The 249,966-nt window shown below is 46.2% G+C and overlaps 1 protein-coding gene across 1 annotated transcript; it reads left to right on the forward strand.

The window, feature by feature from the left end:
• Positions 1–1,234: 1,234 nt before the first annotated feature.
• LOC144773706 (uncharacterized) lies at positions 1,235–190,979 on the forward strand. The gene is made up of 12 exons (XM_078658851.1): positions 1,235–1,455; positions 16,287–16,413; positions 35,293–35,403; positions 36,442–36,606; positions 51,570–51,665; positions 51,752–51,859; positions 70,079–70,162; positions 70,250–70,357; positions 89,144–89,239; positions 173,819–174,603; positions 189,902–190,025; positions 190,103–190,979. Exons 1-12 carry the CDS (start codon positions 1,432–1,434, stop codon positions 190,873–190,875), a joined length of 2,601 nt encoding a protein of 866 aa, XP_078514977.1. The 5' UTR covers positions 1,235–1,431; the 3' UTR covers positions 190,876–190,979.
• The last annotated feature ends 58,987 nt before the right edge of the window (positions 190,980–249,966 follow it).

A 249,966-nucleotide genomic window follows, 5' to 3' on the forward strand; every position in this document is an offset into this window, starting at 1 on the left:
ATATAGTCTTGTATGAGTTAGCAATGAGGATCCCTTCTGGCTACCGATGGACTCCGTAGAACTGTGACGTAGGTTTTGGAGCGTAGGGAAGTAAATACACGCAGATGAATAAATAGGTGTAATACCAAGCTCTGTGTGTGGCTTTGTCATTGGTGGGTACCCAAGCTGGGAATGAGGCTACACAAGGAAATTCTGGACAGTTGGAAAAAGGGTCTGCCACAACTGTTGGTACTTTTTCAATATGGTCTACCTCTAACTCCAGTGAGGACTCCCTGGCATGCACCAAAATCAGTCCAGATTGCTTATGGAATTGAATAGTATGGAGTATTGTGATCTACAAATATGTGATACATTTAGCTAGTGCTGTGCAGTCTAACGTTTCATAGCTGCACATAAGCGGTACAACTGCCAAATTAACATAACCGCAACAAAATGCAAAAATAAAATTTAGGGGTAAGGGAATTACCTGAGAAAAAAAACAAGAAACAACGGACCTTATAGAGGCAGGCCCTCTTAGGTATACATCCCTACTATGCCTGCCAGTTCTTTTGACAACCATAAACTCTGTAGGGTGCTTGTTCACTCCAAAATCCAAATATGCTTTGGCAAAGCCTACAGCTCTGGTGCTTTAAATGTGCTAAAACATGCACACACAGGTGTGCACAAATGCACATTCACTTCTTGTGATGTTTTTGTGACTGATGTCTTTTATGATGTTTGTGAGATGCCAGATGTATAAAACTTATAAAACCACGAGGACACATAGGACAGTCATTTTAGCTAAGGAATGCATATGGCGCTCGGATTAAGCGCTCTCGTGCCTCCGGGCATACATGCCAACATTTAAGGACCAGGAAGTGGGAGATTTAAAAGAAAAAATCGGGAGAATGAAAATTCCCCATTGACTTCTGTTGTAGAAAATGCAATTTCAGGCGGGAGACTGCTAAAATAAAGCCATTTCTGGCTCTTAAAATCGGTAGTCTCCCGCCTGAATCGGGTCTGTTGGCATGTATGCCTCCGGGGCAAGTAATCGCTTCAAAAGCCTCCAAAAACAGCATTTGTTTACATAGCTCTCTCCCAGCCATGATGGTCAGACAATGGAGAGCAGTGTTTCTCCAGTGCGCATGTCTGAGACCAATAGTGTGCACTGAGCATGCGCCGTAGAGTGGTGTTTCTCTACTGCGCATGCTCTTTACTACATAACTGCCTCGCGCATGCGCATCATCGGATGTCATTTGTGTACACAGGCAGGTTTCCATCGAAGTCCTGTTAACGTCTTAAAAAGAACACATTGGCGCCGGGTTTAGAGTCTAAATTTCATTTATTTAATCTCGGGCTCTGGACATCCGTGTTATTCGTCTCCTGCATACCCATTTGCCCTTCAAAATCCATTTTTAACCTGTGAAGTTGCAAACCAGAGTTGGAAGGAAAATGTCCTACCGGGGAGCTGAAAACGTGAGTAATATTTATACAGAATATGTGCATGTGTGAGGGAGACGGTGGCTGGGTGATATCTAGAGTTGTATTGTAATATTTCCTGTATCTAAGGGGCGCCCCCTGCTGTGCCCTGTGGCACACTCCATGTTGTAAGTGTGGCTGCTTTACCTCGCTCTCACAGCATCCAGTCTGTTATATTCTATGTATTAGTACTAGCATGTTACATCTGTGGTTTGGTCAATCTGCCTGTGCAGCCACTATGGCTGCACAGGCAGATTGACCAAACCACAGATGTAACATGCTAGTACTAATACCTTGAATATAACACAGTGCCACACTCTTGCAAAGACTCTGCCTTCAGCAGCTGCTGTCACTGAGGGCAAGGGCACTCACTCTACCTACCCTCGAAGGATGGAAGGCTGATACATCTAGGAGTCCCCCTCAACAGTGACATGTCACTGAATACTCAGGTTGGTTCCGTCATTTATAAATGCTTCTTCCAACTGCGGAAGTTTAAGAAGATACACCCTTTTTCACACAGGAAGCTTTGATCCAAGTTGTAGTAGCCACCGTCCTGTCGCACTTGGACTGTGCTAATTCTGTGTACTTGGGCATGCAACTCCACTTGCTCAAACGGCTGCAGATGGCCCAACATCAGTCAGCCAGAATGATTCTTCGTCAACCTAGATGGCAGCCAGCAACCCCTCTGCTGTGGAAATTGCATTGGCTCCCTATTCCTCAACGCTGCGCTTTTAAGGTGGGCTGCCTTATCTTCGAATCCCTGCATGACAATAATCCCAATTTAATTAACAGCCTGATACTCATTGCCACTCCCTCTCGTAACCTACACTCTGCTCACCTCTCACTCCTCACCATCCCTGCATTCAAACGGGTACGTCAGGGAGGCCGCAGATTGGTCTCAGAATGCCTTCCCGTTGGAGATCCGGTCCTGTACTGACCTTTTGCAATTCAGGTAGTCCCTTAAAACGTGGGTATTTGCACAAACCTATAATTAATGTTTCCACTGGTAGCTTACAGAGCCTTTCACATCGCCATGAAACCACCCGCTGTACGTGCGTTTTACAAGTCATTATTAACATTAACATCTTTGTGGTGGCTACAGCTCCAGGCCGGCTTTACCGACATGACCAGTATTTTATTGCCCCAGCCAGTACAAAATGAGAAAAAAATCACTCAAATATGGTATTTGACCCGTTATCAGTGATCCAGCGGAAAACAAGGAATAGATATTTCACAAACATTCAATCGGGCCCATACACATTTAGCAAAATGTTCATCCACACTCTCTGGCAAAACCACTGGGGGTCACGTTTTATAATTCACTTACATTTTAATTAGTTAGCTTTCTGTAATCTCAAACAAATTTTGAAAAATATTTAATGCCCAACTAATCTTTCACAGATCAACACTCTTTCCTCTGGTCGATGGCAATTAGTTGAGTTAGTTGATGGTGATATTAAGAGTTACTTAACCAATTTGTAGATATCAGTGAAATAACCACAGACTTTGGGTAAGATTCATAAGTTTTATCTAAGATTTCAGTCGTAATTTGAACGCTCATTAATTCAGATTCACAGTGCAAACGCCATCATTCTTCACATGGGAGAAAAAAAAATTAATTCGGCAAATACAACCAGTGACGCAAACTGATTCAACAAAACCAACGCATAAGAGTGGATAGATGAAGAGACAAAATATACAAATCAAAGTTGCGTTTGCAAAAATATGCAAATTATTTTGGGAAAGAATAATATTTACCTATTAGAAATACTGAAAACCACCCCTCTGCTAAAGGACTAGGGGTGGTCCACTGAATTAGAACTAGGAGACAAAGGCTATAGGACAGGATCAGGACAGGGCCGATACTTACCAGACTTCTCTACAAAACCTGACGTACCACGGCGTATCCCTCTCTTACACTCTGTCCCTCCATGATGTTCTTCCGCAATCTTCAAATCCAATCAGGCTGTCATTTGGATCTGAATCTTCCCAGACTGCTCTCTCCTCTTGCTCTCTTGACCCAGCAGCAGCAGCTCTCGCCTCTCTCTCTCTCTCTCTCTCGATGATGATATTGATGCTCTCTCGATGCTGCTTCTTTCCAACCTCTAAGTCACTCTAGTTATAGTCTTTATTTCTACATGTCCCATCCTCAATAGTTGCAAATATTAGTAAAATACAGAATATGATTGGGCAGGGCTATGCTGACCTATTCATTTTTATTAAGGTACTATTGTCTCACAAACCCTTCCCCTTTAGCTTATTTATAATTTTCATTCCTATACACATATTGTTGCCATTTTTATAATACAATACAGGCTTCACAGACGAGGGATACACATCTTCACTTTCCCAAGTCTTCTGTCCTTGGTATCAGGCAGCTGTTCAGCTATCCGGTCATCAGGTCACATTATGAATCCACTGAACATACGCGACTCATTGTCACCCAGCACCATTTTCTCCTTTTGTCATAGACGTAACAGGCCCAAATACACACTATTAATAAAAAAAATCATAAACAGATGTTATTTTATTTAATCATGTAATTCTCACTGTTCACCCCCCACTTTTACTCTATCCCATGTTATTATTATTTTTCTGGGCAAAAGCGTTAACAGCAGCTTTCTTTTAAATTCAAGCAAGCAGATGCCGGGCATGTGGTTCCTCAAGACCACATGTTAGTCCTTCTTGCGCATGCGTGAGATTTTTCCCTCTCAAAGCGAGTTAGTCATGTTATCTCTACGTAATTCTGGTTCAGACATGCGCAAAGCGTTTTTACAAATTAAAGCGGGATTAAGTCGCGTTGCATTTTACTGTTCATTAATTAAGCATGCGTAAATCTTCCTCCCCATGTATCGGTGTCTGGTGTATATTAGTTTAGTCTCATCTACAGTTTTAACGGTTAATAAAAAGTTAATGTAGGATTGCTCCGAGCAAGTTTCTTTTTCTTGAACCCATGTTCCATCATCAGTACCTGCTTAAAACAGTAAACCTAAATAACTCTTGACTGATAATGAAAGCACACAAGGATAGAAAGTTTGTGTTATAAATGTAAATAGAATTTTATTTTGAGTTCTGGCTGCATATCATGCATATCAGCATTTGCAGAGACTTAAAACATGTATACATTAAATCATTATTTACCGGTGTTCTTCAGAAACAAGTAAATATTCACTTAAGGGTGCAAAAATGGGAGGGATTCGAACTGGGGCCAGGAGGACTATGATTCAGGGTAATGAAAATTATTGGTAAGTAATTATGTAATTAGCCATCCTCCTCGTCCTTACCATATTGAGGATGTACCAAGCATAACATTTGGACAGACAAATAATGTAATGCAGAAAAAAGTGTATTTAAGAACAGTTACTTCATTGCTGAATCAATAATGACAGAACCAAACTTTTTATCTGAGATTGACCCAAGTCAAGCCTGTAAGGCATGGGTACTGACACATTTTCTCAGAGGCCAAAAAGTACAGTTTGGGGTGCCCCGTGAGCTGTATCTGTGCTGTGGCACTGCACACTGCCAACTCGCACCCCTGTTTGTTTAAAGGCACATTAGTGCTATATCAAAAAAATTGCATTAGCGCTATATAAAGTAAGTGTATTTGGCACAACTTTTATTTATTATTCCAGGCCTTGAACAATGTTACCCGACCTGCAGGTCTAGTGACTTGAGCAATCTCCTTGACCTAATTGTAATGCGCTTGACCCCTAAACTCAGCTCGTCTTGTGTTCATGTGCAAATATTTTACTTCATTACCACATACAAGACCACCTTCAAATTAGAAAGTACAGCATGTCAGCTGTACAAAAAACTTGTTTTATAGGCTAAAATTTTGCTCCGTTTATAACAAAAATATAGCCCACATATACGGTACAAATAACCCGACTTGCATCTTAGTTCACTTTAAGAAATGTCATCAGGGCGGGGGAGGGGGAAGGGCAGGAGTGTTTTTCAGTTCGTACTTAAAAACTTTCTTTCAATATGTATGTCACTGAAGCATGATGTGGTAGCACACTATCATTTACAGACAAACATTTTCAATTGAAATGGCCACAAACCTTTCCACAGACATGCATTATTACTTATAAAAGTATATAGTTACAAACAATAATGTGCCAAAATCAGGTTTCAGCAAATATTTATCCATTGCACATTACTAAGTAAAGTATTCTGATTGGTTTTGATCAAATTTAAATCTTTTCTTGCGTCTCACTTGAGAGTTACAAACAAGTGCTCTCCAAACTACTGAAATCTATTTTGAAATGTTTGTTCTGTTCATTTACAAGCTATTTAAATGTTGTTTGCTCAGCACTCTTGTCAGAAAGTTTGCTTTGCAAAGTCCTCTAACTTTCCAATCAGAGAAAGAAAGGTAAACCCTAATCTCCAGGATGAAAATAAGCAGCGATTTTCCAGAAGAAATAGCTTGACATTTGACCTCTGACTTTAGACCCATAGCAAATGTGACTAGATGCAAAGAAGATATAAAGTTTTCTTTATTGCTAATTCACTTTCCGAATGAACAGAACACCTGTTCTTTACCACCTTGCCAGACGGGGCCAGTAGGTCCTAGAAATAGCTGGATCGGATCAACTCTGACTCGCCATTGTGAGTTGGCAAGTAGATTTCTTGAGGCCTGTATTCCATCAGGGTTTGATAAATGAAAAGGAAAAAAATGCTTACCTTATTTGTGGGCACAAGCATCCATGTTTGTGTCTGTCTGCAAAATGACACGAGGGCTACGTCATAGCACCTTTTTTTAAAAAAACATTATTTTCAGATATGCTGCTATAAACCTTGGCTAACAATCCATGCCAACACCAATATGTCTCCTAAATGCTGCAGTAGATCTTGCTTTCCTCCTTCTTTTGGTAGAAGTGTACTTGGAACCATTGTGTTGGAAGAAACTATTTGAACTTCTTTAATGATGAAAAGTACCTATACATACTGGACTATAGTAGAATAAATAAATCTCTTTAACCTTCCCCCATCTTTCATACTGTCTATCATTTTTGACCTTAGTCTTGAGAAGGGTAGAGCTGGGATTTGTGAACAAACGTAGAACCCCCTGTCCTCCCCCAAATCACAGCCACCCATGTGGCCCGAGCCCACTCGCGGAAGGGACTCCCTACCCTACTGTTGATTGTGCACTTGACAAGGGCGGCAAGTCCTGACAATTAACCGGCAATTATTATAAAACAAACCCCGACTGGTGGCTAGTTTTTTTTTCAAGGGTGTTTATTTCAACAACTGAAACAGGAATTTTTCAGGATAGTTGGAAAGGTGTTATAATAAAGCCTATCCTTAAGAAAAATGATCCATCTAATATGAGCTAGCATCTCTTGTAGAGAAATATCCTGCACATATTTTGTTCTTGGGAGCTGAGTCCTGTTCATCATCAGAGTCCATCCCCTGTCTCTTTGTTTGAGGCTCATTAAGGGCAGAATACACAGCTTGTTTAATAAATGCAGCCAACTTATTCCTGGAGACTTGGATCACCTATTTATCTTCTGGAGGCTCCAAAAGGTGGCATTTTTCTGGAACATTTTTAGCTTCCATTATGCAAGAACTGACACCCTACTCAAGCAGGGGTTCTTTCTGATTGTATACTGTTGCTTAGAGACCAAATCTAATCTTGCGAGATCTGATCTCTAAACAAGAAGCGCAACCTTCCTCCATCATGCACTGCTGTATCATGATGGAGTGTGACACCATCCCCTGCTGTATTGTGACGCACCACATCCCACCCCTTCCTGTTGGAATTCCCTGTCACCCCATCCCCACATTTCACACCTGACAGTTACTTATGTGTGTTAAGGCAGTTACTGTTGAGCCAGCACCTCACTATGACATGCCTGGGGCTTTACTAATAAGTTACTTTTTCTTGCAACTACTCCTACGTCTTATTACTACAAAGTCCCCAGTCACCTTACGAAGTAACCGACCCACGTCAGGTGCAAAATCTTACCTAGAACACAGTCTGAGTGAAGAAGAAAACTTAAATAAAAGAAGACAGGAACTTCACCACTAAGCCCTGCAGTGTAGCACTGCTGACAAGCGATTTGAGCCGGCTCACATAGCGAAGGTTCATCAAGCGGCACTCGGGAGCACGAGTAATGTTGCCAGTTGGAAGGACGGAAGATTGTGATGCTGTTTGCTAATGTACGTCATTGAGAAGACGCATCTGTACGCTGAGTATCGTGCCCAACAAGCTGTTGAAAGAAAAGACGTGCCATACGTATGGCAGCCATCTATGATGTGGAAACTTCATCGGATGTTTGAGGAGATCGCGCCCGTGTGAAGAACGGAACGTGCGCGAGGAACAGAACGTGGATGCACGCACATGCACTACCTAAGGATACTGACTGTGCGGACATTCTTCACTTTGTTAGTTCCAGAGTCTGATCGGGACAACAGCAGCGGGCAGCAAACACCTTAACTGTAAGGAGAAAGACTTTCGTAGAATAGCCTAAAATCCTGATATTTACAGAGAATTCATGCAGTGACTTTATTTTATTTTTAAATCTGGTGGTTCTACTACAGTTAATCATTCATTACATAGCTACCTTACTTTAATCTTTTCTTCACCTCCTTTCTTCTTTTTCAAATTCTCCAACAACGACCAAAAAAAAAGGAAATGGATTTCGAGAGCATTTATTCTTTGTGCTAACTTTAGTGAAATACTCTGCCTAAATATTCTGAGGATATATTGTACTTATATTGGTGTTTTGTTTTACAGAGGTATACGAAACATAGACAATTTACAGCCATTGTAACCACAGAGTGGTTTATAGTAAAACACTAATTGCGAAGTTAGCTGACGCCAGGTGTATAAGCATGTGTGCTTTGAATCTGATGAACTTAACAAACCCACAGCCATTTTTGGCAGGCAAGGGCTAACCATGCTTGCCTTGGAAAGAGTGGAAAGAATATTTTTATAATTATTTAGAAACATTTGATGAAGATGATTTCACGCCAGACAAGAAAAAAAGGTTTTGTTGTATTGCTTAGGTCCTGGTGGTCTCAAAACTTATAATCAGATAGAGAAGAAACCTAGAGAATGAGATGATGTGTTTTCCCACGCATTGGAAGACCTGGATGCACATTTTAATCCTATTGTATGTGTCGCTGTGGATAGATATAAATTCTTCCAATGTAAACGGGGCAAAAATGAATGTGTAGATGAGTATTTCTCTGCACTAAGAGGGCTAGCTTTAACATGCAAATTTGGGGTTTTACAAGAAGAATTTACGCGAGAAAAAATAATTATGCACACTAGCAATCCAAACATACAGGACAAATTGTGGGTTAATGGTGAATCCCCGTTGAAGGAAGTGGTAACTTTGGTCAAAAAAGCCAAGCTTATAGGGAGATGTGCTAAGGCAGTTCTTGATGAACCAAATGAAGCAAAACTACTTAGTAAGTCTTGGGATAACAGAAACGAGAAAGCTGAATGTAAGGTTAAACATAACTCAGAATGTAACCAGGAGAAAAAAAATATATATGAAAAAAAGAACACTTGGGAACATCAGGCAGTAAACAGGGTTCAAGAAAATTGTAGGTGACCCTTTCCGCCGCCATATACATATCCATCCCCCTCCTCCATTCCCCCAATTGGGGAGGTGACGGTGCTCCCCACGCTCGTGCCACGTCTCTTTTCGCCACCAACCAGGGCTAGCATCGCAAAGATCAGGTGCGGGCGGCTCAAATCTACATCAGTAGTTATCACTAGTAAAACAAATTTTGGTTCCAAAGAAAGCGTTGCCTCTAACACATTACTCCACTCTCCCAGTATTTGTGCCCAATAAGTGTGGATAATGGGGCAGTCCCAGATAATATAATAGAAGGCCCCCTGCGGGTGTCCACATCGGAGACAACAGGAGTCACTGGCTCGACCCATGTGATGTAGCCTAACCCTATCATAATATACCCTGTGTAGTATCTTATATTGAATGAGTCGTAGTCTGGATTTAATTGCGACTTCTCTGTGGTGCATCAGGGCTGCTTCCCAGTGTATTGTGTCCATCTCGCCCACGTCCTGTTCCCAGGTTGCTCTCAGTTTCCCCAATCTAGCTGGTGTGTTATTATTCAGGGTCTTATATGTCAGGGTGTCTGTTCTTGCAGCAGGTGACCCTCCAACGGGGCATATTCTGGCAAGGGAGAGGAGAGCGCCGCCTTAGCCCTCCAGGCATGGCGCAGTTGCACATATTTGAGGAACTGAGCGGGACGTAGTCCATACTCGGCCGCCAGTGTCCCATAGGGTTTAAGCTCCCCTTTTGCCACCAGGTCCCCCAACGTGGAGATCCCGATATCATCCCATCCTCTAAAATCCCTGAGTTTGTGGAGCTCCCTCAGCCATGGGCAGGTCCATATCGGTGTCTGTGTTGTTGGTTTATGTGTACCCCATCATCTTCGTTGCCCTTTCCCAGACCTCTATGGTTATCTGCGTGGCCGGGAGGAACCGCCTCTTTCCGGCACCCCATACAAATAGTGTAAACGGGTGCGGTGTGCCATGGTATCCCTTTCCAGCCTATACGTCGGGTGATCCGCCTACGCGTGGAGCCATTCATTTATCAGCGCCAGGTGTTCAGCCCAATAATATGCCTCCACATCTGGTAAGGAGATCCCTCCATTATACTGATTTCTCTGGAGCGTGTCCAGGTCTATTCTCTGTTGTTTCCCCAACCACAGCAGAGAGCGCATTTCCGCAATTATCACCTTGAACCTCTGTCTGGGGAGGGGGAAGTATTCATTTTGTAGGGCATACAAAAAATGAGGCAACGTAATCAACGTACACATTGCGGCTCGGCGTAATATCGTGAGGGGAAGGGTCTTCCATCTAAGGGCATCGTCCGCAAAATTCACAATCACTTGTTTTTTTGATAGGATATGTGTCTGTCTGTAGTCAGGTAGATCCCCAGGTATGTGAACCCCGCCTGGGCGCCAGGCAGAGGGGGCCCCTCTTCTTCCTGTCGTGTTTATCGTGTACCCCGAGTAGGAGCCATACCTACCCAGGAGCTTGAACAGTGTGGGGTCTGTAGTGGCTGGTTGCGCTACATATATCAGAATATCATCTGCGTATAGCGAGATTTTTTCTTCCTGCGTGTCGGTGTGCAATATCTGAAACCCCGTATCTCCTCTGCCTGCCGGACCTCACAGGCTACTATTTCAGTGATGAGGGTGAATAGCAGTGGAGACAGGGGGCATCCCTGCCGGGTCCCCTTCCTAATAGGAAAGTCTTCAGATAGGATCCCGTTCACCTTAACCCGGGCTCTGGGGGTCTGCATATAGAAGTACCACCCATTTCCTAAAGTTAGGGCCAATGTCGAACTTGATCAGAGCCGCCTCCAGAAAGGGCCAGTGCACAGCATCGAACGCTTTTTCAGTGTCAAGAGAGAGGAACATATGTGTATCCTCCCACCCCTTCACCTCCATAAGCCAGTTATGGGTCCTTATTACATTTTGCCTTCCGGTCCTGGTGTATCAGGCCTGAAATCACCTGGCGCAGGCGGAGGGCCAAAATCATCGCCAATAGCTTAGCCTCCACATTCAGGAGGGAGATTGGTCTATCAGATGCGCAGTCCTCGGGGGGCCTGCCTTGTTTTATATATCGGTACGATCATGGCCATCCGTAGGTCAAGTGGGAGGATTCCCTCTTGGACTGTGTCCTTAAAGAGCGCTAATAGGCGGGGCGTCAACAAATCAGCACCTTTTTTAAAAAATTGAGCTGGACCTGGGGACTTCCCTGGTCGAACTCTGGTTACTGCCTCTCTAATTTCAGTGGTTGTTATGTCGGTTTCAAGGGTCTCCTTGTCCTCCTCCGTTAAGATCGAGGTTTGAATAGTAGACAAGTAAGCCATGATCTCTTCTGACTCACCTAAGTCCCTGGCTTTATAGAATTCCCAAAAGTAGGAAGCAAATGTCTGAATAATCTGGGCATCCCCCCTCTGTAGCTGTCCCTGTCCATCGACCACACCTTCTATCCACCTGGCGTCCCTTTCCTTATGGCTTAGCCATGCCAATAGCCTTCGGGACTTGTCCCCAACGTCATATAATCTGCGTAGGGTTGCTAGTGCCTGTGCTTTGGCTTCGTCAGTTGCTAAGGCTTTATACTGCTGTTGGATATCAGTCAGGCGCCGAAGCACCTGTGGGTCCCTTCCCGACAGATACTGCCGTTCTAGGTCTAGTATTTGGGTTTCCAGGGTATTAAGTTCCTCTTGCGCTTTCTGCTTCCCCCAGGATATCCGATTTTGGGCCCGGTCTCGGAGCACTGTTTTGTATGCCTCCCACACGATAACACCCGACTGCACTGAGCTTACATTTTCTGCAAAGTACACTTTCGTGTCAGCCCTAAGGCCCTGCATTATCTCACTATTCTGCAGATCCCATGCCGTCAGTCTCCAACCTCCACTACTGGCTCGAGGCTTCAAACCCAACCGAACCAAAAGGCCAAAAGGGGCGAGTGGTCCGAAATTCCCCTTGCTAGACACTCGGCTTCATCATCAGCCCCAAGTGCATGTCAGGGGAGGAAGACATAGTCCAGCCTTGAATGTACTCTATGGGCCCCTGAGTAATATGAATAGCTTCTGGTATCCGGGTGCAGCCGTCGCCACACGTCTGTCAGGCCCAGTGTAGTCATAACCCTGGCCATGGGAGCTGTCAACGCGGGTCCCTGATCGGTCCATCGGGATGGACATAACGTCATTGAAGTCACCACCTATGATATGTAACATGTCTGGTGTGTCTAACAGGATATCAGCCAATCCGGAGAGGGTCCTGGCCTGGAGTTTCGGGGGAGCGTAGATCGAGGCTATTGTGACCCTCTGTCGCCCCCATTTTCCTGATACCCCTACATAAGTCCCCTGGGGTCCGTCCAGGTCCGGGTCACTGTAAAGGGAGGGGATTTTTAAATCAAAATAGCTACCCCCCCGGAAGCCCGCTGTGTACCCCGCATGTGCCAATACTTTGTAGGCTCCTCTTGCAAGAAACCCACACTTCGTTCTTTTAAGGTGGGTCTCCTGGAGGAGGACTATATCAGGGTGCAACCGTTTAATATGTGCCATCAACAGTCCTCTTTAAATTTTTTCCCCTAGACCATTCACGTTCTACGTGAAAACCTTGTTGGGGTCAGTCACCAGTCCACCCTCGGGGTTCTATGATCAGTCAGGGAGGCCATGGAGTGGTGTGTTTCGAGTTTATCCCTAGCAGGGGCGGAGTGTATGCATGCCTGCCAGTGTGGTCCTGAGATCAGTGTGCCAATCAAACGTGAAATAAAACAAACAAAACCTTCCCAACCATAAAACAAATGCAACCCCCTCTCCCACCCTACCTCCCCCTTCCTCTTGACTCATCCCCGGCGATATGTCGGGGAGTGGACTTTGGGGCAGGCGGAGGTCTATTGCCCTCCCTTACCCAGCTTACACCACAAGTTCAAACTCCTGCGGCTGTCCCAGAACCATCGAGACAAAGTCAGGAAAATATGAAGTTAGAGATCGAGAGCGCAAACCAGAGGGACCACAGGGAACACAGTCACCAGGTTATCTCCAGTCCTCCGCAAATGTCAATGTAGGAAGAAAAAGAGAAAATAATAGGGAAAGAGTCGAACTAAGCAGGAAAGAATGAAAAGAAGAGGGAGTGTGTGTCCAGCTTGCCTGCTCCAGCACAGTAGTCCAAACCACGGTCAACACTGCAGGCCCGGTGTTCATTCTGGGATGCCCCGGCCTCTGCCAACGTTGCTTGTTTCATCGCCAGTATTTCAGCCACCAAGGGGTGCACTGAGGGGCCCACTACCACCTCCTCCCTGGAGGAAGAGTGTCCGCTTTCAGTTCCAGCTTCATTTTCAATGTCGTTGTCTGTCTGAGGCCGTCCGAGGTTGACGGAGCGTGTGGGTGCTCACTGAGAGCTGGTAGTCAAGTGATCCACTGGTGCGTCGTCTGCGTCTGCCTGTGCCCTTCGGGGCATACAGGGTGGCCTCCAGGGTGCGACTCTTTCGCAGTTGACGTGGTCTAAGTGAGCGTTGCGAGTCCAAGGGCCGGTTGCAAACTCCATGTGCCACGTGTCTGTGTTTCCAATTGCCCGGGTGGGTGGGGGGGAATTTGCCAGGCCTCCTCCGGTGTCTGGAAGAAGTGGGATCTGCCCAAAAACAGGACCTTCAGTTTTGCGGGCAAAAGCAACATATATTGTATCTTGCGTTCTCTCAATTTGGCTTTTACGGAGTCAAAAGTGCGTCTTTGTTTTTGTACTTCCCTACTGTAGTCTGGGAAAATCATTATGCGGGTGTTTTCATGTTGAATTTCCCCTAGCTTCCTGGCCTCCTTAAGTATCATGTCCCTATCCAGGAAGTTCAGAAAGCGCGCTATCACGGGCCTAGGTTGTGCCCCTACAGGTGGTCGGGCCATCAGCGCCCGGTGAGCTCTTTCTATGACGAAACAAGAGGAGAACTTTTCTGTCGGGAAGGTGCTCCGTAGCCAAGTGTGTAGAAATTCCGGCATGTTTGTACCTTCAATTCCTCTCTAAAGCCCACGATGCGGGGATTGTTGCGTCTTGCTCTGTTTTCCGCATCGCCCACCCTCTACAGCAGGTCTTTATGAGAGGATCTAGACAAGTGGAATGGTCACCTGAATCTGTTAGGAAGAAAATTACCTCAACTCAATAATGTTACAAAGAATGGTATGACAGGAAACTTGGTACTAAAAGTTTGCTCTACAAATGTGGGGAGTATGTTATGGTACGGTTGGAAAAGAAAACCAGGAATGGTGAGATCCAATTTACAAGCCCTTTACAAATATGTGAAATCTACCGAAATTGTGTCAAACTCGGTGATGGAAAGGTCTGGCACATGAATAGGTTAGCTAGATGCACAGGCAGAACAAATCCTACAAGACTTCTTGATTATTGTGATACTAATAAGGATGTGTGGTTAGACCTTGGCGAGAGTGAACCTGGCACCATTTTGGATGAGACAGAAAATGTAAATAATGTTAGCAATGCTGATGTACAAGAAAACACTTCCTCAAATCACTTAGCGTCAAATCTCAGGTCTGTCCACAGGAGTTATTCCTCGTCTAACAGGCTGTCAAGAAAATCTGTGGGCCGGTCTGTTATCACAGGCAGGTTTGGTAGACCTATTGTCAAACCAAAAAAATATAATGCCTTTGTACCATCTATTCTCATTCCTTTTCCTATGTTCTTCACTCAGAAGTAAAGGAGGAAGATGTGTTGTAACTAAGGCACCATCTCCTACTATATTGTGACGCACCATATTCCACCCCTTCCAATAGGCATTCCCTGTCACCCCATCCCTCACCTGACATTTACTTAAGTGTGTTAAGGCAGTTATTGTTGAGCCAGCTCCTCACTGGGAAGTGCCTGGGACTTTACCTAATAAATTACTTTTTCTTGCAACTACGCCTACGTCTTATTACTACATACACGCACTTAATGCACCTGGCTTGAAGTAGTAGTGCCAACACTGCCTGGCCGCCCCTCATCCCATTTGAGCCCTTCCCACTCCAGCCAAGCACACAATGAGGGAGCACGCTGCAAACCGGTGCACACAATCCGCCTGCCCAGCAAAATCAATGTACCTTTCTTTATCTGGCACAAGTAAGTCAGAATATAAATCCATAGTTAACCATCCCTCTTTCATGAGAGACAACAAACGAATCCAAGGGGGAGAGTGGATGAGCGACATTTCATGTCAACATTGGACATATCTGAATAGAAAAAGAACTAATGCGAGTTGGAGTTCTGTAGGGGAGGCCGGGCTCCTCAATTTGCTATATAATGCAGCGAGGATGATAGATGATGGGGAATGGCTGGTATTTCTACCTGATCGCAACCCTACTCAAGGCCAGAAGCACACGGGAGTTGTCAGCAGTGAGTGTTTAACTCACTCAGCCATCTTTGTAGATTCAAACTCACCCTCTATTTTCCAGGCTGCTTCCAAAAGACATTCCTGAGATCATAGTTCTCTTTCAGAAATTCGGAATGGCAGGAGTAGTGGCAGGTTTATTGATGCTGCAGTTAAAATAGCATTTTGCAGTTGGAGAGCTCCCTTTCGCCGTATGAAAAAAAAAATACTGACTTTTCTTTTAATTTTCTAATGGAACTCATGCATTAAAGGCCCGCCCTGAGGTCAGTAGGCGGAACCTTTATTGCATTGAATCCTGGTATAATACATGTTGAGAGTCAGTGTTGGGTAATGCTGCTTTTTCTTCGAGTTTCTGTGATTTATACTTCTGTGCAGTACATTTTTAGCTTGTTCAATTATTTAGTCAGCCTCTTAAAAGAACTTTCATCACATCCTGTCCGGCACCAGCATTGATCAGACTATTTTGGGATGTTTTCCAGCAAAGAATCATTACACGTTTATCAGTACGATGTCCTGCTTATGGGATCTAGCACTTTGCATACTTGTAAGTCTCAAATGCATGGTAGGAAGCCCTCGGAAGAAAGGGAAATATGCAAATGCTTCAAAGCAGATAGCCCAGACTTATTCCAGTATTGACAAACTGACATGCAGTAAAAAACATAGCTTATCAAATTGGGCCTGCATGCCCCTCAGTGGCTGCTCATGTAACCCAGAATAACATTCAATCCGCCTATCAAGCACAGAAAGCAAATTGGGGAGCTTACAGTACTCCTTCCTCAAGCTCTTACAGTAACCCATCGAGGAGTCAAATTCACCGCTTGTGAATTGTGTAACCCCCCCATCGAGAGAAATAAAAGCATTAATTACATGAGCGCATTTTGTTCTATATCATGCCTGGCTGCATTCAGATTTTAATGTGATATAAACATTAATTATTTTTCTATTTTTCTTGTAGATGCTGCTTACATTCCAGGATATGGTTGCCTGTTTCTCACAAACGGAGTGGGAGCTTTTACACAAATGGCAGAATGATCTTTATGAAAATCTGATGAAGGAAATTTATCAAGTCTTAATGTCGCTAGGTAAAGTTACATTGAATGTATTTTCCAATGTTTGCATGTTCTGTATGTGGCTGGTTTATGGTTCTCATAATACTGTTATGTATGATTTTGTTTGCTATATGTATGGTCATTGCACATTCATTTTTAGGTCTCGCCTAGGCGGGGCGCATGCACTGTTCTAGGAGGGCCTTTAGCCATTGGTCTGCTCCTTTTCAAGCACACTCGTGCTGGCATCCACCTTGCGGGAGCGAGCAGCGGCGCGCATTCTAATTGAAAACATATGGCTTTGGCGCCCCCGCTGTTCGCTCCCCGCAAGGCCAGCACAAGCACGTGTGTGCTTCAAAAAAGCTGCTGCTTGTTTGTGTTCTCCCCGTGCCTAACAAAACACCTCCTGCGCGCGATTGTTAAGTAGCGCGTTCGCCGCACTCGGGGTGCTGGGAGCGGTGTGTGACCAGTGCTTGCTGTGTTTCCTGTTGCTCAATAGTCACTGCTTACTTTACAAACACAGCAGGGTGCTTCGGGTGTCAAGTTCTTCGAAGCCGTCTTAATAGGTTTTCATTTGAAGTTAAACTGAGGGGGCGTGCGAGTTCTCGGCACGTTCTTTAACCTTTGCAATCTCGTAGTTTGAGCGCGAGACACGGTTGTATATCATTGCGCCAGCTAGGAGCATATTTAGATGCCAGCAGTTGCGTTCTCTACAATTGGGCCTTTTACTCTGACAGCAATGGCCGCCCTGTGGTACCAATGTTCTTACTAGCCAGAAAACCACAAGCACTTTGAACCTGAATCTCCCTGTGCCTAACAAAAAAAAACATGATTGTGTCCATCTGTAACGCAACGGATGTTCATGTAAAGCACTCTGATACCTGCAATTCTAGTTAGCGTCATATAAAACACCCCCCCCCCCTCCAAAACAGCAAAAAAAATGCATTCTACTCTAACATTGCATGGAACGCTTGTTTCATTACACTTTAAAGTTGGTGAATTAGACTGGGAAGAAATAAATTTTAATGGCTTTTCAGAACACGAGTTTCCATGTTTTTTCCACCTTCGCTACCTGTCGTAGAAGCTATAAATATGCCTTTCCCCGGCAGGTGGAGGCGGCTCCTGGCAGCTCAGTAGCATGGGCAACGACCTCAAGCTCCGAGCAGCCTGTGGCGGCACTGTTGCGCATTATTGATAGTCGCAGAGATATTGACAGCCTGTGCTCCGGAGGAAAATAGGAGTTTATTATGACATATTGTGTGTCACAGCAAGACAAGTTTTTGTATGCATGGGAAAGTCCTTGATTCAGCCTCCCATAAAGATAAACTTCTATTATGGAATGTATTTGTCAAGTACCTGCGTGATTGATGGTGCTGCGTTTACCCCTTGGCAGTTCGATGAGTTTTAGATGCACAGCTTACCAGAGAGGATTTACGGGCAGTAGAGAAATAATTATTCCTGTCGAAATGCATAATTTCTGTACCTGCGTTTTCATTTTTTTCCCCATCATCGTTTGTTTCGGTTTCCTCTTCTGGACTCGAAGTCACCAGCCTTACTAGTTTCCCCCAGCACGATAGCTTTTGTGTTCTTGTTCACGCCTAAAACCTGTGCCTTTTGACTGTGTCAGTACGCTTTCAACATATTACATGAACGTCTTTTAGGTAAAAGCTATGCCTTGTAAGTGATTTTCAATCAGCAGTTAATCTTACATGTACATGATGGACAGACATGAAGAAAATAAATGTGCAGTTTTTCCTGTTTATTACATCTGAAGGTTCTTTTCACTCCCTTATGTACATTTGTATTGTCCTCCCTATCGAGGATAATAAAGCGGGCTAGACACACATTTTTTTTGTTGTTGCTAAGGAGGCTTGTTTTATCTTGTGATATTTTAGGGAAGGGACTTCCAGTTCTGTTTGATCATCACATGTGTCCTTTGTAGTTTTGTTGGCACTACTTTTTAGCAGTTGTTCTTTCATTTTTATGTTACATTTTCAAGGAAGTGAATTATGTTTAGTTAAGACATCTAAAGGTTTTTAAAACACTCAGATATCACATTAAAATTAAATATCAAACCAATTGTGATTTAATGCCATATTGCAAATACAACTAGGCCAAATATTTGTTTTTTGAGAATTTAATTTTGAACAAATGAACACTAAGGGACCAAGAGGACCAGAAACATTCAAGAAATCTTTTTTTGTTTTCTTCGTGCTCCCAAATGTCATGTTTGTATATATTCAAACGATGCAACGTAAGCACCGGTCAGACCATTAATAACTATACATGACTTTCCAGCAATGTCACATTAAATAGTGAAAACCTGACACTTCCAATGTGCTAGTTTTACTCAATTTCAGAGAGTTTTTGCCAATGTACACAAGATCATGAAACATAGAAACAAACCGAGAAACATAGAAACAATCAGAGATTACCCTAAATTGGGGCTTGTAAAATAAAAATGTTGTGTAGTTCCAAAATACCTGCTCTCTTGTATTCTAACCAGGTCTAACATACTCCTTTATTTCGACATAGACAACTCATTTTCACTGTTGCATACAGCTTGAAAATACATTTTATACTAGTAAATAACACTTTGAGATATCTATAGTCCAAGACCACCGCTAGTCTGATATTTCCAAAGATTCAATTAAAAGTCCATTTCTTTTCCATAAATATCATAATTTGAATTCTTGTCCAAGTAATAGTTGAAGGATTTTCGTCACAGTACACCTGTAGAACGTTTAATTGCCTTTGGTGTCCAATTGCGACTAGTCAAGAAAGACAGATTGTCTTTTTGACTACTGCAATCCAGGGATCCCCATTGAATCCTTATTGGAATTTGGTCACCCCCATTGAGTCATTACTGGAATCCAAGGACCCTGTCTTAAGCAGGTTCAATGATATTTTTTTTAATTCACAAACAAATACAAAAAAAGTCTACAGTTTCATTCCAATTGGAAGGTTGCAGTGTTTCAGTTGAACTGAGGCCACCAGTCACCCATACTATATTCTGTTAATGAATTAATCTGAGGACACCAAATTAATTTATATCCTGTTATTTCAAATTCCTTTGTGTTTATGGAACATTTTACAGTTTTCAAGTTTGCTTATTTATTAATGCACACTTTATTAATTAGTTAATATTTCGTAATACATGAACTGCACAAGAGGCCTGCTCTTTGGGATACTGTTGAGAGGTGTGTATTACAACAGGAACAAGTGTTTAAGGACGTAAGCATATAGAAGTAGCAGCTTTGTCAATAGAGCCCAAGCAACTGTATAATATATATATTCTAGCCTGAAACGACACTCACCAAGTGCATTACATTCCTGCCTCATACTCAGGCAACCACACACCTTCTCACTTCCCTCATACACACTGACACAACTAAACCTATGCCTCAAAATGCTACTCTAAGCTAAGCCAGCTCAAATCTCTAAACCTCAAAGGAACATAGCGCTATTAGACTATACACACACCATCATTCCCCATGGAGCCATCTCATCTCGACGGTCACAATGCCAGCCACACTTTACACACAGCATTCTGTGCTCCAGCTGTTGGGTAATCAATCGACGTCTGTTATTCAGCGCCAATATGCCCCTTTGCTGGTGAAAGTGCGCTTACAAATACACGTTATGCTATGGTACTATGATGAACTGCCCCCATCTAACAATACAACAAAAAGCATTAGAACAGGCAGGGAAAAATTAACAGCATTGCATAAACAAAAAAACTAGAACACATTTTTGGTGTTAATTCTGGTTTTTATTAGGGTACTTCAGTTATATATAATGTTTTCTAGGTCATATATAAGGTGACAAATAGTTATAACAATTTTTTATTATAACTTATAACTTGTAAACATGCTGCACAACATTCACAATGCTCTACAACACATATTAAAAACGTTAACAAAGACAATAGCTCTGTCTAAACACATATAAGGCTCCAAAGGCGAGACCTATTGCCTATGCCAATGCTTGTTATATATATATATATATATTTATTCATTTTTTTGTAACTCTTTTTTATTAACTTCACTCACATCAATAGACATTACAGAACACTGTTCAAACAGCATGTGATAGGTTGACAGTTTACAATGTAATGTGAGGCCAGCATTAACCTCAGTTTCAAAAGAACAAGGGAACCCTCAAGGTAATCAAGGACCAAGGGTAACAGTTTTAGCAAGTAACACGGGTCCTTGACTTAACAGGATAAAAAGAACCAGTTAATACATTATAGACAAGAATCTGTACTACAATGGAGAAAGTGTCCAGCCGGACACTGATTTAATCAATTAAGGCAATTGTAAACAAATAAAAAGGAAAACATTTATATAGTGGGATACAACCCTGTATCCAGTACATATGACACAACTGGACAAACCAAGAAATAATAAAAAGGAAGGGTTATTGACAGGCAATTGAGAAGCGAGCCACTAGTGAGAATAATACATTAACCTAGCTAGACTCATGTAGAAAACAGTTGGGCAACACAATGGAAGAGCTTAGTGTGTAACTACATAAACTGGACTGATAGGAGCTATTGAGCCATACGGTGGACCTAGATGTTCGATCCTGAACACTGAGGTCTATTCATCCCCGGAAACTCTCGTGACGGGTCCCCCGCCGAGAACGATCCAATTCCTTCCGAGGTTCACTCCAGCACTCGATCCGCATGACCACCCTCGTCCGAGCTGATCCCTGCACGGACCCCTGGCTCCTCACACGCCAACCATTACCTAAGGCACAGCTTTCCAAACTTTCCACATCGGTGACACACCTTTTCGACAATCTTCATCTTGTGACACGGTAATGCGAGCGAGCGCAGCGAGCGAGCCAAACCTCCTACAGGGGATTCTCTCTCCTCTTCATCTCCCTCTCACTCCTCTCCCTCTCCCTCTCCCTCTCTCTCTCTCTCCTCTCCATCTCCCTCTCACTCCTCTCCCTCTCCCTCATCTCCCTCTCTCGCTCCTCTCCCTCTCTCCCTCCTCTTCCTCTCCCTCTCTCACTCCTCTCCCTCCTCTCCTTCTCCGTCTCCCTCTTACTCCTCTTCCTCTCCCTCCTCTCCCTCTACCACTGCCTCTCCCTCCCTCCTCTCCCTCCCTCCTCTCCCTCCTCTCCCTCCTCTCCCTCTCCCTCCCTCTCCCTCTCCCTCCTCTCCCTCCTCTCCCTCTCTCTCTCCCTCTCTCCCTCCTCTCCGTCTCCCTCTGTATTTCCTCCAAGGCCCCCCAGATCTTTTTCAATTTTTTAGTGCATCCTCTACTTTTATTGATGGTCTCCTCCACTCTTTGGCACCAATCAAGATCTTGCACCCACTGATCCCACTGCGGAGGAGCCTGCGCCCCCCAGGCACTGGCGATATTTCTTTTCGCAACGCCGGCTGCCAATGCCACCCAGATCTCCTTATGTCTGGTCCAGTCAGTGACCCCCTTAATCATTAGTAGTCACCACCTGGGTTCCCTTGGTACTGGAGAGCCCACCACCACTGCCATCGTACCCGTGACCTTGGTCCAGAAGGGTACTATCTCAGGGCACTCCCACAATATGTGATAGAAGGAACCAACCCCCTTACATCCCCGCGTGCAGAAGGCTGACTGACTCCCACCCCATGTGTACAAGTGGGTGCGAGGGTAATACACGTGGTGCAGTATTTGGAGCTGCACTAACCGGAACTGGACGCAAATTGCAATTTCCTGTGGGCTCTGCAGGGCGTCCTGCCAGTCGTCATCCTCCAATGCACCTATGTCTCATTCCTATTTCTCCCGCAACAACACTAAAGGGTCAGGCATGTTGTTCATAAGCTTATGATAAATAGTGGAAGTAGGCTTTTCCGGGATGGGATCGAGGAGCAGCCGATCCTCCATGGGGGAATATTCCAGAATGGAGGTACCTCCCTGAATGTGTGAGCGCAGGGCATGCGTGAGGCGCAGGTATTGGTAGCGCTGTGAGTCGTGCAGGTCATATTCTTTTTTCAGGTATTCAAATGAGCGGGGGCGTCCCCCCTCCACACATCCCCCAGATATTCTATGCCTATGAGTTTACAACCCCGAAAGTCATCCAGTCTAGACACTTCCGCCAACTGCTCACTGGGCCATAAGGGGGTTCTGCCCGTCAGGGAGCCCGTCCACCGCAGAAATTTGTTCGCCTCCCTCCAGCACTGAACCACCACACCTGTGTGCGAGGGCCAGTCCCCTCGTGGTCTGCGGGCATATAACAGTGGCTCGGAACTCCCAACCGGCCTCACCAGCCAGTCCACCCTGTATGCTGATTCCGACCTATTGGCATACACCCAGTCGTTGACCACCTGCAGCTGGGAGGCCCAATAGTCTAGCTGCACATCGAGGAGGGCCAGCCCCCGTCCTACACACCCCTCGTAAGTTTACGCAACGCACTCCGGGGGTTGCCACCATCCCAGAGTAGCGTCCGCAACGCCTGTGATATCCGTTTAAAGACACCTGGTGAAATCAGATACGGTGTGTTTTGCAGGATATAGAGGAGTCTAGGCAGTGCCAGCGTCTTGAACATTGCGGCTCGTCCCATGAGGAAGAGAGGCAGCGTCCGCCAGGGGCCCACATCCGTTGACAGGCGCAGCAGCTGGGGCTCTAGGTTCTTGGTTTGGAACTCCACTCTGTCTCTGGTGATAAACACCCCCAAATACTTGAATCCGTCAACCACATGGCACCTGGATGGTATCCGGGGAGGGGGACCGGAGAGCGGGAAGATAACTGACTTCGCCCGAGTAGCTACCGAAGAGTTCAAAGAGATGCACATCGACTGGTACAGTCTGGCCATATATAACACGATGTCCTCTGCATAGAGACTGATGCGCTCTTCCCAGTCGTCGTTCAGTGCCAGACCCCAGAACGACCTGTGCCTCCTGATCCAGTGAGCCAGCGGCTCCAGGGCTTTGGCGAACAGGAGTGGGGACAGGGGACATCCCTGCCTCTTGCTCTTTCGGAGTGAGAAGGCTCTGGACACCGTCCCATTCACTCAAAAAGTCGGACCAAAACCCAGGCATTGTAGGACCTTGAATAGGTACGGCCATTCGAATACTATCGAATGCCATTGAGGCGTCCAGTGCCATCAACGCATTCTCCGTGTCCCCTACGCCTTCCGTCATGTATAACACGCCATAAAGGCAACGCAGGTTATGTCGGATGCTCCTGCGTGGCATGAATCCGGACTGGTTGACATGCACGAGATCCGGCAGGACTGGGAGTAGTTTGTCTGCCAGGACCTTAGCCAACACCTTCGCTTCGACGTTAATGAGCGAGATAGGTCGATATGAGGAGCATTGATCGGCAGGTCTGCCTTCTTTGTGGATCTCTACGATCGTGGCCTCCCTCTGATCAGGCGGTAGCGATCCCAATTGCCGCACTTCTAGATACATCTGAAGGAGGGGGCCCGTGATAACGTTCGCCTGACGCTTGAAAATCTCTATCGGTAGCCTGTTTGGTCCCTGCGCCTTCCTGGACTGAAGGGAGTTGAGGGCCTCTCCTATTTCCTCTCCAGTCAAATCCTCCTCTAAACTATCTCTCTGCGCCTGAGACAGTGTGGGCAGCGCAAAATCGCGAAGGAACTCCGCACAGTCCTGCTCTGTCCTAGTACAGACTGGGGTGTAGACCCCTTCAAAGTACAACGCAAACACCTCTGCTATGTCCATGCTAGTGGACACCTGGGAGCCTGTCTTGTCACGCACCGCAGTCACCCAAGAGCGCTCCTTGTCTCTACGTTCAAGCCATGCCAGGAGCTTCAGGGCTTTATCCTCCACATTGTAGATCCAGTGTTGCGTGGCCACAGAGTAGGCACGCGCCTCGCCCTCCGCCAGGGCCCTCAGCTCCCTCTGTTTAAGTGCCAGTGTGTGGCGATGATCATTTGTGGACACAGCGTCGGTGCTACGCTCAAGTTCTTCTATCTCTTGTTCTAACTGCCTAATCTGTAGGGACTCCTCCTTCTTTTTGGCCCAAATCAAGGCCTGGGCCTGCCCTCTTAAGACGGTCTTGTACACCTCCCAGAGTGTGATATGGGATGCAACTGACCCCTGATTCTCTTCGAAGTAAAGCTGAGAGCCCTCCCAGAGTTTATCCCCGACTGTGTCATCCCGAAGGTGCCATGGGTCAATTCTCGGGAATGCCGCCTTGTTAATGATCGGACCCTTCAGAATGACGCTCACTGGGGAGTGGTACAAGAGTCCCCGGGCCATTATATGGAGTTCCAAGTAGTCTCCCAACTGGTCGGTGCTTGCAGCAGGTGATCCAATCTAGAGAAGGACCCATGTCTGGCCGAGTAAAGCGTATACTGTCTTGTCTATGTGAAGGATGGTGCACACGCCACAAGTCTCCCAGTCCCAAGGCCTCTATAAATCCCTGTAACCCCTGCCAGAATGGAGCCCAGCCGTGCGAAGGTCGTACAATGGAGGCCAGGCGGGACATAACATGAGCTCAGCACCACTGTTCGCCCCTCCCACCTACCCGCCACCATGCATCCAGAGTCGTCAGTCCACACGCCAGAGATCACCATAGGTAGGGCCTTAAGAATCAGAATACCCACGCCCCTAGATCCGGACATAAACCCAGGGTGGGCAACCATTTTATACCTAAAGCGGTCGAGTGCTTGACATCTGTTGCCTCGCAGGTGTGTCTCCTGCAGGAGAACCACATCGGGGGAGTGCCGCTTCAGGTGTTGCAACACTAAATTACGTTTAATTTTGTTGCCCAAGCCATTGACGTTCCACGTCCATACTTTAACCTGCGTCTGAGTACCCATTCTGGATTAGGGACCCCCAACTCCTCGAATGAACCACGCTGCCGTGTGGTTTGTCACAACCAACTTTACATGCAAAAGAACTGACATAAAGATGAGCAAGATAGAACTTTCCCCAGAAACCAACCCCCCTCCCAAAATCCCCCCCCCCCCCCCCCCCAACATCCCATGCCCCCAACTCCCCCCTCCCTGCCGGGTGAGCCTCCAACCTCCCACCGAAAAAACTTGCAGAGTGATTGTCGCTCAGATACCACAACCAAAACCATTCAAGAGGAAACATGGGTCTGCAGACCTAAGGAAGATGCATACAACTAGTGGCGCATCATATACCCCCTTGCTCTACAACCCCAAGTATCCCGCATACTATGGCATACCCCCCCTCCCGGCCCACCGTCCAACACAGAACCAGGTCTATGTGTGCCCCGAACAATGTCTCTAACTAGGGGCTGGCAAAAAGTCACAGCCTTGTTCTCCCAGCCTCCGGGGAGCCAAACCAACTAGCCACCCACCCCTACAGCCCAGAGTCAAAGTTTAAGCAGGGCCTTTAATCTGGCACAGCAGTACCATCTTCATACCAGAGTCACTCCGCCATCTGCCGTTCGTCGTCACTGGTAACCCGCTCGGCCTCCGGAGCCACCTCCCGGTCGCCTCGGTGAATCTGCGTATCTTGCCGCCTCCCCTGCCTACCAACAGTGCGCCAGCCTTCCAACCAGTTACGGCATCCACCGGCGTGTCGAAGAAGTAGGCCTTTTCTCTATTCAGGACTTTGAGTCGTGTCGAGTCATGTACTTCACACCTTTGTCCCGAAGTGCCGTCATCACTCCGTAGAAGGAGCGCCGCTGCACCGGTAACATAAAGACCGGGAAAAAGCGGTTGATGGCGTTGTCTCGATGAAGGTCCCCATGGGTGCGTGCCACTTGCAATATGGCATCCCGATCTTTGAAATTGAGGATACGGGGGATGATCGTGGGTGGGGGAGCCCCTGGCTTGGGCTTACCTCCCAGGGCTCTGTGTGCCCGCTCAACAGAGATTTTGATTTAAAGACCTTTAGGTTTCAGGTGGTTCAGAATTAGGTCTTCCACAAACCAGTCCGTCGAGGGCCCCTCCAGGCCCTCCAGTACCCCCACTATGTGAATATTATTCCGTCGGGCCCCGCCTTCCTGGTCCTCCAGGCTGGCGTGTATGTCAGCCTGGTTCTTTGTGAGAACGGCTACCTGTTCCTCCAGTCTCTTCGTCTTCACCTGGAGCCCACCAATTCCAGTTTCCGCCACAGCAACATTTTCCAACATTTTCCGGAATTCCGCCCGCAGGAGGTTCACTTCTTCTGTCACGGAGTCCAATTTTGGCTCTACAGTACCTCGAAAGTCTCTGATGGTCCTCATTATATCTTTCAGTGAGGGATCTGGGCCCCTGTCTTCTTGGTCATCGTCATGACCGCCCCCGTCGCACCTCTCTCTCGGGTCATTGCTATCGTGTATTTTTCAATCTGGTTGGTTTGGCCCGGGTCCCTATTCCGACCCATGTTGGGCCGGGCGCCAGGATAGGGAGAAGCACCAGCAGACCAGGGATCCTCACCTGCACACTGCAGGCGGCTCTGTGTCATTCGGCCTTCGAATTTTCCATCGGCCTCCGGAAAAAGTTGTGCCAGCCGCACCCCCCTGGTCGCCTAGTCTCTGACCCCTGTCACTCGCGGGGGCTTCTGTTGCCTCAGCCAATTCCTAATTGCCTTGTCCACTCCCATACTGCACCAGAGCTCATGTCAGGTCCGAAGGGGCAGCTCAGGAGCTGCGAGCAAGGGCCCCCGCGAAACGCTGAGTCTTTCGGTATGCGGTGGGTCCCCGACCTGATATGGAATGCACAGTCACTGTCCGAGCACAGTCGAGGCCGTGCTCCAGCAAATACCACTACCGCTAGGCAGGAGGGGGCGCCCTCCGATCACTCCGTCGTTGATGGGCTTCTGGGCCCCTGACGCTGGAAAGGTCCCCGATATCCGCAGGCTCCACCTCGCCCCGGTGGCAGATTGCTGCTCCCGAAGCGGCAGTCTCTGCTTACCGCTCCCGTCACTTGCCTTCCGCTCCTCTCCGGGGCTCTTGAGGTGATGAAATCAATTGCGGACGCTCAGCAGGGGCTGAGTCCGCACTCCGATGGGCCGGAATAGCCGCGGGGCCGCGTGCATTGCCCTTAGATTTCGCGGGTGGCGCCATTTTCGTTAATTCAGGCTGGGATCCGCTCTCCTCAGGACTGTCCCTGTGGGCGCTTAAGGCTGCTTGCAGTCACCATCGCGGATCACCGCCGCACTCCCACGGCCGTGGGTGTCCCCGTGTCCGCCCCGGTGTATGGATTATGCCGGATTTCAGGGGAATTTCTTAGGCTGCTAGCTCACACGGTACACCGGCATCTTCCCCGGTTGCAGGCCACGCCCCTGCTTGTTATATATTTGAATTCCATTTTAGATCTATACAAGATGTGAAAATGTTATGATCCTCATGGTAGGACAGGAACACATGAACACACAATCATTTTGTGGAGTAATTTCTGAATTTCTATTCTGGACAAGTGCATCAAGGTCAGCACAGGTGGAGGGGTGGCTAGAACTGATGTTGGTGGGGAAATCGTATCAATAGGTGAGAAGGGAATCATCTCCTAGGGTGGAGGCCTTAAACTGGCCAAGATTAGGAACAGATCTGCTTCAGAAAACGATTACGTGACTGGTTACAGCATTGTTATTTGGGTTTAGATGGATTGTAATGTGGTGCAATTGTAACTTTGCCATTGTGCAATCTTTCCAACTGTATCCCATTTCATGGTTACAGTTCCTGATGGTTGTAGTTTTTGGGTGTATTTTTTGGGCTGTACTGGTGTAGGGTTACAGAGTTCGAATAAGTACATTGGTATAGAGAAAGGGGTGCCAGAATAAGGTGTGGCAGTTTGGCTCTCTTGGTCTGAAAAGAAATGTGCTTTGAGTGCTTTCCTAGAAGAGATCAGTAAGCAAAGGCCTTTGATGTGGGTTCTGCTTTCATGTTGTAATTAGTTTCCAGAGGGACAGAGAGAAGTAATTGGCTGTATTTTCTGGCTTTATTTTCTTCTTAAGAAATAATAAAGTTGAATTTAAGAAGAACACACACCCGCATTTGGATATTTTTTCATCGCTGGTTTTGGACTATGATTCAATGGCAAAGATTTGTTGTTTAAATCTTCTTGACACTTGAGATACTCCTTTGTTTAAATTTTCTGTTCTTTGTTCAGCAGCATTTGCGGTGGGCTGCTCAAAGTTGACTATCTGCCTATTTTGAATGGATGGACAATAATAATAGCTCTCAATAAATTATTGTCCATTCTTTGCGTTTCCCTAGAAAAGTAAAAGTGCATTCATTACACACCCACTACTCAATACTATGCATGGATTTACAAATATACATAAGGCTGGTGGAAACATTACATTTGACCCCAAAAGGGTCATGTTCCCAAAATTCACACTAATCCTCCACTCGTATACAATATAACTCAAAACCATATATGGGGGCGTCATTTGCATTGGGTCAATGTTGTCACAGTTCAAGTCTATAATCACATTACTTCTTTGTTTTGCTAACCAAAATCCCCCTGCACTTATTGTGACTAATCAAACATTTGCAAAAAGGTGCTCAACATCAATAAATAATAAAACACTGCAACCTCTTGGACATATGAATTACTGTCAGCGTTAATAATTCTTTAAATAAAGCATTGTCAACTAACCTCTTAAATAGCACTTTAAAAAAATCAAAAGTAGGACCGCTACCTGTTCTTAAAAAAATATTTTTTTTAATTCTCAATGGAGAATGTGCCCCGTGGGGACCCCTCTCATTTGCAAATAGATACCACTACCGTTCAGTAGTCAGTAAAAAATTAATGTTTTTTTTACAAAGTTTTATATATTGCGAACTTGACCCGAATCGGGTATCCGAGCGCTTTACACGAGCTCCAGTTGCATTACATGAGGGCACATTTCATTTTTGTTAGGCATGGGGAGATTAAGTGATTTGCCTTGAATCACAAGATGTTCAGCGTCATTGCCGAGACTCAAACCCAGTTCCCCAGAATCAAGGTTGACTGCCCTAGCCGTTAGCCAACTCTTCTCCCCACATATGCCAAAAGTTCTTTACTACGACAACAAAACATTATCACTCTACATAATCAAAAAGCATTCCTAACCCTCTATCAGGAGCTGAGTGCGGCAGTGCAGGCCAATGGCCACAGCATTCCTACTGGAAAGAGGGACTCAACGGGTCCTCGCTCACCTCTCTCTTGATTCCCCTAGGTATAGAACTGTTGACGAGTTGGGTTAGATCAAATAAAAGGCTGGTTACTTTGAGGACGGATTGGGCCTAAATCAGGATAGAATATCTCTATATGCGGGCACATTTTTACTGTATGTGGCTAATCCTTTTGAAAAACTGACACCCATCCTAACTTCAATAAAGGACTTTTGGGTATACTCAGGTAATAGGGTAAAATTGGGTAAGTCAAAACTCTATGGAGTTGGCAAATAGGTCCCAGAGAACAAAATACTCTGCTCATTCGGACAGTAGAAGACAGATTTAAATTCTTTGGGATATACATCACGCTGCAACCTAACTGATTCCTGTGGAAGAACCTTGAGATGCTACTTACAGACTTTTCAAGGAGATGTTATTAAATGGCTTTGAGTACCGCAAACCCTCTTTGGGTGAGCAACCTCCTTCAAGATGATAACTCCCCTCCCCATTTCCATTACCCGAAACCATGTGTAGAACGGGAGATAAACCTGCTTTGGAATGGGGCACCACCAAGAGTGGCACTTAAAACGCTTTGCAGATCCACATACAATGGGAGGCTGGCTTTGTCACATTGGGGGTATACTATTTGGTATCCCAGCTGCAGGCAGAGAACAATTGGATTAATGCCTTGCCTGATCTAGCGGTGCGGCTGGACAGGCATAGTATAATCACACTCACCTCAGTGAACGGTGGGAAAGAGGAAAAGAATATCGCTACACAAGCTGCCCTAGCAGCCTGGAATAGAGCAATGACCCACAAAGGATGGAAGTACAGGATCACACAGAGACGACCCCAAGGAAAGGAAACATGTTGAGGGAGGTGAGCAAACTACAGGGTGTTGCACCCGGTGGGCTTGATCACCTTATCTAAAATGGGGGACATAACAGAGATGGGACCAACAAACCCTTGAACAACTTCAGACAGAACACGAGATCTGATACACACAGGTCTACCAATATATTCAACGTGCCCATGCCATGCATGACTGACTATTGACTGGGTGGACATATCCGTTTATGCCCCACTTGAATGTTATGTTTTGAAGGATGTGTTAGCAAAAGGGGCCATATCCTCCGTATATAGGACAATAATTAACAACATTCTAGCCAACCTTAAAGTTGTGTGGCAAAGATGGGAGGGAGATGTAGAAGTTCTTGAAGACATAGACGGGGAAGCTGCACTGATGCATCCAAGGGAAGTGTCCATTGGGGCAAGGGACCGCCTTATTCTATTTAAGGTCCTGCACAGAATATATTTTGAGCCAAACTGTATAAAATGGGGAAGTCCCAAATACCCACTTGTCTGAGATGCAGTGATGCAGAAGGCTTCTGTCATGCAATATGGGACTGTCCCAAGATTCAAAGTTATTCGAACACAGTTATGAGGGAGCAGAGCAATATTTTAGAAAGCGAGATCCTTCTAAGCCTAGAATTTGTGCCTCTGGGTGTCCCTGGTGACATTGACCTCCTAAAGAAATAACTACTCTTCTGTATGCTGGGTTTGGTGGTGGCAAAGCGAGATATTGCACAATTGTGCAATACTAACAAAAGAGAGATTGCTCACATGGATTGACGTATGCATGGGTGCTGAGAAGTGGTTTATGCTAGCAGAGATTGTCCCAACAAGCATGAGAAAGTTTGGTGGCAATTGAATGAATCTTATGGACTAGGACCTTTTGATTAAAGTAACTCTATGCATTGAACACTGGACTGGTGATAGCAATGTATGCAGTATCCAGACCCATGTTTGCCTACTAGTGCCATTAGACTGCCCGTGCACTGCTATCGTAATCCTGAGTGGTAAATAAGGAACAACTAATTTGAAAGATGTGCCCACTGCCCTTTTAACTTAAATGTCATGTAGTGTACTGCTTCACTTAAATGCTTGAATGTGATCCATGGTTGTGTACTGCCTCCTGTAACATGCCCATTGCTTGATGTAATTTAAAAAAAAATGAAAACAGTTATTTAAAAAAATGCATTCATAAGTGCTACTAATAGAAAACAGTACTCACAGAAATCCAGGGGATAGACTTAGCTGGAATGTACATTGGCACTTTGCTGAGGAGCACATCTGTGGGGTTGTGTGTGGCAGGCCCTGCAAATCAGTTTATTCAAACATCAACTTTTCTGTCCCCACTGCGATGGTGTTTTTACTTTCTGTCTGAGATTGCCATGTCATAGACCCTTTCTGTCCTGAATGTCAGTTTGTGCAGTGTGGGCATCAGCTCTGTTGGCCGGTGGCCCAGCTACATCCGATGGTGCACGTTGCACCTAGACCTCTGGGTGGGAATTGTCTGCTCTTCTCCTTTGCTGAGCCAGCTTCAGTTGTGATTCCTGGCAGGGGCATCCCTTTACTCTGTCTGAAGAAGAGCGGAAGGAGTTGCACTATTCGAAGTCAGTTGTGTATTGTTATTGGCATTCTTCCTTGGGCCCAGACATAATGATTGATAATATCATACATTGAGGTTACATACATTATGGTAGCCAGGTATGAGTCCGTGTCGGCTGTGGCAGCATCGTGATATTTAACATAACCTGTCCATTTGTTGGTAACTGTGTCTGAGTATCAAACCCCATTTAATCAACTGAACTGTGAATACAATCTCTCATTCCGCCAACAGATAGGTGTATCGATCATTATTGGGTAGAAGGTGGCCCGTTCGAACATCATTTACCAATTTCAGGCATTGTGTGTAGTTACCCATTTTGTCACAGTATGGGGAGCCTTCATACAGTAAGATTTGCAAGTGAGCTATCCTAGTCTTGAGTGTACATGTAATAGGGTATTGGTTTAGGTACTTGTAGTGTAGGAACTCATGGTAAGTCCCATCCTCGTCTGCCGTGGCCTTAGCCCTCCGAGGGGTAGTAGCAATGATTATGAGGCTGAAAACATATCTAAAGCTTTGAAGGATTCCTTGAGGAGATCCCAGCTCATAGCTATAGGCTTTTTCCGTAGCCCGTGATATTCTTGCCTGCGTAGTGTTCTGCTATCTGCCAACCCTCATCGTTCGACCTCCTCTTTCCGGGTGAGTAAAGCAGGTGGAGTTGCTGATTTCCACCTTCTGGTTAGAATTTGTTTCACCAGGATGAGCGCCAAGTCTGCGAACCTTGCTTGAACTTTATAACCTTTCGGCCAAGGGTAGAGACCTAGATGTCTGCTTTCAGCCATATGTCATGTGTTTCCCCCAACCACTTCCCTCTGTGCCGTGGTAATCTGCACCAAGTGTAAAGAGGAGGACAGACCCATAGCATGCCCAACAAACCAGCTTCCTGTTCAGGACATCTTGGACATGCAGCCGCAACTGCAGGGAATATTTAGTGTAGCCTATGTGGTGTAAGATAAGCTTGCTGTACTATCATGTATTGTATTAATTTGAATCATGAGTTACGTAAAATCTGTTTAGGGTATTCAAAGATAAAGCTCCATTCTTTATCAAGGAAAGCCCTGCCCACGTCCCTTTCCCATTTTGCACGTAGAGGCAACAGGGCAGAGAATAGGTGTGTACGTATGCCTCGATATAAGTGGAGTAGCTTGTGCGTTGTGGGGTCAGTCCTGTCCAGACCCCAGTGCCGTTTGACATATCTTACAAAGCTTGCAGGGTGTTTCTGTAAGTCCTTGTTCGTTTATGAAATCGGCATGGTTGAGTAATGTCCCATCCTCAAACAGTGCGCTCACAGTGGACATGCCTGCCTGTTCCCATGCAGACCGACTACGTTGTGTTAGTGTGCCTGTGGGAATGGGAAGGCCTAGAAGGGGTATATTGGTGGTGTACTTTAAGGCTGATACTCAATATGTAAGTGCCTCCTCAAGCAGCAGCTGAGCCAATGCTGGAATACACACCTCAGGGCACAGTAATTTATGTAATGCCCTTGGGCTATCATACGGTGCATGTAGGCTATTTCCTGCAGATTGCGGCTAGAACACCAGTAAGAGAGCCACTGCAGTTGGCCAGCAAAGCAGTAAACCCTAAAGTCTGGCGCCCCCATACCACCGCTGTCTGACAGTAGTTGCAGCCCTATTAGGCTGATACGTCAATGTCCTTTATCCCATATCAAGTCTACTAAGATGGTGTTCAGTGTTTTAAAAAAGACGTAAAGGATGCGCTGAAGCAATACCATTTTAGATATTGCAAGTCGCCCGCCACTGAAAGTGGAAGTGAGGTCCAGATGATGACTCTGGATCGCATAGAGGTGATTGCTATATGGAGGTATCCTTCCAATAGATCTTGTAATCCCTGTATACCTGGATCCCCTAGTATTTCAATGTGTCTGGAGCTACATCGATCTACACTTCTCCAAATGGGATGGGTTGCATTTGAGGGTTACCCTTAAAGGAAAATGCACATGATTTTCCAATATTTATTGCTCGCCCAGTAATGGACTCAAGTGCCAAAAGGTGTGGGCATTCGTTAGCACGTTTTCTTGGAGATCTTGGGTGTTTATTACTATGTCGTCTGCATATAGCAACAGTGCTTGGATCGTATGTCCAATGGGGATACCCCACTTCTGAGCGCTATGACGTAGTCTGCTTGCTAGTGGCTCCAATGCAAGCACAAATAGCACAGGGGAAAGTTGGCACCCCTGTCTTGCGCCTCGTTGTATGGTACAGGCTTTTGAGGTCTGAGCACCAGTGCGTGCCCTGGCTGTCGGAGAAGTATACAGTAGTGTAATCCATTAGAGGCCTTTGTGGTGGATGCCAAACCACCTGAGGGCGCTCCTCTAATCCTTTTTTAAATCGCGTATGTCTTGTGCTATGGCACCTCTCATGCCTCTCCTCAGCAGTCTAGGGAGCTTCTCCTAGAAGGCTGTTGAGCTACTCCAGGTTCTGATCATGAACCAGGCAAGGGGAATTGGCAGTAGGTCCCGGAAGCACAAAAGAGCCTTGTGTTACCAGTGATGTACAACCCCAGCTCCTGGTAGGGAAATCTTGGCACACTGGCTTTACGTTTATGCTCCATCTTTATAATAAAGCTGCTGACATTAATCGTATATTCCAACTGTTTGCTCTGAAACCCGTTCTGGGCAGTTCTGCCCTTTTGCTTATTCCAATCTGACTAAGTCTTTGTTATAAATTGTAAGCAGAACCATGGGATGAGCTGGAAATCTCCTTGCAGAAGAAACCCACAACAGGGGCACAAAGGCAAGAGAGACTGTCCCACTTAAGTATCTGTAAACCTGTGCTGATAGCACTTCTAGAGAACAACATGCCAGGAAAGGATATGGGGAAAGTCTAAGACAGTGCATAGGAGCCCTAGATTTTACTTCGGGCGCCTTACATTCCACATCTGCTGTGTGGACTCTCGTTCTGGGCCCTCGACCTTTTGTACTGCTACAAGGCGGAAAATGCAGACTAGATCCCAGCGTGACTATAGCCGCCCGTGTCACAGTCTCCATGCATGCATCTTCTACAGATAGTAAACACACATGTAACATCCATGTCCCACTTGGATGGATGGAATGTCAGACCAATTAAAGACTCATACGAGACTGGTAGGCCACTCTCCCTAACCTGTAAAGAAGGCCTGTTCTGCCACTAGAATTATATCGCTAACAGCACTGACGGTGCTATAGAGCATATAAGCTGCCAGAATTTACCTTTATCCGAAGATGTGTGTTTATGATGAACCCTTTTAAGCAGAGACCCTTGTTCTGTGTCTCAATTCTTGTTACAAAAGCTACCTCCACTGTAGATACATGATTATTTTGTATGCTGAGGCACGGGTCTAAAAGCGGCAGCTTGCTATGGTGAATTTGAGGCCAGGGTGCATCATCTCCTGGGCCATGCAAAGGACCTTTGTCCATCCCAACACTTACATTTCCCTTTTATGTTTTTTAAACAGGTCCTCTGATTGCAGCCTCTGTCTTTTCATTAAGAGGAAGACAAAAGGATGGTTTGTGCCTGGTGGAAGATGAGAACTCCAACAGAAGACCGAGTGACAACCATTCCCCAAGTGAGTCAAAGGGTTCAGATTTCTCGTCAGTAATCAGAAAATACTTTGTATCAGCTCTGCCTTCACTACATGATTTAATATTTTCTGAGCCTTCTAATCTAGGCTAAATTGAATGATAGCATGAGATTATGTGGGATATGTGGGAAATTAGACCATGTTGACATGTTAATGAAGGCTTCTGGATTGGTTTTAGACTGCATTTGTATTGTATTTTTAAGGTGTGTTACAAGCACTCAGGAATGAATTACAGAGATCCAGTAAATCTCTAGTGTGGATGAAATCAGGTTCTGATTGCCTATGAGCTGCTTGTTTACGCATGAACTCGAGAGGAGCATAGATTTATTTTCAGCTTTTCGCATTGTTGGCCACAGGAACATGAGTAACCAGCATCACACACCTTACTGAGCAGCTTGCATTAGAAAAGTGTTCATATGTGGGGGCACACCCCTACGCAAATAATGGGCAACCTCACTGAGAGTGCACAATGCTAAAATAGTGCCAACACCTTGCTTATTACACTACCAACAAACACATCCTTATAGTGGAAACAACACTGTGTCACTGGATAGACATCCTACTGCAGCATGGTCCTGGTGCTGCTGTCCAGTCGCGTCTGAATGGTTACGACGCTGACAATTAAAATAATAATGGTGTCCATCTCTTCCACTTACAATTGGAACAGGCTGAGGTACCAGGAGTGATGTTAATCCGACCCCAGCAGAGTTATGCTGCAATCAGTTTAGAGTTTTTGTTATTGGAAGGTATCGCCTTGAGTGAATTGTGCCTTTTTTTTGTCCCCTTAAATGAAGGGGAAAAATATTTAATAGTACACACCTTGGTTTATAACTCTAGATTTGCACTTCTATATTTACAAAATGTCTGAAAATATGTACTTGGAGTCTTGTAACCAGCCTGAACATATATTTCCTATGAATATTTCCTTCTCAAAAGGAATATACAAGCTTTCCATAGGAACGATGTCTTGTTGAATATGTATGGTGTCTTATTTTGATTAAGATGTTTTTCATTTTTTTGCAGGTGTAACAATGCCTGGTTTAGACATGTTCAACATGAACAGGAATAACATGAAGTGTCTGGAAGATCCTCAGGACACAGACCGAAGAAAGAGCCCTGCTCCGCTTACCGCACACAGAAGGGAGAGCCCGGATAATCTCAGTTTACGTCACAAGAACTATTCTCAAGGTTGAGATTTTCAGATTAATACTGTAAAAATAAACCTCAAACCTTCAACTATAGAAAATGACATATATGTTTTATATAATGAAGCTGAAAGTTCTGAAATCTACCCAACAAAGAGCAGGGATAATGTTGAGTGGCCTGTGTCAGTATAGTGCAACATTTACAAATTCCTTGGTGTCGGACCCTGTTCTGGTGGCGACCATGCACACCGGGGGCATTGGGCCACACCCGTGGAGGTGGACGTTGTTTGCTATTGGTTTCATGCAGTCCATGGCACTCTTGCTCTGTTCTGCACTTGACTCTTAGAGTAGGAAGAGCAATCATCCGGTTCGAGGCATGTGGGCTGCTCAATTCATATCTATAGCATAGATCGCCGCCTAGTGTTGGGTCCGGATGATTGCACATTGTTGTCCTGGAAGAGTCTTCGAAGTATCACAAGATAGGTGGCTCCTCCCCTGGACTACAGTGCGCATGGGCATCGACTCCATCCCCAGATTGTTTTTTTCCGCCATTGGGTTCGGATATACTTTCGTTCTCTCAGTTCGGAAACGACATAATTCTCGAGGCCAACAGGCCTTTTTCTCTCTTTATCGTCGGTATTGTTTGCGTTCAGTGCCCGGTTCTGTTCGGACTCGCCTTCAGAGTTCAACATCCAGGGAGTCGCGTAACTCTGTGGAGCTCGAGGCCCAGTCGACGCAGCAAGACCCTCGACGACGCGACATGGAACGGAGCCCGTTCAAGAAGTGTCCCGTGTGCGGATCGAAGTACCCACACATCGACGTCCACCCGGTGTGCAACAAGTGACTGTCGCCAGACCACGATGAAGCCAACTGTATGGCTTGTTCCAGGTTTCGTTTGAAGAAAACGATTCGGCGCGTGGCGCGCATGGAGGCCCGGCAGTCGGCCCCAGCACCTGTGGACATCTTCGACAGCGACGAAGCAGACGAACACGACGTTCAGCTGCAGATTTCGCCTCCAGCGGAAGAAGTCGACTACGACCCTCAAGTGGATGTCGAAGACCTACCCGTAGAAGAAGTCGTCGACGAGGTAGGAGACGACGATGAGGCCTATGGGGCCATGGAAGATAACTCAGAGGACGAGCTATGCCCCGTTCGAACACTTACAAAGGCTCAGGTCGAGGGATCGCCTATCGGCCTTACCCAAGACCTTCCACCAAAATCCACGGCCCCGCCTCCCGGCCCGGCTACGGACACTTCGACGGAGCCGCCATTAAAGAAATCGAAACCGAAAGTGAAACCTTCGGTGTCCGAACACTAAAGTGGTTCAGGCGAAATCGAAACCGAAACATTCTGATCCACCGTCGACACCCTCGTCCTCCGAGGTGTCGGGACAGCCCAAGCTGAAGAAGCCTGTCGATCCGGCAAAGTCGGTGAAATCCGTCCAGCCGAAGCAGACTAAAGGCGTCGAGCTGAAGCCCAAAAAGGCCGTCCAGACTCCGTCAAGCAAGGGCGTCGAGCCGAAGTCCGGGTCGAGCCGAAGCCGAGCAAGGGCGCGGCGCCAAAGGCCGCAAAGGGCGTCGGGCCGAAGACCAGCAAGGGCATCGAGCCACAGGTTGGAGCCCCTAAAGCGGTTGCCCAGGACACCAACACGGGCACGCCTCGGACCGACCAGCCAAAGTCATCGACGATCGAGTCTTCCCACGTTGCCGGACCGAGGTCGTCTGTCGTATCGGCGAAACCGTCTGCTTCATTCACGAAGCAGGTCTCGGACTCCCTCAAGCGTAGCAGGGACAAGGCCTTGGCGGAAGACCCCAAAACGCCTTCCGCGCCGAAACAGTCGGTCCCCACCTCCAAGTCATCGACGCCACTCCTCTTCACGTTGCCGCCGAAGGTGGCACCGAAGGCCTTCGCACCACGGGCGGCGCCCGTAGCGAAAACGCACAGTGCTGGGGGGTCCACGCCTACTCTCCTGGCTGGGGGCTTGACGCATCGACCACCATTACTGGAGGTACAGTCGGAACGTTTCATCGAGGCTGACACTGGGAAGCTTACGCTTTACAAGCGAAAAATTACGGCGACGACGCCTTTGGAGTCGTATACTATTCCTTTGAAGCGCAAAAGGCCTGCTTCTGATGCACCAGTCTTGGTCGAACCATTGACTCCTCGGACTCAAAGAATTGCCACGCCCTCGCCAACTTATTCCGATGCCGAGGATGCTGGGGATCAAGATGAGGAATACAGCTTCCCGACGCTGATCCTGTTGCACAACAGGACGCATGGGTGGACACAGGTGACCAGGGGGATCAGCAATCCACTCTCGACCATCAGATATACAATATCAAAACGTTTCCCACTGAGGATTCTGCGGCATTCAATGCCTTGATTGAAAGGGCGGCTAAGAACCACGATGTTGAACTCCATGCTGACCCTGTGGAGGTGGACTTCCTCTTTGACACTTTTTCAGCAGCTGAAAAGACTGTGAAAACCCTCCCAATGCTGAAAGGGGTCCTCAAACATGCTGCGGACATTTTCAAGGAGCCCACACGGGCAAGGGTGGTCAACCCTAGAATTGAAAAGAAATACCGACCGGCACCTGGCGATCCCACTTACATCAAGGGCCAGTTGCCATTGGACTCTCTGGTCGTTTCTGATGCCCACAAGAGGGCGAATTCGCAAACCACTGGTGAAGCTCCTCCCCCGGACAAAGAGTCCAAAGTGCTAGAAGCATCGGGAAAGAGGGTAGCACCTCAGGTGGCCAATATATGGCGTATCTCTAACACGCAGGCACTCTTGGCGCGCTACGACAGGGCACACTACGATACACTAGAGACCCTGTTGCAACATCTCCCAGACCAATATAAGGAGGCTGCGGAGATGCTTATCCAGGAAGGGAAGCTCATCTCCAACGCTTCCATAAAGTGTGCACTGGATGTTGCCGATACTGCAGCCAGGGCAATTAACACCAGTGTGATGTTAAGACGACAGGCATGGCTCAGAATCTCTGGATTTAAGCCTGAGATCCAAACTACCATCCTCAACCAGCCAGTTAACCCTGGCAGATTATTTGGTCCTGAGGTGGATACCACCTTGGAAAAAATAAAAAAGGACACCGAGACTGCCAAGTCCATGGGAGCTCTCCAATCCCAACAGTTTCGAGGGAGCACTTTTCGTCGCTCAGGCAATAGGGGTGTTTCCAGAGGCCAGATGTCCCAGCAAACACAATTCAATAAAGGTGGGGCGCAATCCTCTTACCCCAAACAGAATAGAGGAGGTTATCCAGGCAACAACGCCAAGGGCAGAGGCAAGGGCAACAACAACTCCCGTTCCTCTGCCTCCAACAAACAGTGACGCCCTGTCACTGCCCCCCGACCATTCCACGCCTGTCGGGGGGGGGCTCCAACGGTTCCTGCCAGTCTGGAAAACCATCACCACAGACAGGTGGGTCAGGAAACTTATCCAGTACGGCTATTGTTTGGAGCTCACATCCACTCCACCCAACATACCACCAAAACACCGTCCTATGTCCACAGAGCATTTGCACTTATTGCAGCAGGAGGTTCTCGTCATGCTGCAAAAGGGCGCTATAGAGCTCGTGCCAGTGGAGGAGGAAGGCACAGGGGTGTACTCCCTGTACTTCTTAATCTCAAAAAAAGGACGGGTCCCTCAGGCCTATTCTAGACCTCAGGCCCCTAAACCAGTACATTCTCTCAGAACACTTCCACATGCTGACGCTGCAACAGGTTCTTCCGCTCCTCAATCAGGGAGACTTCCTCGCAACCTTAGACCTCAAGGATGCTTACTTCCACATTCCACTCCATCCATCACACAAAAAATACCTCAGATTCACTATTCAAAATCGGCATTATCAATTCAAGGTCCTTCCTTTCGGAGTGACCACAGCCCCCAGAGTGTTCACCAAATGTCTAGCGACCGTGGCGGCGCACCTCAGGAGACAACACATCCATGTCTACCCTTATGTGGACGACTGGCTGGTTCAGGCAAAGTCGGCCCAGCAGTGCGCTGCCGACATGTCCCACACCATTCACCTTCTTCACAGTCTGGGGTTCTCCCTGAACTATCCAAAGTCGCACCTTCAGCCAGCCCATGTGCGGCAATATCTAGGTGCAACGATCAATACTCTGGCAGCCACGGCTCAGCCACCTTCAGCGCGGATCAACAACATCCAGTCGCTAATCCAACAGTTCCAACCGCAACACTCGCTTCCTGCAAGAGTGTTCATGCAGTTGATAGGCATGATGGCCTCCTGCATTTTCATAGTCCTGCACGCGAGGTTACATATGCGTCCGCTCCAGTAATGCTTAGCGCATCAGTGGAATCAGGCTCAGGGACAGTTGAAAGACCTAGTGTTGGTCACTGGTCGGGCATACAACTCTCTGCATTGGTGGAATCCACACAACCTTTGCAAGGGCCGACCGTTCCAGGAGCCTGTCCCACAGATCATCCTGACGGCGGATGGGGAGCTCATGTACTCTACTACACAGTGCAGGGACTATGGGCCATACAGCAAAAGAAGATGCACATCAACTACCTAGAACTGATGGCAATCTTCATGGCACTGAAAGCATTCAAAGTACATCTATGCAACAAGGTCGTGTTGATCCGGACGGACAACATGACAGCCATGTACTACATCCGGAAGCAGGGAGGTACACACTCTCCACAGTTGTCTCATCTGGCTCAGAGCATGTGGAAGTGGGCCATTCAAAGGAACATCTTCCTCATGGCGGAACACCTCCCAGGCACGGACAATCAGATTGGCAGACCTGCTTAGCAGGTACAGCCACCAGATGCACGAGTGGGAGATACATCCATCAGTACTCCGCCCGTACTTCCAGAAGTGGGGTCATCCACAGATAGACCTCTTCGCCACAAGGGAAAACGAAAAATGCCAAAGCTTTGCCGCCAGGTTCCCTCACCCACAGTCGCAAGGCAATGCGATATGGATGAACTGGTCAGGCAGATTTGCGTACGCTTTTCCCCCAGCACCTCTCATACCGCTGGTGGCAAGAAAGCTAAAGCAACACTCGATGACTCTCATCCTGGTTGCTCCAACGTGGGCATGCCAGCCATGGTACACCACGTTTCTGGAACTCTCCGTGGTACCGCATCAAAGGCTACACCTCACGCCCAAGCTTTTGACGCAGAGCCATGGCGACATTCAGCATCCAGATCCGCAACAGCTCAACCTGGCGATCTGGCTCCTGAAGTCTTAGAGTTTGGCTACCTTGACTTGCCTCCTGAATGCATGGATATCATACGGGAGGCAAGGAAGCCCACCACCAGAGCCTGCTATGCAGCGAAATGGAAGCGGTTTGTCATTTACTGTGCTACACACGACATCAATCCGCTAGATGCATCCACTCCCAACATCATCTGCTATTTGTTACATCTTTACAAATGCAATCTAGCATACGCTTCCATCAGGATACACTTATCCGCCATTGCTGCTTATCTCCAGAACAGGCAGCATCTCTCCGTCTTCAGGGTGCCTGCCATTAAAGCCTTCCTCGAAGGCCTGAAGCGGGTCATCCCTCCCAGGAACACACCGGCTCCTGTATGGAACCTCAATGTGGTCCTCACCAGGTTGATGGGCCCACCTTTTGAGCCTCTGCATTCATGTGAGATTCAGTTCTTGACATGGAAAGTGGCTTTTCTCATTGCCATTACGTCTCTGCGACGTGTTAGTGAGCTACAAGCGCTCACGGTACAAGAGCCATTCATTCAAATTCACTCCAACAGGGTGGTGCTGCGCACTAACCCTAAATTTCTTCCTAAAGTGGTTTCGCAGTTCCATGTCAATCAAACCATTGAACTGCCCGCATTCTTTCAAAACCCAGAAACAGTTGCCGAAAGAATGCTCCACACTCTTGATGTCAAACGAGCCTTGATGTACTACATCGATAGGACCAAAGACTTTAGGAAAACACAACAACTCTTTGTTGCCTTCTCAGCCCAGCACAAAGGCAACCCCATTTCCGAAGCAGGTATAGCCAGGTGGATCGTTAAGTGCATTCAGATTTGCTATCACAAGGCTAAGCGCACTTTAACGGTCCCTCCAAGAGCCCACTCCACCCGAACGTTGGGGGCCTCTATGGCTTTCCTTGGTAATATCCCTTTGGAAGATATTTGTAGAGCAGCCACATGGTCTACACCACACACATTTACTAAACATTACTGTGTTGATGTGCACTCCAAGCAGCAAGCAGCTGTAGGGCAGGCTGTTCTTAAAACGCTTTTTCAGACTTCTGCAGCTGGCACAGGCGGCCGCCGTTAATGGAGGGACTGCTATGTATTCTATGCTATAGATATGAATTCAGCAGCCCACATGCCTCGAACTGAATATGCTACTTACCAGTATGCATCTGTTCTTGGCATGTAGGGCTGCTGACATTCATATCGCCCGCCCTCCTCCCCAGCGCCTGTAGCGGCTGCAGACTTTTTAACACTTACTCTTAGCATGGCCATCGCTTACACTATTACACTCCATCTTTGCCACAATGGCTAAAAACAATCTGGGGATGGAGTCGATGCCCATGCGCACTGTAGTCCAGGGGAGGAGCCACCTATCTCGTGATACTTCGAAGACTCTTCCAGGACAACAATGTGCAATCATCCGGACCCAACACTAGGCGGCGATCTATGCTATAGATATGAATGTCAGCAGCCCTACATGCCAAGAACAGATGCATACTGGTAAGTAGCATATTCATTCAGCAGCTTCTCAGGGTGGTATTGTGGAGGACAATAGCTTGGAACTCAACCGTAATGCAATAACATATTGTTCACACCAGCGCTTATCCTTTGAATGAAAGAAAGTACTATAGAACTCAATTGAGAGGAAAATGCACATGGCTGTAATCATGTTTGTGGTCTTCCTTGAGGGGCTACATCCTTTGTTGCCCTCTGACTGCTAATGAAGCTCTCCAGCGTCTATAATTTCTCAGGACAATGTACTAACCACTAGGTGCTGTTGACTTAGAATGACTCCTTGGGCATAGATGCCTCCAAGAGTTCATTTTGTTTTCACATATTCTTTGTTACTTGGTAAAAGTCTTAAGTTCATTCTACAGTCTCCCTTCCCTCTCGGTTTTATGCTCAGCAGTTACCTGGATTCTATTGTTTCTGTGTGAATGGTACAGGATGGCTGCTCTTGAGCTAGAGGTGCAGCCTCTGTCAGAAGTTAATGGCTGCGATGTTTTGCCGTGGCAGCTCATGTCTTCAGCAGTTGTTGCGTCCATAGTCCTATTGCAGTTTGGGCCTGCAGGTCTTGACCGTGTAGATGTCTTCAGCAATTGCAGCATCCTAGCCCATCAGGGCACCCACCTCGGTTCCTAATCTTACTCTCTTGTAGTCACTTCCTTATTCTGGCAGTGCCCCAAGCCAACATTGGTCCTTTCCTCTCACAGCAGGCAGGCTTTGAGGCTCTAGCAGACCCTCAACCACTCCAGCAGAAACTCCTGACTTAGGGTGATGTCCCCTCACCTCTGAGAGACTGGCTATCATGCTAGCTCAAGCCCTGGTTACACATCAGTTCTTGGAGGGCTCTGCGAGCATTCCCTGCCTTGGTCATCAAGAACGTAGAACTGGAACCAAGTCTGGTGTTTTAGCTCCCTCTTTCATACGCATTTTCAGCCAGATGATATGAATCCACAGACCAATATTTGACGCAGTTTGCGCTTTCATAAGTCATTTGTGGCTGTTCCTCAGACACAGCTGTTGTGCAAAATGATGGCTCTCACAGTAGGTAGCAGTGATGGTGGATTCAAACAGTAGTAACCCCAACAATGGCACGAAAAAGTGTAAGATCTCTCCACCTGCCTGTCATCAGACTTCATGAAGCAATAATCAGGGATCGACGAAAGGACAAGGCCTGCCTCACCAGGAAATGAAAAATAAAGGGTTATAGATGCTACATTTTTGTGTTCCTTGACTTCTCAAAACCAAAGTTGGGCCCTCCAAAAATAACCCTGCTATGGTCTCTGACAGATTTGTTGTGTTCATACTGACCTGTTCCTTGCTGGGAGGTGTGAATTTATTTGTCTCCACTATTTGTTTTATATAGCCTTTTTTCCGTTTTTTTTAAAGCAGCGCAGGGAGGTCACGCTGCCGGTTTGTGGCCTCGCCACTTTAAATTATTTTTTTTTGGGGGGGGGGGGGTCCACAGTCCCACCCTGGGGACCCATCAACATTTCTTTTTACAATATTCACAGTGTGGGGAGCCCACTCCTGCTTTGCAGAGCTGATTCACTGTCTACCAACATAAACCTTGCTTGTGGCGGGAACCAGCACTTCTCCTTGCGAGCAGGGTGCTGCAGTGTGCATCCCACTCCCCTGGTGACAGGGAACAGCACACCTCAGTGTGGGAGGGAATCATGACGGCACCCCCTCTCCTCTTCACTGCGGCATTACTGGCCCCACTATGGATGTTCCCTATCCCCCTGGAAAAGGAGGGCCGCCAGGGGCTTAAAGTTACTGAGGGCCCCTTAGTCCACATGCTTAAGTATTGCGCCAGCGAGATAGGTCCTGATGCTTCTCCCACCTTGGGGAGGAGTCTGTACGAATGCCCCCCAAATATTTCTTAAAATTTGAGAGAGCGTCCACCCCTGGGACATGGCCCACCTCTGAGGGATTATATTTGAAAAGGGCAAGAGCGCACCTGTTTTTTTTCTTCAGTTGTTGCTGCGGCTCCCCTCTTGACTCCCACCTCTAACCTAAGTTTAAGGGTTAGGGTATCCGTTCCCTGCTCCCTACATGAGTCCCCATGCCATACAAAGGCAGCCAAACAACTTTGTTGGTATTTTCATCTGCTGGTCATGCAGTACTACTGTGGTGTGATATATGTGTACATTTTGAACCTTAATTTCTCAAAAAGCACTGGACAGATTTACACCAAATAACAAAAAGCACACTCTTCTGGGGAAAGTTCTAGATTCCTGCCAAATTTGAAAAACTGACATTCACGTCCTCTTCACAAGCAAACTGGACTACGGGAACACCCTCTACGCCGGTATCAAAAATCATCCAAAGGCAGCAGACCGTTCAGAATTCATCGTCCAGAATCACTCTCAACCTCCTACACCGCACTCACATCACACCACACCTGAAGAAGCTCTGCTGGCTCACCATCCACAAACTAGCATTATTCAAACTACTCACTCACACTTTAAAGGCACTATGTAACACTAGCCCAGCGTACCTAATCTTTTATGCTTTCACAAACATTCCGGGCACTGCCACTCGTCCGGACTCCTGGTTGCACTCATTCCACATATACGAAATACCAGGTCTCGCAGTTGAGCCCTCTCCTACATCACTCCAAAAGCGTGGAACGACCTAGCCCTATATATAAGAGCCTCCTCCTCACTTCTTGAATTCTGCAAGAAGCTGGTGGTCTGGCTTTTCGAGTAGACCCACTAGACATAGGGTTGGCTAGACTCTCACCTTACCAGCGCAAACATACCCTTCCGGGCGATAGTGAAAACCTGCATAACATAAATCAATCAATCATCCATTAGGGTATCAAGGCGCTAAAGGGTGAGCGGTGGGTCTGCCTTTCAATCAAAGTCACTTTCCTCCTCTATGTGGACATATACAAACAACAACAACATACATTTTGAATACTTAATCTTAGATGCGTGTTCTTTTACTCAAAACACCCACCCTATGTTTATGTGCCTTTTCCTTTCCATATTTCAGCCCCTCATTATAATGGATATTAATATGTGATAGAGCTCTGCAGGGCTTTTTGGCGCATCTTTACAAAGTTTTCATTGTGGAGTGTGCATGAATGTTATGTTGCTGTCATTTCTGTGTTCTGTAGTTCAGTGAATGAGGTCATAGTATTCCCTTGCATCTTTTGTTCCAGTAAGAACAAAAATATGGGCGTCCATGTCCTAACCAGCACCGTACCAATGTTTCCGATCATCAATATTAGTCTTGTAAGTTTAGGCAGTGCACCCACATTTCTAAGGGCCCGCAATTATTCGGTGGCCATATAAATATATTGCCTAATGCAAAAGAGTTATTCTATTATGTACTGTGGCTTGAAGATTCAAGGTTTGGGATATTTCATGAGGCCTCAGAATGCCAGCCTGCCATCAGCATTGCTCAGCATTGTTTATTAAGTATTTTTCAGTGAAGAGAGAACTACCCTATTCCTTTTGATAATGATTATTGGAACAGTCATGTTCATGAAAAAGGTGGCTTCCTCCATGCCTCCGTGGCTCGGTCTAATCCTGTCTAGGTCTCACTCTTGTTGTGTAAAACTGTTTTCACATGTGTGGGATTGCTGTGATTTTTCAAGCCTGTTGATCCATGGATCTCTGATATAACACTCAGACAATCACTGTCAATTTGAGATTGTTGTTTTTGTGACAGACACATTCATCTGGCAAAGGGAGCTAATACTTTAAAGTAATTTTACTCCATACTGATGATCACTGTTGTGTATAATTGGAATTAAACTTCTCGTCATGAACAAGAAAGAAATAGATGAGTCAGAGAAGAAAGACTCTTAACATCCGTGTTCGTTCTAGTCTGTATGTTAATTAAAAGTGTGATATGATGTTTCATGCACACATTTATGTAAAGGTTCTAAATCTAAATGAACTTGCCCCCTGACTGCCACCCGTATGTTGCTGTCCTTATAAATGTACCCACACTGAATGCTGGTCACAATGAATCCCCCCAAGCTTTATTAAACAAAACTATGCACTGGCTTGAGTCCAACAGACCCCTTGCAAGGGGCCTTGATGGACACATTTGAGGAGCCAGAAGGGTAAATTGGGTGAGTTACGGACACAAGCTAGCGGAAGGAGACTGCGTGGTGGTCAATTTTAGGGACAGAAGAGTAGCACAAAATATTTGCGACTACAAACCCAATTCTGGGGGGCAGGGAATCGGCATAGTGGATTTAACGTTTTTTTATGCTAGACAAGTCCCAACCCCGACTGGTCGAGATTTCGGCACGGGACGGAGTAATAGCTCCAACTGTTTTGATTTCCCTGTTAAACCACTACTTTATCCTCAGGCAGTCTGGTCATCACCTGGGTGGAGACCTCCGGGATATTGAAACAAACCTAATCTTGGGGAGGCCTCCGGAGTTGGCAAATCTGTTGGTGACTCTGATTCGAATGGGCTGTCAGCGGATCTTGTCACACCCTCCCCGAGCAGAGTAATCCCACTCCCACGCATGAGAGAAATAAGGTTCCAGATGGGCAAGGAGGGGTCAGCAGCCTAGTGCTTCTGGACTCTCTGGCAGGGGGGAATGGTCTCGACTCCGGCGGTGTTGCAGCTGTGACGGATCCAGTTCTCAGGATTTTCAGCTAGAACATCGCGGGAATCGACAGGAAGCTGGAGTTGTCTGACTTGAATGCCCTTGTGGAGGGATACTCCATCTGCATATTCCAGGAGACATGGGCCATGGAGCCCTGCCATAAGGTGGGCTACTCGTCCCACTTTGTTCCTGCTGTCATGTCCCAGGCAGGGAGGGGGCGCCCCTCGGGGGGACTCCTCATTTGGGTTGCTGTCTCCCTGGATTGTAGGGTGGAGGAACATCCCACAAATTCTCCTGATATCCTCAACATTACGTTGAAGGATTCCCGGGGTCGCCTGCTCTTAGACATTTTTAATGTCTATGCTAGAGGTACTAGGGGAGGAGTGCAATCGGCCACCATTGCACTTCTGGAAGATCTCCTAAGGCAACGGCCAAGGAACTCGTGCACCTTGGTGGCGGGTGATCTAAATTGCACGTTCGAGCCCCTGGGCCTCGATGACATGTTAGGCATAGAAGAGGAGGATGCGAGAAAGGGGATTCCGGCCCTGGCTCTGCCCCCCATTAAGAAGTGGACGCAAGTGGTGTTGCAGATCAACGCATTCAATTTGGAATTCGATCTGAGGGCGGTAAATGGGAGGTCCAAATCTGACCTGAAGGGTGCACACACATACAATAGGCCCAATCATACATCGAGAATTGATTATATTCTTCTCGACGTATGTTTATGGAACACTCTGAGCGACATGGAGATTATTGAGAGTATCGAAAGCGATCATAATCTTCTATCTCTTATTCTGTCTCCGGAGTGGCTAAGGGGTAAGGTCGGGTCTCAACAACCTTTGATGGCACCCAAAACCCAGTTCAGTGTAGCTAACTGCGGGAGGCGGTTAAAATGGCCTAAGATCGCCCTGTCCAGTGAGAAACTATCTGCCATAGGGGCCCTGCTGGTTGTAGCCCAGAGCAATTTGGGCCCATTGCTTAGTGCACCTAAGGAGGCTACGCAGGTTTTCTGTGCCCTAATTGGGGCTCTGAGCAAATTCTTCGTCTCGTCCAGCAGTGCCCCGGGTATGTCCAACAGGAATGAATCCTGGTCAAGACAGAGCTGAAATGCAGGTCCCAGAAAAAGGCCTTGATAGGGGCTGTTAAATCCAAGTCCCCACTAGCAGTTAGAACAGCAAGGAAGGACTATTCTCTCACCATAAAGGCAGCGAAAAGGGAGTGGGAGGAGAAGTTTTGGGAAGATCTTTTGGTTGCAAGCAAGGGAAAGGACGCAAGGGGCTTCTGGAGTTTGATTAGGGATAAGAATAGGCCAGATGTTTCGCTGGTTACATGCAACATCCCTGCCCAGCTCTGGTACACTCACTTCGAGGCCCTGTATTCTCATCCCGAAGGGGTTATCAGCGAGTCCTTTGTCTTGGAGGACGACTCAACGGTTAGTGACATGGATGATTTTACTGAGAGGGAGGTGGAGGCTGTAATCAAGTCCCTGGTCCCACTAAAGGCTGCGGGGCCGGATGGGATACCCGGTGACTTGCTTCGTGCCAATTCCAAGGAATGGGGACAATTGGTCGCTGCGTTAATAAATGCAATCATGAAGGGCGCACTGGTACCTGATTCCTGGAAGGGGGGCGGAGGTTGTCCCGATATTCAAAAAGGGGTGGCGGGACAACCCCGCTAACTACAGGCCCATCAGCCTAATTGACTCTTCCCAAAAGGTGGCAGGGAAGGTGATTTTGGGGAGGGTCCTCCAATGGGCAGATGAGCACAAAATACTGTCGGACTACCAGGCGGGTTTCGCTCAGGTACGGGGACGATAGAACAAGCATTCAGGTTGATGCTCCTGTACTGGAAGGTGGTGGTGCTGGGCAAGGGCAGTCTTTATCTGGCCTTTATTGACCTGAAGACTGCCTTTGACCTAGTACCGAGGGATGAGCTATGGAGGGTTTTGCAGGGGCTGGGTCTGCCCGCCTACATCCTGTCGCTTCTGATTAAACTTCATTCAGACAACTATGCACAGGTGCGGTGGGGCAAGAACCGGGAGAAAACCAACAGAATTCCAGTGCGTTGGGGTGTCCGCCAGGGATGTGTGCTGGCTCACACACTATTCTCATTGTATGTGAATGGTGTGGTTGAGCACTTGCTTAAGGAACCTGCAGATGCTCCGTCCCTGGCGGGAACCCGGATCCCCACCCTGCTCTTTGCTGACGATACCCTGCTTATTGCAAAGACTCCTCAGGGTCTCCAAAAGCTCCTCACCCGCTTCCAGGAGTTCTGCTCCCTTAGGGGCCTGATAATTAACGTAGACAAGACCAAATTCCTGACTATGAACCCTCCCAAAAAGCTAGGGCCCCCTCCGATACTAAATACCGTTCCCTGGAGAGGGTCCGTGAGTTTGATTATTTGGGGATTCGCCTCAGTAACTCCATGAGCTGGACCCCACATATTCAAAAGATGTTGCTTAACCACAAAAGGATGACGGGTGCCCTACTTAGGGAACATCGTTCATCCCCCAAATATTGTATCTCCCCAGCTATAGATATTTATAAAGCAAGAGGGGTTGCATGGGGCGGAGTTGTGGGGTTCCACAAACCTGGAGGTATTAGCCAAGGCAGAAAGTAAATTCCTGAAAGATCTCTTGGTACTCCCATCAAGCACACCGACAGTCCCAGTGCTCCTTGACTTGGGCTGCAAATCAATCGCGGACCAGGCGCGATTACGGCCTCTGCTTTTGTGGGCCCGCCTGTAGAGGGTCCCGGAGCTAGCCTCCTATGCAGCAGGTCTGTCCGAGGTAATTGCTATGGAGGGATGGCATCGAATCAAATGGCTAAGGGACATCAAGAGCCTACTGGTGGAGCTGGGTTTGGAAGATTCCTGGGTTACTCGCTCTGCCCCTCCGAAAGCCACCCTAAAGAAGCTGTATTGGGACTGGATAACCACTAAACTCATTCGCAATCCTCGTCACTGCAATACGACCGCAGCATTCTTGAGAATTAAAGACGTGGCTGCTTATGAGCATTACTTGGACCTAATCTCCATTCCCCTGGACAGAGCTCTCTATTTCAAACTCAGAGTGGGCACCTTACCTTTGGCCAACTTGGTGTCCAGGTGGAGATCTTCATCTTCCCAGTCCTCACCCTTCCGTGCCGTGTGCTCGTCACGGGTGGAGACGGTGGCAGATTTTTTCTTCGAATGTCCTGACTATCGTGCCCCAAGGAGGTGCTGGCTAATACCATTGTGCAGGCTCTTAGGTACACGACCGCATCTGGTGGCCCTTCGCATTTTATTGACTGATACATCCCCTCCATTGTTTGTGGTGTTTCAAAGTTTTTAAAATGGGCTTGGGTGATCCGAGCTAAAAGGCTTTCTATTTCAATTTAATTCTCTTTTTAACTATTTATTGCATTTTACTCGATTATTTTAGTAATTACAACTGTATGTTACTGTAAGCCTTGAAAATGTATTTTTGTATGTACCGCTTTTAAGATATTTACGTATCGAATTAAAGCTTTTACAACAACGTAAAGGTTCTACTAAAGGGGCACATGGGAGATAAATAACTTTAAAAACATCCTGATTAAATTTGTTTGTTGACAATTTCACTGAAAGATGGCATTGAAGAACTGTCTGAATTCAAGGTTTCATCTATCTCTTGATGGTGCTCTGCTGAGATTTCATAGAATTGATCCTATTATTTTTTTCCTTTCTTCTAGGCGATCCAGTTTCTGCTCCTCGACCGACACAGACTTTTACAGATGACAGCAAAAGACTTTTCCATCCTGAGACGGAGGATGTACAAGTAAATACAGGTGAATCATGTGAGATCCTTACTTGCAAGAGGCATTTCTTTCCCGTCTCCTTTTTTGCTAAAGATTTATTGACATGTCTTTTAAAGGAATGGCAGTCATCACATCTCCTAGATTACCAAACGTCAAAGAGGAGGCCCAGGCTATTTTCTTGGATCAATTCAAGTCTAAGATAGAAGGAAACATCAATGATCTAGGTGAGTAAATAGCACCTGCCTTAAAAAGACATGCATGAGCACCCCTCTAACCCTACTTGTATGATTGCATTTTTCTTCCATTCATTATTATTATTTTTGTTTGATTGGATTCTTTTTTTTTGTAAACATTTTATTGAAGATTTTGACATAACTCCCACATACCTGGGAATCTTAAACGAAAAACCTCAGACACAGTGGTTTTCATTGCTAATACAATAGATGCTGCCACTTCCATGAGTACAGTTTCTGGCAGTCAATCAACTTAAATGTCAAACATGTAGATCTTGTGCATCAATTCGACCCCACTCCTGGTGTCACCCCTCGCCAGCTGCCCTCAGTTGTCCTCAGCTATACGCCACTGCTCTCCAGAGGCCCACACTTTGTCAAATTTCCTGGTACAACCCTTAGACTGATACACCAGTAAGAGGTAAAAGTAGATAGCACCTTACTCTCTATTTGTGGTCGTGTGGGCGAGCAGTAAGGCTTGATCAGAGGTAATGTTAAGCATTTGTTGTACACAATCAGCAAATGATGTCACACACTCAAAGACTGAACTCAGACCAATTTGTTTTGTATAAACATATTGTTTAGTTATTTTATTTCTAGAACTAAGCCAAGCCTGGCACAGGTAAGTGAAATAATCACTTTACAAAATCTTATGCAGTGTTTTACAATTGAATGTAGTTTCAAATGAAGTTGATTGAAATACAGGTAAGTCAAAATGTTGAAATTACTTTTTAGTTACTTTACAGATTGCTTGGCACGTTACTTTTCAGAGTACTTTTTAAGTAACTTTTTCTACTCAGTGTGATGTGAATAGATATCACACTAGGACATTTCCTAGAGAAAAGGTAAGTAAATCAGTTTTTGTACAGTTGCAGTTTTTCAGGTTTTCATGCAAATCAACTCCACACACAGAAAATTTTTCAAGGCAAACAGTCAATGTATTCCTATAAAGAGAAAGGTAGGTACTTTGTTTTGGGAGTTGGTATTCTGGGGTTTGGAACCAGAGTTCCCCCAGGGTCAAGGATGCACCCTTGAAAAACCCTCAGCGGCACTTGAGCAGCCGGGTGCAGAGTGCTGAGGCCCAATGTTATCCAATGGGTGACAGGGGGCCTCCGGTTGGTGGCTGCTCCCAAGCAGGCCTCAAGTTAGTAGGAGCAAAGCTCCTGGTGTTCGGCTCAGGGCAAAAGGAATCCGAGGTAGAACACAAGGTGCACCCGCAGTGGCGGCTGGGTGCATGATGCTGTTTTGGCTTCGGGGCCCTGTTTTCAATGGGGATTGCCAGTCTTGGAAGACTTTTGGGAGGAACCAACGGCTGGGTAGACAAATTGGAGGGATCGGGGAGGTAGGTACACATCGGGAATCTCTTCTCCAGGGTGCAGGGCGGCTGGATGCAGGGGTGTCTTGAGGTCGGATTTCACCTTACTGGGCGACTCATTTGAGGGTTCCCCACGCAGGGGTTGCAGGTGATGTCCTGGAGGGGTCAACTCACAGTGTACTCAGACTCTGGAGTGTTGGGGGTCCTCGCGGGGATTGATGGGCCACTTCAACTTCGGCCATAGGCGACGGTTGCAAGGGTGCAATGGTGGTTCCAGGCATCAAGTTTCTTTCTCCTCCGCAGGCTGAGAGTCTGTCTTGGGATTTTCTTTTGAACAGCGCTGTTATTCACAGGATATCTGCTCTTTCTTGAAGGCAGTCAGTCCTCCCAGGGTTCTCGAGGTCGCAGGCTGCAGGACAAGGTGACTTTTGGTGCAGGATCTCTGGAAACTGCAGATGGACCGGTAGGGCTGGGGCCAAGTCATTTGTTCTTTGCAGTCTCCTCTGCTGGGCGTCTTCTTTCATCCTTCCTTGCGGGAATCTGCCTTCTTGGTTCAGGGCTTCCCCCTAAATACTGTATTTAGGGGGCGTTTTAGGGGTCTCAAGGTCAGTAGCCAATAGGCAACTGACCTTAGAGTGACTACACCCTTGGTGTGCTCACCCCACGTGGGAGAGTGTGCACAATCCCTAACCCTGATTGGGGAGTGCCTGCCGTCTGCAAGATGGCGGGCACTAAAGAGTGGGCTTCACCTCGCCTCTCCCGCCTGAGGGGTGGTTTAAAAAAAAAAAAATTGGGGTTTGCAGAGTTTTATATAGCGCGAACTTGACCCGAATCGGGTATCAGTGCGCTTTACATAGCACCAGTTACGTTACATGAGGACACACATTCATTTTTGTTTAGGCACTGGGAGATTAAGTGATTTGCCCAGAATCACAGGATGTTTAGCGTCGTTACCGAGAATCGAACCCAGATCCCCAGGTCCAAGGTCGAGCGCCCTAGCCTTTGGGCACCCCTTTTGGGCTGGCTAATTTTTCCCACCTGTCTTCTGGCCAACAAATAGGGGAGACAGGAAGAGGGCCTGCTCCCATTAGCAGGAGAGGCTGGGGGTCGCATTACACAGGCGGCAAGGCCTTTGAAGCTCCCATGCCACATATGGCTCTTCCTGGGCTGGGGGAGGTGCGACCATCACTGCCCAGGAAAAGCTTTGTTCCTGGGCTTAGGGAGCGAAGGCTTCCACCCCAGGGGTCCAGAAACATGTCTTGTGGTGGTAGGTTGGTCTGTACCAGTCAGGGAACCCACCAGAGGCTGGTCGTTTTTCAGGGCACAGCATTAAGATGCCCTCTGAGTGCATTTCTCATTAAATCCCACACTGGAATCCGTGTGGGTTTAATGTGCTGAGAAGTTTGATACCAAACTTCTCAGTAAAGCCATTATGGTGTTGTGGAGTTTGTAATGACAAACTCCCAGCACCATATACTCTTAATGGCATTACTGCACTTGCAATGTCTAAGAATTGGTGTAGACACTGTAGGGGTACAGGGCTTATGCACCTGTACCCTCACCACTGGTATAGTGCACCCAGCTAGGGGGTGGCTTACCTATGCCAGGGCAGTGGGTTGTAGGCATGGCACACAGGGATGTCTGCCAAGTCGACTCTTCACTTTGTTCTGCACCAGACCACGCAGCATGCAATGGCAGTGTGTGTGTGTAAAGGTACAGGGCCTCTAAGGGTGGCACAATAAGGGCTGCAGCCCTTACAGGCCTTCCCTGGCCATGGTGCCCTTGGTACCCATGGTACCTTTTACCAGGGACTGACATGTGGCCAGACAGTGGCCAATTGGGGGTACAAGGTACAGTTTTGGGAAAGAACACAGGCCCTGGGAACCTGATTGGCAGGGACACAGGGCAAATCAAGTCAAAGTGTCTCAGTAGTCTGGCAAAAAGTGGGGGGGGGGGGGTTACTGCAACAGAAACCAAACTTCCTACTCTGGCCCATTGACTAGTGATTCCTCCCCTCCCAAAAACACAAATATGGTATAAAAATGGCACCCCTGGCACACAGTCCACAGATCACTACTTGATTGGAAAGAAGACAGAAGAAGGACTGGCTTGCTGCTCTCTGGACCCAGCAATGAGAGTCTGCACCATAGACTGTACTGCACCTGTTGAACCCTCATAGAAGACTGTGCCTTCTGTACCAACTTGTGGAAAAGAGCTCACCTTGTGCCATAACAGAAGAAAGATGGGTGTTGAAAGGTCTCATGGTGTTGACGTGGATGGTTGATGAGTATCCTTTAGATGGTTCCCTCTTTCGTCTAGAAAGGTTTGTAGATCACTGTATTTGTTGAAGATGTGGTGTTTGCCATCAGCAAGGACCTTGCATTTTGCAGGGCTCCTGAAACTGAAGATTTGCATTCCTAAGACTTGGCCTGCGGGCAAGGAACGCTTTCATAGTTTCCGTGGTGGATTTGGAATAGCCTTGCGAAATGAATATTTTGTGGCTGTTCAATGAGATGTGATTGTTTTTACACATGTAGGAGAGTATTAACTCTGTATGCTGATATCTCAGCTGGTGGCAGACAATTTAACATGTAATATTCTTGTTAGGGGGCTTGAATGATGGGACCTGGGGGGTCCTTTTTAGTTCAAAATCTTTTTGGAAGTATAGGCCAGTCACTTAAGGTATCTAATCCTTCAAGAAATTCAAACAAGAGATCGAGGAATCCTTTGCATTTTCAAGATTGAACAACAGTGATTTATTTGACCTTTACAGAGAGGTTATCCTGATCAATTGTACAAACGATCAACTGTCCACAAGTAGGCCGTTGTAGATGAGCTCTCCTCTTTATTTTCAATCTTGCAGCACATCCAAGGTGATATTGTAGTCAGTCTTATTCCCGACCCATGAGGAGTACCCTCCTTGGAGCATTACGAAACGACGGGTATGTATATTTCATATGGAATACTGGATTGATATACATGGCGGCCACAGGTGCTAGGAGATGCAAGGATAATTGGTCTCCTTAACATATGGAGCAACTACACTTTTTTTTTAGAAAACACTGAATTTGCCTGTGAGAAAGTAAGTGATACACATCACAGACAAAACACATGTTGGCTGACTACATTATCTGTGTTTGGATGTTTACAAGACTGAGAAGAAGAATGAATATGATATCACCTTGGATGTGTTGCAAGATTGAAAATAAAGAGAAGAGCATATACACAACAGCCTATTTGTGGACATTTGTATACTGGAAAATTGCTCAGGATAACCTTTCTGTATCTATTTGAGGCTTTGCCTACGCTTTGGAAACGTTGAGTGGCTATTTTCCTATTTTTTGAGCAAATTTGAAACCTAATAACTTACAAATACAATTTTTGCAGACGTCAACCAAGCCACCTTTCTATTGCATTATTTATTTGAACTTTGAACAAACATCTTGACTTTCCCTCAATAGATTCTTGTTGTTTTTGTGTCTATCTTAAGATAAAACTATAATCTATTTTTATAAATTGGTGTCTGATTTGTACTGAGTTGCATTTCTTACTTACTGACTGTTTTGGTATGTCTAAATGCTTTACACTTGTTTCTTTGATGAAGCCAGACTGCTCTGTGTCACAGCTACCCAGGACTGAGCTAAAGGTTTTATCAAAGAACCTCACTGGACCTGACACATTCTTATGTGGGGAGGTCACCCAACCACACTACATAATCCACTTTCCTACAAAAAATAAAATACTAATGACCCCCAAACCATGGGAGTTTTTTCACATGTTGTGAGGATCATTTTGTTGATTATTTTTTTTTTACTGCCCCTTACAGCTGCTAGGATTTACCAGGCAGTGACAAACAGTAAAAAACAAGAAAAAAAGCCATCCAATCGCCCATTCTAAATAGAGGGGACAGCCAGGTGGCTTACCGCAAGCAGCCCCAACTCCCTCTGGCTGTCGGAGAAAGGTTTACATTGACGGAGTAAATTTTACTTTGACGGAGTAAACCTGGTAACCCACCCACCTGTAAATCGGTGGGCGGGCCAAGAGTTTGTCAGAGATGGTACTTTGTTGCTGTTGCAACAGAGTACCCTCTCAGCCACATTCTAAATCAACCCTAAAGTATTGTTGATTGTGGAAGTAGTTGATCTGGTGGGAGAATTTGTCTTTGATTGAAATTATTTTATCTGTGAAGAAGGCGAGAAATATAATTGCAGCTGATGAACATGACAAGGCTTTGGCGAAGTAAACAATGTTTAAGTGTCCAGTGAAAAAGTAATTTAGCAAAGAATAAATCAGCCTAAAGCACTGGGTTATTAGGGGTGTACAGGCCTCGAAAAACCATAACAATTACTTAATAATCTACTCAACCTTACTATAATGGTCTTGATCCATAAACTGGTTTCACATTATGTGATCCTGGGCAAATATTTTAAGTCACTGGCTGGCATTTTCTTCTTTATTACATATGAGATCACCTTCAGATGCGTGAGTTCAGCATGTCTGTTGTATACAAACGAACACTTTTGTTTGATTTATTAGACTATACTTTTGCCCCATATATGATACAGGTCTTGCAACATGTAGGATACATATGAAATCTGCTCAGTTCATTAACAGCAGTCATCAGGGCACGGGCAGGAATGTTTCTAAAATCATTTTTTTAAACTACCGCTTTTAATAAATTTATATTTGAAGCATGACGTTGCAGTACACTTATTTGCAGTCAGCAGATTTTCCATTGAAATGGCCACAGCATTTCCGACTGACGTGGTTTTACTGATAAAACTATGTAGGGTATAATGTTTAGAAATAGTTTCAGCAAATATTTGTCATTTGCACATTGCCAAGTAGTGTTCTGATTTGTTTTGCTCCTCTTTAAATCTTCTTTTGCATCACACTTCTGAATTTCAAAAAGCATTCTTTTGTAATTCCTGGTATATTTAGAAATGTTGAGTTCACAAGCTGTTTGAATACTGTGTTAGAAAAAAACTTGACATCTTACAGCCTTTTATATCACAATGATTGTCAGTCAGCTGACTTGACAAAAACCTTTAACTGTAATAAGAGAAAGAAAAGTAAACATTATGTTCGAGGCATGTGGGCTGCTGAATTCATATCTATAGCATAGATCGCCGCCTAGTGTTGGGTCCGGATGATTGCACATTGTTGTCCTGGAAGAGTCTTCGAAGTATCACGAGATAGGTGGCTCCTCCCCTGGACTACAGTGCGCATGGGCATCGACTCCATCCTCAGATTGTTTTTTTCCCGCCATTGAGTTCGGATGTAATTTCGTTATCTCCAGTTCGGAATCAACATAAACTTTTTCGAGGCCAGAAGGCCTTTTTTCTACCGTCGGTATTGTTTGCGTTCGGTGCCTGGTTCTTTCCGACTCAGTTAAAGTCGGATATCCAGGGAGTCGAGTGACTCTTCGGTGATCGAGGCCCAGTCGACGCAGCAAGACTTCGACGGCACGACATGGAACGTAGCCCGTTCAAGAATTGTCCCGTGTGTGGATCGAAGTATCCCCACATTGACGTCCACCCGGTGTGCAACAAGTGCCTGTCGCCGGACCACGATGAAGCCAGCTGTATGGCTTGTTCCAGATTTCGTTTGAAGAAGACGATTCGGCTTCGGCGCGCCTGGAGGCCCGGCAGTCGGCCCCGGCACCGGTGGACATCTTCGACAACGAAGAAGCAGACGAACACGAGGTTCGGATGCAGATTTCACCTCCAACGGTGGACATCGAATACGGCGCGGATGTCGAAGGCCAAGATGTAGAAGAAGTCGTCGACGAGGTAGGAGACGACAATGAGGCCTATGGGGCCATGGAAGATAGCTCAGAGGAAGAGCTATGCCCCGTTCGAACAATTATTATTTATTTATTTATTTTAAGGTTTTGTAGAGCGCGTAGTAACCCTCGAGCATCCCAGCGCTAGAACCAGAACTCAGGAGTGGACAGAGTCGGAAGGGGTTAGGGCTTTAAGGGAAGAGAAAGGTCTTCAGTGCCTTCCTGAATTGGAGGAGATTAGGTTCAGTTCTCAGTCTCCGGGGAAGGTTGTTCCAGTGTTTGGCCGTGTGGACAGAGAAGAGGCGTCCTCCGGACCGGGCTTTTTTGACTCTGGGGACAGTAATGAAATTCTCTCCGCTTGAACGGAGGGCCCTACTCGCATTGTAAGGGATGATGAGATCCTTGAGGAGGGGTGGGCCTTTATCATGAAGAGTCTTATGGGCCAGACAAAGGGCCTTGAAAAAAAACCTTTCTCTGACTGGGAGCCAATGCAGGAGCTTCAAGGCTGGCTTTGCCGAGGATCTGGCGGGGGTATCGGTGAGTAGGCGGGCTGCGGAGTTTTGAATTTTCTGCAGGGTATTGAGTGTGGCTTCGGGGGCACCCAGGTAGATTGCGTTGCAGTAGTCAAGCCTCGCCAGAATGAGGCCCTGAATCAGCAGTTTCTTGGATGTGGCGGGAAGCAGGGGGAAGACCTTTCTGCAGGCCCTGAGGAGTCCGAAGCAGATTCCTGCCGTTTTTTTGGCCTGTGACCTGAAGCTCAGGTCCTTTTCGAGCCATATGCCCAGGCTCTTGACCTCCTCCTTCGGTGTAGGGGGGTCACCTAGACAGACGGGCCAGATGTCAGGTGGCAGGGAGGGCCCTTTATGTCCAAGCAGCAGAATCTCGGTCTTGGACCCATTCAGTTTCAGTGCTGAGGAGTTCAACCAGTTGTGGATTTCCGTGATACAGCTGCGAAGGTCAGAGGGAGATTGGTGCGGGTGTGAGAGGGTTACCACCAGCTGGGTATCGTCGGCGTAGTTGATAATCGAGACGCCGAACGGGTTGACCAGTTTCTCCAGCGGGGACATATACACGTTGAATAACGTTGGGCTAAGTGATGAGCCCTGCGGTACTCCACAACGGAGGGGGATTGCGGGGGAGTGGCTGTCATTCTCCCAGACTTGAAAGGAGCGTCCATCTAGGAAAGATTTTAGCCACTTCAAGGCCGTGCCCCTTACTCCGATGTCTCCCAGTCGTTGGATTAGGGTATGGTGGCTCACAGTGTCGAAGGCCGCACTGAGGTCCAGGAGGATCACTGCCACTGATCCTCCCGTGTCCAGAATGCTTCTGGCCTTCTCCACTGATGCCAGGAGGGCGGTGTCCGTGCCCTGGCCTGGACGAAACCCTGTCTGGGAGGTCCCGAGTAAGTTGTTGCTCTCAAGGAATAGTGATAGTTTTTTATTCACTAGCTTCTCCGTGATCTTACTATTTCCTGGGAGGAGGGAGATAGGTCTGTAGTTGGTTAGGTCCAGGGGGTCTAGAGAGGGTTTCTTTAAAAGGCCTTTGACCACTGCTGCTTTCCAGCTAGGAGGGACTAGACCCTGCGAAAGGGAGGAATTGATGAGGGACGTGAAGGGGGGGATGATGGTGCTGGACACCTTTTTCAGAAAACGGAGCGGGGCGGGATCGCGAGGAGAGCCACTTTTAATTGTAGCCAACGTCGCGACTACCTCTTCCGTAGACACTGGGCCGAAGGTGTCAAGAAAGGGTGGGGTGCCATCAGGGGAGTGAGAGCAGTGAAGGGGAGATTTAGAAGGCTCCCCGCACAGGTTGTCAGCCGCGTATGGGGGAAGGGCCGTGAGAATTTTTTGAATTTTCTCGTCGAAGAAGGTGGCAAGTTTAATACATTTGCTTTCCACTGCTTTGGGATCCAAAGGTTTTGCTGGGGGGTCTGGGGCCTGGAGGAGTTCTTTAAGAACGGCAAAGGTTTCATGTGCCGAGCAGGAGGCATTTTTGATTCTATCTTCGTAGAAAGCGCTTTTGGTATTGAGGAGTTCCGTTTTATAGGATTTTAGGGAGGCCCGGAATATGTCTTTCTTGTCTGCCGTTTTGTCTTTCCTCCATAAGCGTTCGTTCCTCTTGCATTCCTTTCGTAATATATTTAATTTGGGGTGTACCAAGGGGAAGGGTTGACTCTCTTGGTACGTTTGAGGGTGCTGGATTTCGGGAGGATGTCATCCAGAGATTGGGAGATCCATGTATTAAATCTGGTGTCAGCCGTGATAGTGTCTTGTGAGGTGGAAGGGGTATCTTCACTTAGTTTAGCTGCCCATTCCTCTGGGACCAATTTGTGCCAGCGTCTGATAAGGGTTCTGAATTTGGGAGGTTGAGGTGGAGGGATGTTGATGTGCCGTTCGAAGGGGACCAGGAAATGGTCGGTCCAAGGGAGGGGGACGTGAGGGCGAGTGTGCAGATCTTGGATGTTTGTAAATATGGGATCGAGTAGCTGTCCTCTATCGTGGGTAGCCTGTGGGTTTTTTAGGCCGAGGCCCGTAGAGGCGATGTCTTGTAGGAGTTCTACAGTTCTCAGGTCGAGGGATCGCCACACGGCCTTACCCAAGACCGTATACCAGCATCCACAGCCCCTCCTTCTGGCCCGGCTACGGCCACTTCGGCGGAGCCACCATTGTCGAAAACGAAACCGAAAGTGAAACCATCGGTGTCGACAAAAACAAAAGTGGTTGAGGCGCCATAGAAACCGAAGACGTCTGCTCCCCCATCGACACCATCGTCTTCACAGGTGTCGGGGAAACCAAAGCCGAAGAAAGCCATCGACCCGGTCAAGTAGGGCGAAGGCGTCGTGCCGAAAATGGTCAAGGTCGTCGAACCGAAGTCCAAGAAGGGCGTCGAGTCGGAGTCGAGCAAGGACGTCGAGCCGAAGTCCAAAAAGGGCGTCGAGCCGAAGTCCAGCAAGGGCGTCGAGCCGAAGTCTGGGGTCCCGAAGCCAGTAGTCCAGGCCGTCAACCCGAAACCGCCGTCGTCGACGGCTGCTGCCACGGACAGAGAGCGTAGCGCCCCGAAGAAGGATGCTCCTACGCCTCGGACGGAGAAGCCCAAGTCCGCGACGCTCGAGGCTTCACCTGCTGGTGGACCGAGGTCAGCTGTCGGGTCGACGAAACCGTCCGCTTCCTTTACGAAGCAGGTCTCGGACTCCCTCAAACGCATCAGGGACAAGGCTTCGGCGGCGGAACCGAAAACACCTTCCACCCCGAAGCAATCTGTTCCGACGCCAATGTCTTCGACGCCAATCCTCTTCACGTTGCCGCCGAAGGTGGCGCCGAAGGCCTTCGCACCTCGGTCGGTGCCCAAGGAATCTGCAGTATCGAAGCCTACTCACTCGGCTGGGAGCTTGAAGCATCGACCACCCTTGCTGGAGGAGCAGTCGGAGCATTTCATCGATGCCGACACCAGAAAGCTTACACTTTACAAAAGGAAAATCACGGCGTCGCAGCCTTTGGAGTCATACACCATTCCTCTAAAGCGCAAAAGGCCTGCTTCTGATTCCTCAGTCTTGGTCGAACCAATAGTTCCTCAGACTCCAAGAATTGCAACACCCTCACCCAATTATTCAGATGGAGAGGATGCTGGGGTACAGGACGAGGAATACAACTTTCCTGCCAACACAGAGCCTGATGAGCAGCAGGACTCATGGGTGGAGGCAGGTGACCAAGGGGATCAGCACACCGCCCTTGACCCTCAGGTGTACAACATCAAGACCTCTCCCACTGAGGATTCTGCGGCATTTAATGCCTTAAATGAGAGGGCGGCTAAGAACCACGACGTTGAAATGCATGCTGACCCTGTTGAGGTGGACTTCCTCTTTGACACCTTCTCAACCGCTGAAAAGACTGTAAAGACTCTTCCCATGCTAAAGGGGGTCCTTAAGCATGCTGCGGACATTTTCAAGGAACCCACACGGTCAAGGGTAGTCAACCTTAGAATTGAGAAAAAATACAGACCGGCACCTGGCGATCCTACCTACATCAAGGGCCAGTTGCCGTTGGACTCTCTGGTAGTTTCTAATGCCCGCAAGAGGGCGAACTCGCAGACCACTGGTGAAGCTCCTCCCCCAGACAAAGAGTCAAAAGTGCTGGAGGCATCAGGAAAGAGAGTTGCAGCTCAGGCGGCCAATATCTGGCGTATCTCTAACACGCAGGCACTCTTGGTTAGATACGACAGGGCACACTACGACACACTAGAGACCCTGTTGCAGCATCTTCCCGACCAATATAAAGAGGCTGGGGAGATGCTTATCCAGGAAGGGAAGCTCATCTCCAACGCTTCCATTAAGTGTGCACTGGACGTCACGGACACTGCGGCCAGGGCAATCAATACCAGTGTGAGGCTGAGACGTCAGGCATGGCTCAGAATCTCCGGCTTTAAGCCGGAAATACAAACTACCATCCTTAACCAGCCGGTAAACCCTGACAGATTATTTGGTCCTGAGGTGGACACCACCCTGGAAAAAATAAAGAATGATACCGAGACTGCTAAGTCCATGGGGGCTCTACAGTCCCAACAGTTTCGAGGGAGCACTTTTCGTCGCTCAGGCAATAGGGGTGTTAACAAGGGCCAGATGTCCCAGCAAACCCAATTTAATAACGGTGGGGCGCAATCCTCTTACACCAAGCAGTGTAGAGGAGGTTACCGGGGCAACAGCACCAAGGGCAGAGGCAGGGGCAACAACAACTCCCGTTCCTCCGCCTCCAACAAACAGTGGCGCCCTGTCACTGCCCCCCGACCATTCTACACCCGTCGGGGGAGACTCCAGCAGTTCCTGCCAGTCTGGAAATCCATCACCACAGACAGGTGGGTCAGGAAACTTATCCAGTTCGGTTATTGTTTGGAGCTAACATCCACTCCACCCAACATACCACCAAGACACCGTCCTATGTCCACAGAGCATTTGCACTTATTGCAGCAGGAGGTTCTTGTCATGCTGCAAAAGGGCGCAATAGAGCTCGTGCCAGTGGAGGAAGAAGGCACAGGGGTGTATTCCCTGTACTTCTTAATCCCAAAGAAGAACGGGTCCCTCAGACCTATTCTGGACCTCAGGCCCCTAAACCAGTACATTCTCTCAGAACACTTCCACATGCTAACACTGCAGCAGGTTCTTCCGTTGCTCAATCAGGGAGACTTCCTCGCAACCTTGGATCTCAAGGATGCTTACTTTCACATTCCACTCCATCCATCACACAGGAAATACCTCAGATTCACCATTCAGAATCGGCATTATCAATTCAGGGTCCTTCCTTTTGGAGTGACCACAGCCCCCTAGAGTGTTCACGAAATGTCTGGCGACAGTGGCTGCGCACCTCAGGAGACAGAACGTCCATGTCTACCCGTATCTGGACGACTGGCTGGTTCAGGCAAAGTCAGCCCAGCAGTGCGCCGATGACATGTCCCACACCATTCACCTTCTTCACGGTCTGGGCTTCTCACTGAACTATCCGAAGTCGCACCTTCAGTCAGCCCATGTGCGGCAGTATCTAGGCGCGACGATAGATACTCTGGCGGCCACGGCTCAGCCAAATTCAGTGAGGATCGACAACATCCAGTCGCTAATCCAGAAGTTCAGACCGCAACACTCACTCCCAGCGAGAGTGTTAATGCAGTTGATAGGCATGATGGCCTCCTGCATCTTCATAGTCCCGCACGCAAGGCTACGTATGCGTCCGCTCCAAGAATGCTTGGCACATCGGTGGACTCAGGCTCAAGGACAGTTGAACGACCTAGTGTTGGTGACCGGTCGGGCATACAACTCTCTGCATTGGTGGAATCCACACAACCTTTGCAAGGGCCGACCGTTCCAAGAGCCTGTGCCACAGATTATCCTGACGACGGACGCATCTCTCCAGGGATGGGGAGCTCATGTGCTCCACTAAACGGTGCAGGGCCTATGGACGACGCAGCAAAAGAAGATGCACATCAACTATCTAGAACTGATGGCAATCTTCATGGCACTGAAGTCCTTCAAAGTACATCTGTGCAACAAGGTCGTGTTGATCCGGACGGACAACATGACGGCCATGTACTACATCCAAAAGCAGGGAGGTACACACTCTCCACAGTTGTCTCATCTGGCTCAGAGCATGTGGAAGTGGGCCATTCAGAGGAGCATCTTCCTCATGGCGGAACACCTCCCGGGCAAGGACAATCAGATGGCGGATCTGCTCAGCAGGTACATCCACCAGATGCACGAGTGGGAGTTACATCCATCAGTACTCCGCCCGTACTTCCAGCAGTGTGGTCATCCAGAGATAGACCTGTTTGCCACAAGGGAAAACGCAAAATGCCAAAGCTTTGCCGCCAGGTTCCCGCACCCACAGTCGCAAGGCAATGCGATATGGATGAACTGGTCAGGCAGATTTGCGTACGCTTTTCCCCCAGCACCTCTCATACCGCTGGTGGCACGAAAGCTAAAGCAACACTCGATGACACTCATCCTGGTTGCTCCAACGTGGGCACGCCAACCCTGGTACACCACGTTTCTAGAACTCTCTGTGGTACCGCATCAACGGCTGCGCCTCACACCCAGGCTCTTGACGCAGAACCATGGCGACATTCAGCATCCAGATCCGCAACAGCTCAATCTGGCGATCTGGCTCCTGAGGTCTTAGAGTTTGGCTACCTTGATTTGCCTCCTGAATGCATGGACATCATCCGGGAGGCAAGAAAGCCCACCACTAGAGCCTGCTATGCAGCAAAATGGAAGCGGTTTGTCATTTACTGTACAGAACATCACATCAACCCGCTAGATGCATCCATTCCTAACATCATCTGTTATTTGTTACATCTTTACAAATGCAATCTAGCATATGCTTCCATTCGGATACACTTATCCGCCATAGCAGCTTATCTCCAAAACAGGCAGCATCTCTCTGTTTTCAGGGTGCCTGCCATTAAAGCCTTCCTAGAAGGGCTGAAGCGGGTCATCCCTCCCAGGACCCCGCCAGCTCCTGTATGGAACCTCAATGTGGTCCTCACCAGGTTGGTGGGCCCACCTTTTGAGCCTCTACATTCATGTGAGATTCAGTTCTTAACATGGAAAGTGGCTTTTCTCATTGCCATTACGTCTCTACGACGTGTTGGTGAGCTACAGGCGCTCACTGTACAAGAGCCATTCATTCAAATTCACTCCAACAGGGTGGTGCTGCGCACTAACCCTAAATTTCTTCCTAAAGTGGTTTCGCAGTTTCATGTCAATCAGACCATTGAACTGCCCGCGTTCTTTCAGAACCCTGAGACGGTAGCCGAAAGAATGCCCCAAACTCTTGATGTCAAACGAGCTTTGATGTACTACATCGATAGGACCAAATACTTTAGAAAAACACAACAGCTTTTTGTTGCCTTTTCAGCCCAGCACAAAGGCAACCCCATTTCCAAAGCAGAGATAGCCAGGTGGATCGTTAAGTGTATTCAGATTTGCTATCACAAGGCTAAGCGCACTTTAACGGTCCCCCCCAGAGCCCACTCCACCCGTAAGTTGGGGGCCTCCATGGCGTTCCTGGGTAATATTCCTTTGGAAGATATTTGTAGAGCAGCCACATGGTCTACACCACATACATTTACTAAACATTACTGTGTAGATGTGCACTCAAAACAGCAGGCAGCTGTAGGACAGGCTGTTCTTAAAACACTTTTTCAGACTTCTGCTGCTGGCACAGGCGGCCGCCGTTAATGGAGGGACTGCTATGTATTCTATGCTATAGATATGAATTCAGCTGCCCACATGCCTCGAACTGAATATGCTACTTACCAGTATGCATCTGTTCTTGGCATGTAGGGCTGCTGACATTCATATCGCCCGCCCTCCTCCCCGGCGCCTGTAGCGGCTGCAGACTTTATTACATTTACTCTTAGCATGGCCATCGCTTACACTGTTACACTCCATCTTTGCCACAATTGCTAAAAACAATCTGAGGATGCAGTCGATGCCCATGCGCACTGTAGTCCAGGGGAGGAGCCACCTATCTCGTGATACTTCGAAGACTCTTCCAGGACAACAATGTGCAATCATCCGGACCCAACACTAGGCTATAGCTATGAATGTCAGCAGCCCTACATGCCAAGAACAGATGCATACTGGTAAGTAGCATATTCATTACCAGGGTAAGAAATGAAACAATTAATTAGTAAACAAGCATTAGAAATGCAATAGGTCTCGCATTTGTTTGAGTTAGAGCTATTGGCATAGCTACCGGACAGAAATTGCCACTTTGCGGGTGCCGAACAACGCCGTGCTCCATGAAACGCCTTGCTCCATGAAACTGGCTGAAAGCCTTAAACGGTGTTGATAGCCTACAAAATTAAAAGGCAGATCAGGTTGACCATGAGGTACCACAGAGGTATTGGGATGAACAACGCAAGCAAACAATGAGTGAAATCGCCTGACCCAAGCACGCAAAGACGAGAGAATCAGATCCAATGCACCAATAAAAACCCCTTATTTCTAAATGGTACATCAACGAACAAATGGCAATTCATGGGCATGCCAAAAGCTGATAGAGGGGATAACAACAGGTCTTGCAGACAACGCATGCGCGGTGCTTAGGCTCAACTTAAAAAGACAAACTGACATTTGACCTGTGACCTTTAACAGACCGCAAATGTGTCGAGATAAGGCGTCTTTATTGCTCATTCATTTTCTGAATTAACAGAACACCTGTTCCTTCTAGCTTGGGTTCACTCACCAGAACAGGCCAGACAGTAGGTTCTAAAAATAGTTCTACCTGATAAAATCTGACTCGCCAATGCAAGTGGGCGTGTAGATTTTTCGATGCCTGGTGTGCCGAACACCAGACCTCGAAACACCTCTCTTCTTTTCTCAAAGTTATGCCAACTTACCAACAACTGAGAAAATTATGTTTTAATCCTTTAGCAGACTGCTGATATCTGCAGTTTATGGTTACATTAATAGTCCTGTTGTAATTTTACCCAGTGTGTATTATCTTTTTTTAAATGAGTTTCCTGTTTTGCAGTGAGTGGATTTTGAATAATGCAGTGGTTGTAATGGGATTTTATTATCAAGTTTAACAGATTGGGTAAATAAAAAGCAAATACTGCCCCCAAATCAAACCGGATTTATCAAAGGTCTAGGAACTTCCACAAACATCCTACTACTATCAATATTAATGGATAAGGCAAGTTTAGCAAAGCAGCCTTTGTATTTTTGTTTTGTTGATTTTAAATCGGCTTTTGATTGTGGGAATAGACAACTGTTGTGGAAAAAATAAAGGATCACGAAATTCCAGACTAATTATTGAAACTGATCCAATTTTTGAATACTGATACCTGGGTCAGGGTGAGGATTGGTGATGGTCAGACGCTAACAAAAGAAATAACCACGACTGGAGGACTAAAACAAGGGTGCGTTCTGGCCCCTCTGCTTTTTAATTTATACTTAGCAGATCTCTCTACTGTACTGAATTAAGTAAATGCTAACCTGCCTAGGCTAGCAGACAAGCAAATATCCAATTTGTTGTAAGAAGATGATGTCATACTTTTAAGTCAAACTAAAGTGGGGTTGCAACGGTTGATTGATCGTATATCAACGTATGCAAAAGAAAATGATATGGTAATAAATGAAGCAAAGACCAAAGTAATGGTTGTTACAAAAACACACGACTTAAATACAAATGGTTATTGGAAGAAACTCAATTAGAACAAGTTGTATCCTATAAATATCTTGGTGTTATATTTAATGATAGTGTAAATTTTCTTCCTAAAAAAAAAAAGATATCGCCAGAAAAGCAAATACTTTGATCGCAGCATTTAGAATCTTACAGAAAGCTATAAGTGACTTGTCTTATCATCCTTTTTTAAAGGTTATTTCTGCAAAATTATTACCTACTCTGACATACGGAAGTGAAGTATTAAATGGAAAAGATGCGGAGATCATTAATAGCGCAGTTGCTAAAACTTATAAAATACTATTTTCCCTGCCGAACAATGCCTCGCAGCGCAAGTGAGGCTGGAATTCAGGTTAAATAACCAGCTATACGCAAGGAAAGTGCAATCTCTTAAAGTTTGGAACCGAAAAAAAATCGACCAAGGAAATCAAATATCTCAGCTGCTATGGCAAGAAGTAAAAGACAATAGGAAACTGCAGGTCTGGTCCTACTTAAATACAGCGGCAGAAGAATTTGGCGTAACACTGATTTCGGTGAATACAATTACCCAGGAAAGCTTCAAAAAAACAATCAATAAAATTACTAATGCTTTTTCCCTGACAAAAGATAAAGATATTTTTTGTAAAAAGAAAACATGCATGGCCAATCATAAATGGGTTCAGGAAAAAAAAGGTCCAAGAATATCATGACACACCGTAGTCGCAGAAAAACAAACATATCTTTATCAAAGCACGATTTGGTCTATTGCCTGGATTAGGTCATTTACCTCTGTGGGAAAAAACAAAAGAGAAAACCCAATGTAGGTTATGTAAATACAGTCAAGAGAACATTACACATTTATTGTGTCTTTGTCCCGAAATAGAAAATGAAAGGAAAATTACTCTTAAGAAACTATTTAATGAACGTGGAGTAAGGACATGTAGACAAGCACTCATAGCATGCCTAAACCCTGAAGATATATTTATGAATTCTGCATTTGTAAAATGTTTATGTACTGTTTGAAAAAAATTAGAGGAATATAATTTGAACTGCCAATCGATTGTTTCTTAAAATGTACTGTGTATTTTAACTTATTAAATTTAAGATATGATAACAATCTTATATCTTTTTATTTCATTAAAAAATGTTATATTTTATGACGTTTTTAGTCATTTTGGGAAGATTTTAATTAATCAAACAAATAAATAAACTTGAAACTTGATGTTAATGGTAAATTGATTTTATAGGCGAGTAGGTATCTCCTGCCTCAAAACGATGCAAGTAAAATAGGTTAGTCTCTCTCCTATAGCCTTCAGTTGTGGTAGTCTGCTCATCCACCATGAGTTCACTTTGTCTGAACACAGGTTTAGTCACTAAGGCATGAATTGCTGGTTTCATCCACTTATTGACAGTGCTCTGCTGAGATTTCATAAAATAAATCCTGTCCATTTTCTTTCTTTCAGTTGATCCAGTTGCTAAGCAGAGTTTTACAGATGACAACAAATCACTTTACCAACCTGAGACGGAGGACGTAGAAGAAAATACAGGTTAAGTATACGAGACCTTTTACATCAAGTGACATTTCTTTCCAGGCGCCTTGATTGCTAAAGATTTTTTTGTCATGTCTTTTAAAGGAATGACTATCATCGAATGTATCATTCCATCAGACATCAAAGAGGAAGCAGAGACTAGCTTTGTGGACCAACTGAACTCTAAGATTGAAGGAGGCATCACTCATCTAGGTGAGTAAATAGCACCCGCCTAATAAAGATATGCAAGAAGCCTCCTGTAACCCTACTGTATAGTAGTATATGTTCTATATTCATTAGCAATCTACTCTTCCATTGTCACTGCACCTTGTCTGGCCACTTGTTAATAGTTGTTTTGTTTGTTTTATTTTGCCTCATTGCGCTATCCTGTTTGTCTCGTTGGCTTATTAAGGAGATCCACTTTGACAGTTGCATCCGCCTCTGTTGCCAATTATCCTGATTTCCATTGCGTTTATTAATCAATAATCAATATTGTTTGTTTCTGTATTTAAATTTGAACAAGTTAAATGAATTATTGAGATTCAGATGAGAAAAAATGCAGCCCTGCAGCTCATGTTTATTTTTTACTTATTTATGGGATTTATAAAGCAGGTTGCATCAATTTGTTAATTTTACCTTTTCTACTTATCGTTCCTGCATTAACAATGTTTTTAGGGCTCTTTTTGTAAGAACGAAACCTCCACATTGTTCCATAAAAATGGAGAGCTAGAGCTCAAAAGGTTGCACGATTGAAAAGAACACACCCTTCAAGAGAACATAACAGGTGGGCTTTTAATGTCATCTGAAGGATAGAAGAGAAATCCGGAGTTTAATTGCAGCTCATGTAAAAAATGCATCTTGAGCCTACACAGCCTAAATTGTGCTTCTTCTATGTACAGCAGGTTTCTGCTTCTAAACATCACTATGGTGAGTAGCTTAGACAGTTAAGTAGGCTTAGACTGAATTGCAGCTTTATATAGGATCTCTGATGGCTGGTGAGGTGTTAAAGTGGTTGAGCGTAAATTAAATACTTTTATTCTAAGCCAATGAACACAATTTTTTCAGATTAAGGAAATGTTAAGAATGTTTTTCTTTGAGAAGCACTGTTCTCAAGGCTGCATTCTGTACATGCATCTTTAGCATTTTCCCAAGCTTTACCATTTTAACACTTTACCAGCCACTGCTGCATAGTAGGCATCCAATTTTAAATTGGATGTTTTTTTCCTATGGGTAGCCAAAGTAGGCTTCTTAGGATTGGTGTGATGTAGTCAGATGTTTTCTATGAAGTAATTCTGGCTGTGGATTGTAATATGGCCTGAAGATTGATGACTGGATTGAGGTAAGGTTGACACTGTTAGTATCCTTAAGGGTAAAGACTGTCTACAAGGGATTTTGTTTATAGAAAGAATTATCTTGATTATTGAATTCTATTTGGTGAGTACGTCACACACGTCCAAACTCCAAGGTGTTAAAAGACAACCACAGTAAATTTCAATTGATAATACAAAACACACGGGGAACCCTACTTATACAAGAAATACTTTATCTTTTTATGTATCAAAATTGAAAGGAGTACACAAAGAACACATCAGCAAAAATGTAATGAAAAGATGTAGAACCAAATTAATCATAACATACATCAGCTTCCAACATAATCAAAAAGCAGCTGTTCTCCAATAGAGAGAAAACGTTACTCAGAAGTCACTAAATTTCTTTGGAGTTGATGAAAATTCGACGTTTCGGTCTGGTTGGCGTCAATCTGTTAGAACATCTTCAGACAAATTTTTGTTTGCAAAGAAAAGACCCTTATGTATTGAATCAAACTTGGATAGGGCAATCACATTGAATGTGGCCCCAACTTAGAGTAACAATCAGGACCGTATTGCAGTCACTGACAGACAATCCGTATAGAGACCCAGCGTGAATGGCGGTGTACTCTTGTGAACGTTGTTATTCAATATTATTTTATGGACGATGTCGTGTAGAACAGCATCTATCACAACTGGATCCAAGTTGCAATATAAATAAAGGACAGATACATGCAGAAGTGCCATTCGGCACAGATAAAATATATTTTAAAAAAGAGTTTTCTACTCTTTGGATGGGTAACAGGTCAACTGGTCCCCAAACCCTAGTCCCATAAACTGCCACTGAGGCACATTGTGCTTTATATATCTTGATAAGCTCCTGAGATGGTCTTTTACCTAGTTTTTTGGCAAAAGCGCTAAGGGCGGATGTAGTACATACCGCCACACACTGTAATAAATTCAGAATTCATTTTGGAAGGTGGTCAAAACAACATTATGCTTTCTTCCTCTCAATTTCAACCTTTAAACATATGTGGACCAGCATAAACATCCTTCCTACAGAACATCCAGTGGTGAACAGTAGACAAAAACCTCAACAGCTACTGTTACAAAAACACTGAAAAAAAGACAGCCGTGGTAGCCTCATCACATCACAACCAGTGTGGCAGGATCGTCTAGCGGTGCAGGCTTGTAGCGAATCTAGTCCCAAACTCTCTCCTCCCTTCTGTTCTTGGCATGTGTTCTTAGATATAACACTTGCCGTGTAGCAGTTCTCTATCAGATTTAAAGGCAATGTTGCCACGGGCGTGACCTACAAACCCCAAAAAGGTTTCAGATACCACACAAATTGGACTGGGCATGAGAATGGGTTGTGTGTGTATAATGAAAACGCAACCAGAAAGGTATCCCACACTATTCACAAGAGTTCTTCTTTCTCATCTGAATATGTAAGCTATCTGTAGAGTGCACACAACCATATGGCCGGGTGACTTAGTTCTGATGATCTCCATTTCATGGGAATTTATTTCTAAAGCAAACTCCAAACAAAGAATGACTACAAAAGGCATGCACCTCATCAGATACGTCCAAAGAACTCTGGACAAAAACGGACACTTGTCGAAACAATGAATTTCAAGGTACATGAAGGGCACAAGAACCATATAAATGTTTATTAAAAACATATCAGCAAAAACCTCAGACATGGTCTTATGTCTGGAAGAGGGTAACATTGTGCATAAAATACAGACGGTACTTGACGCAAGAAATAACGCAGGTAGCTGTAAAGCTTCCAAAAGCAGCTTGAGACACATAAGATCCACTCTGTGTCACACTGTCAGGGTACACAGAACACTGAAGTTCAAAGTACATTCAGGATGATAAATTCACTGAATAGGAGAGGGATCTAGGAATACATTGTGCATTGAGACTAAAGCCTTGCTTTGTGACATACTACCTCAGCACATTGACCCCACAGCAAAGCAATCACCATCAGAAAAGAAAAACAAACAAGCATTGGCATAGCCACTAGGTCTCTCTTTTGGGAACTTGTAAGTATTTAGCTATGCAGCACAACATCCTTGGTGCAACAACATCAACTGTTGCATGGCTAAAAACCAAAGACTGCGCCTCTCACCACAACTGCTAATGCAGAACCATGGAGAAATCAGGCGCCCAGATCCCAATCAGATGAACCTAGCGACCTGGCTCCTGAAGTCTTAGAGTTTGGATATCTTAAATTGCCTCCAGATTGTATGAACATTATTAAAGAAGCAAGGCGTCCCACTACCAGAGCATGTTACGCAGCAGCTAAATGGAAAAGATTTGTCATTTATTGTAATAATAATCAAATCAATCCACTGGATGCCTCCATCCAAAATTTAATCCGTTACTTACTACATCTTCAGAGATGTAACCTAGCATACTCATCCATAAGGCTACACCTCGCTGCTATAGCAGCATATCTTCAGAACAGACAACACGTGTCCCTATTCAGAATCCCACCTATCAAAGCTTTTATGGAAGGACTTAAAAGAATTATCCCTCCAAAGCATCCACCTTCTCCAGTCTGGAACTTAAACATAGTACTTACCAGACTCATGCGACCTCCCTTCGAACCACTTCATTCATGTGAACTACAATTCTTAACATGGAAGGTGGCGTTTTTAATTGCTATTACCTCCCTCAGGCGAGTGAGTGAGCTACAGGCACTAACCATTCAGGAACCTTTCATGCAAATTCACCACAATAAAGTAGTGCTTCGTACAAACCCTAAATGTATGCCAAAAGTTATATCCACTTTCCACATCAATCAGTCCATAGAATTGTCAGTTTTCTTTCAAAACCCGCAATCTGTGGCTGAAAGAGTCCTACACACACTAGACGTTAGAAGAGCTCTCTTATATTATGTTGACAGAACAAAATCATTCAGGAAGACAAAGCAACTATTTGTCGCTTTTTCACCACAACATAAGGGTAATCCCATTTCCAAAGCAGGAAGTGCCAGATGGATAGTTAAATGCATTCAAATATGCTATCAAAAAGCAAAGCGCACTTTAACAGTTCCCCCTAAAGCACACTCAACACGTAAAATGGGGGCATCCATGACTTTCCGAGGAAATATTCCCTTAGAAGACATATGTAGCTACATGGTCTACCATACACACTTTCACAAACCACTACTGTGTTGACGTGCAAGCCAAACAATAAGCTGCTGTAGGCAAGGCTGTCCTTAAAACTCTTTTTCAAACCACTGAGGCTGGTGCAGGCGACCACCGCTAGAGGAGAAACTGCTATACAGTCTATGCTAAGATATGAATTCAGCAGCCCACATGCCTCGAACGGCGAATGCTACTTACCAGTATGCATCTGTTCTTGGCATGTAGGGCTGCTGACATTCATATACCCACCCTCCTCTCCGGTGCCTGTCACAGCTGCATGGTTACCTACATTACCTACATTTACATGGTCATCTCTTACTTTCCTATACTCCATCTTTGCCACAATGGCGAAAAACAATCTGAAGATGGAGAAGATGCCCATGCGCCTTGTAGTCCAGGGGAGGAGTCACCTATGTCGTGATACTTCGAAGACTCTTCCAAGACAACAAGGTGCAAACATCCAGACCCAACACTAGGCGGCGATCTATGCTAAGATATGAATGTCACCAGCCCTACATGCCAAGAACAGATGCATACTGGTAAGTAGCATTTGCCTTCCAGGTCTGGGGGAGCCACTTAAATACTAAATTTAGGGGTGGTTTAGGGGAGTAGCAAGTAGGTCCAATTGGTACTTTACCTGGGGCACTATTATGCCACTAGACCTAGCCCTGATTGGAGGGGTCTCCCCATCTTCAAGATGTCAGGGACGGCTATGTACTTCACCTCGCCTCCTCAACCTTAGGGGTGGAGTTGGCAGAGGTGGGCACCCCTTCTATTCTCCTATGTTTTCCCACCGGTGTAAACCGGGTGCTGCTATCTGCTGCTAGTAGCAGATGCTGGGGGTCACATTACAAAGGTGGCAGGCCTTTGAAGCTTTTCCTTTGAGAACTGGGCCCATCCTGGGGGAGGAGGTGTGGCCCCTCTTCCCCGGATGTCAATTGTTTCTGGTCCTAGAGAGCAGAGACTCCACCCAGGGTTCCAGAAACATGTCTGTGTGTGGCAGGCTGCCTAAAGCCAGTCAGTGACCACACCAGGGTCAGTACGTTTTTGGGGAGCACCTCTTAGGTGCCCTCTGAGTACATGGGTTAATAAATCCCACACTGGCATCAGTGGGGATTTCTTACAAGGAGCTGTTTGGTACCAAACACTCCTGGTTTCAGTGATGCAAACATGGTGCTGGGGAACTCAGTTGTCGAGTTTCTTGCCAATGTATTCCTTATGGCTTCTCTGGCACTTACAATATTTAAGAATTGACTCAAGTATTGCAGGGATATATCTGCTCATGCAGATATGCCCTTATGTGGTATAGTGCACTCTGTCTTGCGGCTATAAGGCCTGCTAGAGGGGTGACTTACCTGTACCTTCAGGCAGTGCTGGTTGGCATGGCACCCAGGCAGGGTGCCATGTTGACATTGTCGTTTTTCACTTCACAGGTGCATGCAGGCTGCAAGGGCAGTGGAATGGTCCTAGTTAGGGGGTCCCAGCGGACCCTCTTCAGCTTCCAGGCCCTAGGTACTCAGGATCCCACTTACTAGGGACTTGCAGGTGGCAGAAGAACCAGTTGTGGATCTGTTTTTAGGGAAAAAGCATTAGCACAGGGGACCTGGTTGGCAGGGACCCTGTGCACTAGAAACAAAACCCCATCAATTTCCTGGCAAAAAGTAGGGGCTAACCATGTCCAAAGTGCACTTTCTCACAAGACCCCTTCCCCAAACAAAAGAGGATGAACCTAACCTTCCCCTGGAGAGTCTTCATCTTCTAAGTGGAAGAACCTGAAAAGACGATCCACATTGGCATGGGAAGTCCAGGTTTGTGTTCCACTGTAATTCCCAGTAGGGAGATCAACTACCTTAGCAGCTTGGGGTTTCCACCTTTCATGTGTTGTAACACCTGAGAGTCCTGTGGTCTGTTTGAACTAGGAAGTGAACTCCAAACAGGTATGGCCTCAACTTCATCAGGGCCCAGACCACAGCAAAGGCTTCCTTCTCTATGGCACTCCAATGCTTCTCTCTGGGGAGTATTATCCTGCTTATGAAAGCAACTGTTGGTCATGTCCCTCATCATTTGTTGGGGCTAGGACTGCACCTATCTCGTGCACAGAGATATCTGTATGTAGAAGGAATTGCTTGGAGTAATATGGAGCTTTCAGGGCTGGGGCAGGGCACATTGCGCCCTTCAGAGTGTCAAAAACCTTTTGACAGCTCACTGTCCAGGTCACTGTCTTTGACATCTTCTTAGCGGTGAATCCTGTGAGGGGGTCACTAAGGACCCATAATACTTCACAAACTTCCTGTAATACCCATTCAAGCCAAGGAATGCTGTCCCAGTCCAGAATTGTCTGGATCTTGGGTAGGAGTGGTTGAACGTGACCCCCACCTACCAGGTGGCCGAAGTATACAACCTTTCCTTGCCCTATCTGCCACTTGCTTGCCTTGATAGATAGGCCTGTACTTCTCAGAGTCTCATGGACCTTTCCAAGATGGATCAAGTGATCTTGCGAAGTGGAGCTATAGATAGCAATATCATCTAGATACGCTGCACTATAGGATTCCAGTCCAGCAAGGACTTTGTTCAGCATCCTCTGGAAGGTGGCAGGCAGCCTTCTTTAATCCAAAGGGCATCAAAGTGAACTGGAAGTGCCAATTTGGAGTGGAGAATGTAGATTTTTCTTTTGTTCCAGGGGTCAGACCTATCTGCCTAATGTGAGATCAAATGAACTCCTATACATGGCTGCCCCTAACCTCATCTGCTCTAGGAATTGGAGGGGCATCAGTCTTTGTCAAAGTGTTGCGGCCCCTATAGTCCACACAATCTGATGTCTTTCTTTTCACCCTTGTGAGTGAGGTTTGGGGACTGGGGCAACTGGGCTGGCCTAGGGGCTCTCTGAGGGTTCAATGACACCCGCTTCCAGCATCTTGCTTACTTCAGCTTGGATACTGTCTTTGACATGATCAGACTGCCTGTAAATATTGTTTTTCTCCAGGTAGGCTGTTTCGGGTGTTCACATCAGGGGTCTGACCAGGGAGCAGACAGAAGAGCTCAACATACAGACTTAGGACTTGCCTACAGTTAGCTTGCTGTTCGTCATTGAGAGTGGCTGATAAGACCACTCCATCAACAGACCCATCATTGGGATGCTGGAGAGGAGATCGGGGAGAGGTTCACTCTCAGCTTAACCATGAGCATGGTCACATCAGCTCTATCATAATAGGGCTTCAGGCCGTTGACATGTATCACCCTTTTGGGCAACTACCACGGCCCACCAGATAGGTGACCTCCCTTTTGCTTTCAAGAAGAGGCTATGGCCCACTCCACTTATCCTGGAGGGCCCTATGGGCCAAAGGCTCCAATACCCATACCTTCCTCCCTAGTTTCAACTTCACCATGGCAGCCTTCCGGTCATACCACTGCTTTTGAAGTTCTTGGCTGGCCTAAAGGTGTTGGCTTGCTTTTACTATGTACTCAGCCGTCCTGGACCGTAGGCCAAGCTCATAGGACCTCTAACAGGGTTAAACAGAAGTTTAAAGGGTGAGAACCCCACTTCCTGCTGTAGCACGTCCCTGTAGGCAAAAAGCAAGCATGGAATTAGGATATCCAATCTCCTTCTGAGTTTTTCAGGGAGTCCACCAATCACGCCTTTCAATGTCTGGTTGAATCTCTCCACCAGGCCATTGGTTTGTAGGTGGTATGGTGTAGTGAACCTATAAGTCACTGCACGCCTCCCACGTATGGTTTAAGTATGCAGACATGAAGTTTGTACCTATATCTGATACTACCTCCTTAGGAAAACTACCCTGGTAAAGATACCAAGGAGGGACTTTACTACTACTGGAGCAGTAGTGATCCTTAGGGGAATAGCTTCAGGGTACCTTGTGGCATGATCCACTACCACCAGAATAGGTCTGTTCCCTGAGGCTGTTTGACGGTCAAGGCATATCAACAATGTCGACCTCTACCCTTTCAAAGGGTATCCCAACCACTGGAAGTGGAATAAAGGGGACCTTCATGTGGCCTCCTTCCTTGCCACTGGCTTAGTAGGTGACACAGGACTGACAGAAGTCCTTCATTTTATGGACCATCCCTGGCCAGTAGAAGTGATTGACCAATCTACTCCATGTTTTATCATGACCAAGGTGCCCAGCTAAAGGGATATCATGGGCCAAAGTAAGGAGAAACTCTCTAAAACTCTGAGGCACTACCACCCTTCTGATTGCACCATGTTTGGGGTCTCAAGGCTCAGTGTGTAGGAGCCCATCCTCCCAGTAGACGCTGTGGGTGCCATTGATATCACCCTTTTCCTGTGCAGCAGCTTGCTGCCTCAGACTTTCAAGAGTGGGACAGGTTTATTGTCACTGGCACAGATGCATCCCAGAGGGTCCCCCTGGGCCCAAGATATCTGTCTGGTAAGGCCCAACTTCTTCAGGCTTAGTACCCTCTGTGGATAACAAGTCCACTTCCTGACAAGAGGGATTCTGACTTGGGATCTGTTTAGAAGCTGGTCCCCCATGTCTTCTTGCTCTTTCTCTTGGAGGACGGATCCACTCTTTCAGGATCCAGCATCTCTTTTTCACTTTGATCGCTGTTCTGTGCTCTGGTTGTTACAAAACCCAATTCTGAGAGTCCTAGCATGGTTGCATGGGTTCTCAGTTCGACTACAGCCCAAGGGCAAGTCTCCAGGTCTTTTCCAAGCAGACAAGCGACAGGGATGGCTGGAGACACGACCACTTCCGTCTTTCTATCTACTCTGCCCCAGTCTAAAGATACAATAGCCATGGAATGGACTGTGGTTACAACATCAGCATTGGTGACTGGATAGGTCCTTCCAATCGGGTACTGATTTGAGTGATCCAGTTGCTGGGTCACCATGGTGACACTAGCCCCAGTAGCTCTCTCAAGGCCTCTATTCTAGATCTGTTAATCAAGGGGACTGACTGTATTTTTTCATATTAGTCTGCCAGGTTGCACAGGAAAAGTCTACCACTCTCTCAAAGACTAATGTTGCCTCAGTGAGGTCACAGACATGGTATCCCATCTGAACATTAGCAATTGCAGGTTGACGAGAGGCATTTTTCTTATTTTCGCAGCCAGGGTCTCCAGTTCGGTGTTCTAGTGCCTGATACTTGTGACACCAAACCTTGTTGGGATTCCAGTAATTTCCTTTTTACTCATCTTTGAACTGTGAAGAGACTCTGGTCCCACCCTCCTGAGCAGGGTTTTGGGTGCCTGAGAAGACACTTTAATATTTTTAAGGTTACCCTCTTTACCTTATGGGGGTGGGGTGCTTTTTGGCCTCTTTTTTGGTCTCCCCCCACCAGTGGTAGTTTTGGTCACCCTTGTGTTGACCCAGTGGTCTGCCTTCTTCCCAAATTCTTGAGGAAAAAGTGGACCTAGGTCTACGAGTAATTGATGTAGTTTCTCTTAGTGTCAATTACTCAAAAGGTGCTCCTTATTATCAAATTATACAACCCTTCAAAATCATGTACATTGTTACCATCTAACCAACCTCCCAGTGTTTTCACTTAGAAATCTACGAAATCCACCCAGGTTCGGCTTTGGGTTTTCTTAGCCTCCCTGAATCTGATCCTATACTCCTCAGTGCAGAATCCAAAGCCCTCAATCAGGGTACCCTTCATGAGGTCATAGGATGTAGCATCTTTCTCATTGAGGGTTAGGAGTCTATCCCTGCACTTCCATGAACACATTTGCCATAGCATAGCACTCCACAGCTTCCTGTAGACCTATCTCCAAAGACAGGCCATCTCAAAAGCAATGAACCACTTAGTGATATCATCAACTTCAAAAGAATTTAGGGACAATCCCTTTGGGGATTTTAGAGTCGAAAGATTCTACCTGTTCCCTCTTTATTATTGTGCTGCCGTCAGAGATGGGTAGTAGGTTCATCTCAGCTCTCTCTTTTTCTATGGCCGAGAGTTTAGCCTCTAAGGTTATCCTCTTCTCCAGTTTCTGAAGATCTGCATCTTCGGTTCCTTACTCATCTAGGATACTACTGCTGTTACTCCCAATGATTTTAGTATCTGAGGGGGTAATGCTGGAGTCTGTGTCCTCCTCCTCCTCCACTACCTGGCAATCATCATCCTCTTCCCCAGTGGGAGACATTTGACTTGCCATGGCCTTGTCATTTTCTGCCAGCAACTCCTGGAGATGAACTTTTGTGGGTTTAGGGCCTATGGCCCATGGCAGTTTTCCATGCTGTGCACAAATCTTTAAGTTGAGAAACTTCCAGGTGTGCATAGGGGGCCAGGTTGAGATCCTGGCTGGTACCTGGAGTATCAGACATGTTTTTTTTTTAAGTAATTGAGATCTTATTAAAATATATATATATATATTTTAAGTGTAAAAGGACTACTAAGGACCAAACTACTTAACAGAATTTTAATTCATAAACAGTGGGGGACGTAACAAGGCCCTAACACTAGTTTAATTAATTTGGAAAAAATCAAAAAATTTAAAAATATTTTAGCTAAAGACCATTTTGGATTTCCTCTTGTGAAACTACTTATTGGTGTTGTGGTACAGTAGAGATCAAAGTCTTGTACCCCACCACTGCACCAGCAATGTAGGAAGCTGGCTCTGTATGTGGTATGCCACTAGGTGGTTATACTGTGCACAGAGTCCAGAGACTCCTCAAAAGTGTACAGGGATCAATGTGAAACCTAAAGTGCTTTATTAGTGGTACTGTGGACGAGCAGTCTTATGTCTAACACAGAGGAGTGTAAGATCTTTGTTAAACAACATTAACCAATAAAGGACACCGGACTCAAAAAGGAGATCCACACCAATTTTATGAAAAATAAGCTTTGTTTGTGCTTTATTTTAATACCAAGATCTTTGCAATAAGGTAAGTATGTTTAAAATAAAAATGATTTTCAGTTTCAAAAGTCGACAGTGCAATTTTCAAAGAATTAGTTGTTATATATGGAGGAAAACCATGTGGTTATTCAGGTAAGTACCCAACTTACAAAGCAGCACCAAACACACAACACCAGCGGCACTGGGGCGGCTGGGTGCAGGGTGCAAATTCAGAGTTGTGTCCCCAATGCTTTTTAATTGAGAACTTAATTTGGACAAACATGCTGCAGGCGTCGCACCAGAGGTTGTAGGAGGAAGACTAATGACAGCAGACGTAAGTAGCGACACTGTGGGTCATAGGAACACAGTCGATTCAGCTCACCAAGGCTCAGGGGCTTTGGGTTCAGAGGTGCCCTTAGACATCTGAGTCTTTTTACCAGAGCCTGTATGGGGAGACTCTGGATTCAGGCTGCAGGTGTCATCGTGGAGTCCAGGAGGGGTTAGCCAACTATGTACTTGAGATCAGAATCACTGTGGAACCTGTTCTGGGTCGGTGGGCCACCTGGACACTAACTGTGGGTGTCTGGTGCAGAGTGGTCAGGACTCGCGGTTCCAGCTGGCACCGGGGTCCTTTGGGTTGGATTCTTGAAGACGTAATCTCTGTCTTTGGGAGTTCTGGTCTTTGACAAAGTTTAGGCAGTCTTCCTCGTGTTTCTGGACGTCACTGTTGCAGGACAGGCGCTGTCTTCCCGCAGGGTCTTTGAAGCTGGAGATTGGCCATTAGGACTGGGGCCAAGTCAGTAGACGTCATCAAGCTTCGCTGCATGGCGTTTTCTTCGTCCTTCTTACGTCGCATATACCTAGTTTCAAGGTCTGGCGGAGCCTTCTAAATACTAGCTAAAGGTGGAGGTGTGTACCTCCTAGTCTTTCTAAGTTTTCCCACTGATTTTCCTAGCAGCAGAGGCTGGGGTCACATTACAAAGGGGGCTGGCCTTTGAAGCTCCCCCTTCGAGCACTGGGCCTATCCTGGGGGAGGAGGTGTGACACCTCCCCCCAGGATGTGCATTGTGACTGGTCCGAGAGATCAGAGGATCTCCACCCAGTGGTCCAGAAAAATGTCTGTGTGTGGCAGGCTGCCTAAAACCAGTCAGTGACCACACCTGGGTCGGTTGGTTTTCAGGGAGCATCTCTTGGGTGCCCTCTAAGTACATGTTTTTATAAATCTCACTCTGGTATCAGTGGGGATTTTTTTTTTTACAAGGAGTTGTTTGATACCAAACACTCTGGTTTCAGTTAAGCCATCATGGTGCTGGAGAACTTGAGTTGTCGCGCTTCCAGCCCATGTACTCCTTATGGCTTTCCTGGGTACCAATTACTATGGACTTCCAGGGGGCAGAAGTACCATTGTGGATACGTTTTTAGGGAAGAAGCGTTGGCACAGGGGACCTGGTTGGCAGGGACCCTGTGCACTACAATCGAAACTACACCAATTTCCAGGCACAAAATGGGGGCTAACCATGTAAAAAAAGTGTGGGTGAGTTTTGCTAAGCCATAGTTTTCAAAACCTTGGGGTGACCAAGGGTCTAACACAGTCATTCAGACTATATTGTCACATTGTGTGTGATATGATGTCCACTTACATTGCCTGCACTCCACAACCCTGTATATTACGCCTCTGTTATGCCTAGCAGTTGCCACTCCCCTTTCTCAGCTGGTCTCACCCATGATGTCTTGATCCCACTTATACTGTCCTTTCATTCCAACTCCCACCCCTTCGCTGTGGCCTGCTAGGGATTTTTAGGTCTCGCCTGTCGATGCGCATGCGCATCGAGCAAGCGAGACTATAGGGGCTCATCCACTCTTTATCCAACTTGCAAGGAATCGTGGCGATTCCTTGCAGTGCCCGTGACTTTTAAGCTCAATGCGCATGCGCATTGAGCTTAAAAGCGCGTGCACATGCCCCCAGCCGCCTGCCTTGCCTACTCTCCCGCCCCCTCACTTCTTGATTGCACGGCCGCTAGGCCGTGCCTCCCCTACTCTCCTCCTCCTACTCTGTCTGTTCCCGCACTCCTCCCACACCCCCGCTCCGCCCCCTCCCCTGCCTGCCATGTCGCGTCGCATTTCTCCTCCCCCCTCCCCCCAGCCGCCTGCCTTGCCTACTCTCCCGCCCCCTCACTTCTTGATTGCACGGCCGCTAGGCCGTGCCTCCCCTACTCTCCTCCTCCTACTCTCCTCCCCTCGCCGTCTGTTCGATAGCCATTGTTTTGTATTTCCGCCGCCAGGATATCGCTGCCTGGGTCAGCACATCGCCTGCAACGCGCTATATAAAGCCAGATTCCATTGCGAAGGCAAGGTCTGCAGGGCCTGCACCCGTCCCGGCAGCCCAGATGTCTGCCGTCGACCTCCCAGTCACACAGCTGTGGCCTCGTCACCAAAGCAGCGTCCGGACTGAAATAGAACCACTTGAGTCCCGCCCCCTCCCATCTCCAGGCAGAGCCAAAATTGAAGACGCCCTGTTGCTCTGGGTCAAAACCGCAAAGGAATCTAAAACGTGTGCACCGTCCTGATCTGCCAGTCAGTCACATTCTAAGCACCACCTCTTGCAGTCTCTAGGCGCCGCCATTTCCACCTAGCATCATAGCCATTGCCTCCCCTACTCTCCTCCTCCTACTCTGTCTGTTCCCGCACTCCTCCCACACCCCCGCTCCGCCCCCTCCCCTGCCTGCCATGTCGCGTCGCATTTCTCCTCCCCCCTCCCCCCAGCCGCCTGCCTTGCCTACTCTCCCGCCCCCTCACTTCTTGATTGCACGGCCGCTAGGCCGTGCCTCCCCTACTCTCCTCCTCCTACTCTCCTCCCCTCGCCGTCTGTTCGATAGCCATTGTTTTGTATTTCCGCCGCCAGGATATCGCTGCCTGGGTCAGCACATCGCCTGCAACGCGCTATATAAAGCCAGATTCCATTGCGAAGGCAAGGTCTGCAGGGCCTGCCCCCGTCCCGGCAGCCCAGATGTCTGCCGTCGACCTCCCAGTCACACAGCTGTGGCCTCGTCACCAAAGCAGCGTCCGGACTGAAATAGAACCACTTGAGTCCCGCCCCCTCCCATCTCCAGGCAGAGCCAAAATTGAAGACGCCCTGTTGCTCTGGGTCAAAACCGCAAAGGAATCTAAAACGTGTGCACCGTCCTGATCTGCCAGTCAGTCACATTCTAAGCACCACCTCTTGCAGTCTCTAGGCGCCGCCATTTCCACCTAGCATCATAGCTGCGCACTGTGCTGCGCTACTACAGCCCGTCTCGCATATTGCTCCACGCTGAGATCACGTGACACCTATACATCCTCACCTCCCAGGTCTGAATTCTCCCTCTACCTGCTACTAGACGAACAGTCTTAATCAGCATATCCGCCTAGCTAACCCCAGGCATTCCTCTAATCTGCACTTTCTTAAAACCCTCTCGCAGCGCTATGATGCATCAATCATTCTGCCACACGATTGTGCAGGTCTGTAGTACCCATGCAAGTCACCCAATTGGGAGAGAGGGGCGCAGAACATAACACCAACCACTTTGTTGTGTGACAATGGCTGCTATATTGAAACCTGTGCACATCGCAAACTTTACCTGGCGTACCACCTTACAAAACGAAAACCTAGCTATACATCACCCCTACCGACCCCCCACATGTCCAACCCGCAACTATCTAACTGTAGTGCAACTTAACATTTTCAACTTTAGATTTACCCTATAGCCTATGACTGCATGTATGAACCTCTAAGCAACGAATGTCCTAAAATTAAGCCTACCCTCCGTTTGCATATGGTTTATCAACTGAAAACGTAAACCAAAGTGTAAACTCAGGCAAAACTTTCCAGGCCCCCTCCAAGCACCTGTTCCAAGCAGCAACATTCACAAAGTAACCCCTGCGCACCATTCTCAACGAAGGAGCCCAAAAGATCACCCAAATGATGAAAGCCCAGGCCATACACTAGCTATGGGGACAAGCGGGTGGGCGAAAAACGCAACAACATTATCTCCCTGCCACCAGGTAACCGGAACCCAAAATGGTGGCAGGGAGCCCAACGGAAACCACTATATACACTTGGGCTATTTTGGGCTACACGTGTGGCACAAAACAAAATGGCAGTTCTGGACTGCGCCACTCTTCCAAACTGCCTGGGGGTAGACCTCCCTGTGGTAGGCTGCCTCCCAGACCCCCCGCATATACATATGACCTAAAGAGCACCCTCGCATCTAAGAGCACACAATCGTGCATTCTTTGAGATAGTGAGGTATAAGCGTTGAGGTCACACAAGGGACAGATAGAGGTATAGTACAAATGATATTGCATTACAATGCAAGCTGTTGATGCATAAAAGGAGCAAAAGTTCCAGTGCTTTTAATGGGCCGATATTAAGCCCGTCTGCCAAAGGCAAGCCAGTCTGCGCCCGTCCGTGCCGGTACCGGGCCAAGGGCCATGACCCCTGGTCAATTACCAAAACGAATCTCTCATGCATGCAAAAGCAACGCTATTACAATACTGCGCCACTCTGCCCAATACATGCCCTTTGCTTGACCCGGAGTCTCTGCCGTTATTAAATCACAGTACCTGCCCTCATTGCTCTGCTCCAATACCTTCTATCACTAGTATAGTTACCCCTAATAAACAGATCTCACCCTCACACACCCCCTCACCCCACCCTCTCACCCTCACACAACCTCACACCCCCTCACCCTCACACACCCTCACCCTCACACCCCCTCACCCTCACACCCTCACACACCCTCACACCCCCTCACCCTCACACACCCTCACACCCCCTCACCCTCACACCCCCTCACCCTCACCCACCCACACTCACTCACACTCAGTCACTCTCACTCACACTCAGTCACCCTCACTCACCCTCACTCACCCTCACTCACCCTCACTCACCCTCAACCCCTCACTCACCCTCACTCATCCTCACTCACCCTCAACACCTCACCCTCACCCTCACCCACCCTCAACCCCTCACCCTAACTCACAATAACCCTCCCTCACCCTCACCCTCACTCACTCTCACTCTCACTCACCCTCAACACCTCACTCACCCTCAACACCTCACTCACACTCAACTCCTCACTCACCCCCACCCTCACTCACCCTCAACACCTCACCCTCACACAGTGCAATAGGTCTCACAGGATTTTTAGTTAAAGCTTTTACAAATGTTTATTGCTTTTTTGATTTGTAATTCTTTAGCATTGGCTACAAAAAATAAAAATGCAAAAGATTTACAACAAAAAACCCATAAACAATTCTAAATGCACTAACTCTAATGCTGCGAGACCTATTGCATTTCCAATGCTTGTTTTTAATTTGAGGGAGACTCAGACTTAGCATAAACAGCTGAGATGAGCGACACGGTATGCTTGGGCCACTCTGTAGTCTGACCTGTGGTTCCAGCTCGTCAATGTGGAGGAACACACTGTTGATCAGTCACCCAGCCATCTTTTAATGCCACCTGTAGTTCCAGAAGAGCATTTGCTACCTCTTTATCTTTGTGAAGGAACACACTGTTGATCAGTCTCCCAGTCGTCCTGTAATGCCACCAGTGGTTCCAGAGAGGCACTTGTGTGCTGCTCGTCAGTGTGAAGGAACGCACTGTTGATCAGTCTCCCAGGCGCCCTGTAATGCCACCTGTTGTTCTAGAGGAGCACTTGCGAGCTCTTCATCTATGTGAAGGAACACACTGTTGATCAGTCTCCCAGTCGTCCTGTAATGCCACCAGTGGTTCCAGAGAGGCACTTGTGTGCTGCTCGTCAGTGTGAAGGAACGCACTGTTGATCAGTCTCCCAGGCGCTCTGTAATGCCACCTGTTGTTCTAGAGGAGCACTTGCGAGCTCTTCATCTATGTGAAGGAACACACTGTTGTTCAGTCTCCCAGGCGCCCTGTAATGCCACCTGTTGTTCTAGAGGAGCACTTGCGAGCTCTTCATCTATGTGAAGGAACGCACTGTTGATCAGTCTCCCAGTCATCCTGTAATGCCACCTGTGGTTATAGAAGAGCATTTGTGAGCTTTTCACCAATGTGGAGAAACACACTATTGATCAGTCACCTAGTCGTCCTGTAATGCCACCAGTGGTTCCAGAGAGGCACTTGTGTGCTGCTCGTCAGTGTGAAGGAACGCACTGTTGATCAGTCTCCCAGTCGTCTTGTAACGCCACCTGTGGTTCCAGAGGAGCACTTGCAAGCTCTTTTCTATGTGAAGGAACACACTGTTGATCAGTCTCCCAGTCGTCCTGTAATGCCACCAGTGGTTCCAGAGAGGCACTTGTGTGCTGCTCGTCAGTGTGAAGGAACGCACTGTTGATCAGTCTCCCAGTCGTCTTGTAACGCCACCTGTTGTTCTAGAGGAGCACTTGCATGCTCTTCATCTATGTGAAGGAACACACTGTTGATCAGTCTCCCAGTCGTCCTGTAATGCCACCAGTGGTTCCAGAGGAGCACTTGCGAGCTCTTTATTTATGTGGAGGAACGCACTGTTGATCAGTCTCCTAATCGTCGTGTAATGCTACCTGTGGTTCCAGAAGAGCATGTAGGCTCTTCATCAATGCGGAGGAACGCAGTGTTGAAACCTGGATGGCTGCGTTCAAACACAGGAGTACCTTCCTTGCCTCTGTTACAGCATCCACGGTTAGAGCTGCCTGCACTGGTCACCATTGGGCTTCCTCCCTGCTTGACCCCAGTGAAGGGAACCATTAACCTGCAGCTTAATCCTACTCTGGGATCCCTGGGATTTCTTATGGCCATTCTCTACATGTTGCTGGCCATGTTTCTCTCGTTCTGTTTTGGTCGGTTGCTGCAAAGTATGTACCTCTCCCTCCCAGTTTGCTCCCCATTTGTCAGCAGCTATTATGAGCAGCCTGGGAACTGCAGTATAGTGAGAGCCTTCGTCCAGGAAGTAGTTGTGTCAACAAAGGGATGGTAATGCCTCAGAAGTCTTCTTCCCTAACATGTTTAAATTACCATTGAACCCTGTGCCTTCAAGTAGCCCAAGAGAATCCCTGGCTGTTTGTTACTTTTAATGCTCCTGTAGTATCAGAATGTAGCCTCCTTCATGCAGCCAAGACAAACGTCTCATTAATGACTGATGACTCATTAATGACTGATGACTCATTAATGACTGATGACTCATTCATGGCTCAGGGGAACTGCTGCCTTAACTTCAGCATCCAACTTATGCGCATTACATGCTAAATCAAACATTAACAGCCAAGCTCCATGCCAACATGACTGCTCCAATGGTGTAGTTCTCTAAAAGGCCAAACCCTGGCGTGGGTCCACTGTGCCGTTGGGCTGTGGACTTGAGAATTCTGTGGCTTCCTTCAATGGCTTTAGCACTCTCACAGTTCCACTGAATTAGCCAAATGTTACTACCATATCAGCCTAGAGCGTTCATGATTGGCCAGGTCTGCGCCAAATTATATCTTCTTAAACCTCATTTGCCTGGTGCTCCTCATGCTACTTTGTAGGTTCTTGATAAATGAACAAAGAGTAAACAATGAGACATAATAACACAAAAGAGAACAAAGCAGGTCAGGGCCTATATTGTGTTAGTTGTTCTAGAATTTGCTGATGGACAATGTTTTATCATAGTTAGTAGTCAATGTTTCATCCACTTCTGAGCGACAATACTCTTCAAAGACTTGATACAATTCTTCCGTTTGTTCTGTGTTTCAATCAGGTGATCCAGTTGCTATCTCTGGGACTTTAAGGACCTTTACTGATGACAGTAAAGAATTTGTTCAGCAGGCAACGGAGGATGAACAGGGAAACACCGGTGAGTGCGACGCGCAGGTCATTGGCTGGGAGGTGGAGTTGATAATTTGTAAATTAGAGAAAGTTTGCTTTCTGTCATTGAGGACATGGAAAAAGCTGTACCCTGATTGGATCTTAAGAGCCTTCAGTAATTCTGATCATCTTGCTTTGCTTGTGAATAAATACAAAGACAAAGATCTTCAAAACCTGACCTGTGCTTTTGGATTAGCTAGTAAGAAGCCATATATGGAAGACAAATCCCTAAATTTTTTACTTATTTTTATTATGTTACTGCATTGTTAACCACATAAATTATTACATTGTAATATGCCCATGGTGCCTCAACAAGGATTACATTGCAAAATGTGTGGTGCACCAAGGTTTACTCACCCACTCATCCTTTATGCCTACAGTCCTCTTGCAGTAATTACAATAATAAGAATCATACAGTATGAAAGAAAAAAAAACGATAATGTTGCGCAGCAGTGACTGGTTACAGAATTCACTTTAAATATTGAGGTTAGCAATCCGTCAATTGTCCATTTCGCAGGACCGGGTGACCGCCCATCATTTTGGGGTTATTTGACCGTTGTGCTTAGCAGTATCTGACTCTCCTGCACACGGGTGTCCGGAGTATTCCTTATTCCTTGTATGTGTTAAAGAAGTGTTTGGTTGTGTTCTTTGTGTATTATCCGCTTCCGACTCCTGTTGTGAGTCCGGAATTCGTAACCCTTCCAGCATGTGTCCCCAGTAATCTAAATCTCGCTCCGCATGTTCATCTGTGCGCACTGTTTTAAGATGATTTTCTTCCGCCACCCCCCACTCCCACATGTCTGACAGCCATGCATCAAGGATTTTAAGGGAGTGTTTCAGTCCAGTGTATCGCAATGCGACATTTAGCCAATACTAGGCCAATGAGGGCAAATTTGTGTCTGGTGCGTGTTCCCTGTTTTGGTGTCGGTAGTACCCCCAGTAGGCAGTGTTTTTCCGTCTGTTCTTTGTGAACTGCTGTGGGGGCCTCAGTTTCTGAATAACTTGATGCCACTACCTTTGTAACCTGATACATGTCCAAGTCATATGCAGGAATGTGGCAGGGTCAGAGTCGCACCTGGAGCAGAGGGTAGGGCACCCTTAAAGCGAGCTAATCTCTGAGGGGTCAAATAAGTATGATGTATACAGTGGAACTGGGTAAGTTTAAACCTAGCATTACTAGCCACCTTCCGTACTTGAGCAAACGCCCTTTTCAATTCCCCTTCCGTAAGGGGGACTGTCCGGTAAGCTGACCACCTGTCTTTTATCTGTGACGTCTCAGTGATGCGGTCTTCTTTAAGGGCCTTATATATGCGGGAGATTAGGCCATCTAGTTGACCCCAGGTTTGACAGGAGGGCCAGTGTGTGGCTCTGTCGACTCATCCGGAAAGGAGGGCCACATTCCCCTAACAGTATGTGCAATCTTGGTGTATTGTAAGAAGTGTCCTTCTGGTATTTGGTACCATTCCTTCGCTTCCTCATACATTAGGAAGGAACTATTAGCGAATAGATCCCCGGCCGTCGAGCATCTACCTTTTTGCCATAAAGATATGTCCTTACCTGACTGAATTTGAAAATTAAACCTGCAACCAGGGTAGGGGGAGTGAGGTCGTGTAAGGTGCCTTACGGACCACCCGGGTGACCGCCTGTTCCCAGATCGCTCCTACATGCCGGATTATAAATGGGCATGAGTTGGGGGCCCAAGTGCCCATCATCAGATTTTTGGGTTAATCGGAACCGTTATTGCGGCTTGCTAGTAATGCTTTCTCCATATTGTGTCTTTCCATACACCACTGTGCTGCATATTGAAGCAAAATTATATAGTCTAAAGTCCGGGAGGCCTAGTCCACCCAAGTCCGTGTCCAGTTTGAGTATGTATAATTTTACCCTACTGCGCCCTCCAGCCCATACCAGCGAAATCAATAACTTATTCAAGGTAACAAACATGGTATCATGGATATCGCAGAGTGTATTTTGTAGGGCGTAGAGACCCTAGGCAACATGACCCTTCTAGCCAATGCAACACGCACCATAATGGAGAGGGGAAGCTTGTTCCAGAACCAGATTAACTCTGTCAGATTAATGATTACTGTCCCTATATTTAGGGCATATTGATCCTCAGGCCTATTTTTCACTTGTATGCCAAGATACCTAAAATGATCAATTTCCCAGCTGAACTCTACCGGCAGGAGGTATTGTTTAGCTGCTTGTCTTAAGATGATTTATACAGAGGCCTGATGACTGCCCGAATGAGTGTTGTACGTCCAATAGAACGGGTATCGCCTCCTACGGGTGCCGGACATAGAGTAATGTGTCATTCGCATATAAGGATACTACGTGAGTGTGGCCATCGACTGTGATTCCCCATTCGTCCATATCTCTCCTCAACTGGATCGCCAATGGCTCCATTGCCAGGGCGAAGAGCAACGGGGACAGAGAGGACAACCTTGCCAGGTGCCTCTTTCAATAGTGATGCACTCCGATATTTGATCCCCTGTACCCACGTAAGCCTGTGGCCCTCCGTATAACAGCTGCACCCAAGTGATGAACTCATCAGTAGGTCCCATTATTTTGAGTGCCTCCCACAAATAGTTCCACCGCAGTGTCAAACGCCTTCTCTATGTCGAGGGCGACCACTACCGTCCTGCTCTGCCTGACTCTGAATGCAGCATGTGCAAGAGGCGCTGTATGTTCATGTGCGTCCCCTTTCCTGGAATAAATCCACACTGGGCCTCATGGACTAGATGGGATACCACACGGCTAAGGCGAGTGGCTAGGATCTTAGCCAGTATTTTGACATCTACTCCCAGCATGGACTGGGGCCTATATGATCTCGGATCTCGCTTGTCCCTACCTGGTTTCGGAAGCATAACTAAGCAGGCATCTCTCATAGATTGTGGTAGGATTCCATTTACCTTATCTTCTTGCAGGATTTCCAATAATCTAGAAAGTAATAAGTCGCTGTACGCCTGGGGCTTTGCACAGAGTCATCATTTGCACAGCCTCACGTAATTCATCTATCTGAATTGCAGCCTGTGCCTTTTCTCCCATAATGCAAGGGAGAGGTATCCTCCTAAGGAACTTGTGATTGGTGGGCTCTGTAGTTTCTGGGGGTGCAAGGTATACTGCGGCTAAGTGTTCGTATATGTGACTATTAATTCCTGTCTGTTTGTTTATAATGCTCCCGTCCGGGTGCATTAACGTGAGGATTAGTGGGGGTAGGCGTTCCCTTGTCAGTAACCATGCTAGGAGTCTTCCCAATTTGTCACCCTGTTTGTGCAAAAGCTGGCGATAATCCCGTCTGGTGAGACAGTCAAGTCTGTCCCATGTTTCACTCACCTGGCAATGGGCCTGCAGCAGGGAGGCATTGTATGATGGCGTTAGTTGCAGTCCATTTTGCAGTCGGGAAAGCTTATCTTCCGCTTCTTTTAGTTCCCTTTCTAGCTTGCGTCCCACCAACTTTAGAGAGACGCTCCCTACAGAACACCACTTTAAGTGTGTCCCATTCTATTCCTCTAGAGCTAGCGGTGGACCAGTTCGAGTTAATGAATCCAGAAATCGACTCTAAGTTCCGTACTGACCATAGGGTCCCTAAGCACATCAGGTCTTAGTCGCCAAATAAGCAGCTTCTGCCTAGCATGGATTGGGCCCCATTCAAGCAGGACCGGGGCATGCTCGGAAAGGAATCGTGTTTAGGATGAATATCTGTACGGTAGCTGGTGAGGCTTCGCTGGAGAGGAGGAATCTATCCAGTCTACTGTGGACCTCTGGTGTAAAGCAGGTGTATCCCTGCACCTCTGGATGCGTCTCTCCCCAGATATCCACACACAGCAGGTGTCGCATCACATCTCGCAGTGTAGCAGTCATGTTAGGCTTGGTGTGCATTTTTAGAGGGTGTCTATCTATTCTGCCATCAGTTATGCAGTTGAAGTCTCTGGCCCAGATGATGGGTATTGCTGCATATGTAATGAGGAGATTGTCTAGCTCCAGGAAGAAGCCACTATTGTCTACGTTGGGGGCGTATATGTTGTTGAGGCATACCTCCTTTCCATCTAGCGTGCTATGTGTTATTATGTTTCTGCCCTCAATGTCCGCTGAGTAATTGTGCATCTGAAAGGGAATTTGGGGTGCGACCCACACTAATACCCCCTTGCATATGTGGACATGTGAAAGCATATACATGCCCCCTCAATTTCTTATGTGGTTTCTGAATTTCGGGAACTAATATTTGGGTATCTTGCAACATTGCTATTTGTGCCCCTTGCCTGCACAGGTAGGTCTGTACCCGGTGTCACTTCGTGTACATATTAAGCCCCCTCACATTCCATGGTATCTTAAATTGGCCCATATAACTGCCTATCTGGCCCCGGCATTACCCCTCTTTGGTCTTCCACCGTCACTGCTTCTAAATACTTGAGATTCACCCTCTGTAATGTTTTAACAATTCCCTCCCCCTGGGTAGACACTGTCCCAACAATTCGTGCATTCCCAATTGCTGTAACCCCAGAGATCCCACCCCTCTTCCCAGACCCCAACTAACATACAATAGCATTAAATCCACAGCAACATCTGTAGCGCGTATGCTAGAACACATAACATCCAATTGCTGTTATGTTCTGAGAATGTTATTAGCAATTTTAGCTCTATTCAGTTCTCCCAACTATCACACATACACTTATACTTTCAGTCATCCAATTTCGAAATTACAGGCAGATTGGTTTTAAGTGCGTCAGGCCACAGCTGTAGATCACTCAGCACATCACCTCGTCTCTTGGCCTCCAGGCATACCGCCAGACTCATCACTCAACTTACAATCATATCATCCACACATTTATACCGCAGCCACACCACACATCCCGTTAACATCAAGGAAAGATATATAACACTGTAGAGGAGATAGTAAATAGTGAGAACGGGGTAGGTAAGGTAAGGTGGAAGGTAGATAGAGGGCGTGTCCCATAGCAGTCATTACAGTAGTCTTGCAAGTTCACACAGCCATCTCCTCAGTCTCCGTCGCATGACACACATTCTGACTATCATTACATTGAAAGTTCCCATTCGAGATTATACTTCTATTGTCCAGATTGTGGCCAGTTCAATGTTCGTTGGTTGTGGCATGTCTTCCACCATGTCGCCTGTGCTGGCATCGGAACTGGATGCTGTGACAAACTCCACCAGGGCCCTCGCCTCCTCTCGGTCCGCCTGCTGCTCGAACGGATCCACACCGGGTGGCCTCTGGCCACAGCTGCTGGCGTCTGTAGACTCCATGTCCAGGGAGCCATTTTGGGAGACCACCACTCTCTGAGATAACCTCCATGATTTTCTGGATCAAGCCCGCCCCCCCACCCCCTAACAGTTCTATTAGGACCTGGTATGTTCTTTCTTTCTGTTGCTCTGTAGATTGCCCTGGCCTCTCCTCACACTTATAGCCAGTCCCACGCGGCCTCAGGTGTGGTAAAGAAATTAGCTCGATCATTGTGCATCACCTTTAGTTTGGTTGGATAGAGCAGCACATATTGCTGGCCCATCACCCTGAGTTTCTGCTTTACCCCACCGAAGGATGCCCTTTGTTGTTGTGTTGATCTCGTATAATCCGGGAAGATGCAGATGACCTGGATCTCATATGTGGGGTCACCTTCTTGACGGGCTGCTCTTAGTATGCAGTCTCTGTCCCGAGATGTATTTATTTATTTAGAAAGTTTTATAAAGCGCGATCATGACCCTTGCGGGTATCAGAGTGCTGTACAAAATGCGAACGCATGAATAAACTCCGTATAATAGAGGTCAACACAGTGAAACAACAAGGAGTACACAATCCAGATCAGGGACCTGGTAGAGTGCTACACTAGAACAAATTCTCCTAGGGTGTAAAATATTTCCTGTGACATTCAGCAAAAAAAACCAAAAGTGAGCTCAATACCATATTTACAATATAATAAAATAGGTGACAAAACTGTAGGGTGAGGGCCCTAGGGTAAAATGACAATTAGCAACCAAAAATAAAAATGAATGAAGAACGATATGTTGGGATAAATGTCAAGTCTGTCAACATGGGGACATGTAAAAAAGAACATGATGATGCAGTTAGTGATCATGCAGGAAAATCTATTTGGCCTGTTTCTTGAAGTAGGCAGTAGAAGAATTGGCTCTAATCTCAGTAGGAAGAGCGTTCCAAATTCTAGGCACAAGGTCGGAGAAAGTACGTTTGTACGTACTTTTCTTCTTGAATTTGGGAGGTTTCAAGAGAAGTTTGGACGTACTTCTTAAGTTCAGAGCCAGAAAGAACAAGCTTGTTCGCCAGGTAGGCCGGAGTGTTGTGATGCAAGGCTTTATGCGTGAGGCAAGCTATTTTAAAACAAATCCTCTTTAATAGACAGGAAGTTAAGCTGCACAAGGTCAGGGATAATGTGATCGTGTTTTTGGGAGCCTCTGATGAGCCTGGTGATACGTTGAGAGTGGCTCTGAGAGGGGCCATTCTCGCTTTAGGCAACCCCACAAGGGTCACCAGACTATATTCAAGACGAGAGATCACCAGGGATTGTACTGCTGGCTGTATGTCTTCGGTTGGAAGGAAAGGTTTGATTTTCTTGAGGGTGTTAAGATGAGAGTTGGCAAATTGAATCGTGGCATTGATGTGAGCTTGCATATTAAGGTATTTGTCCAAAGAAATGCCTAACGATTTACCGGAATCATCCACGTGAGGGGTGCAGTTCAGGGCTGTGATTTGCTTAAGCCAGTCCAGGGTAGGTGCAGAGTGATTGTGTGGGGAATCAACAGGAATTCAGTTTTGAGGGTATTCAGTAAAAGATGGTTCTGTGCTAACCATTGTTGCGCTCGGTAAAGAGCCTCATTTAAAGACTTAATGTCATCTAGAGAGGAGACCTTCAAGTAAAGTCGTGTGTTATCCACATACATCTGGTAGTGAATGTTAGATTAGTTCAGAATGACAGTGAGAAGTTCCATGAAAAGTTTGAAGACGTGGGCTTTTCAACCTTGCGGAACTCCAATCCTGACCTGGGTAGGGGAAGCATGGGACTGGTTGAGTGTAACCCTTTGTGTGCGGTTATGTAAGAACGAGGTAAACCACTTTAGGACTGGTCCCGCTAGACCCATCCTACGTTGAAGAAGATTAATCAAGGTTTCATGTTTGATGGTGTTGAATGCAGATGACAGGTCCAGAAAGATCCGAAGACAAGGGACATTTTGATCCAGGGCTTTCAGGGCGTCATCCCAAATGTGCGCTAGTGCAGTTTCAGTTTATGCCTTGCTCTGAGACTGGATTGATAGAGGTCCCGTAGTTGAAATCTCTCTATATGATTGCAGAGCTGCTTTTGGGCGCATTTCTCGAGCAGTTTGGCTTACGTCATGATGTTAGTGATAGGTCTGAAGTTGTTGGGATCAGATAAATCCGAGTTGGGCTTCTTAAGGATGGAAGTGACTTGCCAAATTTTGAGGCAATCAGGGATGCTCCCTTGCATGAGAGATTCATGAATAACCCCCGACCAAAGAGGCAGAATGGCCAAGTTGAGGGCTTTAAAAATGTTTGCAGTAAGAGGATCATTGAAGTGATTGCCCGGTTTTAGAGTTGCCATATTGTGGAGTAATTCTGCGCAATCTGGCAGGATAAAGGAATTCCAAGAGGCGTCATTTTTTGGAGAACAACCGAGAAAAGAAGAGACTGCCGAGGGAACCCCCTGCTCATCTGGAGATGTTGTGAGGATTAGGGTCGGCACCATGGAAGTGACAGGTTGGACCTCCAGTTCAATTTTCCTAGTTTTTTCAGAGAAGTGCACTGTGTAATCCTCCCCGCTAGGAAGCGGAGTCACGGAAGGCAGGTTTGGGCTGGAGGTGTGGTTCGCTTGCTGTTTGATGATTTCAAATAGCATCTTGGGTCTGTTTTTAGCGCCGTCCAGCTGCGCCCTGAAATGGTCACTTTTAGCAATGCAGATTTTTTATTGTTAGCGCTTCTCATTTTCCTTAGCTGATAGAGGCTGATGGTGAAAGGCTCGTTTCTCCAGGTCCTCTCTAAAACCCTAAGTTTACGGCATTCGTCATTTAGGGAACCATTAAACCATGGTTTGGATTGTTTGGGAGGAATCCTTTTAAGTTGTTTCGTCGCAATGGTGTCAAAGATATTAGCCACAGTGCTAATGTAATAATCCGAAAGATCATCCAGGTCAGGCGTGTTAGGGGGAGGCTGAAGTCTATTCATAGTGATGGAAGTAAGAGCATTAATGTTGACGTCTCTCAAGTTGCGAGACCATTGTTTTGCTTTAAGAGGTTGTCCCTTTCTGCTAGTGGTCTTTTCCAGTATGTGGAAGGCATTTTGATGATGATCTGCCCAGTCGCAAGGTAGGATGTCACTCATTTAAATGAGATTGTCTCTAGTAATAGTGAGGTTGAGGGTGGCGCCTTTGCTGCGTGTGGGTACTTTACAGAACTGAGAGAAGTTGAGATCTGAGAGGAAAGTCTTAAAAGAGTTGACTAAAAGATCATTAGTGTCATTCCAATGGAGGTTAAAGTCTCCAAGGAAGCTAGAGTATAGTTGATCCGAGCATGAGCTCCATGATTTGCTCAATGAAGATCAAGTTGTCACCCGGAGGATGGTAAATTGTGTGAAGCACGCAGACAATCTTGCCCTTATTCCAAATTTCAGTCATAAGTATCTCACAGGAAGATAGCAGAGCCGTCTGAGATTGCTTTATGGTGAGGCTGGAGGGATGAATGCAGGCAATGACCCTCCCAATAGCCCCCTCCCTCCCATTTTCTCAGGCATACCACTTTGGATAATGGCATAGTCCGGCGGTGCTAAAATGTCGAGAACAGAGGAGGAGACATCGTTGAGCCATGTTTCCGTGAGAATCAATAAGTCCAAATCTTGCGCTAGGATTAGTGCAGAAATGTCAGCAGCATGTTTCACAGTCTATCTGCAATTGAGCAGCATCGATTTTAATGTGAGGGTAGGTGTTAATCTCCTCAATATGAGCAGTAGTTATTTGGAGTAGGTTTTCCTTAATAACCGATCTGGAGTTGGCCCTTGGTTCCCTGTCAGGGTCAGGGGAAATAGCGGGATGTTAATAGCGGAGTTAGAGGAGGCGAAAGACCGCGTACTAGAACTTTGGCGATGAGTGTCCTGGGAGGCGCGCCTACAGGACGCTGTGGCATGAGTGCCCAGTGGGCCCGCTTGACCACGAAGAAGGCCGACAATCGAGACGTGGAAGGGCATCCTTGACCCATTGTTCCAAGAAGAGTTCCATAGTCCTGCCCTCGGGACCCCCACAAATCTGAGGTTGCCTCTTCTTAATCTCCCTTCCACGTCTTCAGTTCTGCATTCCAGCATGGCAGTGTTTGAAGCTAACTCTGCAGGGGTTTTTTTTCAGTGTGGAGACTTCTTTTTCTAGCTTAGATACATTCTGTGGCCAGGGATCTTGTGCATAGGTCGACTATCAGTAACCCGATGTCCAGCGACATCGCCTCAATTTTGGCCTTTACAGCTGTGCTCGAGGCCTCTACGGCTGCAGAGGTGGCTAGAAGGAGCGGACTGGCATTGGTGTCCTACGCTGACGACACCCAGCTGGTGGTGGCTCTTAATGACAACAGTGGTTTGGAGGCTCATCACTTCAAACAGACACTTACTGACATCACCAACTGGATGATGGCGAATTTCCTCCAACTTAACGCGGGGAAAACAGAGATACTGCTCCTGGGGAAAAACACCGCGTCCTGGGGAGTTAGCTGGTGGCCTGACACCCTGGGCCAACCTCCTAAGCCAAAGGAATGCGTTAAAAATCTGGGAGTCTGGGTGGACTCGGCATTGAAGTTTACTCACCACACTAAAAAGGTGGCTGCTACCTGCTTCGGCATCCTTCACAACCTCAGACCTATTTTGAGGTTCTTCGATTGCCGCACCCGCCAGGTAATTGTCCAGGCGACCATCCTTTCAAGACTGGACTATGCCAGCTCTCTTTTATTGGGGGCTAACCTTGCCGAAACCACCAGATTACAGAGAGTCCAGAATGCGGCTGCCAGGGCACTGGTAGGCCTCCCCCGCCACTCTTCGGTGGCCGGAGCCTTGAAAAAACTGCACTGGCTCCCGGTGGGCAAAAGGATCCAGTTCAAGGCACTTTGTTTAGCCTTTAAAATTCTTAAAACCGCCTCTCCCCCAATGCTGTGCCCCCTCCTGTTGGAGTATATTCCTAGGAGGTCGCTTCGCTCAGAGGGACAACATCTCGTGATCATCCCTCGTACCAAACTGGCCAGAATAGGCGGTCGATCCTTTAGCTTCCTAGCTGCCAAGCTATGGAACAATCTACCGGAAACAATCCGTGGCATGCAGGACCTTTTGGCTTTCAGAAAGGCCATCAAAACTCACCTCTTTCAGTAATGCTTCTTCTTCTCTCTGTGCTTCTAATTTTCTGTAATTAGTCTTCTTGCAGCGCCGGGACGCCCCTTGGCTGGGGCAGCCGCGTGCTATACAAATCACTATAACATAACATAACATAACATTTGAGCTCCCTAGGGTGCCGACTGCAATGTTTCAGTGTCTGATGCGGAGGGTCAGGCTGGTGGTCCGGTTTTGACGCCCCCCCCCCCCCGTGCAATGTATTGGTCCATTTTTTTCTGTTGCACCCCTCTTTGTAGCCTGTCCTTGCCCATATTGTGGTGTTCCGTGGTACCTCAATCTGGGGGCTGGGAGGCACTAGGTAATGTTGAGTTAGGCCTCTCACTCCAGTGGCCAGAGTACTCGCTCTGGGTCTGCGAGCAAATAGTAGGTTTGGGTGGTCCTCAGATGCAGGAAACAGACAAGCTAGGTATTTTCCGTTCCTCATAAAGAGTGTACAGTTGAAGGGCGATGTGTCACTCACTTCTTTCGCCACCTCCTAATCGGGACAATAAACCCGGTGTCCTCAGATTAATAATATTTGGGCCATGGGACCCTAATCAGGCGATCCTGCCAGCCTTAGGTTGGGCCTAAAAAGGTGGTGGTGGGCGTCTTGTGGCCCAGTACATATGGGTGCTAGTCACCCCTGCGATCTCTCCAGTTTTTCTCAGCAACTCCCTCAGGGGGTTCCAGCTGAGCCTCGCCATGGTGTGGGTCACGCTCTCTCACTGACTGTGTGCCTCGCTCTCTCGCTGACTGTGTGCCAGCTCCTACGCCGCTGCAGGCGCACAACTCTCCCACTCTGTTGCTTCACTTATGATTCGTTCTTGTGGGCCACAGTAACCACCGCAGCACTGTCTCTGTGTTTGCGGGGCAGTGGGTGGCAACAATGAAGCAAGCATACCACCAGCAGCCGCGGAGGCAGTCCTCCCTCCCGCCCAGGCAGTGGGCCGTGAGTCAGACACAGGCCCTCCTGTACTAGTAGGCTGCCTCCCGGGGCCAGCCACGTGGTCAGCCTCCCAAGGTAGGTGTGATCACTACCCTCTCTGCGGTACTTTCCTGCTTGACCCATCGCACTACCACCAGTCTTTCAGGGAGGGGGAGGGGCTGCACCGATTGCCTGCCTATGTACACTTGGGATTCTGGATAGCACCCGCGTCCGCTGTCAGCCCCCTCTCGCCGCAGGCCGATTCCACCATCCTCCAGAAGAGTCTCAGTATCAGGCTCAGTACCAGCGTTCCAGGCACAGTGTTCACCAGTGGCCTATAACTGAGCGTCCGCGCAGGCCTCATCTTCCGGCCCTGGCCACGGCCTCCCGGTCACCCCTGAGTAGCTGTGGTAGATAGTGTTGGGACAAAGCCCACCTCCGGCGGCTCCTGCCGATGACGCCCCTGATACTTTTGGGCAGTCAGCGGCTGTCTCTTCCACCGATCCCCCACATGAGTAGGGCGACCGGCTGCATGCAGTGACGGGCCCGAACTCTGTCAATCGGCAGAGCTGGCCCGCTCATCCACCCCACACGTCTCCCGGGCCTTCTGTCTCACCGGGGAGGGGGGCAGAGCCGCCACGGATAACAGGGCCGCCACATCTGCGGTTACGGCCGTCCCCAACTCTGGCCAGCTGTCTTGATGTATCAGAGAGCACCGTCTGGATCTTCGCTCAGGGCCCCTGCGCAGGCCCCTGCTCCGACAGTAGGCCGCACCCAATGGCGCAGTCAATCTAGTCTCAATCCAGCTTCTTGGCGTCGCCGCTACTCCTGTTTACCCACGTGTTGTGGAGTCAGGGGAGCCGCTCTGGGATGTGTCGGCTTGGCAGGGAGGACATTATGAAAGGATTAATTGACGGGCAAGACATGGAGCTCCCTAGGTTGCGACTGCTCCGGTCGCCATCGTGGCCACGCTCCTCTTGACGACGTATTGATCCTGGATATATAGTCGCAAATTGCAGCACAACTCCAGGATCGAATCCATATGAGAAGTGCCCTGGTGTTCTTGGACTCATTCTCCTTATCTATACGAAATGCCTTGTACAGGTCTCTGCATGACCACTACATTTTTATATGGTCACAGAGGAGTCACCACTGAAAATGGTGGCACCTACTGCACTAAATTGGAAATAAGGTTTTCATGTTTAAGTAATGAGCAACTAATGCAACCACTAGGACCATTGCTTTAATAGGATGTAAAGCTGATGCTTCACTGTGCCACTACTAGTGAGGGTGACACACTACAAGAAAAGGCCTGATCCATTGCAAAATGCTCTTATGTGCTGAAATTACTCTTTTGTGTGATATACAGATGCTATCAAATGTAAAGTCTAGTATAGTTACCCATTTTATATCTTGAAGTGCGACAGAGCACACACAAATATACACAAAGACCAATCTGGTACTCAGGTATATGGTACACACCACCCTTTCATACATTCTATAGATAGGGCTTTACAGCACTTGCCTTCTCTAGTCCCTTCCGTGTTCCATACTTGAAGGCAGTTGTGCAGTAGTTTCGAATGGGCATACTGGCCTTCGCAAGGTGGGTATAATAAATAATAACACAGGAACATTTATTCTTTGTTCTTTGAGCGCATGACTGCCGCAACATGCCACGCTCATGCAATTTTATTACCCTGCGCGCGTAACGCAGGACTCCACCAAAACCAGCATGTGTGCAGGTGACATACACCAAGACCACCCCACAATGTTTGGCGAGATGGTACAGTACATTCCTTCCTAACTTTAATACCACACACAACAACATTTTGCAAAACATAACATTTCATGCAGATAACTTGTACCATTACCACTCCCCAGGTCACAGTCTTCTGCATGTATAGTCAGCTCATAATTTCATAGAGTCCTCAGACTAGGAAGTTTTGTAGTTGTGTGGAGGGCACCGGATTGCCTGGCAAATGATACCTCGAGGGGGGGCGTCACTTCGTCCTGAGGATCTTGGGGTACAGGACTCATGCCCTGAGCTGCTGCTTGGAGAACCCTCTGATGGTATGGGGTTGGCCATGTCTCGTCTGGATCCTGAGATGCCTCAGTCTGGATCATGGGGGAAGGTGATGATGGCATCCACGCATCTGCCTCAGACAGCAGATCAGGGTCAGTGGATGAGTGAATAGTTGAATTTCTTGAAGAAAGACGTTGCGAGTGATCTCTTCACCACCTCTGTGTGCCATGATCTTTGTGCCCTTGTGTTTCACCAACTAGTTAATTCTATGGTTATTTGGTGTAGGCATCTATCAGAATTACACACAACTGTGACGATATGCACACCATAGTTTATCCTGTTTGATGAAAATCACTTTTTCTTTTTCCTAGAATTTTCTCTCTCTTTGCGTGCAGCCCGAGAATTATGGTTTTGCCTTCCAACCACTATTGATTAAATCTCTCAAGAATGGAGCGTATTTAACACTCCGTCGCGGACGCACAGCGGGTTGCTTTTTAAACAAACGATGACTCTTTTAAATCCTTTTAAAATCTGTATATTTATTGATTAATTCCTCCAATGTTTAGAGAATTTCGAACGTGAATCGACAATCACATACACGACACTTGAATGCCTTTCCCATTTTTTCCAAGTGCTGCAGTTTGCCAAGCAGGCCTTTTCTTCCTGCAGCACGGTGGATACATTCAAATAAACATCCTTCATCCAATGCATTTCGGGCTCTATCTCAGCCCTTCGTCAGGGATTAACTGCAAATATTTAAAGCAACATCATTACCTCGTGAAACTCAAGGTTGAAATTCACTGTACATAAAAACGTTTCCCATGTCTGTTACGCCCCAGTCCTTATTAAACGGTTTCCCTCTATTAGTGCAATACTTTGTTTGACATTTAAACAAAAAGATATTCAACCCCACTAAAGCGTAAAACCTTCCAAGGAAGTTTATTTGAATGTATCCACCGTGCTGCAGGAAGAAAAGGCCTGCTTGGCAAACTGCAGCACTTGGAAAAAATGGGAAAGGCATTCAAGTGTCGTGTATGTGATTGTCGATTCACGTTCGAAATTCTCTAAACATTGGAGGAATTAATCAATAAATATACAGATTTTAAAAGGATTTAAAAGAGTCATCGTTTGTTTAAAAAGCAACCTGCTGTGCGTCCGCGACGGAGTGTTAAATACGCTCCATTCTTGAGAGAGTCATCTATCAGAACCAAGGCATGTTTCTCAACTGGTAGGTGGCTAAAATCTAGACTGGTGCACTCCCATGGCTGCGGGGAACCCTTTTCGATGAGCACAGGAGTAGGAGCCTCCATGGACCCAGCCACTTGGCACCACTGGCACAACCTTACTGCTACCTCCACCATTTCATCCATGCCAGGGAACCAGACTTTAGTGCAGAGCCTGTTCTTAGTTTTGACTACCCCTTGGTGGTTGTAGTGGGCCAGTTGCGTGGCCTGGGTGGTGAGGCTGGTGGAAATCACTATACGAGGTCCTCTGAGCAAACACCCGCTGGCGTCTGTCGAGAGCTCTTGGCGAACTTTGAAAAGAGATTCTCGGACTCTCTTTGCCTCAGGGGTCCTCTGTGGCAGGTGTGCCTCCAGCGTTCTCCACTCACCTGACTGGGTCACAGCTATTGCCAGCTATATGCATTCATTTTCCTGAGTGACCTGCAGGAGAGTGCAAGTGACGGTGTGAGTGACAAGGACCTCTCTGCAATGTACCAGACGTTTTCTGCTGTCTACTCTGCTTCCTCCGCTTCCTTGGGGGTTGCAGCGCCAGGATGGCGGGAGAGGTAATCTTCTGGATTGGTGGTGCCTGGCCGGTACTTGATGCAGCAATCATATTCTTGTAACTGTAGCATCCATTTCTCAATTTGAGGTAGCAGCTTGGACTCCGACCCTTCGGACAGAGGAACCAGAGGCTTGTGGTCAATTGTAACAACTAAAGGGTGGGTATACATGTGTAAGTGGGAATGTCGGCAGGCCCAGTTTATGGTGATAGCCTCCTACTCGATTTGTGAGTATCGCTGATCTGTCTCCGTGAAGGACCTGCTAGCGTAGGCATCAGGGGACAAAGCTCCATGTCGCTGTTACTGGGTGAGAACAGCCTGAGTCTTTTTGGGCTGGCATTCACCATGATATTTGTTGGTTTCTGCAGACCAAAATAGGACAGAGAGGTATCTGCCCTCGGAGCTGCTTTAGTCCTCCGAAACGCTTCGTTTCACTTTGCACTCTTGGTTCTTGTGGCATTTGCCTTAATGAGTTAGCGAAAAGGTTTGGTGAGGCCTGTGAGATCTGGAATGAACTTCCCACAATAATTCACCATACCAAGGAAGCTCCATACTTCTGATATTTTTGTGGGTGCTGGGGGTGCTCTGGGACTGAGTCTAGCCCTTCTGCTGAGAAAGTATACCTGAAGAAACTGATTGGCTGTTTCAGAAACTCACATTTCTCCTGATCGAGAGTGAGCCCCGAGTCTTTGATTCTCTGAGGCAGTGGTTCCCAAACTGTGCGCGCGGCACCCCGCTGCGCCGTAATGAGGTGCCAGGGGCGCCGCGCGCACGATGTGGGAAATGGATGTGACACCTTTTAAGAACAACAGCAAATCGTCCGTGCAACCGGAAACTGCATGCATACTGCCACTCAAGCAGACAGCCCATGTTTACCGCCTCCATGCAGACGGATAGAAATGGTTTTACTGGCAAGTGTGAAATGCAAAGGGGAGAGCTCCTCATGTTTCAGTCCGAAACCTGACGTCTGACCCGACGGGCGCTTAGAGGGTAATTGAATATGCTTCATCGAATGCGCACACAACTGTCGCAGCGGCGCCAGTCGCCGGCGGCCCATTCAGGTAAGAGTGGTGACCCGAGTGGGGTTTGGAGGATACGTTCCTCTACTTTGCCAGGTACATTAACTCCTTTACGTCCTCCTGTTTCTACCATCTTAGACTCTTCTGGTTATAAAACGTCCTCCCTCACCTTCCGGGATCTGTTCCAAAAACAGTGGTCTGTGCTCTCACTGTGTCATGCATCGGCAGTGTGCTTTTCCTTAGCCGGCCTTAAAATGGCTCTACTCCTCCGCTGTCATATTCCACCTCACCCAAGAGGGCCCCACTGGTCTCCAGGTCGCAAACGTGTGCAGTTGAAGACCCCGTGCTTCTCACACCACATGTTCTATGAAGAACCTCAATTGTGTATCCATTCCATGCTTACCACTTACCCTTCGACTTGCTAATGCATCACTTATGGGGGGTGGGGGGGTTGAATCCCTTTCAGTCCAATGGGCGCCTGCCACGGGGGGGGTAGCACCGCACACCTTGAGGGGGTGCGTTCTGAATAAAAAGTAAGGAGGCTGGTGGGTATGCATTTGTGGAAAAGGTGCAGGTCGAGGCCACTTAAATGAGGCACTGCAATTATAGGGGAGTGTTGTAAGTGCAGTAAAATCATGTTACTCTTCGGTAACGATTACTGTTATTTTCGTTTTACGTTTTTCTGTATTCATAATTGTTTTGTTCTGTTTTGTATAGTGCTCAGAAGCCTTGGGTACTTCACATAAAAACGAATTAAACTAAGAAAGATTGGAAACCTGAAAATAAAACGGAATACATTCAGACCATGAGCAGGGGCGTAACTTGGTCAGTAAGATTGGGAAGGGGTGAGCATCAGATTTTTCAACCATCACGCTGGCAAATAAAGTTAAAATATATTGTTTTATTTTTTAGCTGCTGGCTCTGAGCCAGTGGGGCGATGCTCCTACTCCATTGTGGAGGAGCAACCCCTGAAATAGATTATATGACAAGCAGGATGCATGATGTAGCCTTACACCTAGAGCAGTCGACTTCGGAACTGGGGTACCGGGTTCGAGTCTCGGCAACGATGCTCAACATCCTGTGATTCTGGGCAAATCACTTAGGGCCAGATGTAGGTGGCCAATTACCGGTCGGTAACGGCCGAATTCGGCCGTTACCGACCGGTAATTGGATTTTGAGATGTAGGGCATGCATTTACAGAATCGGTATTTTACCGATTCTGTATTTACCGATTCGGTAAAATTACCGAATCGGTAAATACAGACTCGGTAAAATACCGATTCTGTAAATGCAGATGTAGCTGGCACATGTCAGAGTGCCACAGGGCTTTAAGAATCGGTATTTTACCACCCAATACAATTGGGTGGTAAAATACCGAATCCAGGTGTGCATGCACATGTGTGCATGCACGCCTGTGCCATGTGACACACAGATATGCCCTCAGGGCATGTCTGTGTGCCACATGGCGCACATGCCTATTTTTGGGGTGCCAGAGGGTGTCAAAGTGACACCCCCTGAACCCTTGCTAACATCGGTATTTACCGATTCTGTAATTACAGATTCGGTATTGCCCATTGATTCCTATGGGCTGCAAGGCCCATAGGAATCAATGGGCAATACCGAATCGGTATTTACAGAATCGGTAAATACGGAATCTTAACGATTCGGTATTTACCGAACCTGAAATACCTACATCTCCCCCCCTCTATTTTACCACCTCTTAAATACCGATTCGGTATGAATCGGTATTTAAGAGGTGGTAAATTAAAATTACCTACATCTGGCCCCAAATCTCTCCGTGCCTAAAACTGAAATGTGTCCATCTGTAAGACAACTGGAGCTCATGAAAAGCGCTATGATACCCGATTTCTTGGGTCTAGTTTGCGCTATATAAAATTCTAAAAAAAAAAATGTTTTAAATGAGAGGGGCTTAAAAGGCAGTGGGAAGTGAGAGGAATACAGATTAATAGGAGTAACTAAATGAAGGGAAGGAGGAAGGGCACATTGCCTCAGCTCCTCGAAATAAAGCCAGAAATACAGAGAACCTGAAAGGTGAATTAACTCAATAAACAAAAGTCAGAAATGAGAACTGATGTGCACATTCAACATTGTTCTGCGACATGGTGATAGTGGCAGCACATTATAAAGCGTGGGGGCTGGGGTTACCACGGACACCAGAGGCCTCTTCGCACAAATGGAGGGGTTTAACCAGTGTTTTAAGTGGGATCCAGAGGGTGGCTGTGGGTGTGGAGGGAGTCTCTTAAAGGGGCGTGGTAAAAAAATGGTGGGAGCCACGGCCAACTGCTGATTAGGTCAAGGGAGCCGCAGGTCAAAAAAGTTTGGGAACCACTGCTCTGAGGGACTGCACAAAGGTGTTCATGGTGTTCCCTCATTGACTTGGCTTATATTGGGGCATATATTGGAATGTCATTGCTGACATTGATGGCTCTCGACAAGCTGCTGAGCATCTCCTGGATCATGTCCTGAAAGACTTCAGCGACTTTGGATATGCCAAAGTTGAGGTGGCGATACCTCCACAGTCCAGCGCAAGTTGAGACGGTGGCGATATACCTCGATTCGGGGTGGAAAGGTAGCTGTTGAGCTCCCAAGCGAAGGTTGACTTTTGAGAATCACTTCACTCCAATAAGCTCCCAGAGAATGTCGCCCACTGTGGTGAGTGGTGGTGTTTCCGTTTGATGGCAACATTGGGGAGTCCCATATCCACATAGGTGCGGACCTCCCCAGGTTGCTTCTGCTTTTTCGCGACTACGACTGGCAAGACCTACGGGGTGGGGCTTGTCACCTTTTCAATGTTCCAGTTTTTCCAACTCTACTTTGATCTTTGGCCAGAGATGAAAAGCGAAGTGCTGGTGTCGCAGGGCTATGGCAGGATGGACTGGTCGATATAGAGATTCACCCTTTTCCCTCTTTGACAGCCAAAGCCTTTGAATAATTCAGTGAACTCTTCAAGAATAGTGGGCAGTTCTTCCACTTGTACTCCGAAGGCAAAGGATATACATTCCAGTGCCTCTGCAGGTGACATTCACTGTTCTCGGCTGGCTGGTCGCAGGTCTTGGGTTCCAAAGCTGGGCAGAGGCAGTGTGCGGGCGGTAATCACGCTTGCAGGTTGACCGTGGACCTCGAGGCAGCAGATGGACGGTTCTAAGTCCTGTGGAACCCGGATGGGAGTAGAGCAGGTGTGAGTTGAATACTCACCTCGTCGCCAGTGTACAGTAACGTCTATCGGCCCTACTGGCCTTTGCAGTTTGGCTATAATAAATGACACAGGAACATTTGTACTGCTGGCACATGACTGCCGCAACAGGCCATGTCCACGCCCTTATATTACCACGCACACGGAACACAGGACTCAACCAAACCCCGTATGTATGCAGGTTACATACAATAAAACCACCTCGCAATGTTTTGCGAGGTGGTACAGTACAGCAGTGTACTGGTCTTGCTGCAGACAACTGCAGCTGTCGGCCACACCTAGTGTCAGCACAAAAATACACAGCCCGTGTCTTCATACCTGCCAACTCACACGGTGGCATTGTATCTCACCCGATGTCAGCTTGCTTCACACTGTCTCCTGGTGAAAAGCTGATATGACACTGTAAATCCATGCCCGGTTTAGTGTTGCCAGATTTTGAGATTTCCCGCACAAATGGGCGACATTTTTCTTATTTGTGCGGGGATAAGCACCACTGGCGTCCATGGGTCACTGATTGAGCTGGCTGGATTATAGTGTGTAACAATACCAATTTAATTTGGCGGTCGGTACTTGGCCCTGTAGGCATGCAGCGCCAGAAACTTTGGCCCTGCCTACCATAAGGCCAATAAGCGCTCCTAGTCACAGTGAGTATGGAATAATTTGCACGTTCCTCCTTGACCATGTTGAATCACTTGTCCCAAGCTGGACCAATAGATGTGTCGTTCCCACTTTTCGCCTGCCCCAGCAGCGTGCAGCTCGTCAGTCAGTGAGAGAAGCAGCCTGACGTGTTGTGCACTGCACACAGGCCTCAGATAATACATTAACTGACAGCACTACTGAGTGGTAAATAGTAATGATTTTGTAGCTTTGAAATTAACTTGAAGCATGATATTTGTGGAACGAGAGTCAGTGCTGTACTTGCCTCGCTCTCACCCTTGCAAAGCTCATCCCCTCTGTCAGACGTACCATCATTATGTGCTCAGTGGGTTTACTCCAAGCCCTACTGGTCTACAGGGGTTCGTGACTCTATTCCTATCACCATAAGGCTCATGGTTGTGCCCTCGCAGAGCTGAGCCCACTTTCAAGAGAGGCCTTTGTCATCTCTCGATCCCATGCCTCCATCAAGATGCTGCATCTGACACCAGCCTAAAGAGAAGAAGCAGCGAGAATTAGCCGGCCACTGCTTGCTGCTCCTTAAGATGAAAATTATGCCCTCAAACATGCAGTGTGCCAAATGGGTGCTCGCTACATCTCATCCTTAGTCAGTAGGTGGCGGAAATATTTTTTTTTTAGAGTTGTTCTAACCCCTCGCTGAATGCTACAGCAAATGTGAAAAGCCTTCAGCACAGCTTTTTTTCCCACATTTAGAAAAAACAGAAGAAAAACAGTCAAAAAGCTGGCAGACTCGCACCTGCTGTCGATGGAAATCTGCCTTTTGATTAATTGTACTTCTTGGCTCTAATATGCTTCTACTCTTCAGAGAGAGCAACAAAGGCTACTTGAATATCGGAAGGCAAGTTTCCCACAGTCACGGGCTGCAGAAAGGTGGAGGCTGATGGAGAACACTCAGGGATGTCAGCTATGGCTCTGAAAGAGCCCAAGAAGAGGGCCTAGCTGAAGACAATTGGCCATTCATGGGACAGACCGCTTAAGTGCTCAGTGCGCCGCCAGTCAGTCAGAGTCCGAAGAAGCAAGCACTGTGTGTCGTGCACTGCAGCACTGCGCAGATGGCCTCAGTTCATTTTAAGACACTGACTGTTAGAACTGGGGGTCTCTAGTTGGCAGAGGTAGGTACCACTGTCCAAATAGGGACCCTTGCTTCTAATCAGGGCAAGGAGGAAACCCTCTGAGATAACCCTGCTCACCCTCTAGGTAGCTTGGCACGAGCAGTCTAGGCTAACCAGAGGCAATGTGTAAAGTATTTGTACCAACACTTACAGTAACACAGTGAAAACACCACAAACTGACTCCACAACAGTTTAGAAAAATAAAGGTATTTAATCTAAACTACACAAGACCAAAACGACAAAAATCCAACATACACAGTTCAAGAATATGGTTTCAAAAGAGTTCTTAAGGTTTGCGATAAAGTTCTTTAGGTTGCGATAGAATAATCCACTGATGCGTGAAAAGTTCACAGTTGCGTCACGTTTACTCACAGTACCTTTTAGTTGCGACAAAGTTCCAAAAGCAGAAGCTGGTGCGGTGGAAAACAAGCGATGGGTTGCTCCTGAGACCCTGGGGAGGCGATGCGACAACCCCGCTGCAGCAGCGGGCATGTTGCGACGAATCCGGTCCGTATGGGGAGGAAGGCCACTTGTATGGATTCCGGTGCGTAGGTTCCGTAGGAAGTTTGTTCTCACAAAGGCACGATGCGCCGATCTCGTAGGGGCTGCGACGATCTCCGGGGCGACGATGCGCGATCCAGCGGTGATCCTCTCTCTCGCAGCTCCTCAATGCGATGGCTCTGCGACGATGCTCGCAGCGACGTGATGCGGTCCGCAAGCAAGCGTTGCGGCGATCTCACCCAGCGACGACCGGCTCTGCGACGACACTCGCAGCGATGTTCGACTTTCCCGCACCGGTCTGGTGCGTCCCACAAACGAAGGATGTGACGGCTCTGGCAGCGGCAACAGACGCTGCGACGATCTCGACCTTCATAGCGGCGGGAATCTTCTCGCACTGTCGGGGATGCGCTCCGCAAGCGAGCGATGCGATACTTTTCAAGTGAAAAAGTCTCTCAAGCTTAGTTTCAAGCTTCCCAGCACAGGTACACCTTCCAGAGGCCCCACAACTGGATCAAGCACTCTAGGAAGGACAGAACTCTCTCAGCAGAGTTTAGGGAAGCTGGGGGTGAAGTCCTTTTGTTCCTGGGACTTCAGAACAGGGAGCCAGCTCTTCGCAGGCCCTTGGAGATTCCTTCAAGACAGGGGACACAGCACCACAGCAAAGTCCTTCCCCTCTCCTTGGCAGCAAAGCAACAGCAGGTCAGTCCAGCAGAGCAACAGCAGGACAGTCTTCCTTCTTCATTTTCAGCTTTCTCCTTGGCAGAGGTTCCTTCTTGATTCCAGGATGATCTAATTTTCTGTTATCAGTGGTCCTGTACTTATACCCCTAAAAGTCTTTGTTCTCTTTGTGCAAGTGGGCCCTGAGCCCGGTCTGAACCAGTTCTGGGTGTCTCCTGAGTACTTTGTTTTCCTGGCTTCTCCTTTCCTTTCAGAGTGAGGGGCAGGGTCGTCAGCCGCCCAGCAGGAGGTGGAGCCAGCATTGTGGAAGGCAGGCACAGCCCTATTCAGGCTCAGGTGCTAACTCCTCCCACCACTCCAGTTGCAAATGCATTCATTCAGCCTAGGGCTGACTCAGCCAGCCTCCTGGGGCATCCCCAGCCCCTGTCACTCTCAAACCAGACAGTCAATCCACAAACAGGCCAAGGCACACAGAAGGGTCAGACAAGAGAACAGCAACTTTCTAAAAGTGCTGTTCTCAAACACAGGATTTAAAAACAACCTTTCCTAAAAGATGTGTTATTAAATTCTGAGTTCAGGGATACTAGATTCTTATGTCCTATCTTGTTCCTATGGGAAGAATTGCTGGAAGCCACTGTAGCCAGCATCCCCATGTTAATCTATGGAGCAAGATAGCCTTACAACAGTGAAAAACGAAAATGGTTGTAATTCACTACCAGAGCATGTCACCTGCACTAGTACATGCTCTACCTTTTACATACACTGCTCCCTGCCCAGGGGGTACCTTGGGCCTTCCATAGGAGTGACTAATGTGCACAAAAAGGGAAGGGTAGGCCTGGTCAGTGGGGACACTGACCAGGAGGAAATGGCAGTTTCTAAACTGCACACAGGCACTGCAGTGGCAGGCCTGAGACACCATTTTAGAGCTACTCCTGTGGGTGGCACAATCAGTGCTGCAGACCCACTAGTAGCATTTGTCATCACCAGGCCTGGCACACCCAGTGCACTTTACTAGGGACTTCATGGTGATACAAATATGCCAAACATGTATATCCAATCAGAATAACAATTTACATAGGGAGCACTTACACTCTGGCACTGATCAGCAGTGGCAGAGTGTCCAAAGCATCTAAACCAGCAAAAACGAAATCCAGCACAGCATAAAAAATACAGGAGGTAGAGGCAAAAAGATAGGGGAAAACCACGCCAAAGATGCCAGGTCTAACACTGACCGTAAACAGTGTGTCAGGCACGAAACACTTGGCTGTGACCTGTAACATAAAGCGATTTAATTGCGTTTGCTAATATTTGCCAATTAAATTTAGATAACTGCGCAAACATTGCTCCTTCTCCGGAAACGCGTGCCGAGTCAGAAGTATAAATGCCTGATCTATGTTGCAATTAATATGATTCGCTTGTTCTTTTATAGCCTTGTGCATTCACTGCTGTAAAAACAGTGGCTGCTGAGGGCCAATGTCTTTCCTTCCCCCCTTTGGGATGTCAAACTCAGTGTAATCTTAAGGAACCCATCCGAACAATTTATTTGAAGCAGCAAAATAGTGACTGGAATTGCTAGGGAATACTACAAAGCTGAGAATATATGGTGCACTTGGCAGAGATGTCCAGAGAGGCATCTCTTCCATCAGTGTTTTACTAAAGAGAAATTATGGTATTGAGGTCGTTTCCCAGTGCTGATGCCCCCCTCCTTCTTTTTGTCCTCTTGAATTGGTGTCAGGTAGATAAAGTAAACAAAAACTAAAATTACCACTGCCTTCAGCTGTACATAGCGCTGAACCTTTGCTGTTCAGGACCTCAAGTGTGCTTCGTGGCCTGTTGGAGTTGCATCAGAAAAAATCGTATTGTCCAGTGTATGCCTGCAAAAGGCCATATCTACTTTTAAGTTCTGTAAGTGAAGCCCACCATAAGTGAAGTGTCTTGGAGTAAATTGTCAGTTGAACACTTTGGTCCCAGCTGCCTATGGTTTGTTTCTATTGTTAGGGTTCCTGTTGCAATCTTTCTGAGGTTGGCTTTGCTAATGGTGCACCCTTCTGTACTCCTTGGTACTCTATCTTGTGAGGCACAGAATAGTGTGTAGGTCCCTATCCGACAAGAATCAATGAGGCGACTCTGGTTCTGCCAGAGAAGTGAGAGATTAGGCATCCCCAAAAGACCCTCCACCAGCAGCTGTGGAGTGTGGAAGATGTGGACGTATGTGAGCTGACCTTTTGAAAAAAAAATGTAGAACTGTACTTATATTGAAGTGTTTCTAATATCTGTTTCAACAAATATCGAACAGGTTTTTGATGTGTTTAATTTTGAACTAGCGTTACATTTTTATTCTTCATGCTTAAACATGCTCGCTCTTTCATATGAAAGAGCTACACACCAAGGTTTTAAGTGGTTTGTTGAAAAGGTAATAGTGTGTCCATGTATTATATGGGATAATGTACCCCCTGGCATACATGTTCGGCCTCGCTCCTCTATATGGTTATGAAACGCCTCAGTGATTTGAAATGTCCTAATAATGCACAGTAGGGGTACTTTATCCCTTATATAATAAGTACAGTTTCTTGATGACAGTGTGCTTACTTATAGCATCTGCCATGTTTTAAAGAGAGGATGACTTTCGGTCGGAGTGTGACCAGTATCTTTTTAACTTTATTTCAGTTTGGCACAGAATGTCGGTAGCAGAGAGTACGACAGGAGGATATTTGCCCAGTTCTGAAATCTCGATTGATGGTGAGAATAGGTGTCCTACTAAAGGGACACCTAAAAAGAGAAAGAGTAGCCAGGAAAGAAGTGGTCAGGCTATTAAGTCGAGGAAGTTGGATGGCGCAGCAAAATACAAAACAAAGTTTCAACCAGCTTGGAGTAAAGAGTACCCTGTCTGTGGAGTGAATAACGATCCATTTTCGTATAAGTGTCTTGCTTGCTTAAAGATAATGAAATGTGAACATCAAGGAGTCCGAGACATACAGCTGCACTGTAGTACGAAGGGTCACAGGAAGCGAGTAAATGCAGTGGCATCACAACAAACACTGCAATTTGGTGTGAGTGCGCCTGCCAGTGACATAGATAACAAAGTACTTCGGGCTGAAGTAAAAGTTGCGCAATTTTTGGTGCAGCACAATTTACCGCATTCTACTGCAGACCATATTGGCCCTTTATTCAAATCAATCTTTCCAGATTCATCAATTACAAAAAAGTATCCATCAGCACAGACAAAAGCAACCTGTACTTCGAATGGTGCCAGGGGCCCAGAATGCAACAATTAGTTGATAACTTTGTCGTAATGAACCCTTTAGCATGGGAATTGATGGCTCCAATGACACTGAGGTGGAGAAAATGAATGCTGTGGTTTTAAATGTATTTGATGTGGAAAGAGCACATGCTGTTACAACCATTTTCATGATATGTGCCTTACATCTGGCGAACATGGAGCAACTGCTGAATCCATATTTTCTGCATTGAAAGGCTTGATCAGATACCATTCAAAAATGGTATACCATTCAAAAACAGTGTCTTTTTGAGTGTTGATAACACAGCTACTAATATTGGCTGTGGAAATTCGCCGACTACCAGTCTTGCAAAGAAGTCGGTAGTATCTTTATGTCCGGATCTCCCTGCCACCATGCTCATATAACGGCTTCTTATGGCAAATATTGCTATACCTATGTTACTGAGCACAATGTAGAGGATATGAAGGTAGACCTTTTGTATTGGTTTGAAAAAAGCTCCTAAAGATAAGACGCATTAGTAGACTTCATGGAATATTGTGATTTGGAGTACGCACAAGTATTAAAGCATGTAAAAACAAGATGGCTATCACTTGTGCAATGTATGGAAAGAGCACTATCAAAACATAAGGGTTAAAAGTCTTACTTTCTAAGTCAGAATTTCTATGAGGAAAGACTTCAGCATCTTCAAACATTGTATGAAGATCCTTTAACAGTGGTCCACCTACTGCTGCATTCCTCAGCACTACCAATTTTCATGTGGTTCAACACTCCTTTGCAGCGGCAAGAACCATGCATCTATATTTTGCACGAAGCCGTGCTGGATCTTGGCAAGAAGCTTGCATAGCATGTCACACTGCCAGAGATCCTGAAGGCAACTCCTCTGTGAGACATTGATTTAAATGATGAAAACATCTACAAGTCACCAGATGATGTTTTTCTAGGGTTGTCTACAAAAACTATTCTGCTTCAACTTCTCAGTGATGGAGATATCTCGGAAGCAAAGTATAAGCAAATTTTCACGGCAGCACAACAGTACTTTAGGTGTAGCCTTTAGTATATTATAAATACATTTCCATCGTCTAATCCTTTGATTGTCAATGCAAAATGGGTTAACATTACAAACTATGTCAATGCTGCTTGGTCAAATGCTGAGTACTTTGTAATAAGATTTGCCAGTCTTCTCAGATTTTCAGAAGAGGTCCTGCAGCTTTTTGACGAGTTCTCAGATTATCAAAGCATTTCCAATGCGGAAATAGGACAATCCGCATTCACAGAGGCCCTCATGAATGATTGAGCTGGCCCGTGCCAGCATCGGATGGATATTTTATGGTACCACTTGCAACGTATGGTTTTAACTGGCACAAGTAATGTAAAGCGATTCAAATTGCTTTTTAAGGTTGCAAAGTTGGTGCATTTAATACCTCATTGAAACGCAGAACTTGAGAGAGTGTGTAGCATTGTTAGTAAAAGTAAAAGTGACTCTAGAGCATCATTAAAACTTCATGGGACACAGTCCAATATTTTATCTGTTAAATATGCCTACCCAGAAATTAGTGTTTTACGGTGTAGCTGGGAGCCGTCCAATGAGTAATTTCATAACGCAAAGTCAGCAGCTGAGTAATATAATAGGGAACATTCCTCAAAGTAGGATCTGGGCATGTTCATTTTGTACAATGAATTGCTGATAATATCTATTGTTTCTGTAGTAGGTAGTTCTAATGGCAAAAATGTATTGAGGCCTGACAACGTTTCCTTAAAAAGTAAGGTCTCGCATTGTTCATTCCCAATATAGAAAAGCAGCAGCCCGGATCTGAAAGCCTAGGCTGGGGTTGGGCCGAGAACAGAACAGTCCGTTTATTTACCAGACCAGTACTGGCTAGCAAAGGAAACACTGCAAAGTAGCTAATGTATATAAAGTACTTCAATGTTTACTATAATGTTATTATTTAAAGCACAGTTAATGCACATGTAGCAATTAATAAACTTCCTGGTAATTCCCAGAATCAGCATGTCCTGTTTCTTGTTTTAACTCTTGCGACGCTGCTCTGCGCACTGCTACACCCACTCCCGTAAATCAGCTGAAGGATAACACTGCAATATTTTCCAAATTTGGCAGGTCTGTGCCTTTCAGGGTAGGGTATGTTGTCTGGAGGCTTGGCTGCCATCTGTAGGTGGCCGAAAATCATGTGACTCTGGCAGATCACCTAATATCCCTGAGACTATAATTATACTTAGCTATGAAATGTAGTGCAATTGTAAATATGTGAAAAATCATGTAATTGTCAACTTCAAATGTATAAATCCCAAATGTATATACTTTTAATGTCTCCCAGCACCACCCCCACTAATGGCTAGTGCTTGGATTCCAGCCAGTAAAGATTGTGATATAAAAATACCTATGCATACGATTAGTACCGGATTTTTGGCACAGTTAATACATTTGGCATTGGTGATTGGGAAAGCAGTCCATGTCCGTATCACAGTCGATGAGCCGCTGCTTGGGCACTGGAGGGTAGGGGCATGTAGATTCAGAACGCTTCAACTATTCAGTGTGTCCCTGGGGGACCGTGATCTCAGAGGTGGCGGCAAGCACATACGTGAGACACTGAAATAGAACAAGAGTGCTGATCATCATAAGAGTAGTCCCATAATGAGAGACAGCTGGCTGGTGAATATGAGAGCACTGCAGTGATATTCTATGCAGGAACTGCCATGCGAACACAGCAGCGCTGCAGTGATATATGCAAGGACTGGCACGTGAACATGACAGCACTCAAGTGACCTTATATGCAGGAACTGCCACGTGAACATGACGGCGCTGAAATGATATTCCATGCAGGGACTGCTGCATGAACGTGACAGCGCTCAAGTGATATTATATGCAGGGACTGCCATGTGATCATGACAGCGCTGCAGTGATATTATAAGCAGGGACTGCCACGTGAACATGAGAGCACTGAAGTGACATATACAGTGACTGCCAGATGAACATGACAGCACTGAAGTGATATAATATGTAGGGACTGCCACATAAACATGACAGGGCTGAAGTAATAGTATATGCAGGGACTGCCACGTGAACATGAGAGCGCTGAAGTGATATATGCAGGGACTGCCACATGACAGTGCTGCAGTGATATTACATGCAGGGACTGCCATGTTAACATGACCGAGCTGAAGTGACATATGCAAGGTGAAAATGAGAGCACTGAAGTGATATTATAGGCAGGGGCTGCCACGTGAACATGATAGAGCTGAAGTGACAATATATGCGGGGACTGCCGTGTGAACATGACAGCACTGCAGTGATAATATATGCGCGGACTGCCTGGTGACCATAACAGAGCTGAAGTGATGTTATAATGATAAAAGCTACAATGTGTTCTGTTGGGTGTCTCAATTGCTTTGCGTATTCAAAATGGTGTTTCTATATAAATAAATCATCCAATGAAGCAGATCAATCTATGGTCTGGAAAGTTGAGTAGACAATATCCACAACATAAGTGGAGTGTGGTCCTATACTTGACCAATGTTTAACACCCCATAGCACAAATCAGTGAAAAAATAAACAACACTCAACATAACCATTACTTATTGCGTATATTCACAATCATATATCCTGATAATATACAGAAATGTCTTCATATGAGGCTGTCACGAACACAGACATGAATAACACAACATGAATTGGTGAAGAAGTGCACAAGTGCTTGACATAACATAATACAAAAAATGTACATGAAACAAAAAATAGAAAGGTGTTCGTTGGTCCTTGTATCTACTGGTTCAACATGCACCTTATCACATCATTAATCCCATTTAGGGGATGATTGATCAATAAAATTGTTATTGACGTTTCGTCTTTTTGGATGAGTTAGTTGGCACACATCACGGCGGGTCCTCTTTATGACTAGTAAATTAAGCACAGCCTGTTTGGGGGAACAAAACCTCACATAAGAATGGTGTATGTTGTCCAACAAAATGATTTAAAGCAAAAAAGGAGGACGCTAAAGTGACTTACCAAGCTGTAATAGGATTGTTTATAGAGTGGGACTCCTCCACCCTAGGATGGAGCCCACAGCCAGGGATCCAATAGTATCCCACAATTACCTTCGAAGAAGGGAGGTTATTCTAAATTAAGTGTTCCCATGTGGGATAAAATGTAATGTCATGATTACTTAACTTAACATGGTTTATAGTGCAAAAGCAATTGTGTATGCAACCAACTGGGACATAAAACACTCACCGTTATGTGTCCAAGTCCACTGTACGGAAGTAGAAAAATCTCCAGATTAAAACACAAATTATTATTTTCAAGGAAGAGGTATGAATTCCCAAGGTTGCCAATAAATCAAAGATATTTGTGTATATTAATACCAAGCTCACCCAAGACCTGAGGAGATGTGCCTATTGCTAAGAGCAGAAAAAAACTCACCGTTCTACAGTCAATGTCAAAATCCACTGTTTATAATGTAGATAAATGGAAAAGGTCCAGGATAAAGTGAAGGAAGTTTCAATTCTATTAAGGACAAGGAGGCGAATATTATGCATTTCTTTCTTCACTTTATTAAATCGGCAGCCTTTAAAGAGCAACTTAAAGAAAAAACAACACAGATTACATATGCCATGAACCATAAGGGGATGAGTCTCCATAGTCCAATCCGTTGTATATAATTGTATGACGCTCTTCCTGTTCCTCTTCTTAACTGGAGGTAGTTAACCTTGAATGTTTTTCCTATTCAAATTTCTGATTATTCCCTACAACAGAGAGGTAACTCATGTTATCCAATTCCTTATAAGATTCTGTAATCACAAACATGGTTTTAACACCTCAATGTCATCACATTTTGAGAAAATATTTACATCACTTCCATGAACATTCAACTAAATAGTAATAGGAGAAACATTTACCTCACCTCCATGAACTTTTAATTAAATAGATATGATATAAACTTTACTTTCGAGCATATGAGCTGCAGATCTCACACTTAGCATTAGATCGCCATCTGGTGTTGGGCTCAGATGATTGCATGTTGTTGTCATCTTGGAAGAAGTCTTTTTAGTCACAAGATAGGCAACTCCTCCCTTGGACGATAGTGCGCATGGGCATCTACTCCATCCTTAGATTGTTTTTTTCCGCCACTGGGTTCGGATGTAACTTTTCCGCTCCGGTTCGAAATCTACTTTCTAAAGTAGTTTGACGCGAAAAAACGTACTTAAACTCTTTAACTTTTAAACATTTCGACCTTCGACATGACTTCATTAGCTTGATTCCGGTCGTCGACGCGGGCCGTTGGGCATATCCACGCTGTGAGGCCTACAGCTCATGGAGAGGATGCCATTAAAGAAATGCCCCCAGTTTGGAGCAAAATTTCCACACAGTGACCATCATAAGGACTGGAACCTGTGCTTATCACTGGAACAGTGTATGCAACTGACGAGTCTACCTGTTCAGCCTGCGCATCCTTTCGATTGAAGAAGACCATTCGAGATCGAAGAGCTCGTCGACACATCATGCAGAAATCAGCTCTGGAACCAGTGGACATCTTCGACGAAGGCCCAGATGTCCCACAAGAAGATTCTGAAGATCTCAAAATCGTATCTGAGGGAGATGGCTCCAATGACTCCATCACTCCGGGTCAACGAGTGAGTACTACTGCTCCTACCCCAACCTCCCCACAGAAATCGAAGGCCATGGTCAACAATTCCCCTGCTGGGCCCAGTCGCGACCGAAAACATACTTCAGGAGCACTGCCCTCGAGCCCGACTCCGAAGAAAATCGAAAAGCCTTCTGGTAGCTCGGGACCGAGCAAACCGCACGTGCCGATCCCACCAGCGCCGTTGGCACCGAAACCGAAAGAATTCCTGGCTCCTAAACCAGTTCCGACACCGTCGACTTCGAAAGATAAATTGGGCCCGAAAACCCCCAAACCCGTAGACAAGTTGGCTTCAGACGCTTACATACCGAAGAAACCAGCTTTGGCTCCGAAAACAAGATCCTCAGAGCTAAAACCTACACCAAAGGACTCTATCAAGCCTCCTAAGGCTAAGGACAAAAACAAACCCCGCTCAGAACCGAAAAAAACAGCGCCAAAGCGGTTCCTCCGGAAGAGGAGCTTTTTCATCCTCATCCTAAGCAGAACAAGATCTATACTGATCCAGAGACAGGACATGTCACCACTGCACCATATAGAAAGAGGAAGTTAGACACAGCACCTGTTCCTCCAGTGCCTGTGAAGAAGGACTCTGCCACACAGCCTATGCACCCTTCTTCTCCTATACTTCCTTCAAACCCACCTCCTCTCCCTAAACCTATTACACCTCACAATTCTCCACCTCATTTTTCTTCACCTCATATACCTCCTCATAACGATGATGATGATGACATAGGGGTAGGGGGTGACCCAGATGACCCTTTTACGGACCCAATTGACCCACCCGATTGGGAGTACCCTGTCCCACAAGACATACCGGACATCCCAGATCCACACACATACCCCTCAAAACCATCTCCTCCAGAAGATAATATTGGTTTTGGACACTTAATTTATAGAGCTGCCATCTATCATGGTGTCACAATGCACTCAGATAAGGCAGAAGAGGATTTTTTATTAGATACTTTTGAACAGTCCCAAAAGTCAGTACAAATATTACCCATGATTAAAGGGGTCATTAAGCATGCCCCCGAAGTGTTTAAAGATCCTGCATGTGCCAGGATTCAAAACCCCAGAATAGAAAATAAGTATAGGCCTGCCCCCTGGCGATCCTCCCTACATTAACCCCTTGGCCGTGGTGGTAATTCCGCCGCAGCGCTAGGGGGAGGGGAAGGGGCGCGCGGCGCCGCCATGCTCGTGACGGAACCACTCTGTCACGAGCCACGGTGGTGCTGTGCTTATGAAGGAATGGTTCCGTCACGGCCCCGCCCGCTCAGTAGAACGCGCCCCGCAGGCGCGAAATTGATGCTGCACAGGCGCGGAGGCCAGGCCGTGACGGAACCATTCTGTCACCAGCACAGCGCCACCGTGGCTCGTGACGGAATGGTTCCGTCACGAGCATGCAAAGGGTTAAGGGACAGCTACCCTTAGATTCTCTAGTCATTTTCAATGCTAGAAAGCGCGCTAACTCCCAAAGATATGACAGAGCCCAATACGACTAGTTAGAAACACCATTACAACATTTACCTGACCAATATAAGACACAAGCAAATTATCTAATCCAAGAGGGTAAGCTAATCTCAAATTCATCAATCAAATGTGCACTTGATGCAGCAGACACTGCCTCTCAAGCAATAAATACCAGTGTCCTGTTTGTCCGGTTTTAAACAAGAGCTCCAGACTACTATCCTTAATCAGCCATTTAACAAACAAAAGCTTTTTGGGCCAGCTGTGGACACTACATTAGAAAAGATGAAAGACAGTGAGACTGCCAAATCTTTGGGAGCTTTACAGTCCCCACAAACACGAGGCTCCTTTCGTCGCTCCTTTTACAGAGGAGCCTCTAAACAAATGGGAGCAGACAACTCATCTTCCTTTAAAGCCAATACACAAACATCCCCCAACAGAGGATATTTTAGAGGCGGATACAGAGGAAACAGCAATAAAGGAAGAGGTCGAGGTAACAACACCAATCGTACCTCTCCCACACAAAACAGTGACTTCCTCCGCTCCCCCATAACATTCCACTCCTGTCAGGGGGAGATTAGCACAGTTCCTACCTGTCTGGAATTCCATCACAACTGACAAGTGGGTGAGACAAATTATCCTGCATGGTTACTGCCTAGAACCTACAGCTACCCCTCCACATATACCACCCAGACAGCGTCCCATGTCCACAGAACATCTTACGCTACTAAAACAAGAGGTTCTCTCATTGCTTCAAAAAGACGCAACAGAGATAGTTCCCTTATAACATCAGGGAACAGGGGTTTACTCGCTGTACTTCATCATACCCAAGAAGGACGGGACACTAAGACCAATTCTCGATCTCCGGCCCCTCAACCTATACACTCAGATCATTTTCTCATGATCACTTTACAACAAGTGATCCCACTGTTACAACAAGGCGATTTCCTTGCCACACTCGATCTCAAAGACGCCTACTTCCACATTCTCATACATCCTTCTCACAGGAAGTATCTAAGGTTTGTGCTAGAAGGACAACACTATCAATTCAAAGTCCTTCCATTCGGGGTGACAACTGCACCCAGAGTGTTCACAAAGTGCCTTGCATTAGTAGCAGCACATCTCAGAAGACTTTAAATCCAGGTCTTCCCATATCTAGACGACTGGCTGATAAAAGCCAGGTCATTCAATCAGTGTGTTCAACACACTCATCAAACCATTCAAACATTACACAACTTGGAGTTCACGATCAACTACACCAAGTCGCATCTCCAGCCCTCTCATATACACCAATATCTGGGGCCCACAATAAACCCCTCTACAGCTCTAGCTTATCCCAGTCCAGTCAGGATAGCAAGCATTCAAGCCTTAGTCACAATATTTCAAGACCAACTCTCTCTCCCAGCCAGAGTGTTCATGCAACTCATAGGCATGAATGCATCTTGCATTTTTATTGTACCGTATGCAAGACTTCAAATGCGTTCCTTACAAGAATGTCTAGCACAACAGTGGAATCAGGCTCAAATACAACTTACAGATCTGGTGTTGGTGGACAGCCGCACACATCGCTTTCTGCAGTGGTAGAACACCAAAAACTTGTCCATAGGGCGGCCGTTCCTCAAACCTGTTCCACAGATAGTACTTACAATAGACGCATTTCTCACAGGATGGGGAGCCAATCTCCTAGACCATACAACCCAGAGAAGATGGACTACTCAACAAAAAGTACTCCACATCAATCACCTGGAGCTGCTAGCGATATTCCTAGCACTAAAATCTTTCCAAGTGCATGTACAGAACAAAGCTGTCTTGATCCGGACGGACAACATGACAGCCATGTACTACATACAAAAACAAAGAGACACACATTCTCTGCAACTGTCCCAGCATGCACAAAACATTTGGAGATGGGCCATTCCACAAAAAATATATCTACTGACTCATTACCTTCCAGGAGTTCACAATCAGATTTCAGATCTGTTAAGTTGACAAAGACAACAGAGTCACGAATGGGAACTACATCCACAAGTTCTTCTACCATTTTTCCACAAGTGGGGCCAATCAGACATAGATCTGTTCGCCACACACGAAAACGCGAAATGCCCAACCTTTGCCGCCAGGTTTCCACACCCGTTGTCCAAGGGCAATGCGATATTGATGAACTGGTCAGGCAGATTTGCGTCCGCTTTTCCGCGACTCCCACTAATCCCACTAGTGATACCCAAGCTCCAACAACAGTCTCAAACTAATCTTAGTAGCTCCCACATGGGCACTCCAACCGTGGTTCACAACGCTGCTAGAACTCTCACTAGTTCCACACCAAAGACCGTGCCTGTCCCCATCCCTGCTAACGCAGAACCTTGGAGAGATCAGACATCCAGATCCAAGTCAACTGAATCTGGCGATCTGGCTCCTGAAGTCTTGGAGTTTGGTCACCTTAACCTGCCGCCAGACTGTATGAACATCATTAAAGAAGCCAGACAACCCACTACTAGAGCTTGCTATGTTGCAAAATGGAAAGGGTTTGCCATTTACTGCACTAATAATCATATTGATCCACTAGAAGCTTCCATCCAGAATATCATTTGGTATCTACTGCATTTACAAAGATGTAATGTAGCATACTCATCTATACGTTTACATCTTGCAGCACTTGCTGCGTACTTCCAAAACAGACACTTGTCACTATTCTGAGTCCCTGCAATTAAAGCATTTATGGAAGGACTAAAAAGGGTCATTCCTCCTAGGTTACCACCCTCTCCAGTGTGGAACCTCAATATTGTTCTTACCAGACTCATGGGACCCCCATTTGAACCTTTACACAAATGTGAACTACAATTCCTCACATGGAAAACAGCTTTCCTAGTGGCCATTACCTCTCTTAGAAGAGTAAGTGAAATTCAAGCTTTCACTATATAGGAACCATTTTTACAATTACATCGTAACAAAGTGATCCTCAGAACAAATCCAAAATTCCTTCCTAAGGTAATCACTCCATTTTATCTTAATCAATCAGTGGAGTTGCCAATGTTTTTTCAAAACCCAGACTCTGAAGCAGAAAGAGCTCTACACACCCTAGATGTGAAAAGAGCCCTTCTTTATTACATTGATAGAACTAAATCCTTTTGCTAAACAAAACAATTGTTTGTAGCTTTCTCTCCACCACATAAAGGCAATCCCATCTCTAAATCAGGTATTGCAAGGTGGATTGTAAAATATATCCAATTATGCCAAGCTGTCCTCAAAACTCTCTTTCAAACTACTGCAACATATTCTGCCAAGAAATGTAGAATGTGATTAACTTCTGCCCCCAAGGGATCCAGATGTCTCTCCAAACATAACTATTCCATCGTCTCCAAGCTGACCGATATTTCTTGATGGTGCCTGAGGCCCCACGCCTGCTAAATAAAGGTTGCCGCATATGCTGACATTTGGTTGTCTTTACAGCATCCCCGGAAATCATCATGCCATGAGGGAGAGGTGTCCCTGTAGAACCAGAGGGTGCAGGCAACCCTGCAGGTCCCGAAATGCTGAAGGGAATGATGGCAGTTCTATTGGTAGGTCCCAGGACAGCTTCAGCAGAGTCGGGAACCATGCCTGTGACTCCCAGATCGGCGTGACCATGATTGCTGACTGACGTCTGACTTAAGCCTCTACCTTGGGGATCATCATGAATGGCGGAAAGACCTAGGGTTGATCCTTCGCCCAGTCCAGGAGGAAGTCAAGCACCGGTTTGGCTCCCAGATCAGGTCTCCAGCTCACATATCCTGGTAGTTGATACCAAAATTCAGCTGTGATGCAAAAAGGTCCAAATTGCAAGGGCCCCGTCTGTCCATCAGCCCCAAGAAGATCGTGTGGTCCAGCTGACAATCGCTGCTGTCCGAGAAGTTCCTGGAATTCCAGTCCATTAACCCACACACACACTATCACCCAACCCTCCCTCTCCCCAGCACACTTTTAGCCAGGGGGGCTTCTCCACTAAGGCAGAGGAGCGTCGCCCGACAGGAAAAAGAAAATGATAATAACAGCATATTATTATCATTTTATTTTTCAGTACTCTTCTGGAGGGGCGGGCGAGCTGGACTGCCCACAGAGTAGGGGGAGGAGTGCTAGGCTCTTCCTAAGTGCGCATGTTGGGCTGGCCAAACCGTCATGTGCACTTGCCATGTTCTCCACCTGGCTGTGTTGCACAGCCTGGGGTGGAGAACATGCCCAGGCTCCCAGTCCCTGTCTGAGCGCCAAACCATTGGATTAGTACACCTGAACAGATGCCTTCATTGGCCTGCAGTAATGTATATGGCCCTAGCAAGACCACCTCACATGGCCGCAATTTTCAGTGTCCTTACTAAAATTAAATACTCTGTGTTTTCGTAATGGATGTGCATATATTTACTGTAATGAAGGTGCACCTAAGATGTGTAATTCAGGTCAGGGGTTGACTCATTAAGTTTGTTGAATGTGGGGCCACTGAACAACAAAACAACAAAACATATATAGAAAACGTCACTGAGCCATAGATTGTGGTAGTTCTTTGCAGAAAGAGCGCTACCCCCAGAAACTTAATTCTAGGAGTGTCGTAGACTATTATAGTATTCCTCTCAGGTAATGTTTTTTTAATTTAATGGAAACCGTTGAATACCTGACCACAGCTTTTGTTGATTAACAAAGATTTGTTTTTAGTTTTTTTAGGCATATATTTTGTTTTGCTAGCCTTTTTATTAAACAGTTGCTCAATATACATCAAGGTTTACAAAATTGAAGGTACGTATAGCAAAACAGTGTAGAGAGACTCAAACCACAGCAATTTCAGGCATTGATAATATTATTATTATTATTATTATTTCAGAGTTTTATAGAGCGCAGACAAGACCCTTGCGGGTATCAGAGCGCTTTACAGTACATGGGAATAGTAATAACATAAGTACAGGAAAAGTACATAGAGCCATGGGGCAGTCATAGAACGTGGCAGTCATAGAACAGGGCAGTAGGAAGTGACCTGAAGAGTGAAGGTGATAACGTCCAGGTAGGTAAGTAGAAATAAAAAGAACATAATTGAGTTGAGTTGAGAACAAAAGGGAGCCCTAATATGATGACACTAACGACTGAGGAGAAATGGGAACGACAGATAGAATGCTTAGGTAGGCTAGATTGATACCATGTACAAATATACTTGCGGAAACAAAGGACTATGTTTAAGAGAATTTTGCCATAAGAATGCGTTTTACTTCCCGTTTGAAAGCAACAGTGGAAGGATTCAGTCTTGTTTCCGGGGGGAGGGCATTCCAAATCCTGGGTGCCATTCTAGAGAAGGAGCGTGTGTATGTTTTTTCTTTTTGAATCTTTGTGGCTTTAGTAGGAGGTTATCCGAGCTTCTCGTGGATCTTATTCCGCCGGATATTGTGAGTTTCTGTGTGAGATAGCTGGGTGCATTGTGGTGTATCGCCTTATGCGTCATGCACACTTTTTTCAGGTGAATCTGGCTTCAAATGGCAGCCAGTTAAGAGATTTAAGGTCAGGGGAGATGTGGGCCCTTCTTTTGAGCCAGTGATAAGTCTCGCTGCCGCATTAGTAGAGGCTCTTAGGGGGCCCGTAGAAGCTTTAGGGAGCCCGCAAAGCGAGACACTTCCGTAGTCCAACCGAGGTAGAACTAGAGCTTGCACCTGGCTTCAAATGGCAGCCAGTTAAGAGATTTAAGGTCAGGGGAGATGTGGGCCCTTCTTTTTGAGACAGTGATAAGTCTCGCTGCCGCATTAGTAGAGGCTCTTAGGGGGCCCGTAGAAGCCTTAGGGAGCCCGAAAAACGAGACACTTCCGTAGTCCAACCGAGGTAGGACAGGAGCTTGCACCGCCAACTTGAAGTCATTGGCCGGTAGGAAGGGTTTCATTTTCCTCAGTGTGTTAATCTGGAAGTTTGCTCCCTTAGTTGTGTTACTAATGTGTTTCTGCATGTTGAGGTTGCAGTCCAGAGTTAGGCCTAGTGATTTCGCTGAGTCCACAATAGTTGGTTGAGCGTTGAATGAGGTAAGGTGTTTGATGGACTCCTGCATTATGGGGACTTTGGCAGGTGGGGCTATTATGAGGAATTCTGTTTTAGATGCATTCAATTTGAGGTGATTCTCTGCCAGCCATGTTTGGGTGGACTTGAGGGTAGTGTTAAGCAGTAAGATGTCTTCCAGAGCGTTGATCTTGAGGTAGAGTTGGGCATAATCAGCGTACATGTGGATTTGCACATTAGACGTTTGTAGCAGATCTGTAAGTGGTTCCATGAATAAGTTAAAAAGTGTTGGTGAAAGTGAGGATCCTTGTGGAACTCCTAGCATAACTGGTACGGGTTTGGAGAGGGTGTTGTTGACCTTAAATATTTTGGTCCTATTTTGTAGAAAATAGGTAAACCAGTTAAGCACTGATCCAGAAAGGCCCATTCTACAGTTCAAAAGATCTAACAGGTTCTTGTGTTTGACTGTATCGAAGGCTGATGAGAGGTCTAGGAGGATAAGAAGGCATGATCGGTTTTGATCCAGTATCTGGAGAGCGTCATCAATGATGTGAGTCATGGCTAATTCAGTGCTGTGATCTGCTCGGAAGCCGAATTGGTGTTTGTTGAGAAGGTTGAAGCGATCAATGTGTTTTTTTAATTGGTGTTGAACACATTTTTCCAGCAGTTTGGCCAGCGTGGGAATGTTAGTGATAGGTCGGTAGTTATGTAGGTCCGTAGGATCAGCAGTGGGTTTGTTAAGAATGGGAGAGACCTGGCCCACCTTAAGGGAGTCAGGGATACAACCTTGTAGGAGTGAGGTGTTGATGATTTTGGTCCAGAAAGGAAGAAGCAAAGGGGTAAGTTCTTTAACCGCATTAGCGGGGAGAGGGTCGGTGAGGTGATTGGAAGGTTTAAGGGTATTGAGAAACTTGCCTATAGCGTCTTCAGAATAGGTGTTAAAGGAAGACCACCCTGCATCGTTTTTTAAAACATACTTTGAAGGTGTTTGTGGTGTTGCATTTATGGATAGAGCGTGGGTTTTGGTGAGTGGACAGGAGTGGGAGATTAGATCAATGAGGAGATCTTTCTTGATATTCTCAGTCTTCAGATTGAAGAAGGTAGAGAATTCATCACATGTGGGTTGTGGTTGAGTTAGGTCTTGTGGACGTTGAGGAGCGTCCTTAGATTGGGTTTTGATTAATTCAAAGAGTTTTTTTCGGGCGATATCTTGCTTGGTCAAGTTGGTGACTAAAGAAGTCTACTTTCGTGCGCCTGATCTTACGGTAGTAAGCATTTCTCTTTTCTTTTAGAGTCAAGAGGAGTTTGGCAGAAGGGTATGATCTCCAGTTGCGTTCAGCTGCTCTTAGAGAACGTCTATCATCGTTAAGTGACCATTGAACCAAGGTTTGATGTCTTTCGTGGAAACTCTCTTTAAATGGAGGGGAGCAAATTCATTAATTATGGTAGTCATTGAGTTGAGATAATGGTTGGTGAGATCATGTACGTTGGAGGAATCAGCAGGGGGCAAAAGTAGATTGTGCCTGGAAATGGGTAACGTGTTTGGGTTGAGTTTTTTCCAGTCTCTTTTCCAAACTTTGGGTTTTGTGGATTGAGCGGAAGTGAGTTTAACTGTTTCATTGATATAGAAGGTGATAATGTGGTGGTCTGACCAATTGCAGGGGAGGATCGATTCCAGGTGTGTGGAGTCGCTCTTGGAGATTATTAGGTCCAGAGTTGCGCCTTTATTGTGTGTAGGGCTGTTGCAGATTTGGTTACGGTCTAGGGCGTTGAGGAAGTTTTTAAGACTGTTGTTAGAAATGGGATCCCCGGCTGGCCAGGGCTTGCGCCAAAGTCAGTCATATACCACCACTCTAAATCAGGGCAACGGAGTAACATACCAAGATAACCCATGCTCACCCCCTTGGTAACGTGACACGAGCAGTAAGGCTAAACTCAGAGGCAATGTGAGTTAAGTGTTTGCGCGTGCACCCAGCAACAACACCCAAGGCCCCCCACCAAGGAAACTCCACACAAGGTTATATATAAAAATAGCCTTTGTATTATACCAAAACACATTAGATAAAAACACATACTTTACAATGTGCCAACAGGCACGGGCAGAATTTACAGGGGATATGTACAGGACAGGGCCACATGGGCCACTGTCAGGAATATGCACTTGTAGATTTTAGAATACTTGTAGAAATTAGCACTTAGAACTTAGAATATAAAATTACTGTAGCACAAAATAGGAAATAGAGCACACAACCAGTAATCACTGGCAACAGGTAAGTACCACCTACGCAACCCTAACCACCTTAGGAAAATATTACGCAGGGAACCTGGGCTTCACTAGTACACCTGTACTAGAAAGAACACCCACCTAAGTATCACTATACATGTAGGGGCATAAGCAAGAACACATTACACATGATGCATAAACATACATTCAGCGGTGTAAGAACAAGGCACATGACGCATCAAAAACACATTCAGAGGTGCAGCACAGAATAATTCGCAGAAATCACATTAGGTCACAACCAGTGACTGTGTCAGGGACCTAAACGGAGCAGCTGCCCACTGAGTGCTGGGCAGCTGTGGAGACAATGGGGCCAGCTTTGGAGTCCCTCTTGAGGGACTCGAAATAACCAGAATGCCCCCCTGAGCCTCTCGTGGGCTTAGACAAATGACTGGGCCCTCAGGAGAGCCTCGCAGGCTCCAAGTAAACAAATGCCCCCTGAGCCTCTCTGGGCTCTAATGGAACAAATATGCCCCCACGAGCCTCTCTGGGCTCGCAAAACAAAGAAATGCCGCCTGGATGGGGGAGTCCCTCTCTGGGGACTCTAAGCAAAAATATGCCCCGTTGAGCCCTCGTGGGCTCGAGAACAAGATGCCAGAATGCCCCCTCGAGCCTCGTGGGCTCTGATTCACAAATGTCCCCCAAAGTCCGTGGGAGCGGCCCGCTGCCAACTGGGGCCGCTCTAAGTGAAAAGAAACTGCCCCCGACGTCTGAACAGCCTCGACAGGCTCTAAACAGATATCCTCGCACTGGAGGGAAGGGGCGGGCACCGGCAAAGTTCCCCGACGCCCTCCTTTCCCCAGCACTGGGCCGAGGATCCCCCACTCACCGGTGACTGTGGGGCTCCTCTGGCGCTGCTCCGGTCTGCAGGGCTCTCTTGCTGCGGCGACCGGACTCTCCCTGGTGCGGCGGGCGGGCTCCTCCTCTCCGGGGCTTTGCTCTCCTTGCGGCAGCGCCTCAGCTGGGATACTCCGGGCAGTGCAGGAGCGCTGGGAAGGCTCCCGCTGCCTCCTGCTCGTCCCGTGAGCAGTGGGCTGACGAGCCTGGGATCCCGCACCTACGCGCCCGAGTGGTACTATACCTGGCAGATATTGGCAGCCATCGGCAACCCCAGTACACGGCCTATCCCTGCTGACGAGGGGTGATACCCCGAAACACGTGTCCAGGGATGGCGAAGACAGCGAAGATTGCAGAAGATCGAAAGATGATGCATCGCGAACACTTTACTACATTGACCAGAGTCCTTAGGGGCGACACCGCCGGTGTGTGAGTAGTGTGCGACCCCACCCCCATTTGTAACTTTAAAGCTCCCGTGAGCAGTGGGCTGACGAGCCTGGGATCCCGCACCTACGCGCCTGAGTGGTACTATACCTGGCAGATATTGGCAGCCATCGAAAACCCCAGTACACGGCCTATCCCTGCTGGCGAGGGGTGATACCCCGAAACACGTGTCCAGGGATGGCGAAGATAGCAGAAGATCGAAAGATGATGCATCGCGAACACTTTACTACATTGACCAGAGTCCTTAGGGGCGACACCGCCGGTGTGTGAGTAGTGTGCGAGCCCACCCCCATTTCTGCTTTCGGTTGTTCGCTTGTCCCGCCCCCGGCCTGCCTGACTTCCTGGAGATGCCGGGCGGCGGCGGTGATTTACTCGGGGCAATCCGGGGTAGGCTCGCGGTGTAATTAAATAAAAACAACAGCGGCAAGGTCCCTGGCAGGATGGGCACCTGCCAGGGGCTTAACTAGGCAATTAAGCGGATAAAATTCCGGGTGGGCACCGGCAAAGGGTAACAAGAAAGCGCTACCAAGCGCTTAGTGGCAAAATAAAGCGCTCCCAGGTGCTAGGCAGAATAAAGCGCTCTCAAGCGCTAGGCAAAAGTCCAGCGCTTCCAGGCGCTAGGGTCCCAAAAGTCCAGGGACTAGCACAAAGACCTTCAGGAGGTGGGGGGGGGGGCAAGACTGGGCCCAGAGCCAGCTCACAGGGTCCTCCTAGACAGGGAGGCAATCCCCAGTGGCGGTCCTCCTGGCGCCCTGCAGCCGCAGCCCCCCTCAGCAACAGGATCCAAGAAGAGAACATTTTGCAAGGGGACACAGCCCCTTTTTATACATTAAATCCCTTTGTCTCAGGGTGCAGGGTGGGGGAGAAACCAGTTGCAGCTGGTTTTGGAGCACTGGGATGTGCTCAACCACCCTTTCCTTTCACTAGTTAGGCTAGGGTCATCAGTCGCACCACAGGGGGCGGAGCCAGCATTGTGTGGGGAAAGCCCAGCCCAATTCAGGTCCCAGGTGCACCCCTCCCTCACATCAGCATGCTAATCTCCACTCACCACCGGGGCAGACCCATCCAGACTCCTGGATCCAGGCTCACCAGCCAGCTCCAGCCAATCACACGCCAGCATACTCCCTGCACACGCACACCCATGTCTAGGAGTGGCACTTCCACACTAGACACATTCACGCTGCACACATCATTGCGCAGCATTCAATCTCACGAGTTCGCACATACCAAACTCGGGCCTGCACACCCCACGCATCAGGAACTACCAGGGACACATACATTCCTCATGCATTCTTATGGGAGGGCAGGCCTATCTCACCACACACACTCAGAGTGCGCACACAATTTCCACTGGGACACAGTGAAAGTGCGCAGAAACCAAAAATCACCATCCCCAGGTCACATATAAAAAGCAAAAAGCTCAGGGATGAACCTGCCAGAAGGGCCAAGTCCAACAACTGTTGACCACAGTATCGTTTGTCGTTCCAGTGGAGGTTGAAATCCCCCAGGAAAATTTGAGTGTTTTATCGTCCAGTATGAGTAGTGATCATGTCCATGAGATGTTCTGTGAAGATGAGGTTGTCACCAGGAGGATGATAGATGGTGTGTAAAGTGCACACAGGTTTGCCATTACTGTTGATGTCCAGGCATATGTATTCGCAAAAGGGGAGTGCAGGGGATATAGCTCTGTTTACGGTGATGTTGCTCCGGTGGATGCATGCAATTCCACCTCCTGTCTTGCCAGTCCTGTCCAGCCTGATGATGTCATAGTTCGGTGGAACTAGGATGTCAATGAGAGGCAAGGAGGATTCTGTAAGCCATGTTTCCGTGAGAATAAGCAGATCCACGTCAGTAGAGATAATAGGTCTGCTATGTCGGTTGCGTGCTTAGAGGCCGATCTGCAGTTCAGGAGAGTACATTTGAGCCGAGGAGTAACGGAGGTGGGGAAATCCTGCGTGATTGGAACTTTACTAAGATTGTTGTTGTTTATTCCTCTATTGTTATGGGTAGAGGGCCTATTAGGGTAGGAGAGGATAGATGGAATAGGGATGTGTCTGGGGGAGGCGGGACTTGCGTTGGAGAATTCGTAGGAGAAGAAGAGAGCGAAGATCGATCTCCGACAATGGGTTGATGGAACGCATTAGGCGGGAGTATAGATTACGGTAGGGTATTGATTTCCAACAGGGAGCATACCGTATGGGGGGATAGGTAGGTGGGTGGGGGCTTGATAGGTATACATGGTCTGTAGAATCTAGAAGCCCCTGGCTGTCTCGAGAGCATTGCTTTATTAAACACGGAGATCCTCTTTGATTGAATGGAGTGTAGACATGATCTCATCTAATCTGGTATCAGAAGCAGTATTGATAGGGGTGGGAGGCGATAACATAGGGGTGTGTGTCTGAGGTGTGTGTTGGAAGGGTGTGAGGGCCTGGGCAGGGGGGGGTCAGAGGGTTTGTAAGCGTATATGAGTGTGTGTGTGTGGGTTGGTTGCTAATGTGATTGGCTGAGAAGAGGGATGATGGTGGGCAGGAGTGAGGTGTGTGGTTGGGGGCGGTGCATTTTCAAGGGGTGGACAGTTATTTGAAAGATCAGGGGGTGACCTGAAAAGGACAGGCGGTTGAGTAGCGGGGGACTGGTTGGCCTGGGTGGGGTCCTTGCTAGGTGTGTTAATGGAGGAGGGGAAGAGATAGAGGGAGCGCTGATTGGAGGGGGGTTGTGTTAGTGGGATAGGGAGCTATGGCAGTTCCCGAGGTAGGTAACAATGCTGTATGGAGGGGTGGAGCTGTGATTGCTCCTGGGGTGGGAACAGTAGCTGTAGGGGGTGTGTGTGTAGTTTCGGAAGTGTTGGCTAAGGGAAGATTGAGCGGGAGGGAGTCAGTTAGGTTCGTGAAATTGTGAGGGGGAGACAGTGTAGGGGGAGAGATGGCCGGGGCGATGCTTGTGAAGGAGGGGTGAGGAACTATGGTCGTGCCCAGAGTGGTTACAGTGGCTGTGGAGGGTGTGGGAGTAGTCGCGGCTATGATAGTAGGAGGATGCATTCAATGTTTCAAAGAAGTGCCATTCAGTGTATCAGTGGGGGTGGTCATCCGGGTTATCTGGGGAGAGGAGGCGAGTGGAGTAGGCGTGGAAGCAACTCGGGAGATGATAGTGGGGGTGGGCTGGGAGGCAATTTGTGGATTATCCACTTGTTCCTTAATAAAGGGGAAGATGTTATCTAGGAGATTTAGGCTACGGTCCGAGGCTTGTAAGAGGATGGTACTGTTGTTGTAGATAGTAACGGTAGCAGTAGCTTGGAAGAGTTACCAGATGTATCACATATACAGCATTACAGGCACAGTGGAACGTAAAAAACAATCCAAGCTGGGACTACCCTCCTCCCGCATAACCTCTGACCTTTCCTTAGGACTCTATATTTAATCTATTTTTGGTAAATCATATTTAACTGCAAGGGATATTTCATATTACTCCACCATAAGGTGACGTAGAATTAGTTAAAACAATTAAATAAAACATATTTTTCTTAGTACAGCGAGATTTATTCGAATGAGCCATTCTCTTTTGGGCACCTTTCATTTCTATCCCACGTAATATTTTTGGGTAGCTCCACTGAGATTGAACAGACACTAATTAATACTGGTAGCCTTTGTAGCAGCCACCTGAAATGTGACTGATTCTGTTTACCCACCATTTGTTAAGTTTCTTCATGAGTTTTGAAAGTCGTGTAGAAAATGTCATCTGTTATACCATATGTAGGGTGGTGCAACCTAACCACACAGATATGGAAATTGAGAACATCCATGTACAAAAGTGAAACTGAAGTTAGTAAAAAAAGGATTAAATGAATTATCTTTATTAAAAATTATTGTTCCATGCCCTGCCCTTAGCACACCTCTCACTTCAAGACAGGAAAACCCTCTACAAAGCAAAATTGAGTTCCTACAGGCCCGAAAATGCAGACAGCCTCGGATACTGACTGACATTGTCAACACCAATTTAAAAACAAGCATTGGCATAGCCAATAGGTCTCGCCTTTGGGACCTTATAAGTATTTAATTATGCAACACAATATCCTTGGTGCAACATCAACTGTTGCATGTCTAAACACTTATAATGTCCCAAAGGCGAGACCTATTGGCTATGCCAATGTCACGGTTGGGGAATTAAGTTCTGTGAAAAATAATGAATAATTTACGATTAGGTCTGGACAGCACCTAAGTCATATTGATCTGATTGGTGAACCCAGGACTGAACTTACAGAAATGTTTCAAGGTAGGGCTTAAAGTCAGGATAGATGCTGGAGCCCGACCCGCGGTCAGGGAGGGGAGGTGGAACTGGATACCCACTTGGCTTCATGCTGAAAAAGTAGGTAAGTGGTATAAGACACTCAAAGGATACCAGAGGAACCAAGGTTGGTATGCCCTAGGTGATTACTTACAGCTGTGGGTATAATCAAGGTGCCTAAAGTAGCTCAGGTGATTGATACCTGTAGCGGGTTCAGGGGAGCCGCAACAATTTTCTAAGGGCAGAAAATACAAAATTAAGTGGGGAAAAAGAGGGGCAGCAAGGAGGTAAAGTACCACATTATTTGCAACTAACAGGGAAGCTGTATGTAGTAGGGGGAGCCAGTGAGGCTAAACGCTATTGTTGAATCTGGAACTGGTTAGTTGATCTAGTTACACCGGGTTAAGTTACTGCTGCAACTATTAGGAAAGGGAAAATAAAGTGAGGCTGTTGTTATTAATGTAGCATACAGGAGCCTGGTGGTAGCCAGAGGCTCGTCGCTGGATACTTGCAATTAGACTTTAAGGTTCAGTCCAAAGTTCAGCTGAGGAGTGCCAAATAGTTAGGGCCATGGATATACAGAAATGAATTATGTAAGGTCAATTGGACAAGGGGAGTATCCTAGTGTGCATGCAAGTACTTACTAAAGAGGGTACTTAAAGTCATTGTTATGACGGAGCAGGCCTTAATGCAAGAGCGGACACTGTCTGAAAAAAGGAAGACAGTTAATTAAGTAGTCGAAGTTTAAAAAAACGGAAGGAGGGAGAGCGTATAGCCCAGATTCTCACAATTAATGAGCTGCTGTGGACGTATCTGCAAGTTAAAAGGACACACGGTAGTTGTAAAGTGTGTCTCGGTTAGGGTAAATTTAAAATACTGTGGCCAGTAGAACACTTACTTAATTGAGAAACTTGTTCCACGGCTAAATTGCAGCCAGTGCTCGGGCCTCGATCAGTGCCACTGAGAAGCATGGCGTTGAGCGCAGATAAGCCTGTAAGGGGGGCGTGGCCAAGGCATTGCCCGGGGCTTTCGAAACTAATTAGACAAGCCCGGGAGTGGTGCGAGCGCGCTCTAAAAGTAATTTAAAACGAGCATTGCCGCGCGGCCGTGAACGTGATACGACCACGGGTAATGAGCCATGACGAGAGAGGAAAGCCAGATGGCGCCTCTGCTCGTAACTGTGCGCGTAACCGCACGCTCTAGGCCGCACAAAAAGCTGTGGTCGGCTTTTTGAAGCCCACTCACTAAATGTCTCGCCAGAGCAACGCATGCGCTGGCTTAGGCGAGACCTAATTAAGACAATGCATATGTATACTTAGGTAATGCACAAGGAAAAGTTGCACATATATCTCTTTACGAGACTCTGCAAGATTAAATACAAAGGATCTGGGCAGGAGACTTGTGGCATTATGTAGGACACCTATGTATGGTTAGTGGTCCAGGTCTTTGAGAGTACTGTGTGTCTCCAACTTAACACAAGTGTGCTGCTTCTTTGAGGAGAGTTTGGTCAGTGTGGATTGAGACGTATGCAGAACACTCTATGGGGAGGACAAAGGACACTGGACGCGCCATTCCTGTATCACTTATTGTTGCAGGGCAGACCACAAAGCTGTGCAGCACTTCGCAGAACAAAGGTGTTCACAAGTGAGCAAAAAAACTTTAGCCCCTACTTATGGGCCATATATAACAAGGCCATATCTTACGTGACAAAAAACCATTATGCATTGAGGTGTTGCAGAAAGAGCTGAACTCAGCAAGGCCTTGAAGGCTCCAACATGCTCCTTAAAGTTGCTTCTTATTACATCCGTTTTTCCAGTCATTGCTGTAACTTAGGATCTTGGTCAAGTGCCTCACTTCTTGGGAAACATTCCTTCCAGTTCTATAATCTTCTACCAATACAATACTTGTTTTGCATTCTTTTGGCATCACTTTTGTTATTATATGCAGGAACATTCAAAGTTATGTTGGCTCAAAAGCCGGGAAATATTGAAGGTGTCTAGGGATTGCCCTTCCTACCCTTCTCAGAATTTAGGTTATTGCTCCTGAATAACCGCTTTTGGACCCTCGCTTTAAGACCTTTCAACTGTCACAGCAGAATCAACCTCTCTCCGTGGTCCTGTCTTCTGCTATCTTTTCAACAACACAAAGCCCGTATGAAAGATGCTGTTGTCAATGGTGCGGCCAGGGCAGTGCCCTAGAGCCCAGTGGCACAGACACCATCTGCACTTACTCCTGAAATACTTCAGCAAGAGCAGCACCACGTGCCAGGATCACAAGGGTCTGTGGCACAAAGACACCCACTGGATGGGCTTGTTCCACACTTCAGCAAGAGCAGCAGCAGGTGCCAGGGTCGCGGGGTCTGCGGCACAAAGACTCCCACTGCACAGGCTCCTGAAACACTTCAGCAAGAGCAGCATTTCATTTGCAATTTGCTGGGCACTAGTTCCAAATCTTGTGCGATAGTTCAGTGGGTTAATCATTATCTGCAGAGATCTATGTGTAGTCCACAGGTCACAAGTTCTAATCCCAGGCAAAAAGAGTGTGTCAAGAGAAGTCATGCAGAGTGCTGTGTGTATCATGCACGCCATGTATTCCCTTCGGAAACCTCAGTGGGTAAATCTTCTCCAACTGTGATCTCTGCTTAACCTCTATTTCACACTTTCCAACCTTGCCAAGTACCACTCATCAGATGTTACACGAACGCATTTTAGTGTGGTAATCTACATCACCATAATAAAATGCAAAATCTCTCATTATAGCCCTTCCTCAGCTGTCAAGCTAGAGCGCTGGTGTAATGCACCATGACTCCGAGCTGCAGTAGCACAGAGCGCAGTGCATGCTTGTCCCGGCAGGCTTAGGGGCGGGGCTGGGCCTGGCTCAAGATTGCTTGCAGCTTGAGCATTCTACTTTAATGTATCTAGTTTAAAAACTGACATACGCATGGACCCGACACAAGCACATATGACGTCACGGAGTCCATGCCTAATGACCTGACTACTAGTAACTAAGAGTGAGTGAATTCTCTGAGACACACAGTTTTATAGATGGGGGTGGGTCACGGGTCCGACGCTGTCCTTCTGCCACCCGCGGTGCAAGCAGACGCATTTCATAAAGATTTGGCTGCACTCAGAAATCCGCAGCTCCTCTGACCGTGCTGCTTGCACCACAGCGAGCGGTCTCTAGGATCGATTCCTGCGACCCACCCGACCCAGGCAATGCTGACCATGGTGGATGAGTCTCGCTGTCAGTGACCCGTTTTGTTGGATGACAGCCTGATCATGCGTGGGGATGGACCCAACCCCAGGCCTACCAGGCTACGGCGCCGACAGTCGGGCTCAGAGCTGCTGGCCACGAATCATCATGATGTTGCCAAGGGAGTCTAGACCAGGCGACCTCTGGCGTTCCTGAGCTCTCGGCCCCTGAGTGAGAGCACTGTGTGTGGTGGCACCAGAAAATCTTGAATCTATGCGGCAGGTGCGTTGCCATGGGCTCGGGAGCGAGTACACGACGTCGTGGGCTGGCCACGCTGAGGAGGCCTGCCCGTTGCTGCAGTGCCAGCTCGCCAGACCTAAGTAGGTGTCAGAGAGACTGTTAGTGAGCTCAGCCAGTTTAAAAAGATGTTCTAATGTAAACACTTCTGTGCTGTTATATGTCATGTTTTTTGTAAATATTTTTTTATTTTCATGTTCTAGATAACATGAACATACAGTCTTCATACACCTTTTGTCGCTTATGGTACAATCATCACGGACAGTGTATAATCGACTCTAATATGTCCAGTTAAAAACAGTAAATATTGTAAAAATTCTGTGAATCCCTGTCCCTTATCCAGACCCAAAGACCGTGACAACGTAATATGTTCTAATCTAATGGTTACCAAAGTATGTGGTGGGGTCAACATATACATTTATTGATGACGCTGGCTTGTGTGTTTCTTCCAACAGGTCTAGCCCATAGACCCAATATTTTACAAACTTTTCGGGGGCATCCCCTGCTAGTGTATGTGGTACAGCTGCCATATAAAGATCCATCCCCCTCCTCCACTCCAGTATCGTGGGGACCTCCCCTGCACCCCACCATCCAGCAACAACTCGCTTGGCCACCACCAGACCTAAAGAGCAACTGAGCCCTGTTGATGTCAACATCATTCGGGATTCGCAGAAGGATAAACCCAGGGTCAATCGGCAATGGTACCTCCATAATCGCACACAGCTTCCCAATGATTGCCGTCCAATAGGCGTTTATAGCGGAGCAAGACCATATTGTCGTTCTTTTCGGGTGTTAGCGGCGAAGCTGTGGAACGCTCTCCCCCCTCACACCCGGGCTCTTGAAGACCTTTTGCAGTTTAGACGCGCCGTCAAGACTTTTTTTATTTGAATAGCTGTTTTTAAATTCTATCACTGTTGTTCCCTTTTTCTGGCCTTTCAACTGAGTTGTGTTTTGTGTACCTTGCAAAGCGCCGGGATGCCCCTTTGCTGGGGCAGCTGAGCGCGGTATAAATGCGAATAACATAACATAACGTAACATTGTGTGAAATACATCACCCCTTACATCCCTACATTTAAGATAGTATGGTGCCTCTACCTTGCTCATCTTGTGTTTCTCTCTATCGTAGTATATTCTGAGTGGGATTTTGTATTGAACGAGGCGTAATATAGCTTTGATGGCTACTTCTCTAGGGTGCATCAGGGCCACCTCCCAGTCAACAGCCTCCAGGGCCCCTAAGTCCCTCTCCCATCTCTCGCGCAGCTTCCTGAGGTTATCTGGCATGTTGTTTATTGTTTTCTATGTAAAGGAAACCACTTTTTCTGTAAGTTCCTCCTGTAGTAGCCTCCCCTCCAGGGATGCATATTCAGGTAAATCAGCACTCTGCCAACCATGCATGGCTTAGCTGTGCATATTTAATGAACTGGGACCTGTGACGCCCATATTCTTCACTTAGTGTGGAGCAAGATTTAAGTTTGCCTCTGTCCACAATATCCCCTATGGTAGAGATGCCCATGAGGTCCCAGGCCCCAAAGCCCTTCAGTTTATGCCAGTCTTTGGACCAGCCCCCTTCAATAGCGGCATTGCCGCAGTGACCCAATGTGTCCATCTCATTCCTCTAGTCGCTCTTTCTCAAACCACCAGGGTAACCTGTGCCGCTGTCAGAAAACTCCCATGCCACCATAGAGGTAATGTTACTTCGTATGAGGTTCCATTGATACTGAAAGCCTTTGGTAACCACTTTCAAGTCTCTGAGTTGAGGTAGCCAAAGCGGGGTCTTGCTGGGATAGTACAACGTGGACTGGTTCCAGTTGATCTTGTACCCAGAGTGCCTCCTAAATTCTTCTATGGTATTGAATAGGACAGAGATAGTGGTTCCGGAGTCTGTGACATAAAGGTGAATGTCATCAGCATAGAGGGAGATCTTTTCTTCTTCATCGTCAGCAGGAGTGAATTTGAAACCACACATTTCTGGGTGACTCCGGATCTCACAATCCAGAGATTCTAGTGTGAGTGTAAAAAGGACACTCATGCCTCGTTCCCCGGCCAGTAGGGAAGGCTGAAAACAGCTCCCCATTTACCCTAACTGCAGCGATTAGCATGTTGTATAGCAGTTCCACCCAGCTCCCGAATCTAGGTCCTATTCCAAATTTGGCTAGTGTGCAGTTACAAAATGGCCAGTGGACTACATCAATTGCTATTTCTGCATCTTATGACAAAAACAAGTGCGATATAACACTGTCCTTTACCCTCATCAGCCAGTTATGAGTCCTGCGAAGGTTTAGCCTGATAGTGCTGCCTGGCATGAATCCGGACTGGTCATCATGAATGAGAGTTGTGATTATATTTCAGGAGGCGAATCGCCAGAACTGTGGCCGCCAGTATCTTTACCCTGGTATTTAATAGGGAGATGGGCGGTACGAGGGCCTCTATTATGGGGTTTAGCATCTTTGTGTAGGACTACAATTGTGGCGGTCCTCAGCTCAGGGGGTAAAATGTCATCTTTCTGTGCGTCTTGATAAAGACGCAATAGGTGGGGGCCTACTAGGTCTATGCACCTTTTGTATAGTTCTGCTAGTATTCCATTGGGGCCTGGGATTTTCCCACGTTGTACCTTAGTCACTGCTTCCTGAATTGTCAGTGTTAGGTCGGCCTCTAGTTCTTTCGCGTCCCCATCTCGCAGCAAAGGGTTCAAGAGCCGCCAAGTAGTCCCTGATCTCTGCATTATTGCTAAGTGGGTGTGCCTCGTAAAACTCCCTATAGTAATCTACAAATGCCCTGGTGATGTGTGTGATGGCGGTGTGTGTTACTCCTAGATTATCCACGATGTCCTGTACCCTCCTGGCCTGCATTTCTTTTTTACTGACACATACCAGTAACTTCCCTGCCTTATCTCCAACTTTGTAGAGTTGGTGTTGCTTTACCAATCTTTGTTTCCTTGCATTATCCATAGCCAGATCCCTATATTCTTGCCTTGGTGTATCTAGGGGATGGATTATCTTGGGGTCTTTATCATTGGCCACCCCCCTCTCAAGCAGTAGTATCTGTTGTTCTAGCCATTCCATTATTTCAACCCTTTTTTCTTTTTTCAGGCGATTCATTCTGAGCTTTATCGCGCAGCAGTAATATAGGCCTCCCACACTGTTACCCCAGAAGAGATGATGTTCTTGTTTTCAAGGAAGTAGATTTCTGTGTTTGCCCATATTCCCCATAGTGCCTTACCATCCCGGGGTTCCCAAGCGTTAAGACGCAATACTGCACAGTGGTCGCGGCTTCGAGTCCCTAGTCTCACCAAGAGAGGGGAGTGGTCAGAGAGACCTCTCTGTTTGTCCCACTTCGTTCATTTCATCCCCTGGTACAAATATATGATCTAGCCTGGAGTACGCGTTATGCACACCGGAGAAGTAGGAGTAGTGCCTATTTTGGGTATGGCGGTGCTACCACAGGTCAGTAAGTCCAAGATTACTAGCAAATTGTGACAGGGGCATGGTGCCCAGCAAACCCCCGCTATATCCATAGTGATCAAGGGACTGATTCATTCAAAGTCACCCGCTATCACGTGAAGAGATGAAGATGTCTCGAGCAGGATGTCTACAATTTATTCAGCGTGGGAGCTTGTAATCGGGGTGGGGCATAAGTACATTTAGGATTTACCTCTCGTCTGCCTCACTTTCCTGTGACTCCCATGTATCGTCCCATGGGATCTAACCATTGTTGCGTCACCTGAAAGGGGGATCTCTTGAGTAGTATGGCCACGCCTCGTGACCCTGTGGAATAGCCTGCATGTGGCAACACTGTGTAAGCGCCTGGGCCAAGACATTTACAATTTTTGCCTTGCTAATGTGTCTCCTGGAGCATCACTATATTTGAGTGTAGCCTTTTGATATATTGTGTCACCAAACCCCTTTTAATCTCATCACCCAAACCCATTCACATTCCATGTCATCACCGTAAAGTCTGAAATCCCTGCAGAGGTGGACATGGCCATAGGGTATGGTTACTCAGTGTGTCACCTGTGTGTGAATAACTCTTGGAGCCTTCTTGTGCCCTTTGGGGTATCTGCCCTCCATTGACCCCCGTGACTAACAAAAGAAAACAATGGAAACTGAATCATAACGTCCCTCTCTCCCACCAACCAACCCCTCTCCTGACCCCCCACAGCACCATATCACATCATCCATGAGAAACAGCAGTGTGTCAGAGAAGAGGGAGAGGGCAGTCGTCCACTCGCCATGAAACTACTCCGTGCCCAACACTATAGCATTTAGAACGTGTAAACCAAACCAACAAAGTCCCTCAATAGAGGTCCTGAGCCCTATGCTAGGGGTATTTGGAGCATTAGATGCACAGTTAGAGCTTCATCAACCAGCATTCGTGTACCCGTTCCTGTTTCTGTGGGGTCTGGATCTGGAGGCTAGTTCTGCAGTATTTGCAATCAAGACTCTGATTCCTGCCCCAAGGCGGAAATCTCAATAGACAGTGGGTGCAAATTTTCAGACCCAGAAAACATTCCGGTTTCCTCTGAGTCTGAGTGATTGTCCTGTGATCTGGACCCAGCGGTGTTCCCGTCCTCAGCTGGGGCATGGTCGCCAACCGAGTGTCCTTCATCAATGTATATGGCGTCCAGCCACACGTATGTCTCAGTCTACGATCAATCCTTCGCTTTCTCTGCACGGATACTCGGGGTCTGGCTTCCGTTGTTGTGCCAATGCTATATGTAATGTTAATTAAATTGCTAGAGCCATGACTGGTGCTACTAGCAGGTGGCGTGCAGGACACCAGGGTGGCTGCTACTTAGCTTGAGCTACTATTAATGATTTTTCTACCGCTCATGGGTGTAATTTCTGATATTTGTTTCCCTCATCTTCATTGCTCGATTTTGTACGTGAGAAAGTGTCATGTCACTTGTAGTTGTTGAAATGTCACTTATAAATACACTGAAATTATGAAAATTTTACACATAGCAATCAGAAACCTTGGCAGCGATGCAACCCTAACCCGATACCTCCCACTAGGCATAGCACTGACAGTGTAGGTCCAGAAGTATCCTAGAGTTATGTTGTATAGTTTCCACTTTCCAGTAGGAATTGTGAGTTTGTTGGGCAACATAAACTTTGGAGTGGTGCCAAACTGATTCAGTGCACCGCCGCAGGATATGTTGTCCTATAGGCTGGCTACCTCACAGTGCCACTATAAGCACCCCTAAACCTAGACAGGTAGTAAATGGCTTGGGCTACCACAGAACATGACAACCCTGACTCTCCCGGAAATTGTGGTTTCAGATCTAGAACTCTTTCGTTCAGGCACTTGTGCTCTCTGTGTGAGAAATATACAAAGAATACATAGAGGGCTGTTTTCAATATTTATTAAACCATTGTGATTCTTCTATAGAATATATAAGCTGCAATGATCAATAGACAGTCGCAGATAAGAGTAATTAGCAGTATAAGGACAGTGAACAGAGTGATCAGTTCCAGCATCTTGCTAAAACAATGTATGTATGCGAGCATATAAAACAATATCTAGATACTGTACTCCTACAATGCGATCGCCTAACCTAAGCATCTAGGGTGTGTGTGTGCGCGTTCTGCCAAGAATTCCCTATTGAATGATCCAACCCTGTTATCTGAAGGGAAAGCATGTAGGTCCCCGTCTTGGCTCACAAGTTGGACATCCCTCTTCTTAAAGGGATCAGCAGGCAGCTGAGCTGAGGTTTCAGTGTGTACTGACCTCTCAATGACAGCAAGTGCTCCTCTGCCTCAGCCAGGAAATGCTTGTTCATTTATAAAAGAAAAAGTAACTGGTGCTTTGGAAATGTTTTCCACATGGTTGCTCTTTGGCTTAATATCTGCACTACTAATGCAATGCCCTAAGTATTCCACTTCAGTTTTTTAAAACTTGCATTTCTCAGAACGCAAAGTAAGAACCTTTGAAGATAAGGCTGTAAACACCTTCTTATAATTGCAGTTGGACTCATCAATATTTTTGCCAAATACCAATAGTTCAACCTGAAACATAACTATGCCACTGAAACCATCCAATGTCTCTTTCATTAGTTTTTGGCAAACTGCAGCTGCACTAGCCAAATCAAAAGGCATGCAACAAAATCTAAACAATCCCTCTGGGGCAGTGAGGTTATTTGGATTTCTCCTCCAAAGACACTTGATGGTAGGCACTAGCCAGATCTAAACAAGAGAACATCTGCGCCCCTGCCAAAATGGTCACCATTTAATGGAGCTTAGGAAGAGGATGAGCATCCACCCAGATGGCATTATTAAGATTACATAAATCAACACGTAGCCTCATTTCCCCAGAAGATTTAACTGATGTCACCACCGGAGAAACCCATGGCGAAGATTCTACAGGTTCAATAATACTTTTCTCACATAAGTCCAGCAACAAGACTTTAAGTTTGTTCCTCTATGACAATGGTATGTTCCTTACTCTGTGGCGTGAAGGCGTAGCATTGTCATGCAATTTAATACGGTAAGAAAACATTGCCATTTCCACACAAGCCAACCTCCCTGGACTCCCCAGGGTGTGTAGTTTTCAGAACGTTCTGGATTTGGTAGTTCTGGGAGTGAAACATCACTTACAGTGTGTGGTTCTGGGATAGGTCTTGTTGGCTACTAGCAAAGACTAGACTGTGATGTGTACCTGTTACAAACATTGTGCAACTAAAAATTCCTTTCAAAATCAAGTTCCCACAAATTTTACATTAAAAGATCCTAAACAAGGAGCTTTGAAAACTCGCAGGAAATTAAAATAAAAACATTAAGAACCCATATTCTTGGGCAGTCTGTGGGATTGGCGTAGTCAAGTGGGGATGAGGGTGAATCCCTGGCTTGCATTAAGACATATGGCAACGTCACCATTTATTCCTCTTACAATTAACTTCCATTTTTCTCAGATTTATAGTCTTTCTCTTTCTACTGATATGATCCCTTTGAACAGAGACAAGGCCTTTAAAACACAGTGTTCCACTAAAGTCAATTGTGAGTTGGCGTGGGCGAAATTTATATTAAGTTGGGTTAATTTATGTATTTTTGGGAATCTCAAATTACGCTTGTTTCACGAAACTCCCGAAATGACGCCACTTTGCGTAATTACACACTATTCGTGGTAAACCTTTTCTGTGAACACAACATTCACTGTAAAAAATTAGCATGAATAAATGGAAACAGAACATGAGCAGTGCTTTTGTTTTGTGTGCGAAATGCGTTGTTGCCTCAAAAATTTACACAAGGACACATTATGCAAAAATATTGCGGGTTGATGTGGAGGATTGTACTCAACCAATGCTTTCTTTTCAGTGAAAGACTTGTGTCTCTGTAAGGGTTGTATGACAATATAAAGCATGCCTTTACCATGCATATGCCTTTGCAACGCATGCCTTTTCCATGCATATGCCTTTACCATGCATGCCTTAACCATGCATGGTAAGTACTGGTAAGGGAATATATATTTTTATATGTGAATTTAATATATTTTTTTCCTTTTTTGGGTTGAACCCCATTTTTTAAATTACTGCTAACCTTCCTTTACCGCTACCCACCCTATAACCCTAAAATTACCCTTACTGTCCTTTAGCACTACCCATGCCTAAACCCTAAGTTTACCCCACCACCCTTTAACACTCTCCACCCCTACCTAAACTCTAAAATTACCCTTGCCATCCTTTACCACTACTCACCCCATAATCCTAAAATTATACTTTCCATTCTTTACCACTACCCACCCAAAAACCTAAAATTACCCTTACCTTCCTTTACCACTCCCTCCACCTAAACTCTAAAATTACCCTTACCTCACTTTACCACTTCCCACCCTTAAACCCTAAAATTACCTTTACAACTCTTTCCCACTACCTACCTTAAACCCTAAATTTAGCCTTACCGTTATTTGACGAATCTTCACAAAACATTAAAAAAAATACTCATCCACCTCAGCTCCTTTCTCGAAAGTTTTGGAGTGATCCCTCAAGGGTGGGCCAAGGAAGAAAAAAGGGGAGTGGGATGAATCCCAAACGTGTTTTTCCCATTTTTCCAATTTACTTGCCTATTCCCTAGTATATGGTAGACCAACCTATTACGAGTCAAAAAAGACTTGCCCACTATGCACTATTGTTGAAGGTGATTACCAGCTCTTGGATATTTTTGTAAAAATCAACTGTGAACTTTTAAACAGAATAGTGTCATTCAGTTTAATCCCTCCAAATAATCCAAACTAAATCCTTCAAAGCTTATACTTCAGTAAACATAAAAATAGCATTGACAAAATCATATTTATTTAACAATATATAAACCTCATTCCAGATTTCTGTTTCAAATTTGTTCTGATCTTTCATCCTTTTAAATTTGTTCTGATCTTTCATCCTTTCAAATTGAAAGGATGAAAGATCAGTACAAATTTTTGAAATCTGAAATGAGGATTATGTGTTGTTAAATAAATATGATTTTGTCAATGCTATTTTTATGTTTACTTTTGTGTTGACTTGATGAGAGCTGGTAATCACTTTCAGCACCAGTGCATAGTGGGCGAGTTTTTTTTGACTCGTAATAGGTTGGTCTACTTTTGGCATGGTTTAGACAAAACATGTCACCGCTATAGCACGCTTAGTTTAAAAATAGAAAAACCTCTAAAGTAGTGTTTAAATTTGGGTTCTGAAAAATAAGGAAATTATAGGAGTGCTTCTCCATTGCATTGATCTAGTATATGGTAGCCCATGTACCCAGGGATTGGTAAGTTAAAGTTCACCAGTGTCCTACAGCACACATTGTGCCATCTCCAAAAAGTAACAGTGCAAAGAATGTCTTCAGACCTCTCACGCTGCCCCCTGAAGCATAAACATGCAGCTTTAAATCTACAAATTCGAACTGGCAAAATAAATCTTTTGCCAGGCCTAAACCTTCCTTTTTAATACTTTATATGTCACTTCTAATGTAGGCTCAACATGCCCATGGGCAGGGTGCAGGGTAGTGAAGGACTGGACTATTTAAGGCCCAGCGGTGCCAGGGGAAAACACCTAAAACCTTCGTGGGATACCTGTTCTGGCGCACTAAAAACAGAGACACGGGGCACTTCCTTCGGCGTCAAAGATCAGCGTTTATTACTGCAGGGAGGCATAAGTCACAAGAAGTACAACAGCATGTAGGTTCTGCGAGTCTGCTTTTCAATTGCATATGTGAGTCGCTCTCTTTTATACAAGATTTTACCATTGCACAACATGTGAACAAAAGGTTACAACCCAGTTCCCACAAAAAGACTTCAAAAGGGTCGCTTTCATGTATTCAGAACCCCGGAACATAATTACATTAACATCACCAGTTCCAACTGTAAAAGCACATCTTCCCACCATTAGGTACATTCCACTTGAGTTGTAAATAAGCAAGAGAAAGAGACAAGAACAGCTGCAAGGAAGTCAGACAGCAGGGAAGAGATAGTGCGAGGATAATATTGGATGCGTAATCGTAGCTTAAAAGGGCTTGATCCCAGCATGTGCGAGGCTGAAACAATAGACCGGCACGGCAGAATCACCTTCGAGCGGAGGCAATTGCCTTAGCAGTGTCCTTCCCCTAGTCATAAAAGACGCATGAAAGGAATATGCTTCTTCCGTAAAGCTTGGGAACTAAAGGGTCACGATGCGGACAGTTGCCTGTTCGCTGACTACGTGAGGGCAAGAAACAAAATGGATGCCGCATCTAAAATGGAACCCAAGGGTTCAGATGTAGAAACACGTAAATAAGGCGAACCATGCCAGGTAGTGTAGCGAAAACGCGTACACTTACTGAACTCGTCATTTACGGTTCATAGATACCTTACTTGCCCATATTCGTTCATGCCCGGAACACCGTAACGATTCTCACGGAACCTCAGACGCTCCTTTTGCCCTCATCTAGGCAAGAACTAGTCGAAGTCAGAGTCGATCTCGATATTCATCAGATCATTCAGATGTTGTTGGAGCATAATTCTATCCATCAATGCCTCTTTGGTAACAGATGGCCTTCTTGTACACGTTGTAGCACATAGGCCACATAAGGCAGGACCACACTGTACACACAGACAACACGTGAACAGAAATGTCACAACAACCCCTATAATCATCAGAATCTTCCAACCCCAAGTCGACATTAGACCCCAAAACCATCCTAGAAAGCGTCCAATCTCCCTCGTCCACGTGTATGGACTCCGAGATTTTGTGCAACTTGGAGATGGCTTGATAAACCGTTGGAGCGTTATCAGGTATAAATATGCAGCAGCTCGAATGGATGACCTTACACACACCACCTCTATCTGCTAGAACAACGTCCACAACCATACGGTTCTGTAACGTCATAAGCCTATCCGCTTGAAGCTCTGCTGTCAGATTACCAAGGGCGCTTGCAGTTATGTTAGCAGTTGACTCTACTACACGAGTTAACTGTCTCAGATTTCTGCTATTGACCATAGGGCCCCAAAACGGTAGAAAACCCTTGAAGAAGTCTCCTGCTTCTTGGCCGGAAGTATCCTCTTTACTAATGACACCTCTCACAACTCTGGTTTTGTGATAGTCGGCAGCAACAGTGAAAGTCGGGGGCAAGAGATTTGCAATATAGCAGGTACCTGAGAAGTCATGAGGTAACCACGTATATGCTCGGTCATAACATACAAAATAGGTACCCTTGGCAGTCAGAAAGACAGGGGAAGAGAGCATCGGTAGAACGTAAGTATCCACACAAGCACTCTTCCCAAGCTGGGCTCTTGGATTTCGGCCACGACCTTGCAGACAAAAGTGGCCTAGGTGAGGTACAATCCAGATTGGAGAGGAGCTTTTAAGCTGCCTATCACCCACTGATATACTATACTCAGCCTCACTAAGGTACTTATAGGCTTGTACCTCCTCCTCTGGGATAAGTGATGGATCAAATATATCTCTATCTAAATCGGCAATAGCTATCACCAGAGACTTGTGGTACGGGCCAGGACCAAGGTTTGCTGAGCGTGGCTCTCGATGGGGGTAGGAATCTAGTGCACTACGGAACATGGTTTGGAATGCCCGAGCTGACCCCTGGGGGCTGTACGGAAGAACCAAATATGGGATACCCCTGTCCATAGTATGTGGCATTAGCCCACACACCCAACAATTTGTATTATTTACCACCAACTGATGCTGATGGAGAAGTTGAACGAAGGAGTTGTTTCTAAATTCCTCACGTCTGACTTGTTCATGTTGGGGTAGTAGGTGAAAAGAATGTGGAGAAGCAGTAGTGATGAAATTTAGATCATGAGAAGGAAGAGTAGGTAAAGTAGAAGGCAGCAATGATTGAAAACCAAAATACACTCCACCCACTAGCAGCATAGATACAGTTAGGAACAACATAAAAACCTGTAACAAAAAACATTTTGTACGAAACACCTTATGTAATGCAGATCTTTGCGCTGACATCTTTTCCATATTCGACAGCTTAGAGAACTCCATCCTCTAACGACCGTCCGCAACGTTCTTGACGCACTTCGTTCTGAGTAGCGATTGTCAATTCCCAGGAGTTCCCAGAAATCGACAAAAGAAATCGACCTAGTGTCAATAACTGCTAAACAGAAACAAGTACCCGCGCGGCCCTACGGCCAAACCGGATGGCAGGTTTTAATCAGTTAAATAATCAATTTCATATACGTCTCCTAGCTGTTCTGGAAAAGAAATATATACATAATAAAAATGTCCACAATGGTCAAGGCAAAATGTGAGGAGGTATTTTGAAATCAAAATAATAAAAATGATTTATTAGTCTTTTATGCGTGGACGAAGAAAATATCGGCTTCTTCCAGGGCGAGTCTGCTCTTCAAACAGTGGACTGGATGGCAAAAGAGTGTTCGATTGTTCAGGCAATTGTTCAGCACTTGAATTCTCCAAAGCTGATGGTAATGATATTGTTTGAGAGGAATCAACAGGGGTGTCAGATAAAACTGTAGTGTTCCCTATGGGCTGAGCTTCACTTAACAGTGCGAAGCGCTGCGGAACGTCGGTTTCAGACGAGGCAAATCCTTTCCTCATCCAGGTATCTGCTGGCAAAGGAAGCGGAACCTTCTTGGTGTGGGTGGCATGCACCCAGTGTTTCCGTCCCTCCAGTCGAACCGCCGTCCTCGTCGCCAGTAGCACCTGGAAGGGTCCCACAAATCTCGGCTCAAGATTCCGTTTTCGTCCGAAATTTCTGGTGAGGACCCAGTCCCCCGGTTGTAGCCGATGACCGGGACCCTCAGTTTGTGACGGTAGAGCCTCAAAGACCTGTTGATGAATCAAACTCAATTTAGCAGTCAGATCATATAGATAATCGATTAACATTGGATATTCAAGTCTGTTCAATTCTTTAGGCCTCGGAACTCCCCAAATGTTCGCAGGGCGGCCAAACACAATCTCATATGGGCTAAGCCCTACTCGAGAGTGTACAGTAGCCCTGGTCGATAGGAGAGCTAGAGGCAAAGCGTCAGGCCATGATAAACCAGTTGTTGCCTGAATTTTAGCAAGTTTTAGTTTCAGGGTGCCATTGTATCCTTCCACCAAACCCGCTGACTGAGGATGATTAGCACTATGAAATTTCTGGGATATTCCTAAACCACGACACACACTCTTCATCACACTTCCCACAAACTCACTTCCTTTGTCCGACCATACAATCCGAGGCATGCCGTACCTGGGGAAATACTCTTTGAGTAGAATTTTAGCTGTGGATAGGGCAGTATTATCCTTGAGAGGGTAAGCCTCAATCCATCTGGAGAACGCACAAACCACAACCAGAACATACTTTAAATTATTGCATCTCTCCATGTGGATGAAGTCCAATTGGATGACTTCGAAAGGACATGTAGGAGGGGCAAAATGACCAGGTGGAGTGGGGGTGCCCTTACCGGGATTATGCATCAAACATACCATGCAATTCTTAACCACTCTCTCTGCACATTTAGTAATCCCATCATTCTTCCATACAGGAGACAACAACTTGCATATGCCCTTCGAGCTAATATGTGCTGTGCCATGGGCCATTGTAACAACAGCAAGCACATACGCATCCGGTAACATCCATCTCTGTTTCTCTGACAGATCAACCCAACATCCATCCTCGTCTAATTTTCCCGTGTTTTCTTTCCACTTAGTCTTCTCCATCTCAGTGGCCTCATTCTGTATTTCCTTGACACTCTCCACGGTGTCCTCACACATACTAGTCTCCGCAGGCCATCTCACTGAACTTGTAACATACATTCGATTTGTCAGATCTTTAGCTGTCTCCTTAGCAGTCTCATCTGCAAACGCATTACCACGACCAACATCATCTGTCACTTTTCGATGCGCACTACATTTGATTATTGCCACCTGCTTAGGCAACGTAAGTGCATCCAAAAGGTCATTCACAAGCTGTCCATGCTGAATCTTCGTGCCATGCGACGTTAAGAATCCTCTTTCTCTCCACAATCGCCCAAAACTATGTGCCACACCAAACGCATACTGACTATCGGTAAACACATTCACTCGCTTTCCTCTAGACAACACACACGCTCTCGTCAAGGCGATCAACTCAGCTGCTTGGGCCGAGTTCTGACTCAATCTCGTAGATTCCACAACCGTTCTCAACGTTACTACAGCATACGCAGTCGTCACATCTCCATTTGGTAGCTTAAAACAGGAACCATCAACATACAAAGTACCATCGGGATCTACCAATGGAGTATCTTTTAGGTCAATACGACCCTTCGTTTCTTCTTCAGTTTTTAGATAACAGTCATGTGGTGCTACATCACTTGACTCCGTGTTGATCGGCAATAACGTTGCTGGATTCAACACATTGCACCGTTTTATCCGTATGTGACTAGCCAGTAACGTCAGCTCATACCCAGACAACCTTGAACTCGTCAAATGTTGAGTTTTCGTTCGGTTCAAGAGAGTGTCGACTGCATGAGGGACCATCACCGTAAGCGTATTATCCATGACCAAACCTGCGGACTGTCGAATGGACGCCGCAGCTGCCGCTGTTGCCCTTAAACAACTCGGCAAGGCTCTAGCTACTGGGTCTAAGGTCGAAGAAAAATATGCACATGGACGCTGTTTGTCGCCAAAGTGTTGCGTCAGGACACTCAACGCACAACCATCCCTCTCGTGAACGTACAGTGTAAATGGCTTACTGTAATCAGGAGTACCTAACACAGGAGCCGAACACAACGCATCACGTAATTCAGAAAAACCTCTCTGACACTCTTCAGTCCATGGCAAAGGAGTCGGAACATCCTTGCACGTGAGGGCCAACAATGGTTTCGCCAATAGTGAAAAATTTGGGATCCATTGTCTGCAGTATGACGTAATACCTAAAAAGGCACGTACATCTCTCTGAGTTTTTGGCACAGTCATTCGGGTAATCGCTGTAATTCTCTCTGGGGTCAACCTTCTCCCTTCTTTTGACAATAAGTGACCTAAGTAGGTTACTTCTTGGCAACAATATTGCAGCTTGGAAGGCGACACCTTGTGATGTAAGTCACATAAATGCCGCAACAACGATACTGTAGCAGTTCTACAAATATCTTCGGTATCAGCAGCTACCAACAGGTCGTCAACGTACTGAATCAAGGCTGCGCCTGCCGGTAGTACAAATAAATCAAGTTGACTTTTAAGGGCTTGACTGTAGATCGACGGGCTCTCACAATAGCCCTGTGGTGCGCGTTTCAATCGAAAACTGCGACCACCTAATGAGAATCCGAATAGGTCTCCGCTTTCCTCAGCAATCGGGATACTAAAGAAAGCATTCTTTAGGTCGATCACTGTGAACCAGGAGGCAGAAGCTGGAATCAGGGTCAACAAAGTCCTGATATCAGGGACCACGGGGAACTGTGGGATCACGATTTTATTCACTTCTCTTAAATCGATTATGAAACGATACACAGGAGGTTTCGATGGATCAGTTCGTTTTAAAATTGGTAGTACAGGACTATTACACACATTTCCTCGAGTTTCTTCAATGACATCCTTTTTGATCAGGTCGTGCACGATCGCTAATAGCGCCCGTTCTCCCTCAATGGAGATACGATACTGTGGTATACGTGGCAATCGCACATTTGGTTTCAGCTTGATCATATAAGGTGGGATGTCCAAGAGACCCACGTAATTGGGACCTGTGGCCCATAGAGACGCAGGAAGGGAGCTCAATTCCGGCGGGAATTTATCGATCGACAAGTACATAGGAGAGATTACTCTCCGACCTAATGTAAGCTCCACTCCTTCAGGAGAGCAATACAAAGTCGCATATAACCGTTTTAACAAATCCAAGCCCAGAAGATTCTCACCACAACCAGTAGATAGAATCAATGGAGCCTCCAGCTCACGAGGGCCAATCGTAAGAGGCAAAGGGCTAGAGACAGGATTGCTAACCGGGGCGCCAGAGAATCCAACGGAAACATTTGTTAAGCCAGACAGAGGTGCGCCAGGGAGTTTCGAATGCATGATGGAATTTTTCGTCGCACCAGTGTCTAACAGAAAAGGCTCAACTACGCCAGATGTAGCAACTGCGACGTAAGGCCCACTATGATCAACCGGAACTGATACTACTCCCTCTCTCTGTCGGTGGCTGTCCTAGTAACGGTCATTTACAACAGTCTCATGTTCAACGTAATAGTCGTCCGCATAATACTGCGCTGATTTATCGGACCTTACATTTCGCTGGTCAAAGCAGTTATTCGCGTCCGAGGACGTATTAGGGCGCTCAGTCTGATTTTGGAAGGTACCGCGACCTCTCCCTCGAGATGCTTGTTGAGGACCACCACGACCACCTCGTGCCGATACACCATTGAGGCGGTCACGCAAAGCGGGACAATCATATTTTATATGTCCCTCTCTTCTACAGTATGCACACTGGTTATACCCAAGCATAGATCTAAAGTCAGAGGAGTCAGAACGTGACTGCATTCTGGAGGATTGCGGTTGTGGTCTATATTGCTGTTGCGAATCAGTGTGATTTGAACGCGGAGGATACGCTTGCTGCAACAAAACCTTCGTTTTGAGCTCCTTCGTTTTCTTATCTACACGATCACTTTCTTCCTTTTCCCTATTCTCATAATATTGAGCAGTCGCTAGTATTTGAGCAGTAGTGGAAACAGCCCAGGCACTTTCTGAATTTTTCAATTTGTTGCATAGTTCAGGCAACAAATTTAATACGAATTTATCAACAAACAACCGTTGGCCTCCCTCAGTGCCCATATCCTGACCACTATGATCGACAAATGCCTCTTCAAATCTAGTGAAGAAATCGGAGACACTCTCGTCCTTCTTTTGCTTACAAGCTGATAATTTATCCCAGTTTACTCTCATCGCCGGCATAAGCGTTTTCATGAGCGTAATTATTCTCTGGGGCAGATCCGAAATTACCTGCTCAGGCTTAGCCCCACCAACTTGTCGGCCATCAGCCGTTATTAATGCAGCCCAATCACCACCTAACTCATTCGCATGATTTTCCTGACGAATTTTCGCCCAAACCGGCTGTGGTACAACATTACCGAACAGCATGTCGATGTCGGCAAGGTTCATAATAGTAGCATCTACCAATTGAGACAACTCCTTATAGTAACCCGCCGGGTTCTTGCGTGGATCAGGCAAGGACTGTTTGACCTGCAAGACTTCTGATCGCTTCCATGGGAGGTGTATCCAAACTCTTTGGAAATGTGGCAAAACTGGGGGATTGGCAGCAGGAGCACCTGGCATCAATACTGGCGGAACCTCTCTCATAGGATACTGACCAGGAGTCGCTTTCCAATTCTCAGAGTCGTCATCAAACGACACTTGAGAAGGCACTGTGGATCTAAAGGATAACAATCGCTCTAAGGCACGTCGTACATCGCCCCCTACAATCATACCGTTCAAAAATTGACTCTGAAGTTCAATCATATCGGGCGGTACGTTATCTAAATTGTCATTATACCATTGTTCCCTCAAAAAGTTACTCATTTCTTCTAACACGAATCTCTGTGTAGGCTCATTAAACTGAGAAAACGTCTCGAAGACCATGCGTGGAGGGTAGTTGGCAGGATGTATTATCCACCTACGTGCCATTGTCACTAACGTCTCTTTCTCCCTTCCACTAGGGATCTGACTCCGTCTTTGGGGAGTTTCGGAAGTATCAGATGGAAATAACTGACCAGAAAGCGGTGAATAAAGGGTAGCAACAGTATTAGGAATACGGGTACGAACAGAAGGCCTCCCTCAGTGCCCATATCCTGACCACTATGATCGACAAATGCCTCTTCAAATCTAGTGAAGAAATCGGAGACACTCTCGTCCTTCTTTTGCTTACAAGCTGATAATTTATCCCAGTTTACTCTCATCGCCGGCATAAGCGTTTTTATGAGCGTAATTATTCTCTGGGGCAGATCCGAAATTACCTGCTCAGGCTTAGCCCCACCAACTTGTCGGCCATCAGCCGTTATTAATGCAGCCCAATCACCACCTAACTCATTCGCATGATTTTCCTGACGAATTTTCGCCCAAACCGGCTGTGGTACAACATTACCGAACAGCATGTCGATGTCGGCAAGGTTCATAATAGTAGCATCTACCAATTGAGACAACTCCTTATAGTAACCCGCCGGGTTCTTGCGTGGATCAGGCAAGGACTGTTTGACCTGCAAGACTTCTGATCGCTTCCATGGGAGGTGTATCCAAACTCTTTGGAAATGTGGCAAAACTGGGGGATTGGCAGCAGGAGCACCTGGCATCCATACTGGCGGAACCTCTCTCATAGGATACTGACCAGGAGTCGCTTTCCAATTCTCAGAGTCGTCATCAAACGACACTTGAGAAGGCACTGTGGATCTAAAGGATAACAATCGCTCTAAGGCACGTCGTACATCGCCCCCTACAATCATACCGTTCGAAAATTGACTCTGAAGTTCAATCATATCGGGCGGTACGTTATCTAAATTGTCATTATACCATTGTTCCCTCAAAAAGTTACTCATTTCTTCTAACACGAATCTCTGTGTAGGCTCATTAAACTGAGAAAACGTCTCGAAGACCATGCGTGGAGGGTAGTTGGCAGGATGTATTATCCACCTACGTGCCATTGTCACTAACGTCTCTTTCTCCCTTCCACTAGGGATCTGACTCCGTCTTTGGGGAGTTTCGGAAGTATCAGATGGAAATAACTGACCAGAAAGCGGTGAATAAAGGGTAGCAACAGTATTAGGAATACGGGTACGAACAGAAGGAGAAGAAGGAAAAAGAACAGGAGCGACAATATTAGAAGTGAACGTAGGAACAGCAGGAACAGGCAAGATAGTCGGGGTAACAGAGACTGGAGTTTGCGAAGGCACAGGCAAAGGAACAGTAGGAATAGGAACAGGTGGTGGGACAAACGTAGGATTAACAACGGGCTGACCAGCAGCCGCCGGAACAACAGGAGGGACAACAGGAGGAATTACAGGCGGAACCACAGGAGGAACTACAGGGGCTGTAGCACCCTGTGCATAAGGAGGTGGCGATTTCATCAAATACGCTAACAGGGGATCCTCCTTTGAGTCCTCTTCTTTCTTATCAAGACTAGCTGGTAAAACCGGATAACATTTGTCTATCCTCATGTGATGTAGTCTAGTGGAAACTTCTATTTCTTTCTCTTCTTTATCTCGCTGACATTGTTGTACAACTTGCATTCTCGGGACGAACCCTTCTCTTCGATCCTTTTAAGCTGTTTGGTTTCTTTCTGCTTGGCCTCTTTACGCCACAACCGAAAAGAATCAAACATAGCTGGCCTAGCTTTCCTTTTAAACAACTTAGCTTCTAGATTATCTAAAATCGTAAGGTCGAAACTTCCATGCGGTGGCCAACTAAGGACACCATCTTTTTTCGTGTAACGGGTCCAATATTCATTATATATAATAGGGCCCACACCATGTCGACTATAGAGCTCATATATCGGAGTTCCAACTGGAGGTATCGGACACGAGTCCTCCAACCGGGAATCCTTGTTGCAACATTTTAAGAAACCAAGAAAACCACTATGGCTAGGCATCGTGCACACCAACCTAGTATCAAACTTCAAGGGTTACCGAAGTGCTAAATCTTCGTGAAAGACAAAACCCTCGGTTTTTGGCAATTGCAACTGTCAAATAACAACTAAGAACCAACAACTAAGAACCACAAATGCAATGGAACCATGCAATACAACAAAGCTTCAACAAGCTGCAACAACCACTAAGGACTGGGAGCGACCCACAAATACTTAACTGAGAGCACAATGGCGTCACCAGAAAGGCCCGTCTATCGTCTCGCTGTACGAAAGGTATACGCCAGGCGTCGAAAACAGGTCGACAGTCAGGGCATCGGTCCGTCGCAGCCGTCAGGAGGCGGGAATCTTCGCGGGAAAAATCTTCGGACCACTTGCTTCGACAACAGGATCGATGAAGCGGGGTGCACCTTTTCCTCGGAGATTTCACACGAAGTTCCTCACAATCGTCAGGCTTTGGACCGGTACCGCCGATGTCGCCCCGAGTTGGGCGCCAACTGAAGGACTGGACTATTTAAGGCCCAGCGGTGCCAGGGGACAACACCTAAAACCTTCGTGGGATACCTGTTCTGGCGCACTAAAAACAGAGACACGGGGCACTTCCTTCGGCGTCAAAGATCAGCGTTTATTACTGCAGGGAGGCATAAGTCACAAGATGTACAACAGCATGTAGGTTCTGCGAGTCTGCTTTTCAATTGCATATGTGAGTCGCTCTCTTTTATACAAGATTTTACCATTGCACAACATGTGAACAAAAGGTTACAACCCAGTTCCCACAAAAAGACTTCAAAAGGGTCGCTTTCATGTATTCAGAACCCCGGAACATAATTACATTAACATCACCAGTTCCAACTGTAAAAGCACATCTTCCCACCATTAGGTACATTCCACTTGAGTTGTAAATAAGCAAGAGAAAGAGACAAGAACAGCTGCAAGGAAGTCAGACAGCAGGGAAGAGATAGTGCGAGGATAATATTGGATGCGTAATCGTAGCTTAAAAGGGCTTGATCCCAGCATGTGCGAGGCTGAAACAATAGATCGGCACGGCAGAATCACCTTCGAGCGGAGGCAATTGCCTTAGCAGTGTCCTTCCCCTAGTCATAAAAGACGCATGAAAGGAATATGCTTCTTTCATAAAGCTTGGGAACTAAAGGGTCACGATGCGGACAGTTGCCTGTTCGCTGACTACGTGAGGGCAAGAAACAAAATGGATGCCGCATCTAAAATGGAACCCAAGGGTTCAGATGTAGAAACACGTAAATAAGGCGAACCATGCCAGGTAGTGTAGCGAAAACGCATACACTTACTGAACTCGTCATTTACGGTTCATAGATACCTTACTTGCCCATATTCGTTCATGCCCGGAACACCGTAACGATTCTCACGGAACCTCAGTAGTTAATAAATAGGGGTGTATTTAAGTATTACATGTCCTGGCAATGAAAAATCTCCAAAGGTGTTTTTTCACTGTTGCGAGGCTGACTTTCATTGACACACACTGGGTTACATTATAACACTTTATACTGTATTACATCAGTCTAAGAATAGCTAAAACCATGGTTCTAGAACTCAAAACAATAATAATTTAAAATCCAAACTGATGGTAAAGTCTGATTTGAAATTACTGTTTTGAAAATGCCACAGTGGTCACTTTTCTGCCTAAAGCCTATTTTCAGAGATACTCCCCAGCTGTCTCCTGGCAGCATGCTTAGGGGTATGAATTGCTCTCAAGAAGAGGAACAAGCATTTACAATGCAATGGTTTTGCCTTTGTTAAAGTTAGAGCTATTGGCATTGCTCTTGACATTATTTTTATTTATGTGTTTTTTTAAAACATAAATAAATGGCATTGTCATTTACAATGCAACTAGCTTTATCTCTCGCAAATGACACACACAAACACCCACAGAGAGCCCCCCCACACACACACAGAGCCCCCCCACACACACACACAGAGCCCCCCACACACACACCCACACAGAGCCCCCCACACACACAGCCACACAAAGCCCCCCCACACACACACCCACACGGAGCCCTCCACACACACCCACACAGAGCCCCCCCACACACTGCGACCCCCCCCCACACACTGCAAGCCCTACACACTGCGACCCCCATTTCAATAGATGTGTGATGCTTACCTGGTACTAAATTGGTCCATGCATGGCTGAAAGGTTGAAATGGTGTAGGAGGCAAGGGGACAAATGTGAGCATGGAGAGAAAGGAGTATAAGTTTGAGATTAGTGACTGGGTGAAAATAAAATCAGGAAGGACACAGGGTGGTCTTTCCAAATTAGATGGTCTATTTCAGGTAGAAAATGTCAGTAGGTTCTTTGTGTTCTTGAGGGGGGGATAGGTCCAACCGGCACCATAATCGGACGTTTATTGTTTATACCCATTCACAACAGGTAACTAGGCAGGATGGTCGTCTCAGAGCCCAATCAGCAGTGAAGCAACAAGGTCCCTAAACCTCCGTAGAAGCATGTGAAACACTGAGGGGCCCTCCTCACCACACACAGGGCTGAATCTGCACTCTGAATCTGCACTCTGAATCTTGAATCTGCACTCTGCACTCTGCATCTGCACTCTGAATCTTGAATCTGCACTCTGCACTCTGAATCTGCACTCTGCACTCTGAATCTGCACTCTGCACCTGCACTCTGAATCTTGAATCTGCACTCTGCACTCTGAATCTGCACTCTGCACTCTGCATCTGCACTCTGAATCTTGAATCTGCACTCTGAATCTTGAATCTGCACTCTGAATCTTGAATCTGCACTCTGAATCTTGAATCTGCACTCTGAATCTTGAATCTGCACTCTGAATCTGCACTCTGCACTCTGAATCTGCACTCTGCACTCTGCACTCTGAATCTGCACTCTGCACTCTGAATCTGCACTCTGCACTCTGAATCTGCACTCTGCACTCTGAATCTGCACTCTGAATCTTGAATCTGCACTCTGAATCTGCACTCTGCACTCTGAACTCTGAATCTCCACTCTGCACTCTGAATCTGCACTCTGAATCTCCACTCTGAATCTCCACTCTGCACTCTGAATCTGCACTCTGAATCTCCACTCTGCACTCTGAATCTCCACTCTGAATCTCCACTCTGAATCTGCACTCTGAATCTGCACTCTGAATCTGCACTCTGAATCTGCACTCTGAATCTGCACTCTGAATCTGCACTCTGAATCTGCACTCTGAATCTGCACTCTGAATCTGCACTCTGAATCTGCACTCTGAATCTGCACTCTGAATCTGCACTCTGAATCTGCACTCTGAATCTCCACTCTGAATCTCCACTCTGAATCTCCACTCTGCACTCTGAATCTGCACTCTGAATCTGCACTCTGAATCTGCACTCTGAATCTGCACTCTGAATCTGCACTCTGAATCTCCACTCTGAATCCCCACTCTGAATCTGCACTCTGAATCTGCACTCTGAATCTGCACTCTGCACTCTGAATCTGCACTCTGAATCTGCACTCTGAATCTGCACTCTGAATCTGCACTCTGCACTCTGAATCTGCACTCTGCACTCTGAATCTGCACTCTGAATCTGCACTCTGCACTCTGAATCTGCACTCTCAATCTGCACTCTCAATCTGCACTCTCAATCTGCACTCTCAATCTGCACTCTGCACTCTCAATCTGCACTCTGCACTCTCAATCTGCACTCTGCACTCTCAATCTGCACTCTGCACTCTCAATCTGCACTCTGCACTCTCAATCTGCACTCTGCACTCTCAATCTGCACTCTGCACTCTCAATCTGCACTCTGCACTCTCAATCTGCACTCTCAATCTGCACTCTCAGTCTGCACTCTCAGTCTGCACTATCAGTCTGCACTATCAGTCTACACTATCAGTCTGCACTATCAGTCTGCACTATCAGTATGCACTATCAGTCTGCACTCTGCACTCGCACTCTGCACTCTGCACTCGCACTCTGCACTCTGCACTCGCACTCTGCACTCTGCACTCGCACTCTGCACTCGCACTCTGAATCTGCACTCTGACTCTGAATCTGCACTCTGACTCTGAATCTGCACGCCTTAAAATCCACTCTCGGTTCCTTTGTTTGCCTGATGTTCGTTACGAAATTTTATTAAAAGGTGAGCAGGAAGTTTCAAAGTGCGACAGCATAAACATTTTTTTTAACTATCAGCTTACGATTCCTACCTTATTTGGAAGTTTATCTACTTGAAATATTCCCTTTGTTCTGTAGTAAGCAGACCTTTTTATTCCTCGTGTTAATACGCATGCAATGTTTGTCAATGCCCAGCGGGTCAGGCAGTGTTCAGTAGCACAATATTGCTGCCTCGTGGCCTTTCGCTGCCGCGGGAAGTGCACAATTAGGCGATGCTGTGATCCCGGGTGCACTTTTCTGGTCGGAAAGTGGAAAGTTAGTGGTTTCACAGTGGGGGTCGGTGCCCTATAATAGGTAACACATGGGAAGCTCTAAATAAATAACTTCATCTAATGAGGCTGTCATTAAATAAAAAAAAGTAGCATGCTCGCCGCTGGGACATTTATCACCGCACAAATTAGTCTGTTTTCGCCTCATTAAAATAAAGAGAAACCAGCGTGAATTCGGTATACTTTACTCCCATGAAATAAAACACATCCAGCAAAGGACCTAACTCTAAAACGGATATTCACATATATGTACATCATTTCAGTCCTTTTTAATGTCCACAACGCTAAAACGTATAAAATAAACAAGCTTATAGTAACAATGAAAATGCTGCATCGGAAGGCGGGTGCCGGCTCAATGCCGGGACAGATTCGGGGGCGTTCCCGGCTTTTGGCTGACGTCGCGTGACGTCGGCAAAAGCCAAAGAATCTCGGGAACGCCCCCGAATCTGGTCCGGCATTGACGGACAGGCCCCTCGTCCAATGGCTAGCCTCCATTTATGGAGCTAGCCAATCGGAGGAGGGGGCGTATCCCGACCCACACACACAACTCAAGAGGTTTTTTTGGCACATGCGCAAAGCGCATGGCCAGTCAAAACCTAAAAAAGGACCTTGGCTAGGAGGAGGTGTGACCTCCTCCTGGCAGGATGGCCTGGGGATGTGGCCACCAACTGTACAAGCTTCAGAGGGGCAGCCTCCGTCACAGGCAGCTTTAACACACCTAGGCCTGTCCCTGCCATTGTCTAAATAGCCAGAGTGGCACCAATGTTGGTTGGGCCCTCTTCCAGTACTGGTTTTGCAGGAAGGGTACCTCATTTCCCTGGACAGGGGTGTGCCCATAGCTATGACCCAGGGAAGGAAGATTTAGACATCTTGGGATTGCTTAGAGCTAAACTCCTATGAAGTGATGTAAAAGTGGGTAGGGTTACCCATGGGAATTTTACTCCCATCGGTCAGGGAGTCTCCCCCAACCACAAGCTGGGGCAGGCATAAAGGCGGTACTCCGGGCTACCTTCCTCAGAACACTACTGGACCTATGGAAAACACCTAAGGACTGGAACTCCGATGAAGGACTGAGCCTCCTGTGATACCTGTGGAGAGACACCCCAAGGACTGGACCTGCTCCCACTTTTGCCCCGTAGGTGGACTCCAAAGGCTAGTTAGCCAGCCTCCTGTTAAGCTCCAGGAACACAAAAGCTGCAAGAGGCCTGCAACAAAGAGGAGCTCAGCAGACCAGTTCCGATTGGATTTGCCTGACCCTTGGAGCCGTGTTAAGAGTGTACTCTCTTCCGCTCAAGATTGCAAAAGTGGACACTTGGGAACTTTTTCATAAAAGAACCAGAGGCTACCATGGGATCCCCATCGAACCACCACCGTCGTATTGCCAGTCTGATTCAACTTGCTGGTTTGCCCTGCTGAAAGCAGTTTTACCTTCAGAAAAGTTTCTAAGTCCCAATGTGAAGGATATCACCAGGACCAATGCTGAGCACCACCCTGCTGTCACCCTATGTTAGATCAATCCAGCAGCCTGGCCCACCAACAAGAAAATTCCTCCTTCCTTTTGGTGTCTATTTCAATATAAAAATATATACTGTGTGTGTAAATTAGAGTGGGATTTTTATTGTGTTGTCAATGTATTACCTTTTACTACTGATAAGTTATTTACACTTGTTTCCTGACCGCTCTGTGCCACAGCTATCCAAGACAGAGCTAAGGCTTAAATTAAAGTAACCTAACTGGACCTGATACAGAATAGTGACTTTATTACTATTTTACTTTACTATTGGGTATTTTGTTTGGTGATGATTATAAATGGGTAGACCAAGTTCAGAAAAATACCTAAACTATGATTCCCTACCCCCAGCATTATAAAAATATATTGTATGTATGTTTTGCAGCATGAATCCTTTTCTGGTTTCACAAACTGTGCTTTATTCCGCCATCTAATGGTTCGGTACTGAAAAATTCATGGTTTTATTTTTTTGGTGGGTGTCATCAACCACCATTTGTTGGTAAGTCCAGCCTGTGTGTGAAGTTTGTATGCGTGGTTGCCATCTTCAGATTCATTTTTCTGCCATTGGGTGTGGAAGCACAACGAAGGAGCTCTGAATAAATTTTAAGAGGCGAAGACTGGTATTCGGAAAATCAACAATAATCGCTGAAGACCAAGAAAAATCTAAAGAGGAGAAGGGGGGCCTTCTCGATCCCGACAAGGATCCCGCCGGTAAGAACAACATGGTCAGCGAATGAATAGAGGTGAAGTGAAAGGGGTCAATGAAAATACTCCCCTTAACCTTTGGCCTAACTACCATCACAAATTCGCAAAAAGAGACCCCACGAAGTCTGCAACCTTTACCTACCGAAGGACCATGAGGACTGTGAGGACTGTGAGGCCTGTGCAGAGTTTGTTCCGAAAACACTCAAGGTACAACATTGACAAAGGTCAGATCATTACACCATGGTGCTCAAAGACTTTGGCTTATCCAACGACGGTGAAGAAAATGTCGAAGAGGCAAAGACAGCGCAAGGAGAGGAGTCTGACACCGAAGTCTACGCAGCCGGCACCAAAAAGAGGCAAGCGTTGAAGATGCAGAGAAGAAAAGACTTAAGGTAACCAAAGTGCCGAAAGGCATGAAGTATTAACCCTCGAACTCCAAGTCCTCAAAACAACATCAAAACTCCCAACAACCAAAGTTCAGTGCAAACAGAAAGAGCCACACAGGTCCCGACCAAAGGACACCGATGGGGCAAGTCGTAGATAAGAGCTCGAGAGGCAATCATTGTGAAGGCCAAGGAATCAAAACTGGGAGAGCCCCCGACACTGAAAAAGAAGAAGCAGCCAGCACTCGAGGTTATGCAAGCTTGAGAAAGTAGAAGAAAAGGCAGTGTTCAAACAAAGCCAGTTCGAGGACATATGGCAGGATCTTGACGTGAGTCGGCAGAGAAAGGGGTAGAAAGCTATCCCACGGGCCTTCACCCCTAATGACCCATCTCTTTTGCACAGCCTCATCAAAAGGGCTGTCGACACCTGTGGGGGTACAGTTGGAAGAGGAGAAGGAAGAAGCATGCTACCTACTAGAGACATTAATGCCCTCACAGAAGACGAATCTTTATCTACCAATAAACCTATGCATCATCGACCAGGGGAAAGTGGTCTTCAGAGAACTGGCCACGGCAAGGGCAGTAACACCATGAGTGGAGAAAAAATACAAGCACTCCACTCGAGCCGTCCCAGCGGACTCGATCTAATCCCCCACAAGGAAAAGAAACAATGCCCCCACAACACCAGGGCCACCACCAGAGAAGGAAAGCAAGAGACTTGACCTGGTGGGAAGAAAGATCGAGAGAGAAGCAACTACACAATGTAGGATAGCGAACTCTAATGTGCTGCTTACCACTACGGAAACCAGCAATGGGATGAGATAGAGGGCTAATGCAGCACCTCCCTGAGGAATACCACAAGAGGGCCAAAAGCGTAATGAAGGAAGGCAAGAATATTGCCAACACCTGCCTTAAATCCGCCCTGAATGCGGCAGACACAGCCAGTAGGCAAATGTGTACTGGAAGAACAATCAAGACATTCCTGGCTCAGGATATCAGTGTTCAAAACAGAGCTGGAAGCCTCAAGAATCAACATGGCCTTTAAAGGCGAAGCTCTGTTTGGACAGGCAGTAGATGATACCCTACAACAGATGAAGAAGGATAACGACACTGCGAAGACCATGGGAGAACTCCAGTTTAAAGGATCCTTCAGCTGAGAAGGGCACCCAAACAGAAGGCCCACAGGCAGGGCGGCTTTAACTTCCGGGCAGCAGCAACAGCAGCTCCAAAGTACCTACCGCGCCCCACAACACACGCTGCAATATCAATTGCAAGATCTGGTGTGGCATCCCTTTCAGGGGAAAACAAGAGGAAGAGGCCATCCTCCCAGAGGGAAAGGATTAACAGGCAAGTGACTCTTACACCAAACAACCACACCTGTGGGGGAGTAGGGGGATAGAGGTATTCCTCAAGGAGTTGAGGACAATCATATCAGACAACTAGATTTTAAACATAATACGTAATGGATACCATATAGAACTCCTCAAAAAAGCTCCACACATCCCCACTAAGATCAAACACTTCAGGGAACAAGAGATCTCACACTCGGAAAGGAAGTCAAAGAACTCTTCCAAAAAAGAACTATAGACAAAATTCCCCCCAGGGGAACAGGCACTGGGATGTTCTCCCGATACGTTCTGGTTCCAAAGCAAGACAATCCTAGACCTCATATGTCTAAACAAGTTCATACGAACTCAACATTTTAAGATGACAAAACTGCAAGGAGGAGACTTCATGGCCACCTTAGATTTAAAGGAGGCCTATCTACACCTACCTATGAACCCAAGACCCAAAAGAACCTCTGGTTTGTTCTAGACAAAGTACATTACCAGCACAGAGTGCTACCCTCGGCTGCTACCCCTCAGCATAAAGTCATCACCAACAGTATTCACAAAGTGTTTAGCAGCGGTAGCAGCCCACCTAAGTAGACAAGGAATCCATGTTTATCCGTATCTAGACGACTGGCTAGTAAAAGCACGAAAAAGAATGCCACAAAGACATCCAAACAATGATTGCCACACTGCAATGCTGTAGTTTCACAATAAACCACAAGATGTCTTCACCACAACTGGAGCAAGTGAAAGTGTTCCTGGGAGCAATCATAAACTCAAGGACAATACAAGCATACCCAGTCCAGAAGAGAGCAGAAGCATTGGCAGAGCAAGCTCGCCTTTACCAGAGGGAGTGGGCTTGGACAGTGAAAACTGTCATGGAGCTGATGGACATCATGGCATCATGCATCCCACTCATGCTGCATGCGAGATTACATAAGCACCCCATAAAGGAATGAATCTGCAGTGGATGGTCATAAGCCACAGGGATTTGGGAGGATCAAGTGGTTTTCACTGAAAAGGTACAAAGGTGGAACTTGACGAATGTAAACATACGGAGAATGACAGACACATCCCACAAGGGTTGGGGAGCACACACAGGCAAGCTGGAGGTCATAGGACTATGGAACAGCATGCATGCTGCAAAAAACATAAAGTATCTAGAGATGAAGACAGTCTTTCTTGCCCTAAACGTGTTCAAAGCACACGTAATAGGTCCGACTGGACTGATCCGAAAGAACAACACAACAACCGTGATCTACCTCAACAAGCAGGGAGGAACAAAGTCCTTCACCCTGTCCAAACTAGCTTAAGAGATATGGAAATGGCCCATTCAAAGACAAATCACACTTCAAACAGTTCACCTGCCAGGGACACAAAACACAGAGGCAGACATACTAAGCAGGCAAGACAGCATCTCCCACTAATGGAATATAAAACAGGACGTACTAGATAATATTTTCAAAGTTTGGGGCACACCAAGCATAGATCTTTTCACAAGACCCCAAAACACAAAATGCCAAACCTTTGCCTCCAGGTTTCCACACCACAATTCCAAGGGGAATGCCCTGTCAATAAGCAGGTATTTTTGCCTCTGCCTATCCCAAGGATACAGTGGGGCACAATACTCATCCTCATAGCCCCATAGTGGGCCACACAGACCTGGTATTCCGACCTGCTGGAGATGGCCATGGGGCGCATGATTCCAATCAAGGCTGAACAGAAACTGCTAACATGGCAAAATGGAACAGTGTAACATCCGGAACTAACCACACTCCTAGCAGCGTGACTCCTGAATACTTAGAATTCAGTCACCTACACCTGCCCCCCAAGATGATGGAAATCCTTAGGGAAGCAAGAAAACCAAGCAAAAGAAATGCTTCGCAGAGAAATGGAACAGATATATCCACTGGTGCACGAGCAACAGGAGGATGGAAACAAGGACAAAACAGAAACTGTACCAATGTACCTCACACACCTGTTAGACAGTGGACTTACACATGCATCACTAAAGGTACATCTAGCAGCAATATTAGCTTATACCAGAGGTACAGTAAGAACCAGGCTCTTCACACTTCCTATAGTGAAAAGATTCTTGGAAGGTTCAAAAAGACAGCGAGCTGAAAGCTCTAACAATACAGTTACCTTACCTGCCGATCCACAAGGACAAGGAGGTCCGTAGAACAAATCCACAGTTCCTACCAAAGGTGGTGGCACAATATCATGTCAACCAAAGCATACAACTACCAGCTGTCTTCCAAGAGCCAAAGAAACAAGCAGAATTGGCCCTTCACACACTGGACGTGCAGAGGGCACTAATGTACTATCTACAGCAAACAAAAGGATTTCATGAGGGAAACCAAGTATGCGTCTCCTTTGCCAGAGCAAGAAAGGGATCCAATAACAAAGTAAACAATCGCAAGATGAATAGTAGAAACTATGCAAATGTGCTAAACCAGAGTGGGAAAGACATTACCCGTGATTCCAGAGTGCATTCAACCAGAAAGAAGGGTGCAACACTTGCATTCCTAGCAAATGTACCCATTGATGAAATCTGCACAGCAGCAACCTGGTCATTTCCACAGACCTACAAAAAACACTACTGTGTGGGCATCCAAATGAACGAAGAGGCACAGGTGGGACAGAAGGTACTACAGCTCCTGTTTGCCAACACATCCACATTTCAACCCAAACAATCAAACGGACAGGATACTACTATGTAATTCAATGCACAGCATGTGAATCCAGAGAAGGATTCATGCTGCAAAACGAAATGGTTACTTACCGGTAGGAGTAGTTTTTCAGATTGAAGAATTTTCTGGATTCACGTACAACCCACGTGACTCCCCAGAAATGGGAGATGAAACAAACAGGTGGAAAAGAGAACAGGAAACAAAGAAAAAGAAAGAAGAATATGAAAATGGCAACCACGCACAGGAACGTACGGGGCACCGTCTGACGTCAGACAAGGGGTGGGCTTACCACCAAACGGTGGTCGACGACACCCACGTTGGGAAAAAAAATTAAGATAAAAACATGAACGGTTCCGGACCCAACCACTAGATGGCGAAATAATGCACCGCATGTGAATCCAGAAAATTCTTCAAGCTGTAAAACTACTCCTAGTGGCGAGTAACCATTTAATTATCTGTGTTGTGCGAACCTAGTCGAAAGGCAGCTATCATGGAAGAGCTGCCTCAATTATTCGTAAAGTCCATCAAGCCAAATTTTCTCACCTGCATTCGAAAAATGCGGAAATATTAACCTTTTAAAGTTGGGCACAACATTTTATTCCATTGGTTAACCCAGCTTACACCATGTACCTCAAGAGCTGCTTAGAGTTAGGATGTGATGATACTGTCACAAAGTCCACTTTGGCTCACTAAAATACTTTTTGACTCTTTAGCTCTCCCTTTGAAATTTGTAAGCAAATGTCACTGGTGTGAAGCATCTCCATTGGTTTAAATTTGTGTGTGAAATGCCATCAGCATTTGGTCAAATACATTAATATTTACTACCTTTCTGGTTAAACATGGAAAAGCAATTTCTTTGCTTAGTTCTGTGCAACAGAATTAAAAAAAATAGAAAGCTGCACCCCTTGCACTGAACTACATATCAGTGTAAAATAATTCTTGGCTTTTGTTTCTTAAATTTTGTTTAGGAATTTTACAGAGCTTTACTGTTAGATAACGCTCCAGCTTCACAACTTCCCCAAAACACGTAAATTCACTTTTTGCTATTGTTCTCCTTTTTTTGTTGCTTTAGACTTTCTTGGTCACTCTCTGTTTTATGACAAATGGGACTTGGAACTGTTTCCCCTTCTCTACTAGCTTGTAACCTAACTACAGAATGCTCCTTAATGCACTAACCAGATATTTATTGTATTAATGTAGGGGGCATGAGAATTAAATAAAGTTTGCTGTCTATTTCTTTATTCCTCTGTACTTTGATTACATTCTGAATTGTATAACATAACTGCTATGAATGTTTTTATATATTTTAAAGATGTTTTTTGAAAATCTGTCCCTACAAATGGCTATATTTTATCCTTATTTATTTTTAGATATATAGACACCCATGTACTTTATTTTGGATATAATGTATTTTTTGCAATGATCATTTGTAATGTATATTTTGTGAGTTGTTTCTATTCGAAATAAACACTTATGGATTAATTGATTGATTGAATTGTCACATCCCACAGAGAAGCCTCCAGCAAATAGTTAATAGACACTAGTTCTAAAATCCCATTGGCCGAACTGGAGTCTTTGTGCCACACAAAGGCTTAAGTCTCCAGTTAACAGGGATACCAGGAATCTGGTAATCCATATTCACATGAGATCCAGGTCAGAGTGATTTCTGTTGGTCTCAGGTCAATGCATGAGCCTGTAGATGTACTGGGATTAGCGTCCACAACAACTTCCCCTGGTGTCCTACATTTTGGGAGTACATTTTGAAATGTAATCGTTATTGTTTAGTTAATTAAAACCATAACAATTTGTATATTGCACGACCATTGTAAAAATGTATAAGCTTTTCATTAAAAATAGAAGAATGAATTAAAAAACATATTATAAAAACGGGTAATAAAACTCAATTATATTCCTGAACTTATTCACATCATTATTGAAAATCACAGTAGCAAAAAGTCAAATCATTAACAATTCAAATCTCCATGTTGTTTAAGATGTTTTTCAAATGCCTGCAAATGCCTGCAAGAACTTCACCAGGTTGCAATGTAAACGAGGAGCAGTTGTGTCCAGGCTTCCAATAATGGCAGATCTACATGTTCGTAGCCTCTTAATCATTTTCGGAGTAAGAAACTCAGAACTAGTTTGAGTGAGGAGCTTCAATTGAAGGATTCACGGGACAGCAGACCCGCACGTAACCCAGAGGCCGGGCTACTCGGAAATGAAAACTGGGATGTATAGTCAGAATCAGCCACATAATTAAAAGAGATTATCTTGGAATAGTAAGGGCTGGAGAGACAGTTTAGAAATCAGAGTGACAACAGGACACTAACAAGAACCACAGCATCTCTCCCTCTGGAGCTGATCTCGAGAAGGGCTCGCCTGGGGTCAGCGATCATCAAACTGGTAGCAGGTAGTGCAATCACTTTTATGGTCTTGGAATTCACCATCTTTGCAGGTTCTTGACTTCTAGGGCTAGATGTAGGTAATTCTTATTTACCACTTTTTAAATACCGATTTTTACCGATTCGGTATTTAAGAAGTGGTAAAATAGAGGGGGGGGGGATGTAGGTATTTCAGAATCGGTAAATACCGAATCGTTAAGATTCGGTAATTACCGAATCTGTAAATACCGATTCGGTAATGCCCATTGATTCCTATGGGCCCTGAAGCCCATAGGAATCAATGGGCAATACCGAATCGGTATTTACCGATTCGGTAAATACCGATTTTTGCAAGGGTGCAGGGGGTGTCACTTTGACACCCTCTAGCACCCCAAAGACGGGCATGTGTGCCATGTGGCACACAGACATGCCGGGCATGTCTGTCTGTCACATGGCTAGGTGTGCGTGCACATGTGCATGCACACCTGGATTCGGTATTTTACCACCCAATTTGGATTTAGGTGGTAAAATACCGAATCTGTAAGGCCTTTGGGACTCAGAAGAGTCCCACCTACATCTGGCCGTTACCGAATCGGTAAAAATATCGATTCGGTATTTTACAGAATCGGTAAATTTACCGATTCGGTAAATTTACCGAATCTGTAAACATGGCCCCCTACATACCAAATACCCATTTACCGGTTGGTAACGGCCGAAATCGGCCGTTACCAACCGGTAAAGGGCTTCCTACATCTGGCCCTAGTCACTCAGTTGCTACCTGAGCTAGACGCTCAGCACCTTAAAGCGCAACCCATGTAGGGGTCAGATTGCGGAGCTTTCTCTTGGCTTGTTTAGTCGGGGTTAGATTACCTCCACTCAAAAGGCAGTATTAATCACTCCTTTCCTAGGATTTTCTGGACTCTGGTGTTGTATTGTCCAAGCCCTTAACGGAATATAGCAGCAGCATCATATTCCTTGCAAAACATTTCTTTTTGCTATTGCAGACAGGAACTCCTTCAAAAGTCCAAATAATTGCTCAAGGAGGTCATGACAGTAAACAGGGGCCAGCAAAAAGACTAATTTTTTCCAAATTTCAGACACTGACATCAGACGAGAGTGAATTTCGTGAAGTTTGTAGAAAAGGTATAGCAACTAGTAAATGCTGTTTTCATAGACTCCCTCTGTCAGATAGCCAACAGGCTTAGCAAAGGTTTTCAGAGTTGCTAGTCAATACCTAGCACAGCCTATGAAGGAGGCTCGCGTGCAGTGCATGGCAGAAACTGGTTTGTCAGTTAGCAGGTGTAGGACAGAGACCGAGAAACTAAATGTGTATTGATTGTCGCCTCCACAGCACCTTTAATGCATTCATATCATTCACCTGGCAAAGGCAATAACATCTATTTAAGTAAATAAAGTCTGAAACAAACCACACACACCATTAATTTTTACGCGTATAATATGGAGATGAGGAGGATGTACTGGTGACTGCACATATTTTACAAGAGAGTCTAAAAGTACCTCTTGTCCAGGATAGCTTGTAAAAAGGTCTCTGCCCTTCAGATCACAATTCAGCTGCTAAGTGTCAGTCTGTTCATAACCTGGCATGTAGAGGCTGTACCCATCCTCTGCTGTGGAAGGGTGCACACTGTGGGTGCACCAACTGACCCTCACAACCTTGGGTTCTGCTGGTGAACATTGAAAAAGGCCTATTGCACCTCATGTGGACTCAGCAATTGTTGTGTTCACTGCAGTAAGAAATGCAGAGCACATCTGAAAACGTGGAATATGGACAGATTCCACTGATAGGATTTATGGGCACACTTTTGTATGGCACATTGTAGATTTAACACTCTCTCCTACACCCCTCTACCTCCAAATACCCCTATAAACCCCTACTCCTCACCAGCCCCTTCCTGGCCACCCCGTGAACCTCATTACTTCTTCCCGCTCTCCCAACCTAGCAATCCATGCACCTCTTTCCATAGCCTAGTTCTGCACCATCAAAATGCAGGTCTGTACTGTCATCCGCTCCCATTATCATCAACTTCAATTACTGTTGTATTAATGCAGCTGTGTGATTTTTATTTAATAAAAAAAATCCTTGCATGATGTTTACTTTTCTTTTCATTCTTCAGAGAACAAATCAGAGACAGGATGTTTGATTGAGAAAGAGTCCAATACATACTCATTAAAAAGAGTCTACAAGAGTGAGAGAAACTTCACGTGTACTGAGTGTGAGAAGAGATTTAACAGGAAGGAACTTCTTTTGGCGCATCAAAGAACCCACCTTGAACTAAAACTGAAGCCTTACCTCTGCTCGGAGTGTGGAAAGAGCTTTACTGAAATGTCGAGTCTTCTTTGGCACCAAAGGTTTCATACAGGAGGGAAGCCTTTTCACTGCTCTGTGTGTTTGAAGAGTTTTACTCGAAGGCAAAGTCTTCTAAGGCATGAGATTATCCACACAGGAGAGAAACCATATCATTGCAATGAGTGTCAGAAGAGCTTTAATTTAAAGCAAAACCTTCTATCGCACCAAAGAACACACACCGGAGAGAGGCCCTACCAGTGCTCTGAGTGCGAGAAAAGCTTTGCTTACCGGGATGCTCTTCTAAACCATCAAAAAACACACACAGGAGAAAGGCCATATCAGTGCACGGACTGTGTGAAAAGCTTTAGTCAATTGTCAAATTTTCTAGTACATCAAAAAACACACACAGGAATGAGGCCTCATCAGTGCACTGAGTGTGATAAAACCTTTGCTTATAAACGAAATCTTCAAAGGCACCGAAGAACACACACAGGAGAGAGGCCATATCACTGCACTGAATGTGAGAAAAGCTTTACTCTTAGGCAAAGTCTTGTAAACCATCAACGAAAACATGAAGAAAAAATCCCTATCTGTGCACAAAGTATGACAAATGCTTAATTCAAAAGCAACCTTTCCTAGACCACCAGAGAACACATGTGAGAAAGGTTCTTTCATTGCAGTGTGTGAGGAAAGCTTTACTCAAATGTAAACACTTCTAACACATCAAAGAACACACCTGGAGAGAGGACCTACCATTGCTTAGTGTGAGAAAAACTTCAGTTAAAGGGATGTTCTTCTAAGCCATCACAAAAAACACAGGAGAAATACCCTATAAGAGCATAGATTGTGTGAAAAGCTGTATTCAATATCACATTTTCTAATAATCAAAGCCCCCATCACCTTGCTTTAGGCTGCTGTACCCTACCCCCATCGGACCCCCAACATCCTAGATGCTCTATTCTACCTCCAACCCTAACCCCAACAGCCCCTGTCCCCTGGCAGCTTTATCCTACTTCCACCTGACCCCAACCAATTTGTCAGCTAATTCTTTTTCATTCTACGTGTTTGGTTGTCCTGTATGGTAACTTGCTGGCTTAATAGTCCCTCTTCCTGTGGCATGGTCTCGCTCTGCCCTACATACCAGTCACAAGCTATCTTGGTGCCTCACCATTGTTGTGTTAAGTATTAACCACTTGGATGCTAAGGGTACCTGATGTTCTGCCATGTAATTTCCATTGAAACCAATGGAAACTCCATGACGAGCTGGGCTCGTCATGAGCGTCGAAGGGGTTAAGCAGACTCTGGTTCCTCTGGGTTTATTTACCCAAAATGAGAACAGGGTGTGTTTTCCCTATTTGAAGAGACAATTCTAAACAAGCATAGACAAAGTCAATAGGACTCATCAATGCAAGAGCTGTTGGCTTAGTCAATGTGTTTTAGCCATTTTGTACAGTGTAGTGGAATGGCATAGTGTTTCAGAGTAGAGCAGAGTGGAGTGGTGTAGAATGGAATGGAGGGGCGTAGAATGTTGTGGAGTGGTGTAGAGTGGCGTATGCATGTGGTGGTAGCACACTGCCATTACAGACAACACATTTTTAATTGAAATGACCATTACATTTGCAGAGACATACAGTTTCCCTTATAAAGGTATACAGCACACAAACGACATGTGGTAATGTTATCACCTGGTGGATTGTTTTGATCGTATTAAACAATTTGTTTCCACAATATTTTAGAATTACAAACACAATGTGCTTTGTTTGTGTTTTCCTATTTTAATATAGTCTGAAATATCTGCACAGATCATTTACAGACATTTAAATGTTGTTTTGTACTAGAGAAAAACATTTCCTTTCACAGCAAAATTGTTACAAAAATCCTTTCACTTTGAAGTCTGAGAAAGGAAAGTAAACATCAATCTTCCTCGTTAGACATAGTGCCTGATATTTGACCTCTGTATTTGCACAGTAAATGTGACAAGATAAGAACACGATTGAAAGGCCTGTTTACAATACACAAGTACTAGTGGAAGGAGACTGCAGTAAATAGGCTTTGCTCCACAGGAGGGATGAACTCAAGCTGGACAGCCTTAAACAAATAAAGCAGCAAATAGAAAGTTAGCAAACGTGAGTTACAAATCACCAAGCAATGGGCGGCATGCATTTCTAGGGAAGCTTTCAAAATATCCCCCAAGATGTCGTTAGTTGTGCTGTCTGGTAGGCTTTAACGTAAAAACCATGGGGGGTAGGGGAATGTTAATGGTGTTACTCTCTAATACTGGCAACTCTAAACAAAATTAACAATTCAAACACTGGAGTTTTGTTCAGTTTTCCCTTCTAGAAATGTGATCAAATACATAATGGCTAGCATGCAAGGGGCAGTCCGGACTTCCTTAAAATTGTAAAAAGCCACAGTGTGATCCTTTAGCAAAAAATAGGGGAGAGATTTTGATGGTGATTAGCAGGCTCAAATCCCCACCACGCCCCTTCCCCAACTTTAACACCTAATCCCAGCTAAGAAATGAGTGACAAAAGATGTTTACTGTTGGTACATTATAGAGGGGCCCACTAAAAAATATAGCACCATTTTAAGTATGTTTTACCTGTTTCCTAGGGCCTAATAAACATTTCCCTCTATCACAGAGTGACGCACCCTAGAGATAACTTAAAGCTCCACAGGTGTGCCAGTAGCCCAGTTTGTAGATATCTTGACCAGCTGTAGCCAATTCTGTGCAACCACTGGATGCTAATGATTAATGGTAGAGTGGCCCCAAAAAAAACAGAATACAATGAGACTTTACAGCCCTAAGAACAGCTTTCCTGCTACCGCAGCGACAGAATGCTGGGTAGTGCGAATGGCGAATCCTTTCCAATCGTTCCACCAACAAAGACACGAAAGAACCCAGTCTTGGTAACAAGTATCCCAACAGAACTTAAATATTGAATCCTCTTGTATCCATTCCAGTAAAGACGTGGGGGTCCTCCGTGCAATCCGTATGACATCGCTACCTTAATTCAGTCCTTGTGCACTAGCTGATTTCTGCAGTTAAATCTTCCTACCATAGCCCAAACCTCTTTGCCGCTCTGACTCTGCCGCTCCAGCACACTCCATAACTCGCTCTGTGTGACGCGCATAACCAGCACCAAGTGATGACATATGTACACAGTTCATGTCACCAGAAACTATAAAGAACAAGCAACGATGGCCATGCTTAATAAAACAAGCAATAACGGTTACAGTGGGTGGGGGAAGCAAGGGACAAAGGAAAAAGGAAGCAAAAAGAACGAAGGAGGACAGGTGGGTGTAAGCACACTGGTGAGGGAGGACGAGATGAACATAGAAGAGGATGCACAAATGAGCCAGCTAAGAATACAAGGAAAACAAGCAGCGAAGCAGCAGTGAGAGAATGGGTAGGAGCACGGAACAGGCAACCTCTAGAAACAGAGCCTGACTTTTGATCTCAATCTTTGAATGTTTAGCAAATGTGACGGGATAAGAATAAGATTTGCAGGCCTGTTTACAAAAACAGAGCAGAGCGAGTAAGAAAACAGGACTGATTGTGTCAATTGCTTTTCAAGAAAGAAAAAAGTAGTTCATAAAACACATGCTAAAATGGTGACCTGTATATTGATATAATATTTAGTCCCTGCTCTCGTGAAGGGCTAAACACAGTATGAGGCATGACAAATGCATGCCTTGGACAAATGAGGAGAAAGAATAGAATAGGGCAATGGAGCCAGCAAATGGGAAGCCTATGGGAGGGCTGAAGCCCACAAAGTGTATACAACATGTCTCGAAGAGACAGCGCAAGCACTGCCTAGCCAAGACCTAAATACAACAAGAACGGAGCTTATCAAGGTAGTAAGCAATGGTTATAATTGCTGTCGGGTTAAGTCGTAGCAGGACTCTTTGTAAATATAAAGCATGAACTAGTTTTCATAATTTGCATCATAAATTATTGTAAGGTGCTACAAGTAGCAGTGTTCTAGTAGGCAAACATAAAAATAGCGTTACAAAATGGAAACACACTTAAAAAGGAGAGCCTTGGTGATTGCACATTCTTTTTATGGTAAAAACAAATGATAGAAATTGTTACTTAAGAATCAGTTAATCTTTTATCTAGAAAGAGTTAAGGTAAAAGTCCAATAGAGCAAAATGTGTTGAGGTTTCGACCCCTAAAAAGAGCTATTTACAGGGTGTCATCATCATGACCGGAATCAAGAGACTTAGTGTATAGTAAACTTTAGAAAAAGGTAGCCAATGGTTTTACTCAGTGGGTGTAGATAACTGCTTTCAAAAATTGATGCACAATGTTGGCGAGCTCTCAGGTGGAAAGAGGAATCCATGAACATAAAACAGGAGCTGTACAGAACAGCACAGGTCCTCGACTTCTAGTCACTTAGTTGCTTCGTGAACTATGCGGCTCAGATCCTTAAAGTGTCCTCCATGTAAATCCTGTGTTACTGGTGTCAGCGATGGATATAAACCTGCATCTGCAAACTCTATCAGAGGGGCAGGAGCTCTTGCAGGCAAAAAGAAGTACTGAGTAATAACGTTAGGCAGGCAGCACCACTATTGCTGTCCTGTTTCCTGTTGCAGAGGCGAATATCCAGTGGTGCAGTGCCAACATAGCCTCCCAGAGCTGCACACTCATCTGCCTCTGGAGGGTGTTCCTCTTTTCAGTGAGTGGTGCATGCCTTCATGAACCCCCTGAAGGAGAGAACCAGGTGATAAGGTGAGAGGTTCTTCCTCCATGGCTGCCATAGTTTGCCTATGTCAACAGCGAGGAATATATTTGAAAAAAGCAGTGGCAACAGGTAGAGAGGTCAGTCAATAAGTGGCTCACCGCTATGTGAAAGCCTATTTGGCAAGTGAAACACATTCATAAAGATTGTGTTTTGCAGTTGATAAATAATTGATTAGGACTATACAATATGTTGTGCTTATGTAAAAAGAACATGTGGTTTTAATATTTTTTTAAATTGAATGATGTATCATGTATCAAGTAAATGCATTGACATAAAGAGCTTCTGTTTTTTTTCATGTGTTCAGGTGTTTAGTTAATATTTCTTTGTAAATATAAAATAAATATATCAAAATAATTCATATTTAATGATTGAATTTTCAGAAGCAGTGAAGTTTGGGATAATTCAATAATTGTATTTATCAATAGTTGAGAACAGGAGATTCTGAGGCCTCAAAGGAGGAATGAGTGTAGAGTCTGGACAGGAGCACATGTACCCATGCTGGTCGCCTTTGCTGCCATCTACAGAGTGGGTGGTGGAGCATGCCTGGCGGAAGCTGCTTGTCATCCCAGCTTCCTCCTGCAGAGTCCCTTGTAAGGGAAGGTGTTGATTGGTCAAATGCTGTTGTGAGCGGATTGCCCCCAAGATGATGCTGTCCATTTAGCATTGTTCATATATCTTGAAAATCACACATGGCCTAAAATGTTGCTGAATCATTTTGTTTTCCTCCGGGGTGTATGTAATGTTGCACACGCACAGTCACTTGCATTACAATCTGACATCTAGTTGTCTCATGAGACATTCTCAACTATGGGGTTTGTCTGAAGTTACGTGCACCTTTACTGATGCAATTTCACCCGAGATATTTACGTAGTTCAAGTCACATCGCTGGGTCTCTCGCCTTCCAAGACTACTGAGTCTGCACTGATCATGTTACCCAAGTGATACATCAAGCAAGGACTGTGCTGCAGAAAGGAACTGCACTCGTATTAGATACAACAGTCAGAAGGCATTTCACACCTTAACATTTGACCACTTAGCACCCAACAACATGTGTGGGTAGGAGTACTTTGCACATGGGTGGCAAGATCATCACCTAATTGGCACTTCATACTCTCTATATAGGCCTAACATGTTGTACTGTGGTGCCCGGGTCATTAAATGTTAAGGTTACAGAGCTTAGCCAAGCCCAGCCCCTTGATATGTGGCCATTAGCTGATCTGTCCACATCCTTATTAGACCCGTTGTGACGCGGCTTCCACGCAATGCGGCAGATGTGGTAAATCCACACCAATAGCAATTCCTTCAAGGGAAGTGAGGCATATAATGGACCTATCTCGGGTTGAGTTTAGGGGAGGGGCCACCTCCAGTGTCCAGCCACTGATATGGTGTTAGGGCAGCAGGTGCCTAACAAGGTAAACAGCGTTTACAATGCAACTTTTACCACGCACTACCTTTACCACGCAATTTTTACAACGCAATTCGTTACAACGAATTGCGCTGGGGGGCGCTGTAGGATAGGTAATAGTTTAATTTACTATCCAACACCTTCCCTACTATCCACGGGGACTGGAGTTGGAATAGTAAATTAAACTATTCACTATCCAGCGCCCCCCAACGCAAGTCGTTGTAACGACTTGCGTTGTCAAACCTGCGTTGTAAAGGCATGCGTGGAAAAAGCATGCGTTGTAACGACATACATCCGCCTAACAATACACCTCATGGCAGTTGAAGTAGTTAACATTCTCCTTTCGCAGGGGCAAGGGGGCGTTTCATTACCTTTGGCTCCTTTGGTTATAATCTACTTCAAGAAGCGGGCTCGAACCTTGGGTCCGGTCTTCAGCATGAGGTGGCCCGTGAAACTATAACCTTCTCCTCCGTCAGGTCCAGCAATTCCATTTCATTTTCCTTAGTGTAGCAGAGGGGATAGTGTTGTAAGCAAGTCAAGTAGGCTTAGTAGCAGCTGCAGAGAGGCACTGGGTGGTTTTGTTCCACTCTACTGCAAGGTAGAGGGCACAAGATGGCCGCCTCCTTTTAGCTAACCAATGGCAGCTGCATGGAGGGGCACTGGGTGGTTTTGTTCCACTCTGCTGCAATGTAGAGTGCGCAAGATGGCCGCCTCCTTTCAGCTGCCCAATGGCAGCTGCATGGAGGGGCACTGGGTGGTTTCGTTCCACTCTGCTGCAATGTAGAGTGCACAAGATGGCCGCCTCCTTTTAGCTGTCCAATGGCAGCTGCTTGGAGGGGCACTGGGTGGTTTTGTTCCACTCTGCTGCAATGTAGAGTGCACAAGATGGCCGCCTCCTTTTAGCTGTCCAATGGCAGCTGCATGGAGGGGCACTGGGTGGTTTTGTTACACTCTGCTGCAATGTAGAGTGCACAAGATGGCTGCCTCCTTTTAGCTGTCCAATGGCAGCTGCATGGAGGTGCACTGGGTGATTTTGTTCCACTCTGCTGCAATGTAGAGTGCACAAGATGGCCACCTCCTTTAAGCTGTCCAATGGCAGCTACTTGGGAGGGCACTGGGTGGTTTTGTTCCACTCTGCTGCAATGTAGGGTGCACAAGATGGCCGCCTCCTTTTAGCTGTTGTATGCATTTCCCCAAAGAGGGAGATGTGCTGTCTAAGATGTACCACTGATGAGGAACATGACCTGCAGGGTATATTATACCTGTAGGAATATTATGAATTTGCTCATGTCACTTGTTGATATAAATATTGTGAGTAATGCCTATGACCCATTCGACCATAACCCTTTTGTCTACCAATGTAAACCACTTTAGAATGCGTTGCATTGGGCTCCAGTATGTTTTGGCACTAAGCTGCAAGAAAGTCCATTTCAGAACCCCCCAGATTGTAAGTCACCCTGAGCGAGAAGTTACCACTACTTACATCTTAATCACATAGAAGTGCGCGGCATGCTCTAAATTGACCAATTCCCCTGTCCCCTATAAAATGCCCAAAACTTAAATTGTTACGGTATGACTTTTTATAAAGCGTGACATACACTAAGGCTTCTTGGCACTAAAGATAACGTAAAAGATCGGTAAACAGGAGGACGACTTCGGGAGACCAATGGAATCTAAGATTCAAGAGCAGCGTCTTTAAAAGCCGTCCAAAATGAGGCACATCAGATCACTAGTGTAAGGTCACGTCCTTACTGCTGCACCAGAGAACGCACGGTCTCCAGAAGAGGCTCGGCAAGCTTTGGGAACATCAAGCATCAGAGGCATGGCTAATCTATGATTTGGCCTCGGTGGTGTATGAGACATTTTTTGGATTGAAAGAGTACCGGAATAATAGTCATTGCTTTAAAAGTAATCCCTGATCTAACCGATGGCCAATGAAGGAATATCAATACAGGTGTAATATGGGCATGTCTAGAAGTGTTGGATATCAAGCGCACTCCCACATTATGGACGAACTGTCGGCAGTTTAATAATTTCTCAGGAGCTGCAGAAATCTGGCCTTCACGCTATCCAATTTGGACTGTACCAGAGCATTAGGACCAAGATCGGAGATAGAAGGAATGAATGGTAAAATCTTTTATAAAATCCACAACTGTGAAAACCAAACTTGAGCCATTTTGGTTGTGTGGACTTATAGGGAAAGAACAGCATCTACAAAAACTCCTGCATCTCGAACTACTTTGAAGGGGGTCAGCCATGTTCTGCAGCCATTAAGATGCATCCCAGCTAGTGAGGTTTGGAAGGATCAGAAAATCTTTGTTTTGGATTTAGAAAGTTAGTTGACATCTACCATTGCACTATAGATACCAGTAACTTCAGCAAACATACAGGTTGGTCGGAAGCAGATTGTGTACTGAGTGAAGGAAGAGTGAAAATCAGGTGTCTGTTATCCACCTATGAATAAAATGTGCCTCCCAGCAAATGCAAGAGTGACACTAGAGGACACATACACATTAAAGAAGAATGGAGGGAGGGCAGAGCCCATTGGAACACCATAGGTAAGTGCTATAGACTGAGGAAGGAGCAGGGACATTGAAATATATTGTGAAGAAGGACTGAATCCATTGGCGAACTGTGCCTCTACAACCAACGTTTTCAGGAGAGGGAAATAGGAAAAAAAGTATTCATAATGGTAGCCAACATGTTATAGGCTTTCTCTCTTTGTGTGAGGAATTAGGCATGGAAGAGGAACAAATTTAAATGTGTGCTTTTCTCTATCAGAAATTATTTTATTGACTATGAATTACATTTCAATAAACAAGAAGAGAGATAGGGAGAGTAGACTGACACTCTTATTCCCCGGTTATAGTCAATAAACAAACAAAGAGTGTCTTATGGGTGTACTTTAACCACATTAGGGAGCAAAAAGAAGGAAGAAAACGGCCTCACTTAGGACGTTTAAGGAAAGCCCTCACTCACCACATGGTGATGACATGCTTCATCATCGGGCTCCACCAAGGGGACCGAGTGTCTCCTTGGTGTGCTACAACGCCAGATCTACTGTTGACTGATATCTAGGAATCTGCCACTCAATTAAATGTGGACTGCTTCCATACACATAGATTTTAATACAAAGTCAATAGTGATCATAGAATAAAATTTCCTTTTGATACACTACAGACAATTTTTAATACCTTCACCACTCACTAGTTTAGTTTGCACCAACACGTCCAAAATCTCACTAACCTGCTCCGCAGTAGATCTGGCGTTGTAGCACACCAAGGAGACACTCGGTCCCCTTGGAGGAGCCCGATGATGAAGCACGTCATCACCAGGTGGTGAGTGAGGGCTTTCCTTAAACGTCCTAAGTGAGGCCGTTTTCTTCCTTCTTTTTGCTCCCTAATGTGGTTAAAGTACAACCATAAGACACTCTTTGTTTGTTTATTTATGAATTACATTTCCCACAAATGCCAAAAAGGAAAGATGACATTTAACATTTCAGGTACAATTCACATGATGCTGACATCATCCACAAACAAAAAGTTGTGTTCCATTTACTTTTAATTTAGTCTCCAATGACTGTGCTGGTGTCTTGAAAAACATTAGCACAATTGATTAGGCGTTTAAACGAAATCTACTTCTTGTTAAATATGTTCATCTGAGAATTGCTGAGAACAGTCTCGCTTTACATAGAATTCATTGGCAGAAGCAGCATTTAATAGTGTCCTGCACGGAAAACTGTGAAATCCTGGAGAAACTAGATATCCAACTGTATTTATTGTTAGCTATAAGAAACATCTATTACAGCACTTTTGTAAATGCCCATTGAGAGCGGAGAACCAAAACCTTATAGGATTAGCTAATTACCTTTCCTATGTAGTTGATGATATTCTCACAGTGGCTAAACCCCCACACCCTCTTAACATTCTGCTTTTTTCAGATGACACCGTCTCTAAACCCCCTATGTACCTGTCAAACCTGTTTAAGGGGCTTACTAATTTTTGCAGTGATTAAGGTGTTTGCATTAATAAGAAGAAAAATAAAGATATTCTGTATTATTCCCATGAACTATTTAATGACTATATTCATCTACATGGAGAGCATCAAGTCCAAACTGTAGCAGCTGCATTAGATGGGTCAAACATTTGAGGACATTTTCACCTGCTGTGCTCGAGAATTACAGAAAATATTTTCTTAACCGGGCGTCCGCCACTAACTATGCCAGTAGCTTAATTAAAAAGTGAAGCTTTTGTCACCGAAGCCTGCCTGGTTTGTCCCAAAAAAATACTGATTGACTGTTTGGATCTCAATAAAGGTGATATTTGTTAGAAAAGTTTATAAGATTTTTGAATGTTTTTTTTGGCAGGCAGCATCTCCATTCTTTTAATTTGTGTGTGAAAGTCTGGCAGTCTTTACCAGGAACGTTTTGGGGCAATCTGGTAATGATTGCATTGCCTATGAGGTTGAAAGCATTTTATAGTTTGGTCCTATAACAACATTTAATAAAGTAAATACTGGGCCCTCTGACACTAAACTATAGTCAGCTCAAAATAAGTTGGTGCTTTGAAAAGTATTTCGTCCTGATTGAGCCTCAAACTGCCAAGGTTTTGTTTCTTACATTTTGTTCATGAATTTCACCCTTTTGAGTGCTCCAGAGACATAACGTCCTCAGAAGACTGAGCATGAATTTGTGATATATCACTTCAAGTTGTTCTTTTGTACTCTTTCTTTCATGGCGAATAGGGCTCAGGGCTGTGAATCCTGCTATAATAGCTTGTACCTGTAACTGCAAAATGTCATTAGAATAATTAGATATTTATTACATTCCTGGAGGAGAGTAAATTAAACTTGCTAGCTAATTGCTTATGCCCAGGACCACTGGATTATGCAATTGTGCGGCTGCAGCCATTTTGCATAATTATGGATCTGCCACATTTGCCACATAATCATCTGCAGCATAATCTGCAGGTTTTTTTGGGGGGTAAATATTTTTATTGATTTTCAACTCGCACAAACTCCCCATTTTTATGGCACATTATCGATGGGGGCACATTCCTTGGTACATTTGCATGAATATTCATTTTCTTCTGTTGAACTTGTGTTCCCATCATAATCACTATCGCATTAGCCTTCCCAACCTCCCCAACTTCTGTCAGTGACTTCACTGGTACACGCGTTCAATAACATCACGCTACATTGCACCGTCCAAGCCAGGCGCCCTCTTAATAATTTGCATTTCCCTCCCTCTCCCCCCCTTGCCATATCCACCGGTGTGCTCCAATTAATCTAAACAAGGATTATCAATCGCCACCATTGTGCAAGGGTGCGCGGTTCTCCTACTTTATTAGCGCTGCTCTCTGACTCATGCCATTCCTGATCCCGCTTCCATAACTCAACAGCCAACCTGAGCCTCGTTATAAGCCGCGGACTCAGGTAGTCTCCTGAGGGGCTTCCATGGAGTCAGTGTCTGAGTCCGGCTCTGGCAACGTCAGTGATACTACCAAGGCTTCCCATGCCTGTGCAGTTTCCATCGCTTTTTCGTTGTTCGTTCTTCTAGCCTGCTGGAGCCGAACCATACTCTCACTGGCCGCCCAGGTCGTGAACTCAGCCCTCCACCGCTCTATGCTAGGACCCCGCTTGGATTTCCACTGTCTTGTTAGTTCCCTTTTAGGTAGTAGCAACCCCAAGTCAATAAATTTGCCTGTGACCTTTGTTCGTGCTGTATGTGGAAACCAGTGCAGTATACATGCTCCCTTGTCTGGTTCTATCTGCCTATCCGTCACTCCGCACAAAACATCAACCACCTTTTCCAAATATGTTCCGAGCTGCGGGCAACTCCACAGCATATGCTGGGGAAGTCTGCCGCATTCGATTGGCACCGGGGGCAACAGGCTGTATCCACATTAAAGTATTTATTTATCTGCTCTGGGGTTAAATACGCCCTGTGTATGATATAGAAATTAATACTTTGGAATCTAGCATTCTGCGTGCTTTTCCATGCCCTTTTCACTATTTTAGCCCAAGTCGTTTCGGGAATATCCTTGCTCAGGTCTGCCTCCCACTTTCCTCGCAACTGACTCAGTGGTTGCAGTCCCTCCTCCACCATTCGCCTATACAGGCATGTCACTGCTTTTACGGTCCCCGCTGCCATCACAGCACTAATCTGCAGGTTTTAACAACAAAAAATAACAATTTCAAGCTCAAATTGTTTCAAAAGTTAGTAGAAATGCAGCAACACATGCTTCCGCGCAGTGGAAGGCTCTTTGCATAGTTGGACTGGTCACATTTCTATTGCTTATTGCTATATTTGGGTGTTAAACTGGTAATAATGCGGGTGCCACCAGCGACCATACAGTGTTTAAAAATGCTGAAATATTGAAGTAATACTATTACAAAATGTGCTGTAACTGTAATAGCAAATGTAAGATTAATATATAGAATGCTGAAACTCATTATTTTGGAAACTGAAGATTATGTGGTAGTTGGTATCTTGGGGGTGTGGAATTGGAAACAGAGTATTATAAATATTTGGGGGTAATTACTTAGGTCTACTTACATGGAAATTCCTCAGGAAAGCCGTGTTAAGTACAGCCCTAACAGGATGTGGTGGTTTTATACAATTTAACTCCCTCTATGGGGGACAATCAGTGATTCAATTTTTGAGAAAGTATAAAGCAAACAAAAACCTTAGTGTGCGATTTGGTTACCCTGTGACATCCCTACAGCCATACTATACATTTGACAAGATTGAGAGGAAACTGCTCAAATAAGGTTCAGTTTGCTTCCACTGTTGTTCAAGTTTTGCATCAAATTGGGTTTACAATCTCTAAATGCAGTACTTCAAATGCAGTTAACCTTCTTTTTCATCCTTGTAACTAAAAATGGACTTCTGTAGGTGAACCTTGTTTTGAGAAACTTTGCAGTAATAACTCCCAGTGGTCTTACCCCATCATAAAAAAAACTCTTAGATATAATTTACAAAGCCTACCTATGTTTTGATTTATTTTAAAACTTCCCAACTTGCAGTTACTATAAACAAATATGAATTAAAGGAAACAATTTTTTAAATTTTAGTAAATCCGATCAGAATTATGCATTACTAAAAATCCTTAGAGTTATGGTCTAAGAGTGAAAGCACTTTATGGGCAACACAATATCTGACGTTTGTCTCAGATGTAAGATCTGGGCAGATCGTACTAAGAATCTGAATGGGCTTACTTGTCTCAATAAATAATAAGTACACGGGCAAGCTAGAGGAATTACTCAGTGTGACCGATCTATGAAATATTAGAGGTATTAAATAAACTTTGTATTGATTTGCTCTAGGGATTTGCAACTAGTACTTATCTATTGGTCTCCATCATTAACAGCAATGGACTATTTGTTTTCTGTAAATGATGCAAAGATGGCTACAGCATTAGTATTGTGTATTAAAAAAAAAGCTATGATTGCTGTAGAGCTGTGAATTGCTAATGTATGTTTATAGTGGCTTTTTTGGTGTAATAACCTTGGAGTTTAATAATTGTATTGTCAAAACATACTGTTAATACACATGAACATTATATTTGGTATAATGTATTGTTTGAAATTGCCATTTGTAACTTTGCTTTTACTCAAAATAAATGATAATTGGTTAACTGATTGATAAAGTGCCACTTGGCTGAATCCGCGTAAATCAATTCAAAAACAGTTATCCTAAAAACCTATTGCTGAAACTGGAGCATGAAAGCCACACAAATAAAAAAACCACACTATGGGTAATCGCCTGCTCATGCAATGCCTTGGCCTCCAATTACCAGAGATATGTGGGCACCGGTAGTCAGCATGGAACGCAGTTCATGGGGAAATCCACAAAATTCCGATGAATGGCGGAGAAACAGAGCATGAAATGACACTGGCACCCACCATAATCCCCGGGTATACTGAACGTCAGAAACTCAGAATTGGGAATTAGTTAAGCCTTTTGGTTGTGGGAGAGCCTTCCTACTGGACTGAAGTCACACATTTGTGCCTCAAGCAGGACAACTGGGTGCAGGGTCTGAAGGCGATTGCAGATTTAACACTGAATTTCTCTGAAATTGTAGGGACTAGAGATAATGTTCAAATTGTCTGCAATCAAACATGAAATTGAGGCGAAGGTTTGACTTGTTTTCAGCAAGGAAGCAATTAATTCATCCAGTCTAGTGAGATGAAGCTTGACCCCTGCTAGACCTGGAATGTTCTTCTGCAGGCTACTGGATTGCCAAGTCCTCTTGTCTTATGGATGGCTCCTTAAAGCACAGTCCATGCAATGTTCAGTTACCTGGGTCTTCTTGCTTTCAGGGGTCTATTCATCTCCTCTCCTCTTAAAGGGCAGTACTGCTCCCTCTTCTCCAGGTCTCAACAGAATGAGGATTTGTCTGGAGTTCAGGATTTGGTCCCTACCCAAAAAGGAGGACAGCAGGAGAAGGACCAGTGTCTCTCTGTGCCACTGCAGGCATCACCTCCTTCAGATGTCCCTATGCATGCTCAAGGAGGCCCATCAACAGAAAGCCCATGGGCTGTTCTCAAATAGCAAACCATGTAAATAGTGGGCCATCAGACTAGAGTGCCTATCTAGATATCTGCAGGGCAGGAGAAGCAATTTACATTGTATAGTCAAGGTTTTTGTCGATTCCCTGGGTTCGATACCAGACAGGCTCAGACAACGTATTCAAGTTTTATAGGCAATGCATTAAATAGGTTGGAAGGAGGCTCATGTACAGCCCAAGGAAGAAGCTGTCTTAGCAGTGAGCAGACTCCTACACCATGAGTTCCCAAGGCACCATAGGTATGTCCAGGTAGACACAAAGGAACAAATTAAATGCTGGTTGTCACGGATTCACAGTTTAGTGCAGGTGCACAATGTGCCAGGAATGGACAACATTCACCCACCAGTCTCCTGATCTCATGTATGCAAGTGATTCTTACATGGAACATGCTGCACATGCAACACTCACTATGGGGGAAATAAGGACCATCTTTATGGGACTGCACATATTTTACAGGAGAAAGTCTGGACGAACCTATCTTCTCAAGGGGAAACAACATTTACAACGCAGTTATTACACCGCGATACCTTTACAACGCGGTCCTCACAACAAAGGTGTTGTTAGTACGCAATGCATTTACATCGCAAGTCTTTACAATGAATTCGACTGGGGGCACTGAGGTATTGGAAATGAATTCTAACTCCTTTGCCACTGCTGCGCAAACTGGAGTAGGAATAGTAAATATTACTATTCCTAAGTCCAGCGCGCCCCCTAGTGGAAGTCGTTGTTAAGACTTGCGATGTAATTGCATCATGTACTAACAGCGTGGTCGTTGTACCGACTGTGTTGTAATAGCACGCGATGTAATACATTGTGTAGTAAAGTGCGATAGTCTTCTCAAGGGTTTAAGGCAAGGTATACGTTCCTAAGATTACAATTCATCTGCCACCAAGTGTCAGTCTGCTCACTGCCTGGCTCATCTACGAATGGTGTCACACTCTAGGTGCAACCTGTGACCCTCACACCCTAGTGCTCTGCTGCTCAGTGTTACAAAAGCCTGTAGCACCACCACTGAACCCAAAGATTGTTGAGTTGACTACAGGGGGAAACGTGGAGCAGGTCTGACTAGATGGAATTTTGGGAGATTACTCAGCTTCCATAACCACAAGTATGGTTTTTGAACACAAGTTTATTTTATATTGCATATAATATAATAAGAAGCATTCACTCTGCCCCTGTCCATGCAGCGAGCCATATCCTCTTTCCCCATCTCGCCAACCTATCCATCCCTGGATCCTCTACCAGTGCCTGGTGGTTATATGCACAGAACAGAACCATCCTTTCCTTTTATCATCAGTTTCAATTCCTGTGGTATGTTTGTAATTATGTTCTTTTTATGTTATAAAACATTTCTCTTACATGAATGTCTACCTTTTTTCATTCTTCAGGGCACAAATCAGATACAGGACATTTATTTGGGAAAGAGTCCAATACATGGTCATTGAAGAAACACCAAAAAGTCCATAGGAGTCAACGACGTCTCAATGGTACTGAGTTTAAGAAGAGATTTACCAAGGAAGAACTCCTTGAGGAGCATCAAATCATGCACCCTGAATGGGAAACGTTTCTCGGCACTGCAAGTGAAAATAGTTCTATTGAAATGCCCAGTCTTCTAAGGTATCAAAGGTTACGTGCAGGAGGGAAGCCCTTTTACTGCACTGTGTGCTTGAAGAGCTTTACTAGAAAGGCATATCTTGTGGTGCATCAAAGAATACACACCGGAGATAGACCCTTTTCCTGCACTGAGTGCGATAAAAGATTTACTCAAAAGTCAAATCTTCTAACACATCAACGAATCCACACAGGGGTGAAACCCTTTCACTGCAATGAATGTGAGAAGAGCTTTGCTCTAAAGGCACATCTTATATACCACCAAAGAACGCACACTGGAGAGAAACCCTATCAATGCTCAGTGTGTGGGAAAAGCTTTATTTACATGTCACATCTCCAAGACCATGAAAAAATCCACACAGGGGTGAAGCCCTTTCACTGCACAGAGTGTGAGAAGAGTTTTATACGAAAGGAAAATCTTGTAGCTCATCAAAGAATCCACACAGGAGAAAGACCCTTTCCCTGCACTGAGTGTGAGAAAAGCTTCACAATAAAGCAAACTCTCCTAAGGCATCAACAAAAACACACACAGGCCCTTTCCTTCAACTGAATGAGTGTTACTCAAAGTCACTTCTACAGCGTCGTGTAACAGAGTGTGAGACAATTTTTGTTCATAAGTCAGTTGTAATGGTACGGCAAGGAATCCATAGATGGTGAGGTCCGCTCCCAGAACTACACGTGAGAAGAACATTGCACAAAAGAAAATTCTTGTCTGCCACTAATTTATACAGCGACAAGTGACACACAGAGGCGAACATCACTTTATTCACCGCACCGAATGAGAAAAAGTCTTTCCTAACTCACACCTACCCAAGGACCTAGGAACGTGGGCTAGGGCCCTCTTTATGCAGCTCTATATATTGGAGGCTGAAATACCACCAAAACTTTTAGACGGGAAGAACGCTCTTTCCCTTCACTAACAAAAGATTGACTGAAATTATTTAAACAACTGAAAATGTGCACATCTGAGATTTTTTCTGTGCTACAATATTACCTAGATGAAATATTTTCAACTTTTTTAGCTAATTGGCATCGGATGCCTGGTGGAATTAAAAATCATGTATCCGCATATTCTCAAAGTCAACCTATACAACTGTGGATGAGTAACTGAATAACAGGAATGTTACTCACCAAGGGGTTCTGCGTAGAATTAAATAGACAACAAAAGGGAAGCTGGAAATACCAGTGATGGGACTCAGAACTCTGATGTGAATAACATCCCTGTTATTCACATTTTAAGCATCTGAAATTTTATGTTGTACATGACCCTCTCCAAATCAACTGTTCTTGCTTCCAGCATGTACGCTGGGGAAGAGGCGTAAGTGGGGTACCATATATTACATTTGAATAATATTTACAATAAAAAACCTTGGCCTCCTTCCAGCCACCCCCACCACCCTCTACATATGCTGTCCCCCTCACCAATAAAAAAATAAATGCTGGGCCTCCTGCTATCCACCCCAGGACCCTTTGAAAAATCCCTCACCTGATCAACTCCAAAATAAAGAAAAAAGAAAACGTGGTCTCCTGCCAAAACCCCCCCCTCCACCGTATGTGCACACTTGCCACCTCCCACCCCGAAGGCTTGCTCCCTACTGTCACACTGAATGTGAGAGCCATCACTGCATTGGCAGTGTCTTCTTTTCTCCTCACGGGACAAGCCTGCAGAGACCCTAGCTGACAAATGAGAAGGGGGCCTGGTTAGGAGCAGCGCCGCCTGTGCTCCCCCGTCTTCCTTGAGCATGGGGTAGACCAGGAAGAAGATGGGTGACTCCACCAACCCACGTAGCAGAACAAAAGGGAAGCAAGCACTACCCCTGTGAGGCCCAAGATGCTGAACTTGCATTTGTTTATTTGGTGTGAATGGACATGTTTGTTAATTTTTCTCTTTCACTGCTAAATTGTGTTCTCTATTCTATCCTAATAAATTATTTTCCAATAAAGTGTTTTGGGCATGCATTTTACTTATAAATACCCACAAATGCTTGTTGAAAATGTGTTCTTAGGAGGAGAAGGGGAGTGTCTGTTTCATATCTCTACACATACCTTATCCTTAAAATGGGAAAGAGAGATGTTTGGCCCGCATACACTCCATTCCTCTAATAAAGCCAGTTTTGATGATTGAGTGTGTACACTGTGAGCACTGAAGACCTTGGTACTTGCTTGTCAGGCATAGTAGAGTACTTGATTACATTCCTGTCTTTGAATCAGAGGTTGGTGTTATGCGGGGGATGCCTCCTAGTGGCATAAAGTGCAGGGTCACAGGGTGCGCTGAAACCAAGCCATAAAGACCCTACACGTCGAATAGGGTTCACTTTTGGGTATCCTAAATCACCCAAAAAGGGTAAATTTCTTGTGTGCCTCCTCATCACCTCTCTTCATATTCACCTTGTGTTCAGAGAAGGCTTTACAGTGATGATCCAAAAGACAGTCTAAACTTGCTCCTTGGATGGGGATCTCTCACACACACCAAACCATCCACTTGCAAGTGTGACATCATAGCTTGCCCTGGCTAAGTGCCTCATTCCAACTTTTCCAAAACATTTACAGAAATGTAACAACCTCCCGGCATTCAGCAAACTATTCTCTGCCTCTCTTCTCTCTCACTAGTGCTCAGAAGAAATTCAGTTATACACTGTGCACTATACAAAACTATATATAAATAAATAAGTTAGAAGGTTCTCTGGCACATAGGAATTGCTCACTCATTTTGTCCTAAAGCTTTACTTTAGCAGTTTTTTCGCTATGAAATAAGCACTTCTTTGGACCACAGATGAGCAAGTCTAAAAAGCATTGGCAAAGCTTGGTAAGTCTAGCTTTATTGTGCTAAAACATGCAAATAGCATCTACACCCCTGTGCTTGCACGCATTAGCACATTAAAGCCAGACCTATTGCTTGGTGAGGGTAAAGACAAAATACCGATTTTGTAAAACAGCTCTGACTTGACTAAAAATGTAAGTGGGAACTTTTGTATGCTAGTTCTTCTCTTTAGTATTGACTTTGGAAAAGTAATGCTAAATGTTGGTTCCTTGATATTACTTTCTTGACTTTCACCCCTGAAGCCCATAAAGGTGGCCCGGAAAGTAGACCGCCTTGGTTATCAGTATGACCTGGGGGTGGGGAGTGAAGAAATCCAGCCTATTATGAGTGCTGCCCAACGAAATGAGGAAAAATAATAATAATAAACAGCATTTATAAAGCACACAACTACCTTGAACGAGGTGTCCCGGTGCTAGTGCGGCAGACAGCAGGGATGTAGAACCCAAGCAGCTATTCCCTTTGCTTAAAGAGCCAGGTTTTCAGCGCTCTTCTGAAATCCTGCTCCGAGTTCAACATGCTTAAGTGGGGAGGTAAGTCATTCCACAGTTTGGCAGTCCCCACCGAGAAAGACCTACCCCCCCTTCCTGGCTTTGGAAAATCAGGGAACAGTAAGGTAGCATCAGAGGTTGAAATGTAAGGTCCACTCGTGGCAATACGGGTGAAGTCTCTTCCGCAGGTAACCAGGGCCCCTACCCTGGTGGGCACGGAATGCAATAGTTAGGGCCTTAAATTCAATCCTTCTGGTCTCTGGGAGCCAATGAAGTTGTTTGAGGAGTGTGGAGATGTGCTAGTGCAGCAGAACCTCACGGATTAACCTCGCTGCTGCGTTCTGCACCATTTGCAGCCTTTTGATCAAAAACCCAGGTAAGCCCAGATATAGGCCATTTGCGTAGTCGAGGTGGGAGGTCTCCAGGGCATGAACCGTGGTCCTTTGGCTTTCTTCTGGCAGGAAGCCCAGAAATGTTCTGATGGTTCTCATCTATCCAAAGCAGGCTACCGAAACTTGCCGTACCTGAGCCGACAGGGCTAAGTCCTTGTCACACCTAACTCCAAGGATTTTTACCAAGTCCTTAGGTACTGGTGGGGAGCCGAGTTCCCCGGGCCACCAAAGGCCCGAAGGATGGGGGGAAGCTTGATTTAAAAAAAGACCTCCGTCTTATCGGCATGCAGTTTTAAGCAGTTTCCATTCATCCAAACTGCTGTCTGCTAAATCTGAAGCAGTGTAATCATTAAAGGAAAACACCGGCTGGGTGCCATCCGCGTAGGAGATCACCTTGACTCCTCTCATAGTGATGAGAGCTGCCAGTGGAGTCATGTAGATATTAAAAAGCAGTGGGCTTTCCCTAAGTAATATCGTACGGTGTGGGGTAAATGGCTGGGCACTGTGGGTGATATTGAATGACTGGCTAAACCACTTTATTGATTTGTATCTCTGGGGGTGTAAACATTGGATGCTTTGTTTTTACAGATGTAACAGAATTATTGTCCTCCGTGTTTGTGCTGACTCGTTTATACGTTCTGAAATCAATAATTTGATTATAAAAAAAATAGCAGTGGGCTTAAGGCTGAGCCCTGCGGCATTCCGCATCTGAGCGGTTTCACTGAGTAGATGTACAGGCGTAGAATAACCAGTTGAATGAATAATTTTGGGTTTGATTCCTTTGGTAATTCCTCATTTGTTCCCGAACTTTTACCTGGTGATGTCAGCTACTTCCAACGACTGAAACACTCTGGGAAAGAGGCAAGAGATATAGGGTGTTGATGCAGTTGCATATTTTTTTTAGGTCTCGGCCTGCTTAGGCTGCGCTTGCGCAGTCTCGCTGGGTGAGAAATTATGTCTTCTAGTAGGGAGGTAAACGAGCCAGCTCTTCTCCATTGGCTGGCTTCCTAAACGGCGGCCAGCCATTGGAGAAGAGGTCTGTCTGTCCCTTTAAGCCCCGTCCGTTTCGGATTGAGGGGCGTGTTTTTTGCTGTCCTTTTTCTCCGTGACGTCTTCAGTCACTCAACAAAAAACACGCCCCCAGTCTGAAAAGGACGGGGCTTGCTGCCTCTCGAGGACACAAACTTTGTGTTGTAAATGCTTTAAGCCCCGTCCTTTTCAGACTTGTGGGCGTGTTTTATGTTGTTGACATTTTTAGAAAAACACGCCCCCCAGTCTGAAAAGGACGGGGCTTACAGTGTGAGCACTTTGTGCCTTGTTCCGCCTTGATCAAAATGTTGACAAGAGAGGTGCTGGCATCGGGTTGCTTCTGCGTGTATGTGCCACGAGGTGTTTCCTTACCTTCAGTTCCTCTGAGCTCTGCAGCAGAAAGAGGGGGAGGAGGAAGGAGGTAGATGGAGGGTGCGGGCTGAGCTGGCGGTCTCCGGCTCTCACGTCCTGGCCATCCTGCGGCAACCACCGGCGAAGGCAGGCTCACAAGAAAGAGGGCGCACAGGGCAAAGGGCACACCGCCGCCGCAGGTTTCTTCAGACCTTCGGGTGCCAGTCCACGTGGGCACATCTCTGAGCAGGGAGGACGCCTGCAGCGGACTGAGGCTCCCTCTGAAGGGAAGGCGAGCCGCTGCTGCAAGGAGGGGCCTGGCCCTGCCTCTCCTTAGCGCAGGCAGCCGATAGCCTGAGGTCAGGTATGCTCGGTGGCGGCCTGACAGCAGCATGACCTGAGCACAGGTAAACAATGGCTTCGCTTTCTTGGGTCCTGACCCAATTGGTTACTCATGCTGCTGTACTTCTTCGGCATGGCCTCGTCCATCTGGTGAGTTATCATTCTTACCTGGTGGCTGGCATGAAGTGGGGCCAAGAAGCCATTGGAGCCAACTCGCAGTACCTCCACTGGCTGCTTGGGCCGTGCCCGCCGTCACCACCATCACCATCTTGGCCGTGGGACAAGTGGACGGTGATGTGCTGAGCGGCATCTGCTTTTGTGGGCATCAAAAGTGTGGACGCTCTGCGTTGCTTCGTGCTCGCCCCACTTTTGTCTACCTCTTCATTGGCATACGGCCCTGTAACAAAACCGGCCCCCACCGGTGTGGCGCACAGGGCGATTGCCCGATGCCCGCAACGGCCAGTCCGTGCCTGCCTGGTTGTGATCCTTGTCTTGCCTGTGCCCCCTGGTTGTGCTCGCTTTTCTTGCCTCTGTTCCCTGTTGTGCTTGATTTTCTTGCCTCTGTTTCCTCTGTGTGTGTGGCTCTCTGTGTGTGGCTCTATGTGTGTGTGTGGCTCTGTGTGTGTGTGTGTGTGTGTGTGTGGCTCTGTGTGTGTGTGTGTGTGTGTGTGGCTCTGTGTGTGTGGCTCTGTGTGTGCGTGGCTCTGTGTGTGTGTGTGTGTGGCTCTGTGTGTGTGTGTGTGTGTCTCTCTCTCTGTATGTGCGTGTACGTGGGGCTCTGTGTGTGTGTGGGGGGGGGGCTCTGTGTCTGCTAATACTCTCCACTACTCTCTAAAGCTCACCTATTGCCATTGTAAATGACAATACCATTTATTTATGTTTTAAAAAAAACAAAAAATGAAACAAATGCCATTTGCAATGCCAATAGCTCTAACTTTAACAAAGACGAGACCATTGCATTGTAAATGCCTGTTTTGTGTAGCAACTATTTTTATTGCCATAAATTAAGTTCTAAAAAATAACTGCAAATACAGTGACATGCAAGTCCAGCTTGGACCCCTATTGTGATACAAATGTTGATTGTGAAACATGCATCAATAACTAACAGTGCTAATATACAAGAAAGGGAGAAAAAGAAAAAGGGGGCTGAAAAGATAAGAAAGTAAAGAGAAGAAGGGCAGAGAGATAAGAAGGGAGGGAAGATGGAACAACAGAGCAGGGGACAGAGGCTGGTCAGGTGAAGCCCCAGTATAGTAATACCGAGGAACAAAAGGGGAGGACATCATTTCAAGATTTTGATGGGGCTAGTAACTGCTGATACCAGCCCTATCGTGATTAAGTGCCTCTTGTAATTGCCATTTTGCTGTTCTGGAAGCAGCAAAAGCTGAAAGTTCAAAACGAATGTGCCTAAAATTATCAGTATTCTGTGATTTATTCCTCTTTGCTTCAATATTAACATACAAATAATGACAGCTAACAAATATATATATTTTTTAATATTTTTATTAGCATTTTTATATAACAGCGCTTCAATTAGCCAAGCTTTTTACAAATCTTTTACACGAGGGATATTGACACCTAGGTCAGATATTTTTAGCAAAGCATTTGCGCTATATACATAGATGATATTAAAGAACATAAAAATGCATTTTCAGGTTAAACCAACTAAATTATAAAAAAAAAAACATTTCCATCTTACACAGAGCAAGCGTGAATATAAATTAATCAATATAGGAATCAGAACCGGTCAGCCCTGCCAGGGCGAAGGTTACACCCCAGATTGGTAATTCCTGGACAGCCAGTTGCCTGAGCCTCCTTCCATTTTATAATAGGAGCCCATTTACGTCTGCCAGCCAATCTCTGCTTTTTACCCCTCCTCTCATAAATGCCCCTTTCTAATTTGAACATGGCCAACAGTCTGGAGAGGAAGGTGAGAGTGCACACCTGTTCATCCAATTTAAATCCTCTATATTTTTTCACATTTCCTCCATTTGCGTGCAAGCCCGGTTATCCGTGATCTGCCCAAACACGTGCTTGTAGAAATATCAAAGAAGTGAGGCGAACAGACGCCTCAATCCGGGTGCATAGCGTTGCTTACTTTTGTCATAAAAGTGCCATACATTTTTCCAGTTTTTCACAATTTTATTCATATTTAGTCCTTTACTTCTAAATACATCTTTGTAGTTACTCCAATCACATGAGAGATACTTGTACACTTTTCCTTAATGCTTGCGAAATGCCCATCCAGGCCTTATTCTGAAGCACGGAGTGTGCGTAAGTCATCCTCAAAGGTCAATCTATGTTTACCCAATGCATTTCGAGCCATACCCGACTCTATAACAGTCTGGAGAGCCATTGCTGAAACATTGGGGCTACAGGGTCCAGCCAGGACGAGGCAATACATATCCGGACCACCACCATAGCCAAAAATAAAAGTCGATAATACACGTCTCGCGCTCCATCATTACCAACCCCTAAATTTATTAATATAGCTTTTACTTCTAAGGTTTGATTCCGAAATTTCCCAATAGGATTTAATAAGCTCTCTAAGCGTGAACAAGACACAAACATATGGGCTAAGTCAGCCTCAGTTGAATCATACCGGGGACATCTAACTCCCACCGGCATTGGGCTATCTTTGCTGTGGTGTAGTAGAGCGAGAATAATGTCTTATAATGCAGAGCTTGCAACCCTGCTGAACATACCACTTTCTTGCCCAATTCCAATGAGACCATGAAGCTCTCCGTTTCTATACCTAATCGCTCAACCCGTTTCTTTGCATGTTTTTCCCTATCATCCTCTTTATATACTACCAATTCAGCATACAATCTCTTTATAGTACATTCCTTCTCTTTTCTGATAGTTTCCATAACTTGCACTTTACTAAAACCACTCGTCCCGCCCACCTTCCCACAGAGATAACTTCGCACCTGCAAATATTTAAAGAAATTTGTCCTCTCAATTCCAAACTCAGCCTGAATATCACTAAACTGACGCATTCCGTCCTGCCGAATTAAGTCACCTACTGTCTGAACACCCCGCCTCATCCATTCTGCCATAATTGTGTCTGAGAAAATTCCAGGAAGCGCAGGGTTTTTATATAACTGGGTGTAGCTGTGTAATCTCCCTATGCCTACTTTTTTCCTTAGCACGGTCCAGATTTTATAGGCTGCCATAAGTGTCTTGAATCTGATTCTCTTATAATAACTAGGCTCATTCATTTTTATGAAACAGTTGCCCGCATCATCGCCTAATCATAGCTTATACACATCTGGTAGCCCAGCTTCATCCCGGGAATCCGCTCTACACCTGCCCATTAGATTGCTCATATATTGAAGGGCCGCAGTCCAATAATAAGCTTTAAAATCAGGAATAGCAAAGCCTCCTCTATCCCTGGGCAATGTCATAAACCTGAACGCCCTCCTAGTTTTGCCATGCGCCCAAAGAAACCTGTTGACTGTGCTCTCGAGTGCCACAAACCAATACTTTTTTTCGAATTCTAAGGGTATTGCCGGAACATATAAAGTATTTTGGGCAAAAACATAGTTTTACCACATTACACCGCCCCACCAGAGACATATGTAAATTATTAAATTTATCAAAGTCTGATTTTCCTTCCTGATGACTGGCTCAATATTCATTGCCACTTTCTTTCCCAGCTCAGATGTTATACTTATGCTCAGATAAACAGCTATTTTCGTCACCCGGGTATCCTCTAAATCAGTCTTTCCATTCTTCACAATCTGCGTCTTTTGTCTGTTTAAGGCATATCCGGATAGCTTCCCAAAGTCATGAGCTACCTTCTCTATAGCGGCTAACGCAGTTGACTGACAAGAGGTAATAATGGCAACGTCATCCGCATATGCCAACATTTTTGTTTTTGTTTCCAACCCTTGACTGATCACAGGCTCAATTCTATTGTTAACCTCAAGCAATCTCAGGAGAGTGTCAATGTATATAGCAAAAAGGAAGTGGGAGCAGGGACATCCCTGCCTTGTACCGCGTTTAATCATGAATGATGCCGTTTATCCCTCGTTTATTCTTATCCTAGCCATTGGAGCTCTATAAAGGGTCCCGATGGCTTTGATAAATTCCCCTCCCAATGCCAAACCATCTGAAAGCTTCCTAGAGGTAGTCCCAGGAGACCCTATCAAATGCCTTCTCTGCATCCAAGAGCATCACCGCCATAGGGTCCCCTGAGACCTCCGTTGCTTCGGATAGGGTAATTACACGCTGAATATGTTGTGTTGTTCCCCTCCCTGCGATAAACCCATGCTGACAGAGGTGAATTGTTTTCCCGATAATACAGTTTATTCAGGTCGCCATGGCTTTGGAGAAGATCTTTACATCGCTGTTTGTCAATGTTATTGGCCGATAAGACCCAGGTTCCCATGGTGCCTTTCCTTTTTTTTTAAAAAAACTACAATATCTGCCCCAGCTCACGATTTAGGTGTCCCCTCACCCTCCTGAGCCTGCCACATGACCCTCGTCAACTCAGATCCAATCGTGTCACAAACATTTTTATAACATTCTAATGGAATCTGGTCTGGTCCAGCAGCTTTCCCAGAGGGGAGATTTCTCACTGCGTCATAAATCTCATCCTGAGTCAAAACGGTCTCCAAGGATTCGCTGTCTGCAGAATCCATGCCTTGTAGCGGGATTCTACTTAAGTATTTTCTGATTACTTTCTGCTCCCCCTTAGATTCATCGCTATAGATGCTGATAAAATTGACAAAATACTTCACGGATACAGGAGGGGTCAGCAGTTACCTTCCCCCTATCATCTGCTATTTCTAAAATTTCACCTGCCAAGCTCTTTTGTCTCAACCTGACGGCAAGAATTTACCCCACCCTTTCACTAAATTCGTAGCACTGTGCTTTTTTAGCCAAGAATATTTTAGCCGCTTTGTTGGCTGCCTGCCCTCCTTTTTCTGCTTTAAAAGAGCCAGCCGGGACAATATATCCTCAATTGAGTTACCCAAATGTATAGCAGTTGCCAGCTCCTCCTTAATCCCGATTAGGGTCCTGCATACTATCTCTGCTTGCTGCGCCTCTCTCTTTTGCCGCCGCAAACTATAACTCAAAGTCTCACCTCGAACCCCCGCTTTGAATGCATCACAACACGTGCACTCTCTCTATTGAACTCCCAAAATTCCTTAATCCAGTCTTTCATACAAAATATATAGTCTTGCTCTTGTAACAGCCCTCTTTCGAACGTCCAAACCTGACTGGGGCCAGCCCCCCCAGTAAAGCCGGCCGTAAGTACTATTGAGTTATGGTCTGGTAGCACCCAGGGAAATTTTTCTAACCTTATCCTTGCCAACAGACATTGTGACAGAAAACAATAATCCAATCTAAAAAGCGCTTTATGAGGGGCCGAGTAAAAGGTGCTACCACAATCTTTAGGCTTTAAATAAGGCAAGACATCGGTCAATCCATCATTACTTATTAGATTGGTTAAAGCCTTATTCACCTTCTTTTTCCGTCTTGTATACCCATCGCCTCCACAGTATTACTGGGGTAGACCATGTTGCTAGCTCGGAATCCAAATATTCCAACACCTCCGGGTCATCCCCAGTAGACCCATATACTGAGCAGACTGTGAAGGTTTCACCTCCCAACGAACTTTCTATCATGGCCCAGGGGCCCCATTTATCGGCCAACTTTTAATTTAGATGTCCCTTCTCCGAGTCAGGATAGCAACCCATCTCGTTTGAGTCCCATGCTGGGTATTAACCATGAGTTGATATCCTAGCTGTTCCATTAATTTACCCCTAGCACCCTCTATGTGTGTCTCTTGGATGCAAAGGATATCTATCCGTAATCATTTGAGTAAAATTGCAGCCCTTAACCTTTTGCCCTGATCATTTAACCCGCAGACATTTATTGAAGCGATTCGGAGATTCATTTTATCCAAACAGGTTTCCTACTAACCCGCAGCCCAAATATTTCTTTGCTTTTCCCAAATTAAATCCATCAAAGCTCATGTTCCTCCCTCTTAGATAACCTAGTACCAAAGAGTCCTTCATGTGCAGTGCTATATAATACGGTGCTGTGCCCTTACCCTTGCCCTCCCACCCCTGGTAACAAACCACCCCCCACCACCCTTACAGGCAAATAGGTCAAGCAGACCTATGTGTGACAGCTGATGTCGCATCTCGAGCCGCTGCTGTTTCTCCCCCCCTTTCGCATTATCCCACCATATCCCGTCTAACCCCACCATAGCCCACACCACGTAGCTTCCTCAGATTACATATAAGCATAATCATGTATAGCCAGCAATTAAGCGATTAACTCAGTTTAACATAACCCAGCAAATACTGATTCTCAGCTTGTCAGCAACCCAGACCCCCACCACAGTGTTGAAATTCAAGTTAGAAAAACTCCAATCAGTCACAAGTTGACCCCCTCACGGCACACGTCCTTCTACACCTTTCCCTTTTACTGTATTGTCCTCCAATTCTGTGACGTACTCCTGTGCCTTGATTTCTGAAAAAAACATCCGGACCCTCCCATTTAAGATGGCCTTCAGCCGTGCAGGGGATAGCAAAAAAGCCTCAGAACCTATCCCCAAGAATGGTGTTATCAGTTGACGTAATCTCCACCTCCGCTCGACCGTAGCGTTGCAGAAATCGGGGCAGGCAAAGAAAGAGTGCCCATCAAATGACCGTTTAGAATCTGGCCTTGCTCTATCAATTATGGCCTGTCTGAGGAGAACATTTCCTATGTATATCAAAATCGCTCTGGGCCGTTCCCCTTGTCTAGCAGCATTGGCTTTCTTCTGAACCATTGGGAAGCTGTGTGCCCGCTGCACCTCCATGTCCCAGTTCCATTGTGCAAGATCCGGAAGAGCGCCTCTTAGCAAAGATACAACAAAGGCCATTATATTTTCCCCTTCGATGTTTTCGGCGAGGCCTAGCAACAGTACGTTATTTCTACGCTGCAGGTTTTTTAAAATCTTCCAACTTCCAACATATATCCAGTGATTGTTTTTCCTGTGAATCTTTAAACGTCCTTCTCTAAGCCGACCGTTCTTTCCTCCATCTGGGTAACCCTTGCTGCACACCTTGTTTACCTTTCGCATAGCACCCTGCAATTTTTTGGTGGCTTGCAGTGATCTCCGGCTCTCCAGTCTAGCCTCCACCTGCGTTTGCTTAAGAGTAGCATATAATAATTCTATCGAGGGCGGATGTGAAGCGGAGGATACCATGTCTTCGTTACTCGTACAACCGACTGCCTTTCGCTTTCAAACGACATACTGGTGGCTGAATAGTCCCATTCAAGTTTACGGGCAGTTGCAAGATCAGATTTCACAGGGCTGGTTTTAGACTTTTCCACAGTCTCCCAGCCATAGATTTACTACGAGGAGCTCTCTGCGAGATGGAGGAGCCCCCAGTATCTGTCTCATCAGGACTATTAGACTCACTAATTGCGGGTGAGTCCGAATCGGAGTCTTCATTAAGCGAGTCGAACTTGTCACCCCGTGGAGAGCCCGGGGCAGTTTCGGACAATAGCGGCATTGCTGTTTGATTTATTGCGCCGACCACTGGTATTGCCGGCTGTAGAGTGTCGGCAATCACTGAGGAGTGTTGGTTATCTATTTCTTTCGTACCCCCTATTTCCAGAGTTTCCTCAGTGGCCTCCATACCGCTATTGCCGCTATTACCTGGTGCTATGTAGAATCCCTATTGTAAAGTCTCGTACCTGTACCGGGCTGGGGCACTCCGGTCCCGCCTCCGCCTCCATACCAGTCTCTTCCGCTGCATTTTGGCTGCTGACTGCGGCCTCTCCAGCACCCGGAGTACCGGCTCCCAGCTGAATGGTGTCGCTCTGACTCCCCCAGAGCAAACCTCCACAGAGGAATGAAGGCCGTCGCCGAATAGATGAAGGACAGCAGGCTGAAACTGAATTCAGACAAGACGGAGGTCCTCCTCCTTGGCCCCACCCCATCAGCCTGGGACGACTCCTGGTGGCCTACAACGCTAGGAACTGCCCCAGAACCCACCGACCATGCACGCTACCTGGGGCTCATCCTCGACTCCACCCTCTACATGACTAAGCAAGTCAAGGCCATCTCTGCGTCCTGCTTCAACACCCTTCGTATGCTCCGCAGGATCTTCAAATGAATCCCCTCCGACACGAGTAAAACCGTCACCCAGGCCCTCATCACCAGCAGACTTGGCTACGGGAACGCCCTCTACGCAGGAACAACAACCAAGCTCATGAAAGGGCTGCAACACATCCAGAACACCTCGGCACGACTGATCCTAGACGTCCCCCGAAGCAGCAACATCACACCCCACCTGAGAGACCTACTCTGGCTCCCCGTCAACAAGAGAATCACCTTCAAACTCCTCATCCACGCACACAAAGCCCTTCACAACGCCAGACCAGCATACCTCAACGACCGACTCAGCTTCTACACCCCTACCCGCAGCCTCCGCTCGGCCAACCTCGCCCTCGTCACAGTTCTACGCATCCGGAAAACCACCGCCGGCAGCAGATCCTACTCCTTCCTCGCCGCCAAGACCTGGAACACCCTCCCCACCGACCTACGGCAGACCCAAGACCTGCTGGCCTTCAGAAGACTTCTCAAGACCTGGCTCTTCGATCGGTGGCAGCAGTGGCCGCCCCCGCCCCCCAGTGCCTTGATACCCTCCCGGGTATGTAGCGCGCTCTACAAATGTACTGATTGATTGATTGATTGACTCCCGCTACCAACAGGAACCGCAGCCGGGGCTACCCGAAACACCTCCATGACAGAGGGCGGACATAGGGAAGTCTACGCCGTAGCAGCAACGCAAAGCCGAGTCCCTCAGGCAGCGCCGACAATGCTCCGCTTATGCCCGCCTTCCTCAGATTTTGCGGAGAGGCTGCCATGTCTGGCCGGAATCGGACCTCGCTGGGGGAGAGCAGACGGTAAATCATGTTCGCTCACAGCACCCAAAGCACTCGGAGCATCCAGTCGTGAGCCCTTGGCTGCATCTTTCGCTTCTTTTGCCTCCTTCCCCGCCTTTGTGGATTTGGGAGCCATTTTCTGACCACGGCTCCAGCAGCACTTACGGCACTTGTAGCGATTCTCCACTGCCCGACTCGCCACAGGATTCGGCTTATCAGCTAAGTGACAAATGCTGATTTCCAGAGCCTCTTTAACCAGCAGACTCTCATACGGTGGCATATCTCTCCATTCAGCCGCACATCCTAGAAACCTCGGGGGAGAGAGTGACCCAGCAGCGTCTCTCACTGAGGTCAGTCAGTGGCCATCTTGCCCCGTAGTGTGTAGCTAACAAATATTTTTAATGATTTCTTCACATGTGGTCTCTGTTTTGGGTGTATATTGTAACCCCTTCGCTACTTAGGCTTTCCCTGTTCTGCTGAGACTACTTTTATTTATGTTTGCAGTACTTTGTGCGTAAGCATTCATACATTTTTTTCCACAAAATATGTGTGGGCCAAATCTTAGAATTTTTTTTACCATATATTGTGAATTTTGAAGGTGGACAGAGCTTGTGGATTCTCCTGTAGGGAACTGAGAAAGTCTCCGAAATGTAGCAAAGATGTCCTTTTTCCTTTGGAAAAATGGGGAAAAAAGTGCTGTGAATAAAGTGTATTTTTTCTAAAGATGGCCTCAACAAAAGGTTTGCTGTGCAATTATCCCCATCTTCTAAGCTTCCAGGAACAAGCAGACCTGTAAAAAAAAAAGCAACAACAAAAAACATTTCCACAGATTTTGCACTTTTCCAAGTGGTATTCCATCTTTTAGTTTTTGTATTTTCTACCTATTTGCAATTTGTGAAGGAAACAGATAAGAAACCCATGGGTGAACCCAGAAAGCCATACATTTCTGAAAAGAAGACCCAATTCAGAATTCTGCAAGCGGTCATTAATGTAGATTGCTCCTGGTCTTCCCAAAGACACAAATTGTTTAAATAAAAAAATAATGAAAATAAGTAGGAAAAAGACTGTTTGTCCATTATGGGGTGTGGGCCCACCACGTTCCTTGGGTAAGATATTCCCATCCCTGTATATTTTTTTTACTTAGTATCACTGGTATATAGTGGGCTTGCTGTGCATCCACTTGTTTCCCAGGGAGGCAGAAATACTTATGTGGTCATTACTTGGTTGGGGCTCGAGCTGGTGACTGGGCGGGCTGTCCCACCCCTAAAATATTTAATTAGTGCCAAATGGGGTTTCTGTCAGTCTTTCCACCCCCACTCCCCTCGTGGGGGGACGGAAAGAGTGGCAGGCCGTATTGGATGCCCAAAGCCTGAGTGGTCTGCCTAACCCCTTTTCTATTTTTATTTAATTATATCCCTGTGTTTAGTGGGCTTTCTGCTCCCCAAGGGGTATATTTGGGGTAAAAGCCCTGTAATCTGCTTCCAGGGAGACGGAGTGTACAACCTCAAATAATGAAACACAGACAATTGCCAAGTTGAATCAGCAGTTTTATACGTGATTCACAGGAACATGAGCAAATCAACATGTCCAATTTGTAGAACTTTCTCTGGGTGTTTTACACATGATAACCACAAAAGGCATGTGCTGTACTGATCCAATCATGAGGGGGGAATAGAGAAAGGGAACTCTGTAAGCTGGAAATATACTTTATACTGGAGTTCGACAGTAAAGAACCAAATGGATTAAATATTGATAAGGATTTATTTACTTGCCAGTATTAAAAAAAGCTATGAAGTTTGCACATCCGAAGGAACCATTTGTAATGTTGCTACTTTCTAATAAATCGATGACCCAGTTATAAGGTAGTACGTTTCTTTATTTCTTACAATTGCTTAACTGAAGAGCGCCGAGCCGGCGCTGTGTCTCTCTCGGAACTCGCGCCTCCAATGTGGATGCGCGCGCATCTCCTAAGATGGCCGCCGCACGTCACGTCATGACGTGACGTGCATCAACTAGTAAGAGCCACTACATATCTCCCCTTTTTCCAAACAACAATGAAGTCACTTACAGTTCACTGTCCATATCGAAATCTCGAAACCTGGAGGGCCTCATCACAGACCTACCACTCCTGGTCACCCTGGCGGGGTTCTCCGGGGGGCCTTGGCTCTGCACCTCCTCGCTACTTTCCTCTCTCAGCCCAGCGGCAGCCTCTTCTGTGTTCCTCCTTTGTAAGTCCATATCTGTTTCTTGGTGATCATTCACTCTCCTCTCCTCTGTCAGTTCATCTCTAGCATTTCCTCCTCCATGCTGCTCACCAGTGTCTTGATCCATCTCAATGTTCGGTTCATCCCTATCTTCCCATTCATCTCCAAATTGCTTCCATTGCAGGATCTTGTTGCACTTGGCCATGCGGTCTTGGGACCACACATTACCGTCACTCAGCAGGGCCGCCCGATCATATACTTCCTTGACTTGCATGGGCCTGCTGTATTTACTGTCACCTTTCTTCTGTAACGTTGCCAACTTGACTCTGACCCACTCGCCCTGTTCCAATCTTGCTCCTTTCACATTCTTCCGTTTGTTGTAATGGTTGGTATAGATGGACTGTGCCTTTTCCAGGTTGGCACGTACCACTGCTGGAGACCACTCACTGGTGATAACTTTCTCCTTCCAAACCCGGTTGTCATGGGTGAAGGGCTCACGCCCTCTCAAAATCTGGAATAGGCTGTATCCGGTTCCAGTTGGAGTTATCCTGTAGGCCCATACCATGTTCTCTATGGCTTTCTCCCAATCCTTGTTGCCTGAAATCGCAGCTTGTACGGCACCCATCACCACCCTGTTAAAACGTTCCACCAAGCCGTTCCCAGCTGGATGGTAGATGGCTGTGTGTCTGCTCGTGATGCCGTTCCTCTGCATGAATTGGTTCCACCTTTCGGACGTGAATTGGGGGCCATTGTCACTGAGGATGGCCTTGGGGATACCCTCTCTCACGAACGTGTCCGACAAGAATCTTAGAATGTTCTCCGTGTCCATGGTCTCATCCACCTTCACCTCCGGCCACTTGGAGTATCGATCCATGAGGACACATACATATTTCTGAGTTCCCTGGTCATCCAGAATGGGTCCTAGTATGTCTATGGATAACTCCTCCCACGGGTTCTGCGGAATTTCGAACTGTCCTAATGCAGGACACAGGGGTTTGAGCGTCTTGTCAGCTCCTTGGCACTGTGGACACTCTCTGACATGCCTCTCTGCTCTTATGTCCATGCCGGGCCACCAGTAGTTTTGTTTTGCTCTTAATTTCAATTTTCCGATGCCGAGGTGGCCCTCATGTAACATGTCCAGTAACTTGGTGATCAGGTTCCTTGGGGGGATCACTTTGGCTCCTCTATATACAAACACTCCTCTGTCCCCTACCGACAATTCTTCTCTCACTTCATAGTATGGCTTAATGTGTTCACTCACGTGTCGTTTATCTGGCCAGCCCTTGATGATGTACATTTTTACTTCCTTCATGACACTGTCCTCCTCGTATTCATCTGTCCACTCCTGGTAGCTGATGATCTTCTCCTAATCCTCTACTAGGGCTACCAATTCGCCTTGGTTAGTGGGGTCTTCTTCGCCTGGCTCCATGGCCGCTGCCCTGCTCAGGTAGTCTGCTACTCGGTTCCGATTTCCTGGAATGTACTCCACATCATACCTGAATTCAAGTAGTTTCAATGTCATCTTGGATATTCTGGGAGTGGCATTAGCATGTCCACTAGATGTTAGCACCTTCACCAAGGGCTTATGGTCTGTCCTGAGTAGGAATCGGGTCCCCCAGAGGAACTGCCTGAATCTCGATGTGGCCCACACCACGGCCAACATCTCCTTTTCAATTACACTGTATTTGCTTTCAGTGGCCGTTAATGTCCGGGATGCAAAACTGATCGTCTCCATCTGCCCCTGTCCACGATCTTGCATAAGCACTGCACCCAAGCCTTTATCACTGGCGTCGGTTGTGAGCACCGTGGCGCCCTGTGGATCATATCCTTTTAGCGGCACTGCTCCCGTGACGTTCTTCTTGATTGTGTCAAACTCACTTTGAGCCTCTGGTGTCCATTGGAAACTGGTGCTCTCCCTGGTCAGCATCCTCATGTGGTGTGTCTTGGAAGCAAAGTGTACCACAAATTTACTGTAGTACTCCGCCATGCCCAGGAATGATCTAACCTCCTCTTTGTTGGTGGGGGGTGGAGCTTCAGCGATTGCCTTCACATTTTCTGCCTTAGGTGTGATGCCTTGTGCCCCAATTTCATGGCCTAGATAGGTCACTGACTCCAGGCCCAGTCGGCATTTTGTCCACTCAGCTGTGAGGCCTTTGATTTCCAGGGTTTTTAGCACCTTTCCCAGCTTCTGGTCGTGGTCCATTTTGTCTCGCCCCATCACCAGAATGTCATCCTGGAAATATTGAATGCCCGTCATGTCCCTAAACAGCTGGGCATTAACTTCTGGAACACGGCGGCTGCTGAGGCCAGTCCAAACGGCATGCGGCGGAACTGGTAGCAGCCAAATGGGGTGATGAATGAAGTGAGTTTTCTGCTATCCGGGTGCAATTCTATTTGGTGGTAAGCGGAGGTCAAATCGATGGTGGAGTACCATTTGACCCCTTTGGTTCTCGCCAACATTTCCTCTATTCTTGGGAGGGGGAATTTTTCCACGACAATGTTCTTGTTTAGCTCCCTCAAGTCAACACAAAGCCTGACCTTTCCGTTGGGCTTCATGACTACCACCAACGGTGCGAGCCATTCCGCACAGGTAATGGGTTCAATTATCCCCTTCCTTTCCAAGTCTTGGAGTTCTGTTTGGACTGCCTCTCTCACCGCTATCGGTACATTCCTAACTTTGTGGGCTACAGGACTGGCGTCGTTCTTGAGTATAATTTTGTGTTGGAATCTCTCCAGTTTTCCCACTGTGCCTCCAAATACCTTTGGATAATTTTCTTTCCACTTCGACAGATTGGGCCATGTGTCCGGTTCTGTGAGCAGGATCTGTTCTTTCCCTCCTGGGTCCAATTATATTCCCAAGTCACCCTGATCCAGCCATCCCAGTACAGACGGTCCCCTCTCTGAGACGTACAGTTTACACAGTGCTGAACGACCTCTGAACTCAAACTTTAAGAGCCGGAAGCCCACCATAGGGATGCGGTCGCCATTATATGTGACTGGTCGGATGTCCAGTTTCTCCAACTCAGGTCCTAGCTTAGGTCTGAAGGTGTCGTCCCACACCGCTCTTTGCACGATGGTGTAAGGGGAGCCAGTATCCGCCACCAGGCTGATGGTTATTCCACCCATCTTCATTTCTAGTACTGGTTTGGTTGTCCTCGTCCCCTCCACACTCAATACCTGGTCATATATGCATAAGACCGTGACTACTTCTTCATCATGGGTCTCGTCCTGGTTTCCCTCTTCTTGGTCAATGTATTGCACCACACTCTTTGACAATTTCTTCCGGCACACTTTCTCGTAATGGCCGATGATGCCGCAGTGCATGCACTTGGCCCTGAATGCGGGACATCTTCTGTCGTGTGCCTCGTGGGACCAACTCCCACACCTGTAGCATGCTTTCTTGGTGTCGTTGCGTGCTTGTTTTCCTTGCTGTCCCGTGCTGCCTTGCCATTTGTTGGGTCCTTTTTGCACGGGCCCTTGTACTTCTGGTCCCTGCGAGGTTCCTCTTCGTATACCCTGTTTACCATGGCACTGGCTGCTGTGTCTTTCTTGGTAGCGTCGGCGCACCTGCGTGCCAGCTCTGCTCTCTTGACGATGACCATCACATCTTTGAGTGTGGTGTCTCCACTTGCCCACAGCTTGTCTTGAACGTTCGTGCTGGAGGTGTGCATCACTATCTGGTCTTTGATAAACTCTTCCTCCCACTCTCTGTATCTGCACGTGGCCGCTAGTTTCTTCAGGGCCGCTACGTATTCCTCGATCGACTCTCCAGATCGTTGTTTCCTCTGCTGGAAATTGAATCTGTCGACTGATACACATACAGTGGGTCGATAATGTTCATTTAGGTCATCAATGGCATGGGCATACACATCATCGTCCGTGCTATCTCTTTGCTTGGGCACCAGGCTCTTGTATATCCTGAGTCCTTCTGGTCCCAGATTTAGTAGTAGTATGCGTTTCTTCCTTTTGGAGTTGAATTCCTCTTCATTTTCATCCTCCAGGACTCCTATGAAGTTATCTATATATTCTCGCCAGTCCTCCCACTTCATCAGTGGCTCTCCTGGTTTCGGTAGGAACTGGACCGACGCTATGGCGTACCCCGCTGGTGTGCTCATCTTCTCTCCCTTGCCTGTGGATGCCCTGTCTGCTTTGCTGGTGGGGCTGCCTGGAGTGCTGTCTGCTTCTACTTTGTAGGGTTGCGCCTGGGGACTCTTGGTGTCAGCCCCCCTCCTCCTGCTTTGTGGCTGCCAGCTCGCTGCCTCCAGTGTAAGAGGGCTGTTTGGGTTTGGCACGCTTTTCTGGTTAGTGTGCAGTCTATGCGCCGCCCCCCTGCTGACTTCTCTGTTCGGGCAGTTATGGGCTCTGCCACGCTCTTCAGTTTTTTTTTTTCTTTATGTGCACTTATCTTTGGCCTCGGTCCTGGCTGTGATCCGTTGGCGCTACTCGTGTCTTGCGTGGCCTCTCCGGTTCTTGCTGCCACAGGGTCTGTATGTGCTGGAGCTTCCGTGATTCTCTCTCGAGGGTTCTGGTCGCGTCCCGACCTCGTCGCCACTGTAATGTTGCTACTTTCTAATAAATCGATGACCCAGTTATAAGGTAGTACGTTTCTTTATTTCTTACAATTGCTTAACTGAAGAGCGCCGAGCCGGCGCTGTGTCTCTCTCAGAACTCGCGCCTCCAATGTGGATGCGCGTGCATCTCCTAAGATGGCCGCCGCACGTCACGTCATGACGTGACGTGCATCAACTAGTAAGCGCCACTACACCATTTTTTAGGATTTATATATTGAAAGGAGGAGGACAAAGGACACAAGCACTTTAATATTTAGCACTTTAGATTTAGCACTTTAGATTATTTATAGGAATAAGTATGCACGAGCATTTATACCGCAATATTTTTTATAAAAGGTATATGAAATTTTATATACGGAAACAGTGGGAAAAAAAATTTGCACTTGCACTTTAATTATAAATGTACTGTATAAAATAATCAAAAAGAAAAAAGTAAGAATACAATGTTGAGCACTTGCACTTGAATGAAGTTTTATTCATTGTAAATTAAGGACAAATCCTAAGTAGAATGTGGGCAGCCAAGGAACGATTTGTACCTCCGTTTTGTGTGTAAAAATAATAAAATGAATTTTTCTATGTAATGCCTTGGTTCTAAAGTTTTGAGAAAGTGATGAATTATACTTTTTGAACTGGAACAAATATATTTATTATGCGCTTGCATTTTAAAATGTGGAATAATTAATATTATTTAAACATGTTCCAACATGGCGCCCAAAGTAATACAGTGACTGACTTTGATATGCAAATGGGGTTTTGTCCTTTGTCAGTGTCTATACATCACAAGTAGTATTTAATGTTTATCAAAATGGCGTACTGCATCGTGAACAAGGCTGCGTGTAGCAGCCGAAACGCGTAGATGCCATCACTGAGCGAATAAAAGTCGGGTGGGAATAACCCCTTGGAGTGCTGTAATATTGCCTATTGAATTGAGGTGATTTGGAACATGATACATAGAGAGGGGGCGGGCGACTCATAACCAGCACCGCCAGCAGTCAGGAAGCACACCCACCATTTGGATATTGGGAGTAAGGAGACAGGCGTGCACCCTGTAAACCCGACGACGCCGCCCATAGAGCAGGAGCGGAGTAGAAACGTGAGGCTTCCGGGGACAACGATCGGAGGGTTTCTGCCGGCGGAGGAGTACTCATGTGACACTCTGCTAAGCAGGGTGAGCGCAGGGGAAACGGGAGCTAGGCTGGTAAGCGACGACCTCTCCCAAAGGAGCGGAAGGGAGTCGCCGGCGGCAAGTATGGGGGATTTTACTGACAAGTTACAGCAATGAGTGATGAAGAATGTGCAGCTCGAGAGCAAAAAGCTTTTTGAAGAAACAGCTACACCCTTGAATAGGAACAGAGGAGAATCAGTCCCATTAACAAATAATGAAATTGGAAGACAGTTGCAGGAATTTGAGAAAATGAAAAAGAGGGAAATCTTACATTTGCGGGAAGTGGGAACCCTGAGGCAGTACATCCAAGTAGGCAGAGTTCTAAGAGGATTGCGTATTATGATTACGCCAACGTACGAAAATCCCAATCCAGAGCTCTTATGTGAATGGGCTGACAATAGTGCAAACACCTCTACCAATATGATACAGATTTTAACTAAATATGCGGAATTAGAGAGACAAGATGTTATAACGAAAATCAAGGAACCTAATGCCATATTGGGAAAGAATGTAGATCAAGCAAGAGTGGTCAAATTTAAAGGAGATTTGAAGAACAGACTAGACAATTACGAGAAATGGATCAAAGACAGGAAAACAGCCACATTTTTACGTGACCGGTTAGATTATGAAACGGGGCGCATATATACATTTGCAAAGAGATTCGATTCAGAAAGGAGGCAGTAAGTTCAAAGTGGCAATATTACACGCCAAGAAATCTCACAGTTCGAAGCCAGCTCGGATAATGGTTCGGAAGTGGAGCAGGAGACGAGAAGCATACAGGAGAAGCTCGAGGAGGGCAAACAGTCAGATCAATGTGCTCCAATGCGGGACAGACATTAAAGAAGTAACTTCCAATAACACAGTGATAAATGTAAGCAATTTTGTATTATCGGAGGAGGACAAATAAGTATTGGAATTAGGTCTTTCATGCTGAGACAAGAATGAGTTCAATTATGCAAATTGCAGAATGGACCTTTACATATTTGTCCGCTAGTTAAAATGGTCGAAATTACGTAACAATAGAAACCTCCAAGCAACCTCAATACCTCCATTAATGGTTATCCCCACAGATGAACAAGTCAATCTAACTGTAACGGACATACCCATCTTAGAAGATCTTTGGTCATTATACGATGAAAATGATGAGGGGCCCGTTGCAACGGATCGGCACCCAAGAAACAATGACGGAATTGGCTCCTTGAATCTACAACTGGAGAAGGAAGATCATACTCCTTTTCGCCCTGGACACGTTTTATACCCCAAAAAGATGAGGGACAATCTATACATTTTTTCTGACAATGTGGCAATAGATTTAAGACAATTGTATTACAAAATGGGTAATCAAAAGTAAAAGATAAATCCCAAGCAAGTACAAATCCAGAGAGTCATAAAAAGAATCCCGAAGGAAGAAGGAATACTAGTAAAGCCCTCAGACAAAGGAGGGAATGTTGTGCTCTGGGGACGTGATATGTATCAGAAAGAGGCCTTAAGTCAACTGAACAACAGTGAATGTTACAAATTGAAATAAAAGACTATGAGAGAGTAAAAGATCAATTCTTTGAGAAACTGGAGTCCTGGAAACAACAGGAACTCCTATGTTGGGATGAGTGGGATGAGTACATGTTTATAACACGAGAATACAGTTATACCAGTCTTTTATATGATGGCAAAAGTGCACAAGAGCATTGAAAATCCACCTGGGGGACCCATAATCTTGTCATGCATTAGTTTGTTCGAAAATAGCTCCAAATATATTCACTATTTTTAGGTCTCGGCAACGAGAACTATTGTCGTCGAGTTCGCTCGCAAGGGAACACAGAGCGGTGCACGAGCCGACCAGGGTCTGTGGACGCGCACACACAAAGACAGGCAGGCAGGCACACGCCAGACACACACAGACAGACAGACACATGCACGCACATGCACACACACACACACACACACACACACACCCTCCCTCTCTGCCCACTCCCTCTCTGCCGCCCCCCCTCTACCCCCACTCACCGGGCTCTTTCCCTCAGCAGCGGGTCAGTCAGGGCAGCAGGCAGGCTCGGTGTCTTCTCCGGCGATCTTCAGCTGATGTGCACGCCCACGCTGCGTCTCGTGCGCGCCCACCACACTGTTTCGCGCCCGTTGATCCTCAGCTTGTGATTACTACTCCTTCTAACCCGGATTCTAAATTACTATTTCTTGGTTCTCTAACTCCACTCTGTTGATTCGTAACAAACTGATATTCAGCACATTTCACAGTCTCGCTTTTGCTTCTCATAAATACAATAAGATTATTTTAAGCAAATGTCTTCCCTTCTTTTGGTTCTGTGCCTATTATGCTTCGGACTCTAGAGTTTTAGAAAGTGTGGTGGAAGATTCCATGATATCAGCAGCGCGCACAGTGCAGAGTGAATGTGCAGAGTGCAGAGTAGTGAGTGCAGAGTAGTGAGTGCAGAGTAGTGAGTGCATAGTGAGTGTGCAGAGTAGTGAGTGTGCAGAGTAGTGAGTGTGCAGAGTAGTGAGTGCAGAGTAGTGAGTGCAGAGTAGTGAGTGCAGAGTAGTGAGTGTGCAGAGTAGTGAGTGCAGAGTAGTGAGTGCAGAGTAGTGAGCAACAGGCCTACACATTTGACTCATTTGCTGTTACTTTTAAGTTTAAGCAGTTTTTCAACATAGGTACACCACATGTACCTATGTTGAAAAACTGCTTAAACTTAAAAGTAACAGCAAATGAGTCAAATGTGTAGGCCTGTTGGTCACCTTAGAAAGACGAATACACAGAAAGGATTCCTTTTTTGTTAAAATTGTTGATACCCAGTCCTTTCTGGTCCCTGGGAAACTCTCTACCTTTTGAGATTGCAGAGTAGTGAGTGCAGAGTAGGGAGTAGTGAGTGCAGAGTAGTGAGTGCAGAGTAGTGAGTGCAGAGTAGTGAGTGCAGAGTAGTGAGTGCAGAGTAGTGAGTGTGCAGAGTAGTGAGTGCAGAGTAGTGAGTGCAAAGTAGTAAGTACAAAGTGCAGAGTAGTAAGTACAAAGTGCAGAGTAGTGAGTGCAAAGTGCAGAGTAGTGAGTGCAAAGTGCAGAGTAGTGAGTGCAGAGTAGAGAGTGCAGAGTAGAGAGTGCAGAGTAGAGAGTGCAGAGTAGTGAGTGCAGAGTAGTGAGTTCAGCGTAGTGAGTTCAGAGTAGTGAGTTCAAAGTAGTGAGTTCAGAGTAGTGAGTTCAGAGTTGTGAGTGTGCAGAGTAGTGAGTGTGCAGAGTAGTGAGTGCAAAGTAGTGAGTAGTGAGTAGTGAGTGCAGAGTAGTGAGTGCAGAGTAGTGAGTAGTGAGTAGTGAGTGCAGAGTAGTGAGTGCAGAGTAGTGAGTTCAGAGTGCAGAGTAGTGAGTGCAGAGTGCAGAGTAGTGAGTGCAGAGTAGTGAGTGCAGAGTAGTGAGTGCAGAGTAGTGAGTGCAGAGTAGTGAGTGCAGAGTAGTGAGTAGTGAGTGCAGAGTAGTGAGTAGTGAGTGCAGAGTAGTGAGTGCAGAGTAGTGAGTGCAGAGTAGTGAGTGCAGAGTAGTGAGTAGTGAGTGCAGAGTAGTGAGTAGTGAGTGCAGAGTAGTGAGTGCAGAGTAGTGAGTAGTGAGTGCAGAGTAGTGAGTGCAGAGTAGTGAGTGCAGAGTGCAGAGTAGTGAGTGCAGAGTAGTGAGTGCAGAGTAGTGAGTAGTGAGTGAAGAGTAGTGAGTGCAGAGTAGTGAGTGCAGAGTAGTGAGTGGTGAGTAGTGAGTGCAGAGTAGTGAGTGAAGAGTAGTGAGTAGTGAGTGCAGAGTAGTGAGTAGTGAATGCAGAGTAGTGAGTGCAGAGTAGTGAGTGCAGAGTAGTGAGTAGTGAGTGCAGAGTAGTGAGTGCAGAGTAGTGAGTGCAGAGTAGTGAGTGCAGAGTAGTGAGTAGTGAGTGCAGAGTAGTGAGTGCAGAGTAGTGAGTAGTGAGTGCAGAGTAGTGAGTAGTGAGTGCAGAGTAGTGAGTGCAGAGTATTGAGTAGTGAGTGCAGAGTAGTGAGTGCAGAGTAGTGAGTTCAGAGTGCAGAGTAGTGAGTGCAGAGTGCAGAGTAGTGAGTGCAGAGTAGTGAGTGCAGAGTAGTGAGTGCAGAGTAGTGAGTAGTGAGTGCAGAGTAGTGAGTGCAGAGTAGTGAGTGCAGAGTAGTGAGTGCAGAGTAGTGAGTAGTGAGTGCAGAGTAGTGAGTAGTGAGTGCAGAGTAGTGAGTGCAGAGTAGTGAGTGCAGAGTAGTGAGTGCAGAGTGCAGAGTAGTGAGTAGTGAGTGCAGAGTAGTGAGTGCAGAGTAGTGAGTGCAGAGTAGTGAGTAGTGAGTGCAGAGTAGTGAGTGCAGAGTAGTGAGTGCAGAGTAGTGAGTGCAGAGTAGTGAGTGTGCAGAGTAGTGAGTGTGCAGAGTAGTGAGTGCAGAGTAGTGAGTGCAGAGTAGTGAGTGCAGAGTGCAGAGTAGTGAGTGCAAAGTGCAGAGTAGTGAGTGCAGAGTAGAGAGTGCAGAGTAGAGAGTGCAGAGTAGAGAGTGCAGAGTAGAGAGTGCAGAGTAGTGAGTTCAGAGTAGTGAGTTCAGAGTAGTGAGTGTGCAGAGTAGTGAGTTCAGAGTGCAGAGTAGTGAGTGCAGAGTAGTGAGTGCAGAGTAGTGAGTGCAGAGTAGTGAGTGCAGAGTAGTGAGTAGTGAGTGCAGAGTAGTGAGTGCAGAGTAGTGAGTGCAGAGTAGTGAGTGCAGAGTAGTGAGTGCAGAGTAGTGAGTGCAAAGTGCAGAGTAGTGAGTGCAGAGTAGAGAGTGCAGAGTAGAGAGTGCAGAGTAGAGTGCAGAGTAGAGAGTGCAGAGTAGAGAGTACAGAGTGCAGAGTAGTGAGTGCAGAGTAGTGAGTTCAGAGTAGTGAGTGTGCAGAGTAGTGAGTGTGCAGAGTAGTGAGTGTGCAGAGTAGTGAGTGTGCAGAGTAGTGAGTGTGCAGAGTGCAGAGAGTAGTGAGTAGTGAGTGCAGAGTAGTGAGTGCAGAGTAGTGAGTGCAGAGTAGGGAGTGCAGAGTAGTGAGTGCAGAGTAGTGAGTGCAAAGTGCAGAGTAGTGAGTGCAGAGTAGAGAGTGCAGAGTAGAGTGCAGAGTAGAGAGTGCAGAGTAGAGAGTGCAGAGTAGAGAGTGCAGAGTAGAGAGTGCAGAGTAGTGAGTTCAGAGTAGTGAGTTCAGAGTAGTGAGTGTGCAGAGTAGTGAGTGTGCAGAGTAGTGAGTGTGCAGAGTAGTGAGTGTGCAGAGTAGTGAGTGTGCAGAGTAGTGAGTGTGCAGAGTAGTGAGTGTGCAGAGAGTAGTGAGTAGGGAGTGCAGAGTAGGGAGTGCAGAGTAGGGAGTGCAGAGTAGGGAGTGCAGAGTAGTGAGTAGTGAGTGCAGAGTAGTGAGTGCAGAGTAGTGAGAGCAGAGTAGTGAGTGCAGTGTAGTGAGTGCAGAGTAGTGAGTGCAGAGTAGTGAGTAGTGAGTGCAGAGTAGTGAGTAGTGAGTGCAGTGTAGAGAGTGCAGAGTAGAGAGTGCAGAGAGAGTGCAGAGTAGTGAGTAGTGAGTGCAGAGTAGTGAGTGCAGAGTAGTGAGTGCAGAGTAGTGAGTAGTGAGTGCAGAGTGCTGAGTAGTGAGTGCAGAGTGCTGAGTAGTGAGTGCAGAGTAGTGAGTGCAGAGTAGTGAGTGCAGAGTAGTGAGTGCAGAGTAGTGAGTAGTGAGTGCAGAGTAGTGAGTGCAGAGTAGTGAGTGCAGAGTAGTGAGTAGTGAGTGCAGAGTAGTGAGTGCAGAGTAGTGAGTAGTGAGTGCAGAGTAGTGAGTGCAGAGTAGTGAGTAGTGAGTGCAGAGTAGTGAGTAGTGAGTGCAGAGTAGTGAGTGCAGAGTAGTGAGTGTGCAGAGTAGTGAGTGCAGAGCAGTGAGTGCAGAGTAGTGAGTGCAGAGTAGTGAGTGCAAAGTGCAGAGTAGTGAGTGCAAAGTGCAGAGTAGTGAGTGCAGAGTGCAGAGTAGAGAGTGCAGAGTAGAGAGTGCAGAGTAGAGAGTGCAGAGTAGTGAGTTCAGAGTAGTGAGTTCAGAGTAGGGAGTGTGCAGAGTAGTGAGTGTGCAGAGTAGTGAGTGTGCAGAGTAGTGAGTGTGCAGAGTAGTGAGTGTGCAGAGAGTAGTGAGTGCAGAGTAGTGAGTGCAGAGTGCAGAGTAGGGAGTGCAGAGTAGGGAGTGCAGAGTATGGAGTGCAGAGTAGGGAGTGCAGAGTAGGGAGTAGTGAGTGTAGAGTAGTGAGTGCAGAGTAGTGAGTAGTGAGTGCAGAGTAGTGAGTGCAGAGTAGTGAGTGCAGAGTAGTGAGTGCAGAGTAGTGAGTACTGAGTAGTGAGTGCAGTGTAGAGAGTGCAGAGTAGAGAGTGCAGAGTAGAGAGTGCAGAGTAGTGAGTAGTGAGTGCAGAGTAGTGAGTAGTGAGTGCAGAGTAGTGAGTAGTGAGTGCAGAGTGCAGAGTAGAGAGTGCAGAGTAGAGAGTGCAGAGTAGTCTCCTGGGAGACCTCAACTTCCACCTGGAGAACAACAACGACCGCAACACCAGCACCCTGCTCGACAACCTCGCCAACCTGGGACGCAAGCAACTGGTGTCCACCCCCACCCACCTCGCCGGACACACACTCGACGCCGTCTTCTCATCCAGCACAGACATCGACTTCAGCCACGCCACAGAGCTTCAATGGACGGACCACAGCTGCGTCCACTTCACCTTCAAGAGAACGACAACCCACCAACACCAGCAACAGGCCGCCCGCAGAAGCTGGAACAAGATCACAGCAGACCAGCTTGCCACCTCCCTGAACCAGCACCCTCCTGCCAGCTCAGCGAACCCCAGCCAGGCCGCCGACAACCTCACGAAGTGGATCAGCAACTGCGCGGACGAACTCGCCCCACTGAGGACCCCGCCTAGCAGACCCGGCAGCAAGAAGGCCCCATGGTTCACCGACGAACTCAAGAGCTCCAAGAAGAACTGCCGAGCCCTCGAGAAAGTCTGGAAAAGGGAACCGACACCGGACAACAGGACCCCCTACAAACTTGCCACCCGGAAACACCACCAGCTGATCCGCGCCGCCAAGAAAACAGCATTCAAGGACCGGTTGGACAACAACGCACACAACTGCAAGGAACTCTTCAACATCGTGAAAGAGCTTTCCAACCCCAGCGCAGGGAACAACGACATCACCCCATCGCAAGACCTCTGCAACTCCCTCGCTTCATACTTCCACAACAAGATCACGGACATACACAGCAGCTTCAACAACCAACCAACGCACACCATGACCGAACAACCACCCCCCACCACCACCCTCCACGCCTGGACCCCGATCAGCACCGAAGACACCATCCGCACGATGAACACCATCCACTCCGGATCACCGACCGACCCCTGTCCTCACCACGTCTTCAACAAGGCCGACAATGTCATCGCACCTCACCTGCGGGACATCATCAACACCTCCTTCGACACCGCCACCTTCCCTGAGAGCTGGAAACACGCCGAACTCAGCGCTCTACTCAAGAAACCAACAGCGGACCCCACCGACCTCAAGAATTACCGACCCATCTCGCTCCTCCCGTTTCCAGTCAAAGTCATCGAGAAGACCGTCAACAAGCAGATGGCCGCCTTCCTCGAGACGAACGGATCCCTCGACCCCTCACAGTCCGGCTTCCGAGCCAACCACAGCACCGAGACCGCCCTCATCGCCGCCACCGATGACATCCGAGCCCTGATGGACAATGGAGAAACAGCGGCCCTCATCCTCCTAGACCTCTCCGCGGCATTCGACACGGTCTGCCACCGCACCCTAGTACGACGCCTCAGCAACACCGGAATCCAGGACAAGGCGCTGGAATGGATCATCTCCTTCCTCGACGGAAGAACACAGAGAGTCCGCCTACCACCGTACAAGTCAGAGGCCTCCGTAGTCATCTGCGGCGTCCCCCAAGGATCATCTCTGAGCCCCACCCTCTTCAACGTCTACATGAGCCCCCTCGCGGCCATCGTACGCAAACACAACCTCAGCATAATCTCCTATGCCGACGACACCCAGCTGATCCTCTCCCTGACCAACAACCCTGCCGCCGCCAGAGCCAACCTGCACGAAGGGATGAAAGAGGTAGCCGAGTGGATGACGACCAGCCGCCTGAAACTGAACTCGGACAAGACGGAGGTCCTCATCCTGGGCTCCTCACCCTCCGCCTGGGACGACTCCTGGTGGCCTCCCGCCCTGGGCACCGCTCCCAAACCGACAGACCATGCACGCAACCTGGGCTTCATCCTGGACTCCTCCCTCTCCATGACCAGGCAAGTCAACAACGTCTCCTCGGCGTGCTTCAACATCCTACGCATGCTACGGAAGATCTTCTGGTGGATCCCCACCGAGACCAGGAAGACCGTCACCCAGGCCCTCGTCACCAGCCGACTGGACTACGGCAACGCCATCTACGCCGGTACCACCGCCAAGCTCCAGAAGAGACTCCAGCGGATCCAGAACGCCTCAGCCAGACTCATCCTCGACATCCCACGAACCAGCCACATCTCCGGACATCTGAGAGACCTTCACTGGCTCCCCGTCAACAAAAGAATCACCTTCCGCCTCCTCACCCACGCACACAAAGCCCTACACGACCAAGGCCCGAGCTACCTCAACAGCCGAGTCAACTTCTACGCTCCCAAACGCCACCTCCGATCAGCCAACCACGCCCTCGCCGCCGTCCCCCGCATCCGAAGAGCGACTACAGGAGGAAGGTCCTTCTCCTACCTGGCCGCCAAGACCTGGAACTCCCTCCCGACCGACCTGCGCCTGACCCAAGACCACCTCTCCTTCAGGAAGAAGCTGAAGACCTGGCTGTTCGAGCAGTAGCGGCACCCCCCCCCCCAGCGCCTTGAGACCCTACGGGTATGTAGCGCGCTTTATAAGTGTCAATGATTGATTGATTGATTGAGTGCAGAGTAGTGAGTGCAGAGTAGTGAGTGCAGAGTAGTGAGTGCAGAGTAGTGAGTGCAGAGTAGTGAGTAGTGAGTGCAGAGTAGTGAGTGCAGAGTAGTGAGTGCAGAGTAGTGAGTAGTGAGTGCAGAGTAGTGAGTGCAGAGTAGTGAGTGCAGAGTAGTGAGTGCAGAGTAGTGAGTAGTTAGTGCAGAGTAGTGAGTAGTGAGTATGAGTGCAGAGTAGAGAGTAGTGAGTGCAGAGTAGAGAGTGCAGAGTAGAGGGTGCAGAGTAGAGAGTGCAGAGTAGAGAGTGCAGAGTAGAGAGTGCAGAGTAGTGAGTGGTGAGTGCAGAGTAGTGAGTGCAGAGTAGTGAGTGCAGAGTAGTGAGTGCAGAGTAGTGAGTAGTGAGTAGTCAGTAGTCAGTAGTGAGTGCAGAGTGCAGAGTAGTGAGTAGAGAGTGCAGAGTAGAGAGTGCAGAGTAGAGAGTGCAGAGTAGAGAGTGCAGAGTAGAGAGTGCAGAGTAGTGAGTGCAGAGTAGTGAGTGCAGAGTAGTGAGTGCAGAGTAGTGAGTGCAGAGTGCAGAGTAGTGAGTGCAGAGTAGTGAGTGCAGAGTAGTGAGTGCAGAGTAGTGAGTGCAGAGTAGAGAGTGCAGAGTAGAGAGTGCAGAGTAGAGAGTGCAGAGAGTGCAGAGTAGAGAGTGCAGAGTAGTGAGTAGTGAGTGCAGAGTAGTGAGTGCAGAGTAGTGAGTGCAGAGTAGTGAGTGCAGAGTGCAGAGTAGTGAGTGCAGAGTAGTGAGTGCAGAGTAGTGAGTGCAGAGTAGTGAGTGCAGAGTAGTGAGTGCAGAGTAGTGAGTAGTGAGTGCAGAGTAGTGAGTGCAGAGTAGTGAGTAGTGAGTGCAGAGTAGTGAGTGCAGAGTAGTGAGTGCAGAGTAGTGAGTGCAGAGTTGTGAGTAGTGAGTAGTGAGTGCAGAGTAGTGAGTGCAGAGTAGTGAGTGCAGAGTAGTGAGTAGTGAGTGCAGAGTAGTGAGTAGAGAGTAGTGAGTAGTGAGTGCAGAGTAGTGAGTGCAGAGTAGTGAGTAGTGAGTGCAGAGTAGTGAGTGCAGAGTAGTGAGTAGTGAGTGCAGAGTGCAGAGTAGTGAGTAGTGAGTGCAGAGTAGTGAGTGCAGAGTAGTGAGTGCAGAGTAGTGAGTTCAGAGTAGTGAGTAGTGAGTGCAGAGTAGTGAGTAGTGAGTAGTGAGTGCAGAGTAGTGAGTGCAGAGTAGTGAGTGCAGAGTAGTGAGTGCAGAGTAGTGAGTAGTGAGTGCAGAGTAGTGAGTGCAGAGTAGTGAGTGCAGAGTAGTGAGTAGTGAGTGCAGAGTAGTGAGTGCAGAGTAGTGAGTGCAGAGTAGTGAGTGCAGAGTAGTGAGTAGTGAGTGCAGAGTAGTGAGTGCAGAGTAGTGAGTGCAGAGTAGTGAGTGTGCAGAGTAGTGAGTGTGCAGAGTAGTGAGTGCAGAGTAGTGAGTGCAGAGTAGTGAGTGCAGAGTAGTGAGTGCAGAGTAGTGAGTGCAAAGTGCAGAGTAGTGAGTGCAGAGTGCAGAGTAGAGAGTGCAGAGTAGAGAGTGCAGAGTAGAGAGTGCAGAGTAGAGAGTGCAGAGTAGTGAGTGCAGAGTAGTGAGTGCAGAGTAGTGAGTTCAGAGTAGTGAGTGTGCAGAGTAGTGAGTGTGCAGAGTGCAGAGAGTAGTGAGTAGTGAGTAGTGAGTGCAGAGTGCAGAGTAGGGAGTGCAGAGTAGGGAGTGCAGAGTAGGGAGTGCAGAGTAGGGAGTGCAGAGTAGGGAGTGCAGAGTAGGGAGTGCAGAGTAGGGAGTAGTGAGTGCAGAGTAGTGAGTAGTGAGTAGTGAGTGCAGAGTAGTGAGTGCAGAGTAGTGAGTGCAGAGTGCAGAGTAGTGAGTAGTGAGTGCTGAGTAGTGAGTGCAGAGTAGAGAGTGCAGAGTAGAGAGTGCAGAGTAGAGAGTGCAGAGTAGAGAGTGCAGAGTAGAGAGTGCAGAGTAGTGAGTGCAGAGTAGTGAGTAGTGAGTGCAGAGTAGTGAGTGCAGAGTAGTGAGTGCAGAGTAGAGAGTGCAGAGTAGAGAGTGCAGAGTAGAGAGTGCAGAGTAGTGAGTGCAGAGTCCAGAGTAGTGAGTGCAGAGTGCAGAGTAGTGAGTGCAGAGTGCAGAGTAGTGAGTGCAGAGTAGTGAGTGCAGAGTAGTGAGTGCAGAGTAGTGAGTGCAGAGTAGTGAGTGCAGAGTAGTGAGTGCAGAGTATTGAGTGCAGAGTAGTGAGTGCAGAGTGCAGAGTAGTGAGTGCAGAGTGCAGAGTAGTGAGTGCAGAGTGCAGAGTAGTGAGTGCAGAGTAGTGAGTGCAGAGTAGTGAGTAGTGAGTAGTGAGTGCAGAGTAGTGAGTGCAGAGTATTGAGTGCAGAGTAGTGAGTGCAGAGTGCAGAGTAGTGAGTAGTGAGTAGTGAGTGCAGAGTAGTGAGTAGTGAGTGCAGAGTAGTGAGTAGTGAGTGCAGAGTAGTGAGTAGTGAGTATGAGTGCAGAGTAGAGAGTGCAGAGTAGAGAGTGCAGAGTAGAGAGTGCAGAGTAGTGAGTGCAGAGTAGTGAGTAGTGAGTGCAGAGTAGTGAGTGCAGAGTAGTGAGTGCAGAGTAGTGAGTGCAGAGTAGTGAGTGCAGAGTAGTGAGTAGTGAGTGCAGAGTAGTGAGTAGTGAGTGCAGAGTAGTGAGTGCAGAGTAGTGAGTGCAGAGTAGTGAGTGCAGAGTAGTGAGTAGTGAGTGCAGAGTGCAGAGTAGTGAGTAGAGAGTGCAGAGTAGAGAGTGCAGAGTAGTGAGTAGTGAGGGCAGAGTAGTGAGGGCAGAGTAGTGAGTGCAGAGTAGTGAGTGCAGAGTAGTGAGTGCAGGGTAGTGAGTGCAGAGTAGTGAGTGCAGAGTAGTGAGTGCAGAGTAGTGAGTAGTGAGTGCAGAGTAGTGAGTGCAGAGTAGTGAGTGCAGAGTAGTGAGTGCAGAGTAGTGAGTGCAGAGTAGGGAGTAGGGAGTGCAGAGTAGGGAGTAGGGAGTGCAGAGTAGGGAGTGCAGAGTAGGGAGTGCAGAATGCAGAGTGAGTGTGCAGAGCAGTGACTGCAGGTGCAGAGTGGTGTGTGCTGTTGAGTGCAGAGTGGTGTGTGCTGTTGAGTGCAGAGTGGTGTGTATTGACAATGTAAATGACAATGCCATTTATTTATGATTTAAAGAAAAAAAAGAAATGTCATGAGCAATGCCAATAGCTCTACCTTTAATGATGCCGAGACCATTGCATTGTAAATGCTTGTTTAGATCTATTGTGAGGTCATTAACATCTCATATAAAAGACTCTACTGACGTTTTGAAACATATATATGATGCACGTTAGGATGACAACATGGTATTGCTAACTCTTGACATTGCCACACTTTACACAGGTTTAGGACATGTTGATGGATTAAGGACCACTGAATATTTTTTTTAAACAAAACCAATGATTTTTAAATCATAAGAAAATGCTGTTAGAGATGATGGAGTGGTGCCTCACAAAAAACTTTTTTATGTTTGGAAATGAGTTGTTCCAGCAGGAACAAGGGACAGCCCTGGGCACCTGCTTCGCCCCCAGCTATGCTAATTTACATCTTGGCTGGTGGGAGGAGTAGGTGCTCGGTGGCCCAGAACTGGAACACTGGACAGATAGTGTCTAACTGTGGGTAAGGTTTATTGATGATGTTTTCGTGCTGTGGCAGGGCACAGAAGCTAATATTGATTTATTTATCAGTGACCTTAACAAAAATAATCTCAATCTGAAATTTGTGGGACACCACAGTAAAACCTCAATAGATTTCCAAGATGTTAGAATAACCCCGAAAGGGGACAAACTGGAAACGACAATCTTTCATTAGCCCACGGCTGGAAATACAATCTTGCATTCAGGGAGCTCCCACCCAGTGCTACTCATCCAGAGTATTCCTTTTGGAGAGTTTTACAGGGCACGGAGAACCTGCAGCAACTCAGAAGAATATGAGAGAGTAGAAACAGAGATGACCAGTTGTTTTATTCAACGGGGCTATCCACTGAAAACTATACGGAGTGTGTCAGATAAAGCTAGGAATCTAAACAGAGAGAAGGTACTATTTGAACCGTCAAAGACACAGCGAAAGAAAGATCAGAAAGAAGGGTTGAAAACTCATAGATTTATTTATTTTTATTTATTTATTTATTTATTTTTTATCCTCATCCACGTTCATGGTTTCTGACTGCCAAACAGCTGAAGAAGGTAGTGGGCACATAGAGTATATTTGTGCTGACTCAGTCGAAACTGGTTGGGAAGACAGGCGGATGGTGGTAACAGTTCCCATCAGCAACGCATGACTCATTCCCAACAAACCAACTATGTTGCTCAAATGACAGGTGACACCAATGAGCCAGTTGCTATCATAGCTAATGCCGACAGATAGTTGGGCATTGCAGAGTGATTAAACCATGGCAGTGTAATCATCGGACCTGGGGGGAAAAAAAAACCCAGGTTCAGTGTGTCCAGTCCAACAAATGTCAAAAAGCTCTTTTATCTTTCTTCCCAGCCCTGGCAAGATCTAATTTCGAAATTTGTAAGATAGAGTTACACCAATCATGGAACGTGGGGGGGGAAGCATCTTTCCAATGTTTACAGATTTCTCTTCGAGCTGCCAGAATGGAGTAAAACAATAAGTTATTTGCTGGACTTCGAGTCTGATCCACAACTCCAAAAATAACTTTAATCACTACATTGGAGCCAAAAGATGATGAAAGTTTGCTGCTAATTGAGTCCCAAAAGATCTTCAGCTGGGGGCAGTCAATGAACATATGAGTATCCGGGGCCTCTTTTAAACCACACCTTGGACAAGCCACAGGGCCATCCAGAGAGAACTTTGACAACCTCTGAGGGGAATAATATGCCCTATGTAGGGTAAAAAGATGATTTCTGCGCAGCCAAGCTGGTTTAACTAAATCCCAGAGGACCCTCCAAGAGAATAGCCAGAGACCTTTTACCTGCACGCCTGGCATTAATTCTCCCCACAGTAACTCCGGAAGAGAGAAGTTGACATCGATCTCCTCCAATATTAAATTGTACCACACTGAGATCTCTTTCTTTGCTGGTGGTTTATCCATCAGAAGAGTTTCGAGTTCACAGCCTCCTCCTAGTGGCAAGTTTGTTCGCCGTGCAGATTGTGTGGTCGCCGCTTGAGCCCAACTTGATATTTGAAGATATTTAAATCCTGACATGTTAGGCCCCACCTTATTTACTAGATACTCCCAAGTAAGCAAGGACCCTTCACCAAACAAGTCTCCCCAGGTTGATATTCCGGCTTCTCTGAGTGGGAGTGCTAGTACGTCACACACCCAGCTTGGAGCCGAGGGTAGATCCCAGATTGGAGATCTACTAGAATAGTACCCCAAATTAATTGTAGATCTAATCTTTGCCCAAGTTCTTGCCAGGCCATAAAGCACCTTCAGTTTTACTTTTTTTAAAGATTTGGGGTCTCCAAACTTGAAAAGGTAACCTGAAGGACCAACTCCTTCACAGCGTAGGAGAGCCGAGAACATATTGCCTACTCCTTCTTCTGTTGGTATTTTGAGGAGCATGCGTGAGTGCGAGAACTGAAACGCCCACGCATATATCTGTATATCGGGGCCCGCCAGACCACCCTTCTCCCTACGGCGCCTGATCTTTTTCCAGGCTATCCTGGGATTTTAGTTTTTCCAGAGAAAGGAAGAGATTTCTCCCTGTAACTTTGCCAGCGAAGAAGGGTCAAAGAAAAGTGGAATTGTATTAAACATAAAAGAAACCTTTGGTAGGATTGACATCTTTACAAGATTCGCTCTTCCCAACAGAGACAAAGGGAGGTGTTGCCAAGATCTCATTAGCTTACGACACTCTTTTGCTATTGCTGCAAAATTTAAAGGGGCAATCTGACTAATGTCTTTAAGGATGTTCAGCCCCAAGTAGCGCAGGTTTTCACTGAGATATTCATTAACGCCTCTCGCATCATCGTTCCAAGTCATAACCTCAGTTTTTGAGGCATTTACCTCGTAACCTGACACTTCCCCGAATTCCAGAGCTAATTTAATTGCTGTAGGAAATGCGGTACTGATATTCGAGGTCATTATCATGACATCGTCCGCATAGAGGGCCACCCTCTTTTCCCAAGCTCCATATAAGAAGGATTTGATGGTATTATCCTCTCTTAACCTCTGCGCGAAGGGCTCTATGTAGAGATCAAATAGGAGAGGGGATAGAGGGCAGCCCTGCCGTGTACCTCTAGTTATTACAAAGGGTTCAGACAAGGCCCCATTTACCAGCACTGAGGCTGATGGACAATTATACAGCAGTTTCACAGCCCTGCAAGAACCCTCTCCCACGTTGAACCTTATCAAGGCCCTCGACAGGAAAACCCAATTAACCCTATCGAAGACCTTGGCAGCGTCCAACGGGAGGATGGACAAGGGCTTAGAATCCTTGACTGCTATGTCTATGGCACCTATGAGATCCTAAGTGAGTTCATGCGACTGGCGACCCCTCACGAAGCCCTTCTGATTAAGATGTAAAATATCAGGGGCCACCTGGGCCAGCCTATTTGCTAAAAGAGATGCGAAGATTTTATAATCCGCATTCAGGATTGATATGGGACGATATGACCCACAGTTATTAGCAGGTTTGCCTGGTTTCAAAATTAGCGTGATGGACGCGGCATTCCAGGATGTAGGTGGCAAGGCCCCATCCTGCAGTATATGATTAAAGAGTATAACAAGGAAGGGCGATATTTCAGCCGCTAAATTCTTATAAATTTCAGCTGGTAGGCCATCAGGGCCTGCTGCCTTGTTGCTCTTGCTTCCCTGGATAGCTGATATAACCTCTTCCTCGGTGATCTCCCCCTCCAAAAAAGCACTTTGTTCTAAAGAAACTGATGGAAGGGAGACACCGTCTAGCCATCTGTCTACATTATCTAAGGTAATGTTCTTGTCCTCCTGATATATCTTTTTAAAGAAGTCCATAAAGGCTATCCTAATTTCTGTATCTGAAGAGAGGGTGCCTTTGTTCGTAGTTACCGAAGCTATGATGTTTCGAGCCTGGTCAGTTTTGGTCTTCCAGGCCAGTATTTTACCGGCACCCTCCCCATATTCGAAATGGGATAATTTACTATTCTCCCATCTTTGGAGGATACGTTGATTTAAAACCGTGGCCATTTTCTCTTTCAGTGTGAGCAGGTTAATATGTAGGGGTATAAGATCTTGGTTTGAGGCAATGTGAATGGCTTCTATTTCGGCTTGCACCCTAAAAGGATCGGTTGCAATAGATACGATTTCTTGGGTATACTGCTTCTTGCGGAACGCGACCTTATTTTTAATTACCGCTCGCAGAAAAGCTTTGTATGCATCCCATACTGTACAATGGTCAGCTGAACCAATGTTTAGTTGCATGAACTCTCGAGTATCTGTTTTAATAGATAAGATATCGTCCGACGATGTAAGGAATGAACGATCGAAAGACCAAGATCTAGAAGGTGATGTGTATATTCCGTGTAGAGACAATGCTACTTAGGAGTGGTCAGACAGGTGCGAGGGGAGGTATCTTATGTTTTTTACTGAATCGACCAGGTTTCGACTAATTAGAAAAAAGTCTATTCTGGATTGGTGCCGATATTTGAAATTTCTAAAAGAAAATCCTGGTTCCAACCCTGCTCTCACCCTCCATATGTCCATAAGGCCGTATTGACTCATGCAGTTTTGGATAAAGTTAGCTGCCTACTACTTGGGGATTTATCAAGCAAGGGGTCTAATACAATGTTAAAGTCCCCTGCTATAATAATAGACTCTGGACAATTTAAGAGATGAGAAAATAATGATTCAAGAGCTGAAGAGTCATCTCGGTTAGGCCCATAATAACCCGCAAGAGAAAAGGAACTCCATAAGCTGGAAACATACTTTTTACTGGAGTTTGACAGAAAAGAACCAAATGGATTAAATATTGAGGATTTATTTACTTGCCTGTATTAAGAACAGCTATGAAGTTTGCACATTCGAATGAACCATCTTGTAAGGATTTATATATTGAAAGTAGGAGACCAACAGACACCAGCACTTTAATATTTAGCACTTTAGATTTAGCACTTTAGATTATTTATAAGAATAAGTTTGCACTTGCACTTTATACTGCAATATTTTTTATAAAAAGTATATGAACTTTAATATACAGAAGCAGCGAAAAAAATTAAACATTAAAAATGAGCACTTGCACTTTATTTATCAATGTACTGTATAAAATAATTGAGAAAGAAAAAAGTGAGAATACAATGTTGAGCACTTGCACTTGAATGAAGTTCTGTTCATTGTAAATTTAGGACAAATCCTAAGTAGAATGTGGGCAGCTAAACAACGTTTTGTACCACCGTTTTGTGTGTAAGAATAAGAAAATTAATTTTTCCATGTATCCCTTGGTTGTAAAGTTTTGAGAAAGTGATGAATTATACTGCTCGAACTGGAACAAGGATATTTATTATGCACTTGCATTTTAAACTGTGGAATAAGTAATATTATTTAAACATGTTCCAATATGGCGCCCAAAGTTATACAGTGACTGACTTCGACGTGCAAATGGCGCTTTGTCAATGTCTATACATCACAAGTAGTATTTAATGTTTATGAAAATGGTGTACTTCATCGTGAATAAGGCGACGTGTAGCAGCCGAAACGCGTAGATGCCATCACTGAGTGAATAAAAGTTGAGTGGAAATAACCCCTTGGAGTGCTGAATTATTGCCTTTTGAAGTGAGATGATTTGTACCTGCTACATAGAGACGAGGCGGTACTATATATATATATATATATATATATATATATATATATATATATATATATATATATATATATATATGAGGAATTTCTAGTTGAACGTAGAGACCATCTAAAGAAAGGATGTAATTTAACAATCGGGGGAGTTTGCACCCATAGACACGCAGTCACCGAATGTATGATTCCCTCAAACATCTTACTCAATGTTGGCATTGCCAAGTATTTGATGATGTTTGAAAAACAAATCAAGAGTGTACGTCTTTTTACAGAACATCAAAATGGATCCGCGGATTATCCTCCTAGTGGAAACGAGCAAGTATCAGCCTCTACAGCGGACTCTATACGAGCCCAAAATTTCTGACATATACACACACCTTTAATATGCTGTTTAATCGGGGGCGTGGCCAACCAGGCAGCGAAATGGCCGCTCTGTAAGCGTGCTCCGCCGGCTACAACGATAAATCCTGAATAATCTTTCTCCTGGTCACTGAGTTGCCTCGGTGCAACAGCGCTGTGACGGAGGACACTTCCCTCCACCTCCGACCCGAAATTGGTGTGTGATGGTGACCGCGGACCACAGGTGTGACCTCCCGAACTTACGGCGATCTACACTCCTCCACGGACCTCACCGCTACGGAGCTGCTGCTGGCCTGGGCTGCCGACTACAGGCCGTGGCTTGAGGGGCCCTCCGGAACCCGAGCGTGATTGCTGCGGGGTCCGCGGTGAGCCTGCGCCGCCGCATGTGCGGACAACCGCTGGACGGCAGATGAGCTGGAGCGCGACCGAGAGCTGCGTGTGCCCCTGAGACCCGGATTGGACTGCTGCTGAGGGTCCCGGTGCGAACGGAGGGCGCGAACTCGAGGTGAGCACGCCATTTTGGAGGCGCTTGGCTGCATTAATTTACGAGGCGGCTGGGACCTGATCTGACTCCCGTGTCCGGGGGGCTGCGATATTGGGACATTGCTGACACCAGGGAGGCCCCTATAAGAGGCCCCCTGGTCAGAATTAATACACCCCTGGCTGCAGATAGAGCCCGCTCCCGCCCGCCGGGACCTTCTCCTAGCTGTTGGGACAGACGATCTAAGCCTGCTGGTTCACCGAAGCGAAGCTCTAGTTGCGGGGAATTGCTGTGGGCCTCGCACCTACTGGTGAATGCGGAGACCTTCCTTTTGCCGACACATTGGGAGCTGGAGGCGCCCGCCGGGACCGACGCTGCGACTCTTCCACCCCCCGCCTACCTGCACTAACAGTGAACACTCGTACATAGGCTGGGAGGCCTAACTAGGCTGAATGCGACACGCGCTTACGGAAACCTACGCCTAAAGCTGCCCTGATCTTTGCTGACCGTCCCGACACAAAGGTTGTTCCGCTTTATAACATCTCAGGGGCCACTAACTTAGCTGCACAATGGGGAAAAACGACGCCAAACAGCCCAAGATTACTTTTGAGCAGAAACGCTCTGATAAACAGATTCCGCCAGACCAATCCGAGATAACTCCGCTACCGCTGGGTACAGGTGCGGGCATTGACTTTAATACGCTGATGTTGGAGGTTCGAACAAGCCTCAAGAGCATCGACGCAAAACTGGATGCGATGGCCACTCAGCTGGAATCTGTAAAAGCCAAAGTGGACACCACGAAACAAGGCTAGACTGCTTGGAGAACAGGCAAACTGAATGCAGCGAATTTCAACAACACACCAAACAGCATGCTGCTAGCGTCGAAAAAGAACTAGAAGCCCTACGAGCCAAGGCAGATGATTTGGAGGCGCGCTCCAGACGATCGAATATCCGCATCACGGGAATTCCTGAGACGGACAATACAGGCAAGATGGAGGTGTTTGTAACGGAGCTCCTCCACGAACTCTTTGACCCGCACCTCTCACAGGTCTTCACAGTCGAGCGAGCACACAGGTCGCTTGGGAAGATTCCAGCACTGGGCACCCCGCCCAGGCCTATTCTCGCCAAATTGCTTAATTTCCAGGATAGGGACCTCATTCTACGTCTCGCGAGGGAGAAGGGTAAGATTATACACAAAGGTAATAACATCTCCTTTTACCCGGACTTTACCCCCCTGGTCCAAGCTGCGCGTAAAGAGTTCATGCCAGCGAAGAAAATTCTTCTGCAAGCTAACATTAAATACGCCCTGCTGTACCCAGCCAAGTTGAGGGTAATTCATGAGCATACCTCGCACTTTTTCACTGACGCGAAATCAGCACTCAAATTTGCTAAGCACATTAGTGGGCCTGGTGCGAGGCGAAAGTCGCCTAGACTTGAAACTGATTCTGATCGACTGAGTGACAATGATTAATGTGCTGGCATTGATATAGTACTGTGCTTGATATCTAAATTCTCTAATTTTGCCTTTCTGCCATAGGCTCCCCTTTTCCAATATGATATAATGGGCGTCTCGCCTGAGGGGGATGGAGGAATCTGAATGGCTACCCCACAGCGCTGTAGAGCCTTGTGGGACGCATGATGTTTTTAGTATTTAGATATACCATCCTTTTGCGGCCCTGTGCACTGATGGCTGTTAGTGACGTGGAGATTTCTAATTGAATGTAGCCACCCTGTGCAAACAGGGGTGTAAACCTGGAGCGCCGCGCCTCACGGGGTGTCTCCCACCGTTTGAGTGTCAAGTTTGCGACACGACATGGGTTTTGAAGGATGGGCTTTGTCACAACCTGATTGGGGGGTTGGTGAGGGTGGGGGTGGAGGGGGGTGTTGCTTTGTTTGTTAACTGTTCATAGTTGGTGCTTTACAGGATACGATCATACTGCGGTCATGAATACTGTACTACTACATTTGATTTGGGCGGGGAGGATTGATGCAGAGGGCGCTGACACTGGCCCAATAATTGCTGTGCTAACTGTAGAGATACATGGGAAGTGTTAAAATGTGGACTTGGAACATTAGAGGGCTGGGGGACCACAAGAAGGCCAGATTGATGCATGGCATGCTTGCTAGACACAAAGTCGATATATGTTTTTTGCAGGAGACTCATGTAAATTCCTCCCCTTCATCTAGACTGAAACACTCAAGATGGGCACAGGTGTATTCTGCGATCTATTCAAATTACGCCAGGGGTGTAACTGTACTCATTCGCAGAGGCCTCGACTGGCGAGAACATGATGTTGTACTGGATGGGGAGGGCAGATATGTCATTGTGCATGGTTCTCTGCAGGGTAGACCTCTGATATTTGCTGCCATCTATGGCCCGAATGTGGATGACCCAGAGTTTTTTAGAACTGTCTGGGCCCGGATGATGCTATTGGATTGCCCACATATTGTCATCGGGGGGGACTTTAATGTTACACTAAATGATGATTTGGACCGTAGGGGGATGGGTAGGCCCACACACACTAGGGCCAGACAGGCCATTCTCGATGTGATGGAGGAGGGGGCGCTGACTGACGTGTGGAGAGCTAGACACCAAGCTGACACTGTGGGTACATGTATAACTGGCCACCATGCAGCCTGGTCCCGACTAGATTACTGGCTGGTGTCCCCGGCCGTGGCATCGTGGACGATAGACACTTCCATACAGGCTAGATCCCTCTCAGACCATGCCCCCTGCCAATTGGACTTGAGCATACCAGGGGTACCTAATCGGGCGTTTACTTGGCGGCTACCCCCGCATGCCCTAACTGACACTGCATTCACAGAGGAAATACGCGAGGACATTGTGAATTATTTTGTAGAAAATGAGGGTTCGGCGTCCTCTGTGGCTACGGTATGGGACGCCTTCAAGGCGGTGATCCGCGGACAGTGTATTGCTAGACAAGCTGGAGTGTTACGATCTATACGTCTCTCGCTGGCTAACCTCGAATCGGAACTGCGGGAACTAGATCTGAAGTTCTGCCGAGATCCCTCTCCGGAAACGGCGGGTCGGATGAAGGAAAAATTGCTTACCTATAATGAGGAAGCAAAGCGAGAGATAGCCTTCCTGGGCAAATATGCCGAGGCCCGCAGATATGGGGAGGGGGACAGGCCGAGCAGAACACTGGCGCGAATGATAGCTCCTCGCTCTCAATCAAACTACATACACTCCATCAGAAGGGGTGATGGAACGATGGTTGTTGGCCAAGAGGCAGTGCTGGATACGTTCGCTACATTTTACGAATCTTTATACACCTCCAGGCAGCCCGAGGTCCCTGAGTCACTTGATGGCTTTCTGGACTCCATCGCCATTGTCTGGTTCAATGACTTCCACCGCCAGTACATGGACGTCCCCATTACTGTCCAAGATATAGCCCAGGTTATTAAGAACATGCCTGCAAGCAAGGCCCCGGGCCCAGACGGTCTGACTGCGGCCTTCTACAAGACATTTGCCGAGGAATTGGCGCCTAAACTGCATTCTGTCTTTGTTGAAGCTCTAGAGCTGGGTGCCCTACCAGAGACAATGCGAGAGGCCTTGATTATAGCGTTGCTTAAACCAGATAAGGACGGCTTGAACCTTGATTCTTACCGCCCTCTTTCCTTAATCAATGTGGACGCGAAGATCTATGCCAAGATCATTGCGGACAGGTTGCAGCCCTTGCTGCCGATGGTGGCACTGCCTGATCAATCTGGTTTTGTCCCTGGTAGAGCGACGTCCCACAACCTTAGGACGATTTTCTCAGTTCTTCATTAATTACACCCCTCTACACAGGCTGCGGTGGTGTTTCTAGATGCTACCAAAGCATTTGATTCGCTAGAGTGGCCCTTCCTTTTTAGGATTCTTGCAAGAATGGGATTCAGCCCACTCTTTATAAACTTGATCAAGTTGCTATACGTCGCGCCTAGAGCTAGAGTAAGCATAAACGGGCTTGTCTCGGAATCATTTGCCATATCCCGCGGGACCAGACAGGACTGCCCTTTATCCCCGCTACTATTTGCGATCGCAATGGAGCCCCTTGCCGCTCGAATTCGTCAACACCACACAGCGAGAGGGATACGATTCAGTTCGCGAAGCCTGCTTATATCTATGTACGCAGATGACGTCACGCTGTACGTTCTCGATCCCTTGGAGAACCTGAACCCCCTACTGCGCGAGTTTGTCCGGTTTGAGGGGTTGGCTGGGATATCCGTCAACTGGTCTAAGTCTGTAATCTTCCCTCTAACTGACACCACACGCGAGACGCCCTCTGATTACCCTTTGCGCTGGGAAGTTGATGCTGTAAAATACCTGGGAGTTTGGGTGAGCCGTGATTTGCAGGAACTGTGGTCTCTTAACTTTGGGAGAGCAGTAAACTGGCTTGAGGGCAAGGTGGAAATATGGAACAAACTACCCTTATCGCTGGTAGCAAGAATAGCTCTAGCAAAGATGGTTGTCCTCCCCAAATTCTTGTATTTATTTGTTAACATTCCCATACCACTGACGTCGCACTTTCACGCTAGAGTAAGATCGCTACTTCTGACACTTGTGTGGGCGGGCGGACAGGCGAGGGTGTCTTGGGCACTACTCACGCTTCCGCTGTGGCAGGGAGGCCTGGGAGCTCCAGACATGAAATTATATTCGTTATGTGCACAGGCGCAGTTCCTGCACTTCTGGGTTTTTCCTACCCCTTACCAACCGCATGTTGCGGTGGAGATGGATGTGGCGGCCCCATCCCCCCTTACTGTAGCGCTGTATGGAAAGGTGTCTCGCCCTACGACGGACGTGGATATGCTTTGCTGGACATGGCGCGAATTGCGAAACCGGGCCAAGCTGCCCCTGCTATATGTACCTGCGATCCCGCTCCGTGGAAACCCTATGTTGCCCTGTTTGTGTATGGGCGGAGGCGTACTTAGGCTTCGAGGGCAGACACTGCACACGTTTGCTGATCTCTACCCGGGGGGCACCTTTCGAGACCTGGGTGCATGTGAGGAGGGGCACCCGGAATCTTTTTCGGACTTGCTTCTATACCACTCATTGAAGGAGACCTGTAAGGCGATGTGGCCCCAGTTCCCTGAGGAACCGCTGCAACTCGTGGCTCTTCAGAATCTGCTCTCGAGGCCCTCCCCCAAGAAGCTTGTGTCCCGACTGTACAACTGTATGCAGGACCAGTCCCCCGTCTTGGTGCCTTCTTCCATGCAGGCCTGGAATGCGGAACTGGATGTGCCCCTTACAGATGAGCAGTGGGACTTCTGTTGCGGACAACTTGCTATGTTGTCGCCCAATTACAGGCTGAGACTAGTACATTTTAAGTTTCTGCACAGATATTACCGCACGCCGATCTCGATACATCGCATGGGCCTTAGGGATGACACTAAATGTTGGAAATGCGGCAGCGAGAATGCCTCTTTTCTACATGTGGCATGGAGTTGCCCTGTACTGGAGCAATACTGGCTAGACATCTTCACTGCTATCAACCAGATACTCCATAGGTCTGACGCACCGTCCCCACTACTGGGAATACTAGGCTGGGTACATGGCACATTGGCCGCGCACAGAAAGTTACACGCGCTATTGCTCCTTTATGCTAAGAGGCAGGTGGCGGTTAACTGGGGCAGGCTAGCGACTCCTACGTTTGCTGCATGGGTTCGGGATGTGACATACGGTAATGCACAGCTTGAATGCTACTGGGAGCTGATGCCTTCCGCCTCCAGGCCTAACGACATCTGGGAGCCATTTGTGCTGTGGACACATGAACGTCATTCCTCTCCTGCCTCTACACAATCGATACCAGGAGAAATATCAGATGATATGGGATGATCCCTCTGTCCCTGCAGCTGCACTCGGCTGAGACGGCGCACCTTGGGGAAAAGTTGCATTACATGTGAGTTATCCATTTATGTTGAGGTCATGCGTGTGGCTTTGCGCCTGTGAGTAGCCAGGAAGTGGTCTGCCTTTCCCAGGCACTGGACCTTCTCCCCCCCCCCCCACACGAGTGCACTCCTCTCCATCCTCTGCGCTTCCATGCCCCCCCCTCTACTGCACAAATTTCTGCTTCCACCGACATGTAGACTCTGTGTCACCCCGCCCCAAGACATCAATACTTCCTTACACCTGGTCTGCTGCCCGTTAGTAGTTTTATCCCACGCACCAGAGTTAGGTTTTGTTCCTGTTTCTCTTTTTTAGAAGGAGGGAGGGGGAGGGAGGGTGGGGGGAATACATGGTAGATAGACGTTACTAGATTTGGACTGGGCTGCTTTCTGCTCTTAAGATATTCGTACGTACACAGACACCCTGTACTCCTGTTTCATTGCCTACGGAGTGTTGCATGCCTATCTACCGGATACCTGTAACCGTTAACGTTTGTTTCTTGCTGTTGCATATGCTCATTGTTGATGTACTCGAGGCGCTGCCGCTGTTCGCATATTGCATTCTGTGGGCTATGATATGTCCTTAACGTTGATCTGTTGCTTGATAGCGGCCGGCCTCAGGGTTGTTGGCATGACGCTGTGTGATTATAACGTGATCTCAATAAAAATTTAAAAAAAAAAAAATATGCTGTTTAATCTCTGTTTTATTGAGCTTCGGAACAAGGAGACCTTTTTGTGTGTAGCCAACCAATCAATGTCCTGTTACAAGTCAAGTAATGCTCTGCCGGTTTTTGTTCCTAGGACCTTAGCACACTTATAAATCAAACATGTGAAGCATATTACAGCCCTGCATGATTGCATGAGGACTAAATGAATTTTAAATGTGTTTTAGGTAAACTCTCTGTGGCACAGGTGTGTTGAAATTATTTTTTTAACATCATCTTACCATTTACTGGAGGTTAGTTGCGCATATAATATTCGCACCTAAATGAGCTTTCTGTAACAACTTACTCCCGACCGATTTACCTTTTTTTGCTCCCATAGAGACAAGGAATTGGCTCATAAGCTGTAATACATCAAATTCAGGAGCTTAATTGTATTGACAACCCTTGTATTAAGGGGGTACCATCAAGTGCTGTGACATTTTATGTTTTTATCCATGTGATGGTTTTACTTAATTATGCATGCACCACAAGATCAGGAAGATTTATGACAGCTTTGACACTCTAGACCCGTCAACCATGCCAGCCACCATCACAGACAACCAAGCCGCACCCCAACCGACCGTGCTGTGCTGGACCCCGCTCCCACAGAGGACATGCTCAAGACCATGAAGAGAATCCACTTAGGAGTCCCGATGGATCCCAATCGGTACTACATATTCCACAGTGCATCCACTGCCATCTCCCCCAGCTTTGTTGCTCCAACAACTGCTCCATCAAAACTGCTACCTTCCTCAATGACTGGGAGCACGCCAAGATCAACCCTCTGTTGAAGAAGCCATGCTCAGACCTGACAGACCTCAAGAACGTCAAACCGATCTCACTACACCCCTTCCCAGCCAAGGTCATAGTGAAGGCCATCAACGCCCAACTCTTTGAGTTCATCGAAGTGAACCACATCCTGGACACCTCCCAATCCGGCTTCCTAAGTGACCACAGCACAGAGACTGCACTCCTCGCCACCAAAGTAGATATCCGCTCCCTCCTTGACTGGGGCGAGACTGCAGCCCTCCTCCTACTAGACATCTCGGCTGGCTTCGACATCATCTCCCACCACACCCTTATCAAAACACTCCACAACGTGGGCATCTGTGACAAGGTTTTGGACTGGATCCACTCCTTCCTCACCGGCTGGACCCAGCGAGTCAGACTACCACCGTTCCTCTCAAAACACACGTAGATCAGGTGTGGAGTACCCCAGTGTTCCTCCCTGAGCCCCACCCTCTTCAAGGTGTACTTGGCCCCCCACGCAGCCATCGTCAGAAGCCACGGACTCAACATTGTCTCCTACACCGACGACACGCAGCTGTTCCTCTCCCTCACCATTGAACCCACAACTGCCAGAACCAACTTCAACAGTGCAATGAAGGCTGTTGCTACCTCGATGAAAGACAGCTGCCTCAAGAGGAACTCGGACAAGACATTAGTACTCATCCTGGGACCCACCCCCTCAGTTTGGGATGATTCTGTGTGGCCCGCTGCATTGGGAACCCTCCCCCACCCCGATGGACCATGCACGCAACCTCTGCATCATACTGGACTCATCACTCACTATGAACCGACAAATCAACGCAGTGTCCTCTGCCTGCTTTCACATGCTGCGCCTGCTTCAAAAGACATTCAGATCGATCCCCACAGAATCCAGAAAGATGGTCACCCACGCAGTCATCCCCAGCAGACTCGACTACGGCAACACACTACGCAGGTTTCACCCAGAAACAGCTCAAGAAACTATAGAATGTCTAAAATGCCACAGCCAAACTGGTCCTCGACATCCCCTGCTGCAGCCACATCATGCAACACCTCTGACAACTCCACTGGCTCCCAGTCAACAAGGGAGTCACTTTCATGCTCCTCACTCACGCCTACAAAGCTCTACATGACGACAGCATACCTGAACCACAGCATCACTTTCCACGTACCTGCCAGACAACTCTGATCCTCCCAACTCGCCCTCGCCTCCGTCCCCAGGATCCACAAGACCAGAACAGGAGGAAGGTATTCTACCTCAACAGCAAGACCTGGAACACCCTGCCCCTCCACCTCAGGCAATCTGCGTCGCTGACCCAATTCAGGAATGACTTCAAGACCTGGCTCTTCGAATGATCCTCCACCCAGTCCGGCCAGTAGCCCCCTTCCCCAGCGCCTTAAGACTCTCACGGGTGAGTAGCCGCGCTTTAAATGTCCCTGATTGATTAACTGAAATAAATGCAAGGGCAGGCTTTTGGAACATTTATCATTGTGATCTTTTGGCTTCTTCAACTTATGGGAGAGGAATAGAGTGATTCACAAAAGTTACATTAAATTGCATTTGTGTTAAAGTTGAAGAATGCATCTTATTCTTTTGGCTAATTTCTATTTTTCTCTTAAAATATGTTTGTGGGCTTTTGAATCAATCTTTGAATGAAATAATTAATTCCAAATCGCTTTTACGTCATGGAGCAATGTGCCATCCAGATCCAGCAATAGGTAGGAGAGAACTGTTTTTACATTGATTTTCTACCTTCTAATTTGCCATCTCAGCACTTCCTGTAGACCCTTTTATAAAGTCTACTAATCTTTGACACTAGAATTCCTTTTACCAGTGTCAATGGTTTTAGTTAAAACATGTAAAGGTTAGATACAGGACTGATACGATATGCAGACAAACAGCAGCCTTGTTGCAAACAAAAAAAATCTCCTTAGGACAAAATTCAAAGTCAAAACCAAAAAGGTTTATTCAAATGTATGAATCATTACAGAAGGCATAAAGTAGTCAGTCAAATCAGCATCAATAAAACATCAAGTAATGCAGATGTGAGAGGTATCAACATAAGGTCTATTTCCAAAGCAAGCCAATTGCCAGAACCAAAGTTTTTTTCAGCAAAAGGACTAACATAAATTTGCTCAGTTTGAAAGGCAAGGAAAGACCAACGCAAAGACTGCACAGTTCACAAAGCAAGAAAAGTCTAACTATAGACAAACTAAAGTGTAGTGTGGTTTTATGAAAGTAAGCAAGACGTCTGGCACTTCTACTAAAAAGAGCACATTTTATAGGTTTCAGGCAACAAAAACCACACACTTGACATAGTGAGACCAGACATCATAGGGCTGTACTAATGTTTCATTCACATAGACCAATAATTTTTCCAGGAAAATATGATACATCCAATAAGTACCATTTAGGAGCACCCACTTTCATGCATAATTAGAATAAGGCATACATAGAAAAGTATTAGAAAAAATTAATTATAAAATAAATTATAAAAATTATAAAACATTACATTTGAGCAACAAATAAAAACAATTGGCAATACAACTACTTAGAGCAGACCCAGGCAAACAGCCTTGATTTTTTGCAACTACAAAACCATTCTGCTCATGGCTTCCTTCTTGAGAAACACAAATGAATACATTTCAGCTCGACAAAAGAACATCCACATAGGAAGTTTGTTCATGTAATTTTAAAAACACATTTCTTTTTGTCAGTGTGAAAGGAAGGTTGATGCAGGCTGACTTTGGCCTAGTCACTTTATCTAATGCCTAGTTATGCTACCTAAAGCACATTTAAATCCAGCATTATTTTTTATTAATCAAAAATATTCTCGCACCAATTTCTACAGAGGTGTGTGGAGGGCTGGAGGTTTCTGCTTTCTCTGGGATAGTGCTATTCCTTGGACTCTCAGGTGACATGTGCTCCATAACCGCCTCCTGAGACTTCCAGAAAGCTTTTTAACAATATCCACAGCATCGCATCCTTTGGCCAATATCCTATAAACCTCAACCTGTTTTTTGCGATCGTTGCTGCGAAACTCTATTGCGATCGTTTCTGCTTTCAAGGAGTCCAGGGAGACAGGAGACAAGTGATGTGCACGCGCAACCTTGCGAACTAGGATCAGGTCGCGCGTGCTTCCTGTCTCCCATGGCTCCTTGGAAGCACACACACGCAGGCACGCACACACACACACACACATACAGACCCCCCCGCCGCCGCGCATACACACACTCACACACACATAGAGAACCCCCTCAACCCCCCCGCCCCGCCACCGCCGCGCATACACACACGCACGCACACACACACATAGAGAACCCCCCGCTGCCACCGCGCATACACGCACGCACACACATAGAGAACCCCCGCCGCCGCGCATACACACACACGCACACACACACACACCCTTAAAGGTACCGGTCAAGCACCCTCGATGCAGAAGACCAGCCCCCGTCATTGTTCACTCGTCCCTTGTTGCAGAGACATCTACCCGCCACTGTTCGCCCTCTTACCCGCATTGTAGAAGTGTTCGAGACCGCCTGGGTCGGCCCCCAGTTCAGGTTCCCCCGCCGCAGGGTGCACACTGCACCCCCCAGCCCGCCACAGGCCTCCTGCAGACAGCGCAGGGAGGGTGGGTCCGGACCCGTGTCCGGTAACACCAGCACCGCTGTGGGGGGCCGTGGAAGGGCCCGCGGAGACGGAGAGCTCGGCAGCCCCGTGGAAACATCCTGCCAGCAGCTGGCCGCTGACTCCATTCGCACAGTGAGCAGCGGGACCAGGCCTCCGCCCCCAGACGTGGAGAACACACCTAATCAACAGATCACCGCCTCATGCATGTGAAGAACGCCTACTCGTATGACGCCATATTAGGAGAGTACACTCAGACACGCTGTGCAACTCTACAATACGAGTAAGTGGCTCTCGTGAAATATAACCGTGCGTCACGAGGAAAACATTAAAGCAAATAATATCACTTGCAGGAAGCCCACCTATGGGTAAAATGACCCATCAAGTAACGTCAGTCTGTTAAGTAAAAAGCCATGCCCCGGGCAACAAGCCACTACTGTACTGACTGAAATCAAAAGTTCCTTAAGTGAAGCCCGCCCACAGCTGAGGATGTACCAGACGACAGCTAAAATAGGGCAAGTTTCACATCGCATCCAATTACAGGTTGTAGGTATCTACACCTCAGAAACCCTATTCTCCCGGACCCACCCATAACTACCCTCAAATGCCAGAAACAAAGAGCCCTGTTATCCATCCTAGATACATTACTCAGTGAGGAGCACTACAGTCACACACTAGGTTCCATTAAAATCGCCCTACTTGAAAAAATAAATAAAGACCAAATTACTGAGAGCACTATGCTAGGCTTCCCCTTCTTGGTCTCAGAAAATGCAAACTTTTTTAAAGGAAATATCTTACTACGTTAGTTATCCATAACAAGTCCTACTCTTCACCCTGTCTGACAACGAAGGCCTACCTTCTCCAAATAACAAGCATTTGCAATGCAACAGATCTCGCATTTACGCGAGTTTGAGTTATTGACATTGTAAATGACAATTCCTTTTATTTACGTTTTAAAAACGAAAACACAAATAAAAGGCATTGTTTTTGCAATGTCAATAGCTCAAACTCTGCGTAAATGCGAAACCTATTGCATTGCAAATAATTGTTAATGTCAGATTGCTAACCATTATTTTTTATCCCCATTTCTTCAGTGTAATTAGTGCCCCAATCAGCCCCTCATGTGCAGCAGAAAGAGTTGTGGCTCTTTGTAGGGTTGGGACAAGGCCCAGTGCTTAAGGCTGCTGTCCCCACCTCTTCCTTTTAGTATTATATTCCTGGAGTCTAGTGGACTTTCTGTCCCCCCCCCACCGGGTGACGGTAAATCCTCCCAATCCGCCTCATGGAGGATTATTTTTTCTAGGAGGTTGTGGAGCAGGGGGCACTTGCCTTTTGCTCACAGATCCTGCTCCACCAAATGAAACCCTGGTGCCCAGTGTGTGGATGCCTGCATGGGGATCACTTTCTGAGAATGATTGCCAACCAGGGATCCACTCTGGAGATGTACAGCTGGAAAGGGAAAATGGTCTCCTTTCTAGAGGTACCTCTCCTCCAAAGATCAGAACAGAGATCAAGCTGAAAGCAGTTGGAGCTTAATGCCGCTAATTGCTTTCAGAATTATTTCTGTGACATTAGTGTGCTCTGCATGCTCATTGACACACTTCAAGATGGGAAGGAAGCTCTCTCTTCTCTTGTGTCTTAAACTTTTTCAGCATAAATAAAAATATGTCCTTCCCAGTGCAGTCAATGAACTGTTCACGCCCACCGCACTCTGGAGGGACCGCAGTGGGTGTGAACGATACGTCCACCGCAGGTTAGGGATTAAAAGGAATTAATACCAGATGTCACTCCTTTCCCAATTTTATTATTGGCAGTGTCATAAAAATACAGTCCAAGCCAGTAAAATACCAATTGGATGGTAACCCTAGCAGTATGAGTGCCTGAGAGGGGTGTAGTCTCCCTGTCCCTCCTTCAGGTGACTCCTTGGTAGGATTGCCAACTTTCTTAGAATCCGATATCGTCCGTTAGTTTATGTTTTGCTATTCTGGATCTACAAAGATCCTGTTGGTGAAAAAGAATTTGTGTAAAAATGCAAGGATTTTTTGTAACATGGCTATTATCCCACAGTTTCCCCAATAATTATTTTATTTTATTTATTTATTTATTTTTTAATTTCAAAGGGTTTTATTAGAAAAAAAAAATTTATTGAAGGATTTAGAAGGCTCTCAAAAATCTTTTAACTGATTTCTTTATCTGTTTACTGTTTTAGGTTTATGTTTCAGAATGGATTTTCCAATATTTTTATTGGCCTGGTCTTAAAAATTCAGGACAGGCCAGGTTCCAATTCTGGTCTCTGGTTAAGGAAGAGCTTAGGAGAAGGCAGGAATACTTTTTCCTGCCCTGCAAAGTACCACGCATCAGGGGTTAGACGTACTCATTTAAGTGTGGTGGTACGCATCACCGCTCTTAAATGCACAGCCACATATTTTTACCAGCTTGACCCCACCTGAGCTCTTTGCGAGGGCCTGAGGCACAAGCTGGGGCTTGAGAGCGAATGTCAGAGCTGCATTAATAGCAGCGTTGCAAATACTGTGCTCACTGTGTGCAAACACTGTGCTGAAAACGAGTCTTTCCTAGTTTTCCGTACCAGATATTTCCTGAGAGCAAGAGGGGGAACCACACAAAAGACAGAAGAAGAGAAAGGCAGAAAAAACAACAAAAATGAAGAAAACAGGCAACTACAGGACAAATCTAAAGGGACAGGGAGTGTCTGGTAGTGGATTAAAGAGTGCCTGTTTGGTCCTGGATAGTGCGGGTACACTAACTTTAAATGTATTGTAACATTGCTTAGAAGTGCAGGTTTTCTCCCTTTCACTTTATAAAAGTGCAAATACTCAGTACCGGAGAGTACCTTCCCATTTAAAGCACTGCCCTGAAGGGTAAGTGATACGGTGTGTGGGATGATTTACTTGGCTGCTTGGACGGGGTTACTGTTGATTTCCTTGATATTAGAACAAACATTACCTGCAGCAAGCTTAAATGCATGCAGTCTTTCTTCCATACCTTCCAAAACATCTATGCAGCGTGTCTTGACATGTTAAAAACTGTCCTGATTTGCAAATGTAGGCCTTTTTTAACTGTGATTTGCTGATGGTGAGCCACCTTTATTTTGGTACCCTGGCATATTGTGTATCCTAATCCAACATTTGGGGAAAATGTTTTCTCTGCAGTCTGACTGGCAGACCAGGCAAGATCTCTGACAGCTCACGATTAGACTGTCCACAGCTCTTCAGCCTTACATGAATCAGCACTAAGTACTATGGCAGCCTGGTAGCCCCCCTGCCCAGCCAAAGAACCTGGAAGATGCTCACCCTGGCAGACGTACTTCCTAAGCACTTCTGGTGGCCCATTCTAGTCAGGTTAGTCATACACTCTTGCTACACTTAAGGTCACTCATCTAGGCTCCATGCACATTAACATATGAGGCCGCCCTTTCAGTTTTAGTTACATTGTACTGACATCAAGAGCCATGTTTTTCTTAATTTCATTATATTTTCAGATGCACTGGTCTCTAAAATGTACTTGGCCTAGTGTTGATCAGCGATTGATGTCTGGTCAAATTAAGCATTCGGCTCCACAAGCCTCCAGCAAACTTCCTAATGGTGTGTCTTCATGGCAATGAAAAATTGTGCCACCATTGTTTTTTTAAGTATGCAGCCCTGCCAAGTACCACTCATCAGGGGTTAGACTAATGCATTTCAATGCTGTTGTCCGCATCACTATACTGAAATGCATTAGTCACGCATTTGCATAGCTCCTTTACTATGTGGGGCAAATTGCTGGTGCACAACACTTACTCTGTGCTGCCACAGCTCTATGCATCAGGCTGACTTCCAGGCAGTTCACATTATAATAACCTGTGGGTTGGGCTGGAGAAGCTCACTCGGATGTTGCTATGGTGAACTGGGGCCCGCGCAATCTCAGACTCACCTCTTGGGTACATTGTTTCCTCTTCTGCAATGCACAGTAACAAAAATAGTAGTCATGCGCGGGCCAAGAGTGCCTTGGAAATACACATGGCATTTGGCGCTAGATAAATCTGGCTGCGGGTGGCTTGAATGAGCCTTCAAATACACAAAGTGCAAGCGCTGGGTCTCGCGTCACATGGACCATGGCTTCTTTTCTTCTTTTCTGGCTCCTGAAACTACTGAGCTTAAACACGGAATCGCCATTAGTCATACAGACCCTCCATGGACTCCTGTGCCCATCAAACCAGAATCTAGGGTGTGCAATACACTTCTGCAGCGCAGGTAATCCATCCACAATGCTGAATTTGCGCCGGTGGTTGGCAGTGGGCATCACTGGCACATATTCCTAGGACCAGGACTCTTCTGACACCTTAAAAAAAAAATCTTTCTGCCAGGCACCATATCGTTTATGTTACGTCATTGCATGCCCTCAGAGACAATAAGAGTTATTCCCTTCTTATTTTCTTCCATGCCCCCTGCCTAGAATGGATGTCTGTAGTTGTGGCACAGTCCACCTATGAAGAATGACTGTCTGCAAGCAGCCATCAGGAAACAACGATCGGTAAAACACCCATGCCCTTGTGCTGTGCATTTCTGAATGTGCAATGCACTGCTCACTTATACAGCTACATTGTCAAGTCTCAATCTTCCCTTCCTTTCCCCCTTTTACAGTTCACAGTCATTTTGATCCCAGTGTGGGGCCATCAGGGAGGTTGGAGGCCCCATGTGAGAGTAAGGCATCAGGAGGTCATTGGTGACATTGGGCATCAGGTCCTGACATCACATGGCACCGTGGAACCAGGTACAAATACTGACCCGCACGTTGGCTAGCAATGCCAAAGGAGTGTGTAGTAATTACAAGGAGACTGGCCCAGCACCGTCCAGCTTGTCAATGAGATGCCTTACATGGTGTTTGGTGATCTTAAAGTTAGAACACCCTTTCAAGCAATAAAACAGTGAATTATCTGTGACACAATTATGTCTCTATTCACTATCAGGAGAGTGTATTTCTTGTGCTTCATCCCATCAAAATGGAAAAGGTTGAAAGAGTGTGGGTTTCAGAAAGGAAATAGTCTATTGTGATTTATGTAGTTCTCTATTCATATTAGTTTGTTTTGCTTAATTTTTATTCTTCTTGAATCTATACATTTGCGAGCGATAAAAGGCTCACACCTTTTATGTGCTGCCTAACACCAGTGATCACTCGTCTTCTAGTGCTAGTAGTTGAACAGTGGTAATTTAAGGTGGATGGGAAAACGTCTTTTTAAAAGAAAGTCCTGCAACACCATGTATTGCAAAGATATTGGTCACTATTCTGTGTAATTGAAGTGTTACGTAGACACATTTCTTTAATTTCAGAACCATTTTATTTTATATGTGAAGAGCAAACATCATGAAATGCAATACAAGCTCTGTAAAATAGAGTATACAAAGGCAACTCATACTAAAATCATATGTGAAATCACAAGTTCTACAGTATAAAGTGCCACGCTAATATGGGTGAAAAAATATGTTAATTAGTTCATAGACATAAGAATTGAAATGTCACAGAAACACAAGAACATTTTGAAAATGTCACACAAAAGGAAAATAAAACTTGACAGCTATCGTTTGCTCGCTAGAAAGTGTCACTCATAGTTGTTGAAATGCCATTCATAATTACACTGAAATTATGAAAATGTCACACAAAGCAATCTTAAACCTTGACAGCTATGAGTATGGTCATCTTAGAAAGAGACAGTAAGTTAGGTACCTTCCATTTCAGGATAGTTTCGATATATTTTTAGAGCTTCTCATCGCTCAAATTGTTTGTCATATATTTATCTTTTTCAATGAACTTCATTGCAAAGTGCGTGCTGGCTCAGGATCCCAGCATTTCAAGGGTCTCCTGGACAGACCCAGCTCTGATCTGCAGTCTTTCCCTGATGACCTTGAATAATTCTTCAACAAATTATTTTAAATACTGTGTTCCTTTAATTTATTTGTAATGTGGATGATTTGTGGGAGTCTACTACAGACATTCTGCATAGAAATGTTGTGCTTATGTTTCATGGAACATCAGTAGAAACAGTTTCTTTTGAGCAAAACGGGACCTTACATGGGCAAAATGGAAGGGGGTCACTGAGATTATTAGTGAGTTGGTGCTGTTACATTATCGAAAACACATGTCACTCTCTCTGAATATTTGATGTAAACACATTTAGAATGTGGCTTAATGTGCCTGTGCACTGTCAGTGACCTGGAAAAAGGGGGCATGAACGAGCTGAAACTGGATCATAAATTCAAAAATGTTTCAAATAGGGGCCCCCAAAATATGTGTGGCCCAGGGCCACCAGAATCCCTACAATATCATCCCTGGTTTTACTTGTGAGAAAAAGTCACTCTAAGTGTCACACCTTTGGAAGTTGAATGTCACCCGTAAGTGCATTTAAACCATGGCATGTCACACATATGTTATCTGAAATCTTGGCATCTATGTTTTTATGGGCAATCAACTACCTTTCAGGTGGAGTCGGAATCACTTTACAGTAAAGCACTGAGCGGAGGAAGAAAGAATGGATGGATCAGATGAATCTACTTAACAATAAACCCATCATAGTTGACAGCGCAAAATCCCTTGGTGTCATACTCGACACAAAACTCAATCTACTCTCCCACATGAATTCCATTGCAAAGTCTGCTCGATACCAACTGCGCTCTTCTTTGGGGGATTTGTTGCTTCTTTCCAGAGCAGGACCTTAAGACCCTGGTCCAATCGCTGGTTCTCTCCAGACTGGACTACTTCAATTCTCTTCTTACTGGCCTCCCCAAATCCCACCTGTCCCCCCTTAAATCTGTTCTCCATTCAGCAGTTCGTTTCATATATGGGGCCAAAAGAAGCGACCACATCACACCCATTTTATCCACCATCCGTTGGCTTCCCATCGAGGCAAGATCTATCTACAAGACTGCCTGTAAAACCCACAAAGCCTTGCACTCCTCTCCTTGGTACCTGGCGAATAAACTGAAACTCTCTGGAGGCTCTAGACCATCACGCAATGTGGAAAATCTACTGCTTGAACCCCCTACTTTCAAGAAGGAAAGATCGATGGCCCAATCATTTTCAGGCAACGTGGTGAGAATCTGGAACTCCCTTCCGCCTCAGCTCCGGACGACCACCTCCTCCCAGGCCTTCAAACCTGACCTCAAAGCTCTCCTCCTTCAAAGACACTTCCAAAGTTAATTCATCCCCTCTCTATTATCTGAAGGAAGACCTTCCATTATAGGAAATTCTTTTCTCCATGACTATGGAAGTGCCTTCCCAGTGTGTTCTTGTGGTTTGAGAGTCTGCCATTTATTGCAGTATTACCCTTTTACCTGTGTTTGGTACACTTTTGTAACATGCACACGTCACTTTTCTCTTGTAACACACTGTTTGCTACCTCTTGCATTTTGTTTGCTCACAATTGTCACCTTTGCCTCATGTAGTTCTGTTCCTATTGTGAAGCGCTCTGACACCTTCGGGTAAAGTTCGTGCTATATAAAAACGCATAAAATAAAAATAAAAAATAAATAAATAAATCGTGATGTAGCTCAACTGGAGCCTGTTATCTACAGGCGCACAAACCATGGGAGGCTGAATACTGAGGTCAGCAACCGACCGGACAGACTGGGCGGTTGGGGGCGGGGTCCTGCCGCTGTCTCACTATAAACCTTTTTGGTTATTTTACTGAAACGCTAGATTGTCAGAAAATGAAGGCACATAGGAAAAAGTCCACTCAGTAGAAACCATCCGCAGCCTGGCTGTGACAACTGAG

Source organism: Lissotriton helveticus, chromosome 8 (genome assembly GCF_964261635.1).
Source record: "Lissotriton helveticus chromosome 8, aLisHel1.1, whole genome shotgun sequence".
Taxonomy (NCBI): Eukaryota; Metazoa; Chordata; class Amphibia; order Caudata; family Salamandridae; genus Lissotriton; species Lissotriton helveticus.

Coding starts and splice junctions, on each gene's coding strand:
- LOC144773706 (XM_078658851.1), top strand. CDS start 1,432: ATGTCCTACCGGGGAGCTGAAAAC. Junction 51,860..70,078: donor AGGAAACATCAATGATCTAG/GTGAGTAAATAG, acceptor TCTTTCTTTCAG/TTGATCCAGTTGCTAAGCAG. Junction 174,604..189,901: donor GTGCACAAAGTATGACAAAT/GCTTAATTCAAA, acceptor CTGTCCATGCAG/CGAGCCATATCCTCTTTCCC.